A 283,087-nucleotide genomic window follows, 5' to 3' on the forward strand; every position below is an offset into this window, starting at 1 on the left:
AGGCTCCATTAGCACCCTCCTGGATTCCTGCCCTAGCCTCCTAATTAAAGGTGGCTGAAGATGTAGTGTCTGGGGTTTAAAGCAGGGGAGATGGCAGGAGGGCACCATAAAGATGGATGGGCACTGGGATGGGAGCTTAGAGGATTCAGGAGAGCAGGCTGAGGGTGTCTCTGCTACCCATGGTACTCTCCCTCTTTGCTACCAAACACATACAACACACAGTCCCAGAGGACTGGGAACAGGCGATGGTTCTGGGAACCACTTCCCCGGTAGTTCCAAAGTGACAGCCCCGACACCAAGTGTAGAAATGTTTCCCTTCACTTGTCAGATCTGGGCGGCAGGAAGAGTGGGAGGGGCCTCCCAGGCAGAGGAGGAAGCCTCTCACACATCTCACCTTTGTTTGGCTTGGAAATTCAGGAGCCCGAGGTTCATAAAGACTTTTGAGAAGTTGGCTTCATGACAACTGGCAGACCTTGACTGATGCAGATGCAGGGGTGGCAGCTGTTCTCTGTGGGAGAGCACAATAAGTCTATTGTTAAGATGAACTTTGCCACACACCCTAAGCATGGCCGTGGGAGGGGTGTGGTCCAGGGGAGTGAAGGAGGTCTAAGTGAAACAGAAACAGAGGTCAAGAGGTAAAGCTCAAAGGAGGAAGACATTCATGGTGGGTGAAGCCATCCAGAGATAGATCTGACCATTTAGATCAGGGGTTCTCAACCTGTGGGTCGCGACCCCTTTGGCGGTCGAACGACCCTTTCACAGGGGTCGCCTAAGACCATGCTGCATATCAGATATTTACATTACGATTCATAACAGTAGCAACATTACAGTTATGAAGTAGCAACGAAAATAATTTTATGGTTGGGTCACAACATGAGGAACTGTATTTAATGGGCCAGAAGGTTGAGAAACACTGATTTAGATGATAGTCAGATCCCTATCAAGCAGGGGCATGCAAGCACTTCTTGGCAGAGCTCCGAGTAGGAAATTCAAGCTTCAAATGAGGAAGTCCTATCCAGTCCTGAGATTCAGGAATCCAGAGAAGGGCCCAATTCAGACTCAAGGCCATTAAGGCTCAGAGTCCACTGGAAAGACAAACATAAACAAATAATTACAATATAGGACAATAAGGCATAGGGATCAAAGTGATTAAGATCATGGGCTTTAGAGGCTTAGGCCTGGGTTCAGATTCTGACTGTATCAGCCTCAGTTTTGTCATCTGTGAAGTGGGATGAAACCCTCTGCTTCCCAGTGGTGTTACATGGGGAAAGTGAACTGCTGTACATAAAGTTCCTTGCACAGCGACTGGCCTGAAATAAATGTTAAGGGGACTCATTGCTGGTGCCAGGCCCCTGGCAGGTGCAAAGGGCTCTGGAAGTGTAAGGGAAGACTCTGTGTGAGAGATCAGGGAAGCATCAGAGGACAGCCAGGAGCTCCAGGGAGACCAGGGGTCAAGAGCGTTCCAGGCCAAGGGGAAGCACATGAGCCCGGTGAGCAGCAGAATGTGGCTGAATTCCAGAAAATGATGAGAGGAAGTGGACAGTGTGTTGTACCTTACTGTCCAGAGAAGGCACCACTGTTCCCTTCCCCATATCTAATAATATCCCTACTTTTGTTGATTCTCCCTATTTAACATCTCCTGGATCTGTCTGTTCTTTCTCAGCCCCATTACACTGCTTCCCAACTTGCCTCCTTCCAATTTTTCTGCACGCAAATACAAGAAAGCTCGTCCTACCGTGCAATACAGTCCTGGTCACCCCCCTGCCTAAAAGTCTTCACTAGTACCCCATCACCGATAATCAAACTTCATTCTCTTATCATCTCTATAATTTTTATCTTTCTGTTCATTGCCCAATTTATTATACACTTAATGGTTTGTGCTTTTTAAAATTGACTTCATCCAAAAATACCCATGAAATCATAGCTTTAGTGTACTGGCTGTATTTTTTCCATGCATATTGAAATAAACCCATTAGTATTAAATGAAACCAGGAGAGTGTGAGTGTGTGTGTGTGTGTGTGTAGCAGAAACTGACCATGCTCTGCCCATATCCCCTTGTCCTTAACAATTCAGGCCATGCTGGCCTGACTTACATCTGCCACCACCTGGCTGGCTCTGCCCCCCTGGGGCCAGGCTAACCTGCTGGGGTGGGGATTCAGGAACTCCACATAAAAACAGCTGATACCGACCACCAGTTATCAGCAAACACTTGGTAGGTCTTGGTTGACCGACAGGTAAGATGGGACCAGTGATGTGCTGGTAAATATTTAACAACTGGCTCTGTGGGGAAAGCTCTGATTCATAGGGTTTGCTAATTCCTGTGGTGTAAATACTCTTTACATGGCTAATTTCAAGCTTACGACCTGATGTTACTGAAAGTGGAGTTGGGGAGAGATGTTCTCCCACGTCAGTGCAAGCAAGTTTTGGCATACCCCTGGGTGGGACCCAGGATGAAAGCATAGGAGTCTCTTGGTCCTTAAGTTCTGGGAGATGCAAGAAGGGAAGACAGTGGTGTTGAGAGGGAGGTTGGAAGATACTTACTAACCTGAAGTTTACTGAAAGCAGGTGGGTGCAGGAGGAGGGAAGGCCTCTGAGCATGTGGACAAGAGTCCTTCTGATGGGCCACAGCTGAGGAGGTCGAGCCCTAAGAAAGCAAGTAGTCCCAGAGCAGAAGGGGACAGGAAGCCCTAACCTGCTGGTTTCCCTGTCTTGCCTGTGGCTAGGTTCCGTCCTTCTCCTTATAGAAACAGTTCCTGCTTGGAAGCCAAGGAAGGATCAGATTCTGCTGATCCACGAAGTCTGGTGGCTGAGGCCCTCGCTGAAAGGAGAATCGAAAGGGCAAATGGTGCAGCTGCTATAGAAAACAGTTTGACAGTTCCTCAAAATGTTAAACATAGAATTACCATACGGTCCAGTGTGTTAAGCATGTCTTTTTTAAAAAAACTTTTTAATTTTTTTATTACTATGATGATGAAAAACATATGACATATGATTTTCCATCTTTTTTTTTCATTATAGTTCACATTCAATATTATTCTGTATTAGTTTCAGGTGCACAACATAGTGGTTAGAGAATCATATACTTTACAGCAAGCACATCAAACTCAAAGGCTAACATGGGCCAAATAAACAAGGTTTAAGTGCATGTGGGCCGCAAAAAAAAAACACAAAAGCTTCAATTTTCATAGAAATGTAGCTTTATTTCGATAGAGACATGCTGAATACAAAGGGCTGAAATAAATGAGTAATCATTATCATAAAATAATAGAACATTTTAATAAAAACTAATATTTTTTTCTTGAACATTAACTCACCAGCCACTGAGTAAATGCATAAATTAATAAACATAATGCAAATTAACCTATTTTTCTTGTTCTCCGAAAGTGAAATATTTCCTGTTGTGCACACCAAACAAGGCAGTCCAAGACTAATGATGTGGCAATCGGCTGCTAAAATATTTGCTGCTAGTATTAGTGGTGAGAAATGGTGCGCCTGCGTGTAAGGTGCGTAAGGGAAATGAATGCAACACAATTATAGTAATCAGTCATTAGTGAATGTGTGAGCCACGTCCCGTGTGGTTCAGGATTCGGGATCTGGAGAAGGGCCGCGCACAAATGACAAAGATGAGACAAGAAATAATATTTGGAAATATTGGGGGCCAGGCAGGAAGCCCAATGCAAGGGGAAGGACTTCCACTGGTGCCCAGGCCTTGCCAACCTTTTATTCAATTTTGGGTACACATATACCCCTTAGTCAGGCAGGCACTTGCGGTAACAGGCAGACTATCTTAAAGGTCAGTAAATATTAGTAAGATTTACTCTCAGACTATTTGGTCAGGAAATTGCTTGAGCCACCATTGTGCAATCGGTGCATAGCTCTGGCCCTTGCCAGGGCTCAAGGTTCACCAGTGTTCCGGGCTCCTAGTTTACACTTCTCTGATAGTGAAGACAATGGGTAGCTCCCAACAAGTGAACGTTGTAGTTTGTTATTAATAATTATGTATAACAGGATATTGTAAAAATTAAGTTACAAAATTTTTATTAAAATGTTTCTTACATAGTTACATTGTCTGGGCCGCAAAAATATTCATTGTGGGTCGCATGCGGCCCACAGGCCACGAGTTTGACATGCTTGCTTTACAGAGTGGTCCCCCTAATATTTCAAGTACCTGCCCTGGCCCATACATAGCTATTACAATATTATGTTTTTTCCTCCATTGACCTCTCTCCAGCCACTCCCAACCCCCAGCACATGCCCTCACCACCTGGTGACTGTGTCCATTGGTAATGCTTTAAAAAAAATATATACACTAAATGGCCAGATTATTATGACCACCCCATCAGTACTTTGTTGGGCCACCTTTTGCCTTCAATACTGCGGCGATTCTTCTTGGCACTGACTCCACGAGATGTTGAAAGGTGATGCGAGGAATCTGACACCATGCCTGATGAATAGCACTGTCCAGTTCTGTGAGATTTGATGGTTGTGGAGCCACCTGCCTGATGGCTCTTTTAACTTCATCCCACAAATGCTCAGTTGGATTGAGATCTGGTGATTGTGGGGGCCACCTAAGCAAGGTAAAGTCTCCCTCGTGTTCTTGAAACCACTTCTGCACAATACGAGCACCGTGGCATGGCGCATTGTCTTGTTGGAAGAAGCCATCTCCATTGGGATACGCCATCAACATGATAGGATGAACTTGATCAGCAACAATACTTAAATATGTTGTGCTATTCAGACGTTGTTCCACACAAACTAAAAGGCCCAAATCATGCCAGGAAAACATGCCCCAAACCATAACACTGCCCCCATCAGCTTGAAGGGTTGTACTCATGCATGTGGGGTGCATGCTTTCATGCTGTTTCCGCCAAATTCTCACTCTGCCATCTGCATGATGCAACTGGAAACATGACTCATCGGACCACGTGACTTTTTTCCAATGCTCGACTGTCCAATCCTTGTGTCCCTGTGCGAATTGGAGACGTTTTAGCTTGGTAACTGCAGAGAGCAAAGGTGTTCGAACAGGCCTTTGGCTTCCATATCCCATACGATGCAGTGTACGGCTAATTTGCCTACAAACGTCAGGTGGTCATAATAATCTGGCCACTCAGTGTATATATTTTATTGATTTTTTACAGAGAGGAAGGGAGAGGGATAGAGAGTTGGAAACATCGATCAGCTGCCTCCTGCACATTCCCTACTGGGGATGTGCCTGCAACCAAGGTACATGCTCTTGACCGGAATTGAACCTGGGACCCTTCAGTCTGCAGGCCGATGCTCTATCCACTGAGCCAAACCGCTCTATCCACTGAGCCAAACCGTTTAGGGCTGGCAATGCTTATTTGCATGCATACAAGTCCTTTGGTTGATCTTTTACTCCTCACCCCCCACCCCAGCCTTCCTTCCCTCTGAGGTTTGTCAGTTCGCTGCTTCTCTGTCTCTGGATCTATTTTTGTTCATCGGTTTATGTTGTTCGGTTTATTCCACAAATGAGCGAGATCATGTGGTATTTATCTTTCTCCAATTAAGCATGTCTTTTTATTTTTTGTATTTTGATGATTCAACATCTGGGGCCTTGCTGACACTCAAGAGACACTCCTCAGGGTTAGCTTAATTCCTAGAAATAACAACTCACTGGTCTGTGAGTGGGCCTTTCACATGCAAACAAATCAACCCAGAGCCCACACCCCCAACCACCTCCTTTATGGGCTCTCCACTCCAGGCCACTATCCCCCTGCCCTAATCACCCCATGGCCAGGTACCAACCAACTAGGGCAACCTTGCCAATTCTCACACCGCTCACGCTGCCTTGCCTATTCCACAGAAAGCCTAATAAAGGCTCTTGCCCACACTTTCCTCAGATCCCTGTGCCTCCTGATCGACTCTGGTGCTTCCTCATGTGGCCCTGCGTGACATGCTGTACCTCCTGGTTCTAGGGGTCGATGAGCATAAACTTCTTCCTTCATGACAGTGGTTTCCATGTCTGCATGCCTGATTAAAACAAATTCTGGATACCTTTAAAACACCCGGCAATTCTCCTTCTAGGAATATACCGCCAAGAATTGAGAGCAGGCACTTGAACTAATCCATGTACGTACATGTTCATAGCAGCATTATTCATAATAGCAAAAACGTGTAAGCAATCCAAATGTCCGTCAACAGAGGACTAGTTAAACAAATTGCAATATATTGGCAAAATGAATTATATGAAGCAATGACATGGATGAACCTTGAAAACATTGTGCTAAGTGAAAGCAGACTCAAAATGTCACATATTCTATGAAATATCCAGAAAACTAAATCCATAGAGACAGCAAGCAGATTAGTGGTTGCCAGGGGCTGGGGAAGGGAGGGACTGCTTAATGTGTGTGCAGTTTTACTTTGGGGAGTTGAAAATGTTTTGAAACTAGACAGAGGTGGTGGTTGCACAACATTGTGAATGTACTAAATGCTGCTGCATTGTATGCTTTAAAATGCTTAATTTTATATTATGTCACTTTTACCTCAATTTGCTTAAAAAAAGAAAATAATAATATAGAAGAGAAGTGGGTGGGGTGTAAAGGAAACAAGATTGGCCAGGCATTAATAATTATTAAAGCGAGGCCAGTGTTGCTCAGTGGTTGAACATGGACCCATGAATCAGGTCACAGTTTAATTCCCAGTGGGGGCACATGCTGGGGGTGTGGGCTTGATCCTCAGTAGGGAGCACACAGGATGCAGCAGATCAATTATTCTCTCTCTTCACTGATGTTTCTACTCCTCTCTCCCTCTTCCTTCTGCTCTCTGAAATAAATGAAAACATACTTTTTAAAAAAAATAATAATTATTAAAGCTGGTGATGGGTACTTTTCACTATTCTCTTCTCTTGACTTGCATATCTGTTTAAAATGTTCTGTAACAGCCTGGCTGGTGTGGCTCAGTGATGAGCTTCAACCTGTGAACCAGGAGTTCACGGTTTGATTCCCGGTAAGGGCACGTGCCCGGGTTGTGGGCTTGCTCCCAGTGTGGGGCGTGCAGAAGGCAGCTGATCCAGGATTTTCTCTCATCATTGATTTCTATCTCTCTCTCCCTCTCCCTCTCTGAAATCAATAAAAATATACTTTAAAAAATGTTCCATAACAGAAAGGTGTGTGTGTGTGTGTGTTTAAGAGGAGGATTCGGTGATAATAAAGACACTGATGTCAGAGGTTTAGGGTAAGATTCGAAAAAATAGTTTCATGAAATCAGAGTGGGAAATTCAATACCTGTAAATTAATCCCTTGTGTGGGGGCAGCTGTACGTCTTCAGGAATGGAGAGTCTGGGTTAGCCTGTGATCCTGGAGAGGGTTCCTAGTGGGGTGTATTACAGAAAGTTATTTTTGGATAGTATAATACTTTATAAAACTTCCACACATATTAACTTGTTTGTTCCTTTTCACAGATTTGGGAAGTAAATCTTATCATCCCTTTACATTCAGGCATTCTGATCCAAAGCTGATGCATCCTTCCTCTTCAGCCCCTCCTCACTGCCTCTGCTCTGCCCCACCCACAAATCGTAGAGAACAAATTCCTGTAAAGGAGGTTTGACTCTCGGTTAGATCCTCCAGACACACTCTCCACCCTTCTACATTCTTCTCTGTAGAGGAGGCTGACCTTTACCCACCAGGAGCTCCCCAGTCTTAGCTTCAGGGGAAGTTGACCAATGGAAGGTACCAGGAAGCTGGCGCACGCCTCTACTGACACAGATACTCTCATCAGGCTCAGGAACGATGCCCTCCCCTCTCCCCCTCAGGCCTAAGAGATGGAATGGCTTCAGCCAACCCCAGCCCTGGGGTACTGCACCTGTCCCTACCTTACCCACACCTTTATAAATAGTCCCTTTATTAAGGTCCCCTCAAGGGCCCCATTTTGAGTGTGTATGCCACCTGTTTACTCCAGGGCCTTGCTGAGAAAGATAAACCTGCAAATGTCAGAGGCTTAACCCAATGAAAGGTTATTTCTTGCTCATGTCATAATCCACTGTGTGTGTGTGTGTGTGTGTGTGTTTGTGTGTACACATGTATACAAACTCCAGGGAGGAGGCAGAGGAAGTTGGGTCAGAATATACAGAAGAGAAATTGTGGGTGGAAGGCAGTCTATCCAGTCAGATTGAGGTGTTTTTTTGTTCTGGCAGGCAGAGTGCACATTGACCTAGGTTGGCAGCTGGCAACACCTCTGAAAGTGACTTTCCAGGTCAATGTGCACTCACTGTAACTGAAGGCTTGTCAATCACCAAGAAATAGGAACCTCTTGTCAGCACTGAGCCATGGAAATGGAAGAGTAATTACCGTAAAGGTGCTAATGCTTGCCTGAAGGAAATAATTTTGATTCCATTACCGTTGACTTTAATACACCACTGCCAAGCATAAGGCAATGTACTAGATTTCTGGGAGGTACAACTTTGATTCAGATGTAGGGTCACCCTCAAGATACTTGAAATTTCTTCATATTTAAAATTTATTTTTAAACTAATGCACAGTAAAGTTCATTCTTTTTGGTACACATTTCTACTAGGTTTTTAGTTTTTCTTACATTTGTATTTCTTTGCACATATTTTTATTGAGATATAACTCACATACCATAAAATTCACTATTTTTTAAAATATATTTTTTATTGATTTTTTACAGAGAGGAAGGGAGAGAGATAGAGAGTTAGAAACATTGATGAGACAGAAACATCGATCAGCTGCCTCCTGCACATCTCCCACTGGGGATGTGCCCGCAACCTAGGTACATGCCCTTGACCAGAATCGAACCTGGGGCCTTTCAATCCGCAGGCCGACGCTCTATCCACTGAGCCAAACCGGTTTTGGCAAATTCACTATTTTAAGTGTACAGTTCTGCAGTTTTCAGTATATTCAAAGAGTTATGCAACCCTCACTACTACTGTAAAACATTTTTATCACCCCAATAAAAAGATACCATACCTGTTAGCACTCATTCCCTATTCCCCTTTTCCTCCAGCCTGTGGAAACCACTGATATATTTTCTGTCTCTATGGATTTGCCTACTCTGGACATTTCATATAAGTGGAATCATACAATATGTGCTCCTTTCGGATTTGTTTCACTAGCATCTTTCCAAGTTCATCCGTATTATAGCATGTTCAGCACTCCATTCTCGTATGTATGCACCACCTTTGTCTATCCATTCACCAGCTGATGGACATTTGGATTGTTTTGACTTTGGAACTATTATGAATGATGCTGCTGTGAACACCCTGGTGCAAGTTTTTATGTGGAAACATATTTTCACTTCTCTTGGGTCAATAAATATAATTTTAAATTGCAGCGTAATATTGCACGTAGCTATAGCATACTACATTGTAAACACACAATCATTTTACTAACATTGGAGATAATTTTTGTTTTTAAAATTGATTTGAAAGAGAGATTTGTTGTTCCACTTATTTATGCAATCATTGGTTGCTTCTTGCATGTACCCTGACTGGAGATCAAACCCACAACCTTGGTGCATTGGGGATAATGTGCTTAGGCAGGAGGCTTACTGCTCTGTAGTCCATCCTGTGAGTGTGGAAAAAGAACTGGGAAAAGATGGCTTGACAAATGAATGCCACATAAGGCTGCAGTCGGCCCCAAATTAAAGCCATCCATGTAACTGCGAGCAGCCTCCCGAGACAACCAGGAGGGGGCAGTGTTTTGCCTTGAGAGGGGACCATTTCTCCACCAGACTCAAGGAATCCTGCACCAAACTGTCCACCAGGGGACAGTGAGGACATGGCTTTGAGGTTTGAGTGCTGCTAAAAGAAGCCTGAGTAGGGAACTGATAATAAAAGCCATTTTGCACCACTGCCGTCCTCACAGGACAGGAAAAAAGAGAGGGAAGAGCAATAGGGAGCCACACTGCAGTCCTCACCCTATGCCCGCCCCTCCAGAGCATTCAATTCCTTCCTCAGACTCATCCTGGGGTGCAGGTGGGAGTTTGAGGATGTAAATCCAGGGACACCCTGGCTGGCCAAGGTGAGTGGGTGGTTGGCCCTGCCCCAGAGCTGTCTCAGCGGTGCAAAGTGAGACATTTGGTGCTTATCACCTCCGCAAGCCCTCTGACCCACTGCGGCCTTCTCTTCTGCACTCCAGGCACCAGCTATGTGGAGGAGGGACTAACAAATATTTCTGAGCACTGACTACGTGCCAGGTCTATTCTAGGTGCTGGAGGAGGATATAGTAGGTCACTGCCATTGGGGAGCTCAGTTTAGTAATAGTGACAGACAATCAGATAAGTAGACACACGAGTAGATGAGATGATATGAAACTGTGGCAAGTTGCACTGAAAGAAGAACTACCAGGAGGGCGATCTGGGAAGGCCTTGCTGAGGAAGCAGGGCTGGAGACCTGATGGCTAAGGAGAAGGCCATCGCACTAAGACCCGGGAGAATGCTTCAACAGAAGGAAGAACACATTCAAAGGCCCTGAAGCGAGGACGATTTTGGCTGGTTTGAAAACAGAAAGGACACCAGTGTAGCGAAGGAATATATTCACTTCCTATTACCGCTGTAACAAATTACTGCAAATTTAGTGGCTTAAAACAGCACAAATTGCCCTGGCTGGTTTGGCTCAGTGGATAGAGCGTCAGCCTGCGGACTGAAAGGTCCTGAGTTCAACTACAGTCAAGGGCATATGCCCGGGTTGCGGGCTCAATTCCCAGTAGGGGGCGTGCAGGAGGCAGCCGATCAATGATTCTCTCATCATTGATGTTTCGATCTCTCTCCCTCTCCCTTCCTCTCTGAAATCAATAAAAATATATATTTAAAAAACCCACAAATTACCACTTCACACCCATAGGATGGCTACTATGAAAAAAAAATGTGTTGATAAGGATATAGAGAAATTGGGATTGTGCATTGTTGGTGAGAATGTAAAATGGTACAGCTGCTCAAAATATTAAAAATAGAAGTATCATATGATCCAGCAATTTCGCTTCTGGATATACACACCCAAAAGAATTGAAAACTAAGTCTCAAAGGGATAGTGTACCCCTATGTTCTCAGCAGCAGCACAATAGCTAAGGGGTAGAAGCAACCCAAGTATCCATTGACAGATGAATGGATAAACAAAATGTAATATATCCATACAGGAAAAAATTCCACAGCCTTAAAAAGGACATTTTGACACATGCTACAACATAGATGAGCCTTGAGGACATTATGCTACGTGAAATAAGCCAGTCACAAAAAGACAAATGTTGTATGTTTCTTCTTATATGGGGTACCTAGTCAAAATCTCTATGAACAGAAAGTAGAATGACAGTTCCCAGGGGCTGGGGGAGTATGGAATTGGAAGTTATTGTTTTTTGTTTTGAACAATAAAGATTTAATTAATTTAAAAAAATGAAAAGATTGCACTGAGTAAAGGAAAACTGTATATACAACATGGGTTCTACAAACAAGTGTCACCAATTAGCTTATGTACGAGAGCGGGATCTGCTGTGACAGGGAGAATAGCGTGGTGATCCTCTGCTTCTCCTGGGGGAGTAACTGCGACTCCTGCTGTTGCTTCTGCTACGGCGTCTGCTACGACTACGGCTTCGAGATGGAGCTCTTCCATAACCTGGACTTCTGGGCCCATCAGCTTTAACCCGGATGTAGGCAGCTTCTCCCTCATAAGATCTAAACTTAGTGTTATCCAGTTTTCGAACGGCATAGGCCATATCGTCTTTCCGTACAAACTCCACGACACCAGTGCCATCTCGGTAAACATCAGCATAACATACATCACCTGCTTCACGCATGTGATCCTTCAGATCCTGCCAGCTTCCACTCGGAGGCAGTCCAGAGACAACCACTCTGTTCTCAGGTCGCCTGGATGGGGGGCCATAGCGGCCTCGGGGTGCTCCTCCACCTCCACCCCCGCGGCCGCTTCGAGGAAACTCGACCCGCAGACAGTATCCATCGTAATCGTAGCCGTCGCGACCACACACCGCGTCTTCCGCGTCTCGCGGGTCCTCGAACTCAACGAAGGCGAAGGGGGGTCCTCCGCGGCGATTCTTGAGATCGATGTCGCGGATAGCGCCGTATTTGTAGAACACGTCCTCAATGTCCTTGGTTTGAATGTCTGGAGGTAAGTTACCCACGTAGATGCGACAATGGTTGTTCCCTGCCCGACCACGAATCACACCACTTCCGGACATGGCGAGGACTAAAAGCACGGACTGGAAAACAGGCCTTCCCACCAAGCCTAGCACACGGGAGAGCGAACCTGCAGCGACACCTTGGCTCCCGCGGCCACTCCAAAATGGTGCCTTTATCTACCTGGCACACAGATATCCAAGTTCTGTGTTGTGTTGTCTTGTTACATCTGTATTTATACCAGTTGATTTTAATCTTATCAATTTCTGTTCCAAAGGTTAGGGCGTTTCTTTCTCCATTCCAGGGAGTAAAGATTATGTAGCTTAAGCGTGATTGTTCGTAAAGTGATTAACTACCCACCTGGCACTTAGTTAAGGGGTTTTATTCCCTCCCTAACTTCAGGGAAAAATCCCTACCTGAGGAAAACAACCTTTCTCCGGGAGGTGGCCCTGTTTAAAACACATAGTGTTAAGAGGGGGAGCAAACATATGCCATATACATTAGGTCCCTTGAAACATAAACTGTGCAGATGTTTCTTCCCTGCAGCGACTGTGTCAAGCAGCAAGGGTGGACTGGCTTCCGGCAACAATTTTTGTCAATTATGCCCCATAAAGTTGAAAAAAATTAAAATCACACATGGAAAAAGCCTTAGTCTGAACCAACACTGAGAAGTAAAGCAATGGAAGAGGGTTTTTTTTATTCATTACTCTGAGCAAAAGCACGAAATAGATGTATTACTTAATTTTTCCATGAAGAGAATGTACTTTGTATTTAGAGATATAAAAAATTAGGCGTCAGGATGTGTTTTGGGAGAATGATCAATAAGCCCCTTATCAATTGTTGGTTCCTGAAACCAGGGACCATCACCTCTTGCACGCATTGATCTTGGTACTTCCATCTCCTTTAACCGTAATTCAGCCTTTTCAGCTTCAATGTGAAGGATAGCCATTGTTCGCTCATAATTCTTTTCAGGACTATCATAGAAAGTTCGGGCAATCCATCTTGATATAGGATGCTTGTAATATTCCCAGTGTTCTGGGATATAGCCTTCTGGAATTTCTGCTAACTCAGCTTCACCAATGAATACATTCACCAGAGTTATGCCAATTACTACTGGAATCCCAGTCAAACAAATGTAGAATTTCAGTAAATTCAAAAAACGCTTGTCATAGAATCCAGAAGGTTTGATAACAAACAGTCTTTTCCCATGGTCTCCACTGTGTCTCACAGGAGCGACAGCCTTCGGGAAGCCGCGCTTGAGGAAGCCCCCGGGTCCGAGCCGCGTGCCCAGGCGGCGGCCAGCCAGCGCCGCAAACGCAGTCACCGAAGCCCGCTGCAGCAAGCTCGTTGCCGCCATGGCTACTCCGGGCAAGAGGTCGAGCGGGGGAGGGCAACGGGAGCTGAGAGAGCCAATTCACCACCCAGGGCCAAGGCTGGAAGTTATTGTTTAATGGGCACAGAGTTTGTTTTACAAGATGAAAAGTTATAGAGATGGGGGGTGGCGCTAGTTGCACAACATTAAATGGACTTAATAGCACTTAACTGTACACTTAAAATGGTTAAAATGGTAAGTGTTATATGTATTTTACCATAATAAAAAGGATTGGGGGGGAAAACAACTTTATAATTTTTTGGTTCTGGGGTCAGAAGTCCAGAATGGGCTAAAATCAAGGTGTCAGCAGACCTGTTCCTTCTGGAGGTCCAGGGCAGGGGTGGGAGCATCCGGCCCTTGGGCTGTATAAGGCCCACAAAATTATTTGGTCTGGCCCTGCAAAGGCATTAGGGGCGAGTTAATTAGATGTTTGATCAAATATAGCAGGCTAATTTTTAAGTTGATAATTTTGTATGGCCAACAAATGATGTTCTAAATATCCAAATGGCCCTTAGCAGAAAAAAGGTTCCCCACCCCTGCTAGAGGAAAATCAGATTCCTTGCCGAAACCGGTTTGGCTCAGTGGATAGAGCGTCGGCCTGCGGACTGAAAGGTCCCTGGTTCGATTCCGGTCAAGGGCATGTACCTGGGTTGCGGGCACATCCCCAGTAGGGGGTGTGCAGGAGGCAGCTGATCAATATTTCTCTCTCATCGATGTTTCTAACTCTCTCTCTCTCTCTCCCTTCCTCTCTGTAAAAAATCAATAAAAAAATAAAAAAAAGATTCCTTGCCTTTCCCAGCTTCTCAAGGTTGCCTCATTCTTTGGCTAGTGGCCCCTGACTCCATCTGCAGAGCACCTAGCTCCAACCTCTGCTTCTATCATATCACCTTCTCTCCCTCTGACCCTCCTGTCTCCTTAAATGGACACTCAGGATTCCATTGGGCCCACTCAAATAATCTAGGATAATCTTCCCATTTCAAGATTTCTAATTTAATCACATTTGCAAAGTCCCTTTTTGCTACACAGAGGTTCTGGGGATTAGGACATGGACATCTTCGGCGGGGGTGGGGGTGGGGTCGTCATTATTTTGTCTCCCACAGGGCATGTAGTGACAGAAGATGAGCTGAAGAAGGTTAGAAAGGAATTGTACATTTGGGGTGTCCTATTAATTCTAAATTGTAACGAGAGTACCTTCTAAGTTACTTTTTTTAAAAAAGCATTCTTTTAAAAAAATATATATTTTATTGATTCCAGAGAGGGAGAGGGAAAGAAATATCAATGACAGAGAATCATTGATCGGCTGCCTCCTGCAGGCCCCACACTGGGGATCGAACTCACAACGCAGGCATGTGCCCTGACCAGGAATCTAACTAACCATGACCTCCTGGTTCATAGGTTGACACAACCACTGAGCCACGCCAACTGGGCTCTAACTTACTTTTTTTAAAAAAAATGCTTTATTTATATTGAATAGTACATGTAGTTATTCCAATATCCAGCCACGCTAAAAAAAATTGCCCTTGTATTTGTAGATGAAATTTATTAGCCATATCCTGTTAATAGTAAATACTGTTTCCTAAGGAGTACAATATTTTAAACTGTGAGTTTAGGTATATTTTTGTTTATTTAAGCAGTTTTAATCACAAATACAAACTCTAAACAGTGCAGTGATTTGAAGAACATTGTTTCTTTCCAATATCTGAATATTTACAGATCTTTTGTCTAATAGAATCTTCCTCACACCAGTTTCTGTTCTTTTGACATATCCCCATCATTTTGGGGGTACTTTCTACATTCTGGCACAACAAAATGTTCCAGGCTCATTTTGTACTTTTCCTGCTTTGATGTTACCCATTCTTCTAGTGATTCATGGCTCCTTTTAACTGGGAATTCTATTTATAAATCAAGATCTGGGCACTAGATATGATCATTGCTGCTGAGGTGTCCTTGCCTCTAGACTCTTTCAGAAGACAGAGCTGGAGTGGGGAAGTAAACCAACCAATGAATGAAAATAAACAGAATATACGAAAAATTGTCAGTTCACACTGATACATCTAGTTCTAATCCAGCTTCCTAGCATTAAACAATTCCATATTTGTATTTCACTTCTCCAACAGTGAGAAACTTGTCCTCCAACATCATCATTGTATTTACTAATTTGTTCAGTGGTATGCTACCCAGAAAGTAGCTTCAGAATTGCTGCACCCATAATCCTTGTTGTAGACAGAATTCAGAATAATCCCTAAGATTCCCTACCCCTCCCCTTCAGTGAGGATGTGAACCTGAGTATGATGAAGTACTCCTGTGATTCTACTTTGTATTTTTATTTTTTATTTTATTTTATTTTTATTTTATTTTTTTAAATTAAATCTTTATTGTTCAGATTATTACATTTGTTCCTCTTTTTTCCCCATAACTCCCCTCCTCCCAGTTCCCGCCCCACCCTCCGCCCTCACTCCCCACCCACTATCCTCATCCATAGGTGCATGATTTTTGTCCAGTCTCTTCCTGCATCTCCCACACCCCTTTCCCCACCAAGAATAGTCAGTCCATTCCCTTTCTTTTCTTTCTTTTTTTTTTTTTTAAATATATTTTATTGATTTTTTACAGAGAGAAAGGGAGAGAGAGAGTTAGAAACATCGATGAGAGAGAAACATCGATCAGCTGCCTCCTGCACATCTCCTACTGGGGATGTGCCTGCAACCCAGGTACATGCCCTTGACCGGAATCGAACCTGGGACCTTTCAGTCCGTAGGCTGACGCTCTATCCACTGAGCCAAACCGGTTTCGGCCCATTCCCTTTCTATGTCCCTGATTCTATTATGATCACCAGATTATTTGTTCACTTGATTTTTCGATTCACTTGTTGATAGATGCATGTTTGTTGTTCATAATTTGTATCTTTACCTTTTTCTTCTTCTTCCTCTTCTTAAAGGATACCTTTCAGCATTTCATATAATACTGGTTTGGTGGTGATGAACTCCTTTAGCTTTTCCTTATCTGTGAAGCTCTTTATCTGACCTTCTATTCTGAATGATAGCTTTGCTGGATAAAGTAATCTTGGTTGTAGGTTCTTGGTATTCATCACTTTGAATATTTCTTGCCACTCCCTTCTGGCCTGCAAAGTTTCTGTTGAGAAATCAGCTGACAGTCGTATGGGTATTCCCTTGTAGGTAACTGAGTTTCTTTCTCTTGCTGCTTTTAGGATTTTCTCTTTGTCTTTTGCTCTTGACATTTTAATTATGATGTGTCTTGGTGTGGTCCTCTTTGGATTCCTTTTGTTTGGGGTTCTCTGCTCTTCCTGGACCTGTAAGTCTATTTCTTTCACCAGGTGGGGGAAGTTTTCTGTCATTATTTCTTCAAATAGGTTTTCAATATCTTGCTCTCTCTCATCTTCTGGCACCCCTATAATTCTGATGTTGGTGCGCTTGAAGTTGTCCCAGAGGCTCCTTACACTATCTTCGTATTTCCGGATTCTTTTTTCATTTTGCTTTTCCAGTTGGGTGTTTTTTGCTTCTTCGCATTTCAAATCTTTGACTTGATTCTTGCGCTCCTCTGGTCTGCTGTTGGGAGTCTAAGTATTTCACTTCAGCACTGCGCCTCCTCTGAGTCTGGGTATGATATTCTCTTTCCTCCTAGTTGTAGAATTTCCACTCAGCCAGCCTTCCTGTGGTTCTGGATGATGTTCGTTCCATCTTTTAGGTGTACCCTTGAATTGGTTGTTCGAGGCAGCAATCTCCAGCGTTAACCTATGCCGCCATCTTGGTTTCTCCTGTGATTCTACTTTTTAATAAACTACGCAGGCTGCTGGGTGAGGAATAGGTTGCTGGTAGAGATTATAGCATTTGCTGACAGATTTGAGCTAGAAATGTCCTCACTGGTGTGCCGTGCTCCCTGAGAAGTCACCTGCACCCCAGCCTCAAAGTCTGACATGTGGAGAACCAGGCACTCTCCACATAGGAGGAGGATGCCCAGCAGAACTGTAAACAGAGGTGTCTCTGGGTAGCTCATTTGGGGCTGGAAGTCTCTTTGTGGACCAAGGGCAAAGCAGATAGGATAAAAATGATCTCACAGTCCCATGGTGCCCCATCCCCATGCCCTCCTGCTGAAGGAGGCTCTGTTTTTTCATTCCAGTTCTCCACCCCATGAGTTTAAGGAAGGTCTTTGGGTTTCCTGGAGGCATAATTGGAAAAAAAATGAGTAGAGGAAGGCAGAATCAGAGAGACAGACAGAATTAGAGACAGGAGACCTCTGGGTGCTCCCTGCATTCGACTTCACAGCCTTTGCTGTAGGATATGTGCAGTCATCACAACTCATTCTGCCAGACCAAATGAGATTACCCTTGACCCTCTCGTAAGTGTATCGACCCTCCATATGCCTTCGTGTTTGTTTACAGAGTCTTAGAACTGAAGATCCAAAAAGATTTTAAAAGGCATCTAGTTCCACCTTCAACCGGATGCTCTTCAACATTCTCATCAAGTCACCAGACGGCCTTTGCTTGCACATACCCGGGAGCCCAGTATTGATCAAAGCAGCTCATTCCATGGATGGACAACCCAAACTGTCAGAAAGGTCATTCTTAAGCGTGTCTCCCATTGTGCCATTTCCACCATTCTGCCTCCGTGCTCCACTCCAGAGAGACCCAGAATAAATCTACTCCCTCTTCTCTAGGAAAGCCCTTCAGATAGTTACAGTAGCTCATTCTGGAAGGGAAGTCTCTTTGTTCCCTTCCTTTCCCCCTCCCAATCCTGGTCACTGTTTGTTGGACAAGCTCTAGTTTTTCCACATCTTTTTTCAGAATGTGTGTCTAGAAGTAGACCCAGAACTCCTGGAATGGCCTGACTGGCACAGAGGAGATGGGACCACCACCCCCTTCCTCTTTCCTCGGCTCAGACTTCAGTTCCAGCAGCCTCAGTTCCCGTCCCCTATGTTTAGCAGCTCCACCACAATCCTGATTCCTGATTTATATCTCGCATCCTGTTGAGTAAAACCTTAATTTTCATGCCCACTGCTGTGTCATGAGCAGCATTAGTTTCCATGTACACAGTATTCATTTAAATATGTCCCACTGCTTTATATTTATGTCTGGGAAATTATGCTTCTATTTTAGTGCTAAACACAAAAGAAGACTCTCTGGTTCTCTTCCTGATGTTTGAGGGAACGCAGACAGGGCTAAAGTTACAGAGAGGGGGCAGAGTAGGGCCTGAGAATGGATCTGAATATCCAGCACAGGCTGCGAAGCATTTATTTTTCAGTAGTCTGTGTGGCCTCAAGGCAAATTTACAGACAGGGAGGCAGGGCACGAGAGGGGAATATTATAGGGAAAAGGGCAGAACACTGGAGCCTAGCAAGCACCGGTTCAAACCCCAGTCCTACCATTTCCCAATTGGGGCCTTGGGCAAGTTGCCTCAACTTCTAGAGCATCTCTCATCAGGGAAACAATATTCGAGCGTTCTACCTTCACCAGCTGTTCTCTGGCAAAAGCGCACATCTAACTTCAAGTGCCGACACCCTGATTACTCAGGAGGGATATTACATTCCTACCACGTCAGGGCCTTCACAGAATCCCTCTTTAGTTTCACGTTCCTGCCTCTCCAACCCAGCCACGGAAGGCTGCCCCTGCTGTACATCTGGCCAAATCCAGGCCATAGCATAGGTGTCCCGGTGCCCAACCTGTTCCTTAGCAGTGGGAGGACCTGAGTTCTAATTCTGTCTTTGCCATTTAACGAATTAGCCAGGGACCTCCCCAGACCTCAGCTTCCTCGTCCCTATAACCGGGATAAACACACATAAGGGGGTATGTGGGGAGAGAGAGAGAGAGAGAGAGAGAGAGAGAGAGAGAGAGAGAGAGAGAGAGAGAGAGAGAGAGAGAGAGAGATGAGTGTTCTGTAAACCACAGGGACCATAGTCATTAGGTACCTAGAGCGGAGATGAAATTCAAATCACAGCCCGGAGCCAGCGGGGACACCAGCCCGCGGAGGTAGAGGGTGCAGGCAGGACTCCCGGCTGTCCGTGCGCGAGGGAGGCTGGTCCCCGCAAGCGGATTGGGCAGCTCGAAGCGAGCGGGGCCTGGGGGAGGCGGAGCTTCCGGCCACCTCCCCCGCTGTTGCCAGGGGAGATAGCCACTGGGAGGCGGAAGGAGCCGGCGAATTGGTGGCGCCCAGCCCGCGCGGGCGCGGTGATGGCTATGGCGGCCTCGGAGCCCGGGCGTCGAAGCTGGTGCTCGCGTCCAGAGGTGCCGTCCGCCACCTTCTTCACCGCGCTGCTCTCGCTCCTGGTGTCCGGGCCCCGCCTGTTGCTGCTGCAGCCGCCCCTGCCGCCCTCCGGCCTCTCTCTGCGATCCGATTGCCTGCGCAACTGGCAAGGTGAGCTGGGCGGGCTCGAGCGCCAGGTGTCAGCCCTTTTCCTCCGACCTCGCCGGGCCCTGGGCTTTGGGCTCCCAGCACCCGCGCCATCAGGCCTCACCTCCAGCTACTCCGTCCGCATCATCATCCTCTCCACCCGGAGGACCAGCCCCATGTTCCACGTCTTTGTCTCTCCAGAGCCCCCCTTCGTCATCATTGCAATCTTTCCCTACTCTACTGTGTTCCCTTCCCTGTCTCCACCGGACTGATGAAGGCCCCCTCAATTCATTCGCTAGGAAACAGGTTTCATTCACCCGTGCGCACGCTCCCCGGAGGATTTTTCCTCTCCCCCTCCCTTGTCATATACACACTCAAGTCTGCTTTAGGGCCTAAGTCCCTCCCACTGAATTTTTTTCCCCCTCGCATCTTCATCAAGACATTACAACTTTACCTGTGGCTCCCCCTGTAAAAGCGTCCTGGCCTCTTGAGGTTTAGAATTTCTTCTGCTTCTTCGTTTGTATCTTAATCCTGAGTCAGATTCCCAGCTCACGGGGAGAGGGGCTAGATTTCTTTGGGGGAGAGAAATTTGCGGAGCGATTAAGTATAAACATCTGCTGGTAAACTTCCATTCTTTCCTGGGGAGGACGTGGGAAATTTATACGACTTGCTGTTTTGCAAAGCGCACACACATTATTTCATCCTCTGGATGATCCCATTATGTAGGCTTTATTATTGCCCATCATTTAGATGAGACTGAGGCTTAATGCAGAGAAACAGAACTATTAAGTCAGCTGAGACAGAACCCAGATTTTTCTTTTCATCGTGTGATGTTTTGGAACTGGAGCTTTGGGGTACATAATCCCCAAATCATATAGCGTTGCCTCTAGCATCTTCACATTTACACTTGGAATTTTAGTTGTGGAAATATTTGACAAATAACCATGTACGCTTCGGATAATGAAGCCTGACAGAGATGGCCTGACTGAGGATCACAGCCTGCCTCCCCGTTCAAATCTAAAACTCTCCCCCCCCCCCCCCACTGGGATGCAGAGCAGGTCATAGACAGATGCAAAATGTCAGCCTACACTGAGCTCCCCATTTTCTTTAATTTACAGCTTCCCCGAGTGTGGGGTTCATGGGCATATTAGTATTAGACACATAAAGGACCTTTGAAGGCCTCAAGTATAATCTGTTACTTCATACTGAGGAAACGAGCCACGAGGCCCAGTGACCTAAGTTCAGCCTGCCCTTACATGATAGAACCAAGATTCCACTCCAAGTCTTTAGGCTCCACGTCCAGTATTACTGCCACTCCACCAGTCCCCCTCCTTCCGTTTAATGTTTTGGCCTACAAGGACAAAAGTACATAAGACATGTCTGCTTTTAGAAAAATAGAAGTTAAATTCTTTGCTGTCTTATTGCACATAAAGTGTCACTCTACCTGTAGGATTGGGTAAGCACTTTTAAGGAAGACTTGTGAGTTTTACACCTATATTATTAGTGATAATTTTATATCTTTTATATCTAGATTACAGTGATCTTTATAGGTGCAAAATAATTCACGGTCCCTTTTTTCTTCCTCTGAACAGCCACTATGGAAGGAGAGGTCAGGATTACAGCCGAGGAGACTGGCATACAGAGTGTTAAGGGACACCCACTCAATCCACCCTGAAGCTGTTACAATTAATTAACCCTCAAACTGCCTGGTGAGATAGGTCAGTATTAAAACCTAAAAAGGGGGCATAAAGCAAATTACAAATTCAAAGACTATCCCATGCTAAAAAGTATTATTATTTTTTTCCACATGGAAATCAGTCACTGAAAAGACTTACTCCAGGTGTGGGAAAGAGCAGGGATTTAGACATTCATGCCTCTGTTTTGAGTCTTGGGTTCTGATCATTGTTGCTTCCCATTGCTTATCTTGGCTCCTGGCTGATTTTCACGGGTCCCCAGTGCGCTATCATAGGAGCTACTCCCCCTTTTCTAGGTGGGTTGTAACCTGTCTTTCCCACCTTGGAGCAACCCATTGTCAGGCCTCTAACCCAGCTCCCTCTACAGTTTACAGGCTGGTGACCTACATCTTTGTGTATGAGAATCCAGTTTCCCTGCTCTGTGGTGCTATCATCATCTGGCGCTTTGCTGGCAATTTTGAGAGAACCGTGGGCACCGTCCGGCACTGCTTCTTCACCGTGATCTTCGCCCTCATCTCCGCTATCATCTACTTGTCATTTGAGGCCGTGTCATCGCTGTTGAAGTTGGGGGAGGTGGAGGATGCCAGAGGCTTCACCCCAGTGGCTTTTGCCATGCTGGGAGTCAGTGTTGTCCGCTCCCGGATGAGGAGGGCCCTGGTGTTCGGCATGGTTGTGCCCTCAGTCCTGGTGCCGTGGCTCCTGCTCTGTGCCTCCTGGCTCATTCCTCAGACCTCTTTTCTCAGTAATGTCTGTGGACTTGGAGTTGGGCTAGCATGTATCCTTCCTGGAAGGGAATGATAGAACCTTGACATCCCAAAGAGTAAACCAAGTTGGAGAGTCTAGAGGGGTCATGTAGGTAGAGCCATGGGGTCAGATGTAGGTAATCTGAGTTATAGCTTTCAGCTTTGAAAACCACACGGCCTTGGGTAGATCTGTTGTTTCCCTCTTCTAGGCTAGAATTTCCTCTTCTGGAAAATATCAGTACAGCTCTCTCTTCATGCCAGTGTAGTGTTACCAGTTAGTAAAATATTCTGATTTAACCCTGGCCGGTGTGGCTCAGTGGTTGGAACATTGGCCCATTCACCAAAGGGTCTCGGGTTCGAGTCCGGTCAAGGGCATATACCTAAATTGCAGGTTTAGTCCTTCCCCCGGTCGTGGCCAAGTGCAGGAGGCAACTAATTGATGTGTCTCTCTCACATTGATGTTTCTCTCTCCCTCTCTCTCTCCCTTCTTCCACTCTCTCTAAAAATCAATTGAAAAAATATCCTTGGGTGAGGATTAACAACAAAAATTTCTGATTTGATTTTTCCCCCCTTGTAAACTAAGGTGTAAGTGTACATTTGACTAATTATGTTATGAGTTTTCATTAGAAGAATCTGAAATATTCATGAGCTGGAGATGTTCCATGAAAGGAATAGAAAACAGATTTGTTTGTCTTAATTTTGTTTGGTTTAGTCTTTTTCTCATAGAACACACACACATGCATGCGTGTGCACAACAAAAACCACCCACTTTTTTTTATGATAAGCTTTTACCATATGGGTGGTTAAAAACTTAGGACAAGCCTTATATTCCTTGTATAAATATTCTGGCAATTGGGGGGGATCTAAAATATTTATTTTATTATTATTTTAAAATATGTTTTTATTGATTTGAGAGAGAGAGGGAAAGAGAAAGGAACATCAATGTGAGAGAAACATTCATCAGCTACCTCCTGCATGCCCCCTACTAGGAATCTAACCCGTAACCCGGGCATATGCCCTGACCAGAAATTGAACCTGTAACTTTGGGACGACACTCAGCCAACTGAGCCACACTGGCCAGGGCAGGTTACTCTTTTAAACATTAGAATTGGTAGTGTTGGAGTTAGATAGGTACATTTCTAAAATCACTTTTAATTTGTGATTCAATTATCTATTGGGATAGATAGTATATAAATACACATTGATAACATAGCTGCTATTTTTAATTTAATTGATTTTAAACCTTCCTAATATGAAAATTGAAACCTAAATACTCCCATATAAGCACTATTTTAACTGCATTCTACAAATTTTGGTTTGTTGTGTCATCGCTCAGTTAAAAGTATTTTCTAATTTTCCTTGGGATTTCTTCTTTGACCCAGGGTTTATTTATAAGTGAGTTGCTTAATTTCTAAATGTTTGGTGATTTTCCAGATTTCTTTTTGATATTGATTTCTAATTTTATTTCATGAGGTAAGAGACTATCCTTAGTAATTTTACAGCTCTTTTAACTTCAGTTCTGGCCCAGCAGTTGGTACATCTTGGTGAATGTTCTATGTGTACGTGAAAAGAAGGTGCATTCTGCAGTTGGTGGGTATGAAGTTTAATATATGCCAGTTAGGTCAAGACACAGCAGAAGGAGAGGGCAGAGCCTTCTCCTTATACTTGTTCTCTCAATTACTAAGAGAACTGTTGAAATCAAACTAAAATTGTGGATTTCTTTTTTCCTTTCAGTTCTCATTAGTTTTTGCTTCAAATATTTTGAAACTCTATAATTGGATGCATACACATTTAGGATTGTTATGTCATCTTAATGAGTTCCCTTTTATCATTATGAAATAGACCCCTTTATTCTATGTTAATATTCTTTGCCCTAAAGTCTTCATTGTCTAATACTAATAGTTATTCCAACTTTCTACTTTCTTAAAATTGGGATTTGCATGGTATATATTTTTTCATCCTTATATTTTTAATATGTCTTCATATTCAAAGCTTGTTTCTTATAGATAGCATATAGTTGCTTCTCTAATCTTTGCCTTTTATTTTTTGATATATTTTTATTAATTTTAGAGGAGAAGAAGGGAGAGGAAGAGAGAGATAGAAACATCAATGTGAGAGCAAAACATTGATTGGCTGCCTCCTGCACAATCCCCACCTGGGATTGAGCCCGCAACCTGGGCACGTGCCTTGACTGGGAATCGAACCTGCAACCCCTCCGTGCCTGGGATGATGCCCAACAAACTGACCCACACCGGCCAGGGCTCTGCCCTCTCCTTTTGCTGGGCCTTGTCCCCTCTGAGGTATAGGGGATAGAAACTCAAATTTTGTTTTCCCCTGAGCTTGAAAAACCAATCAGAGTTTATGGTGGAAAAAGCACTAATGCCCCTGTGAATTAAATGTGGGAACCTGTATTCTTCTCTGGGGAGTGTTCAGCACTCCTCTCTAGCTGCCTCCAATTTTACTTAATATGCCAACCTCAGATGGCCTCACATACTGCTATTCCTTCGACATCTCAGAGAACATAGCATTGAAGCTTGACCAGAAGTTCCCTTTCAGCCTTATGAGGAGGATTTCGATATTCAAATACATCTCAGGTTCTTCAGCCGAAAGAAGAGCAGCCCGGAACCGGAAGTAAGTTATAGAACTCTTAAATCTTATTCTTAAAGCAATTCCAGGGCCTGTAGATGGTGTGACCAGTTCAGTGTCACGGGAAAAAAGGAACAGGATGTGAGTAGCCCTGGGCCCAGAAAATCTATGCACAGATGCCTTCTGAGCACTCTAGATTCTGGCCAGCTGCATCTGAAGTAGGGAGTGAGCAGGAATGGGAAGGGGGAAGGCATTCGAAGCACTTGTGAGAGACTGTGACAGCCAGCTTGAGGGCGGGGTCCTAGATAGTGTTATTACCAACCCTCAGCACTGACAAGCACTCTGAGGTTGGATTGGGCTCTAGCATGGCATACTGGTAAGAAGCACAGACAGGCCACACAGCTGACTTGGTGGCTTAGGAGGTAGCACACCCCAAGACCTGAGAGATCGGGTTTTCTTGGCCACCCAGCAAGAGAAGGTGAAGTTTACTGTTTCTCGTCCAGGCTCATTAACTCTCCATGAACAGTGTAAGCAAGCTGTCAGAGCTCTTGTAGCCTCATTGCGTCCTTGGGCCCGAAGGAAGGACAAGAGTCTTTCTCCATGTAACACAGGCAGGAGAGCTCAGTCTAGAGCAAGGGTCCCCTGCTTCCAGGTCTTCCTTACTCCCTTTCCACTGTGCCACACTGTCGGCCGCTTGTCCGCCTCTGGTTCCTGTCCATGCTCAGATGACATGGTTCCTCCAAAAGTAAGGGCTCACTGTGAAGTCAGGATGCCAGTGGCCCCTTTTTGCCTTCAGCCATCTGTGAGGTAAATGTTGCCCTCTGTGACTGCCTGGATATGGGGTTTGGGTTAAATTGGAGGTGGACATTCTCAGCCTTCACAGGCTCAAAGCCCTTTGACCATTTTTCAAAAGCCCATATTTGGGGGAGGTGGATAATTGCAAAAATAAAAAATGCACATTCACCCACTTTGCTCCAGACAATTAATTCCTGAGGTCTCAATGTTGGGAGACTGTTTAAATATAGAATGAGGTGAATTGTGGCTTTTGGACTTTTAATTGTTCTCATGGAGTCTCGAGAGGACTTAAGGATCCTCGAATGCAATTTCCCACTCTGTGAAAGGGTCCCCTCTAAAACAGCTGGCTGTGGTCGTGGTCACCCCGTCTTAACTTTCACCTGTAGCGGCTGGGAGTTCACTCCAAGGCAGCCCCTGAAGAGAAGATCTTCCATGTTGAATTGCAGTCACCTCTCTGTAACTGTGACTCACTGGTGCAGGTGTGATCCTGCTTCACTGTGACATTCAGCTGTGGGTGGGGGACATGGTAACTTTTTCAGCTCCTCCCATGTTTGGTCCCTCATTATCCTGGCCTGCTGTAGGCACCCAGAACAGGACACAGTGTCAGATGGTCTGACAGTGGCACACGGGCAGTACTACAGCACGTGTTTGGGCAGTTGACGTGGCTCTCTGGACAGCTTTGTCTCCCTGGAGGCTCTTGTTGAACTTCTGGTAGGCCAAAACCTCTACATTTTAAAATGTCCTGGAAGTGCTATTAAGTACCTGGTGTCTGTACTTACTTGTACATTTGATTTGTAAGGTTGGGTTTTAATTAGAATGTACACAGGTTTAGTCCAGACACCTAACAGACATCAATGGTGTTGGCATTCATTCTCCATATTTGGAACTTTGCACAAAAGTTCAGAGGATAAAACTTAGGTTGTGTCTCCATTCACAGTCTCAGCCACATGTGTCTGTTTTGGGGCCCTGAGCCTCAGCACAGATAGCTCCCCACATCTGTCACTGGTTTCTGCCGGCCAGGCCTTTGAGCTGTGAGTGAGTGAGTGTTCCTGAAATCACAGGTAGAAAATCTCACAGCAGACAAGGCCTGGGCCCAAGCCCTTTGTTACCCCATTGGAGCCTTCCCGCCTTCCTTCCCACAGGCATGGATCCTTTCTCTTTGGGTAGAATTGCTGAGCCAGACGCTGATTACTGTGATCTGGTCCCCATCTCCACCCAGTTTGCAAGCTGCTGCGAGTAGGTTACACTCAGGTGGTCTCACTCATGAGCCCAATATCCCTTCATCCTGCTGGCTTTCTGCAGGACCATGAGTGGGACCTTCCCTCTCTGGGCATCTGTTTTCTGTTTGGTTGAGTTTAACCTTTCTCCCTGGTTACTACTTAGAGTCCGTTAAAGCAATGTCTAGAGCACATTGTAATATGAAGTAGCACAGTGACCCAAGCTTTTCTCATGTGGAGTGACAGCCGGGGGGTGGGGGGGGGGTGCTGTGTGCCTTGGCATTTCTAGCCGAATGACCATTTTTTCTCTTGTTCCATTCCAGGCTGAACCCTGTGCCCGGCTCCTACCCCACACAGAGCAGCTACCCTCACCTGTCCCCAAGCCCCCTTGTTGCCCAGATGCAGCATGCCAGTGGCCAGAAACTAGCTTCCTGGCCAGCCTGTGCTCCTGGGCACATGCCCAGCCTGCCTCCCTACCAGCCTGCCTCCGGCCTGTGTTATGTGCAGAACCATTTTGGCACAGCCCCTAGCTCCTGTGCCTACCCAGGTTCCGTAGCGGTCTCCTTAGGGGTCCAGCCCCTCATCCCCCTCAACTGCCCTGCCACTGAATGTTCCAGGGCCCTGCCCACTCCAGAGACTACAGACTCCAAGGAATGCTCAAGGATCCTGATCCCTTGATGGGAAATTTCTAGGGGAATTATCTTACATCTGACCTTCCGAAGAAGGTTCTCTCTGAGCTAAGGTTTTCTTGACAAAAAATTATTTATTAAACACCTCTGTGCCAGGCTCTGTGTTGAGTGCTTTGCTATATGTCCTTATTACTACATTTTCTTTTTATTTATTTTTATATATTTTTATTGATTCCAGAGAGGAAGGGAGATGGAGAGAGAGATAGAAACATCAAGGTGAGAGAGAATCATTGATCGGCTGCCTCTTGCACACCCCCTACGGGGGATCAAGCCTGCAACCCAGGCATGTGCTCTTGACTGGAATCGAACCTGGGACCCTTCAGTCCACAGGCCGATGCTCTATCCACTGAGCCAAACCAGCTAGGCCCTTATTTCATTTTCATGACAACTTTGTGACGTATAGTTTATTGTCCCCGTTTTGTAGCTGCAGAAGCAAGACTGATGACATGACGACACCTAGCTCTGTAGTGGCACAGCGGGGCTTCTTGGTTGTCAGTAGTCACCAATGGTTCCAGCTCTGCATTTCCTTCCTGTCACTGTGTATCGTACTCGACTGTATAGTGTCTGTCCGCCCTCTGGGACCTCCCAGCCGCTGTGCTCGGCAGTCCCCCGGCATGCATAGTGTTTCCCTGCAGTGACTGCCCACTCCCCACCCCTTAGACTTCTGCCCCAGAAGTGGTGAGAAGGACAGTGTGAACCGCGGCAGCATGCTGGTGGGTCCATAGTGTTGATGACCTTTGTATAAAGAAACAGCCTCCAACCTGCTGTTGGTTTGTGGTCTCTGTGGTCTGGCTGGAGAATTTGGAGAGCAGGATTTGGGCAGGGGTTATATAGGGTGTGATGGTGAAGTGGAGAGATCTAGGAGGCGTCAAGTCAGGCAAATGGCCTCCTCCACCCAATGGGGATCTGGTAGGGGGAATGAGTTGCAAAGATTCTGGGAGAACTAAAAGGGCAGACAGGAAGGTTTGGCAACCTTGAGATTGGCGACAGCAGGGAGCCACTACTCTTAGGGAGGAGAGGGTGTTACCAGAGCCAGAAGTGGGATCACCATGAGAAGGACTCCCTGGCAAGACCTTATACCAGTGATGGCGAACCTTTTGAGCTCGGCGTGTCAGCATTTTGAAAAACCCTAACTTAACTCTGGTGCCGTGTCACATATAGAAATTTTTTGATATTTGCAACCATAGTAAAACAAAGATTTATATTTTTTGATATTTATTTTATATATTTAAATGCCATTTAACAAAGAAAAATCAACCAAAAAAATGAGTTCGTGTGTCACCTCTGACACGCATGTCATAGGTTCGCCATCACTGGCTTATACTAAGGAGTGGGTGATACGGGCACTGGCAGTGATGGCATCTGAAGCGAGAGTGGGGGACAAGAGCCCTCGCTTCTCCACCTGTCCTCTAGCATCAGGGTCTCCCATGGGCCAAATTAACCAGGAACCTTTTGGCAAGTGGGCCCAGGAAATGTAGTTTTGGGTGGAGGGGACTCCTTTGATGCAAAACAGGACAGGAATGTGAGCCAACGGACACTGGGCCAGCCTGAGGAGAGCGCATGGCTTCTATAAGTTGTCAGCCGGAGCTCCTCGCAGCGGCCTCACATTGAGAATGCATGCCAATTGCAGGTGTTTCATGGATATCCTAACACATGACATTTGTTTATTCCAGGAGCCAGGTGGCCTACTCTGGGCTGGCTCCTTGATACATTCTGGGTATTAGAGGCAATAAGACACCTACAAATCCACCCAGCCCAGGCGAGGACAGGCAGTGACCGGCTCCTACACTAGACAAGGGGTGGGGGATAAAGCCCAGAGGATGACTCCCCAGGGGGATTGTGAAGTAGGGTTGCTAGCCAAGAAGTTGGGCGCCAGACCACAGCTGGGATTTGTCTGCAGTCACAGCAGTTCTGGCAGGGCCTGGCCTGGGGCTTCTGTCTCCAACCACATCTGGTACCTTTCCCACAGTGTCATTCAGTGAACACAGGCTGCTGTGTTCCTTAAACGTTTTCCCGCCACCCTAGTCTCAGGCCTGTCCCCAGAAGCAGATGAGAGGGCACGTGCTCCCAGTGTGGCAGGGCGACCTCCCTTGTGTCTGCCTTCCTGCGTGGACTGTGCTGTGGAGCTGCGGAAGCCGTGGGCCTTGGAGATGGTCTGGCGGGGGCCCTCTCACAGGTCCCCAAGTAGCAGACCTGTGAGGGTCCTCAGAGGTCATTGAGTCCAACCATCTCCTTTGCCCTGGTTTTACTAATGGACTTCCAGGGAGGCAGGATGGTGCTGGCAGTGCAGCCAGCAGCAGCCCCTGACGTGGGCCCTACCACACTGCTGCTTTGAGACTGGTTCTTAGTCTGTTTGTTCCTCTGGGCTTCCATTGGTCTGGCCACAGCTAAGAGCAGGAAGCCTGGACCGAGGTCAGAGGGGGCCATTTCTCCCCTCGACATACATTTTAGAGGACCTAGAGGGGATCCAAAGCCCCTCCCCATTTTCCTACTGAGTCATCCACTCGTGTGTCCCATGTCTGAAAACAGAGTGCCTGCCAATCCTCAAGTTGGGGCTAGAGATTGAGGTGAAAGGCCAGGTCCACCCAGGTCAGTGAGATCAGAGAACCCCCAGCATGAGACTGATGATCAATAAATACTTGTTGAACAAATGAATGAACAGGTGATCCCTGCCTTTGGGGAACTCAGGCCAGGTCTGAGGGAAGGGAGAGGGAATGGATAAATAAAGAATTGTCATTCAGCCACACTGTACAGGTGTTCAGAAGGCCCTTGACCAGCCTGGAAAGCTGGGAATCAGATTCGCAGCTCACACCCTTCCATGGAGAGTGGGCTTTGGAGGGAGGGAAGGACAGCACCAACCACGTCCTCTGGCTGTTGTTAGGAGAATGAAGACTACAGCACATTCCGCATAAGGGAAAGTCATTCCCTGCACTCCAAAAAACATCTCTCCTATCCCCAAGGCAGGGCAGGAGCCTGCAGCCAGAGAAACTTCCAGCAGTTTCTTTTCTTCAGCAGCAGGAGGCAGCAGAGAAGCGGAATTGCACTGTGGCAGCCCTCTGTGAATATGAACCTTCCCTGGGGCTGCTATGCTCCCCAGCCCTGGGGGTAAGGGGGGGAAACAGCTGGCTCCTAGGACAGGGAAAGGGCACTGCAGGTAATGAGCATTCTGCAAGGGTTCCTTCCTTCAGCACGTGTGTTTCTCTCTCCTTCAACACGTGTGTTTCTCTCTCTCTCTCTCTCTCTCTCTCTCTCTCTCTCTCTCTCTTCTTTTAACACATGCTTTGTGAGCAACTACTGAGTTCCAGGCCTGTCCTGAGCTTTGGGAACATAAAGATGGAAAAGTAATATGCCTTGCCTTACATGCACTCATAGTTGATTAAGGGAGACATGCTGTGTGCAGTTAGTCTGAGAGGATTCCACCTGGGAGAGTCAGAGAAGAGACTTCTGGGAGGAGGAGAGTTAACCAGGCAAGGGAGGGACCAGGAGAACAGAGGGTGACAGTGTGAGCAAGGACAGGAAGGCGGGGTCCAGTCGGTGGGGCGGAGAATTGGAGCACAGAGGCTGAGAGGTGGATAGGAAATTGATGGTTGCAGTAGCCCAAGATGAAAGTGAGGAGAACCTGGCCTGAGGCCCTGGCCAGTGGGGTTGGACAGGAAGAAACAAAGCCTGGATAGAGCACAAAGCAACTTTCTGGGGCCACAAGGAGAGTGTGGCCAAGCTAAGAGTGTACCAGTGTCCACACAGCGTTCCCACTTGAAGTCCCGTGCTCCTGTCCTGCCTGAAGGTGCCTGCTTGCTCACAGTGAGTGGGAGTGGGGAGATCCAGAGTAGGGTTGGAAGTAGGACAATCCAGTAGGATGAAGTTTCCCCAAGCATAGAATGGGGGAGGGAAGAGAGGGGAGCTGGCCGTCGGAGTGGGTGCTGGACCCTTGGGCTCCTGAAACCCACAGGGGGACCACCCCAACCTCCATCCCAGGACGCTTCCTGAGCTCTGACATCCATGCCTAGACAGTTGCTAGCTATAGGAGCAGCACCCTAACATATCACAGGTCGCCTGGAACCTTGTCCATGGTTCTGTTCTGAACCTAGATCCCCTCCCCAAGGAAGGTCTCCAAAGAGTTGCCTGCCCAACTGTGACCTTGAGCCATGACCAACTCATATCCTAAAGCTGCCAGCTTAGTGGAACTCCTCCTCCTGGGGGCCTAGCTACAGCCCCCAGGCACCGAGGGCCAGGTAGGCTGCCCATTGAGGTGGCTCTGGACAGCTCGGGCCTTCCCAGTATCCAGGGCAGTTGGAACCATGCAGCCCCCAACCCCGCCCCCCACCCCCCCACACACACACCCTACACAGGCATGTATAAACACACAACATTTTGAGCTCACAAATCTGGGGCCTCATCCATACATTAAGTCCAAGCAGGTAGATATGTACCCACAAAAACATACATGTATGTGGTTAAGGCACACACCCACATGTATTCATACCTATCCATGCACAAAATCATGCATAAGTTGATCTGTGCACAAGTACACACTGTACCTGCATGCATGTATGCATGTTATTTCACAGAGCAAAGCAAGCACTCCCTCTCCCTCCACCTTGTCCAACATGATCCTAGCCTACTTCCCAATCTTGTCCCCACCACCCTTCTGCCTTTCCCCAAACACACCATGCTGCTGGCACTGTGTGAGATAACCAGCCAGCTGGCAGGACGCCTCTGCAAAGGCTCACTTCACGAGCAGGTGTGACCATTTGTGGCCCATGATGAACAGGGCAACAGGAAAGCCCTCCACACCTCCCATTCCATTTGCCCATCACACCCTTCCTGGAATTGCATCATCAGAGGGCCATTCCTGTGAATTCGGCTCATCAAACATTGTGGGATCCTGAGTCCAGCCCTCACACTGCATTCAGGATAGTGAGGCCCAGAGAGAGGGAGTTGTTGGCTAAGGACGCACAGTGAATCTGTGACAGAGCCAGCACAGAACTCAGGTCTCTTGACTTGTTTTTGCTTCCTTCACCACTCTGGTCGTTGGATGGAGGAGTGAGCTGGTGAGCAGCGAGGATCACAAGCAGGTAGGGGCTCTCATGTGATCCAGCTGAGCCCGCTTGGGTGTGCTGACTCCAGGAGGTCAGGCGTAGACTCTGGGGCCCAGTGCTCAGGAGTTATCCTGAGGCCCTCTGCTGACAGACTCTTCTGTGGGGGATGGTGGTGTTGGTGTGTGGGAGGACTCCAAACCCTTCCAGGATGGCTGGGAACTCTGGGAGAGAGACTGGGAGCTTGGATAAGAGCAGGTGAGATCTCTCTCCCATCAGGCCCCATAGGCAGGACACACAGAACCAACCCCATCTGCAGCCTGGGATCTCCATGGGCAGAGGAGAGCAGAAAGGAGTTCCCTGCCCTGGACTGGATGTGATAGACCTTTACCCTTCCTGCAATTCCATCCCCACTTTTAGCTCCCCTTGCAGGCACCAGTCCTTCTCCACTCACCCTCTTTTAAAAAAAAAATTTTTTTTTATTGGAGAGAGAGAGAGAGAAAGAGAGAGAGAGAGAGAAACATCAATGATGAGAGAGAATCATCGATTGGCTGCCTCCTGCATGCCCCCTACTGGGAGTCAAGCCCAAACCCTGGGCATATGCCCTGACTGGGAATCAAACCATGACCTCCTGGTTCATAGTTTGACACTCAACCACTGAGCCAAGGCAGGTCAGGCTCCACTCACCCTCTTAAAAGATTTCAGGGGACACTTTAAGGGCACAGGAGAAAGGCTCTCCTCTACGAACCCCAACCTTATTCTTGTCCCAAGCAGGGACATACCCCTATATCCTTGACTGAGTGAGGTCTCACCCAGGAAGAAGCAGATCAGGGTGAGAAGGGAAGAAAGCAGCAGCAGCCGGGTGTCCCCACACAGCATCGGCACACAGCGGCCACAGTAGTGGACCCACCACCTAGACCGCAACACAGAGGGAAGCTTGCAGCTCAGAGAGCAATCAACTCCTCCCCAGGGGCCCACATTTCAGCCCCTACCCTGTCAGTGTAGTAGCCTTCGGGCCCAGCTTCATGCATCTCTAGGCCCTTCCATGCCACTCTCCACCCTTTTGTCAGTTTTGCGGGTTGAATTGGGTCCCCAAAAAAGATCTTGAAGCCCTAACCCTGTTACCTATGAATGTGACCTCATTTGAAAAAAAGGTCTTTGCAGTGTAATCCAGTTTAAATGGGAGACAGACATGCACAGGGAGAAGATGCCATGTGAAGACACAGGGAGACATGCACAGGGAGAAGATGGCCATGTGAAGACACAGGGAGACATGCACGGGGAGAAGATGGCCATGTGAAGACACAGGGAGACATGCATAGGGAGAAGATGGCCATGTGAAGACACAGGGAGACATGCACAGGGAGAAGATGGCCATGTGAAGACACAGGGAGACATGCACAGGGAGAAGATGGCCATGTGAAGACACAGGGAGAGACATGCACTGGGAGAAGATGGCCATGTGAAGACACAGAGACATGCACAGGGAGAATATGGCCATGTGAAGACACAGGGAGACATGCACTGGGAGAAGATGGCCAGGTGAAGACACAGGGAGAGACATGCACAGGCAGAAGATGGCCATGTGAAGGCACAGGGAGAGACATGCACAGGGAGAAGATGGCCAGGTGAAGACACAGGGAGAGACATGCACAGGGAGAAGATGGCCATGTGAAGACACAGGGAGACATGCACTGGGAGAAGATGGCCATGTGAAGACACAGAGAGACATGCACAGGGAGAAGATGGCCAGGTGAAGACATAGGGAGAGACATGGACAGGGAGAAGATGGCCATGTGAAGACACAGGGAGACATGCACAGGGAGAAGATGGCCATGTGAAGACACAGGGAGACATGCACAGGGAGAAGATGGCCATGTGAAGACACAGGGAGACATGCACAGGGAGAAGATGGCCATGTGAAGACACAGGGAGACATGCACAGGGAGAAGATGGCCAGGTGAAGACACAGGGAGACATGCACAGGGAGAAGATGGCCAGGTGAAGACACAGGGAGACATGCACAGGGAGAAGATGGCCATGTGAAGACACAGGGAGACATGCACGGGGAGAAGATGGCCATGTGAAGACACAGGGAGACATGCACGGGGAGAAGATGGCCATGTGAAGACACAGGGAGACATGCACGGGGAGAAGATGGCCATGTGAAGACACAGGGAGACATGCACAGGGAGAAGATGGCCATGTGAAGACACAGAGACCTGCACAGGGAGAAGATGGACAGGTGAAGACAGAAGCAGAGATTGAAGTGATGGGTCTTTGGATTTTGAGAGGACACCAGAAGCTGGGAAGGGGAAAGGAAGGATTCTTTTCCCTCTGAGAACTCCTCCAAGGAAGCATGACCTTGTTGAAACTTTGATTTTGAACTTCTAGCTTCCAGAACTGTAAGAGAATAATTTTCTATTTTTTAAAATATATTTTTATTTCAGAGAGGAAAGGAAAGAGATATAGAAACATCAATGATGAGAGAAAATCATTGATCAGCTGCCTCCTGCACCCACTCAACCCCCACTGGGGATCAACACACAACCAGGCATGTGCCCCAACCAGGTATCGAACTGTGACCTCCTGGTTCATAGATCGAGGCTCAACCACTGAACCACACCGGTGGGGCAAATTTCTATTGTTTTAAACCACCCAGTTTGTGGTACTTGTTGCAGCAGCCCTAGGAAACCAATACAGGCAAGTTTAGCTCCCCAAATGGCTACATTCAGCACATAGTCCTCCTGCTCAGAACCTCTGGGAGCTCCCCACTGCCAGTGCGCCTGGCACTCAAGGCCACCCCACCTCACCTCCTTCCCGCTGCTCTCCCATCCCACCCCTCGCCAGCTCTCCACTAGCAACCTGGTTGGCTCTATAACATCCTGTTCCCATTCAGTGGGAGGAAAAAGAGGAAGGGAAGTGGAAGAAAAATGAAATTTTGAACCTGGGTGACTGGAGTCCCAGCTGGAAATAAGAAGGTTGAAAGAGGGAGGTGGTCTGCAGGCAGGGCTGTGGGAGTAGATGTGTCATTTAGGGCACTTTGATTTTGTGCAGTCAGAGGTGGCCTGTTGCATTGGGGAGAAGAATGGTGCTAGAACCCAGACTGGAGAATATACACACCCTCACACCCACCCCCCAGGCCTGAGCCTGAGAGAGAGAGACCTGAAGAGGGGCCTCCAAGGAGGGCCAGAATTGATGACTTTGAAGCCCAAGGGAGGAGCTCTGATCAGAGGCAAAGGTGGGCATCCAAGTCTCCAGCAACCTCTCCCTGACTCGGAGGGCAGATCACTTGGCTTTTCTGAGAATTAGGTCCTTGGTTGTAAAAAGGGAGAATCCTGCCTGCCTCACAGAGGAATATTATATACTAGGGGCCTAGTGCAGTAATTAGTGCACCTTGAAAGGAACTGTGGGCTGCAAGGCTGCAGTAGACACAGGGGCGGGTCTTGGCCCATCCTTTGTGCCTCTGCCCGGCCCCTCCTGCTGTGGCCCCCAGTCACCTCTCTGCTGCAGCTGTTTGGTCTATTTGCATATTAGCCTTTTACTATATAGGATGTTAAAGAGGGGAGGGGTTAAAACCATGCTTCTTTCTCATGTTTGACCTGGAGGCAGGCATACCTCCCTAGCTTCTGCTCCCTCACCTGCGAGTGGAAATAATAATTCCTACCTGTAGGGAGGTTGTAAACGTTAAAGAACAGAGGCACCTGGCGTGATATGCAATCAATGCAGCTTCTGTGGGTGGTGAAAGGTTTTGTCAACTGTGGCAAATTGTATCACTTTCCTTTAGCCTTTTCTGGGTACCTGTCTGACTACTGCACTTGAGGACAAGACTGTCTGGCTTGGACCCTTGTCCCAGAAGCCTGGCATTCACTTATACTCATTCACTGAACATCTACTAAACATCTACTGAGCAGCTCCTGTATGCCAGGTGCTATCCAGGGCTGGGATGCAGCAGTGAACAAGGTAGCCAAATGCTGCCTTCTTTTTTTTTTTTTTTTTTAATATATTTTATTGATTTTTTTACAGAGAGGAAGGGAGAGAGATAGAGAGCCAGAAACATCGATGAGAGAGAAACATCAATCAGCCGCCTCCTGCACACCTCCCACTGGGGATGTGCCCGCAACCAAGGCACATGCCCTTGACCGGAATCGAACCCGGGACCCTTCAGTCCGCAGGCCAATGCTCTATCCACTGAGCCAAACCGGCTACGGCAAAATGCTGCCTTCTTAACAATGTGTGCGTATGTTGTGGGAAGAGTCGGGGAGGGATAGACAATTGGCAAACAAATAAATAAACAAGAAAAATATGAGTTAGCATGGGGCAGAGCATTAAACAGGCTAATGAGAATACAGAGCAGCAACTTAAGATCAGGGAAGGCCTCCCTGAGGAGGTGAGTTTTTTGCTGAGACCTGAAAGAATCCAAGGAGCAGCCATGAGAGGATCAGAATGAAGAGCATTCCAGGGGGATAGAGGAACAAGAGTAGAGGGCCCAGTGGGAATGGGCTGGGCAGGTTCAAGGAACAGAACAGCATAGCTGGGGGGGGGGGGGGGGATAGATGGCATGTGGTGTTGCACACAGTAGTTGCCCAATCAGTACTTATCACCCTGGGAAACTGCATGTGGGCAGCTTGGGCGTGGGAGGGAGGGCATACCCAGGCTCAGTTTACTGCTATAAGCCCAGTGACCTATCCACCTGGCCCACAGGGAACTCAGAGTCAAGGGCCATACATAGATCCTGGGAGCCTAACCCCTGGCAGGGGTTACCCTCACCCTTTCACTTACTAATTTATTCATTAATTCACTTACTCACTTCTCATCAAATATTTACTGAGCACCTCCTGCATCCTGGGCCTCACTCCAGGGCCTGGGGCCATAAAAACAACCAAGGCCTGGTCCCAGTGCCATTTGGTGAGGCAGATGGAACCCATATTATTACCAGATTCAAAAGAGACATCTGCTCCCCCACTGCAGAGCACAGAAGAGGGCGCAGTCAGCCCTGCAGGGCCCAGGGATGGTGTCCCAGAGGAGCTGATCCCTGAACCTGGCCTGGAGGGCTGAGCAGCCCTCTCAGAGTGGAATGTAGAGAAGGGTGTTCCAGGAGGAAAGAACAGCGTATTCCAGGGCAAATGTGTTCCTGACCAGCCAGGAACTTAGGTGTGGAAGGGTCCACAGGGCCAGTGCAAAGACATGAACGCGGAGAGGCCAGGCGCCATGGTGGGGAAGGCCTTGAGGGCCAGCCTAAGGAGCCTGGACTTGATCCTGTGGGCGGTAGAGACTGTGTGGTTCCCTGCTTGTTTGGGGCAGGGGTCTGAAGGGAGCCACACAAATTTGCCTAGTGACAGAACCAGGCTGAAACTGAGCTCTCCGCTGGAGCTGCCCCTGTGAACCGCGGGCTCAAGGGTCTCAAGGAGGTTGGATGATTAGGGACAAGCAGAGCTGGCCCTTCCAGGGGCCTGAAATCTACCGCGGGGTGAGCTGGCTCTCCGCAGGTCTCCAGGCCTGCCATGCGAGGGACCGGCTGAGGGTCACGGGCTTTCAGCCAGGGGCGTTCCTGTGGTTGGCAGAAAAGGAATCTAAAACCCTTGAGCCCTCTGTTGTTTTTTGTTGTTCTACACTTCCGGGTGTGGTTCTTCTATTACTCTCAGGGCTCCAGGTGCATGGAAAAGTTACCTGGCATTAGAGGTGAGATAGGGCATAGACCATCTCCCCAGATGGAAGGACGGAGCCCAGGTATCCTACTCTCCCAGATCCCACCTGCTCCACACTCTTCCCCTTTCTGCTGTCTGAGGAAGTGGGCAGACAGAGAGGAGGAGGCTGTCTCAACCCTGACTTCCCGAGGGCTCTGTCAAGGGAAGGAAAGCTCTCTGCCATCTTGGCCATGGTGCTGGGACAGCACCAAGCCCATGTCCCTCCCGGTGCTATCAGAGAAGACAGCTGGCCTGAGCTGCAGGTGTCAAATCCTGCTAACCTGGTTTCCCTTCTCCTTACCTGAGATGCAAAGAGGGAGCAGAACCTCTCCTGGGACCTGGGGGAGAGGGCAGGAGGTCCCAATAACAGCACCGCCATCAGTCTTCCTCCCTGGAGTAGCCCTGGATTGGACGGAGGAGTGTTGAATGTGTATATGAGAGTGGCGGCCTGGGGAGGTGACGGGTGGATGCATCGCTGTGTGTGGGTTTAACATGGGAGCAGGTGGATAAGCTTGAAGAAGCAGACGACACGGTACAGGGACTGCTTATGGGGAGTTTCTCCTGTCGAAAGGCCCTTCACAAGCTGGTTTGGCCTAGAGTCACGGATGAATGACTGGAAAGGCCCTTTGAACCCCTCTGGTCCCAAAGGGAAAGAAGCCTTTCCTGAGGCTGCACAGGGAGTGAAGGCAAACCCCACACACCAGCAGCATCCCATTCCCCCAGAGACTCTGCTGGGGAGCAGGCTGCCTGGCCCTGCCCTGGCCTGTGTTGGCCTCCACCCACACCTCTCCAGCCAATGTGGCTCAGTCCCTCTCGGTGTCCCACAAGCCCTCTGGAATGTTTAGGCCGAATTTGTCTCTGGAGTCAATGCTAGTCGTGATGGCAGAAGCCTGGGCCTCCCTGCAGGCCCTGGGCGCCTCCCTTTCCAAGGGTGCCAGGCCTTCCTGGTGGCTTCTGCACCTGGGGAAGGTTCGGCTTTCCTGAGACCCAAGGTCTGGCTGGAGTCAGGTTGCAGGACGGAGGTGGAGGACAAAGGGAAAAGGGGACTGGAGCTCAGGTTGCTGCTGGCCCTGGGAGGAGCCCCGTGGCATTAGGTAACAGTTCAAGCTCTCCAGCCTTAGGGAGCCTGGCCCGTCCTCCTTGCCAGTCCTAAAAGGCAAAGTCTGGAGCTAGGAAAGGGTGAGAAAACGAGGGCTGAGATCTGACGCTGTTCTCCCAGCAGCCTGCAGCTGCCTCTCCTAGCAGATGAGCGTTGATGGAAGAGTCGTTGCGGCATGTAGGAAAGACCCAGACTTCACTTGGGCCCACCTGTCTTGCTGTTCTTCCTCCAAATGCACCCCTTTGTTGGCTGGTGGCATCCAAAGGCTGTAGATAATGGCCAGATGTCACCAGATGTCTGGCTTCTGGCACTACAGCAGGCCATCAGTATACTTGGACTGAATGGGAGTCCCATGAGATCAGAGCCTTAATCCCAGTGCCCAGAACAGTTCCGGTTTTCCCTGTCCTGGCACATACCAGGCGCTCAATAACTGTTTCTTGGGTAAATGACTCATTTAATCATTGCAACAATCCTGTATAGTAGGAATTACTATCATCGTCATATTCATACAGCAAAACAGAGAAGCAAAATCTATTACGGAAGGTGATACGATTAAGCGAGGATTGAAGCCAGGTGGCAGAACACCACAGCTCTGGCCCCTGACCACTGTGCTAAGCTGCTGGGGGACAGCCAGGGTCCATTTTACTACAACAGTGTGATGAAGTGTCATGATCAGCTGGGAACACAATTCATGGGCGTGAGGCAGGATAGTGAGAAGAAAGGAAAGTTCTTGGCAAATGGAATGGGAAACCTAAGACAAAGTAATCAAACTGGCCCCGGCCAAACAGCTCTGTTGGTTAGAGCATTGCTCCGATATGCCAAGGTTGCACATTCGATCCCTGGTCAGTATAGGCATGTCCCATGTCACATCTGGGTCTCACCCTACAAGAAGCAACCAATGAATGCATAAATAATTGGAACAACAAATTGATGTTTCTCTTTCTCCCTTCTTCTTTCTCTCTTACCATCACCCCCCCCCCCCAAGAATAAGAATTAAATAAAGCCAAACACTTTAGTTCACAGATAGCTAATGCAGTGATTTTCAACTGGTGTGCTGCAAGAATTTTTAAAACATGCAATACCTGACTATTTAGTCAGGGGCACTGACCTTTTTTCCCTTAGGTTGTCAAACAAAAAAATGACAACAGTGGACACAATAATAGCCATCCAGTGTGAATGAATCAACGTTGTACCTTTTTGTTGTTGTTGTTAGATTGGCAAAAAATATATTTTTTGGTGTGCCACAGAATTTTAGTAATTAGTTGATATATGTCATGAGATGAAAAAGACTGAAAAGTGCTGAGCTAGTGAATCGCAAGACCTTATCTTCCCTAACCAAGGACACTTGAGAGCAAATGGTTTATACTATACTCTCCTCTCTAACGAGAGAATAAATAGCTTAAATCACCTTGTCAGAGAAATAGATAGCAGAGCCCCAATTAGTGCCATTTGTACCAGCCAAACCCAAGGACACGTAAAGTCAGGGGAACTAGCGACACAAAAAACAATCAGAGCCAGAAAGCAAACCCAAGATAAAAGTAAAGCAGTGCAGCTGGCCAGAAAATGATCCCAAACTCCCCTCTACCCTCATTTTGATCCATCAGCACATTAAAAAGCACACCCGAGAAACTGATGAATATTCTGCTGAAACCCTCGCCTAAGACAGCTCCTGAGGAAGAGACACACAAATCATCAAAACAACGGATGTCAGCGCAGGCTCTCTCTCTGGAGCAAGTCCACACTTTTCTTCCCTCTCAGGCTTGCATCTTTGTTTTTCTCTCCTAAACTCGAAGGGTCCCCATGAAATTTGTAACCATGAGAGCAGCGGGCAGCGGCAGCTCATCCTGGACTAACCCCCTAAACCCGTCTCCAAGGCCCCTTTTCTCTGACTTTCCAGTGAGCTGACAGCAGCCCCGCCATGGCTCACTTCTTTCCCATAACATCTCTAGGGAGCGAAAACAGAGCTCCATCTAGTCTCTCTCCTGTTGCTTCCTCTACCCTAAGCCCTTCCCTGTGTCACTGTCCCCAGCGTTAATAAACGTACCCTCAAAATCACCTCGACTCGTACTGTGAAATCTTTCCTGCACAAAGTCAAGAACCCACACACTAATGCCTGGCTCGAGGCAGACCCACTGCTTCCGGGTCCCAGTCTGGTGACAGGCCCACAGGCAGGCCTGGGGAGGACAATGCCCAGTCTTATGAGCCCCTGTTGGGAGTCCCTGGCTCCTCCTGTCCCCACCCTCCCCTGCAGTGAGAGCCCAGCAATGCTTTTCCCTAGAGTGGACGGGAGCTGTGACCAGATGGGAACACAGACAAACAGACAAGGAAAAAATTCCTGGGAAAGGTCCACATGCCCCTCAGGTGGCTGTGGAAGGCAAAGGGATAGATTTCAGCACAGGGCAGGGAGAACTGGGGAACTGAGCCAGGGTGTCGGATGGTTCGATCTCCTATGCAGACAAACCTTGGTGCTGGGTGTGTGTGTGTGTGTGTGTGTGTGTGTGTGTGTGTGTGTGTGTGTCTTCTGCTGGGAGGAGGGGGAGTTGGTAGGGGCTGACAGGAAGGGCCGAGCATCGGAGAGGGAGGGAGCGCTGGCATGGGTGTCAGGAGCCTGCTTTACTGTGTGGCCTTGGCCTCCCAGTCCAGTTCCTTCAGCTTCAAGATGGAGATCATGCTGGCCACCTCAGCCGGCTTCTCTGGGAACCCCGTGGCTCATGCGGTGGCAGAGTGGGGCCTGGCTGAAGGTGGACAGCCAGCCTTGGCAGGTGGGGGCTCTGTCACTGAGTGAGCAGAGGAAGGGTACCACAGAGGGCTACCGTGATGAGCTGTAGAGCCCAGAAGACCATTAACTCTCAGACTTTGGCTGATTATAGTCTACCCAGGCCTCATTCATGTGATAGACATTCCTCCCAAATGCTAGCTAGGCTTCTGTCTCTTTTCTATCATCTAAACCAGCAGTCACCAACTTTTCGGACCTCACGGACCACCAGTGTTCCACGGACCACCGGTTGGCGACCGCTGAAACCACTCCAGAGCCTGCCTGACTCCTCTCCTCCCTTACCGCCCTGGATCTGAGTCTCTTTCTTGGCAGGCCATGTCCCCTGAGGGCTTTTAAAGGGTGGGCAGGAGATGGAGGCAGTGGGATCAACAGACCTTACCTCGTCAGGGTCTGGATCACTGTTCCAGGGCAAGCACAGCTGCAAGATGCTGTCCTTCTCTGGTCCCTGGTCCCTTATTCAGGGCTTTCCTGATAATTGCTGGGTCCCTAAGGATGTTCCTGCCAACAGCTGGAATGTAGAGCCCATCCTGAATCAGCAGGTGCAGTGAGGGAGACATGTGCCCAGGAAGGGGGTCCACTCAAAAACAATGGTGTCACGCTCTCTGCTGCCTTTCCCCCAGCTGGCCAGTGTGTGTGCGTGTGTGTGTGTGTGTGTGTGTGTGTGTGTGTGTGTGTGTGTGTGTGTTGGGGGGAGTGTTAGCGTTACCATCCTCTCCTTGCAAGGAGGAAGTGGGATACCCAGACATGAGACACATCAGTTGGAATTAAATCTCTTTTTGTCTCATGGGGCCCACCCTGTTCTAGTCGGTGGTCCTCAGAGGCAGAACCAAAGACCTGGGAGCAGAATCCTATCTGGTCTCCCCTATCGAACCTGCCTGCATCTCATCCCCAATTTCTGTCCCCCTCCTATCATAACCAACTGAGTGACTGGAACAAAAGGAGACAAGCCACAGGTCTTCCCAGCTCACATCCCTTCAATTCCCACACTCCATGCACACACGTTGCCCTTTATTCATCAGTTCATTCAGCAGATTTTTATGAAGGGTCTGCTGTGTGTCAGGGACTGGTGCACAGAATCAGCTTACAAGCTAGCAGAGGGAGAGACAGTATGTAATCAAACAGCCACACAGATAACTATCTAATTACCCCTGTGGCAAGTGCCATGGGAGAAAGGGACATGGTTCAGTGTGGGGTTAAACACAAAACTCTGGTGGCCATGTAGAAGAGCAGGAGTTTGCAAAGGACCCTGAGCAGGAGCACAGGAAGGGAACACCAGAGGGTTGTATATGGCAGAAAGCAAGAAAGGAGGGGTGGCCCAATGTGTCCAATGCTGCTGAGAAGCTAGTAAGATGAGAGAAAAATGTTCTCCGCCCGGTTAAGCACAAGCTGCTTAGCATGGCCATCAAGGCCATTCATGATCTGGCATCACTGATATCTCCACCCATCCCCTGGCCAATATGCAGTTGTTACCACTGTCCTCCCTGCCTGGAATTTTCTTTCCCTTTTCCTCTTGGTGGAAGCCTGACCACCATCCCTCAGGTAGAGCATGAGTTTGCAAAGCACTTTGTATGAATTTCTGTTGGAGCACCTGGCAGACATAACTGGGCCTGCCCAATACCCTTCCCCTCTTCTCCCTTACTCAGCAATGTATTGGGCCTGGTCTAATCCAATCGTGATACTCCTATGGTCCATTTTTCCAGCCTCCCTTGCAATTAAAAGTGGCCATGTGACTCAGTTCTGACCAATAAAACTTGAACAAATCGACTGCAGAAGGCAGGGTTGGAAAACCTTTGCCTTCCACTCTTTATTCAGTCTTGAACACCGATATGATGGCTGGAGCTGTGGCAGTCACCTTGCGGCCATGAGGGAAAAGCCAGGAAAATTACAAAAGTCTTGGCTCTGACACTCTTGACCTACTGAGTCAAAGCCAGCAGTAGACATACTTCAAACTTCTTGTTTTGTGTGAGAAATAAAACCTTATTTAAGCCTTTTTGGTTGGCTTTTCTGTTGCTGATAGCTGAGGCTGAGCGCCTCCCTGAGGCCCAGCACTTTACAAATCTTGTAATTTATTTTGTTGCACATCTCCTTCCCCTACTTGACAGCTCCGTGAGAGCGGGGATCGTGCCCTAGTCTTCAGGGCCTTAGGATTCAGCAGGGTTTTGGCAGTGAGTTAGAGCCCCTTGAGGGTATATTATTATTTTTTCATAATATTATTTTATTATCCTTTAATTTTTTAATTTTTGTGGGTATATTTTTAACTGAAGAGAAGATTTATGGAGACCAAGGCTACTCCCAGGTGGATGTGGAAATAGCAGTGACTCCAGAGACTTAGTAAAAGGGTTACCAGGTAAAATACAGGATGCCCAGTTAAATTGAATTCCAGATAAATAATGAATACTTTTTCAGTATAAGCATGTTTAGTATATATATACCAAATATTACATAGGAGATATATATATGTATGTATGTATGTATGTATATATATATATATATATATATATATATATATATATATATATATACATATATATATGTATATATGATGTAAATTATTTGCTGTTTATATAAAAGTCACATTTAACTGGACATCCTGTATTTTTATTTGCTAAATCTACCTAGGGCAGTTTTCTACAAGGTCCCTTCACCTGTGTTCATGAGCTCTGCAGTGGGCATGGGTGGTGGGGCCTCATCTGCGAGGGGAGAGGCTATTCCTGGGGCCAAAGTGGTAATAATAACCTTCCCTCATCCTAGGAAGGACAGGTAGGAGAATCAGATCTTGGAGGTCTAGGTCCTTGATTTGGTTATCTATCGCTGCATAACAAATTACCCCCATATCTGGCAGCTTAAAATAACACATATTTATTGTCTCAAAAGTTTTGTGGGTTAAAAATTAGGGAACAGCTTAGCTGAATTGATCAAGACCTCTCTTGAGGTTACAGCCAAGACATCAGCGGCAGCTGAGGTCACCTACAGGCTTGCCTGGGGCCAGAGGATCTGTTTGCATGATTGCTCAATCACAAGGTTGGGGTGCGGGTGGGGGGCAAAGTCCAGTGCCTTGCTGACTATTGGCAGAAGGTTCTAGTCCTGTACCACATGGGCCTCTCCATGAAGCTGCTTGAGTATTCCTGTGGAGAGCAGCCACAGTGTTTGCACAGGTTCAAGCCTTGGACTAATGAGAAGGCATGGTCTTCTCGTGACAAAGCCATGTGCAAGTCCTAGCTTGGAGGGCAAAGCCCTGCCAGCACAATTATAGCCAAAGGCTATAGTTGTAAGCCGGGCCCTATGGTCCGAACCTGTGATCCCACGTGGCTGAGTGATGTGGGCTTGATAGAGTTCAGGTTCATGTAGTTGAGTAGGATCGAAACCCACGAGAATGTTGTAAACATCTTGACCATGCCCTCACTTTGCCTGGCAGAATCTGGCTATAAAATAAAGACACGGCTTTCAGGCCATGGCACTATTGTTAGCTGTGCATTAGAGAGGACAGCATCCCACCCAGACCCAGCTTTTTTTCTCTTGTCTGTCTTTTCTCAATCCTTCACAACCCCCTCTCAGGCTCACCGGACCTGGCTGAGCTGACTCCTCGGCACATATGGCGCCCAATGTGGGGCCTGAGTGCAGGGAACTGTGATTGTGGGGTGAAAGGAGGTTCCCTTGAGGCACATGCAGAGAAAGTGAAAATAGGGTAGGGAGCAAGGTTCAGTAATTACTGGATGTAAAACATGGGAAATTCAGGATCCCAAGAAGGGGATCCCTAAAAATAATGCTTAGTGAAGCATTTTTAAATTTCTTAAGGAGAAAATAAATAAAATAGAGAAGAAATATAGAGGTAGAAAAATAAGCAGTAGAGAAAATAGGAGGTAGAAAATAAGATAGATAAGATAAATTAAGGTAGATAAGATAGAAGATAAGAAATAGGAGATAGGAAATAGGAGATAGATAAGATAGAAATTTTAAGATAGACGATAAGAAATATGAGATAGAAAATAAGGTAGAAATCTCTTAGGTTTTGTTAAGCTACTGTAAAGCAAAAAATGACTGTGGTTGATGTTGTTTGAGGAAGTAACTTTTTATATATATATATATATATATATATATATATATATATATATATATATATATTTTATTGATTTTTTACAGAGAGGAAGGGAGAGGGATAGAGAGCTAGAAACATCAATGAGAGAGAAACATCGACCAGCTGCCTCCTGCACACCTCCTACTGGGGATGTGCCCGCAACCAAGGTACATGCTCTTGACCGGAATCAAACCTGGGACCCTTGAGTCCGCAGGCCGACGCTCCATCCACCGAGCTAAACCGGTTTTGGCTGAGGAAGTAACTTTTATTTCTGACACAGAAGTGGGCCTAGATTGTAAGCTCTTGCGGCAGTTGAATTGTTTCTGGGCTTTGGTTATTTCTGCTTGTACGACCTGATATCTCCCTGCAACTTTAGGTCCAGACTCAGAGTTGGAGGTCTCCAGCTCTGCAGGACCGAGGGCTGCTCGTTTCCATGCAGCAGCGGCTGAAGACGCTGAGGAAGGGATCAGACTTCCACCGGCATGGTCAGGGCTCATGTGACTGGGACTGGTGCCGGCTCAGTCCCAAAGCCAACTGTCCAAGCAGCCTGATCCAGGGGCACCAGCCTTGCATCGAGGACATCTTTGCATCAGAGGCGGCATCTTACTATGCAAGGGACCAAGGTATCAACATGGGGTCAGCGGAAGAAGTTAGTGACTGAGGCCTGGCGGATGGTGGAGAAGCAGGGAGTGGAAGTTACTCTCTCAAAGTCTTCTGCAGCTAAATCTGAGGACTCTGAGTAAGATATCCTGAAAATCTTAACATGTCTGTAGTTTGGTTTTTCTCTCATCGCTGTGTTGCATTGGCATTGCTTTGTTATTGTTTTATTAATAGCCAGAGTTTTGTTCTCTCTTGTTGCTGTATTACATTAACATTATTGTAAATTAATTGTTTTGTTAATAGCCAGAAGTTTGTTCTTGATGTTTTGGGTGGTGGGGGAGATGTGGAGAGTGGCCACAGTGTTTGGACAGGTTCAAGCCTTGGACTGATGAGAGGGCACAGTTCTCTTGTGGCAAAGCCACATGCAAGTCCTATCTTGGAGGGCAAAACCCTCCCAGCACAATTATAGCCAAAGGCTATAGTTGTAAGCTTGAACCTATGGTCCAAACACATGGCCCCACATGTCTGAGTGATGTGGTACATGAAAAGTGTAAATAGGGTAGGGAGCAAGGTTCGGTAATTACTCTTGCTAGAGTTCAGGTACATGTAATTGAGTAGATTCGAAACCCACGAGAATGTTGTAAACATCCTGACCACGCTCTTACTTTGCCTCACGGAATCTGGCTATAAAATAAAGACATGGCTTTCAGGCTGTGGCACTGTTGCTAGCTGTCCATCATAGAGGACAGTGTCCCACCCAGACCCAGCTTTTTTCTCTTGTCTGTCTTTTCTCAATCCTTCACCAACCCCTCTCAGGCTCACCGAACCTGGCTGAGCTGGCTCAGCCCATATCGTGCCCAACATGGGGCTGAGTATGCTATGACCGTGCCGGCTCACCACATATTCCCTCATGCCAGCTGGCTCCTCCGGATCCAAGAGTCTAAGGTAGAAGTGTCCATGACTTTTATGACCTGGCTTGGGAGTCACCTATCATCCTTTCTGTGTATTCTGTGGTGGTCACATAGGCCAGTCCTGATACTCTGTGGGAGGGGATATACAACAGAACCATCATCTCTGTGTAGCGGGTTTGTTTCATGCTGTGACCTTTGACCAACCTCATTGTCCTTAGCAAGCATCTCAAAGCCTTCTAGTGGATGAGTGTCTGTGTTCCATTAAAAAGTAGCCAGCCCCTGACCTGCTGGCACCACAGATGCGGCTGCCTTGCTGGACCTGTGGCATCGGGCACAGAAGAAGTGGCTATTTCTACGCGCAGTGCTCAGAACAGTGAGCACTAAGAAGGATTTGTAGCCTGACATTCCTGATGCGCCCAGCCATCTGGCGTTTAGGCTCCATGTGAGACCCTCAGCACTTTGCTTTTCCTTTTTCTCTGGACGATGAGGCTGTTCTGTGGGGTGGGTGCAGATGCACGTGGCAAACCATGGGTCTGACCTGCATAGGGTCTCCTGCCTGGAAATGAGTTCGTAGGGCTGGGCTGGGACTTCTTAGCAGCAGTCCCTGGGTGGGTGGGCAGGTGTGCGAATCCCGGGCTGAGAACCACATGCCAGTGTGAGCTCCCTGTGGCCCTGGGTGGGCAGTCGGAGCCACCTCGCACATGAGCGCCCACATTCTAGGGACCCTCAGACAAGCAGAGCACTTTCAGGAGCAGGAGGGGCTTGGTCAGTTTGGGCCGGGTGGGCTGCTAGAAGTTCGCTCCCTGCAGTTGCCTGTCCATGAGTTGGGAGTTGGGGCCCATGTGGATCCCCTCAGTGGGCTGATAACTCTGCAAATGATCATCCCAGCCAGGGCACTGGGGAGAGGGGGGAATGTAGGTAACTCCACTGGGATGGCAGGGTGTAACCCACTTTCCTTGACCCCTTACAGGGAAAAAAAAAAAAAAATTGGCAGCCTAGCCAATTTGGCTCAGTGGATAGAGCATCAGCCTGCAGACCGAAGGGTCCCAGGTTCGATTCTGGTCAAGGTAACTCAGCTGTAGGCTCAGTCCCTGGCCCTGGTTGGGGATTGTGTGAGAAGCAACCAATCAAAATATCTCTCTCACATCCATGTTTCTCGCTCTCTGGATCTCTCCCCCTCCCTTCCACTCTCTCTAAAAACAAATGAAAAAATATCCTCAGGTGAGGATTAACAACGAAAGTAGTCATAAATATGTTTGTTAGTAATTGCCTAGTGATAGTATTGATCATAAACAACCATCTCTCACAAGACCCCCAAAAGGTATGGCCGCTGGTTTGTATTATATTCTTGTCTTGTCAATCATTAGTAACTGATTTGTACTATAAAAATACTGTAACAGCCCTAACCGGTTTGGCTCAGTGGATAGAGTGTCGGCCTGTGAACTGAAGGATTTCAGGTTCCATTCCGGTCAAGGGCATGTACCTTGGTTGCGGGTGCATCCCCAGTAGGGGGTGTGCAGGAGGCAGCTGATCTATGTTTCTCTCTCATTGATGTTTCTAACTCTCTATCCCTCTCTCTTCCTCTCTGTAAAAAATCAATAAAATATATTTTAAAAAATACTGTAACAGGGGTATGTTAGTGGGGAATAATCTTTGAGGACTGCTAGGTCATCTGTCTGCTCTGACCCAATCTTTCTGTAAGTAAATTACCCTATAATAAGTTGTTATATTCTATAGAGTTGCTTGCATTGCATCATTTTTCAGTCTAAAGATACCTTCTCAGCCTATCGGATGTGGCTCAGTGGCTGAGTGTCGACCTATGAATTAAGAGGTCATGGTTCAATTCCCAGTCAGGGCACATGGCCAGGTTGTGGGCTTGATCCCCAGTGGGGACGTGCAGGAGGCAGCCAATCAACGATTCTCTCTCATCATTTATATTTCTATCTCTCTCTCCCTCTCCCTTCCTCTCTGAAACCAATAAAAATATACATTTTTAAATAATAAAGATACCTTCTCATTACGGTGGCCATTATGCCTTTGTCCTACAGTCAGACATCTGCTCCAAGACTTACACAGCCACCAGCCCTCCATTACATACCAAGTGCCTAGCCTAATCCTTGCCCTCCTCCTTCATGCTCACTCTCTCCCTCAGTCTCTGAGGCCTACCTAGTATTGGGCCTCTACAATGCCTTTTTCACCAGTTCTCACCACCGGCCCTACCCAGGTGAAATCCTTGTCACTTCTCTCCTGAACACTTAGGTTCTTCTGATCTAAAATGTACATGTTGCTCACCACTTCCCTCCTCCCCAATGGGCCTAAATGAACCCCACTAGATGTTCTCTTAGCAAACTGCACATCTTCATTGACCCTGATAGCTCTGCCTGAAACACATTCTTTTTGTCTGTCTATAAGACTCCTACCACAAATGCCAACTCCCAGAACCCTTCTCAAATCGCCCAGGACAGTTAGTCTGTCCCTCCCCAGACACCCTCAGCCTCTATTCACAAGCTTGTAGCCATCTAATTACCTGCCAGTCCCTCCCTTCAAAACTATGAGGTTTACCGAGACAGGTACAGAGCCTGGGTCATCTTGGGGTCCTGAGAACGCAGCCCAGGGTTGGGCATATGAGTGGGGGTTCTGCTGACTGGTGATGGGAAGTGATGCAAGTGAGGTCTGGGGAGAAGATCATGTAGAATACATTCAGCTTCAAGTAACAAAACCCCAACTCTAATTGGCTTAACAAATACGGACATTCATTATGTTCAAGGGAAAGAAGTCCAGAGGCAGGATGGGTGGCCGGCATGGTGTGACCAACGGTTTAGGAATCCTCTGCTTTACAGTCCTCATCGCTGTCGTTGTCCTCAGGCCAGTTTCCCTCATGGTCACAAGACGCTGTACTGGGTGTCACAATGCAACACGACATATCCAGAGGCAGAAAGGGGCTGTTTCTTCTAGTGTCTGTCTCTCTGGGGAGCCCCTTCTCTGCAGCCTCTCAGCAGACCTTCCCTCCTGTTTTATTGGCCAGAAACAGTGAGAGCAAAGTGGTGAAACATTCATAGATGGAAGTAGGAAAAGAGGAGAGCCCTTAGGCATGTCTGGATCAGGCAAAGGTGAGATGTTTAGGAAATAAGGTTGCTATGCTATATTTGGTCTGGTTTCCAGATCCCTCACCATCCTAGTCACCTTTCTGTTCATTCATTTGTCCATCCATCCATCCATCCATCCATCCATCCATCCATCCATCCATCCACTCATCCATACAAATAAAGATTGAGTACCTAAATGACAGATCCAGTGTCAATCCTATGAAGTATTATAATTATTTCTCTTAGAGATGAAGAAACTGAGGCTCAGAGGTGTCATAACTTGTTCAAGTTCCCAAAGTTAGGTGGGAGCTGCCATATCTGTCCGGCTCCTGATGCCTCCCAAGAGAGGACTGCAGGGAGCTGGGGAGATCATGTGTCCCAGATGGGCCTCACTCCCCTGGGCCCTGCTCTTAGCCCCATGGAAAGCCTGGGCGTGGATGGATGGGGCTTCTGTGCTGTTTTGTGCGGGGTGAAGTCTTTGACCAAGACAGAGACTGTTCTAAAACCAGCTCTAGCCTCAGCCTGCTGCCTTCAGTGCCTGGTAGGAGCACTCAGGGTGGGGATACTTCTCAGATACAGATACCCTGGGCTACATCCCTAATCCCACAGACCACGCCTCTCTGACCCATAAGAGGCCACCATGGGGCTCAAGTCCTGGGAAGACAGGACGGCCCTCTCACAGGAACTGCCCCAGCTGATCATCCCTGCCAGGGGCACCCACATTCCCAGCTTCCTAGGTGGGTGCCTCCTCAGCATGGCGACAGGGCAGGATAGAGAGGAAGGGGCCAGAGGCTGAGCTCTAGGTGGGGGCAGTCCAGTTGCCCCATCCCTCCTCACCCTTATGAGGGAAACGTGTTTTGGGGCAAGGCGGGCAGAGACCATTATGCCTGTACTGATCAGGTCAACTGGAACTGAGACCTAAGGAGGGCTGGGGGCGGGATGGTGGAAGCCAAGCCTCCCTGAGGAGGTGGAGTAGCTGGCGAGGCTCTGCTGTGCCTTTCATCCCATCCTGCTCTGAGGGAAGGAGGAGGGGAAGGACTGGTGTGGGACCCAGGCCTGGTGGTGTGGTAGGAAAAGTCCTGGATAGGGATGCTGAATGGAGGGCTCTAATCCAAGCCATGCCGTTGACTGGGCAAGTTTTTCAACCTCTCTGGACTGAATTTTCTCATCTGTAAATGGGGAAGGAGGTTGCATGTGATGAGCTGATGAGCTTGAAACTTTCTCTGTGCTGAGCATCTCTGCTTGAAGTTTGAGTTAGTGTGCCTCACTCTTCCATCTCCCACTTGACCCGCTCTCACCCTCATCTCATCCTGCCGCCCTAAGTCCTCAAGCCAAGAACTGGCGACTCTGGGTAATTTCCTGGGGTCCTTTGGGACACAGATCTTCTTCATGGTCATCTTCTCTTCCCTGGAGGCGGGCCAGGCAAGCATTTTTGGCTGAGAGAAGTGGAGTGGAGTGCCCAAGGCCACACAGCTAGGAAAACACAGGGCTGGCCTGTCAAGGGCAGTGCCTGCTGCACAATTCCAGGGGGCCTGGGTGGGCAGTGGGGGCCCAGCTGCAGGGTGTGGGGCTTAGTCTACCTACCGGGTAAAAATGCTTGTGAACATGTTCCCAGTTTCCTGGCCCCTGGCTTCCTGAATGGGGCTCCCTGGCCCAGAGCTTGGGGATTCCTCTGCCTAATCAAGTTTGGAAGCCACTGCTCTGGAACACCTGGGGAGACTGGGTCTCTCTGCAAACGGGCCTACAGAGATGGATGGGGGTCCACTTGCAGCCGGGAGGTGCCTAGATTCTCCGGGGTGGGTTTCAGCAGCATCTGGAACTGGAGACTTCAATGCACCTGGCTTAGGTCAGGAATTACGAGTAGGTTGTCTTCTGGAGACTTCAAAAAGGAGAGGAGGCCCTGGCCGGCACTCTCAGTGGTTAGGAGCATTGGCCCATACACCAAAGGGTCTCCGATTCGTGTCCCAGTCAAGGGCATGTACCTCGGTTGCAGGTTTAATCCCATGCTGCGACTGGGGCACATGTGGGAGGGAACCAACCGACAGTCTCTCTCACATCGATGTTTCTCTCTCCCTTTCCCTCCCTCCCACTCTCTAAAAAGCAATGGAAAAAAATATCCTCGGGTGAGAATTAACAATAACAACAAAAAGCAAAACACAAAGGGGAGGAGGCTGACCTCGACACCCTCTTCAACCCGAGAGTGTGGATAGCCATGTGCCAGCTGGGCAGCCCAGGCAAGAAGGAAATTTGTAGGTCTCCTTCCTTCTCATGTGAAACACTAATCCCTCTTGAAAAACATGTTCTGGGGAATGAGGCCAGAGTTGTTTTAATTTCCTGAGCTACAGCATCACCTTTTTTTCTCTTGGCAGAGGCAATGTTGTGAAAATAATTATTATGATCCTGTTATCATTTCCATGGATCTGCATGGGAAGCTGATCAGGTTTTCTCCCTTGCCAGGCAGGGCCCCCCAGAAGTAAAGGGGTCGTTTGTAGGCCCCAGAGAGCTGCCTGTGTGTGAAAAGTCTCTCTGAGCCCAAATGTGGGCAAAACTCCTCCCCCAGAAATGCACTGATGGCTGTTTTGGAAAGAATCTTGTGAAAAATAATCCGGAAAACAAAAAATAGTGATTGGTGACAAGGGGCCATTCCATTGTCTTTTACTTGAGAGCTAGTCTGCCCGTTTCACTAGTTGTCGCACTGAGCTTTTGCTGAGGTCTCCCACCGGCAGAATGCTAAGCTAGGAGGGCTGTCAGGCCCTCTCCCCCTCGTCTTAGGAACATTCCACCTGTTTCCCTCATACCCAAATGCCAAGCATTTATCTTTAAATATCAGAAAATACAATCAGATCTCAGCAGATACTTTCCCCTTCGTTTAGTTTGTTGGATCCTTAAATTAACTTCAGAAATTGGGCCCGTTCACCCCCATTTTACAGATGAAAAACTGAGGCCTAGAGAAGGGAATGACTTTCCCAGGGTCTGAGGCAGATTTCCATGAAGCTCAAGTCATTTAAGCTCTAGGATCCCCCATTTTCTGAAAATAATAACATATAAGACAAATTATAACTGAAAACACTATGGAGTGAGTTTTAACTTTTGTCATTACAAACAATCCATCTGTGACTTTATTTAACAGAATGAAACAACTTCTGAATAATTATATTTGTGATCTTACATTCTTTTTTTTTTTTTTTTTTTTTTTTTTTTTTTTTTTTTTGGAAGAGGCCTCAGAAAACAAACAAACAAAAAGAGGCCCCAGAATGCATTAGCTGACTCCAGTCCTGCCACAGTCTCTCAGGGAGTAAGTGGCCGGATGGAGGCTCCAAGTCAGCTGTTTTGCCCTCCATTTTCTCCTGTCCTTCCTGCCACCCAGGGACCTGATCCTATGGTCCTCAAGGTAATGGGTTGGTATGTTTCACCTGCTTTGTTTACCTACAAAGGTGGGTGGTAGAGTCATTGGATACGATTCAAATAGGTATTCTTACTTCATATCACACTTTAAAAAATAAGCCTATAATCTCTGTTAAGCAGCGTTAGACTAACTCCCATTGTAAACAGTAAAAATCACATGGGGATGTATGTCAGCTCATTCAAAGGGAAACTTAAGCTAGTTAAAGATCTCACAGATGGATGGGTTGCCCCCAAAAGCAGTGAGTGCCGTCATGGGATACGTGCAAAAGACTGTGAGCCATTAGTTGCCAAAGAGGCGATTCCAAATGTGAGGAAGGGGTGTTGAGGCAGATGCTGTGTAAGAGGGGACCCTAAGAGTCTGCGGGGGCAGAAGCTTGGAAAGAGACCAACCTAGCCTGTAAGTGAGTGACCACAGGAGACCAGGTCACAGGATTGGGGTTTGGGCAGGAAGGGGCTTAGAAGCTGGGGTGGCCTTGTGTGGGGGGCATGATGTCAGCTCAATGTCACCTTGTTTGGGGCTGGTGGTTGTCTTCTCTGCTCCATTGTGAGGCTCTCATTTCACCCTGCATATGTCACTATGCTCAGAGGTACAGGATGAGCTGGGAAAGCCTCATCTCAGTCTGAGTTTAGCCCCTGCTAGATACAGTGCAAGACAGCTTCATGGGCCTAGGTGTCTCCAGGCAGGACCCAGGAAAAACATCTGCTCATTATCTCATCATCCAGGTGCTACAGAGGTAGAATTTGAGGGACCTGAGAGTCTAACCCCTTTGTAAACTGTCAGCTAGTCTCCACACCAGAGCAGGCAGAGCCTCAGTTTCCTCATCTATAATATGGGAACCATAGTACCCATCTTTTGGGAATGTGTGCGGTTTTTTGGTTACATCTGTGGTTCTCAAACTTCAGCCTGCACCACCTCCTAGAGAGCTTTAGTTAAAACACAGATTTCAGGACCCCCACTCCCCCAGAATTTCCGATTCAGTAAACTTGGGAAGGGGTCTGAAATCTGGGCTTCCCAACAAATTCCCAGGTGACGCTGATGCAACTGGTTTGGGGACCCCGCTTTAAGAATCGCTGAACTAGGCCAGTAGGTGCTTGAACGTGAGTTGGCCAGGAAACTGTCAGATCCTCAAGACCAGGGACCAGCTCTAACCGCTTCCATTTCTGCTAAGTGACTGCTCAGCACAGGCACCTAGTAGATGCTCTCAGTGTGTTTGAACTAAGCATTAATGGATACCAAGCAGGCTCCTCCTCAGAGGTCCTTTCACAAGGGTTGTCAGTGGGCTCTGGTTGCCATGGCAACAGACAGCAGCAACAAGGCAATTTGGGGAACATAAGAGCTCTTTGCCTTTGGGTGAGAGGCAAAGGTCCCAGCCTAGCAACACCTGGGAAAGAATGTGGAGGGGGGGCGGGGGGAGGGCGGGTGGCTCTCAAAGTTCCCCTTACCAGGACGCCCTCCCATTTGTAACTTGGCCTAGCTCCTGCCCACAAACCCAGGAAGGATTTAAACGTTGGTTGTGTAACACAGAAAGGAACAAAGAGAAGGGCTTGCGGGGAGGTAAGGAGCAGGAAAGAAGAAGGAATTCTGGTCCCTGAGAACCACTGCATACTTGGCCCCTTCATGCACATTAACCTTTTTAATCCTGGAGACCTTGTTACAAGGGCCCACAGGACCAGACAAGGTCACACAGCTGTCTGGGCCTTGGCTGCACCAAGATTGGAAACCTGATCTGCTGTTGCCAAAGGCTGTTTGTTCTTTCACTTCAGGACTGCCTCTTTGAAACTGCTGAACTTTGGCTGTGGTTAGAGGGACCTCTCAGTGTGGGGATGGCAGGGAGGCTGGTCTGGAGAAATTCTTTTAGCACCTTAGGGAGCCAGGCTGGTCAACATCTGGGTTTCACCCTTCACAGCATCCACACCCTCCTCTTTATCTGCTTTCCTGTTTGGATCCCTCTGAGCTGTCCTGTAGACTCCCCTGCCCTACAGTTATGGCGAAGTTAACCCAATAAAGCACTGGTTCTTGTATTCCAGTGTGGATAAGAATGCAGCTTATTTAAAATTTCAATTTCTGCCTTACCTCCAGAGATTCTGATCCAGTCGCTGCGGGTAGGGATGCCCTAGTTGACAGCTTTAACCGGCCCCATGCTGATTCTGATGCAGGGAGCTCAGTGATTGCCTTTTGAGTCACCCAGGGCCTCTGCTATCTCCTGTACTGGCATGGTCTCTTCTGGAAGCCCTCAGGTTGCCTTGACTTCTCGTCCAGTGCCACAGTTGCCTCTGCCTTCGCTTTTTCTCCGCTGTTCCCTGGGAGCAATTTATCTAGTCCCCATATCACTACCTACAGGCAGCATATCCACATCAGCACCCAGTTGGCCAGGCCAGCTCACTCTACAGCAGTGGTTCTCAACCTTCTGGCCCTTTAAATACAGTTCCTCATGTTGTGACCCAACCATAAAATTATTTTCGTTGCTACTTCGTAACTGTAATGTTGCTACTGTTATGAATCGTCATGTAAATATCTGATATGCAGGATGGTCTTAGGCGACCCCTGTGAAAGGGTCGTTCGACTGCCAAAGGGGTCGCGACCCACAGGTTGAGAACCGCTGCTCTACAGCCAGCAGGGCCACCCACACCTGACTTAAAAGCCCAGTTGCCAGGGCCTCTACTCTGTTTTTATTTACTAGAGGCCTGGTACATGAAAATCATGCACTCAGGGGATCCCTCAGCCCGGCCAGAGCCCTCTTGCAGTCCGGGAACTGTCAGTCGGACATCCTTAGCGCTGGTCAGTAGAACATCCTTAGCACTGCTGCGGAGGCAGGAGAGGCTCCCACTGCGCTCACCAGCTGTGAGCCCAGCTTCTGGCTGAGCAGTGCTCCCCCTATGGGAGCACACTGACCACCAGGGGGCAGCTCCTGTGTATCATAGGGACTGGTCGTTCTGTCATTTGGTTGATTTGCATATTAACCTTTTATTATATACTGAGGCCCAGTGCACAAAAATTTGTGCACTTTGGCGGGGGGGGCCCTCAGCCCAGCCTATGCCCTCTTACAGTCTGGGACCCCTCGGAGGATGTCCACCTGCTGGCTTAGACCAGCTCCCTGGGGGATCAGGTCCAAGCTGGCAGTCAGACATCCCTCTGGCAGCCCAGCAGCCCTTGGGGGATGTCCACTTACCAGCAGGGAGCAGACCTAAGCTGCAGTCAGACATCCTTAGTGCTGCTGAGGAGGCAGGAGAGGCCACCGCTGTTCTGGCAGCCATCAGCCTGGCTTGTGGCTGAGCAGAGCTCCCCCTGTGGGAGCACACTGACCACCAGGGGACAGCTCCTGCATTGAGCATCTGCCCCCTAGTGGTCAGTGTGTGTCATAGTGACCAGTCATTCCCAGTCATTCTGCTGTTAGGGTCAATTTGCATATTACCCTTTTATTATATAGGATAGAGGCCTGGTGCACAGGCGGGGGCCGGCTGGTTTGCCCTGAAGGGTGTCCTGGATCAGGGTGGGGGTCCCGCTGGGGTGCCTGCCAGCCTGGGTGCGGGGCTGATGGGTGTTTGCAGGCTGGTCACACCCCCTTCAGGGTGGGGGTCCCCACTGGGGTGCCTGGCCAACCTGGGTGAGGGGCTGATGGCTGTTTGCAGGCTGGTCAAGCCCCCCCAATGGGGACCCTCTCCCCATGGAGGTTTGGCCAGCCTTGGTGAGGGGCTGATGGCTGTTCTCAGGCTGGCCACACCCCCTTTAGGGTGGGGGGGTCCCCACTCGGGTGCCTGGCCAGTCTGGTGAGGGGCTGAGGGCTGTTTTCAGGCTGGCCAAGCCCCCCGGTGACGGAAGCTCCCAGCCTCTCCTTTTTTTCTTTTTTTTTTATTCTGGGATTTATTTACCTTCTATAATTGAAACCTTGTAGACTTGAGTGGAGCTCAGAGCTGGCTGTGGCAGGCAGGAAGCTTGGCTTCCTCCATCACTGGGGAAACCAAGCCTCCTGCTTGCTCCAGCTCCATGGCCGCCGGCCGCCATCTTGGTTGGGTTAATTTGCATATAGTCGCTCTGATTGGCTGGTGGCCGTGGCTTAAGGCATAGCAAAGGTATGGTCAATTTGCATGTTTGTCTTTTATTAGTGTAGATGATTTTTAAATCCTTACCTGAGGATATGTTTTCCATTGATTTTAAAGAGAAGAAGGGAAGGAGAGAAACATCCATCAGTTGCCTCCCTTATGAACCCAAACTGGGCATCAAACTGGAAACCTAGGTATGTGCCCTGACTGGGAATTGAACCAGCCACCTGTCAGTGTACAGGACAACACTCCAACCAATTGAGCCACACTGGCCAGGGTTCTGCTCTGTTTTATAAAGATCTGGCTCATGACCAGACAGGAGGCCTGATCTAGGAGGTTTGGGCAGGCTAAGCCAGCTATCCTTGACATCAGACAAGAACTAGGATGACTGAGGTCTTTTGTAAAAGAGGTTTGGGCAGAGTAGCATCCCATTTGTAGAAAAAGGACAGACTTTGGAGTGCCAACTAGATGGGGCTGCTTCATTTCTCTGCCTCAGTTTCCTCATTTGTAGAATGGGGCCAAGACCAAGTACTCATCAAAGAGTTTTAGGAAGTTCAGGGTCCTCCTAGTCACAAGGTCAGGTGTGAGGTTTGGCCAGGGACTTAAAAGGTTAGGGAGGTGTGTCTTCATGCTCCTTCCCCCTTTCCTCTTGGACACTAATGTTCACCTGGGTATAGACCTGCCTTCTACCCTGCTGTCACATACTCATCCTTTGATCATTATCATGAGCCCCAGTGCACATGGAAGTGGCAGGGGCAGGATTTTCTCCTACTTTGCTAATAAGAAAACTGATATCTTATTTAAGGAGGGGAATAAAGAGACTTGGGCAAGACCATGAATGTGTTTAACAGTCGAGGCACAATCCAGGTGGAGGTTCTGTGGTTCTGTGCTTTGGTGACTCTTCCATCCCTGTTGTAGGGTCATTGCAGCCCTGGGGGATCAGGAAATATGCAAACTCATTTGTCCTGCACTCTCAATGAAACCTCCCAAGAGAAAGGGACAGGGCAATGATTAATTCAAAGGGCTTGGAGTGGCCTTTCTGACACTATGTCAGAGAGCTGGTGTGACACTTGTCATTTTTTTAATTAAAATATATTTTATTGATTTTTTTACAGAGAGGAAGGGAGAGGGATAGAGAGTTAGAAACATCGATGAGAGAGAAACATTGATCAGCTGCTTCCTGCACACCTCCCACTGGGGATGTGCCCGCAACCAAGGTACATGCCCTTGACCGGAATCAAACCTGGGAACTTTCAGTCCGCAGGCTGATGCTCTATCCACTGAGCCAAACCAGTTAGGGCACACTTGTCATTTTTGAGAAGTAAAGGAGGGGTACATCAGTTTATCAACCACATTCCTCTGTGAGAATGTCAACCCAACTTCTCTGAGTTGATCTGGAATCCTCTTTTTCTTCTTACTAAAGGACAGGTCAGCCCCTTTTAGACCTGCTTGGAATGAGTTCCCGTTCAAGGTAGGGGGTTGTATAGCATGCCCTTAAAGGTTCTTTAAAACTCTGTGTGCCCATAAAAGAGGAAGTCAGAGTCAGAGGGAGCAGGGAAGAGTCAGGCTGACTGGAACAGGAGCCCTGAGAGACTGAGGGTGGAGCCCTCAGCCAATGGGGCCGCCCTGGGTGGGAGTGTGGGGAGCCTACACTAGTGTGAGGAGTGGTTCCACTCCAAATTGAGAGTGGACAAAGACCCCAGGGGCTGGGTGGGTGGCCCAGGGGAGCCAGACCCATCACTGGGGAAGGTCAGCTCCAAAGGCTGCAGTGAAGTGAGAAGGATTTGGATATGCGTGACAAGATCACCGATGGGCACAAGGCCCTATCACAATTTAAACACTTAATAGTTGTGGTATCTTGGGACAAATTCCTTTACCTCTCTGAGCCTCTGTTTACTCAACTATCAAGTGGGGATAATAGCAGATATTTTTGAGAGATTTGTAGTAATGTGTGTTGTAGAATGTTTAACACAGTGCTTAGGATCTAGGTGGTGCTCAGTAGTTAACCCCTCACCTCCATCCTATAGCAAGTGGCAGCCACTGTAAGCGCTCAGGAAATGTTTGGTTCTATAGAACAGGGAAAGGTTTCAAGGGATTGTGGCCATCAAAAGGTACTGATACAGGTTAATGCCTCCCTTAGCTTCATGGGATACTACATGTTTAAAAGCTTCTCCTGGGAAAAGAAGCATTGCTTTAGGAGCCAGCTTCTGGCCCCCCAGTCCCTGAGCTTTTTGTCAGTTGTAGGTCTTGAGTTTTCTGGTTGTTTGCATTCAGAAAAACTTATGGGGGGACAGTGTGGGTATGGAAATGGATTGTCTGCATCAGAGAAAGACCCACTATCCTGGTGGTCCCCCATCTCTCCCTTAGTGGCATCTGCACCTATACCTGGACAAACCTTATTCCATTTCAGTGAAGATAGCCCCCAAAGCCCAACAAAGCAGGGCCTTGGATCGGCCACGAAGTCCTTGTTCTGCAATGACCATAGCCCAGTCCCCTAGCTCCCTCTCATCTCATTTGGCAGGACTTTGGGGTAGAGAGATAGAGAGAATAGGCCTCTAACACAAACCCGCCCGGGAGGGACCGAAGACCAAGGCTTTGGAGACATGATTTAAAGTAGAAAATACTCTGGGCCTTGGATGGCTGGACAGAAGCGAGGGTGCCATCACTTCTGGAGGGATCAGGACAGCTTTCGGGGGGGGGGGGCAGGTAAAAGAATTGGTAAGATAGAGACGTGGGAAAGAACAACATTCCTGATGGCTCTGAACAATCAAAATGCATGCCATGTGTGAGAATCCATCCAGTTTTGCTGGAGTGTAAAGTTTGTGGAAGAAAGTTATGAAGATTAAGCTGGAAACACAGGTTGGGGCCAGATCTTGAATGCTCTTATGTTCCAGACTAAGGAACCCCATTCATTCCACAAACTTTGATTGAGAACCTGATGTGAGACCCAGATAGGAATTCAGCCTCGATCCTTGACAGTAGCTAATCTAGATGGGGGAAGGAGGCAGTCTGAGAACCCTGGAGGAAGTCTCTGGAGCAGCAGTTCTCAACCTGTGGGTCGCGACCCCTTTGGGGGTCGAACGACCCTTTCACAGGGGTCGCCTAAGACCATCGGAAAACACATATATAATTACATATTGTTTTTGTGATGAATCACTACGCTTTAATTATGTTCAATTTGTAACAATGAAAATACATCCTGCATATCAGATATTTACATGACGATTAATAACAGTAGCAAAATTACAGTTATGAAGTAACAACGAAAATAATTTTATGGTTGGGGGTCACCACAACATTAGGAGCTGTATTAAAGGGTCGCGGCGTTAGGAAGGTTGAGAACCACTGCTCTAGAGAAAGCTTGATACACCAAATCCAAAGAGAGACTGAGGACCTGCTTCTTTTAAATCGTGCCAGAAAAAAAATGAACCTCCAGGAACTGGACAGCTGTACAAGAAGAGACCTGTAATCACAGCAGTGGTTGACTTGGCTGTGCACACACACCCTGAACAACGTTAGAACCATGTCAATGCTTGCTGAGTTGACTTTTAAACCCAAATGACAGACAAAGCAAAGAACACATATGTAGAATGTAAATGTTATCAGCTCAATAATGAAAATATCCAGAATTCAGATAACTGAAGTTGGAAGGCAGATGTGGGGCCACAAAGGGAAGGGCAAGGATGCTGATGGCTTCATTGTATAACAGCGTGATACTGCCGGCTGGGGATGGTCCCAGGCTTACTTCACTTATAAAGATGACTAACAGAGGAAGTAAAGTAGGTATATAAATAATTATGTTGAAATATTGGGGGTTGGGGAGGGTAAGGCAGGCTCTGTGACATGACCCAACCCATCATTAGTAGGATTCAAGAGATAAGACCTAAAATGTAGGACAACAGCCAGCCACAAAACACTTATTTTCCAGCATGGAAATAAGGACAGAAGAAGGGCTAAATAAGGCAATAAGTGATTCTTTCTGGGCAGTGAAGATGAGAAGAAACAAAGGTGAGCTGGCAAGAGATATTGTCTATAACCCCACACATACATATACAATTTTAAGTTAAGAAAAATAAGTGTATAGTCACTATTTAGGTATTGGAAGCTGCTAAAAAGAGTTGGTTCTTTGGCCAGCAATAAGCTTATTTGGGTGTTAAAAAAAACAATGTACTTATGTATTTGACTCAGAATAAATAAAATATTCATAAGGCACAAAGTGAAAGATACAAAGGGCAAACAGTGACACTCCCCTTCCCCTTCCCAACTCACTTCTGGAAACAAACCACGTTACCTTTTTTTTTTTTTTTCTTTCCAGAGAGGTCATGTACATACATGCGGTTTGTGTCATAACTCAGAAGGGCCTTTTGTAGACTAAACAAATTCTCCCATGGTTTCTTGTAGGACTTTTCATTTTTCTTCTTGCTCTCTTTAATCATTTAAATATTTTATCCATCAAGAATTTGTTAGTGCGAGATGTGTATCTACCTACTCCCCTCCGCCCCCCAAGCTGGCTAGTGAGAGTGTGTTCTGAGAAAGAAGGGTACGGGGAAAAGAAGCACAGTAGTACGTGTATGAGGAAGTTTTCCTAGCCGTGGGTGTAGAAGAAACTGGAAGTGGCATGCAGTCACTAACTGCTGAGGTCATCCAGTTGAAAGGCCAACCCTTCAGGTAGGACTGACTTAGGGCTGGGGCAGGTCCTGGAGATAGAATCCATAGGATTCAATTACTGGTTCGATGGGAAAAAGCAACAGAAGATGCCTATTTCCTGACTCAGGCATGCTATTATTAGGGAGAGGCAGCACTCAGTGTTATGAATAAGTCTGGCTTCACAGAGCAGGTGCAAGGATCCACAAAGTTTGAGACCTCACTGGGACACTCAGAGGAGATGGTCAACAAGATGTTGGAAAGGTGGGAGTATCAGAGATCTGGGTGATGAATTTCCCCACTGCTCTCTTGAGGAAATAGTGTAGGAGTTACATGTTTAGTCCCTTAGTTGGACAGGGTGTGCCTCATCCTGAAGGCTATTGTATTCATCAAACCTGTTGGAGGGACTGGTTCCTGGTTACAGGAAGCCTGAAACTGGGGCCACCATAATAATTCCCTCTATATAGGACTTTACTATTTTCAAAGTATTTGGTTGTCAGTTGGTTGGTCCTGTTTTAAAAGAAAGAGAATCAGCTTTGAATGAAATGAGTTGCCCACTGTTGCAAAAGAAATTTCCAGTGCAGCCTGTAGTAATAATGATAGCAACGGTGTATTTCTAGAGAACTTACTATCACACTGAGCTAAATCCTTCAAGAGTTATATAACCTAATCCTCAAAACCCTATGTGGATGAAAAAGAGGTTCTATAGAAAGTAACCTGACAAGATGTTCTGATCATAAATTCCTAACTGGGCAGATCATGGTCAAGCCCCAGGCATATATAACTTCTTGGTTAAAAGACTTATCTTTGCCTTAAGCGGATCCTGTCCATTGTTTTTGTGCATCCAGAGATGAACACAGCACTGAAATGTCCCCTTTCAAACCTCTCCTTCTAAAGCAAGCATGTCAAACTTGCGGCCCACAACGAATATTTTTGCAGCCCAGCTGATATGTAAGAAACGTTTTAATAAAAATTTCATAACTTAATTTTTACAATATCCTGTTATACATAATCCTATATAATAAAAGCCTAATATGCAAATCGACTGAATGGTGGAACAACCAGTCGCTATGATGTGTACTGACCACCAGGGGGCTGATGCTCAATGCAGGAGCTTCCCCCTGGTGGTCAGTGCGCTCCCACAGGGAGAGTGCTGCTCAGCCAGAAGCTGCTTGCTGCTGGGGAGCGAAGAGACTGGTGGGAGCCTCTCCCGCCTCTGCAGCAACGGTAGCGCTAAGGAGCAGCAAGCAGGCGGGCAGTAAGGAGTAAGGGGTCCCAAACTGTGAGAGGGCAAACTGTGCGAAGGCACAGGCTGGGATGAGGGACCCCCCCCCCCCTAGTGCATGCATTTTGTGCACCAGGCCTCTAGTTATTAATAACGAACTACAACATTCGCTAATGACTGATTACTATAATCATGTTGCATTCATTTCCCTTAGGCACCATTTCTCTCCACTCATACTAGCAGTGAATATTTTAGCAGCCAATTGCCATGTCATTAGTCTTGGACTGACTTGTTTAGTGTGCGCAACAGGAAATATTTCGCTTTTAGAGAACAAAAAAATAGGTTTATTTACGTTATGCTTATTAATTTGTGCAGTTAGTGTCTGGTAAATGTTCAAGAAAAAATATTAATTTTTATTAGAATGTTCTATTATTTTATGTTAACGATTACTCATTTATTTCAGCCCTTTGTATTCAGCATGTCTCTATCGAAATACACCTACGTTTCTATGAAAATTTGAAGCTTTTGTTTTTTTGTGGCCCACATAAACTTAAGCCTTGTTTATTTGGCCCATTAGCCTTTGAATTTGACATGCTTGTTCTAAAGCAATGGCCACCATCAAGAGGGCACATAATCTTGTTCACTATCCAGCAGTTTTCAACTGGGGTGCTATGGCATACTGGTGTGCTGCAAGAATTTTTAAAACATGCAATACCTATTTAGTCAGGGGAACTGACCTTAGACCAGGGGTCCTCAAACTTTTTAAACAGGGGGCCAGTTCACTGTCCCTCAGACCGTTGGAGGGCCAGACTAGAGTTTAAAAAAAAACTATGAACAAATTCCTATGCACATAACGACGGCAAAAACACTCGGCGGGCCGGATCAATGTTTTCGGAGGGCCGCACGTGGCCTGCGGGCCGTAGTTTGAGGACCCCTGCCTTAGACTGTCAAATAAAAAAATAACCAACACAATAGCCGTCAACCTTATACCAATTTTTTTTGTCAGATTGGCAAAAAATGTCTTTTTTGGTGTGCTGAAGAATTTTAGTAAGTAGTTTATGTGTGCCATGAGATGAATGGGAAAGGCTGAAAATCGCTGCTGTAATCAGATCGCCGCCTTGCTTTCTACCACCTTCATGTACTCTTCCTTACATTCCCTCCTTAATTCTAAAAACATAAAATAAGTTCCAAACTGTTGTTTTTCTTAGTTGTTGTTTTCCCAGTCTGATGAGATCTTGCTTCCGGGATATTCTGTTTGGCTCAAATAAACGAGGTATGGACATTCTTACATGGACACCTATACCGTAAGGTGTCCCAAGGAGCCCTATGACGTCACAGGGTACCGTGACACCTATAACTTAGGAACCGCAGTAGAAGGTAGAGTGGGGAGTCTTGCCCGGGACCAAGACAGCCAGGCTTTTCCAACCCGAGGCGCCAACCTCTGGTCCCTCCAGTCCTCGCCCCTGCCAGGGGCCAGGTCACATCTCGCCCCCGACCCAAGCAGGCCAGCATTCCAATCCGAGGTCGGGCAGCAGGGACCGGACCACCTGTGCACCTAGCCTGGGTCAGGAAACTGAGGGCCGCGGGGGACAAAAAGCGGCGAACACTTTCCAAGCGCGACCTACAGCCGGCTAGACACCGCGGTGCACAGCCATGGCCCCGTGGTGGCCCATGAGAGGGTGGGCAGCGGCCTGGGGACCGCAACTAGGGGGGACAGGACAAGCGGTCCGCCCGAGAGTCCCGCCCACCACAGGACCACGTGCCAGCTCCCGTGCCCGGATGCCCTGCCCCGACGCGGAGGGGGCGTGGCCCGGCGGCCCGTACCAAGGACACAGATTCGCAGGGGGGAAACCTGGCTCCGGAGCGCGCGGCCCTGTTGGGCGGGGCGGGGCCACCGACGGCCACGCCCCCACCCCCGCGTGAGGAGCGGGCGGTGGTAGCACCTCGGTGGTGCGGGCCTGCGTCCGGCTCGGATTCGGGAGTGCTGCGGGATAGCTCGAGGTGAGTGAGGGGGTCCAGGGTGCCTGGTCGGTAAGCTACAGGCGCCAGGGCTCGGGGTGCCGTGGCTCCGCCGCCCGGTGCCTTGTGGTCGCCGCGACCGCCCGGGCCGGTGGCGCTGGGCCGGGTCGCTGAGTGTCTCACCCGACGCTGGCACGGCAAGCGCGGCTCCCACCTCGGCTCATCCCCGGTGGACCTTCCCCTCGAACTGACCCCTTGCGGCGGCTTGAGGGTCATCCTTTCCACAACCGAGGACGCCAGACCAGCCCCTCGGGTCTCGGTGTCAGAGGGCTCCGGCTCTAGGGCCCGCGCTAGCCCTGGGGCTGAGCCACTTTTCCTTTCCAAGCCTCAGTTTCCCCGTCGGTACGATGGGTCTCCAGGCGGCAGTTTTGGGGGCACCTCACGTCGGAGGCGCCCAGTGAGTGCGAATGGGACCCGCGTCCGATCCAGCAGCATCAGGTGGGCTCAGTCAGGGGCTGAGCGGGGCAGCCTGGCCTCTTCTGGGAGTCTCGCTGCGTGTGGTCGGGGCCCAGGCAAGGCATCCCTGGGGAGCGGTGCTGGTCGCAGGCAGGTAGGTGCCTTGGCAGCCACTGCGACCGATACTTGCCGGGCTCTGCTGGGCAGCCTTGGCACCCTTACTTAGCTCTTGGGAGCTATTGGGTAAGAGGTCAAGGTCTCCTGGGCGACGGGAACTTGACCTTGACTTTTTGCTTTTTATTTCTTAAGGCTGGTCACCACTGTGTAAGTTGGTGACCAGTCCCGAGGAGATTGGGGACATTGTAATGAACGAGACTGCCTCCTCTGTTGGACCTCCAAAAGGCAGCCTTCCCTCTGAGCTTGGCCAAAGCTAGAGCGTAGTGCCGGCACCAAGGGAGACAAGGCTGGAGGGGACGGTCCTGGGTCTGAATCCTGGCAGCTTGGCAGGACGCTTAACTTCTTGAGCCTCTGTTTCCTTCTCAGTAGCACAGACAGTGATACATACAGCCCACCCTGCTGCCACCACAGGGTTGAGGTTCTGTGGCTCAAAAGAGGGTCTAGGAGGGAGGGTGACATTGAGAACTTAAATTCCTTTAAGCTGAGCAATTAACTAACCTTCTGGGATTCATTGTCCTCACTGTGCAGTGCTATAAGTCCTGTTGTTTGGGGAGAAGCTGTTGATTCATTAACTACGCACAAGTTCTGCCTACACAAAGCCCCTTCGAATGGTTGTGGGGTTGGCTTGGTCAGGGAAACAGTCCAAGAGTCTCCGTAAAGGAGAAAACCCAGAAGGGATCACCCTCTTGCCTTTGTGTCCCTCCAAGAGGAGTTCTTATTTTCCTTTTGAGAGAGTGGTCAGTTCTTGAGCTTCTCATACTTCTCATACTCCTGATGTAGAAAGCTGTTTCATTGGGCGCATAGCTTAATCATTATCTCAAGAGTCCAAAAAACAGATCTGCATTTCAGAGAATGGAATATTAGCTTCCAGTTGTGTTGTGGTGTTGAAAACTTCAGAGTGGTCTTAACTGTAAAATTCTTCATGTCTTGCACTTTAAAAAAAGGGCAGGTAGGTTTTAGATAAAAGGAACCCCAGAGTTATACTTCAGCACTTGGAAATAGCAGCAGTGACTGCAGCCAACAGGAATCAGGCAGGTAAATATCCCTGGGTGGTATCCTATATAATCCTATCTAATAAAAGGCTAATATGCAAATCAAATGGCAGAACGACCGGTCGCTATGATGCGCACTGACCAGCAGGGGGCAGACGCTCAGCACAGGAGCTGCCCCCTGGTGGTCAGTGTGCTCCCACAGGGGGTGTGCTGTTCATCCCCCAAGGGTTCCCAGACTGTGAGAGGGTGCAGGCCGGGTTGAAGGACCCACCCCTCCCCAGTGCACAAATTTCATGCACCAGGCCTTTAGTGAGTTTATAATCAGCCACAGGTGTCAGTTGCCTGAGGAACCTGAAGTTTTAGGACCTGCCAATGACTGGCTTGATCCTCTTTGAAAATCAGAGCCTGAGTAAGTCCAAGTGTACTTGGGAACTAGACTTTGAAATCAGAACTTCTTGGCCAATCCTGAACATTTGCTTGCTAAACGCATGGAACATTTTAAGTTAATAAGAATGAAGCTCTTAAGCAACTTCTTATTTTTTCCCTGATGGAAGCTTCTGTATAGTTGTAAGACCTTAATGGTTCCAGAGAGCCCAGCTGTTCCTGCAATATCTCTGCTTCCTGTGATGTAGGAAGGAGCAGAGCACTGGATTGGGAGTCAGGGAACCTGAGTTCCAGCTGTGGCACTAGCACTGTTTCTTTTGGAAAACCCATGGACCTCCGTTTAGTGCTTTGGGATTTAATTTGTATGTCTGATACATTTGAAAGTTACAATCAGAAAACAGTAAAATGGAGAAATGACTTTCCATATAACTAGTTTTCTGTTTACAAAAATATTAAGCCCTCATTATTTTAAAAACTATTAAGAAATATGCACTATAGTGAACATCCCTCATAGCCTTTCACTGAGACCAAAAAAAAAAAAAAAAAAATCACTGCTAGTGGTGTAGTATATATTCTCCAGATAGTTTTCTTCGCATATAAAAAACATTTATTATCTATTTTTAACTTAAAACAACAGAACCTTTTTACTATTTTAATTTTAAACAAAAACTTAGATGTAACTAGTCATACTGTTCTGAGGCTTGCTTTTTATTACTTAACATGTCTTTCTATATCACTATGTAGAGAACCAACTCATTCTTTTTAAAAGCCTCATCCTTTCATTCTTTTTTATCTTTATTGATTTTTTTGGGGTGGGGAGGGAGAGAGATAGAAACATCAGTGATGAGAGAGAGTCATCAGTTGGTTGCCTCCTGCATGCCCCTTACTGGGGGCATGACCTCCTGGTTCGTAGGTCGATGCTCAACCACTGAGCCACACCTACCAGGGTAAAGCCTCATGCTTTTAAAAATGACAGAATATTCTAGTAAGCAGTATTATTGAAAAAAATTTGTGTGGTTTGTAGCTTTTTGCTATTATGAATTCTGGATGAGTGTCTTGTTCTTTATCTTGTGCAATTGGGCAAATATTTTTATATAATGAATTCTTAGAAGTAGAAGAGCTGGAACAATGTGAGCTTTTAAGTGTGTTCAGTTAACAATTATTGACTATGTACCAGACAATTTTTGAAATGTCAAGGGTATAGCAGTGACCAAAACAGATAAGTCCCCCATAGATCTGATTGTCTAGTGTGTGTGTGTGGGGGGGGGGGGAGGAGTGGGGGGAGACAATTAACACACATGCTTTTTCAAATGGTGATAAATAATTTGGGATTTAACTTTTTATTATATGTGAGATTCATTTAAAAATTAAAATCAGACCAGCTGGCATGGCTCAGTGGTTGAGCGTCGACTTATGAACCAGGAGGTCACAGTTCGATTCTCTGTCAGGGCACATGCCCAGGTTGTGGGCTTGATCTCCAGCGTGGGGAGTGCAGGAGGCAGCCGATCAATGATTCTCTCTCATCATTGATGTTTCTGTCTTTTTCCCTCTCCCTTCCTCTCTGAAATCAATGAAAATATATTTTAATAATAACAACAATAAAAGTATATTTAAAAAAACAAAATCAGAAGAAATGAAATGGAGAAATTACTTTTTATAAAAATGTATTTTTTCTGTTTACAAGAAAGTTTTAAGTGCTCCTTATAAAAAAGACGGTCATAAAAATATGCAATGTAGACAGTGAATGTCCTTCATAGCCTTACACTGAGACTTTTTTTTTCCCCTATGGAGAAAAATAGTGCAAAAGAGACAGAAAGAGAGAAGAGTGTTTGTAGAATTGTGTGACTTTAAATGTCAATATTGTCAAATTCCCCTCCAAATATTATACCTTGTATGTTCCCACCAACAGAGACTCGTCATTTTAAGATTCATAATTCTAAGGCCACTTGCAAATAAAAGAGAAGCTCTTATTTCAGAAAAATTTATGCCAGACTCTGTACTAAATTTATATTATGTATGCCCACCTGTGTGTACACAAACAAACACACATGTATATATTTTAAGTTCTTCTGATGACTCCAAAAGCTGGTGTTTCCTTGCCCACTTCATAGCTGGGGAGGGATCTCAGCAATGAAATCGTTTGCTCAAGGCTGCGAGGGTAAAGCTGAGGCCTCATCCAGGGCCATCTTTTTCCAGAGTCCTCACTCCTCTTTTTGTGCTGTATCTCATTTTCTGACTGAAGAGGATTGGTTTTTTGTTTGTTTGCTTTGATGGAAGGAGAATCTCCTAATACATATAAGTACTTAATAACATGATTATTCATCCTCACTTGCAATAGCGCAAAGCACAATAAGTATGTATTTCTTGTATGTTTCACTGTACATTTAATTATAGTGTAAGAAACTTAAATGAATAGCTGATAGAGAGATAGATGATGGCAGTTCTTTATTATTCTTACTAGGGGCCCGGTGCACGAAATTCGTGCACTGGGTGTGTGTGGGGGAGTGTCCCTCAGCCCAGCCTGCCCCCTCTCACATACTGGGAGCCCTCAGGCGTTGACCCCCATCACCCTCCAATCGCAGGATCGGCCCCTTGCCCAGGCCTGACGCCTCTGGCCTAGGCGTCCGGCCCGGGCAGCGGGGACCCACAGCTGCAGCGGCCCCATGATCGTGGACTTCGCTTTAGGCCCAGGCAAGGGACCCCTAGCTCCTGGGACTGCCAGCTTCGACCGTGCCCAGCTCCCATCGCTAGCTCCACCCCTACTTCCTGCTATCACTGGCCAGGGCGGAAAAGGCACCTGATTCTCCGATCATGGCTGGGGGGCAGGGCAAAGGTGGCCCCCAGCTCTTAGCTCCCCCCTGGGTTTCCGATCACTGTCAGTGGCAGGGGGCTTCTTCCTGCTTTCCCTTTCGCCTCCCTGCATTGTGCCTACATATGCAAATTAACCGCCATCTTGTTGGCAGTTAACTGCCAATCTTAGTTGGCAGTTAATTTGCATATAGCCCTGATTGGCCAATGAAAAGGGTAGCTCGTACGCCAATTACCATTTTTCTCTTTTATTAGTGTTGATTATATAGGCTACAGAACAAAATTCATTTTTCTGTACAGTTCTGTTATCTGGCATTTGACAGAAACTTAGGCTCATTGGGCAGGTAGGGAGAAGCTCCTGGGTCAGAGTCAGCTTAGCAGTTTATACAGGGAGTGGCCCATACATACCAGGCCTTACTTTCTTCATCTATCAAGTGGGGGAATGAAGGACTATTTCCCCTTCTTCCCTGGAACAGCTCAAGAGATGTTTATACATATTTCTGCAGTAATGCTCCCTTGGCAGTGTTTCTGTCCTGTGGAATGACACTTACAAAACACATATTTGGCTTTCCGGGTCTGAGCTTCTATGTTGAGGGCCTGGTTCAGGCACTTGCGAACTCTGCCGGGAAGGGGAACAAACATGAAGTAAACAATTATGGCAGAGTGTTCAGTTCATTCTCGAGATAATGCATATGAGGTGCTTATCCTTGGTGCTGAGCCTGGTGTGTGCTGGGGAGCAGTCAGGATGAGCTGTCCTTATGTGGGGGGAGTCTTGCAAGGCCCCATAGAAGAGGTGACATTTGAGTTGGGTCTTTGAAGGTAGGTAGGGAACCCACCAAGGCACAACCCCTCTGGGGTGTGTAAGGTGTAGTTTGCATGAGGGTTGGAGGGTTTAGGGCTTACCTGAAGGTGGCTGTGAACAGGGAAGGTGGCTGGGATGGGAAGGCCTTTAAGTAGGCCAGTGATGTGACTGGCACAAAAGTGTTTTCCTGTATTGGATAGTCAGACTTTCTTCTTGCCCAATATCTTTCTCTCTGAGTGACTTCATCATTTGGGAATCTAACTCTGCCTGAATCTGTATCATACCATTTTAGAGCTCCACATCCTAAAAGGTTTTTTTTCTTCTCCACCCCTTCCCCACATGAGGTGGTTACATTAATTGTATACCTGTTGGTGTGTGTGTGTGTGTGTGTGTGTGTGTGTGAAGGTGGCAGAGGAGTCCCATGGGCAAACCATGGCTCTTTAAATTTTTAAAAATATGTTTTTATTGATTTTAGAGAGAGAGGAAGGTGGTGGGGAGAGAGACATTGATGTGAGACCCATCCTTGGGCTGCCTCCTGCACGCCCCCTACCAGGGATCAAGCCAGCAACCCGGGCATGTGCACTGATCAGGAATTGAACTGGCGACCTTTTGGTGCATGGGACGATGCTCAACCAACTGAGCCACACCAGCCAGGGCAAACTTTGGCTCTTTGAAGGTTAGTGGCTCCTGTTGGTTGGGTCCATTGGAACCAGGTTCATCAGCCTCTGTTATGCCTGATGCTGGTTGGTGTGGCAACTTGGTCAGTGCTTGGTTAATGAACAAAACACCTGGGGGACCTGCTGAGTGGCTTATGGATAAAACTGCTGATGTAGGGACTTATTTATTTTACTTGTAAAGATGACTATATTGGGGAGAAATATAAGGATTATCCTGTAATTGTGGTGCTGGAGGGTGAGGCATTCTAATATCCTTTGCACAGTGTCTGTGCACACCTGAGAGAATGTACAGATGCTCCCAGAAATTAATCAGTTTCAAGACTAGAATATAATGTTGGGTCAAACTGTGGTGCCATCAGCTGTGGACTGTTTCTCAGAGAATTGGATTCTTTAGGAGACATCCTGTGGTAGGAAAATAGAATGGAAGTAGTTGGCTTTTGTCTACCTGGTTGTAATAACAGGGGGAAATGGGTTTTGTGGAGTGTGCCCTCTGATGTGGGACTTATATAATTTACTTCCGTGACATTTATGAATTATGTTTAGTCATTTTTTAATCTCCCTGTAGCTTTATCTTTAGTGCCTTTTCCTGTGGTCCTGCCCACCCCGCCCGGTTTGCCAAGCTCAGCCTTCCACGTTCCCTCTTTCTTTGGTGCTTATGTAAGAGCACCATGGTCTTGCAGTACTTCGATCCTCACAAGCACACATCGCCATTGCGCTGAACAGGCTGGATCTGTACAAAGGTTTTTTGAGGACCGGGTAGGAACACATGAACTCGTGCTCACCTTCTCTAAACCCAGATTTGCTCATTCTGTATCTTAGGTCATTTAGGGTCGGTTTTTCACACTGCAAAGAGGGATGGTGGTTCTTGAATATACAGGAGAATGTATTAGCCAATTGTGCTCAGGGGTGGGGGTTAGGTGGGGACACATTCCAGGCATGGAGTCAGGGATTTGTGGTCTTGTAAGGAAGAGCATTTGTTGGTTTTAGAAACTTTGTAGTGTTATGTGGACCTGTTGGGTGAAGTTCCTTACGTAATGTAACTTGCAAACTCTGAAAGGTCATTTAGCATGACAACAGAGATGAAAAAGCCCTCGGCCCATGCCTACCTGGAAACCCCACCGGCAAGATCTCATCCCAGTTAGTGACCTCACCATCTTCCAGGTCTCTAAAGCTCTAAGGACAAATGACATCTGTCCCTTTTTCCTGTCTTCGGTTTGGATTTCCACCACCTTGCTGTCCTTCAGTGTTTTTGTCCTTGAATCTCTTTCCACTGCCATACCCTTATTGTAGCCCCTTGTCATTTCCTGGTTGTGTTAGACCAGCCGTGGGCAAACTACGGCCTGCGGGCCTGATCCGGCCTGTTTGAAATGAATAAAACCAAAAAAAAAAAAAAAAAAAGACCGTACCCTTTTATGTAATGATGTTTACTTTGAATTTATATTAGTTCACACAAACACTCCATCCATGCTTTTGTTCCGGCCCTCCGGTCCAGTTTAACACTAGAAAGACTGAAATTTAGTATATACCTATATTGCCCAAAAGCAGTCAAAATGACTGCATTGTGAAAGAATAATATCGGAGCACTCTTCACTTATGTTCCTTAGCTTTTCCAATAACTCACTTCTATTCGACATTTCTTTCATGAATTTAGGGCGCAAAAGAAATAAAATAAACAACTTATTAGAACAAGTATCACTGCATAAAGATTCGAATAACAAGTACTAGTTTAGCTTATTGAGCAACTGCAACTTATCAAGTATCGACAATTTATCATGTACTTGTATGTTATCATGTGACGGTAATCGAAAAAAAATGAAAACTGTTATTTCAATACAGAGCCGAACTGTTATTACTCAATTCAATAATAAGAGTCATTTGATTATTTAAAATTTCCCAAGCAGTCAAAATGACTGCTTTTGGGCAATATAGGTATAACACATATATATATACCGGAAATGAAGGAGGGGGAGGTAACTACAATTATTAATAAATGCATTTATATGTTGTACAAAAAGTCACAAAATTCTAAGACATTGTGTCCTTATATACATAATTGTTTTTCTAATTGAAATTAAAAAGCAGTCAAAATGAGTTCCTTGGGCAATCTAGTGTTAAGAACCCATTGTGGCCCTCGAGTCAAAAAGTTTGCCCAACCCTGTGCTAGACCCATAAATGGCCTTCTGAGTCCATAATTCCTCCTCCCCGCTCCTTTCCCCGTCTCAAGACCTGCCCATGGTACCATTGCTAGATTGATCTCACAGCCCTATTTTTTGTTTTTAATCCTCACCCAAGGATATTTTTTTCCATTGATTTTTCTTTTCTTTTTTTTTTTTCAGAGAGACTGGAAGGGAGGGAGGGAGGATAGGAGAGAGGGAGAAACATTGATGAGAGAAAGACACATCACTTGGTTGCCTCTTGCATGCGCCCAGACCAGGTATATGCCCTTGACCAGGAATTGAACCTGTGACCCTTTGGTGTGCAGGCCGATGCTCTAACCACTTAGTAACACCAGCCAGGGCTCACAGCCCTGCTTTTATCACCCCTCCTTTGCTCTAGAATTTACAGTTGCCCTCACTGTCTTATTGTTTTGTGTTTTTCTTCCCTTTCCACCTACTTCCATAAAGGATATGGACGTAGCTTATAATAAAACGAGTCTGAATCTCCCTCTGCCTAATGCAATATGCTTGGAGTAGAATGTGAATTCAGTGAGGACAGGAACTTCCCATCATTTCCATGAGTATAAGCCAGTGCATGCAGCAGTGCCAGGTGTAAAGGTAGTCATTCATTAAATACTAACTGGGTGAATGAAGGAATAAATGGATCAATGACTGATTATGCTTTCTCTCTCCCAGGTATACTGCTAAGCTTTCTTCTGCATATTGACTGTTAATATTGAGTCTTATCTGTATTTTTCAAGATTATTCTAAAGTGCCACCTGAATTTTTTATAGGATTTTAGTTTTCCATGTAGGTGTAAAATTATAAATGTTTTAAGTTCTTCCAGCAATTGATAGTTTATTAAAAATTTAATTCAATAATTAATCATTAAGAAGAGAAAGAACTTGAGTCTCCACCCCACAGTAGTCTACTTCTATTTAGATATTTCTAGGTCAGCTACCTGGATGCCAAAAACATGAATAAATTTGTTTATTTTAAAAATTCTAATGAAATGAATAAAAGAGATCTAGTTTGACCTTTGAATGTATGTTGTAAGTCAGGTCCTGTGTTGGATGTTTTATGTCCAATGTGATGATCATAACTGAGGATGGTCAACGAGGGGATTGAGGTTGTGTGATAAGTAATGTCATAAGTATAAAGAGCCCGCATGGTTTGTAGATGGATATTTGGGGTTTGAAGCAAGGTCTGTTTACCTGTAAAGCCCGTGTTCTTTCATGGCTCACCTGGCTTTTAAGTTTGTTGAATTTCAAGGCCCACACTCTTCTCAGCAAAACCATGGAAAGAACTAGTAATTGAGAGAAGGACCCTGGGAGGCAGGTAGTTGTACCAAAAAACAGTCAAGGGAAGCTATTGTGATTGAGCAGGCGTTTGTAGAGCACTTCATGTGTAGTCAGCCCTCTTTGAGATGCTGGGACTGCATACGTGTGGACAAGATCAACAGGATGATGATGGCTTAAGTGCAGGGGTGGAGGGAATATTCTAAAGAACAGAGCATGACCCACAGGTAGGTAGCCCTTTCTGGGACCCATCTTGGGTAAGGGCAGAGAACTTTAGGCTCTCCCATCATAGTAAGGGCAGATATAGGGGATGGGAGCAAGAGAATAGACTCAGAGTGATGTATTTTATCATCAGGGGTAAAGCGGGAGAATCCGGGAAAGAGTACAGAGATACCCTTTGCCAGAGGCAGAAGACAGTCCACAGTGGAGGTCCTGAGGTTTTTAAGCACATCTTATGAGTAGTGTCCTGCCATTTTGCTATGAAAATTGAAAAGCCTGGCTTGGCTTTTTGCCTCTTACTGGGTGACTTTAAGCAGAGCCAAGAGTTCTCAGAAGGAAGCACCGGTTCTGTTCAGATGCTCATGGCTAAAGAGCCAGCATGCTGTGTAATTGTGTGTGGAGTGTTAACTGTGGTTTGGGAGATTTTATTGATTCGGTCATTGGGCAAATATATGTATTGAGCACCATGTTATGCCAGGCTTCTTGATCACTAGAGGAACAGAAATACAGGATAGCTCTGCCCTAGCCGATTTGGCTCAGCGGATAGAGCGTCGGACTGTGGCCCGAAGGGTCCCGGATTCGATTCCAGTCAAGGGCACGTACTTCGGTTGCAGGCTTCTCCCTGGCCTGTGCAAGAGGCAACCAATCCATGTGTCTCTCTCACATCAATGTTTCTCTCTGTCTTTCTCTCTCTCTTCCCACTCTCCCTAAAAATCAATGGAAAAATATCCTCGGGTGAGGATTAACAAAAAATAAAATAAAAATAAAAACTTCCTGGTATTAAAAAAAAAAGAAAAAGAAATACAGGATAGCTCCAGCCACACACCAGCTTCTATCATGCCTCTAGGGTTTATTTAATTTTGAGTAATACTGTCACCTGATGTTACAACCAGGATGCCAACTGCAAATGAATCCCAAGTCATTAAGGAAGCAACTTCTATCTGTAACTTTGCCTTGTTCTAAAAAGTTTTCGAAGGGCATGCAAGTGGATGACAGAGTGGTTCTATTGCCAGTTAGCCTGGTTTGAATCCTGCTTCTATCACATATTAATTCCCTGACTTTGGACACAGACTTTAATCTCTGAGATAATTATGGCTTCTATACGTCAGAGGGCCTTGTAAGGATGAAATTAAATAGTAGAATGTAATAGTGTAAGTGCTTAATTATATTAATTATTATTACAATTAGTATTTATTTAGGAAAAAAATAGATGAGAGAAATAGAAAATGATGGGGGTAGGGAGAATGGGACCTAGGGTTAAGGATAGTGATTTCCAGAGCAAAAAGGGGAAGAAAAGCCAGGAATGGGTATGAGGTTTCTTTTGGGGTTGATGAATTATTCTGGGATTAGCAGTGATGGTTGTACAATGGGTGAATATACCATTAAATTATACACTTTAGAATGGTGATTTTTATGGTAAGTGAATTATATCTCTATTATAAAAAGTCCAGTTTATATATAGGTCATGAATCCTTGAGCAGCTAGACTCCTAGTAGTTCTGCTGCTGGCTCCCTATCACGTTGAACAAGCTCTACACACCTGTGGCAGACACACTAACTGCTCACTGCATATTTCTGTGCTCCCCCACATTTCTTATCCCTCTTGAAGTTAGCTTTGGCTAACGGCCTCTGAGAGGGAGTAATATGTGTCACTTCTGGCCCGAAGCATTTAAGACCTGGGGCTGATTCCTCCCTTAGTCTTCTCCCCATCACAGAAAACCTAGGAGTTATATGCCGAGGTGGTGAAGTCACAAGGAAAAAGCTGCTTGAACTACCTAGACCCGTTATGGAGGCCAAGTGCAGAGCATTCACCTTGCCTGCATAAGGTGGACATTGCATAAGTATGTATTAAGGCACTTGGGTATGGGTTGATGCTTAGAGGACACCTTTTCCTAGTCTTGTGACCTCATTTCCCCTCACACAGGTGTGCTATTTGATGTGGCAGGCGTCTTTTCTAACAGGAAGCCACAGCAGATGCAGTGGCGCCATGGTTCTTATAATCCAGCTGTGTCCCTACAGCCCGCTGCAGCCAGGTACACAGCTCTCCTCATAGTGTCTGTCAGAGGGAGCACTGCACTGTCAGTGTCAGGAGCACCTTGAGTGACCTCGTGTACCTGTCCCAGGTGACAGCATGGTATAATGTCAGGCCAGCCTCAGAGGAGTTTATCTTCCTATTCACTAAGAGAACATGGGAAGGGCAATATGAAACTGTCATTAGCTAATGGTTTATGCTGATGCACAGTCTTGTAGATGGGGTGTATTCATTGTGGATGCTTTTATAGACACTACAGGACAGTCCTTTCTCACCATGGCATCTGATTATTACTGACTTGTTTATGTTGTTGTGAGTTTTTTTTAAAATATATTTTTTATTGATTAAGATATTACATATGTGTCCTTGTCCCCACGTTACCCTCTACACCCCCCCCCCCCCCCCGTTGTCCGTGTCCATTGGTTAGGCCTATATGCCTGCATGTAAGTCCTTTGGTTGATCTTTCCCCCTTACCCCCACCCTCCCCTCCCCTCCCTCCAAAGCCCGACAGTCCAATCAATGCCTCTCCGTCTCTGGATCAGTCCTTGTTCATCAGTTTATGTTGTTCATTATATTCCACAAATGAGTGAGATCATGTGGTATTTATCCGCTCTCCAGTTCCATCCTTGCTGTGGCAAATGGTAAGAGTTCCTTTTTCTTCTTCCTCTTCTTAAAGAATACCTTTCAGCATTTCATATAATGCTGGTTTGGTGGTGATGAACTCCTTTAGCTTTTTCTTATCCGTGAAGCTCTTTATCTGACCTTCTATTCTGAATGATAGCTTTGCTGGATAAAGTAATCTTGGTTGCAGGTTCTTGCTATTCATCACTTTGAATATTTCTTGCCACTCTCTTCTGGCCTGCAAAGTTTCTGTTGAGAAATCAGCTGACAGTCGTATGGGTACTCCCTTGTAGGTAACTGACTGTCTTTCTCTTGCTGCTTTTAAGATTCTCTCTTTGTCTTTTGCTCTTGGCATTTTAATTATGATGTGTCTTGGTGTGGTCCTCTTTGGATTCCTTTTGTTTGGGGTTCTCTGCGCTTCCTGGACTTGTAAGTCTATTTCTTTCACCAGGTAGGGGAAGTTTTCTGTCATTATTTCTTCAAATAGGTTTTCAATATCTTGCCCTCTCTCTTCTTCTGGTACCCCTATAATTCTGATGTTGGTACCCTTGAAGTTGTCCCAGAGGCTCCCTACACTATCTTCATATTCTTGGAATCTCTTTTCTTTTTTCTTTTTCGGTTGGGTATTTTTTGTTTCTTTGTATTTCAAATCTTTGACTTGATTCTTGGGATCCTCTTGTCTGCTGTTGGATCTCTGTAAATTATTCTTTATTTCAGTCAGTGTATGCTTAATTTCTAGTTGGTCCTTTTTCATGTCCTCCATGGTCTCACTATACTTACTGAGGGACTCATTAAATTTATCGGCGGTTTCCATAAAATTCTTGAAAATATGTTGTTGTGAGTTTTTAATAACCCTGTTAAAATGGTTTGGAACAAGTACAGGCTACTGTTTACACCACAGTAAACAGGTGAAGTTGGATTAAGTGCCATAGTTTTTCTCTGTTCTGGCCAGTGGAAGATTGCAGAGATTGAGCTGATGTTGTCTAATGATGGTAAAAAAAAAAAAAAAAAAAAAAAAAAAATGGGGACAGAGGGGCACTGGAGTTTAGCAAGAGTTCTGAGTTCTAAGCTTTTTTTGTGTGTGTGTTTGTTAATCCTCACCCAATGATATTTTTTCCATTGCTTTTCAGAGAGACTGGAAAGGAGGGAGGGAGGGAGAAACAGAGGAAAGGAGGAGAGAAACGAACATTCATGCGACACATGACTGGGATTGATTGCCTCAGAGGCTTTTGTGAGCACAGTGCCTTTTAGAGTTGCTCCCTTCTCTCCTGGTTAGCAATGGGTCTCATAGAGGGAGAGCTGCAGAGAAATGTTGAAAATGAGTTGCTTTTTGGAAAATAATTTGACAGCAGATCAAGAGCTTTAAAAATACTTATTCCTGTTGATTCAGAAATATTTCTAAGATAAGCTCAGAAACTGTTTTTAAGGAAGTAATCAGAGGTGCATGAAGATTTATCTTGAAAAAATATTCATCATGTTTATCACGGCATTATTTGTAACATTGGAAAAAATGATTATACACTGGAATAACATTTGAGAATTTACAATGTTTACAATTTAATAAATGAAAAAAGCAAAACAAAATTATATGTAGTATACTTGGGGTGATAAACACACAATACAGTGTACAGAGATGATGTATTATAGAATTATACACCTGAGCCCTATATAATTATTTTAATCCTCACCCAAGGATAAGTTTTTATTGGTTTTAGAGAGAGAGGAAGGGAGAGGGAGAGAGAAATATCAGTGTGGGAGAGAAACATGGATTGGTTGCTTCCGGTATGTACCCTGACCAGGGATTGAACCTGCAACCTTGGTATGTGCCCTAACTGGGAATTGAACCTGTGACCTATGGGTGTATGGAATAATGCTCCAGCTGAGTCACACCACAGGGCAAAACCTACATAATTTTATTAACCAATGTTACCCCAATAAATTCAATTTTTAAATATCTGGAAAATTGAAAATAAATTTTAAAAATTATATGTAGTATGCACTCAATAATGTTAAAAATAAATATTTTTTTAGTATACATGTAAAACAGGTAGAACATAAACAAATAGTAGGTGTTTGGATTGCATTTTCTTTAACTTTGTTTTTTAATGTAGCATATCTCTTCAGTAGGCATATATTATTCTTGGCTCTTTATTCTGAAATTGTTTCAGATTTACAGAGAAGTTGCCAAAATAATCCAAAGAATTCTTGAATACTTTTCAATTAAAATTACAAAGTATTAACATTATTCTGTGTTTGCTTTATCATTTATCTATATATGTTTTTAAACATTTTTTTCTTGCCCTACTTGAGATATGGTGCTCATTTATTCCTAAGTACTTCAGTATTTATTTTCTAAAAACCAAGGACATTTTCTTACATAATCATAGTACAATAACCAATATCAGGAAATGAATATTGAAAATACTATATTGTCTAATCATAGAGTTTTTTCAAATTTTTCCACTAATGTCTTATAACAAAAGAAAAACAATTTTTCCCCTGGGCCAAGATTGCATTTAACTGTAATCACTTTTTAGTTTTCTTTGATGTAGACTGATTCCTCAGTCTTTTTCTGTCTTTTATGACATTGACATTTTTCAAAAAGTCATGCCATTTCTTTGTAGAATATTCCTCAGTTTGGATTTGTCTGATGTTTCTTCATGATAAGATTAAGGTTGTGTATTTTTGGCGGGATATCACAGAAATGTGTACTGTGTACTTAGGAACACAGGAACATCATATCAGGTGGCAGGTGATGTCACTTTCTCCCAATATTGGAGCTGTTAACTTTGATCACTTGGTTATGGTGGTGTCAGCCAGGTTCTCCATTATGAAATTCTATTTTCCCCTATGTAATCAATAAGTTTCTCATCAAACTTTTACCCACAAGTTTTAGCATTCATAATTCTTGTCTGAGATAGTTATAACTATGGTGGTTGCTGATGAGTGGTTTTCAGTCTTTCATTTCTTCTATATTTATTAGCTGGCATTCTTCTGTAATGAAGAACTTCCTCTTTTTGCCCTTGTATTTATTCATCTATATAAATATGTCAGTATTGACTCATAGGTTATTTTTTTTATCCTATGGGGTATAATCTGTCACTATGTTCTTTATGTTCAAATTGTCCCAGATTTGGCCAGCGAGTCAACCCCCCATCCTTGTAGATTTCTATGTCCTTTGGACATGTCCTGTCATTACTCAAGCCCTTCCCTATTCGTTAGCACAGCAAAATGCTTCAGGTTCATTCACTACTTTTCCTTCCCTAGTTCTGGAATCAGCCATTTTTCCAAGGAGCCCTGGTTCCTTTATGGACAATGGTTTAGGAACCAAGATCTAGGTGCTAGATGGCTCCTTGTTCCTGAGTAATTCTAGGCCCTCTCAGCAGACAAAACTAGGAAATACACACAAACATATATGCATGTCTAGATCTATCTTGATTTTTTTTTAAAACATTGTGCACATGGATACCTCCAATTTCAATCCAACACCATAGCGTTCATTTCTCGTTCTTTCTTTCCATATTTGTAACTTCCTTCTTCAGTATGCAGTCCAGCTCCCATATATTTATTTTTAGTTTCCAAAGTAGCACATGAATATCAGATGTCTCATTATAAAAGGATAGACAAAGCAAAGCTCTCTTTAGATACCCAGCACCCCAATCATATTCTAGACCAGTGATGGCGAACCTATGACACGCGTGTCAGAGGTGACACGCGAACTCATTTTTTTGGTTGATTTTTCTTTGTTAAATGGCATTTAAATATATAAAATAAATATCAAAAATATGCATCTTTGTTTTACTATGGTTGCAAATATCAAAAAATTTCTATATGTGACACGGCACCAGAGTTAAGTTAGGGTTTTTCAAAATGCTGAAACACCGAGCTCAAAAGGTTCGCCATCACTGTTCTAGACATTCAGGAAATCACCATTATATTGTACCTATTCTCTTGGATCATTTTCTGGAGAAATATGTAATTTTCCTTTTATTTCACTAATTGCTTCATAATGAGAATATAACTTTCTTTTTTATTTAATGTGTTTTGTCAGTCTAACGTGCCATTAATTTCATCTAATTATTTTTAACTACTGCATAGCATTCTGTAATTTGGAATTGAAAACATAGCAGTGCTGCAGGGAACTTGTCACTGGCCCAGTGAGAGGCACATTCCAAGAAGAGAATTCCTGGACCTGGGGGCCAGGATGTGTGTTTGTTTTTTTCCATGAGAAAATAGCTTTAAGAATATTTTTCTAATTAGGTAAATAACACGTTTATTATTTTTAAAAGAGCTGTAAGTAATACATTAAAAATAAAGTGGGGAAAAATAAACTCTCACCCCTGAAGTAATATTTTTGTGATGATCCTTTTATATATCATCTTTTGCATACACATACATAAATATGTACATCATTGGGGCCATAGCATATATGCTATTGTATTTTAGAAGCTTACTTATTTTGCAGTAACTTGTGTATAGTAAGTTTCACAGACCTTCAGTGTACAGCTTCACGAATTTTTATATAGATCAGCTCCCCCTGTAACTACCCTGGAAATACCAGGTCAAGATACTACACATTGTCTAGCATGCCAGAGCTTCCCTTTTGTCTCCTACTCATGACCCTTGCTCCAAAGGTAACCACTATTCTGGTATCTATCACCATAGATTACTTTTGTCTATTCGTGAAGTTAAACCATAAATGGTTGGTACTTTTTCATGTTTGACTTCTCTCATTCAATATTACATCTGTTGAGATTCATCGTATTATTGCATGTAGCAGTAGGTCATTTGTTTTCATAGCATAGCAGCAGCTACTTAATTTTTTGTTGTTTATTTCTTATTCAGAACTTTTAATAGTAACAGCTATATTTATTACATACTCTGTGCTAGGCACTGCTCTAAACCTTTACAAATGAAGCTTACTTTAACTCTCACAATAACCCAATTAAGTGAGTACTATTATTGTAATAACATGTCTGTGACTCTATCAGGTTGAAGTAGTTCTCTATTATTCCCAGTTTACCCAGTGTTTTCATCATGAATGGATGTTGAATTTTGTTAGATACTATTTCTCCATCTATTATTTAGATGATCATATGGGTTGTTGTTTTTTTAAGCCTATTTGAGTAAATTACATTGTTTTTGAATATCAAACCAACCTTTATTTCTGGAGTAAACTCCATTTGATCATGATGTAGTATCTTTTTTATAAGTTGTAGTATCTTTTTAAATTTGCTAATATTTTAGATTTTTGCATCTATGTTTTAAGGTATGTGGTTTGTAGTTTTTCTTTTTGGTACTATCTTTGTCTGGTTTTGGTATCAGGGTAACACAGGCCTCATAAAATGAGTTGGGAAATCTATTTTCTGACAGGTGTTGTATATAGTTGGTATTATTTCTTCCTTAAATGTTTACTAGAATTTACCAATGCTATCTGCTCCTGATATTCATTTTTGGTGATGGTTTTAACAATGGAATTTGGATTATTTTAAACTTTTCAGATTATCTATTTTTCTTGGGTGAGCTCTGATAGTGTGTGTCTATAAAGAAATTTGTCCATTTCATCTAAGTCAGCGGTTCTCAACCTGTGGGTCGTGACCCCTTTGGCGGTCGAACGACCCTTTCACAGGGGTCGCCTAAGACCATCCTACATATCAGATATTTACATTACGATTCATAACAGTAGCAAAATTACAGTTATGAAGTAGCAACGAAAATAATTTTATGGTTGGGGGTCACAACATGAGGAACTGTTTTAAAGGGCCAGAAGGTTGAGAACCACTGATCTAAGTTATCAAATGTTAGCATAATGTTGTTCATAATTTCCCATATTACCATAGTAATGTCTCTAGAATCTAATGATGTCCCCTCTTTTATTCCCTATATTAGTAATTTATGTCTTTTCCCCCCATTTTTTTATTATCAGCTTGGCTAGAGATTGGTCCTATTTGAAGGCAATGTATGTATCAAGAGTTCTATAAATTTAAATCTAGTTGAGATTTAAGGAATTTTTTTTAGAGAGAAAATCTTTTTTATTTAAAGATGCTTGTATTAATATTATTTAGGGAGAAAATCAGAATGGACTTCAGAAGTAGACACATTTTATTTATTTATTTATTTATTTATTTATTTATTATTTTTTGTAGACACGATTTTAATTCAATCTCTACAACTTACCACATCACACAAACCATTTAAACTGATCTGAGCATTGAGCTCATCATTTAATTTAATTTAATTAATTTATTTATTTTTAAATATATTTTTATTGATTTCAGAGAGGAAGGGAGAGGGATAGAGAGATAGAAACATCAATGATGAGAGAGAATCATTGATCGGCTGCCTCCTGCACGCGCCCCACTGGGGATCAAGCCTGCAACTCAGGCATGTGCCCTTGGCCGGAATCGAACTGGGACCCTTCAGTCCGCAAGCTGACGGTCCATCCACTGAGCCAAACCCGCTAGGGCTGAGCTCATCATTTTAGGCCATAATAGTAATTTCAGTGTGAGGTGGCTGAGACAGTAACATATATACACCCAAGAAGTGCCAGGCCCCGTGCTTGCTTATAGTGGGCAACCACTGCTACTCTTATTTAAGTGAGGAGTTGGAAACAACACTGCTAAAATTGCCCATTTGTGCAGTATTCCCCCATTTTCCTGGGGCAGGTTACTCACTTCTCTATCCTCACAACACTGTGATTTGTTGCATTTCTCACATTTGACTGCAGTGTTTTCTGTGTTTCCTTGACCAGATTGTGAACTTTTGCACAGCAGGGCTGTGCTTTTCTCTCTCGTGCCCATATATATTTATGTGGTCAAAAATATTTCAATGAATGAAGAATAGGGAAGTAATTAAGTAAATAAGGGTACATCAAATCAGTGGACTATTGGAAAGCCAAAGGAAATATAAAGTGTCCTCTAGCAGCATGAAAAAAAAGTTTATAAAACAGAATACATTTTCTTTGGTTTATGTATGAGTGTATGTGTATGTGTGTGTATAATATATTTATGTATGGGAAAAAATGAAAGAAAATACTATAGAGAAGCGCTATGTGGGTGATGAGCTTCTGGCCTGGCCTTTTTTTTTTTTTTTAATTTATTGATCTCAGAAAGGAAGAGAGAGGGAGAGACAGAAATATCAATGATGAGAGAGAAGCATTGATCGGCTGCCTCCTGCACGCCCCTTACTGGGGATCGAGCCCGCAACCTGGGCGTGTGCCCTTGGCCGGAATCGAATCTGGGACCCTTCAGTTCACAGGCCAACACTCTATCCACTGAGACAAACTGGCTAGGGCTGGCCTGGCTTTTAATCAAACATTTGAGCAGGGTGAGACAAGGCTGGGAAGTAGTAAGGCCTCTGCTGTTGGAGGATGTGCAGGGAGGGTCTGGAAATTCTGGCACAAATGGTTGTTGAGGTGCCTGAGCGGGGAGGCCCACTAGTCCTGCATTCCTTTTCTCTCTGTCACTGTTTGCAGATACCAAGTCCTCCCTCTTGGAGCCAGAAGGAGCAGTGAAAGTACCACTAGGGAGCAGCATTTGTGTCTGTGCCGCCTGAGTTGTGTCTTTTTTATTTTTTTATTTATTAATTTTGAGAAAGAGAGGAGGGATGGAAGATGGAGAGAGAGAAAGATATATGGATTTGTTGTTCCACTTACTTATGCATTCTTTGGTTGTTTCTTATATGTGCCCAGACCAGGGATCAAACCTGCAACCTTGGTGTACTGTGAGCAGGCTTTAACCAACTGAGCTACCCAGCCAGAGCCTGGAGTTGGGTTTTAAAGACATAATTAGGACATGATAATGGTGTGCTGGGGGAAGCCAGGCCATTTACCCGGTAAGAAGCTCCTTGATAAAGCTGAGATAGCTCTGTTTGAAGCACAGGCTGTTGTTGGGACCAGGTTTTTTGTTTTGTTTTGTTTTTTTTTGTTTTGTTTTTTAAATATATTTTATTGATTTTTTACAGAGAGGAAGGGAGAGGGATAGAGAGCTAGAAACCTCGATGAGAGAGAACCATCGATCAGCTGCCTCCTGCACACCCCCTACTGGGGATGTGCCCACAACTAAGGTACATGCCCTTGACCGGAATCGAACCTGGGACCCTTTAGTCTGCAGACCGATGCTCTATCCACTGAGCCAAACCGGTTAGGCAGGACCAGGTGTTTTTTTTAAAACTTAAATTTTATTTTATTTCCATCACCATTTATTCCCCTATACCCTCTACCACTTCCACCCACCTCCCTCCCCCCAACCCCCAGTCATCACACTGTTGTCTGTGTCCATGAATTCTTTGTCTTGTTTTTATTTTTTTGCTCAATCCCTCCATGCCTCCTGCCTCCCCCCACCCTGAGAGCTGTCAGCCTGCTCTCTATCTATGAGTCTGTCTCTATTTTGCTAGGTAGTTTAGTTTGTTCATTAAATTCCACATATGAGTGAAATCATATGGTTTTTCTGACTGGCTTATTTCACTTAGCATAAAGTTCTCCAGATCCATCCACATTGTTGCAAAGGGTAAAATTTTCTTCTTCTTCTTCTTCTTCTTTTTTTTTTTTTTTTTACAGCTGAGTAGTATTCCATTGTGTACTAGTAAATGTACCGTAGCTATTTTATCCACTCATCTACTGATGGACACTTGGGCTGCTTCCAAATCTTGGCTATTGTAAATAACACTGCAATGAACATAGGGGTGCATATATTCTTTCAAATTAGTGTTTTGGGTTTCTTTGGATAAATTCCCAGAAGGGGAATCGCTGGGTCATAAGGCAGTTCCATTTTTAATTTTTTGAAGTAACTCTATACTGCTTTCCACAGTGGCTATACCAGTTTGCATTCCCCACCAACAGTGCACAAAGGATCCCTTTTCTCCATCCTAACCAACACTTGTTGATTTATTGATGGTAGCCATTCTGACAGGTGTAAGGTGACATCTCATTGTGGTTTTAATTTGCCTTTCTCTGATGATTAGTGACATTGAGCATCTTTTCAGGTGTATTGGTCATATGTTTGTCCTCTTTGGAAAAGTATTCAGGTCCTTTGCTCATTTTTTTAAAAATATATTTTATTGATTTTTTTACAGAGAGGAAGGGAGAGGGATAGAGAGTTAGAAATATCATTGATGAGACAGAAACATTGATCAGCTGCCTCCTGCATACCCCCTACTGGGGATGTACCTGCAACCAAGGTACATGCCCTTGACTGGAATCGAACCTAGGACTCTTCAGTCCGCAGGCCGACGCTCTATCCACTGGGCCAAACTGGTTAGGGCCTTTGCTCATTTTTTAATTGGATTGTTTGGGGGGTGTTTTTTGCATTGAGTTTTATAAGTTCCTTATAAATTTTGGATATTAATCCCTTATCAGGGGAATATGTTCTCCCATTCAGTTGGTTGTCTTTTCATTTTGTTAATGGTTTCCTTAGCTGAGCGAAAACATATGGGACCAGTTTTTTAAATGAAAGAGTTATTACTTCACCCTTCCTGCCATTTTCAGAGATCTATCCTAAGCCTCTTTCCTGAGGCCTTAGGATATGCTATGGGATCACATATCACTGTGGGATGTCTGTCATTGTGTCCTTGCTTTCCATAGCTCTTATTTAATGAGAGAGAGAGAGAGAGAGAGAGAGAGAGAGAGAGAGAGAGAGAGAGAGAGAGAGAGAGAGAGAGAGAGAGAGAGAGAGAGAGAGAATGAATGAATGAGAATGCATTCATTCAAAGTGTTCAATGAAAGAGATCCAGAAGTCAGCATTTAAGTGTTAAAGGTCAGAGCCTTGTGGTTTCCCTCAATATGGTTACCAATCAACCAGTTCCATTCAATGAACATTAATTTGGTGGGTCTGTGTCCCAGGCCCCTAGGATGGCAGGTACTCTCTCTGTCATTAAACTCAGATCACCCAGCTGTGTGTTGGCACATCTGCTAAGATAGGGGGCCATGCCTCACAGCAGTTTGTTCCTTTTCCAGGCACCTTTGTCAGAAAGCTCTTCTTACAGGGTGTATACAACTCCTCCCTCCATCACCAGGCCCCACTTCGGCACTTTGGGGCCTCTCCTTTCTCTGTTTTCTGACTACCCAAAAAAGGTATCAGCTGCCTCTGACTCTCCTTTTCCTTAGAATAGTAAACCTTCCAGTTCCTTTACTGTTTCTCAGGTGACATGTTTTGAGATTGCCCCATCCTGGGAACTCTTCCTGGTTGTGTTCCAGTTTGTCCTTGGTGCTAAGTGTGGAGTCCATCTGTACCTCTATTAGTGAGCCCTTAGTGCACATCCACTTTGGGAGGCCATATGGGCATTGGCCCATCTCATTCTCTACTCCCCCCCCACACCAGGCTTCCCGTGGCATTGCAACTGTTGGGCTGTGCCTATGAATGACAGCAATGAGTTGGTGCTCTCCATTCCCCACCAGTGTGGTGGCAGAGGAGGCCTGAAAAAAGAGGATTTAAATAAAAAGAGAGAATACAACCCTTCATTTTCTGTGACAACAGCTGGGAGTCCTACAATTGTGCTGTTCCAGGAACCAGAGACAGAGACCAGTATATACTTCCTATTATCTCACAGAACTCCTCTGAAGTATCTTGTACCCATCAATTGCCCTGTGCTAACTTTTAATAATGTTACTAAGTTATACCCACAAAAGGCTCTGGAGTATGTTGCCAAGGGCTTAAGGGATCTGTGGGTTCACCCCACATGGTGTTCAGGCTAAGTGGCCAAGGCTCCAGAAAGACTGATTGAAACAAGCCTGCAAGGCTCTCCACGATCAGCTAGCAGTTCCGGTTCCACAAATTGTCAGCTCAATTTGTGCTGAATGATGCTGGCACTTCTGTCTGGTTCTCGCCAAGTCATGCTTGCACAGATCCAGCTTTCACAATACCAGTCATGTGTCTCCAGCTCACACTCATAAACCCTGTTATTTAGGGGAAAGGTTGTTAGCTAGAGACATTTAAGCATCTGCTGTGGAGCATTGGCCTGAACATGTTGTCGTCTAGACCAGTGGTCGGCAAACTCATTAATCAACAGAGCCAAATACCAACAGCACAACGATTGAAATTTCTTTTGAGAGCCAAATTTTTTAAACTTAAACTATATAGGTAGGTTACTCCTAAGGTTACTCCTAAGGCTTAGGAAGAGCCACCCTCAAGGGGCCAAAGAGCCGCGTGTGGCTCGCGAGCCGCAGTTTGCCGACCACGGGTCTAGACTGCCTTGGTCAAGGCTCTTACTGATATCATGACGTGGTGCAAGCATCATTGTATAGCATTACCATCCTATGGCATAGTTCTTTTTTTTTTTTTTTTTTTTATTGCTTAAAGTATTACAAAGGGTATTACACATAGTTCTTTCTAATCATGTCACACCCTTGCCCTATCGTCACTGGCTACCCAGGGCCCAAAGACTTTAGACCAGTGGTTCTCCACCTTGGCTGCACATTAGAATCACCTGGGAATCTTCTTACAATCCTGATTTCTGGGCCTCATCCTCCAGAAATTCTGTTTCTTTGTTACTAATGTTGTGGCCCCACCCCATAACAAAGAAACAGAATTTCTGGAGGATGAGGCCCAGAAATCAGGATTTTAAAAAGATTCCCAGGTGATTCTAATGTGCAGCCAAGGTTGAGAACCACTGCTTTAGACACATAGAGGGCTCCTGGGTCCTGGTCTCAGTCTCGTTTAAAAGGCTCATCTCTTACCACACTTGCACCCACACATATAAATGCATCTCATTGTACCACACTTGAATTACACCAGATTCTGTAGCTGTTGTTCTTTCATGGTTTAGGCCTTGATACATGCTAATTCTGTCGCGGATTTCTCTTAGCTTCCTTATCTGGTTGGTGGACTTGGTTCATTTTTCATGACCTAGCTCAGATGCTGGTATAACTTCTTTTACTATTTTGGACTATCTTACTTTCTTTGTCCTCAGATCTCTATTTCCCCCTCACACCAGGCTTCCCCGTGGCATTGCAACTGTTGGGCTATGCCTATGAATGACAGCAATGAGTTGGTGCTCTCCGTTCCCCACAAGTGTGGTGGCAGAGGAGGCCTGAAAAAGAGGATTTAAATAAAAAGAGAGAATACAATAAAAAATCACTCACCAGCCCTGGCCATTGTGGGTCAGTTGGTTACAGCATGGCCCTGTACACTGAAAGGTTGTGAGTTCAATTCCCAGGCAGGCACATACCTAGGTTGCAGGTCCAGTCCCCAGTCGGGGCCCAGGTGGGAAGGCAACTGATCAATGTTTCTCTCTCTCTCTCTCTTCCTCTCTCCCTCTCTCCTTCTCTCCCTCTCTTCCTCTCTCCCTCTCTCCTTCTCTCCCTCTCTCCCTCTCTCCCTCTCTCCCTCTCTCCCTCTCTCCCTCTCTCCATCTCTCTAAAATCAATAAGCATGTTGTTGGGTAAGGATTAAAACAACAACAACAGCCGAACCAGTTTGGCTCAGTGGATAGAGCATCGGCCTGCGGACTGAAGGGTCCCAGGTTCGATTCCGGTCAAGGGCATGTATCTTGGTTGCGGGCACATCCCCACTGGGGAGCGTGCAGGAGGCAACTGATCAATCTCTCTCATCGATGTTTCTAACTCTATATCCCTCTCCCTTCTTCTCTATAAAAAATCACTAAATATATTTTTAAAAAAACACACAACAACAACAAAATCACTTACCATACTAAGAACTAGGAAGCTCTCAACTAGCCTGGGAAAAGACAATCAACAGATGCCAACATCAATATGATACAGATGTTGGAATCATACAAGCTATAAAGAAGACCCAAACACATCTTAGAACTGAAAAGTACAATACTGAAAAATAAAAAACTTCAATGGATGGCTCCACCATAGAATAGAGAAGACAGAGGAAATCATCAGTGAACTTGAAGCTAGAACAGTAGAAATTGCCAATCTGAACAACTGAGAAACTAGACTGATAAAATTGAACAGAATCCAGCAGATGTTGCTCAGCAGTTGAGCATCGGCCCATGAACCAGGAGGTCATGGTTCAATTCCCAGTCAGGGCACATGCCAGGGTTGCAGGCTCAATCCCCAGTAGGGGGTGTGCAGGAGGCAGCCGATTGATGATCATCTCTCATCACTGATGTTTCTCTCTCTCTCTCCCTTCCTCTCTCTAAAATCATTAAAGAAAATATTTTTAAAAAAACTAAACAGAGCCTCAGGAGCTTATGGGACTAATATAAAATACATTTATGTCATCATAGTCCGAGAAAGAGAGGAGAAAGAGGGTGGGGCTGAAAAAGTATTTGAAGAAATAATGGCCGAAGAGTCCTCAAATCTACAAATTCAAGAAGCTGAGAAAATCCCAGATAGGATAAACCCAAAGAAATCCACACCAACCACATCTCAGTTTGGATGATGAACTTTGTGGACACTGGCTAGAGAGGAATCCATTCCAATTGCCCTTTTGAGCACTATTCTCTAGCAGGCTGCTTTGGGAAAGGTACTTGCCCCTGAGCACCGCTCAGTTTCTGGAGGATGAGTTTTAGGCAAGAGCAATCTTTGTTTCCTTGAGGGTTTTCCCTCACCTTGAAGCCACTAAACCTTGGCAGAGGTTTGTGGGCCTGGGCTGACCCTGTTCTTACTGCAGCTGCGGGGTGGATGCCAGACTCATCTGGGCTGCCTCGGGTGACAGTGACTGTTTGCTGCTGGGTGATTTGCATGCTGAAGGGGACGACTAAATTGCTTCCTCACTTCCTTCTTCCTGCATCAGGTGATGGGCTCGCTCTGATGTCAGTGCCAGGTTGGTTGGCCAATCTTGTTTACTGACCAGAAGTTGAATATAGTAAATGAAAGCCACAAATGCTTCATGGAAGATGATTTTACTCTCTAATATTGTAAACAGTTGGATGGGGGAAGGGGCCTTCTGTTCTTACCTTGTTTGTTCTTTCAGAAGCTGGTGCAGGCCCACCATTGCCCCTGCCTGAGAGGCCAGTGGTTTGCTCGCCTGTTCTGCATTGTGGTGGGCTGCCTGCTGGCTGGTGCTGGGACTGTGCAGTTGCTAACCTTGGCCCACACCATTAGTGGAAATTGGCTGGCTGTTTAAACTCGAGAGGAATAGCATCGGTCTATCTATGTCTATATTTGTCTTTTATAATCAAAATAAAAACTTACGTGTAGACCTAATTTATAATAAAAGATCAAGTCAGATCTGCTCTCTTTGGGGTGGTCTTTTCTGTGCCTAATTTTACAAATGGGGACATCAAAACCTACTGCCCTTAAGAGATTTATAGAGGCCCAGCTAGCTGGTGGCAGGGGTGTGGCAAGACTCTGGTCTAGTTAAGAAATTACTCTATTTTCTCATGTCCATTTCTCTCTCTCTCTCTCTCTCTCTCTCTCTCTCTCTCTCTCTCTCTCTCTCTCTCTCTCTCTCTCTCTCTCTCTTTTCTGTTGCTGACAAATGTTGCCTTTGGCCCCATGAGTTCTGCACGTGAAAAAAAGAAATGACTCACAGGGCAGAAAGATCGCACAGGGCTTCCAAAGGCTCCTTGGAGTGCCTGCGGGGACCTCAGATAGTCTTATGGTCACCCTGTCACACCTGAAATGGAGGACACTTGTCAGGCAGGACATCCAAAAATTTCCCATCAAAATATGTCACACAGCAGAGGAGAGTGACTTTGTCATAGGGTCTTTGTTCCCAGACTGCTGAGGCACCACAGCAAACCTCCAGAGGTTTTTTCCAATGCAGTGGAAGTCCACATCTGTCCACGTTAGTACTGTCTTGGGGTAGTTCAGTTTCAATGTTTTCAGGGAGATGGCCAGTGGGAAGAAATGTACATTTCTTTTGATAACTTTGTGTCTTTGCAAAGCTGGGTTTTTAGTGGTTGTTTCGACCTGACTACTTCCCATATGGAATTATTAGGTATTGCTTTGGGCCTAGAATACCCCAACAATTTTACTGAGATACCAGGGATTCTGTGAATTGAGAGAGTTTGGGAGCCTCTGTCCCATTGCCAAATTTCATTTAAATCCATAAGCTTCAGGTTAATAATTGATGTAAATTTTACATTCTGTGGCATAATGTATTTATTGACTGCTTTTGCTCATTCCATGGGTAGTTATTGAGCACTCGATTATGTGTCAAGTAATTTGCCAGGAAAGTGTGACCCATAGAAGTGACATTCATGCTGAGGTCTGAAGACTAAGTAGGAGACAACTAGAAGAAGAACATTTCAGGCACAAAAAGACTCTGGAGCAGGGATACAAAGATGCAGGCTGGAGACAAGGGTGGGTGTTTGTGTGTGCTTCAGTGTGAAAATAATGGTTTAAGTGGATCATAATAATGGTTTAACAGCTTATTCACAGCTTCAGACCCCAGGAACGATGCTCTGTGTCCTAGTGTAGGAAGTGTGGGGCCGAGGCTTTTCCCCCAAGTGGACTTCCTTCTTGCCAGCCTGCCAGCCCTTCCCGCAATGTGCCAGATTCAGAGGTGCCCACAAGCCTATTCTTCCCTCAGGAGTTTACAGCAGAGCAAGGGATATGTGTTCAACAGGTCTTTCTACGCGGACGGGTACTGAACTTAGCCCTCCCCTGGGAAGCTGTAGTTTTGCCACTTGGCAAGGTGCTTACTCATTTGGATCATCCAATTCCGAATTGCAGATCGGCCTCAGATAAATGATTACCAGGTGTTTTCCAGTGCTCCTCTGTAGCTCTTGTCTGTCTGAAGTTTCATACTTCAGAGTCAGAGCTGCTGGGGACATTCTCAGTTTTTGTTTTTGTTTTAAATATATTTTTATTGATTTCAGAGAGGAAGGAAGAAGGAGAGAGAGATAGAAACATCAATGATGAGAGAGAATCATTTACTGGCTGCCTCCTGCAAAGCCCCCTACTGGGGATTGAGCCCGCAACCCAGGCATGTGCCCTTGACTGGAATCGAACCCGGGACCCTTCAGCCTACAGGCTGATGCTCTAGCCACTGAGCCAAACCAGGTAGGGCACATTCTCAATTTTGTTGAGACCCCACATCTGAGTGCTGACAGTGGCCAGTGTACTGATGGGGGGCTTCGGGGCCTGAGCCCCAACCCTACCTGCTACAGGGAGTCAGTTACATTTCCAGTGGGAGTGCCTACTTATTTTCACTGTTGGGGGCAGAAATTTCTGGTGGTCTGACTCTGAACTAAGACAGAGAGGCCTGAGATATTGCAAGAAGCAGTAAGTGCAGTTATTAGAGACAGAGCAAGAGTGAAGAAGAGTGGACATAGCTTCATAAACTGTGTTCTAATGACGCATCTGTATTGTGCTTTTCAGATTATAAAACCGCTCCGTAATCTGTATTACCAACCCAACTGCTCTAGAATCCTTCCTTTATTTATTTACAAGTTGATACTAGGTGCTCATTATCTGCCTGGCTGTGAACAAAGCGAAGTCCCTGTCCTTGCTGGCTAGCCCTGTTTTCAGGGAGATGGCCAGTGGGAAAAATGTATGTCAGGTAGTGATCTGTCTTGTGAAGGGGCAAGGGAAGGAAGAGGGACCAGATATGATAGCGAGGCAAAGTCTCTCTCAGGTGGTGATAGCTGAGACTTGAATGAAGTGAGAGAGAAAACCCTGGGCAACATGTTAACATGTGCATAGGCCCTGAGATACAAGGAGGCTTGGGGAGTAGCAAGGAGGCCAGTGTGACTGGTGAGGTGTGAGAAAGGGCAGAGTAGTAAGAAACGTGGTGGCTGGTAAGCAGGGGCCAGATCGTATAATGCTCATTGGTAAAGACTTTAGATTTTGTACTAAGTATGAAGCCATTTAAGAGTTTTGATTAGGGAAGTGACAATATCTGACTTCCTTTTTCAAAGGATCCCTCTGGCTACTGTGTGGAGAAGTTGGGAGCTTCTTGCAGTGGTCTGGGTGGCTTGAACCCAAACGTTATTAAAATAATGGGATTGTGAGAGTGCCGATGTGCAGTCTTCCTATCCCTCCAAGGCACCACTGCTTTGAAACCACCTACCAGGAATGAGCTTTCTCTTCTGAGTTGTGCAGTCAACTTACATACCTATCAACAGTTTTAGCTTTAGTTACCCCTTGGTAAAGAAAGGGGGCTGGGTGGCATGAGTTAGAAGGGTAGAAGGACAGGAAGCAGAAGTCCTTTGACTGCTGCTTTGTGAGGCATGCCAGCTGGCGGCTTTCCCATGGCAGCACATTAGTCCTGACCAGAACCCCCTGCTTGTTTTACCAGAGTTCTGAGTGTTTGCTGCCTCATGATTTTGTGGTCCTTCCAGAATCCATACCAGCAGGTCCTCTCTCCATGGTTTTGTGAGAGCTTGACAGAAGGCTGTGGGCATGACAGATGACACAACTGAGTTAGATAAAAAGATGACTAACACTGAATTAAATGTGTTTATAAGTTAATACTTAAATAATCCTCTCTGTGGGCACTAGAGTTGAGTTTGTCTTATAACATAAGGTATCAAAAGGGATGAGTTGAGTTTATCTCAGGAACTTGGACATTAGAAAGCACCTCAGGTTAATAAAGCAAAGAATGAAGTTTGAGGGCCCATTCTGAATAACCCATTCCCAACAAGTTGCAGAAGGGAAGGGCTGATGCCAGGACCCCTCAGATGCTAGGGTGCTTTCCTGGAGGCAGTGGCAGCTAACGGAAGTGAGATATGTAGCAATCTCCTATTGCCTGAGTTGCTGAGATATGACAGGCATTTCTGACTAAGTCTGGAAGCCATGCTTCTGGTGAAAGCAACCCCGTTGGTAAAAGCAGTGATTGCAAAATGGAATGATGCAATTCCAGAGCTGAGCCTAGCCTCATTGATAGGTGGCAGAAGTGGGCTGCTGAGGTTTCTGGTACTCTTACTTTGGTCTTTGTTGACTCATATAACATCTACCTGTATGTCAGGTTTCAATGGTGGAAGAACCAGTTGAGCACCTTTCAAGGGAACTAAGAGGGTTGGTGTATTGAGGGGGTCCCCAGGACCATCCTTTGGTTTAGTGATTCACCAGGACTCATAGAACTCAAAAAAGCTGTTTTATACTCCCAGTTATGGTTTATTATGGCAGAAGGGTTCCTAGGGTGGAGAAACCAGGAAATCTGTCTTTGTAGCTTCCAGTTGTCCTCTCTCGGAGGTAACACGGACAGCTCTTAATTCTCCCAGCAACTGTGTGTGGCAATGCATATGAAGTATCTATCCCAGCCAGGGAAGCTCACTTGATCCTTGGTGTCCAGGTTTTGTGTTTTGGTGTGTGTGTTTTTCAGGGGTTTTTGGTCAGTCTTTTTGGCATGGAGCGCCAGTGTCTCTAATCTTAATCTCCAGCACCCCAGAGGTCAGACTGATATGATGTGATTCAGATTCCCAGGTATTCACCTTAAATGACATTGCTGCCTAAACTATCTGTGTATACAGAGAAACTCTTAACAGGTAACACATACCAAGGGCTTAGAGGTTATTCCCCAGGAGCCAGCAGCTCCTTCCCTGATGCTTGGCCTGTTGCTGCAGCCCATGGGCATGAGCCCAGGCTGAAGCTGTCAGGGGTCTCCCCAGCAGGCCTCCGGACCCTGCTCCTCCCTGCTGAAGTCTGTTATTTCTCTCCCCCCACAGGTTCGTGATCAACATGGGGGACTCCAACACAGATACCAGTGCCACTGGGTCTGAGACTGTGGCTGAGGAAGTCTCTCTTTTCAGCATGACGGACATGATTCTGTTTTCACTCATTGTGGGTCTCCTGACCTACTGGTTCTTCTTCAGAAAGAAGAAAGACGAAGTCCCTGAGTTCACCAAAATTCAAGCAATGTAAGTGATGCTGTCGGGATCTCTCTTCCTCAGCATTCTGGAGCTCTGGGCATTTCTGGCAGTCCAAGCAGCATTCTGTACTTGGGCCTCGGTCAGGAGTGAGCCAGCCGGGAGAGACACAGGGTCCCTGAAGCATTTGGGGATGAATCTTGGCTTTTGCCTTATTGGCAGACTGTGCTTCAGATCTTTTTATGTTTACACAGCACTTTAGAGTTATGTCTGTCTTTTTTTTTATATATTCATTAATTTTTTACAGAGAGGAAGGGAGAGGGATAGAGAGTTAGAAACATCGATGAGAGAGAAACATCTATTAGCTGCCTCCTGCACACCCCCTACTGGGGATGTGCCCGCAACCAAGGTATATGCCCTTGACTGGAATTGAACCGGGGACCCTTTAGTCCACAGGCCGACGCTCTATCCACTGAGTCAAACTCGTTAGGGCTGTCTGTCTTATTTGAACTTCACAGGGACCATTCAGAGTAGAAGGCACCATTTTACTGATAGATAACCTGAGGCTCAGGGATGTTACAGATGCTGCTTGGGATCATCTGCACAAGGCAGAGCTGGAACTGGCACCTCCCCAGCCTGGGATCTTTCTGTTTACCTGCGAGATGATGAGACCTCGTTTCTTGCCTTCTTGAAGGAAATATTTCAGACAAGAGACAAAATGCAGCAAAGCAAGCAAGAATTTATTGGCTACAGCAAAAACACACTTGGGACAGTGAAATAAGGACGGACATAGAAGAAGAAACAGGAGAGACCTAAGTTGGTGGGGAGCTGCTTTAGCTCACTGGGAAGTCAGAGTAAAGGGGGTCTTGGAGACAGGTTCAGGGGGTTAGTCCAGAATGAGCTACTCCTGCTGGGTACTTTGCATTGAGGATATTCTCTCTCTTGCAGGTGGGAATCTTAGGGGAACTCTCAGGGAAGGGTCTCAATAGAATATTCATTAGCTTTCCAGGTGTGCTCTTTCAGGGTCATGGGCAGATTGGCTGGAGCCAGGACAGGGGTGATTAGTCAATGCAGCTGTCTGAGGTAGCCATGGTGTCAGTTGTCTGGTTTTGCTGCTTCTCTGGGCTTAGAGCTGAAATACCACTGAGGCCTAGATGTTATCTCTAGGGAAGAAAAGTCAGGGATCTAAACCACATGACTAGCTGATATGAAAAGTCAGGAGTTCAAACCAAGCACATGACCAGTGATATGCTAGGTGAGGAGAGGTTACCCTGGGGGCGAGGTCCTTGTTTTCCCAATTTTGCCCCTTGATAGATGACCTTTTGTACCTGGTCCATGTTTTGCTCATGTCTGTGTAGCTGCCTATTACATTTCCATTTTGTAAACAGATGGGATCATAGAGGTGCTGTTGACACAGGACCATAAAGCAAGGCAATTACTCCTTTTAAAATTTTCTTTCCATTCTTTTCATTACTGACAGGAAGAAAGTTTCAGTTTGGTGCTAATATGTCCTTAAATCTAACAGTTGCTAATTTCTTTTTGTAAGTGAAGAGAGCTATCTCTAGCTTAGAGTTTTGGAGAGTGACAATATAAGAGGAAAACTACTTTTTTCCCCTCAACTCTCAACACTCCCTACACCAAGCAGTTCTCAAACCCTCCTCACACCAACTGCCTAGAGTTAGATCCCACAGATTAAGGGCTCAGTCCCATATGACTCCCTGCCCCCTTTGGATGCCAGTCGAAAGTCCAGTTTGTCACCTGTGCTTCTGGCCAACCAGCTATACACCAGAGGTTCCCATACTTCCTCCTCAGGATCGATTAATTTGCTACAGTGATTCACAGAATTCAAGAAAGCAGTTTACTTACGAGGTTACCAGTTTATTATAAAAGGATATAACTCAGGAACAGTAGATGGAAAAGGTGAATAGGTCAAGGGATGGGGAAAGGTCACAGAACTTCTATGCCCTCTCCAGGTGCTCCACTCTCTAGCACCTTCACCCGTTCAGCAACCCTGAAGCTCTGCAAACCCTATTCTTTTGGGTTTTTATGGAGGCTCCCTTATGTAGGCATTATTGATCAAATCACTGGCCATTGGGGATTAGTTCAATCTCCAGTCCCTCTCCCCTCCCCAGAGGTCAGGGATGAGGCTGAAAGTAAATCTCAGGGTTGGTTCCCTTGGCTACTAGCCCCATCCTTAAGGGCTTTCCAAAAGCACTTCATTATAAACTCAGGTGTGGTTGAAAGAGGCTTGTTACAAATAACAGAAGATACTTTTATTGCTCTTATCACTTAGTAAATTCTAAGGGTTTTAGGAGCTCTGGGCCAGAAACAGGATGAAGATGAAATATGTATTTTTTTAAAAATATATTTTTATTGATTTCAGAGAGGAAGGGAGAGGGAGAGAGGGATAGAAATATCAGTGATGTGAGAGAATCATTGATTGGCTGCCTCCTGCATGCCTCCTCCTAGGGATCAAGCCTGCAACCCAGGCATGTGCCCTGACCGGGAATCAAACTGTGACCTCCTGGTTCATGGGTTGATGATTGACCACTGAACCACACCAGCCGGGCTGCATTTTTTTATGTCACAATATCACAGGCAGTATCCAACCTGACTTTACTAACACTGTTTTCTTTTTTAATTTTTTTAGCCTTCCATAAAACTTCCTTTTAATAAAGTTTAATTTAAAAGGTGACTTAGTTTAAAGAAAAATATTAAGGAAGTAAGAGTAAAGATGGTTTTTAGGTGTGAAAAAATGAGGTGCATCACTGTCTCCTCAAGAATGAGTTCCATATCATTCCTGCAACCAGGTCATGTTCTTTCAGGCAGGTTTGAGTGGCTCTACTAGGCCAGGCTCTGCTGAGCGAACCCCAGGGCACAGCTCCTTGGGGAGATCCAAGGGACAAGTCTCAGGTGCAGACGATGGGGCTATGCTCAGGTCAGAACTCCCAGGGTTGGGCAGGGTGAACATTCAGGTTTCTGTCAGGTCCTAATTCACTATTCCACTTCTGGTAACAGTTTTTTCTCCCAGAAAAGTTATAGTCCTCCAGCTTTCAAGCAGATATTCAGGGAATACAATTCTTAAGTCCTCACTTAATATTGTTGATAGATAATGAAACCAGTTTTGCCACAGGCTTGATAAAAGCAAGAGTTAAGGGGAATCACTAACCCCAATCTCACGGGGCTCTTGCAAGTATTAAATGGTATAATGTTTATGATGGTCACCTGGCATTATTCCATGGTAGCTGCTTAGTGTTTGTGTCAGAACGTATTTTACACCAAGCTCTAGCTAGGTGCTATAAGAATAAGAGGTGGCATTTACATTATAGAAATTGAGAAGTGAGGATGTTGAAAAGGACTTTTAACAAGCGGGTTATGAAGCGCTCTCATGTGCATTATCTAATCAGGGCCTCTGCAACAGAACTGTGTGCTAGACAGGGTGGGTGGCCTCATGGCTCATCAGAGAGAGGCCATGGATGAAGAGGATGTTGGGGGAGAGGGAGACTCTGGCTGCCAGAACTTTTAGAAAGGTATTCCCCTGGTGGAGAGACCGGAAGATGTGCTGTGGGAGGTGGTATTGCAAACGTCCTAAAAGATGGTGATGCATCAGGAGGCTGAGAGGGCTTTGCCATCAGAGGGCCAGAGGGAGGACAGGAGGATGGGCAGGTGAGCCGGAATCAGCCTGTTCCAACTGGGGCTGATTCAGGTGATTTCTGGAATAGCAGAGTATTTTTGGTGGGAAAAATGTGATACTCAAGATAAGGGGACCAGCATCCAGTTCCCAGCTTATAGTAGCCCTGCGTTTCCTCATCTGTAAAATGGAGGTGTACCCCCCACACCCACAATGAGTGGATGTGGATGTTCCATGGGAGCACATGGAACTGCTGTTCTCCCTGTCACTTCACTGGCCTTGCTAGATGGACTGGCAATAAAACTCCTAGATTGTGGGAGCACTTGCATTTTGTAGGTTCTAATTGTTTCTCTTTGCCAGGATGCTGAAACTATAGTTCCCTCTTCTTGATCACAAAAGAACAGGGTACTGTTCTTCAGGGCTCGGCCACCGACCCTAAGATTTTATTTTTATTATTATTATTATTATTATTATTATTATTATTATTATTATTATTAATATTATTATTTGTCCCTGCACGCAGAGATTTTTGCATTTATTTGTCAATCTCCCTGAGAACCTACTACGAGGTTCAACCTACATCCCTCATTCTATCATGTTGAATATTTGCTATGGCCAGGGATTTTATAAAGGGAAACATTTATAGTACAGTGGCTAAGTTCTGGGCTCTTCTTATAGTTGGATGACCAAGGTTTGAATCCTGACTACCACATAGTAGCCATGTGACATTTGCTGTTACTTAATCTTTTGAAGCCCATATCCTCAACTTAAAATTGAAGATAATAACAGTACTTTCCTCATAGGATTGCAAAAATTAAATGACTTAATCCATTGTAGGGCTTCTTGCCCAGTCCTGGTGCACGATGAGCCTCAAATTGTATTGTTACTATTTTTTCCTTATTATTGGTATCTCCAGTCTTACAGGAGTCCTTCCAAGAAGGCATTATAATCTCGCTAGAGGCCCGGTACATGGATTTGTGCACATTGAAAGGAAATTAATTAGAAGGTGGCTGGTGGGGCGGGACTGGGCAAGACCAGTCAGCCAGACACCCCCTGGAGCCAACCTCCCACTGTCCCTCCCTAGCCAGCTGCACCCGAGCCGTCTGCAGAGTGAGCAGGGTCCCTCCCTCCCTTGGCCTGGCCTGCAGGGATTGGGCCCAAACCAGCAGTCCAACATCCCCTAAGGGGTCCCAGAGTGCGAGAGGGCACTCTGCAAAGTTGCTGTCACTCAGCGGCTTCTGTGTTGAGTGTCTGCTCCCTGGTGGTCAGTGCGCGTCATACCTACTGAACGGTCAGCCAGTCACTTAGCCTTTTATATATAGATTTTGCAGATGAGGAAACCATGATGCTAGAGATTGAGGAGTTTGCTCAAGGCCATCTAACTTATAAGTAGCAGAGTTGGCTTTTAAACCCAGTTCTGCAAACTTCACAACCCATGTTTCCCACACTTTGCCATGCTGCCTTCAGTCTCTTACATATTGTTAATATTCCATTTCAAAGATGAGAAAACAGACTCAGAGAGACCACTTAGCTGATACAACTGGCCACAAACCTAGACCTTCCACTATAAATCCTACATTATGGTCCCTGACTACTTATTTTCATTGAGCACACACAGGTGATTTCTGCCACAGCCCAGAGCTTCCCTTACCTAGCAGGTCAGTGGGGTGTGATAGGGTTTAGTGTGGGGACTGTGTGTGGCCCAGGGCTATATCATGAATTCTCACTATGATTTCTGGTGGCTTCTGGTTGGTGTTTTAAGGTTTTTTAAGGCCGTAGCCACCTGGGACACTGTGTCTAAACCGTTGGCCATGAATATTTTTAAAAACCAAACCAATGGGACCAAAATCAATGCGACCAACTACATCTGATCAGCAAGCACATTGAATAGCATGGAGGCATAAGACACATACCTGCAGTCCCCAGACCCTGGACTTCTAGGTACAGGGGATCCAGGAGGAGGTGCTCAAGTGAATCTCTCCAGGTGTGGTGGCCTCTGGAGCCTTCATCACATTCTAGATTTGGCTTTCAGAACCTCAGGATCCCAGATGCTCTCTGCTGTCATTGTCCATGAGTGGCTGGCTGACAGAGATACTACCTGTGGACACTTTTGGAGCCTGGAGCTTGCTCTCTCAACCAACTCAACATCAGTCCAGGAGGGTACTTGAGACAGTCTTTGCCTTCCAGGATAGGGATGAGAGAGGGTTTAATACACCTGTCATAGTAGACTTTTCCCCTGGGCAGGGTTCTACCTCAAGAGCAACACTGTGGGACTAGAATGTTGACAGTAACACAGGGGAACACATGGAAGCTACCCAGCCTCTGGTAGAAAGCGGCAGCATGGGGCAGGAGGTGATGTTGAAATCTGGGATCCATCAAGTCAGACAAACGTTTATATGAGACTGTGTGTTAAGTCTTTGTGACAGATGGCTAAAATGAAGTCCCTGCCTTCCAGTCCCGTGGGAAGGGCAGGCATGAGAATAGATCCATCTGGAGTGGGCTGTGCTGGAAAACACACGTGTGAAGAGCCAGGGACACCCAGGAGCAGGGACGGGCTCTGACTCGAGGTTATGGAAGGCTTTCAAGAGGAGGTGACATGTGAGTTGAGTCTGTAAGTAGAGTGGGAGTTTGTCAGGCTATGGTGGTCCACCTGAGGTCGAGAGAGAAGGACCACAAGTTGTGTTAGAAAGTCAGTACTCCGTTTGGTGGGATGGTGAGGGTGTGTGTTCAGGATAAGGGGGATGGGGGTGTGGAAATGGCAGGCTGGAGCCTGATTGGAGTGTTCAGTGGAACAGTGAAATGACCAGACCCCAATTTCAGGGGCCTTTCAGGAAGTGCTCCAGAGAGATGATGAGGCCTGAGAAGAGCCTTCCAAGGAACAAGTACCGTGAAGGCACAGCTGATGGGCTGTGGGGGCCTGGTTGGGCGTGGAGAAGCCAGGAGGGACAGTTGAAAATGAGGCTGACAAGGCACACAGGCTCAGGAGCAAGTTTGGGAAGGAGATGGAAGGCTTGACATGGAGGGAGAGGATTCCCCTGGGAGTAAACTGATGGGGCAAGGGATGTTAGCAAAGCCCAAATTTAGGAGATTTTGGGATACAGGGGAAATGGAACATAGAGATCAAGGCTGTTAAAAGGAAGACAGTGAAGTAAAAAAAATTTTTTCAAGGCTGATGGAGAGCTGTGGTTAGCAGGGTTAGGCCACTTACCCCTCCTCTCCCTGGTGGTCCTCAGGGCCAGCTTCTAGAGATAAGCATGAGTTAGGTGGTAGCCAGCCCTCATCCAGCGGGCCCAGGCCCCCCAGCTGCTTTGCTCCTCCTCTGCTGTGCTTGCTGCTCTGAGAAGCACTGTAGTGCACTCCCAATCCTGACCACACCCCCCCCCCCCCCCCCCCCGCTTCACTTCTGGCACCTAAGAGTGCTTTAAAGAAAAAGAAGCTTGCCCTAGCCAGCTTGGCTCAGTGGATAGAGCATCAGCCTGTGGACTGAAGGGTCCCAGGTTCGATTCCGGCCAAGGGCACATGCCTGGGTTGCGGGCTCGATCCCCAGTAGGGGGTGTGCAGGAGGCAGCCGATCAATGATTCTCTCTCATCATTGATGTTTCTCTCCCTCTCTCCTTCTCCCTTCCTCTCTGAAATCAATAAAGAAATATATTTTTTTTAAAAGAAAAGAAAAGCTTTTTATTATGGAACATCCTATATAATAAAAGCCTAATATACTAAGTGCCTGGTCGTCTGGTTGGCTGTTCAACCAATCAAAGTGTAATATGCTAATGATATGCTAAGGCCACTCAACCTCTCTCTATGACATGCCCTGGCCACCAGAGAGCAGACAGTCGACCAGTTGACCAGTCGCTATGACATGCACTGACCATCAGGGGACAGATGCTCCAATGGTAGGTTAGCTTGCTGCTGGAATCTGGCCACTTGAGACTGAGTGAGATAGGCCAGACATGCCCTGGAGCCCTCCACAGTCCCTCCCTGGCTGGCCAAACTCCCATGTCCCTCTGATCGTGCACCAATGGGGTCCCTTGGCCTGGCCTGCACCCTCTCACAATCTGGGACCCCTCAGGGGATGTTGGATAGCCGGTTTCAGCCCTATCGCACGCAACACGGGAGCTGCCCCCTGGTGGTCAGTGCACTCCCACAGGGGGAGCACTGTTCAGCCAGAAGCCGGGCTCACGGCTGGTGCACGCAGCAGCCGTGGTGGGAGCCCCTCCCGCCTCTGCAGCAGTGCTAGGAATGTCCGACTGCAGGGAGCGGGCCTAAGCTGGCAGTCAGACATTCCCTGAGGGCTCCTGGCCTGTGAGAGGGTGCAGGCCAGGCTGACGGACCCCCCCCCCACCAAGTACACAAATTTTGTGCACCGGGCCTCTAGTTTCAAATAAAAACCAAAGCAATTATCTTCTCTCCTCGCCAGTCTTGTTTCTTTCACCTTTTCCAACTGCTCCTGGATTCTCTTAAATCAATCATATAACTTTATAATTAATCATATAATTTATAGAAATGATGAATAAAAAAATTATGATTCTATAGGAAATTAGAAATATTTCTTATGAAATTGTATGGAAATATGCATATATTTTAGTCTTCTAAAATTTAAGTACACCCCCTTTTTCTTTTTTTGATATATTTTTATTGATTTCAGAGAGGAAGGGAGAGGAAGAGAGAGAAACATCAATGTTGAGAGGGAATTATTGATTGGCTGCCTCCTGCATGTTGGACCAAGTCTGCAACCCAGGCATGTGTCCTTGACCGAAATCGAACCCTTTGGTCCACAGGCTGATGCTCTATCCACTGAGCAAAACTGGCTAGAGCAGGACGCCCATTTTTAAACAGAACTTAAGTCATACTCCTGAAAGTCAACAGTAAGTTCCATTATCATTAGATACTCAATCAGCATTTGTTTCTAGTTCCTTGACTGACTGATAAATTTTTTTAAGTTTTTTAAAAATTTAGGATCTAAACAAGACCCATACATTACAATTGATTAATAAATCTTATACCTCTTGGGGGGGTGGGGGCGGGCAGGGGCAGTCAACATGCAATAAAATTTACCTTTTAAGAAAAATTAAGTAAAATTCACTATTTAAGTGTACAGTTTGACGAGTCCTGAGATGTATGCAGGTGTGTACTCAGTGTTACAGTCAATATGCAGAATATTCCATCATCTCCAAAAGCTCCCCACAGGTCCCTTTGCAGTCTGTACCCACCCTTCTTGACCTCAGCAACCACTGGTCTTATTTTGGTCCCTGTAGTTTTGCCTTTTCCCAAATGTCACACAAGTGGGATTATGTAGCTACAGCTTTGTGTGCCTGGCTACTTCTTACTGTGACAGGAAGTCTCTCAGTTCAGGGGCTTCCCTTCCTTGAAGCATTTTTGAAGAAACCAGATCATTTGTTTCAGTTTCCCACAGTCTGGATTTTGCTGATTGTATCCCACAGGAGGCTGCTTGTGAAAAGCCACAAAAGAGCTCATGTTCCTGTGACTTGTATCTGGGGATTTACTCTGGACAGAAGGTCCAGGAAAGCCAGGAGTCAAGGCTACGGGCATCATTTCTAATCAGTTTTGTCTTTTGAGTGTCGACAGGTGGAAAGTGAGCTAGAGTTCTTTCCACATCTAACTTTCTATGGAGTTCCTTGGCTCTGCCAAACACGAAAATAGAAGCAGAAATGAGTTTACCAAGAGAAAAGCACTAGGAGAAGTGAACCGCAACTGAAGGCTCCCATTGTCCATGGAAGTGGTGAGGAAATGGGCTCAGGATGCTCACCCTCCCCTGTAAGCACAGGCCAGGGTTTTCCTCCACTACCTGACCACTAAGGGACTTCACCTGCCTTTCCTTCTTTCCTGTTCTCTGATGAGATGGGGATGGCTTTGCCATGCTAGCTGGTGTCTGCAACTTCGATTGTCTACAAGAGTGAGGCAGAGCTGAACACAGGTGGATCTGTTGACCTCGCTGGGCATCTCCGGGGCACTTGGTGCTGGTGCCTCAGGGGTTTTGTTCCCACACCTTTGCACTCGCTTCTGCTCACTCCCCATGCTGGCTTCATCGCTGTGCCCCAGCTACCCTGCTTTCTTGCCCTTCCCCCTTTGATTGCAGATGATGGCAGGGCCATTTTGTTTCTCTCTGTCACTGACAAGCAGCTGAGTGTCCTTGGGCAGCTCCTTGGACCGTAGTCTTGCTCTTCACTCTCCTGCACAGTCCAGCAGCCCTAACACCTGGCTGGCCACGGCACTGCCCAGTGGTCTTTAAGGTTCAGCAGAGAGAGGCCAAAGAACGCCCTGCGGTGTTGGGAGGGCAGGCGGCCAGGGCCTTGGCAGGTTAAGGAGTCCTTATCTTGGTGGATACATGTTGAAGGCTGTCCATGAGGGGGTCTGTGAGGGAAACAGCAGCCCCCTTGTGTCTTATAGCACCCAAAGGACAAGGACCTAGGATGCCTGGGAGGGCTGTGAAGTGTGCTTTCTGAATGTGCCCAGTGACACACCTGGGACTTGTGTGCCTTGACAGACAGGTGGGGCAGGTAGGCACAGCCAGGCTCAGTGGGAGCCGACATGAACCCTCGTGCTGGACCGCGGTGCCTGGAGTTGAGTTACCGCTTCACCCCCGAGCCTCACAGTCTCCTCAGGTGTTAAATGTGGATAAAAATCCTTATCCATTTCACAAGTTTGGAGGATTCAGTGAAAAATATCTATAATAATAAAAGGGTAATATGCTAATTGGACCAGATGTCCTTCCTGATGAAGCTGGGGCCGATGGGAATCCAGCCTGGGTCCCGGGTACCTGTGGGTGGCTGGAGGAGGGAAGCAGCCCGGGTCCCGGGTGCCAGAGAGAAGCCAGTGCCAGCAGCTGGGGGAAGGAAGGCCTACTCTTGCACGAATTTTCATGCATCAGACCTCTAGTGTGTGTGTGTGTGTGTGTGTGTGTGTGTGTGTGTGTGTGTGTGTGTATGTAAAGCTCCTTGAATACTAGCTGGCATGCAGCAGGCACTCAGTTAGTAGAGATCCCATTTGCTTTTTTATCTTTGACCCATGGCCTCCCACACCTGCTTTAACCTCCAACTTGCTGAAGGCCGCTGTCTCAGGAGGCACCTTCCACACTGCTCTCCCATCAGTGCTGATTTCCATTCTGGTCCCATCAGTGGAGAGAGCCACGGTGTTTTTTATTTAAGCTCCAGCCACTTTGTTTTCACAGAAGTCAGTTCTTTCAAACTAATACCTTTCTGCTCCAAGGACTACCCATGGTAGAGAAATCTGGGCCCTCTTGGTGGAGCCACTTCCCACGGTAGAGGCCTCAAAGTCTAAGCTTGTCCTGGCCGGCCAGCCTGTGCACAGCCCTGCACCATCGTGTGTCGTGTCTCAGCTCCCAGCATCTCTCTGACTAGGGGACTTGCTACCCCGGGGCTTGGAGAACTTGCCATCACTCACTGGCTTTGGAAGGAAGCTGTTCAAAAGCATCTGCCCTGTGTGTCGCCAAGGGCAGGAGAAAGTCCCAGAAGAAATCTGTTCGGCTGTGCAGAAAATTAAATTTGAGTTGCAGTTTTCAGAAATCCTTCTGAGCGTTGCCTGGGACTGGAAACAAATGAATCACCCTGGGACGTCTTGGTTCATCTCTGTCCAAGTGACTCAGTGCTTTTGTCCACCCTCCCTTTCGTCGTTCCCACACAGCGGGCTCCAGTTGACTTCTGAAGCCTGAACCAGAGACTCCTGCTCCCAATTTAGGAGTGGAGAGCCCTAATTGGAACCATTCTGGAGCTGCGTGGTCTCTGCGTGAGCCTGGGCCAGCTGTGGCCTCTTGCGTTGGGGTGTTTACACTTGGGTTCTTTGAAGGCGCGCTCCTTTAGGCGATCCATCTCAGCAGAGAATGCAGTGACCACCTTGCCAGGGGGCCCCCGTCGCACATGCTGGTCTCACAGCGCACATGCTCCAGGTGACAGACTGACTACTGTTTTAGGCTCTGTTGCCCTCAGTTCTTTCGTGGGGAGGGAGACGGGAACCAGATCTAATTTAATACGATCCTGAGGCCCCTCGCAGCGGGATCAGTGCAGCTTCCTTTATGGCGAGACGGCCCTGCCATAGCAACCTGCACAACTGCCTTCTAGTGTCTAGAAGAGCTTTATTCAGCCTCCATGAGTTTCTTTCATTTTATTTTTTTCAAATGGGGAAGGAAAGGAGGAGGCTGTGGAGAGAAAGGGCTCTGATATAAACAGTTTCCAAGGAGACCCGAGGGTTGGGGTTGGGGAGGTTTTCTCCTTCCCTTGGTCCATACCGAAGGAGGAGGGGTGTGTGCCCAAACGCAGGGGATCACGGGAGATTTCAGCCCAGAGTCCCGGTTCCTCCCTGCTGGAACTGCCAGATGTTCCAGTGTTCTCAGGCTTAAGGGGACAGATGCACGCAGGGGCTCAGCTGAGATTCCAAGAGGACTTTGGGGTGTCCAGGAGCACTTTCAAAGTTAATGGGCCCAGCCAACACTGTCGAGGATGGACAGAACCCGACTTCCTAGCTGCTGGCTCCTGGCCCATTTCCAGGAGAGAGCTGCAACCTGCTTTCTTCCTTAAGTCCTGGAGCTGGGAGTGAGAAACCATGGGGTGCATGTACTCATCTCCGCAGGACGAGCCCACCCTGAGAAGGTCAGTCCCAAACAGTGTCCCTGGCAGCAGACTGTGTCTATGGCCCTCTGGCTGAGGGACACTTGACACCTATACTCTAGGGCAGCGGTCGCCAACTGGTGGTCTGCGGACCACTGCTGGTCCGTGAGGTCCAAAAGGTTGGCGACCGCTGCTCCAGTGAGTTGGAACTTCTTTTGGGGCACGGATGCCCTGGAGGCATGAGGAGGGTGCTATGTAGAGTTGACCAGCATAGTTGGGTTGGGCAGGGGCACTGTTGGTCCCTTCAGTCCTGGATTTGTAGGCTACATTGTCCTGCTTCCGAAGGACAGAATATGGACTGGAAACCAGGAAGGTCCCAGTCACCGACTCCTGTGCCTGTGAAAGATCAGGTTCCATGTACAAATTCCTAGTGGAGCCATCAGGCGGGGTAAGCCAGTCAGCGGCACTCAGGTGTGGCGACAGGTGCTGCGGTGCCCCTGTGGGCCAGGTGTAACAGTGAGAACATCAGGAAACAGCCTGTTGGGGCACTGGCTAGGCATGGGGTCTTCTTCAGTCCCCCCGGGTTTCCCTTATCTCTGGAAGCCATCCCTGGTGGGAGTGTTCTTCCTTTCCCCAGGTGTTGAAGCTAGGAAGGGACCAGGCTGGCCTCCAGAAGTGCTCATGCTTCCTGGGAGAACCCTTCCTCCGGGACAGGCAGGGCTAGCCATCTTGCCTGCCTCTGCCGTTCCCAGCCAGACCTGCCTAGAGGGCTCCCCTCTCCGCTCCCAGAGCTTTTCCAGCTGTGACTCCCGCCCTGTGAAACTGCATCAGGAGGCCACACTGAGGCCCTCCTCCCCAGCCCCCACGCACTGTCAGGGCTGTAGCTGAGCTCCCCGGCTACATGGGCCTCATCCAGGAGCCCCTCGGCTGCCGGTTCCCATGGCTCTCTCTCTTGGGAGCCGTTTTGTCTCTGAGAGTAGAGCTCAGCTCTTCCAAGAGGCCCTTTTGGTTTCTCCAGGCATGGTGCCTGCTCCCTCCAAAGCCCTGTGGTCTGGGCGTCTGATCCATCTCTGAGCCTTAGGAATCAGAATGACCCAAATCACCTCATTCTACTGAGAACACCCTCTTTATCCCTGAGAATTAACCAAGTCCCAGGTGCTGTGCAAGGCACTAGGAGGCTGCAGAGCCAAGATGCAGTATTTTCAACAAGAGGAACTTCAGCCTTGAGAGGCCATGACTTGTCACAGGCACAGGATTTGAACTGAGTCTCTGCTCCTGATGTGTGGCCTCTCCCGTCCCTCCATGATTATCCTCAGGGCCCGTATTTCTCCGTTGTAAGAAAGAGGCTGCCCGTTTAGTCTCTTGCCCTTGGTGCTGGCACAGTGCCCTGCCCACCCCAGCTGGCACGTGTCACCTGCAGGTGGAGGAACAGCCCAGCATTCACTGGGCAGTGGGGCTGCTTTCTGTCCCTTTCTTCAGCAAGGCATCAAATCCACCTTCTCGAGTTGTCGCTTCTGTGGAAGCCTCTTCCTTTTGAGAAGAAATAGGATTTGGCTTTTCAGCTGATGTCAGGCCACCTCTGCCAACCTTCTACAGGACTGACCGCCCCAGAAAGTGATCAAATGTGTGCTGAGTGCCAGGTGTTGTGCTGATTGTGGCCTCTCCCCTATTTTTAGACTTGTGAGTTGTCCCCCATTTTTTAAAACTTTAAAATGTATTTTTAGTTATAAAAATGTGAAAATCAAAAAATTGAAAAATTATAGAAACCATCTTACCTATTATCCTAACCCTTCAATATTCTCTGTCAAGATGCTGGTATATTCTCTCCAAGTCCTTTTTCTATGAATAATAGTGTGCACTCCATTTCTTAAGGACACAAATTCTTGTTTCCCTCCTGCCAGTCATACATTATACCCTGAAAGAGGCTGAGTGTAAATGAAGCTGTGTTTATTACCTTGCTGTCACACCATAGCTTGTGTTTCCACTGGCTCTGCAGTGTCATTCTACATTTCTCCCAGGGCTTCTGCCATGTTCATCCCCACCTAGGGACGGGCAGTGGTTGAGAAACTGAAAGAGTTATATATAAGTGAATATTCCCAAATCTCAAGCCTAGCCCTTTTTAAGTGTCAACTAAATGCATTTAGTTTGTTTTCATTTTTTAAACTGAGTTAAAATTCACCATATTAACCATTTTACTAGTAAAGTATACAATCTTGTGGCTTTTAGTATAGTCACAGTGTTGTTCAACCATCATCACTATCTAACTCAAAAACATTTTCATCACCTCAAAGGGAACCACTGTTCCCATTAAGCAATCTCGCCCCCTTCTCCCCCCGCCCCTGGTACCACTCTGTCTCTATGGATTTGCCTGTTTTGCACATTTCTTTTTTTTTAAAATATTTTTTATTGATTTTTTACAGAGAGGAAGGGAGAGGGATAGAGAGTTAGAAACATCGATGAGAGAGAAACATCGATCAGCTGCCTCCTGCACACCCCCCGCTGGGGATGTGCACGCAACCAAGGTACAGGCCCTTGACCGGAATCGAACCTGGGACCCTTGAGTCCGCAGGCTGACGCTCCATCCACTGAGCCAAACCGGTCAGGGCTTGCACATTTCATATAAATGGAAATTGCATTTAGTTTTGTGTGGGGTTTTTTCTCATATTTCATCAGAAACGTTTATCTAGGTTGCTGATAGTTTTCTTACCCATCAGTTTAAATTTATGTTGAGTAGGTGATATATTATCATGATTCTGTATCAAAAGGAACACAGCAGTAGAATTCACACTGTTGTGCACCTTGCTTTCTTCATCTAACAGTGTGTCTTGGGGAGCATGCCATGTTAGTGCAGACAGACATTTAGTGTTCTGTCTAGGCTGCACATAAACTAGAGGGGGAGTGGACATGTGGATGTTGATGGCTGGGCATGGGTAGAAGTTGGACATGTAGGAAAGATGTCCAGACACAAGACCCCTTTTGGAGTGTAGGTTGGAGCTGGGAGTTGGGAGAGAAAAGAGGCAGGCCTGAGGGCCTCCATTCATGCTCTTGCCATGGCCCTGCTCATGTGGGGATGGGTCTGCCTGGGGGTGCTAGGGTAGTGGAGAGCTGGGGGAGGGCCTTTCTGAGTTCCTAGGAGGCTAGGCCATCACTGGGTGGGGAAGCCAAGCCCGTGGCTGGTCCCCAGCTGCCTCCCTCCTGGCCCCTAGCAGGCTGCTGCACTGACAGGGCCTCCAGGACAGAGGAAGACACTGGAGCGGCCAAATCAGGCGCTGGGGCCTTGCCTCCCACGGGGCCCACATGTAACATTATTTACCACGAAGGCCCTGAAAGTAGACTACTATTTCATTCTAAATAGGTTAGGAGGCCCTAATAGTCCTGGACCTACTAATCTAGTGAAAAACCCAGTGGGGGATTAAACAGGAAAATACCATCTTTATGTTTACAAAATTATGTGTCTAAACAGCTTTGCTGAGGCATTCTTAAAAGAAACCTCACTTAGTGAGTTTTTCCATGGACTTCAGGCATCTACTCCTGAGGGACATCACTTTTATGCTGTCGTGACATGCATGTGTGCGCCTGCGGGCATTCCACTCTTTCCTACACTTTTCCATGTGCTGGAGGATGTAGGGAAAGAGCAGAGACCTTGGAATCAGGCTGGGATTGGTCCTTGCCTGGCCACTTACTGGCCAGAGGACCGGGCTGCTGTTGAGCTCTGTCGACTATCTGTAAAGTGGGCATTCAGCACCCCCTGTACTGGGCCTGGGGATGAGCCTGCTTTGTGGAAGGAGCTTCTTCAATGTGATCTCACAGCACCTTCCCTGAGACCCTGCGTTTCTAACACGTCGCCCCAGGGGCAAAGTGCTTGGTCATCCACAATTGCTGACCAGCATGTGGACCCTCAGCTGGCAGGCTGAAGGCAGAAGGGAGCCACTGAGCTCGAGACCAGCAGTCACCAACCCATGGTCCGCGGATCACTGGTGGTCTGTGAGGTCCGAAAGGTTGGCAACCGCTGCTCTAGTCAGCCTCCAGAAAGCCCTAACAGGGAAGAGGGAAGGTGGAGGCTCTGCGCCCTCCCCGAAGCCAGCCCTGTCTCACTTCTGATCCCAGTTCATCCAACCTGAGACACAGCCCACTTTGGGCCCCTTCATACCCCATCCAGTCCCTTTCTGCCCTGCTTGATCCCATTCATGATCCATCCATGTTTTATGAAAAACACAGTGGCTTGGCTGGACTTGTCTGACGTGGAACTTGGAATAATCTTGGCTATTTATTAAAAAGATTTGTTAAGTAAGTAAATGGCATTAGTATAGAGGCCAGCCATCAGTTAACTTCTGAAAAACTGGGAATACTCAACACCCGGCACACACCCATTGTCACTCTGTACCACAGCTTTTATGCAGGAACGTGGTGGTGCCCTCTGGTTGCCCAGAGACTCTGCTGTTGACTGTGGTGTGGCAGGGACGGTGGCCAGGCGAGTGCCTGGAACTCCCCAGTGATAGCTATGGAGCCTGCCTCATGCTGGATGCTCCTCTTTATATACTTTTTCTTTATTTGATTTTTGCAGAAACCTTTGAAGTGTTTTGTTATCCCCCTTTTTTAATTGAAGAACAATTAATTCTGGTTCAAGTTCACTCAGCTGCTAGTTGGCAGGCTCCTCCACCTCGTTGCCTCCCATGCCTGCCCAAGAATAAGTATAAACTTTTTATTGACATATAATATCTGCAGAAAGGTATGTACAGATCGGTGGTAATCGCCTCCGGACCAAAGAGCAGATTATTATCAGCACCCCAGGAGGCCGCCTGCCGTCTCCTGCTCGCAGTCCTCACATATTAGTTTGGTCTGTTTGGAGACTTTATATTGGGAAATCATAGACGTATACTCTTTTCTATCTGGCTTATTTCACTCAACATCATGTTTAAGAGATTCATTCATGTTTGTGTAGTGATCATCTGTTTTGTTGTTGAAATGGAGAATGTTCCATTGTGTGAGTACACCACAGTCGGTTTATTATGCTGATGGACAATAGGGTTTTCCCTATGGGGATTCGCATGTCTAATGCTGCCGGGAACATTCCTGGTACTCCTCTTGGTGCATCGGTACAAATGCACTCTAATAGGTGTATACTGAAGAGTGAATCTCTGGTTGTAGGAGATACTGCCAAACAGCCTAACGAAGGAGTTGTGCCATATTGCCCTCCCCTGAAAGTGGGTGGGAATTCTAGTTGCTCCACCACTTGACCTGGACATGAATGTTGGGCACCTTTCCATGAGTTTTTGGCTGTTTAGGTACTCTCTTTAAGAAAGTGCCTGTTAAGTCTTCTGACAATTTTTCTGTTGGGTTATGTACTTTTTTTCTGGTTGATTTATAGGAATTTCTTACATCTCAACCCAAGTCCTTTGTCAGATATTCGTATTTTTCAAATAGCTTCTGTTTTTCCCACCTTAGGCCTAAAAGTACCTAGAGAGGCTCACTTGGCTTTTTTAGGTGGCCCTGCAGGCCTAAGGGGCAGGAAAGAGAGAAGAAAAAGGACAGGAAACAGGGAGGAGGCAGGAGACTGGCAGCCAGGAGGTAGAGAGTGGACAGAGGATCCTGAGGCTGTGATGTACCCAGCGGTAATGCTGCTCTCTGATGGGACAGGGCCTAGTTCAGGGCTCCCGGATGACAGGGGAGTTGGTACTTAGGCAGGGCCTTGAGGTAGAGCGGGGATCTGTTGGTGAGGAAGCGTAATGAAGATGCTCTGAGTGGAGGTGATGACTTGGCAGAATTCAGAGGGCTATCAGGGAGAGATGGTGTGTGGTGGGGAGAATCAGGCAAGGCAGGGGAGAGATTCTGGAGGGACTTGTGTACCCTATCCTATGGGTCATGGAAGCCATTGCAGTTTGAGAGTGAAGCAGGCAGTGGAACAGTAAAACCCATAATCAGAAGACTCCTGGGTGTTGTGTGAGGTAGGGATTGGAGGTGAGAAAAGGCCGTGGGGACCATTGGCTGTGGATGCTGAGGGGTGGGGAAGTGAGGTCCTTGACTGTTCTTTGTTCTCATCTGTCTGGGGCAGGGACTCCTGGCTCTGCCAGGTGTTGGATTTACTGTCGGGGAAAATGGAGGAGGCCTGGAAGCCTCGCACTGGACAGAGGTGGCTGCCGGCATGCTCACTGACAGTGCTTCCGATGCTGCCACATGGATCCCATACTTACCTGACACTTGTTTTTCAGGACCTCCTCTGTCAAGGACAGCAGCTTCGTGGAAAAGATGAAGAAGACGGTGAGTTTGCTCTGTGTTGGTGCCCTTGCCAACAAGTCTTGGCCCTGGCGGATGCTTAGGGGAGTTCAGCAGGAGGCCAGCTGCACTGGACCGGAGAGAGTGGTGGGAACCCAGGCCCAGCTCTTTTACGAGTATCTTCTTACCCAAAGCCCCAAAGCTATTCTGCTTTTGCTGGGACCATTTACTTTGTTTTCTGAATGTTTATTTCCTGAACAACTGTAAGAACAAACGGTCCCTCCAACTCAGGATGCTGTGCTGTCTCCTCCCTCCCAGTCCAGGGTCTGACCATGAGCAGATATAAACCTCACATAGCTGTGGTCATGGCACAGGTACAATTTTATCTTTGTTTTCATTTATCTAAATTTTTTTAAAGTTATATTATTGTTTCAGAAAGGAAGAGAGAGGGAGATTGAAGCTTCAATGATGTGAGAGAATCATTAATTGGCTGCCTCCTGCATGCCCCCTACTGGGGATGGAGTCTGCAACCCGGACATGTGCCCTGACCTGAATCGAACCATGACCTCCTGGTTCATAGGTCAACACTCAACGACTGAGCCACGCCGGCCACACTATTTATCTAAATTTTTAATTCAATGGAAAGGTATGGCAATCACATGGTTAAAATCCAAAACAAACTATTCAGTGGAAACTCTCTCTCTGGTCCCTGCCACTCATCATCATTCTTCTTAGTATTTTATGGATCCTTCTAGAGCTTCTTTGTGCACAGACAAAAAACAGAGATTCTTATTTTACAATACACTTTCTTAAAACAAAAAAGTGGCATAGTATATACAGTGTTATAGACCAGTGGTTCTCAACCTTCCTAATGCCATGACCCTTTCATACAGTTCCTCATGTTGTGGTGACCCCAACCATAAAATTATTTTTGTTGCTACTTCATAACTGTAATGTTGCTACTGTTATGAATCGTAATGTAAATATCTGATATGCAGTATGTATTTTCATTGTTACAAATTGAACATAATTAAAGCATAGTGATTCATCACAAAAACAATATGTAATTATATATGTGTTTTCCAATGGTCTTAGGCGACCCCTGTGAAAGGGTCGTTCGACCCCCAAAGGGGTCGCGACTCACAGGTTGAGAACCACTGTTATAGACCATGTTGACTTAATGATATATCTTGGAGATCCTTCCATAGCAATACAAACACACCTTCCTCATTCTTTTTTTTTTTAATTAAATCTTTATTGTTCAGATTATTACATTTGTTCCTCTTTTTCCCCCCCCATAGCTCCCCTCCACCCGGTTCCCACCCCACCCTCTGTCCTTAGCCCCCCCCCTCCCCCACTGTCCTCATCATAGGTGTACGATTTTTGTCCCGTCTCTTCCTGCACCCCCACACCCCTTTCCCCCCGAGAATTGTCAGTCCACTCCCTTTCTATGCCCCTGATTCTATTATATTCACCAGTTTATTCTGTTCATCAGATAATTTATTCACTTGATTTTTAGATTCGTTTATTGATAGATGTGTATTTGTCGTTCATAATTTTTACCTTTACCTTTTTCTTCTTCTTCCTCTTCTTAAAGGATACCTTTCAGCATTTCATATAATACTGGTTTGGTGGTGATGAACTCCTCTAGCTTTTTCTTATCTGTGAAGCTCTTTATCTGACCTTCAATCCTGAATGATAGCTTTGCTGGGTAAAGTAATCTTGGTTGTAGGTTCTTGCTATTCATCACTTTGAATATTTCTTGCTATTCCCTTCTGGCCTGCATAGTTTCTATTGAGAAATCAGCTGACAATCTTATGGGTACTCCCTTGTAGGTAACTAACTGTTTTTCTCTTGCTGCTTTTAAGATTTTCTCTTTGTCTTTTGCTCTTGGCATTTTAATTATGATGTGTCTTGGTGTGGTCCTCTTTGGATTCCTTTTGTTCGGGGTTCTCTGCTCTTCCTGGACTTGTAAGTCTCTTTCACCAGGTAGGGGAAGTTTTCTGTCATTATTTCTTCAAATAGGTTTTCAATATCTTGCTCTCTCTCTTCTTCTGGCACCCCTATAATTCGGATGTTGGTATGCTTGAAGTTGTCCCAGAGGCTCCTTACACTATCTTCATATTTTTGGATTCTTTTTTTTGTTTGTTTTTCCAGTTGGGTGATTTTTGCTTCTTCGTATTTCAAATCTTTGACTTGATTCTTGCGATCCTCTAGTCTGCTGTTGGATCTCTGTTTAATATTCTTTATTTCAGTCAGTGTATGCTTAATTTCTAGTTGGTCCTTTTTCATATCCTCGAGGGTCTCACTAGATTTATGGAGGGTCTCACTAAATTTATCGGCGGTTTCTAGAAAATTCTTGAAAAACCTTATAACCATGGTTTTGAACTCTATATCTAGTAGTTTGCTTTCCTCCACTTCTGTTTCTTTGTCTCCGCATTTTGGCTGCTTCCCTGTGTTGATAGAGTGGCTTTCTGTGCTAAGTGTCCGATAGGGCCCAGTGGCTCAGCCTCCCCAATTACCTGAGGTGGATACTCTTGGTGCACCCCTTTATGGGCTTTGTGCACAGTCTTCTTGTAGTTAAACCTTGATTGTTGTAGGTATCACTGGGAGGAATTGATCTCCAGGCCAATTGGCTGTGAGAATCAGCTGTGTCTACAGTGGGAGAACTTCTGTGCTGAAGACACCCTTCTGGGGCAAGACTTGCTTCAGTGGGGCTTTGGTGCTCACTGAGTCTGCCCCCTGAGTGTGTCCCTTATGGATCTGAGGAGTTGTAATCTGGATGGTCCCACTCTGACCACTGGGTACACTGGCTCTTGGATCTCTAAGGAGGTGCTAATTTAGCCTCTGCCTGAGGCTACCCAGCAGGAGCTACGGAGAGATCTGCAGATTCCTCTTCTTTGTTTGGGGTTTGGAGGTGCCCAGATGAGGCCCAGCTGTGAAGCAATGCAAGCTGCTGTGGGGCCTTGGGCCTTCTTTTGGAAGTTCTGGGTCTCTCTGACCCAGCTACAGTTTGTTAGGTAATTTTCAGATTGCAAAGGGCCAAGCCTTTCATATGCAAAAGCCTCTATGCACAGCTTGGGTGGGGCGGGGTCTCAGGGAATCAACAGGGCGGAGCAAACAGCTATGGCTGCTCCTCAGTCGTACCCTAAGAGGCCCCGCGTCTCAGTGTTCCGGTAATCACTGCAAGCACCTCTGAGAGAAAGCCGCCCTCGAGTTCCACCCAATGCCAGACAGTCCAGTTTCTCCCGGTATGAGTCTGGAGTTCAGAGCAGTCGGGAGCTTGTGTCTCCCTCCTGATTGAAAAAGACAACCGCTTCCTCAGTTGCCAGCCCTTTCCACGTGCACCTCCGTACCTCTGCACTTTACTTCCGCACCTCCTCTGAGTCTCAGTGTGCTTTTCTCTTTCCTTCTAGTTATAGAATTTCCACTCAGCCAGCCTTCCTGTGGATCTGGATGATGTCCATTTTGTCTTTTAGTTGTATTTTTGAAGTGGCTGTGCGAGGCAGCAATTTCAGGTGTTTACCTATGCCGCCATCTTGGTTCTCCCTCACACCTTCCTCATTCTTTATTGTAGCTGCATGATTCCATTATGTGACCATACTCTTATTTCTTTAAACAATACCCTGTTGATGGACACTTGGAATATTTCTAATCTTAAGGTCTTACAAACAATGCTGCTGTGACTATGTAGATCAATTTGCATATTTGCAAATGCAATAAAATCCCAGAAGTGGAATTATTGAATCAAAGGTATATTCATTTGTAATTGTGATGGAAGCTGCCAAATCGCCCCACATTAAGGTCACACTAGGGCACTCTCATTAGCAATGTGTGAGAAAACCTGTTCCTCACAGCTTTGCCATCAGAGTTTGTTATCAAAGTTTAGGGTTTTGCCAGTTCTCTAGGTTTAAAACAACCTAGAGAACTGTGTAGTTCTAACTTACATTTTTCTTATGAATGAGGTTAAGCAGATTTTCATGTTACAGTGGCATTCATTTTTTTCTGTTTTTATAGATTATCTGTTCAAATATTTTGCCCATTTTTCTGGTGAGATTGATCTTTTTTGAGGAACTGCTTAAAATTCTTATGGAGATTTACCCCTTGTCTGTGAAATGAGTAAAAATGTTTTTCCCAATTAAGTTTGCTTTGACTTGATTTATTGTGTGTGTGTGTGTGTGTGTGTGTGTGTGTGTGTGTGTGTAAAAGTTACATAGTCCACTTTATTCTTATTTCTATGACTTATGGACTTTGAGTCATCATTTGAAAGGCCTTCCTCACTCTAAAGAGATAAAGGAAATCTTTCATGTTTTCTTCTAGTACTTTTATGATTTCATTTTTCATATTTAAAATTCAGTCCACTGGGACTTTATCCTGGCACAAGATGTAAAGTATGGATCCAATACTACTGTTTTTCTTCTAATATATTTTTAAATTGATTTGAGAGAGAGAGGAAGGGAGAGGGAAAGGAAAAGAAAGGGAGAGCGAGAGAGAGAGAAACATCAATGTGTGAAAGAGAAACTTGATCAGTTGCCTCCTGCACACACCCTGGCAGAGATCGAACCTGCAACCCGGGCATATGCCCTGATGGGGAATCAAACCAGTAACCTTTCCATGCATAGGATGACACTCAACCAACTGAGCCACACCAGCTACGGCTACTGGGTTTTTTTACACAGTCGAAATTCCTTGTAATAGAGTCTGTCATTTCTCCATTGGTTTTATTATTCTCATGGGTTTTGGGGTCTGTTTCTTTATTTTCCTATTCTTATACTTTGATCTAGCTGTCTGAGTATGTACACTATCAGACCATTTTAATTATTGAAGTTTTATACTTGTTTTAATATTTGGTAGTGCCAGGCACTTCTCCGTCCCTTCCCATCACTTCCATTTTTCAGTTTTCCTGGCTCTTATTTCAGATGTATTTATTTCTTTTGGGTAACAGTTTTATTGCGATATAATTCACATTCCATATAGTTCACCCATTTAAAGTATTTTAGTGTATTTTTAGTATATTCACAGAGTTGTGCAAACCATCACCACATTCAATTTTAGAACATTTTCATTGTCCCCCCAAAAAACCCATACCTGCCTAGCCAGTGTGGCTCAGTGGTTGAGCGTCAACCTATGAACCAGGAGGTCACAGTTCTATTCCTATGCTCAGGTTGTGGGCTTGATCCCCAATGTGGGGCGTACAGGAGACAGCCAATCAATGATTCTCTCTCATCATTGATGTTTCTATCTCTCCCTCTCCCTTCCTCTCTGAAATCAATAAAAATATTAAAAAATAAAATTACATGCACTCAAAGGTTGAGACTTAATACAATTAGTAATTCTGTTTCATTAAAGTCATTCTTAAGTGAAACTAACATTTCTTTTCTGCAATTGCGGGAGAGTGCAGAGTGCAATGACTGCTAGGTCCCTTTGCTGCCACTGTCTGGAATCTTACAAGGTTTACTCCTAGGTACTTTATATGTTTTGATGCCATCATAAATATTTAGCTACTATTTTGTATCCGGTTTGGTTCCCTTAACTTAATATCAGAAGCATTTTCTCCTTTATTCAGGAGTTTTTGTAGTGATTATTTTAAAATACCTTTTTAAATGATTTGTAGAAAATTCAGGAAATGTAAAAGGGATGAGAACACTTTAAACCAATTGTAACCCATATTTTTATTTTGTCATTTGTACCTGTATCAGTTGGGGGTCGGTGCAAAAGCCAGAGACCACTGTGGGGCTTGGGCTCTGGAGACCACTGCAGAGAAACCTCATGTCTCCATAGGGGACCAGAAGGGGCCTGTGCCTCACTTCCACCTTCCAGATCTCAAGGAGCCATCCAGTTGGCTGCGCCTAATGTGCCGCATCCCTGGCTGCAGGAAATCTGGGGATAGAGCTGGGGCTTTTTCAGTAGCTGCTGTAGAAGGCACAGCAGGAGGGTGGGATGAGTGTGTGACCCAGTCCATATGGTACTTTTCCCTATTGTCTACATTTTCCTAAGTATGTTATTTTTATATTCATCGAGAAAACCCCCTCTTATCCCCCATTTAGAGACTCTTGGTATATTTCTTACCAGTTTTTTTCTTTTGTGTATGTATGTATATAAACAAAACATATACGTATATACACACATACACATATATATGGGTGTGGATATATAACAAAATTGGATTATACTATACATAGTCTAGTCATCCTTTTTTATTAAACAGCATGTTGTGTTTTTCTGCATGTCATTTAAAAATCTGTTCAAAGTGTGCTCTTGAGTAGCTGTGTGAGGTTACCGTGATGACTGGCATCATCTGGGTGGCCTTTGCCCTCATCCACCTGGGAGCTGTGGCCGTGAGATCCTAGCCCCAGAATGACTTAGAAAGGACTAGAAGCAGCAAGGAAGGAGGGTGTCCTTGAGGTGCCCCACCTACCTGGCCTGCCCCACCTACCTGGCGTCTGGTGAAGCCTTTGCTGCTTGACCCTTCACTGACCCTGAGTATCTGGCCTTCCCCAGGGCAGGAACGTCATCGTGTTCTATGGCTCCCAGACGGGGACTGCCGAGGAGTTTGCCAACCGCTTGTCCAAGGACGCCCACCGCTACGGCATGCGGGGCATGTCAGCAGACCCCGAGGAGTATGACTTGGTGAGCTCTCACCACGCCGTGGCCCTTCCTCCCAGCTCTGCCAGCAGCATTGATTTCAGGACAGCATCTCTGGGTCATGGAGGTGCTTAAAGGGTTGAGTTGGCCAAAGGGACAGACAGGAATGGAGGTCTCCTATCATTTGTACTGACAGCCGGTGGCCCTAGTTTTAAGGACATTAAGAACACCTGAGGAGGGTAGGGGTGGTATAAGAGAGGACAGGGGGGATAAATGGTGATGGAAGGAGACTTGTGAACACAAAATACAATGTACAGATGCTGAAAGCCCATTTAAAAATGAAAGCCAGTCAGGAGAGGAATTTTCCATCTGAACACCCCACCCTCCCCCCCAAAACTGCAGTGGCAAGGGAGCCGATTGAGGGGGAATCTGGGCTCTAATCCCCTGGGCGAGCCGCTGCCCCTGTGGGCCTCCCTGGCCTCATCCACAGATGAGGAATGTTAGACAGCGTCTCTGGGAACCTTTCTGCTGGGCTTTGAAATGAGGCCATAAACTCCTGTGTTTGGGCCAGAGCAGGAGCAGGGACAAGGGCCCGAGGGAAGAGTGCAGCTTGGAGAGGGACCAGGAGAACCTGAAAACGGGGAAGGCCCTGTTTGGAGCTGCCGGGTTCCCCCCCATCCCCCTTCCTCCTGTCACTCCTTTGGGACCACAGTACTGTCTGCAGAACTCAGCCCTGACTTGGGCCTCAGCTGCCCAGCCTGTCTCCAGCCTGTCTCTGAGGGATGTGGGGGAGGCTTGCCTTGCTCTTCTCCTGGAGTGGCTCCTTTGTCCTTGTCCTGCCCCTCGCATGGGTGTAGCTCTTCAAAGTGCAAGAAACGTCCAGCCGCCCGCTTGCCTGTTTCTGGGTCAGGAGAGCTAATGACAGCCAAGCCACCTGCCCCAGGTGGAAGCAGTGGACAGGGGAGGGGAAGCCAAGCCTTAGGTACCCAGGAGGGAAGCAGGCTGGCAGTGAGCCGCTGGTCCTGAGGAGAATCCTCCAGGAGTTGCCTTCTGGCTTCTCCCCTGGTGGGGTCATTGCTATTCATTGCCCGGCTGCTCCTGCAGCTCCAACAGCACAACAAATGTTCTTTCTCTCAGAACCACTCTCTCCTGAGTGCCAGCTGCTTCCTGCTCCTGCCACTCCATCTCCCAAACCAAACCGCCCTCCACCCTCGCCATGCTGCCTTCGGTCTTGGGGATAGGCATCTATCTTTCTATCTCTAGACCTGGGTTTGGAGTCAGAGAACAGTTGGCTAGGAATTAGTGAGAGCCTACCAGTGATGGCGAACCTATGACACGCGTGTCAGAGGTGACACGCAAACTCATTGTTTTGGTTGATTTTTCTTTGTTAAATGGCATTAAATATATAAAATAAATATCAAAAATATAAGTCTTTGTTTTACTATGGTTGCAAATATTAAAAAATTTCTATATGTGACACGGCACCAGAGTTAAGTTAGGGTTTTTCAAAATGCTGACACGCCGAGCTCAAAAGGTTCGCCATCACTGGCCTAGGCCCTGCCATGCTCCAGGGACTTTGAGGGACAGTGAGGTTCACTGTGATGGCCCAGGGCTGATACACAGGGAACCACCTTCTGAGTGCCAGCCGGTGCCTGGAATCCAGCCTGTTTGTGCCTGTCAGCACCCTTTCCTCTGTAAGTGTACTCCCTCCACTCGACCCCTGGACTCGCTTGTCTGCATCCCATCAGGTACAGACCTGACCTCAGGCAGGCTGAGTCATGGTCGCTGGGCCTGGGCCCTGCCCTTGTCTCTCCAGGCCGACCTGGGCAGCCTGCCAGAAATAGAGAACTCCCTGGCAGTGTTCTGTATGGCCACCTATGGCGAGGGTGACCCCACTGACAATGCTCAGGACTTCTATGACTGGCTCCAGGAGACAGATGTGGACCTCTCTGGAGTCAAGTATGCGGTAAGTCACCCCATCTTTCTTCCAGTGGCTCCCTGGGGCTCCCAGGTGGCAGCTTGTGGTACCGCCCCCGACCTTTGGACCCTTACGTCTAAGAGGTCTCACCTTATTCTGATCATGGAGGGCAGGCCAAGGTGTCAGGACAGGGCGGGGGAGGCTGGCAGGTAGCTTTGTGCAGGGAGCCTCAGGGAAGGCTGCTGATGGGGCAATGGAACAACCCCCTCTTCCACCCTGGACTCCAGCACAGGGAGCCTCTGCTCCCATGTCCCCAGCCCTACTTTGCTCCAGGAGGCATTTGTTGCTGGAGACTAAAGACAAGAAAGGTGTGGCGGGATGACCAGATTTGGCTGGACAAGGAGAGCCTGGGTGTGGGGGGAAGGGGGAATTGCCCCTGCTGGCCACCCAGGGTTGAGGCTTAGAGGCTGACTGTGGAGGGGACCCTGGACTGCAGGTCACCAAAACAAAGCCACTTCCAGGGCCAAAGGTGGCCCACCTCACAGTGCTGCCTAGCAGCTTGGCCAGCGCTCTAGGGAAACCACCCCTGACTGCTGGCTGGGCCTCAGACCCGCCCCTCTGTCCACACAGGTGTTTGGCCTTGGGAACAAGACCTATGAGCACTTCAATGCCATGGGCAAGTATGTGGATAAGCGGCTAGAGCAGCTTGGTGCCCAGCGGATCTTTGAGCTGGGGATGGGCGACGATGACGGGAAGTGAGTGCCCCAGACCCCTCCCCAGAGCCTCCCACCCAGATGTCAGGAACCCTCAGGGTTAGGGATGGCTGTGGCCCATGAGGGGAGTGCAAAACCATGGTGTCTGCTGGAACTCCGTGACACACAAGGGATGGGAGTCACCCACCCCCAGCCCCACACGACAGGCTTTCTTTGCTTTTCCTCATCCTCCTGGTTGCCCAGCTCAGATAGAAGCCACCCACGGTTAGGACAGGCACTGTGGACACTTCCTGATGCCATGGGTTATATCACTGGGTGGGCCAGCATGAAATGAGCTTTTCGGGGTGCTGGGGAGTCCAGACTGTTGGGGAAACCAGCCCATTGCCACAATTGGGTGGCCTGGCTCATTACCTCCTCTCCCCAGCCTGGAGGAGGATTTCATCACATGGCGAGAGCAGTTTTGGCCAGCTGTGTGTGAGCACTTTGGGGTGGAAGCCACTGGAGAGGAATCCAGGTGAGTGTGTGCCTGTAGATTGGGCTGGGGATGAGGGTGAGGGTGGGGGTGAGGCTGGGGGTGAGAGTAAGGGTGAGGGTGATGCTGGGGGTGAGGTTGAGAGTGAGGGTGATGCTGGGGGTGAGGTTGAGAGTGAGGGTGAGGCTGGGGGTGAGGGTGGGGGTGAGGCTGGGGGTGAGGGTGAGGCTGGGGGTGAGGGTGAGGGTGGGGGTGAGGCTGGGGCTGAGGCTGGGAATGAGAGTGAGGGTTGGGGTGAGGCTGGGGGTGAGGGTGGGGGTGAGGGTAAGGCTGGGGGTGAGGGTGAGGCTGGGGGTGAGGCTGGGAATGAGAGTGAGGGTGGGGGTGAGGCTGGGGGTGAGGGTGAGGCTGGGGATGAGGGTGAGTGCGAGTGCCTCCTGAGGGTGGCAGACCTGGCCTGGTTGGTGGTGGTGGGTCTCGAGAATGAAAGGCTGGTGAAAGCTCAGTCAGTTACAGGAGGGTGCAAAGTCCCCAGCTAAGGTGCTGGGCTTTGCCTGAGTGATGGGCCTGCCTTACCTTCTCACAGAACCCTAGGGAGCTGCTGAACCCCAGGCTTCACCAGCCCTTCCCCAGCTCTATGCTGGCTCCCTCCCGCCTCGTGTGTCCAATCTGGGCCCTCATGTACCATCTCCTGACAGTGTCACTCCCTGACGCAGCCTCCCTCCTATCTTGCGACTGATCCCTGAGCCTCCTACCGGCCACCAGCTCCCAGCCTCACACTTGGTCTTCCCTTTTCAGCATTCGCCAGTATGAGCTTGTGGTTCACACAGACATAGACATGGCCAAGGTGTACGTGGGTGAGATGGGACGTCTGAAGAGCTACGAGAACCAGAAACCGTGAGTGGAGAGCATGGTTCGGGCCAGGCCCTGTGGCTCTTGGCACACCCATCTCAGGCGCCTGGGGACAGAAAACAACTGGTATTTTGTGTATCCCTGCGGACCCCATCCTGTGGAGTGTCCTTATCTCCACCCTTCTCCAGAAGTGGGCATGAGTGAGGATCTCTACACAAAGGAGAGCATGAGGCCCAGAGCAGAGAGATGGGAGGCTGCTCCATGTTGGGGGCCCTCAGGACCTCTCCCCACCTAGGGGTCCCTCGGTCCAGGGCACAGTCTCTGAGAGACTGGCATTTGCTCAGTTTGTATGTTATTTGCTGACATTTCGCTCTGTAAATATATTGGGGTGGGAGGTGCATACCAGTTCCTGAACCAGGAAATAAGTTCTAGGTTGAACTTTGGCAAAAGGGAACACTTCTTAAATTCTTACTCAACTTTTTGTCCAGAAACATAATGTTCCTCACTTGGGCCCTTTATTTGCCTTCCACCTGGGTGCTGCCCAGATTCCTGCTGGAGCTGCCCAGGAAAGTCCTCCTTGTACCACCAGGATTTAAGACCAGCAGCTCTGCTTTAGTCAGCCCTGCTGGAGTCCCACTATAACAGGAAATCCTAACAGTGCAGTGACTTTACAGAATGAAAGTTCACCTCCTGTTCCTGTTGTAGTCCCAGGCACGTTGGGTGAAGCACTCTGCTCCACACAGTCACCCAGGGACCCAAGCATCTTCTGCCTTGGGGAGCTACCTTCATGGGCCTAGTCCTCCTTTGCACTAAACTCACAAATGGGTTCAGAGTGTGGAGGGTCTCTCAGCCTCAGTTTCCACATCTGTAAATGGAGACATGATAACGTAGCTCTGCCTACTTTGTGGAGTTTCAAGAGCACTGCTTGGGATCGGGCTGGGAGAACCCTTTACATACTTGGAGAGGTTTCCCCGTGGCCCTTGGTGCCAGCTCTGAGGTTCTCTGTGTCCTGTGAAACCAGAAGGGTCCCTTTGGGGCAGGGAGATTCAGATTGAAGACTTGGCCAATCACTGAGCTGCTCTCCTTCCCACCCAGCCCCTTTGATGCCAAGAATCCATTCTTGGCTGTCGTCACCACCAACCGGAAGCTGAACCAGGGAACTGAGCGACACCTCATGCACCTGGAATTAGACATCTCAGATTCCAAAATCAGGTACCAGCTACTGCCACTCCCTCTCTCACACCTTCACTCGGGGCCTCCTGATTTGGGTACAGAGGCCTTCCACCCTCCTCCTGAGCCTTACATCTATCTCCCCCCCAGGTATGAATCGGGTGACCATGTAGCTATTTACCCAGCCAATGACTCTGCCCTGGTCAACCAGATTGGCGAGATCCTGGGTGCTGACCTGGATGTTGTCATGTCCCTGAACAATCTTGATGGTGAGTTCTAGAATCAAGGCCACTTCCCCTTGCCTGCCTGGGCCTGAGGTGGCTGATAGGAATAAGTCCTTTGGCAAGGCCTGTAGGTTGAGCTGCTTAGATCTGAAGCCCTGGTACCCACAGTTATCAGTCCTGTAACAAACTTGGGGGGCAGGGAGCAAAAGTAGCTGTGGTGTCTAGTCCTCTACCTTGGGGTTCCCTCCATCCCCTCACTGGCATAGCCCTATGAGGGAGTGGGGGAGGGAGCGGTGCCTAAAGAGGGGACTACTGGCAAGGGCCCTGGCCCCTAGGCCTGGCTCCACCATTACTGGCTACTGAGGACCTAGGGCTGTCCTCTCCCTGTTCCAGAGCCTGCATCTCCTCACCTATAAGCTTGGGGATCAGAGTCAGCAATGCTAACAGCCCCCCAGGTCCGTGCAGGGTGCTCAGAGTGCAAGAGGCACTAAATATGGTATAGGATTTTCCCAAGGCTTCAAAGGACTGACTCTGGCCTCTTGCTCTGACCCCTTGGTACCCCCACTGACCATCCACCTGGGGCCCAGCTCTACCTGGTGCTGCCCCACTCACTCTCGTCCTCGGTCATCCTAGCCTGGCTGCTCCTCCTCACCAGCTTGAGTCAGCCTTTGAAAGGAACAGCAGGAAAGGGGGCTGACTGATATTATAATTAGTCATGCCAGCTGTGGAGGCACAGTGGACACACTGTCTCTCTCGTTCTGTCGAGTATGTCATGTCCCTGTACCATCTGAGGTGGCACCTTGCTGGGGAAGGTGTGGTGTGCTCACTTTCCCCCCAGGACAATCTGAACCCCTGCAGGGGACCCTTCACTGCTGAGAACTGCCCAGAAAGAGGTGCAGAGGCTCAGAACTCCCCACGGCAGAAGTGTAGCTTTAGGAAAGGTGCACTCACAGCATTTCCTGCAGTGTGAAGCTTGAGCCCTGTTTCTGGGCTCAGTACAGAGGACTCTGTGGTGCTGGGAACACCCAGCCTTTTTATCTGGGTGCTAGATACACAAGGATGTTGTGAAAATTCATTATGCTCTACACATATAACTTGTATGCTTCATGTAGGTTATACTGCAGTAAGAAGTTCAAACCCTTTCAAAAACTAGACCCAAATCCTAAAATGCTGAGCCCTTCCTGGGCCAAGGCCCTCAGTGTCCTCGGCAGAGGCTCATCTGCACAGGCTTTATATAAACAGCCCCCACAGTCATGCCTCTAAGAGGGGGAGATGCTTTTTGGCAGCTCCCAGGCTGGCCCTGCTGTAGTCTGGAGGGAGGAGGTCAGTGTCAGTAAAGCTGGCCTGGTGCCTGGTGGCAGAGAAGGCTGCAGCAAGGGCTGGCAGTGGGGCCTGCACCAGTGCCTGCAACTGGAGCGTACGGATGCTGCACCAAGAGCTCAGCTGTGTGCCCTGTGTAGACCTCCAGGTGTATCCAAGCATAAAAACTGACCTGGAGGGGCCCTGCATCACAGCTGGAAGCCTCGGTGTTGGCATCTCACAGTCATGAGCCTGGGGCCCCCACAGTAGACTGGGCTCAGCCCGCAGGCAGGCAGACACACCGGGGAGCCCTGCCTCTGCAGCCCTCTCTCTGAGCCACTTAGGAACTGACTCTCCTGGAGTGGAAAGGTCCCGCCTGAGGAGGACGACATGTCTGGCCTGAAGCTTGAGGCTGGCTGAAAGCCTGAGGCTCAGCCCCAGGGCCCGCAAAAAGCTGGCCCTGCTTCCAGTGCCAGCTGGGCCGCCTGCTTCCTACAGGCTTCTCCCACCCCAACCCCATGGCATCCCCTTCACACCAAATCCTGCCTTCTCTGTCCCTGCAGAGGAATCCAACAAGAAGCATCCATTCCCCTGCCCCACCTCCTACCGCACAGCCCTCACCTACTACCTGGACATCACCAACCCGCCACGCACCAACGTGCTCTACGAGCTGGCCCAGTACGCCTCCGAGCCCTCGGAGCAGGAACACCTGCGCAAGATGGCCTCTTCCTCGGGCGAGGGCAAGGTAAGTCTGCTGCTTTCACCCCCAGCACCCAAACCTGCAGCTCTGTCAATTTAGCCCTGTCCCCTGGAACCACTGTGTCCCCTCACCGTGGCTCACCCCAAGTTGTCTTCCCCAGGAGCTGTACCTGAGCTGGGTGGTGGAGGCTCGGAGGCACATCCTGGCCATCCTGCAGGACTACCCATCCCTGCGGCCCCCCATCGACCACCTGTGTGAGCTGCTGCCTCGGCTGCAGGCCCGCTACTACTCCATCGCTTCTTCCTCCAAGGTGGGGAAAGGCTGGCAACTCACAGAAAGCATAGCATTGGCTCTGAGGGACATGGGAGCCCCGAGTGCGGCCCCAGCTCTGACCCAAGCTCCTGGGACAGTTCACTCTGTTCACTGGGCAGTAATCCCAGTAGCTGGCTGTAAGATTGCACACTGCTTCCAGCCCTGGTGGCAAGAGCCAGTCAGGAAAGCCACTGGAAAGGGGCTTTGGGGGGTTGGGCACCATGAAGGGTATGGAGAAGCCCTAAGGCAGCTCGGGTGACAGGGCTGGTGGCAGAATGGGGCCTCGGGCACCACTGTTGAACTCACTCCTGCCCTCCGCCAGGTCCATGCCAACTCTGTGCACATCTGTGCTGTGGTTGTGGAATATGAAACCAAGTCTGGCCGAATCAACAAGGGTGTGGCCACCAGCTGGCTTCGGGCCAAGGAGCCCGCAGGGGAGAACGGCTGCAGGGCCCTGGTGCCCATGTTTGTGCGCAAGTCCCAGTTCCGCCTGCCCTTCAAGGCCACCACACCTGTCATCATGGTGGGCCCTGGCACTGGGGTTGCCCCCTTCATAGGCTTCATTCAGGAGCGGGCCTGGCTGCGGCAGCAGGGTGAGTGTGGGCCCAAGTGGATGTGAGGGGAGTGGGGGAAGGGGCAGAGATGGGACAGATTCCATGCCCACCCTGGGCACTCGCCCCTCCAGGTAAGGAGGTGGGTGAGACGCTGCTCTACTATGGCTGCCGCCGCTCTGACGAGGACTACCTGTACCGTGAAGAGCTGGCCCAGTTCCACAAGGAGGGCTCCCTCACCCAGCTCAATGTGGCATTCTCCCGGGAACAGCCCCAGAAGGTGAGGAAGGGGCCGACCGCTCTGGCGGGTGGAGGGCTGCGAGACTGGCCTCCTCACGGGCACCACCCTCTGTCCTCAGGTCTACGTCCAGCACTTGCTGAAGAGAGACAAGGAGCACCTGTGGAAGCTGATCCACGAGGGGGGCGCCCACATCTATGTCTGTGGGTGAGTGAGGGTAGAGGAGTGGGAAGATTGAGGCTCCGTCTGCCCATGGGGACACTCCTTGCCCAGCCCCCAATGCCACCTTCCTCCCCACAGGGATGCTCGGAACATGGCGAGGGATGTACAGAACACCTTCTACGACATCGTGTCTGAGCTGGGGTCCATGGAACACACCCAGGCCGTGGACTACATCAAGAAACTGATGACCAAGGGCCGATACTCCCTGGATGTGTGGAGCTAAGAGCCCGCTCTGCCCTCACGTCCTATAGACTTGGCTTCCCCATATAATCACTTTCCTCCCCTTCTGCAGCTTCCTGGATGGGTTCTGCGGGGCCTTGTCCCAGGATGCAGCCTCAGTGACAAAGACTGAGGCCTCCTGCCTAAGGGCACCTGGCCAAGGGTGACCAGGTCCTCACTTTGTGAACACCTCAGGCCTCCAGTGGCTGTACAGAAGGGGCTCTTCTCTCAGCTGAGCAGGGGTGTGGCCCCTCCACGTGATTTTCAATGAATGTAAATAATTTTAAATAACCTCTGGCCCTTGGAATAAAGTTGTTTTCTGTATTTGCCTGATGTTCCTCAAACAGATCTGGGGCCTTCACCTAGGTCTGCTTAGTTGAGACACCAGAGAGACCAACTCAGGAGCCCCAAGAACCCGTGCTGTGGCAGCACAGAGAACCACCAGGAGACCACACACCTCGCGCCACCTCTGTGCCTCTCTTCCTTTATTAAGGCCACTGGCCCCCAGCTCGCCACAGGCTGGGACACAGGTCCAGGTCTTCTCCAGCATAGCCTTTGGGGCCCACAGAGCCCACAAGACCCAGAGAGAGCAGACAGACCTTCTGGACGAGGGAGTCCCACCTCCTAAAACAATACATGGGGTACAGAAGCCCCTTCCAGGCCAGTGGGCAGACGACCCAGCCTCAATCTTTCTTGCTCCTGTGCCGCTGACTGTGGAATTTCTGGTGCACAACCCGCAGGGTGGTGAAGAAATTGCCGAGGAAGAGGAGGAGGAAGGGGAGGCCGCACATAAGCACCTGGGGGAGGAATCAGGATTAGGACAGGGGCCGAACCACGGTCCTCCCAGCGTGCTTTCCAGGGTCCCTGGCTCACCTGCCACTCCTTGCACTCAGGATCCCGGGCCAAGCTGAACAATGTCAGCGCGTTAAAAAGCTGCCAGAACTGGGAAGGAGGGGGATGTCACATAGAACACAGTCCCTGCTCGAGCCAGAGCAGGGGCTGGACAGCCAGATGGAAGGGGACACAGATACAACTTACATGTCCAAAGAACAGAAAGGGCAGCAGGAAGGTGAGGCCCCGCCACATCCAGGACTGGAAGCCCTCTGTGAGGGAGAAGGGGCAGGGCATAGAATAACCAGTCACAGAGACAGACACTATCACTCAGCTTCCTGGTCATGGTCCAATGGAGGGGCCACGCCCGACTCACCCACAGTGAGATCCATGGTGTGCCTCTCTCCCAGGGCCCGAAGGCGGTACAGACAGCCGCTCTGATAGTAATACTGCAGGAACTGCACGAAGCCTGGGGGGTGGAGGACATCAGGACTGGGCTGGAGCCCCAAGTCCTTTCCCCACCCTTCTCTCTGGGCAAGTCCTGAGCTGAGCAAGGCCCTGAGACACTCACTCTGGTACATGGAGAAGGACAGGAATTGATTCCGGAACTTCTGGTACATGAGGCCGTCGGGCCTAAGGCAGAAAGCAGAGGGAGGGGTGTGAGCTTGGGGATGCCGAGTCTTCCTGTCCTGGCTCCCCCTCTCCCCCACTGCCAAGGCCCTGGGAGCCAAGCTGGGCCACTCACCATGTCAGCATGACTCCCGACAGGAACGTGGACACATAATGATGGAAAACCCACCAGCCTTTGATCCTAGATCAGGAAGCTGCTGTCACTTCTGTAACCCTTAGCCCCCAGGATTGGTGCTCAGGGACAGGGAGCTGTCTGAGGTGGGAAGAAACCAACACCCCAGCCCAGTTCCTGCTTCTCAGAGGGCCGTGGCACCACCACTCCACTTTCTAGGGTAGCTCCAGTACCCCCTCCCTCACTCCCCCCCCCCCCCAGGAGCTGAGGTCAGGCCCTTGCCCACCTGGAACCATTGTTGATAAGGATGCTCTCTCGAATGGTCAGTGTGCAGTAATACCAGACCAGCAGGAAGTTGAAGGCAGCGTCTGTCACCCTACAGAGGGAACACAGGGTTGGTGCTGGAGCCAGAGGAAACAAGGTCTGGCCCGAGCTGTAGGACACCCACCTGGAGTTGAGGAGGAAGCGACAGGTGAAGGAGATGAGGATGAGGATGATGGTGAGGTAGAGCTTGAACTTCTCGTACTCATCTTTGTAGGCAAACCTGGGGTGGGCACACACACACATGGGACAGGCTGGGATGCTGGTGGGACCCACCCTCACCTCTGCCTGAGAAGGGGGGCACCTGCTCCAGACACAGCTGCATGCATGGCATGGGCCAGCATGAGGGAGTAGCCCCTGAACCCCAAGGCTTAGCCAGGGCAGTTGGAGCAGTGGCAAGGCCCCAGAAGGGAGGAGAGCTGGGCTGAGAACCAGCCTACAATAACCAATTACTTAGCCTGCTTGCTCAGGAGTGTCACGTTGACGTTGCCCAGAACCAGGCTCAGGTACAACCTAGGGAAGGAGGAGATGGGGTGAGAAGAGGCCCCAAATGAAAGCAGCCAAAAGCCGAGCCCTGGAGTGTGCCAGACCAGTATCTGGATCACCACCCCCACCCAGCCTTCCCATGGCCTTGGCTTAGGGCTCTGACCTTGGGATGCTGCAGACCAGGAAACACTGATGCGCAGCCTTTGTTCCTACCTACTCCTAAATCCTGCTTCAAGGTAAATAACTTTCCCTCCCTCCGTTTTCATCGTCACCCACGCTCTCCCAGTGCCCCCCACCGTGGGTCCTCAAGAGCAGCCTGGCTCTTCCACCCCATGAAAGCCTTGCCCACATCTCAGATCACTCCTGTGCGTCTGGGCAGTGGACTCAATGCCTGGGTGCATGATCACCATCTATCACCTACCCTACAGTCCCTGCTACTTTTGAGAACCTGCAGCCCCAAGTCCACTGCAGCAGCCCACACTCACAACCTCTCCAGGACCCCCTCCCAACCAAGAATGGCCTCCTCGGCAAGGCTGGTTACATTCTGACCAGTGTGCCCAGCCGCGCAGCCCGTTTCACCACATGGACCCTCCCCACACGGAGGCTCCCAGGCACTGTTGACCTTGTTCCTCTTTCCTGAGCCAGCTAAGTCCCCAAGCCCTCCTTCACATGTCAACCACTTTCTTGCCAACTTGTAACTCCCAGTTCCTGGCACTACCATCACACCCATCAGCTAAGCTTGTCTTGTCCTTCTCTGCCAGAGAAACCTCAAGAGGTGACCAGAGAGTCTCAGTCATGCACTAAGCAACTACACCCACACATGGGCTCTTATTCAAGCCAAATGGATGGGTTCGGAGTGGTTAAAGGACTTGCCCAAGGCTGTGAAGAAATTAAGGGGCATAGTGGACACTTAGACAAGGCTGCCTCCCAGGACCACCACTGGCTCCCTATCCCATCCTTTCGCCTTCCTGGCATCCGACACCTCTCCTGCCTGCACTGTCACGCTTATCTCTGCACCCCCTCTCATTCCCAAACCACAGGAGCCTATGTCCAACCCTCTCCATCTTCCCAAGAGTTTTCCTCCATCACTTGGTGTTCCCTTTCTGGGTCTCTCCCTCTGCTGGCCCACCTTTCAGCAGGTAGATACACTCATTTGTCCTATTGTTCAAGGTTACACATAGGCTCAAGCAAAAGCCGCACCCCAGCCCCAACCCTCACACTAAGTTCTAGGTACTAGTTCCTCTTTCCATTCACAGCCAAGCTTCTGAAGTGTAACCTAAACTTGGCTGTCTCCTCAGCTCTTCTGTCATTCCCAATATCAACTTCCACCCACACCGTCCCGTGAAGTGGTTCTCTCCAAGGTCACCATGACTTCCAGGAACTATTTCCCCTTCATTACTACATTTGACCCCTGAGGCCAACTGATCTGAGGCTAATACTCCTTCTTACCTTGCCCTCTGGGACATGCTCTCTCCCAGCTGTCTGGCTACCTGCCATCTCTGCTGGACTTTTTTTTTGCTCAGCCTAGGGTTCTGCACTGTACCTACTCATCCTCCTCAGTTGTGGAAGTTCATACTTACTTGACCTGTCACTCTCCCCTGCTTGCTGGGCCCAAAGTGGGCTCTGCAGCCTGGCTCCCCTGCGGTCTCATCACTACCTCTCACCTCCCACTGCTATTACTGCTTTTCTGAGTTGGCCAGGTTCAACTCCACTCAGGCCTCAGCTACTCCAGGAGGCTCTCTCTGACCTCCTGGGCTGGATTAGGGGCCTCCCTTATCCCCTGTTCACTGTAGGTCAACCTCAAAGCACCCAATCACAGTGAGCTGTCTGTCTCTCAGCTGTCTCCCCTGAGACAGACTGCTCAGCCCAGAGTGGGCCCAGGGAACATCTGCTGACTCAATGATCAAGCAGAGGAAGAGTGCACTCAGGCCTGTCTCCCAGGAGTGGCTGTGAGCTGAATTTGGGGGCAGGGTCTCACCCATTCTTCTTGGGCAAATAGGCTTCCATATCGAAGAAGAGGCCTTGGCGCTCCTTGATCTGGTTCTCTAGCTCCTTCGAAGCCTCCTGGACCCCCGCTGGAAGGGAGGGTTTGCATCTGCAGGTGGGACCACAGAAGCCAGTCAGAGCAGGAGTATCACACTGACACCTGTGGGGCAGGAGGGCTACCATGGCTCAGAGAGGGAGGGGAGGAGCTGTGCCAAAGACACTCCCAGAGTCAGCACCAGCCCTCCACCCCACCAGGTGAGACACCCACACACAGACCAAGACTGAGGGGCCATGAGGGGCCCTCGGGGGTGGGGGGTCCTAACTTCTTTAGAATGAGGGCCAGCTCATGGAGCTTCTTCTTCTGCCGGGTGATGGAGCTGGTACAACTGTTCTGCAGTTTGATCAGCTCTTCCAGCTTCAGACGGTACTGCCTGTGGGTCTCCTGAGGACCAGGATGAGAGAAGGGTCAGGCTGGCTGGAGGGCCATTGAGCCAGAGCCTGCTGGGCAGGGACTTGGGCGCAGACTCCTCCAGGGCTCCTTGGGAGGGTCTCAGCAGATGAGGCAGCCAGCTGTGCCAGCCCAGGGACCTCCCCAAAGTTGCTCTCTCTCTCCAAGGCAGGCAAGGAGACAGGGTTCTTTCTGCAAGCCCAGAAGCATCCATGGCACCCGGCTTCCAGAAACTGGCTAGTTCCCTGAAGGTTTTTTTAGTCTAAACTCATCTACTAGTTGTTTCCACCCCTCTCTGTCCCGCCCTGAGTCTGGATTCTAAGCCCACAGGTCCACCTTCTGGACCAAACAGGCTACCTGAAGCCACCCCTGGCCTTGGCCGATGCTCCTGCCTATCCAGCCACATGTGCAGAGGGAGCTGGGATTGTCCAAGATGGCCTCTGCTCTGGCACTCCCTTCATCTTCCTCCCAGGTTAAAGGTCATCGGGCTTCAGTCCTTGGTCTTCCTGCGATAAGACCAGTCCCATACACCTCCCCAGCACCTTTGGCCCAAAGCCTCCCAGAGCACTTTGCCCTGGTGGGTGAGTCTAGAGAAGCAGCAGCCTGGAGGTTGGGCAAGGGGCAATGTGAGGAAGGTCAGGCCGGGGCTGAGGCCAGGCCAGTGGTGATCAGGCTGGGAGACGAGGTCGGCTCCACGTCGGACTCTCGGAAGAAGCACTAATGGCAGCAGGTATGGCTGGCCAGGGGGCAGCTGGGCTTCACGGTGGGCAGGGACTGGAATCAGCCCAGCAGAGGTAAAGTCCTCATCAAAAACACAGCTTTCCTGAGCTCTGCCCTGAATGAGTATTGTTCCTCCTGCCACCGCGCCCCTCTGAACCCAACAGGTTCCCCCTCTGCCCACACCCAGCCCCGCCTCTCCCACTTCCTCCCTGGACTCCCCGCCGAACAGCAGAGCGGCCAATACGAGCCGGGCCGGCCAGTTCCTCCGGTGGCTCCCGCTGGTCTCGGAGACCCCGATCCCGGCCAGGCCCCCAGACGCCTGCGGGTCTGGTCCACCCGCTTCCCCCCGACTCCGCGGCAGCCCCATCCTGGCCGGGACCCCATCCAGGCCGGGACGTCACCTACACACCACCGCCCCGGCCCAGCCCGCCGGCCTCCCGGGCTGCACCCCAGGTGCACTCGGGCCAGATGTGCTGCCCCAGGGGCGGGACGGCACTACTCGCGGCCCCGGGCGGGCGGCGCCCGCCGCTTGTTCGCTGAGTGACTGACCCAACACTGGGCCCGGCCGGCTCTCACTCAAGCGGCCATTCTTCAGTAAGAAAGCGAGGCTGGGGTCGCGGCCTCTTTCCGAGGCTCTCGCGGGAGGCCCTGGGTCCGCCGGGCGCAGTGGGGTCCGCAGTTGCCTCCGTCGGACACTGACATGAGGCCGAGAGGAGAGTCCAGGCGCGACCCCGGGACCCCGGGCCTCGCCGCCCTCGGGAACGACGCCAGGGTCCCCAACTCCTGACCCCTGTTCCCCGCGGCCAGACACACAGCGGCCCGGCCGATGACTCCGAGCCAGAGAGGCATGGCTCGGGGCCAATGGACGCCCGCATCGGCGCTCACCTGGATGCTCTGGAAGTCCTGCTGCAGCTCCTCCCAGTCCCGCAGGCAGTCGCCCAGCGGGCCCGGGGGCGTGGGAGGCATGGCTGCCAGGCTCCGCGCCAGCCGAGCGGAGGCTAGAGGACGCCGCTGCCACCCGGGCGGGCCGAGGTGCCTCAGCGTCCACTGCCCCCGCCCCCGTCCGCTTCCGGGCTCGCGCCGCGGCTCCCACCAATGGGAACAGGGCCTGGGGCCGCGAACGCGCTGGCCCCGCCCCTCCCTGAGCCAATCCAGGTCCGGGGCGGGGCCTGGGCGGGGCCAAGTGCACTCCGAGCCGTTTGCCCAGCGACTCCGGGCCGGGACGCGGTCCGGGGCGGCGGCGGTCCCTCGCTGGGCTCCCCTAGTTGTGCCAACCGCGTCGTGCAGCCAGCACTGCCCCGGCCCGTCATGCTGGACGTAATCTAAAGCCCACAGCGGTGCCACCTGCTTCAAACACTTTCGTTCTTGGGAAGTTGCGCCTCGGCGAGGAGGGAGTTCTGAACCTCTTCCCTCGCTTGGATTTTTGCAGCGGCCTCCTGTCTCCCTGCCTCCAGGCTCGCCGCTACTGTCCCTGCACACAGCTACCAGTCTGCCCTTCCGAAAACACAAGGCGAATCCCCACCATGTCCCTGCAAAAACTTCCCAAAGGCTCTGCCCTGCCTACCACCAGGACCCTAACGTCGGAGGCGGCGCTGCGGCCATCCCAGGATGGGTGCCAGCCGAGATCCTGACTGAAGCCGGCCGGCGGAAAAGCCCTTACCCCCTGAGGGCTTAGGCTTGCTGGCGTAGGCGGGACCTCCAACCTTCTGCAGAGGTGAGATGGCATTCACCTCTATGTCCCCAGCCCTGCCCAGGTGGCAGGGAATATTTGCTGAATGAGCAATTGATGGACATCCTAAATTCCTCATCCGTCCCCTTGTCTGTGCCCTGTCCTTGTTCTGTGGGTGCTACCCATTCTGAAGAAAACTCCTTTTATGACCTGAGGAATGGATAGAAGAAGCCTGTGTGTGGAAGATGGGAGGGCTAGCAATCTCTTCTTGGTGAACACAGGTAGGCAGAAATGAGTGGGAGGAAGGCAAGGGAATTTGTACAAGTGATGGAGTGGTGGGGCACGCTGGGACTGGAGATGAGACAAAAGTGTACCCTTATGCCAGGAGCCTCTCAGTTGCGGAGCTTGGGCTTGCATCCCTAGGACTGGGGAATGTGCCCATGGGTGGGTATTGTGATACCCCTATGATCCACCACTGGCAGAGGGAACCCCTAGAGCTCCCCCCAGGTAGCCTTCAAAGGGTCCAAGTCATGGGGGGGACATGGGGCTGCTCTGGCAGGCAGCCTCAGGAGGGCAGTGGGGGTGGTCCAGGATGACGGGGCGACATCAGGGTGCTCGCTGAGTTTGAGCAGAGTGTCTGCTATGTGGCATGAACAAGGAGCTTGGGAAGAACCAATGCAGGAGGCTGACAAGAGGCTCCAGGTAGCAAAGGCCTTTTTCCACACCAACCTGGTTACACATCCCGGCCCACTACCCACAAGAAGCTCCCGAGCAAAGTTCTTCAGGACCCATAGCTGGACCACAGAGATCAGCCGAGCGGAACCGAGATATCTGTGATAAAGCCTCCGAGAACAATCGTCTCCCATTGTGACAGCTGAGCCACTAAGGCCCGATTTGGACACACGTTGTTTTTGCACTTCTTGACGTGTTCCCAGGACTTCTGTGAACATAAGGAGAGAAAGACTTCAGAATTGGACCTGGGCGCTTCCCACTTAGATCACAGCCAGCTCAGGAGGGACAGGAGGCATTTACCCATGGGCCAGCAACATGGCTTAAGGGCTGGACACAAATAGCAAGGGTTAATACATTAGGACAAAGAAGTCAGAACTGGCAAGCCCCTCTGCATCTCTGCTTCTGAATATAGAGACAGGAATCATTCTTATTTCAGAGGCTCCTGTGAAGGTTGAGGCAACATACATAAAACCTCCTGTGAACAAGAGAGCATCATGCCCATGCCTGGCACACGGTGCAGCCTCAACAGAGGTTTGTGGGGGTTTTTTGTGTTTTTTTTGTTGTTGTTGTTGTTTTAATATATTTTATTGATTTTTTACAGAGAGGAAGGGAGAGAGATAGAGAGTTAGAAACATCGATCAGCTGCCTCCTGCACACCTCCTACTGGGGATGTGCCCGCAACCCAGGTACATGCCCTTGACCGGAATCGAACCTGGGACCTTTCAGTCCGCAGGCCGACGCTCTACCCACTGAGCCAAACCGGTTTCGGCAAGGTTTGTGTTTTAAGTGGATAAATTAAGGGAAAGGGGAAGAGAACTATGGCTAATTCTCTGAAGAAGGAAAATCAAAGCTGCCGTCTTTGTCCACTAAAATGTAGGAATGATTATTACTGGAAGTCGTGACAAGCTGGTATGATCTGGATTGAGAACAGAGGAAGAAGAAAAAGACAAAAGTGGTGCCTCAACAAACTAAGAATAAAAAGAAACTATCCTAACATAAGAAAGGTCATATATGAAAAGCCCCCAGATAACATCATAGTCAATGATGAAAGACTGACTGCTTTTCCTTTCTTTGATCAGGACAAAACAAGGATGCCTGCTTTCACCACTTCTATTCAACATTGTACTAGAAGTCCTAGCCAGAGCAATTAGGAGAAACAAGAACAAGAAGAAAGAAATAAAAGGCATCCAAATTGGAAAGGAAGAAGTAAAATAATCTCTTTTTGCAGCTGACATGTTCTTATGTGTAAAATACCTTAAAGGTAACACACACACACCAAAAAAACTTGTTAGAATAAATGAATTTAGCATATTTACAGGATATAAAATCAACACTCAAAATCAGTTGTGGGACATCTGTAATACTGTCAAGAACAACAACAAAAAGTTGCATTTCTACACATAATAATGAACATTCCAAAAGGGAAATTAAGAAAATAATCTTCTATATATATATGAAAAGCCAGCGACCAGAACACAGTAACCACCAGAACGACCGGTCACTATGACACCCACTGCGGCCAGCGAATGGGCTGATGGGGGTGGGGGAGGGCCAGCTGGCTAACCTCCCATGGCCCCTGCCCCCTGCCAGCCCTGCCCCTGATCGGCCTCTCCCACCCTGATCGAGGGCAGGGCGGCTGGCCAACTCCCCCCCCTCCCCCCTCCCCCGCCCGCAGCCCTTCCCCCTACCTGGCCCCACCCCCGATGGGCCCCACCCCCCCATTGGCCCATGGACCCTCCCCCCAGCCATCTCTGCCCCCAATCGGCTCCCCCACTCTGATTGGGGCAAGGCCGGCTAGTCAACCACCCATGGCCCCTCCCAGAGGCTGCTGGTCCCCATTCAGCCCCCCCACCCCAATTGGCCAGTGGCCCCTCCCCCCAGCCAGCTCCACCCCGATCACCACGCCCCCACACCAATCGGGGGTGGGGCTGGCCGGCCAACCTTCCATGGCCCCTTCCCCAAATGCTGACCCCTGATTGGCCCCACCACCCTATTTGGGGGTGGAGCCAGCTGGCCCGCCACCCACAGCCCATCCCCACAGCCGGTCCCTCCCCCAATCGGCCCTCCCACCCCAATTGTGGGCGGGGCCTGCTGGCCAATTGCCTGTGGCCCCTCCCCCAAGCCAGCCTGCCCGATCAGGCCTGATCAGCATAGGCCGCTGGCCAACCTCTCACTGTCTCCTCCTCCCGACAGGCTCACCCCAATTCGCCCCAATTGGGGCTGGGCTAGCCGGACCCCACCCATGCACAAATTCGTGCACTGGGCCTCTACTTTTATCTATCACAGCATCAAAAATAATACTTAGGAATAAACATAAGCAAGGAGATGAAAGATTTGTACCCCCAAAACTATAAAATGTTGATGAAAGAAATTAAGAGACATAAATAAATGAAAAGATATCCCATTTACATGGATTGGAAGATTTAATATTGATAAGATGCCAATACTACCTGAAGTGATCTACACATTTAATGCAAACTCTATCAAAAACCCAACAGCATTTTTTGCAGAAATAGAAAAATACATCCTATAAATCATATGGAATCTCAACGGATCACTGAATAGCCAAAACAATCAAGTAAAAAAAACAAAGTTGGAGGCCACACACTTCCTGATTTCAAACCTTCAAAGTTATTACAATACTATAATAATCAAAACTGTGTAGTCCTGGCATAAAGACACTTAAGACCAATGGAGTGAAATAGCCCAGAAATAAACCCTCAGATTTATGGTCAAGTGATTTCACCAAGGTGCCAAAACCATTTAATGGAGAAAGGGCAGCCTTTTTAACAAATGGTGTTGGGAATACTGGATATACACATGCAAAAGCATGAAGCTGGACCCTATCTTACACCATGTACAAAAAATGAACTCAAAATAATCGAAGATCTAAAATGTAAGAGCTAAAACTATAAAACCCTTAGAAGAAAACATATGGGAAAAGTTTTATGACACCAGATTTGGCAATTATTTCTTGAATATGACACTAAAAACACAGGTGATAATTAGATAAATTGGACTACATCAAAATTAAAAACTTGTGCATCAAAAGAAACAATCAACAGAGTAAAAAGGCAAGCCACAGAATGAAAGAAAACATTTGCAAGTCATACACCTGCTTTATATCCAGATATATATCCAAATGTTAATATGAAGAATATAAGAAACTCCTAAAACTCAACAACAAAAAACAATCCATTTAAAAATTAACAAAGTGCCTTGCCTGGTGTGGCTCAGTTGGTTGAGCATCCTCCCTTGCACCAGGAGGTTGCTGCTTTGATTCCAGGTCAGCACACATGCCCGGGTTGTAGGCTCAACCCTCCATGGGGGGTGTGCAGCAGGCAGCCATCAAAGTTGCATGTGTTGTGCTCTCACATTGAGGTTTCTCTCTCCCTCTCCCTTACTTTCTCTCTAAAAAACAACAACAACAAACTATTCTTTTTTAAAAGATGGACTTAAATATACATTTACTTAAATATACATTTCTCCAAAGAAATATACAAATGGTCAGTAAACATAAGAAAATATGATCAGCATCACTAAACATTAGGAAAATGCAAATCAAAATTACAATGACATCCCACCTAACACCCATTAAGAGGACTACTTAAAAACAACAACAAAAAACAAACAAACAAACAAAAAACACACAGCCCTAGCTGGTTTGGCTCAGTGGATAGAGCGTTGGCCTGTGGTTGGAAGGTTACCGGGTTCGATTCCAGTCAAGGGAACATGCCTGGGCTATGGGCTCAATCCCCAGTAGGGGGCGTGCAGAAGGCAGCCAATCAATGATTCTCACTCATCATTGATGTTTCTATCTCTCTCTCTCTCTCCCGTCCTCTCTGAAATAAAAATATATTTTTACAAAATTTATTTTAAAAAACAACACAGAAAACAACTGCTGGTGAGGATGTAGAGAAATTGAAACCCTTGTGCACTTCTGTTGGAATGTAAGATGGTACAGCTACTGTGGAAAACAGTATGGAGATTCCTCAAAAAATTAAAATAGAATTACCATTTGGCCCAGCAATTCTACTTCTGGATATACACCCAAAAGAGTTGGAAGTAGTGTCTCAAAGAGATTTTTGCACATCTATGTTCATAGCAGCATTATTCACAATAGCCAAAAAGTGAAAGCAACCCAAGTGTCCATCAACAGATGAATGGATAAAGGAAATGTGGCTTATACCTGTAATGGTATGCAACTAATACAGCATCGATATATGTAAAGCAAAACTGACAGAACTGCAAGGAGAAATAGATGAATTCATTATTATAGTTGGAGACTTCATCACCCTTCTGTCAGTAATGGACAGATATAGCAGGCAGAAAGTCAGTAAGGCTATAGTTGAACTCAATAGCACCATTAGTTAACTGGATATAATTGATATCTATAGAATACTTCATTCAACAATATAATAATACACATTCTTCTCAAGCTCACATGGGACATTCACCAAGATGAATGTTCATCTAAATCAGTGGTTCTCAACCTTCTGGCCCTTTAAATACAGTTCCTCATGTTGTGACCCAACCATAAAATTATTTTCGTTGCTACTTCATAACCGTAATGTTGTTACTGTTATAAATCGTAATGTAAATATCTGATATGCAGGATGGTCTTAGGCGACCCCTGTGAAAGGGTCATTCGACCGCCAAAGGGGTCGTGACCCACAGGTTGAGAACTGCTGAATCATCTAAGTTTCCATCGTTGGAAACTAAAAATACATGATAAATTAAATTCAAGTAAGCAGGAGAAAAGGAAATAATAAAAATTGGAGCAAAAATCAATAAAACTGAAAACAAATCGAGAAAATCAATGAAATCAAAAGCTGGTTCTTAGAAAAGATCAGTAAGCCCCTAGCCAGCCTAACAAAGAAAAGATGAGAGAAGACACAAATCACTAATACCAGAAATAAAAAAGAATCAATACAGATCCCAATGACATGAAAAGGATAATAAAAGAATACTATGAACACCTCTATTCCCACATGTCGTCTAGATGAACTGGACCAACTCCTTGAAAGACACAATCTGACAAAACTCATACAATCTGAACAGCCCTATGTATCTAGTAAAGAAGTTGAATCAGTGAAAAGTAACCTTTGGAAACAGAAAGCACCAGGCCCAGAGAGGTTCACTAGTGAATTCTCCATGCCATGGAATATGATTTCAATCTTTTAAAAAAAGGAAATTCCGACACCTACTCCAACATAGATGAACTCTGAAGACATTATACTAAGTGAAACAAGCCAGTCACAAAACGATAAACATTGTCTGATCCCATTTATGTGGGGTATCTAGAATAGTCAAAATCATAGAGACAAAGATGAATGGAAGTTGCCAGGGGCTGGGGGAGAAGGGCAATGGGGAATTATTGTTTAATGGGTATAGAGTTTCAGTTTTGCAAGATGAAAATGTTCTGGAAATCTGTTGCAAAACAATGTGAATATGCTTAACACTACTGAACTTTACACTTGAAAAAGTTAAAGTGGTAAATTTTGTGTTATCTGTGTTTTGTCACGATTTAAAATAAATAAAACACAGTGATACCCGGGGCAAAGCTGTGCAGTTATAAGATTTCTAAGTCCTGACCAGGTTAGAACAGGCCCTTGAGAACCAACCATAACCATAGCACCCCATACCCATCCACACACTCCATTTCCAGCCCACAATGTATCTGCTGGGACTCACAGCAAATGCAGCAAGCTGGAAAAACAGGCCTTATTCTGTCTCCCGAGGGGACAGAAAGGTGGAGGGACATGCCCAGGTCACTCTTGACAGGAGCAGTACCCCATTCTTTTTATATATAATATGTATTTATTGATTTCAGAGAGAAAGAAAAAGGGATATAGAGAGATAGAAACATCAATGATGAGAATCATCAATCTGCTGCCTCCTGCACACCCCCTACTGGGGACTGAGCCCACAACCCAGGCATGTGCCCTGACTGGAAATTGAACCAGGACCTCTTGGTTCATAGGTCAATGCTCAACGACTAAGCCACACTGACCTGGCAGTGCCCCATTCTTTAGACTGCAAGGCAAGTCCTCTCCCTGCCGCCATAGGGGCTTGTTAAAAGCCCAGATTCTTGCCCTGGCCCAGAAGCTCAGTTGGTTGGAGCATTGCTCATACACAAAAAGGTTGCAGGTTCAATTCCGGGTCAGGGCACATAGCTAGGTTTCGGGTTTGATCCCCAGTTGAGGTGTGTACCAATAAATATTTCAATCTCTCTCTCTCTCTCTTCCTCTCTCTCTAAAAATCAATAAAAAGATATCCTCAGGGAGGATTTTTAAAAAACAGCCCAGATTCTCCATCTGAGTCATCTGGCTCTGCCACTTATAGCTGTAAGGGCTCAGGCAAATTACCCAGCCTCTATATGCCTCCTGCAGAATGGGATTAACAACAGGCTGTGGGGTCACTGTGTTTTCATTACACATAAAGCACTTAAAACAGCCTTGCATGTGGAACGACTCTGCCAATGTAAGCTATTACAGTGCCTCGGGAGTTAGTTTTTGTTTTTCTCTGAAGATCTTAAGGAACAAAGCTACTCCTAGCAATTCAAAAGGAAATTGCTTTCTTAAAGGCTTTCTAGCTCTGGGGTCCCACACAACCTTCTACCAAAGCTTTGAAAGCCCAGGACAGGCAGGAGAGGCTCTGGTGCTAGATTCTTCCCAGCTCATTCCGTGACTTCTGACTCTTGCCCTTGGTGCCCTGAGGAGCTGAGCTGGGCCTACAAGCCCAGGAAGCAGTCTGTTGCAGGAGAGTGACCTACATTCTTCTTGCCAGTCCTGTGGGTTCTGACTATCACAGCTGAGCTGAAGCAGCCAAGGGCCCAGCTTCCCCAGTGCACTGAGGACCATCCCCAAGACCACACAGACCATGGAAGGCAGGTATGTCCCTGCCAGATCCCAGGCAGCCGCAGAGCTGAGCTCAGTTCCACCTGTGTCAGTGATCCAGGGTGCTTGATTGGTAGCAGGAGAAGCTAACAACTACACAGGACTCACCGAGTCTGGAGAGGACACAGCCAGGTCACAGCAGCAGTGCTTCCACCCATAGTTCCAGGAGCTGTGCTTTTTTGGCCAAGAGTTATCTAGATGGCATCTCTGCAGAGTGTCCCATATCAGGACTTCTCTGCAGATGAGATGAAAATTGCTGCTCCAGGAAGGGAGCACCTGAGTGTCTCCTGAGACCAGAATTGTTTAAGTCTCAGGTGGCCAAGTGCCTGTCTACCCACTGACCAGAACAACTGTGCCCAGCTATCCCTTACCCTCATTGCTGGAGCTGTGCATCTCCCTGCAGTAAAGATCAGGTGCAGGCCTGCATGTGCCACATTACTGTGGAGGCCTGGTCTTCGCTGCTGGAGAACTTAGAGGAGCCAAGTGGATGAGGGGACTCCTCTCTTTGCTTTCACCCCACCTGGCTCTGGAACACCTGCTTTTAATGTGGCCAGAGAGAGGCCTGTGATTTGCTTGTCAGGGTTAGGACATATCACTAAATGTCAAAGTTGGAAGGCTCCAAAGACCTTCTGTGCCCAAGCTTCCTTATGAACAATGAAGACACCAGGGACCACAGCTGGGCAGGGCTTGCTGAAATTCACAGACTGGCCCCATTCAAACTCCAAGGGAGTTCAAGTCCTAGAATTCTCTCCCAAGCCCCCTTCAGGTAGGTGAACTTGGCCTGCCTTCTGTCAGCTCTTTGCCTCCTCCCCTACCAGCTCAAAAGGGCATTGAAGACGCGGCCCCTCAGAGGAGAGCGCCCATTGCTGGGCGGAGGGCTGGGAGGCCTCTCTACTGGTGCAGCCACACAGGCCGCCTTTCCCAGAATTATTAGCAACATCCCCCCGCCCCAGCACACACCAAAGTGATCCGCAAGCAGGCAGTGACCCCGGTGTGAGTGCGCCCGACAAGTCACCTTTGATGGGGTGAGAGAGCGGGCATCTTGGCCTCTCACTCCAGGACCTCTGATTTTGCATTCAGACTCTTCTTTTTTTAATTGTGGTAAAATACACATAACATGAAATTTACCATTTTAATAATTTTTAGACATACAATTCAATGGCATTAAGTACAGTCACTATCTTGTGCATCTATCTCTACTTTTTCATCTTTCCAAATTAAAACTCCATGCCCATTAAACAACACCCACTGTTCTGCTTTCTGGCTCTATGAATCTGACGTCTCTATTTCATACAAGTGGAATCATACAGTATTTGGTCTTCTATGACTGGCTTATTTCACTTAGGATAATGTCTTCAGTGTTGCAGCATGTCAGAGTTTTCTGCCCTTTTAAGGCTGAATAATATTCCATTATATGAATAGGCCACATTTTATTTATCCATTCATCTGTCAATAAACCTTTGGTTTGCTTCCACCTTTTGTCTATTGTGAATAATGCTGCTATGAATATGGGTGTATAAGCATCTCTTTGAGTCCCTGCTTTCACTTCTTTTGGGTGTATACCTAGAAGTGGAATTGCTGGCTATCCAAGATTCTTCCTGCCTGTAATTGCACCTGCAAAGAGCACACTGGATCAACAGCCAGAACCACTGGCAATGGGCTCTGCCCACGATCATTCTTTGTCCCTCCAAGCACACTCCTGGACAAATGTGGGAGCTTGTCAGGTCCTATCCATGCCCTCTGAAATCAAGTACAAGCTGTGCCAAACTAGGCTCGCCCTCCCCTCGGGATAGGCCTGCGATCTCCTAGGGCAGTGGGCAGTGGGAAAGTAATGCCCTGGGAGTCGGGAGCCCTGAGTTCCCACGGGGTTTGTCGTGATGGGTCCCTACTTCCTTCCCCTCTCTGGACTCTGCTCCCCTCAAGGATAAAATAATTGTTGGAGTGGGTGCCTGCTGAAGCCCTGCCAGCACAGCAATTCTATGACTCCAAGCAGCAACAACAACGCACCTCTCTTGAAGAACCATGAACAAGCCCTAACAGACAGACTAATGGCAGTAGGGGACACGTAGAAGGCACTGCCAGCTGCAGCCTTGCACAGTCTGAGTCCCTGGGCCTGCTCCATGTGCCCAACCTCAGACCTCCAGCACAGATAGTCGGTCCTTGCCTTTGAGTGTGGTGTGCTAGGTAAAGCCCTGGACTTGGAGCACCCCTTCCTGACCCTTCTCCTTCTCATGCCCCAATTAGGGTCCTGAGGCAGCGCCAGGGACCATTTCTCCCAGGTGCAGCTCAGACCCCACCTCATGGAGGCTATGGTTAGAACCTAGACCAGGGAATGCATACCTTCAAGGTCTGCTCGTTCTGGTGCATGAGGTAGGCCAAGACGGCCCCGCAGCTGCGACTGATACCCAGGGTGGAAAATATCAGGACGACATTGCCAAGTTCAAGGTGGACATCTGCAAGAGGAAGGAAGGTTTGGGTTGGGGAGTGGGGGGGAAGGCCCCTTCCCTGTAGACCTGAGTTGATATAAGATGACTAGCCTTGGTGGGTCCAAGAGGGATTCAGTGCCAGTACACCATGTCCTAGGTAAGTCACATGACATCACTAGGCCACTGTTTTGTCACCTGGTAAATGGGGATTCTCAGATCTAGCTGGCAATTCAAGAGAATCACACCTGGGCATTCAGCATTATCATGCAAAGGCCTTTTCTTGGCTCTCCAGGCTTTCAGACCAGGAAGGTCTGCTACCAGTTGGCCTCCTTAGGTAGGAATGAGAGGATCGCCCCCCCCCCCCCCCAGGGCACATGGTACTGACGGAGACAGTGTTGCTGGTGTGAAGCCTGGCTCTGCCACTCACTATTGTGGGGCTTGGGCATGTTACTCTTAGCTACAGTTTCCTCATCTGGAAAATGGGATAATAGTATTCTGCCTGCCTCATAAAGTTTTGTGCTGTGCTTAGCCCAGTGCCTGGCACAGAAATGTCAGCTGTAAGCATACCTAAAATTACACTGAGTCTGTGTGTGAGTCTTGCCCAGTGAGGGATGGTGAGGAAATCTAAGCTGTCATCCTAGGCTGGTTTGGTAACCCCCAAGAACTGAAGATAACCATTCCTGTGCTGGAGCAGGACTCAGAGATGATTAAGGCCAACTGACTCATCATACAAATAAGGAAACTGAGGCATCAAGCAGTTAAGGACTGGCCCACGGCCACCTAGTAAGTCAAGGCTGGAGAGGGGGCCTCTGTGCCATAGAGCGCCACCATCCCATGGGACATGTGGCAAGTCTGTCTCAGCTACTACTTAAGTGATAGTTGCAACATCCTGTGAAAATAAGAGATGTTTGAGCCAAAATACCATCCTCTGCCCCCCTGTGCAGCGACTCAGGCTGGGGGCTGAGTTGGTGCCATGTAGGTAGTGCTGGCCTCTGACCTGACTCAACTTCACTCACTCTAAGTATCTTACTCAACTAGGGCAATCCTGAGCCTGGGGAATGACTGAAAAATCTGCCTTCAACGAGGTAAGCCACTGTTGGGCACTGCTGTGTGTGGTGAGAGGACAGAGGGGCACTGGGCATACACAATGAAAATCAGGGAAGTCAGAAGCTCTGGAGCCTTCCTTCCACCTCATCTCGCTAACCAGACAAAAGGGCAGGAACAAGTCACCTCTGAGTCACCAGAGCACTGCCCAGAGCAGGTCTCCATAAACATATGCACTCATGGTGGGGCCACACCCTCATTTCAGTGAAGCCAGGCCCAAAAGGGCCTACCAGTCCAGCCTAGGCCACAACATAGGGTATTCGATCCAGTCTGGAGCTCTTATTTGGCCCTACTGCCCTGGAGGTAAACGCGGGCCTGCGCGTATTGCTGATGGCCCTGGAGAAGCACGCTTGTCTTGGGGCTGTCCACACCTGGTTGGGCATGTGCTGCCCTTTCTCTCCCGAGCACTGAGAGTCCCAATCAGGAATAGGCATGTGGACGAGGTGCCACAGTCCCTGTGCCCCCTGGACATAGGCCAGCTGCTGCCTCGTTAGAGAATGCTCCCTACCAATGAAGTGACAGAGGTGGCGCAGAAAGGGGAAAATGAAGGCTTCCAGGGAGTCTTCTATCTGGATGTGCAGAAGCTTGTCGGCGTTACCTACAAAACTAAACAGAAGAAAAGCACAAGTGATTGGGCAGACTCTCACACAGTCCCACTGTGGTGTCCCTTGTTCACAGCAGCAGGACCATAGGGTAGGGACGCTAAGCTAGATCGGGAAATGTGGGCAAGGACCTGAACCCCTGTCAGAAAAATAGCACCTACCTCGTAGGAGTGGAGTATGGATTAAGTTAATTAATCTATATAAAGCAGTGATGGCGAACCTTTTGAGCTCGGTGTGTCAGCATTTTGAAAAACCCTAACTTAACTCTGGTGCTGTGTCACATATAGAAATTTTTTGATATTTGCTACCATAGTAAAACAAAGACTTATATTTTTGATATTTATTTTATATATTTAAATGCCATTTAACAAAGAAAAATCCACCAAAACAATGAGTTCGCGTGTCACCTCTGATACGCGTGTCATAGGTTCACCATCACTGATATAAAGCATTTAGCAATCTGCTTGGCAATAGTAAGTGCTCAGTAAATATGGCATTATTATTATTAACCAAACATGGTACTTTCCTAGAATATGCTACAAATAATAAAATGAGGATGGGAGGAAATATGTCATGATTTTGGAGAATGAGCCTGCTATGTTAAGTGGAGAAAATAAGGTAAGAGGGATAGAGAAGAGCGGGGTTGCTGTTTGAGATAGGGTGGTCAGGGAAGGCTTTACTGAAGAGGTGACACTTGAGCAGAGGCTTAAAGGAGGTAAGAGAACAAGCCAGGCAGTTATCTGAGGAAAGTGTGTTCCAGGTATAGGAGAATGGAAGTGCAAAACCCCTGACAGACAGTATGTTTAGTGTATTTGAGAAACAACAGGGAGGTCAGAGTAGCTAGAGTTTTGTGAACATGGTGGAGGAGAGATGAGATGTGTGACATGCTTAATGAGAGTGTGCCTGTAAGGAGCCTGGCCCTATGCCCTGAATGCTGTAAGCACTTTATAACGTTGTTTATGAAGACAATGGCCTACTGGTGACATTCAGTATGCAGACCACTGTGGCATGCAGAAAGTTCAGTAGATTCAGAAACAAAAATAGGCTGGTTTAATTTCTGTAGCACTTGCTGTGACAAATACAAGCACAATGAACCATCCATCCATCCATCCATCCATTCATCTTTCCCTCTCCATCCATCCCTCTCTCCCTCTCCATCCATCCCTCTCTCCCCCCTCCCTCTCCACCCACCAACCCATGCCCACCCAACCGTTCTTCCCTCACAGACACTCACTCAGTGCCTATTGTGTGCCAGACCTTGGGCTGGACCCTAGCGGACACAAATATCAAATAGGGCCCCTCCCAGCTTCAAGGAGCTTCCAGTCTGATGGGGGAGGCAGACACATAAACAAATGGCACCACTCCAATTAGTTAGATGCTAGGATAAAGACCTGCACATGAAATGGGGGATATTTGCAATAGTGACAACAATAAAACATTTTTAAAAGAACTGCACATGATACGTGAGAGGAGGAGTAGGGAGGGGTCAAGGGAGCTGGGGAGAGTTTACAGTGGAGATGGCATCTGGGTGGAGAAAGTTTAAGAATACATGGCTAATATATAAAAATCAATTGGTGCGCTAGCCGGCGTGGCTCAGTGGATAGAGTGTCAGCCTGCGGACTGAAGGATCACAGGTTTGATTCAGGTCAAGGGCATATGCCTTGGTTGTGGGTTCAATCCCTAGTGGGGGCATGCAGGAGGCAGCCGATCAATGATTCTCTCTCATCATTGATGTTTCTATCTCTCTCCCTCTCCCTTCCTCTCTGAAATCAATAAAAATATATTTTTTAAAAATCAATTGGATTTCTATGTACTAGCAAGAAAAAATTAGATATTGAAAATCTTAAAATATCACTTGTAATCACATAAAACTTCAAATGCTTAGGATGAAATCTTGACACAAAATGTGCAAGAACTGTACACTGAAAACTATAAAATATTTCTGAGAGAAGTTAAAGCACAAAGTAAATGGAGAAATAGACCATGCTCATGGATCAAGAGATTCAACACTGTTAAGATGTCAGTTCAATCCCAATCAAAATTCTAGCAAGCTTCTTTGTAGAAACTGACAAGCTGATTATGAAATTTATAGGGAAATGCAAAGAAAACAACTTTGAAAAAGAACAAGATTAGAGGACCTACACTACTTGATTTCAAGATTTATTATAAAACTACAGTAATCAGCAGTGTAGAACTGGTGTAAAGAAAGACATATACCGCCGAAGCCGGTTTGGCTTAGTGGATGGAGCGTCGGCCTGCGGACTGAGGGGTCCCGGGTTCGATTCCGGTCAAGGGCATGTGCCTGGGCTGCGGGCACATCCCTGGTGGGAGATGTGCAGGAGGCGGCTGATCGATGTTTCTCTCCCATCGATGTTTCTGACTCTCTATCTCTCTCCCTTCCTCTCTGTAAAAAATCAATAAAATATATTTAAAAAAAAAAAAAAAAAAGAAAGACATATACCACCTGGCTCAGTGGTTGAGCATCTACCTATGAACCAGGAGGTCATGGTTCAATTTCCAGTCAGGGCACATGGTTTGATTGCATGTATGTAATCAATCCCCAGTGTGGGGCGTGCAGGAGGCAGCCAATCAATCATTCTCTCTCATCATTGATGTTTCTATCTCTCTATCCCTCTCCCTTTCTCTCTGAAAAAGAAAGAAAGAAAGAAAGAAAGAAACATATACCAATGAAAAATAATCCAGAATTTTTTTTTAATTTTTATTGATTTTTTACAGAGAGGAAGGGAGAGGGATAGAGAGTTAGAAACATCGATGAGAGAGAAACATCCATCAGCTGCCTCCTGCACACCCCCTTACTGGGGATGTGCCCGCAACCAAGGTACATGCCCTTGACCGGAATCGAACCTGGGACCCTTGAGTCCGCAGGCCAACACTCTATCCACTGAGCCAAACCGGTTAGGGCAATAATCCAGAATTTTTAATCTTTACAAGGATTTTCAATAAAGGTATCAAAGCAATTCAACAGGAAAAGGATCATATTTTCAACAAATGATTATATTATCTCCACATGCAAAACAACAAATGTTCCATTTCTGGCACCATACACAAAAATTATTTCAAAATAAAAACATGTGAAGGTTAAATCCATAAACTTTTAGAAAAAAATATAGAAGAAAATCCTTGTCAAAATTCAAGTGCCCAGTCTTAGCCTGTTTGCTCAGTGGTTAGAGCGTTGCCCACGGACTAAACAGTCACCAGTTCAATTCCGGCCCTGGAGGCAATTGGTCGATGTGTCTCTCTCACATCAACGTTTCTTTCTCTCTCTCTCTCTCTCTCTCTCTCTCTCTCTCTCTCTCTCTTTAAAATACATTTTTATTGATTTCAGAGAGGAAGGGAGAAAGGAGAGAGAGACAAACATCAACGATGACAGAGAATCATTGAACGGCTGCCTCCTGCATGCCCCCCACTGGGGATCTAGCCCGCAACCTAGGCATGTGCTCTTGACCAGAATCGAACTCGGGACCTTTCAGTCCGCAGTCCAATGCTCTATCCACTGAGCAAAACCAGCTAGGACCTCCCTCCCACTCTCTCTAAAAATCAATAGAAAAAATATCCTTGGGTGAGGATTAACAAAAATAAATTTTAAAAAACCTCAACTGTTCATATATGCATGGGTCTGTTTGAACTCTATTCTGCTCCATTAGTTTATTTTTCTATCCTGCACCAATATCACCATCCTTATTTGCTGTGGTTTTTAAGTCTTAATATTTAGTCAAGTAAATTTTCTCATTTGTTGTTCTTCAAATATTCAGCTATTTTTGCCCTTCGCATTTCCATAAAATTTATAAATTTTAGGATTACTGTATCAATTTCCACAAACATGTTGGATTCTACTGGCATTACCCTGAACTGACAGATCATTTGGGCAAGAATCCATTATCTTTAAAAAATTAATTATTCTAATCCATAACAACAGTACATCCTCTGTTTATTCAGATAATCCTATATAATAAAGAGAATAAAGAGCTAATATGCAATGGTCGCCGCGCCCTCGCTCCCTTGCGCCAGGGCCAGGGAACCTGAAGCTGTGCCCCCTGCCCCTGCACTGGGCCGGGACCTGAGGCCACGCCCCCCACCCGGCGGGGCTTGATTTATCTGCAGGTTGTCTTGGATTTTCTGTGTATACAATTATATTGTCTGTGAATAATGAAAGTCTTTTCCCTTTTGATTCATATTTTACTTTTCTTGCCATATTTCACCAACGAGGACCTCCAGTACAATGTTAAATAGGAGTGGTGATAGTGGCATTTTTGTCTTGTTCCCAGACTCAGAAGGAAAACTTTCAACATTTCACCATTACGTGTGATGTTTGTTGCAGAGATTTTTGTAGTTATTTTATTAGAGCAAAGAAGTTTTCCTTCTATTCCCAGTTTGCTAAGAGTTTTTTTTAAGTCATGAATGTATAGTGAGATAATCCTGATTTTTGCTCTATTTATTGATATGGTAAATTAACATCTTTGGAATAAACTCAATTTAGTCATTATGTATTATCCTTTTTATAAGGATATTAATGTATGTAATGTGCTAAGATTTTGTTTAGGATTTTTACATCTATGTTCATGAAGAAAATTAGTCTATAAATTTTCTGTATTATAATGTCTGTCAAGTTATAAAATCAGAGCTATGTTGGTCTCATGAAACAACTTGAAAATTATTCCTCTTCTTTATTATATAAAATAATTTAATATTGGCTTTATTTACTCCTTAACTATTAGGTAAAATTCATCACTAAAGTTTTCTCTATGAGAAAATTTTTATTAGTTATTAATACTAATCAATTTTTCTATTTTGTCTGCTGTCAGTTTTGATACTGTATTTTTTAATGTTCATTTCATCTAAATTTTGTTTATCACAGTAAAGTTCTCCTAATATCCTCCTAAGACCTGTTAAATATCTGTAGGATATGTAGAGTCCCCTTTTACAAATGGTTATTTGTGCCTTTTCTCTTTTTTGCCAAGGGTTTATCAAATTTATTAGTTTTTTTTAAAAAAACTATTTTGACTTTCTTGATCATCTCTATTTTATTGTTTCTAGTTCAATTATCTTCTTTTATTATTCCTTCCTTCTTCTTTATTTGGGATTAGTTTACTATTCCTTTGGGAATTTCTTGAGATGAATACTTAATTAGTTGATTCTTTATATTTCTAATAGATTTTTGTTGTTGTTGTTGTTAATCCTCACCTGAGGATATTTTTCTATTGACTTTTTAAAAAGAGAATGGAAGGAAGGGGGAGAGACTGCGAGAAACATCGATGTGAGAGACACACATCAATTGGTTGTCTCCTGATTGCACCCCAACCAGACCCAGGGATCATGCCTGCAACTTAGGCATGTGCCCTTGATCAGAATCGAACCCAGAACCCTTTAGTCCACAGGCCAATGCTCTATCCACTGAGCTAAACCAACCAGGGCTAAAGTATATTGTAGACAGCCTACAACCTCTGCCTTTTAATTAAAATATTTAGACCATTTGCACTTAGTGTGATTACTGAATTTTTATATGACTCCATTTATCTCTTTTGTTATCTTACTAATCATCTCTCTTTTATTTTTTGTTTTGTTCTATTTTTTTGGTGGTTGCTTTAGAGTGTATAGAATGCATCTTTAACTTACTATAGTCTACCTTCAATTAACATTATACCACTTCATGTAAACAGAGTAAGAACCCTCCAAGTATATAGTTCTATTTTCCCTCTTCCTGCCTTAGTAAATTGTGGGCGTACATATTACTTCTCCCTATGCTATAAACACAAAATGTATTGTTATTTTGTCTTTAAATAATATGCTTTGAAAAGATTTACAAACAAGGGGAAAGTATTTTATATAATTACTAGAGGGCTGGTGCATGAAATTCGTGTACAGGTAGAGTCCCTAGGCCTGGCCAATAATCAGGGCCAATCTGTGGGACGATTGGGGGGGGGACGTGTGGGAGAGTGGGCACTGGCATTCACCTTGTCTGGCCTGGGGCCTGCAGGCTGGGGGCAGCTCCTGCATTGAGTGTCTTCCCCCTGGTGGTCAGTGCGTGTCATAGTGAGGGGTTTTTCCACCAGTTGTTCCACCATTTGGTCGATTTGCATATTAGGCTTTTATTATATAGGATCATTTCTGGTGATCTTGATTCTTTTTGTATATATTCAGATTGCCATCTGGTATTGTTTTTCTTTTACCTAAAAGACTCCCTGCAATATTTTTTGTAGTGTACATCTATTTGTTGATTAATTTTTTCAACTTTTGCATGCCTGGAAAAAGTATTTTCTCTTCATATTTGAAAGATACTTTTTACTGGTTATAGTTCTAGGTTCACATTTTCCATTCAATACTTTAGTTTTCTCAATTTCTTTGTTTCTAATATGAAGTCTGCTACCATCTTTATCTTTGTTTCTTGGTATGTAATACATCTTTTTTATCTAGCTAGTTTTAAGATTTTATCTTTTTCATTGATATTAACCAATTTGAGAGGATGTGCCTACTGTGGTTTTCTTTCTGTTGAAATGCTTGGGTCTGTGAAATTATAGGTGTTTTGTTTTTTTGTTTTTTTAAATCAAACTTGGAAAAAATTTTGGCCATTATTTCTTCAAATATCTCCCCACTTTCCTCTCCTTTGGAAATTCCAATTACACATATGGTAGTAGGCCACTTGAAACTATGTTAATCTCACTGAAGTTCTGTTCTTTTTTTTAATTATTTTTATTTATTTCAGAGAGAAAGGGAGAAGGAAAGAGCGAGAGAAACATCAATGATGAGAAAGAATCATTGATTGGCTATCTTCTGAATGCCCTCCACTGGGGATTGAGCCAGCAACCCAGGCATATGACCTTGGCCGGAATCGAACCTGGGACCCTTCAGTCCACAGGCCGATGGCTCTATCCATTGAGCCAAACCAGCTAGGGCAGTTCTGTCCTTTTTTATTTGTCTTTTTCTTCTCTATGTTTTATTTTGGATACTTTCTATTGCTATATCTTCAAATTCACTAATCTTTTTTTCTGTAGTGTCTAATTTGCTATTAATTTCATCTAGAGCAGCAGTTCTCAACCTGTGGGTCACGACTCCTTTGGCGGTCGAACGACCCTTTCACAGGGATCGCCTAAGACCCATCCTGCATATCAGATATTTACATTATGATTCATAAAAGTAGCAACATTACAGTTATGAAGTAGCAACGAAAATAATTTTATGGTTGGGTCACAACATGAGGAACTGTATTTAAAGGGCCAGAAGGTTGAGAACCACTGATCTAGAGTATTTTTCATTTCTGGCACTGGATTTTTCATCCCTAATTTGGGGCTAGGTTTTCCTCATTACTGAGACAATACTCTTCTCAGTACTCTATTTGATGCCCTGTATATTATGACTTTTGTCTACTCTGACTTGAAATACAAATGACTCCTGGCCCCACATCATCTCTGAGGATTGTACTGTCCATTAATTTCCACTGTTTTTTCTCCCAGCCTTGAGTCATTTCCTCACATGCCTGTGCTTATATGTACTCAGCTGAAGACACAGGGGGGCTCTCTGCAGATGTCCAGAGCCCTTTCTTTGTATTCAGCCCTCTATTTATCATGCAGGTCTCTCTTGAGAATTCTAGCCAACTTGACCTCTCTGGATTCTTGACTCTATACCCTCAATTCAAAAAGAATGACAGGCCCTGGCCAGTGTTTCTCAGTGGTTAGAGTGAGGGCCCGGACCCTGATCAGAGGCAACCAACTGATGTGTTTCTTTCACATCAATGTTTCTCTCTCCGTCTTAACCTCTCTCTTCCACTCTCTCTAAAAATCAATGGAAAAATATCCTCGGGTTAAGAATAACAACAAAAAAACAAAGAAAGACAAAGAATGAGAAGATCTGTTTTGGTCCCCTTCAAACAATCTCCAAGAAGTAAGCTAAATTAATTGTAGGGCTCTAGCAATCTCCAAGAAATAAGCTAAACTGATTGTGGGGCTCACTTTGTTTTTTTCCATTCATTCTGGAATCATTGTCCTGTGCAGTTAACCACTGTCTGAAAAACATTGTTTTAGATGTTTTGTCAGTTTATTTGTTGTTGTAAATCTGACCCTGAGCTTGGAGGCTCATGCATGGGAGGCCCCAGAGAGTTCTCTTGCCCCTTCTACCATGTGAGGACACAGTGGAAATATGTCTGTCTAGGAACCAGAAGGCAGGCTCTCACTAGACAGCAAATCCCTGCTGCACTGATCTTGGATATCCCAGTCTCTACACCATGATAATAAATTTCTGTGTTTTATAAGCCACCAGTCAATGGTATTCCGTTATAGCAGCCTGAATGAACTAAGATAGGAATTATTTCTCAGAGGGCCTGAGATGGCATAGCAGGGTAGAATAGGATATTTTGACCACAATGTTAAAAACCAGCAAAGTTTTACTTTTGGTGAGATTTGAAGGAAGTATGGGGTCTTGGTTAGGGGCAAAAGATGCCACAGCGAAGCCAGGAAACAGACTGTACGCCAGGAACAGGTGAAGTTAAAAGTGAAGACCCTACTCCAGTATATGCTGTCTTCTAAGAGACCTTTCAACTTTCTAAATGCATGTCACCAGGAATCTTATATAAACAAATGATACTTAATATTTAAAAAATCAATAGTATTGCTACTTACAATGGTCCTGTCTCCATGGAGACATTGACATGTGCTTTGATTTTCAAATCCTTCTGAATTTTAGGATCGCAGGCTTGCCTGAAATCTCCCAGGTAGATGCTTCCTGGCACTATTTCAACAGGGTATGCCTGAAATTCATCCAATTCCTGGGGTGGGAAAGGAGAGAGGTTGCTATAAATATTCCCCAGGGAAGTTGTTTTCATTTGGGGTTGGGGGTATTGGTCTCTTAAATGTGGCCCAGCAAACACGCTTAGAAAGATCATCCAGGACAGTGAATGAAATTGAGATCTGGGCATTCAAAGAGATTGGCAAGTAACAACTTGCATGAGGAGGTACAGGGCCGGTAGTAGCAGAGGACTGGGCTACGGCACAGCATCACGCTAAAGCATGCTAATCTGAACAACAGCGTCCTTCTTCCTTCCTTGGCATGTTTGCATTTGGCCAACAACTGCCTAAAAAAATCAGCCCTTTTTAAAAAATACGTTTTTATTTATTTCAAGAGAAGAAGAGAGAGAGTGACAGAAACATCAATGATGAAATCATCGATTGGCTACCTCCTGCACACCCCCTACTGGGATCAAGCATGCAACCCAGGCATGTGCCCTGACCAGGAATCCAACTGTGACGTCCTAGTTCATGGGTAGATGCTCAACCACTGAACCACACTGGCTTGGAAAGAACAGCCCTTTTATTATACTCAGAGTCCATCAGAACTTAAATACTTAAAAAAAAAAAAAAACACCTCACAAGAGCCTATTTGTCATTAGGAAATGAATTCTGATGAAGTTCTGATGAGTTTTGACAGCGAGGTAGGAAGAATAGGCTACCACTTAAATGGAAGCTTACTGAATTCCAGGTCCAAAGTTATAATAAGAAAAATTTTGGTTTCTTTGAAAAACAAAGAAACAAAGAGAAGGATTATTTCTACATTCCCCAAAGTGTAAGAAGCACTGGTCCCTCACAATGCACTGTGAAAAAAAGGGTTCAGAGAACCAAGTACATATGGGAAGCATATTCCTCTCTCAGAAACTCACCATATACATTAGCAATGAAAGGCTCAAAGAAGTCTGGCAGTAAAGAAATCCACTAACTCCAGCCACTATGGGAAATAGTATGGAGGTTCCTCAAAAATTATAATGGAACTACCCTATGATCCACTAACCCCACTTCTGAGTATATATTCAAAGGAAACAAAATCACTACCTCAACGAGATATCTGCACCCAGATGCTCACTGGAGCATCCTATCTAATAAAAGAGTAATATGCAAGTTGACCATCACTCCAACACACAAGATGGCTGCCCCCATGTCATCAAAGATGGCCACCACAAGATGGCCAGTAGGGAAGGCAGTTGTGGGTGATCAGGCCAGCAGAGGAGGGCAGTTGTGGGCTATCGGGCCATCAGGGGAGCAGTTAGGCATCGATCAGGCTGGCAGGGCAGTGGTTAGGGGTGATCAGGCTGGCAGGCAGAAGCGGTTAGGGGCAATCAAGCAGGCAGGCAGGCAAGCGGATGGGAGCCAGCAGTCCCGGATTGTGAGAGGGATGTCCAACTGCTGGTATAGGCCTGATCCCATAGGCAGTCGAACATCTCTCAAGGGGGTCCCAGATTGGAGAAGGTGCAGGCTGGACTGAGGGACACCCCTCTAGTCTATATAATAAAAACCTAATATGCTAAGTGTCTGGTCATCCATTCAACCAATCAAAGCATAATATGCTAATGATATGTTAAAGCTGCTCAACCACTCGCTGTGGTATGCACTGACCACCAGGGGGCAGATGCTCCAACCAGTAGGTTAGCTTGCTGCTGGGGTCCGGCCAGTTGGGACTGAGTGAGACTGGCCAGACATGCCCTGAAACCCTCCCATGATCCCTCCCTGGCTGGCCAACCTCTCACATCCCTCCCCAGCTCTGATTGTGCACCGGTGGGGTCCCTCGGCCTGGCCTGCACCCTCTCACAATCCGGGACCCTCTGGGGAATGTCAAAGAGTCAGTGTCGGCCCGATCCCACAGGCCAGGCCAAGGGACACCACTGGTGCACGAATTCATGCACCGGGCCTCTACTTATATATAATAGCCATATTTTACAACATGGAAACAACTTAAGTGTCCATCAGTGGGTAAGCGGATAAGGAAAATGTGTCACATATATACAATTGAATATTATCCAGTCATAAAAAAGAAGGAATTCCTATTAATTTGCAGTAACATAGATGGGCCTTGAGAGCATTATGCTAAGGGAAATGTCTGATAGAAAAAGACAAATCATCTCACTTATATGTGGACATTTGCAAAACTCATAGAAACAGAGAGTAGAGGTATGGTTGCCAGGGGCTGGGGCAGAGTAGAATAGGGAGATGTTGATGAAAGGGTACCAACTTCCAGATATAAGGCAAAAAAGTCCTGAAGTTCTAATATACTGCATTACATACTTTAAAATTGCTAAGAAAGTATATTTTAAATGTTTTCACTGCACACACAAAAAAGGTGATTTTGTTAGGTGATGGATGTGTTAACCTTATCATGGTAATAATTTCATAGTATATACATATATAAATCATCATGTTGTATACCTTAAACTTATACAATGTTATATATCTACTAGAGGCCCGGTGCACAAAATTTGTGTGTGTGTGGGGGGGGGGGGTCCCCTCAGCCCAGCCTACACCCTCTCCAATTCGGGACCCCTCGGGGGATGTCCAACTGCTAGTTTAGGCCCAATCCCTGGGGGATATTAGTCTAAGACATCCCTGGGATCGGGCCTAAACTGACAGTTGAACATCCCTCTCACAATCCAAGACTGCTGGCTCCTAACCACTCACCTGCCTGCCTGCCTGATCACCCCTAATGGCCTCTGCCGGCCAGCCTGGTTGCCCCTAACTGCCCCCCCGCCAGCCTGGTCATCCCCAACTTCTCCCCCGCCTGCCTGGTTGACTCTAACTGCCCTCCCTGCCAGCCTGGTTAACCTTCACTGCCCCCCTACCGGCCTGGTCGCCCCTCACTGCCCCCCTCAGCCGGCTTGGTCACCCCCAACTGCCCCCTTCCCCTGTGCCGGCCTGGTTGCCCCTCACTGCCTCCACCACTGGCCTGGTTGCCCCTCTCTGCCCCCCTCTACTGGGCTGGTCACCCCTCACTGCCCTCCCCCCCGCCCCTGCCGGCCGGGTCGCCCCATGCAGCCTGCTGTTTGGGCATTCCATGAAGGTGTCCCAACCAATTTGTATATTACCCTTTTATTAGTAAGGATTACACATGAATAAAGCTTGGGGGATTAAAAATATGATAGTTACAAGGAAAGATTATTAGAGTGCCAATCACGTGGTTAGAAAAAAAAAATCATCATTAAATAATAAAACTAATTTTATAAACAAGTTGGAAAACAGCCAGAAAAGCATATCAGTCTAAGACATGCTTTTCAAAGTGTACCTGTTCTCAAAGTGTGCTCCAGGGAACAGAGGGCTGGTGAAAATTTTCCTAATGGTTCCTTGGACTGAGCTTTTGTAGCTTAGATGTTTGTAATAAAACAGTGGCTACATAGTTATTGCTGGCATGAATTGAAAATGTACTTGTGATATTTAGTAAAATAAAACCTAGGCAAAACCTCAAAAAAAAAAGGAAAAAGAATTCCACTAACATTGTATAAACTGACGTTTCTAATATCTGTTAGGTCATAATTTTTCCATCAGTATTCATGGAAAATGCTGACCTATGTAACTTCAAAGGTCAAACCCAGCTCTAAAAACTCCTCTGGCTCTGAGTCTACTCAAAAATAGCATCTTAAGTACCTAAGACTACTTCACTGTCCATGTCAAAGCCTTCTGGAATCAGCACATCTCCCCTCCCAGTGAACCCACTGTGAGCCCACATCCTTCTCAAGCTGTCAGCCTCAAAAAACTCTATCAAAGAACAGAGCAAATCCTCAGGTTTGCAAAAGAGATTCATGACTTTTTTACCTGCAGGGAGACCCGCTATCTGTAGATGTTGACCCAAAGCATCCCCAGGGCTCAGGCTGACTTCACTCACTCACTCAGGATGTTCAGCTTGCTGGAGCCAAATGAAATCCTAGTTCCATTTAGAAAACCTCACTAAACACCCATCACAAATCTATCAACTCCCTTTCTGCTGCTTTCAAACCAGTTTCCTTCCTTTCCTGTGCCTGTGCAGGCTGCAGGGGAAGAGGGTGTGACATGGATAAAAACATGCTGTGCTGTAAAGAGCAAGCACATGTTAATTCTAAATGACTTAATTTTGATAGCCACATCAACAAATGCAAAACAAACAGATATCTACCCTGGCTGGTGTGGCTCACTTGGTTGAGCATCGTCCCATGCACAGAGAGGTTACTGGTTGATTCCCGGTCAGGGCACATGCCCAGGTTGTGGGCTCAATCCCTAGTAGGGGACGGGCAGGAGGCAGCCAATACATGTCTCTCCCTCTCTCTACCTCTCCCTTCCTCATTCTCTAAAAATCAAGTATATTTTAAAAAATAAAATAAACAGGTATCAAATTAACATATCCAAACTGAGCCCACTGCTTTCCTCCCACACTGCCTCCTTCTCCTGTGCCCACCACCTCAATGAGCACACCACAGCCACCGTCACCCACACCTAAACCAGGCATTATACTAATCTCCTCCTCCTCTCCCATTGCCTCCCTCCATATTTTTTAAAATATATACTTACTGATTTCAGAGAGGAAGAGAAAGGGAGGGAGAGATAGAAACATCAATGATGAGAGATAATCATAGATCGGCTGCCCCCTGCATGGCCCCCACTAGGGATCGAGCCCGCAACCCGGGAATAAAACTGTGACCTCCTGGTTCATAGATCCAGCCTCAACCACTGAGTTATGCCAGCCAGGCCCCCCGACTCCATATTAAACAATGCCACTTTCTAAGTATTTCTTGAATCCATTCTCTCCTCTCCATCTCTACCTCCTAGCAGGTCTCTCCAAATCAACTCTGTCCCCACTGATCTGCTCTCTGCACTGCAGAGTTGATCTAAGTGCAGTCTGACCATGCCACCCCTCAATGTAAAAATATTCAGTAGCTTACCATCATCTCTCTCTAGTGTGGCCTACACACTCCTTTTAGTCACAGAACTCCTTTACTCAAGGTGAAATCTTATTTAAGGGTTGCACACATGTAAAACAGGGAATTATAGGTCACTCCGTCTAAGGTAGAGGGGCAGTCTCAGAGCATACATTTGGTTTCTCCATCTCCATTCATAAAAGGAGTTCCTTGGGAGCAAGGACACCCCTGCTTTACAGTGTAGCAGAACAATAGCAGGAAGTGGGTGGGGCTTTCACTCTTGCTCCTGAATTAATAACTGAGCAGGAAGAGACAAGCAGTAGGCACCTACATTCTAGAGAAGACCACAAACAATTAGGGTGGAACTCCGCACCAGGCCGATAGCTACCATCAGCCACCACCCCACCCCTCTTCCCAATCTATAAATATAAGGCAAGTCACAGATGTACATACATGTCAAAACTCACCACACTGTACATTTTAAACATGTGCAGTTATTCCTATGTCAATTATCTACACTAATAAAAGAGAAAAATGGTAATTGGCGTACGACGATACCCTTTTCATTGGCTAATCAGGGCTATATGCAAATTAACTGCCAACTAAGATTGGCAGTTAACTGCCAACAAGATGGCGGTTAATTTGCATATGTAGGCACAATGCAGGGAGGCAAAAGGGAAAGCAGGAAGAAGCCCCCTGCCACTGACAGTGATCGGAAACCCAGGGGGGAGCTAAGAACTGGGGGGCAGGGCAAAGGTGGCCCTGGGGCCGCCTTTGCCCTGCCCCCCAGCCATGATCGGAGAATCAGGTGCCTTTTCCGCCCTGGCCAGTGATAGCAGGAAGTAGGGGTGGAGCCAGGGATGGGAGCTGGGCACGGTCGAAGCTGGCAGTCCCAGGAGCTAGGGGCTCCTTGCCTGGGCCTAAAGCGGAGCCCACGATCGCGGGGCCGCTGCAGCTGTGGATCCCCGCTGCCCGGGCCGAACGCCTCAGCCAGAGGCATCCTGCAGGGGCAGGGACGGAGCCCGTGTGATCGCGGCGCCCCCCGCTGCCACTGCGGGTCCCCGCTGCCCGGGCCGGACGCCTAGGCCAGAGGCATCAGGCCTGGGCTGGGGGCAGAACCAGTGATGGGGGGAAATGAGGGTCCCCTGCCCAGGCCTGACGCCCCAGAGGCGTCAGGCCTGGGCAAGGGGCCGATCCTGCGATTGGAGGGTGATGGGGGTCAACGCCTGAGGGCTCCCAGTATGTGAGAGGGGGCAGGCTGGGCTGAAGGACACTCCCCCCCGCCCCACACCCAGTGCACGAATTTCGTGCACCGGGCCCCTAGTACCTTAATAAAACTTTAATAGGGGAGGGGCAATGAATTATCAGCAGTGTCATGTTTGTAGAGAAATGCTGCCTCTGAACACTGCAAAGCCAGGAGGCAGTGCTCCTCTAGGAGTGAGGGTCTGTAGGATGGGGAGACTGGCTGTACACCTGTTGAGCTGAAAATCATCGTGTGGTTACCTCCATGAAAGCACAGAAGATAGTCCTTTGGAGAGCTAGATTGGGGACAGGTCTGACCTCTGACATGGGCCCTCACCTTTTGCACAGGCTGGTTGGAACTGCTAAGTCAGCAAGGCAAGGAGAGGCTACAGTGACCACAGTCCCTTGTGGCTCATTCGGGAATTCGGGGGAAGGGTTATGGATGGATGGGGGTTATGGGCTACCAAAGGAAGGAAAAGGTTGGGAATTAAGGGTATTCCTGGCTTAAAATCTCAGCTGGCTTTCTCTCTGAGGAATCTTCAATAATTAACAGCCCTCCTCCACAACAAAGCTCCAAGGAAACCGGCAACAAAGGCCACCAGCAACCACAGAACCCGGTGAAGTCAGCGTGAGAAGAAGGCACCTCCCCTCCACCGACAGCAGCCAAAGGGGCCAGGCCCCGAAGGTTGGAAGAGAGATGTCCGTGAAGCTAACCCACACCCTTCCCCACTCTCAGCCCCCAGCAAACCCAAGGCTGCCCAATTCTGGGAATGGGAAGAGATGAGATTTGGTTTGAGATTGGAATGTTAAACCAGCCTAGCTTGTACTAGACTGACTGTCCTTATTCCCTTTTAAAAATTATTTCAAAAATACACAAAAGTAGAAAGAGCAGTGTAATAAACCCCTAGATCTATCACCCCTCTGCAAACATTATCAACTAATGGCCAATTTTGTTTCATCTATACTGACTTCCAACCAATCCCAGATTATTTTGAAGGAGATCTCAGACATCATATTATTTTACCCATATATATTTCATTATGTCTCTCTAAAAGATACCAACTCTCATATTTTAAACTTTTTTAAAAATATATTTTTATTGATTTTTTACAGAGAGGAAGGGAGAGGGATAGAGAGGTAGAAACATCAATCAGCTGCCTCCTGCACACCTCCTACTGGGTATGTGCCTGCAACCAAGGTATATGCACTTGACCGGAATCGAACCTTGGACATTTCAGTCCGCAGGCCAACACTCTATCCACTGAACCAAACTGGCTAGGGCCCAACTCATATTTTAAAAAATATAACCATAATATTGTCATCACAACCTAAAGAAAACACAGGGCGGCCCTAACCGGTTTGGCTCAGTGGATAGAGCATCGGCCTGCGGACTCAAGGGTCCCAGGTTCGATTCTGGTCAAGGGCATGTACCTTGCTTGCGGGCACATCCCCGTGGGGAGTGTGCAGGAGGCCGCTGATAGATGTTTCTCTCTCATCGATGTTTCTAACTCTCTATTCCTCTCCCTTCCTCTCTGTAAAAAATCAATAAAATATATTTTAAAAAAAAAGAAACACAGGGCAAAAGTTTACAGTTGTGAGTATACAAGAGTTTATTCTTGTATTATTATTTATTAATTATTATTTTCCATACAAACTATAAACCTACTTTTGTCCTACCCTGTATAATAATTCCTTACTATTATCAAATGCCCAGTTAATATGCACATTTCTCAAATCATTTTATGACTAAATTGAAATTTTTCATAATCGAAAGAGGCCACAAAGTATGGAATCTCCACAAGATGGTACTAAGGGCAAAAATGAGAGCACAGCTAAAGGCAATTGCTGAAAAGAATGAAACCCTTAGATGTTTGCATTCCACTGCAGTCAGATTCCTCAATAAACCAGGTACTGCACAATGCCGCCTAGGGATGGATGCCTGCCTGCCAATCATGGCTATCCAATGCTTGCTTTGCATGCCCTCACCCCTCTTCCTCACAAGCTCCTCCTCCTTTAGATTTGGCTCCAGAAGGTAGTGCCTCTCCTCTGGGCTCCATACACCTCGTGTGCCTCTTGGCCACACCCCTTGACTCCCCTACTAGATAAGAACTTCTCAAAGGCAGGGACTGCTTTCTCACCTTTTTGTATCCTCTGGACCCAAAAGTTAAGAAAGTTGAGGCAGCTTGAATCATGACAACCATCCCTGCCTTTCTGACTCTGACTATAACCCACAATCCAGAATTCCCCTGCTTTCTGAATAGGCCTCATCTTTTAAACTCCATGTTGGCTTTTCCCCAAATGTGACAATTATAAATTCATAATCTTGGACTGGACCTCCTGGCTACCCCAAGTTCATTTCCCAAGCCCAGCCTTCAATATTTTTTCCATCTTTTCCATGTTGTCTGTCTCCTCTTTCTCCTACCCTGTTCCCCAACCCACGGTTTTCAAGGGAAGGCCATGCTCCCATCTGAGCCTGCCTGTGTTCAGCACCCTGCCTTACCTGCGGCATCCAGATGATCTTCTGCGTCCGGAAAAAGTGGTACTTGGCTGAGAAAGACTCATAGCCCCCTCGCAGGATCTGGACGGGGTGGCGGGTGAGGTGAGCTAAGGCTTTGCCACATTCAATGGCAGGTCCTCCGGTAAACAGTTCTAAGAGTGGAGACCAAAGAAATGAATGTTTCCTGTGTTCCCCATTTGTCAAAAGCTTCAACGAATGGCCACTTTATTCTGAAAAGCAATTATCTAGGAGGCTGAAGCAAACATAGATATGGGTGTTACAATTAAAATGTAAAAGCAACTTACCATCAAGAAAGTTAATCTTTTTCTGTAAATATATATAGTATTATATATTGTATGCCACATTATATGTACCATACAAGTCACCTATTTGTACAGGGTACAGCTAGTGTACAATTCAATGTTTTTTAGTTTAGTCACAGAGTTGTATAATCATCACCACAATTTTAGAATATTTTCATCACCCAAGAAACCCTGTACCAGTGAGAGGGGTTCACTCTTCATTTCCCTCCAAAGACTCAGCTCTAGGCAACTGCTAATCTAACTTCTCTATGGATGTACCTATTCTGGACATTTCATATAAATGGTATCATACATTATGTCTGACTTCTTTCTTTTTTTTTTTTTTTTTTAATTTTCTTTTTTTTTTTTTTAATTTTCTTTTTTTTTTTTTTTTTTTATTGCTTAAAGTATTACAAAGGGTATTACATATGTATCCATTTTATCCCCCCGCCCTAGACAGTCCCCTAGCCTCCCCTATCACCCAGTGTTGTCTGACTTCTTTCACTTGGCATAATGTTTTCAAAGTTCATCTATGTTGTAGCACATGTCAGCACTTCATTTCTTTTTACAGTTGAATAATATTATATTGTGTGGCTCTACCACACAATATAATATTCATAATCCATTCATAAATATTGGTGGATGTTTAGGTTGTTTCCACTTTTTGGCAATTAGAAATAATGCTGCTATGGACATTCATGAGCAAGTTTTTGTGTGCACATGTTTTTATTTCTCTTGGGTACATTCCTAGGAGTGAAATTGCTGAACCATGTAATAACCCTACATCTAACTTTTGAGCAAAGTGCCAAACTTTCCACAGCAACTGCACCATTTTACATTCCAACCAGCAGTGTATGAGTGTTGAAATTTTTCTACATCCTCGTCAACAATTGTCTTTTTTATTATAGCCAACCTAGTGGGTGTAAAGTGTTATCTCATTGTGATTTGTGGTTTTTTAAAATATATTTTTATTTATTTCAGAGAGGAAAGGAGAGGGAGAGAGAGATAGAAACATCAATGATGAGTGAGAATCATTGATCGGCTGCCTCCTGCAAGCTCCACACTGGGGATTGAGCCCGCAACCTAGGCATGTGCCTTGCCTGGAATCGAACCCGGTACCTTTCAGTCCACAGGCCGATACTCTATCCACTGAGCCAAACCGGCCAGGGCCTCATTGTGGTTTTGACATCAATTTAATCTAAAATGCTTTCATTGATCTATAGATTCACTATTGGACAATATGCAAATTAGATATATGTGGTAGGAAGTTTGTGTAATTAAGACTAAGCCAAAATATTCCAAGCCCAGGATCTGACCGCTAAAGAGAAATACTGTGCAGCAGACTCTGGAAAGTTAGCTAAAGGAGAAAGGGATGGGCATGGACTCTGACAGCTATAATGAACCTTTGTCCAGGGAAAGGAGGCCAATTCCAGCAGGGGCTGCTGAGGAAGAAAGCCGCTTGAGACCCATCTGGAGAAACTGTATTTGGGGAAAGAGCCTGCAGACAATAGCAAGGCCAGGAGGAAACCAAAACAGGAGCCAACGCCCACCCCTGAGGGCCTGACTTGGATGCCAGAGAGCCCTGGATCTCCCAGGGTCTCACAGCCCCATCTCCCTCTTGAGTAAGAGACTGATGGGGTAGGTCAGAGGGTCCAGGCGAGTTAGGGAGAGAGTTCCAGGCCACTACTGCCTTTAAACCAGATAGCTGATCCCCTGCCAATGTCACACAACCAGCTGGAGTATTCACATACAGGGATGAAGGGTTTGAGATGGAGGAAGGACAATTTCCAGGAGATAATTAGAGACTCAGACAGAAAGCCAGGGCCCAAGTATTCCAGCAAGGATGTAATGGGGTTAATGTTTTTGAAACATTAAAGTTGTTCATTTCGCCCTAGCTGGTTTAGGTCAGTGGTTGGAGCATCAGCCTGTGAACTGAAGAGTCGCAGGTTTGATTCAGGCCAAGGGCACATACCTCAGTTGCAGGCTTGGTCTCCAGCCTGGTAGGTCGGGGCATGTGCCCAAGGCAACCAATTGATGTGTCTCTCTCACATTAATGTTTCTTTCTCTCTGTTTCTCCCACTCCCTCCACTCTCTTAAAAAAAAAAAAAAATCAATGGAAAAAATATCCTTCAGCGAGGATTAATAACAACAACAAATGTTTTTTTTTAATTTGTTCATTTCTATTCCCATTAATCTTGAGTTCTCCATTGACATGAGGTTTCTCACACCTTGAACTGGGTCACCCACTGCTTCAAGGGGAGGAGGGCAACCACCTGGTACAAGGGAGTCATCACTTAGCCTGACCTTTAAGTTAAATTATTTGAGGTCCCTAGCCAAACAATTGTCTTGAAAGTCAGACTGTGCTGAGGGAGGAGGAAAGGAATCCAAAAATTCCCAAAGCTTCTCTTCACAGTTGGTGTAAATGTCCTGGTCCAGGGAGCTCCACCCACACATATCATGAGCCCATTGTGGGTGTCTCTAATCCATGTTTGCAAGGAGGATTTAACATAAGGGAAATGTTGCTCATACAAAAAGGGAGCTGCCCTTTGCATGCTAAAAAGAGCTTAGAGAGAGCATCCTAGGGACTAAGACAAGGGAAGATATTTCCTGGATTCCTAAGAAGACACCCAGCTGAGGGGGGTAGAAAGCTAAAACCAGCTGTGCCCCATTTCCCACTAGGATTCTGAGACTCCCGCAGCAGAGGTGTGGAGTGGTTAACCTAACATTGGAAGCTGCAGCAGGCCCAGGGATGAGCACGTGTGGAATGTCAGGGAAAGCCTGGATAGGAGGGCACAAGGCTGAGTCCCCAAGGATCCAGCGCCATGCACCGACAAGGCAAAGGGAACCACTCATGACTTACGATGGACGTGGACATTTTGGGCACAGCCCATGGCCTAAGGCCCCACAGGCTGGGCTGCACCTCTTCCAGAGGTCAGCAGAAAAGGTCTACATTAGAGACCAACACCTGCTTCAAGGATGTGATGAAGGTTCCCCCTCAAGGAAATCTTTCCCAGAATTTCTTGAGGGTCAGGGAGGTGCGTGCTTAACAGTGGAAAGGAGAAAGGGGTGGTGAGAGAAACCCTGATATGGTCTTCTACCCCAAAGACTGAATTTACCTGAAAGATGCCACTTGAAAGGAGAAAAGTTGCCTTGAGTGGGCAAGGTGTGTGCATGTGTGGTTTTGGTTTTTATTGTTTTGCTGTTATTTCGTGATTGTAGTTACCTACTCAGTGAGAACAGGGGCTGCATAGCACGGTGAGGTCAGTTATAGAATGTAGAGAGGGTTATTTTTATTGAGCACTGTTCCCTAGGGTTTCAGGGTCCAGCCTACAATCCCAGGATTGGCAGACCAGACCCACCTTCATAGGAATGTACTGCAGACTGTGAGAACTTGGGGAAGATAATTTCCTGGCTAAGGACCTCCTGGGAAGACTGGCTTTATTAAAGGTGGAAACCTAGTGCCACCCAGTGACCATTTGTGTGAATGCCCCAGCTCATAGACCCACCTACACATAGTGACTGAGGCACAAACAGCAGAGCCCCATGTCAATGGCCAGGGGCGGTCAGCCCAAAGCAGTGGCTGAATGGAGATTGCTGTGGAACATCAGTAAAGCACATTAGAACCAATCACGTTTTAATGCTCCAGCTCAGGGCTTGAGTGACTTTGCATTGTTTTCCAACATCACTACTCAGGCCTTAGAAGACTGGACAAAGCCAAACTGCCTAGGTTTGAATCCTGGCCCCACCACTTACTAGGTGTGGGTTTTTTTTAAAAATCCACAAATTCTTTCAAATGCCTCCCTTTAAAAGGTTGAGTCTAATTCCCCTCCCCTTGAGGGTAGACTATACTCAGTGACTTCCCTCTAATGAATAGAATGTGGTGGAAGCAACTGTGTATAAGCCCCAAGACTAGGTCATAAAAGACATGTGGCTTTCCCTTTCTTTCTCTCTTTCTGATCACTCACTGGGGGGCGGGGGTACCAGCTGCCATGTCACGAGGCCATGCAAGCAGTCCTATGGAGAGGTGTATGTGGTGAGGAACTAGTCTCCTACCAACAGCCGGAATGAAACTGAGGCCTCCTGGCTATAGCCATGTGAGAGAGTAATCTCAGACGGAGATCATCCTGGCCTAGTCAGACCTTCCAGTGACAGCAACCTTGGCTGACACCTTGACTACAACCTCAGGATAGACTGTACCAGAACCTGCCAGCTAAGCTGCTCCCGAATTCTGGACCCACAGAAACGATGAGATAATTACTGTTGGTTATATCCAGCTACTGAGTTTGGTGGTAGTTTGCTATATGGCAATAGATCATTCTCTAGGTGTGAGATCTTGGGCAAGTTACTTTGCCTTTCTGGGCCCTAATGTCCCCATCTATAAAATACGGATGTTACCTTTTAGGAGACAATTCTCCATGGTCTCTCACATCTTGACATGTCCTTTAAACAAGGCAGTGGCTTTTCAAGGATATTTATATAACCAACAGCTTTAGAAGATAGACTGTTTTTTCCTCCGGAGCCAAGGATGGGTCGGCTTCTGCCCATTATAAAAGATTCAGGCCCCCTAAGCTCAGAGTTCTTCTAACATACAATGCACTACATGAATAAGTGTACTTGGCTGTCTTCATGTCACCCTGTGAGAACTGAGACTTGGGCACCAGTGCAGGAAAATGAAGACATTCTGGTTATTTTTAATTGCTGTGAGTGATAAAGTCCTTTGTCTCTGACCCAGGAGCCTCATGTCTTCAGCCAGCATCTCTGAAATGGTGGCAGGTTCAGAGCTCTTCCCAGTTCTTCATATTGCCATCCTCATAGGGAGGTACTGCAGACTGCAGGAGTTGACCCAGGGAGAGCACCTGACATGGTTCCTGGCATGTGTCAGAAGTGTTGAATAACTGTTAACTTATTCTATGGCTAGTGTAAAACCTACCGTTTTTACTACTGTCAGAGCTGTCACTGTCATCTTTTATAATTAGGTCCAGGCAGCTGGAATTTTTATCATACACCACACAGTACTTCACACACTCTAGATCCACAGACTCCGGGATAAGATATTCATCTGCCTCCTAAAGAAACCACAAAAGAAGCTTGTTGGCAGGTGGGTTCAGATGAACAAATATTCCCTGCACACCAGCACCAGGAGGAGCTGGAGGTAGGACTGTGCCTGTTTGCCTGACTGCACATGGGCACAGAGACTGGAGAGTCTACTAAATTCCAATGATCTTCCACACCTTCATCCCCTGCTATGAAAAGCTGACCACAGTGGACTGGACCAGAAATAAGTGCCTGGCCAAAGAACAGCCTGCCTAGTGACTCACCAACTGAACTAACATACCCTATCTCTGGGGGCAAGTGGTTGTTGATAGGGGCCAAAGCCAAAATCCCTCATAAGAACATTTGAGCCAAAACCGGTTTGGCTCAGTGGATAGAGCGTCGGCCTGCGGACTGAGGGGTCCCAGGTTCGATTCCGGTCAAGGGCTTGTACCTGGGTTGCGGGCACATCCCCAGTGGGAGATGTGCAGGAGGCGGCTGATCGATGTTTCTCTCCCATCGATGTTTCTGGCTCTCTATCTCTCTCCCTTCCTCTCTGTAAAAAATCAATAAAATATATTTAAAAAAAAAAAAGAACATTTGAATAAGCAGAAGTCATAAGCAAGCAGATAGAATGAGGCCAACGGTAAGCTCAAATATAAGCTTTGTGAGAGCAGGAACACTGATGTATCCTGAATTTCTAGAACAATGCCTGGCACGTTAGGCCATAAATATGGTTAAAGGAAGGAATGGGCAAACAGGTCCATGAAGAGTAGTTAGGAAGTGGTTGAGTCACCATCATGGTGGACACAAGGGCAGGAACAACGGGTGCCTTCTGCCCACAAGGGAATGAGCTCTCACAGAACCAGACCTTCCTAGGATCCCAAAGGGAATTCCAGAGCTCCAGAGACCTGGCAGGGCACCGGCCCGGAGGTTAGTCCCCATTGGTTCTCAATGCTTCCCGAAAGTCCCCACTAACTCAGGGGACCTGAGTCTTACTCTGTCCCTTGGGACTAGTCTGGTTGACACAGAGGCCCTGACAGAGGACCTGCATGTGGGCTAGGACTAGTACACGTCTACTCTACAAGGCAGAGAGATAAAGCCCATACAGGTACCGGGAAGTTCTCTGTAACTTGAAGGGGAGAAATCATATTTGTCTACAGGAATTAGCAGACCGTTGGTGCTCAGATTATGAGCAGGATTCATCCAGGTGATAATGAGGAAAGGGGGGTTCTGGGTGTGGAAAAGAGCATGAGCAAAGGGAAAAGTGGAGCAAATGGGAGAGCAGGGAGCGGTGTGGCTGGACATTCATCCAGTTATTCAATAAACATTCATTCAGAACCTACTTTGCACTTACACTGTAGGTTCTGGAATACAGAGATTTTTTTAAAATATGATTTTATTGATTTTTCAGAGAGAGAAGGAATAGGGAGAGAGACAGAAACATTGATGAGAGAGAAACATTGATCAGCTACCTTCTGCATGCTCCCTACTGGGGATTGACCCCACAACCCAGGCATGTGCTTTGACCTGGAATTGAACCAGTGACCTCTTGGTTCATGGTTCGATAAAAAAAAATTTTTTTAAGAGAAATTGCCTGAGTTGGTCTGGAGGACTCAGAAAGGCGCACAGGGCAGGAGGCATTTGAGATGAAGCTGCAAAGGCAAATGGAAACTTGCCAGATGGACAAGGACTGGAGGGGTGTTTGAGGCAGACGGAACAGCTTCCAGTCACTCCCTTTAGTCAACAAAAAGCTACTGAGTACCGACCTGATGTCGGGAGCCAGACAGAGCATCCAGTATGCAATAATGAACAACGCATACTCCCACTCTGGACTCAGAGAGAGCAGTATGTTCAGAGATCCGCATGGACTCTATTTCCTAGATCTTAAGAGACCACTGGTTGTAAGGTGCACCACCAATTTAACAACAGTTGCAATCAGGAGTGTACATAAAAAGAGGGATTTATTGGCATATAACAATACTCCAGGTAGGGCAGGGAGCAAGTGGTCCCAAGTAAAGCCTGAGCCAGGGCTCTAAAGCCCAGACCTCCCTCTCAGGCTCCACTCCTCTGCTTTCCCTGCACACTGACTCCACCTTCTCAGACAACTTTTCCTGAAGCCCAAGTCATGGCCACCAGCCACAGCGATGCTCAGACTCCAATCCTCCAAACTTCGTTACCAAAATAGAAAGAGCTGCCTTCTTTAATTCCAATTCTAAGCTGTTCAGTTTTTATCCTTGGCTGATTTGTGGCCAGGGTTTGGATACTGTTGTACTGAGCACCACTAGACCCCCCTGGTTTGAGCAGGGAGAGAAGTTCCCCCTCAAAAAAGGGCCGGGTGAGGCGGAATACCAGGCAGAAAATAATAGATGTGTTTTTCAGGCAAATCAATTGTAGGATACATTCCAATTTTAGAAATGTGAAAATATGGGGGGCTGGAGGTATGGGCATCTTAGAACCAAGGAAATGCAGCAGGACAATGCTATTGAGGTGTTAGGTCAGAGAAGCATGCTGGAGATAAGGCTGGAGAGGGAGGTGCATCAGGTAGAGAGGCTCTGTGTCCTAGGAGGCTGGGAGTTCCCTAAAGGCGCAATCTACTGGAAAAAACATTGGCGAAGGGAGGCAAGAGGTGTCAGTCTGCCTAAGGGGTTCTGAAGGGCTGAGATAGAGAGAATGGCTCTTTTCCAGAGTTGGGGGTGCTACAGAATCAAAGGGACATGCACACTTGAGAGCTGAGTTGAAAACTGAAGGCCATGCATCTTGAAGGGGCTCTGAATAGGCTACAAAAAGCACAGAAGGAAATGCAGGGGATTTAGAGCTAGAGGAATGGAGCCAGGGAGTTGAAAATCCAAGGGCAAAAAAACAAATAGAAAAACACACCAAAAAAAAAAAAACAAAAGAAAAAGATGGATTGTGCTTGGGAAAGCATGTTAGACAGTAAGCTTATCCTGGAAAAAATACATGAGCCAGGGCCCGTGCTCCCTGTCGAGTTATGTCTGGGAAAGAACTAGAGTTAGAATTACCAAAGTGGCAGTGGGACAAACTTTTAGAAGTAAAATTGACAGGACACTCAACTATGTGCATACTTGAAGCTGGAAGCTTGGGTAAGATCTTTTTTAAAATATATATATTTTATTGATTTTTTGCAGAGAGGAAGGGAGAGGGATAGAGAGTTAGAAACATCGATGAGAGAGAAACATCGATCAGCTGCCTCCTGCACACCCCCTACTGGGGATGTGCCCGCAACCAAGGTACATGCCCTTGACCGGAATCGAACCCAGGACCCTTCAGTCCGCAGACCAATGCTCTATTCACTGAGCCAAACCGGCTAGGGCTTGGGTAAGATCTTTGAGCAAGAAAATATACTAATAGATCTGAAGGAGACCAAAGATAGCCCAGTGGTTTCTTTATAGGTAGCAGAAGGAGAAAATGAAGCTGAACCAAAGAGACAGAGAAGGAGCCCGGGAGGCAAGAAAGAACCTGGAAGTCAAGGGCAGAGAATGTGGTCAGGACTGCAGAGATCAGAGATGGATCCTGAGTGAGGGCTGCCAGGCTTGACAATGTCTTGAGAAAGAAGATACCCCGTGGAGGCAGAGAAAAGGGCCTCACTCCCGGAGTCAGGCAGTGACTGCTGAAGAAGGGCTTTGGCTTTTTAAATAGTTGGAATGGAGAAAGGAAGATGGGAAGAGATCTGATGGAAATGGGAGGGAGCTGTTTCAATCTTTGAGTTACAGTAAACATATAGTTTATTCCCCAAGTAGAATAAACCATATTGGATAAATGTATATGGAACAGACTCTCTTCTGGTCTGTTCCCTAAGTAGAACAAAAGCTCTGAGAGGGCAGGGACAATGAATTAAGGGCATCTTGTATTTTGTTCTATCGCCAGGGTCTGGAACAGTGCCTGGCACATAAAGGAATTAAATCAATATTTGTTTGATGAAGCTTTTGACCATGGTGGTAGGAGGGACACCCTAGGGAGTGTGTGAGACCCTCATGTTGGATGCACAAGGGTGGTCCTGCCTCTGCTGCCCAAAGTGTCCAACAGTAGATGCCACCTCCTGGATCTAGGATAAAACTTCCCACTCTTCCCATCCTCTGTAAGACAGCCAACCTGCCCCAGATTCTGACTCTACCAGGATACCTTCTTCACTCGACGGGCTGTAATCACATGGCTTTCATCGTACTCCTGTTTGGAACGCACATCTGAAAAGGAAGAGTATTTAACTAATAACTGTATTTGCAAAAGAGCACATGACCAAACTACTTAGAAAATTCACATCATCATCATCATCATCATCATCATCATATATTTGTTTGGCTGGTAAGTGATAGCTACTGTCAGCTTAAAACTCAAGGTGTTGTTCCACTATTCTGAGCTGCCCACACCAAGACTCACCTGCCCCATTACAACCACACATCCCTTTAAGGGGTAGTGAGACCTTGTATCTTGATTTAGGGGCAGTTTTCTCTGAGGCCCAAAAAAATGAAGAGGGGAGAAATTAAAGCCAGGGTGAGCGCATTCTAAGTGCCCCCATGGGATTTTAGACCCTAGAACCTAAGAGCTAAGGTTCTAATGCTCCTGCAAGGACAAAAGGTGCATTATTGATGCTCCTCAAAGTGGGGGAACATGGAACAGAAATTAAGCCTAATGCATAAATGCTACAAATGACTGTTATCCAAAATACAGAGTTCCTAATGTTCAACAATAAGAAAACAAACAACCTAATTAAAAAATGGTTAAAATATATGAACAGACACCTTACCAAAGAAGCTATACAGGTAGCAAATAAGCAAATGAAAAGATGTTAAACATCATATGTCAGAAGGGAATGGAAAATTAATACAACACTGAAATACCACTTCACAGCTATTAGAATGTCAAAAATCCAAAACATGGACAACACCAAAGGCTGGTGAGGGTGTGGAACAACAGGCACTCTCACTCATTGCTGATGGGATGGCAAAATGGAACGACCATTTTGGCAGACAGTTTGGCAGTTTCTAACAAAACTAAACACATTCTTATCAGCAATCATATTACTTTTATTTTATCTCTGTATTTCCCCACACAAAAGCCTACGCACAGATGTGTATAGCAGCTTTATTCAGAATTGCCAAAACTTAGATGCAATCAAGATGTGCTTAAGTAGTGAATAAACTATGGTAGATCCAGACAATGGAATATTATGCAGTGCTAAAAAGGAAACTGCTACCAAGCCATGAAAAGACAGAGGAAAGTTAAATGCACATATAAGTGAAAGAAGCCAATCTGAAAAGGCTACATACTGTATGATTCTGACTATATGACATTCCTGAAAAGGCAAAACTGTGGAGACAGTAAAATGATCAGTGGTTTCCAGAGGTTAGTGGGAAGAGAGACATCTTTAGAAACAGCTCAAGGTCACATCCCTAGAATAACCCCAGCCCCCTTAAAGTACCTGCCTAAGAAAACTCAAGACTGCCCCAAGAACTTAATTGGTTGTTCCACCCAACACCTGAAGATAGGGGGGCCCTGTCTCCCAGCCTCTGGGGAGACAGGAGCCCTGCTTTGATGAGTGCTAGTTAACAAACCCAGATGGATTTCACTTGGACTAGTCCCCATCCCTTGTTGTGATTTTTCACTTCCGTGACTCTACGGAGCCCCTATTTGCCCCACACCGTACTCCCTCACTCTCCCTTTAAAACACCAGTCATCTCTGTGCAAACTGAAGTTGAGTTCAATTCATTTTTCTCCTTATTGCAAGAGTATATTACTGATTAAAATCTGTACTTACTACTTTTTTTTAGAAGTGAACATTTATTTTTTTTCAAGAAAAACGATTTTAAATATAAAAATGTTACATGCAATAAACGTTAACATTTCAAGAAAAATTATCTTAAATATGTTACATGAAATTATTCAAGAAAAAATGATCTTAAATATAATAATATTACATGCAATAAACATTAGTATTTCAAGAAAAAAAAGGATTTTAGGTATAATAATATTATCAAAACTGTACTAACATAGTATGAGATCAAAAAGTTGTAGGAAATATTAAAAATCTGCAAATAACAGGATTACTTCTATTAGATTCTAAAATATCGCCGAAACCGGTTTGGCTCAGTGGATAGAGCGTCGGCCTGCGGACTGAGGGGTCCCGGGTTCGATTCCGGTCAAGGGCATGTACCTGGGTTGCGGGCACATCCCCAGTGGGAGATGTGCAGGAGGCGGCTGATCGATGATTCTCTCCCATCGATGTTTCTGACTCTCTATCTCTCTCCCTTCCTCTCTGTAAAAAATCAATAAAATATATTTAAAAAATAAAATAAAATAAAATAAAATATTTATTTTCCCTACTGGCTCTATTTTTGTTCATCAGTTTATGTTGTTCATTATATTCCACAAATGAGTGAGATCATGTGATATTTATCTTTCTCTGACTGGCTTATTTCACTTAGCATGATGCTCTCCAGGTCCATCCATGCTGTTGCAAATGGTAAGAATTCCTTCTTTTTTACAGCAGCGCAGTATTCCATTGTTTAGATGTACCACTGTTTTTTAATAAACTCATCTGCTGATGGGCACTTAAGCTGTTTCCAAATCTTAGCTATCGTAAATTGTGCTGCTGTGAACATAGGGGTGCATATGTCCTTCCTGATTGGTGTTTCTGATTTCTTGGGATATATTCCTAGAAGTGAAATTACTGGGTCAAATGGGAGTTCCATTTTTAATTATCTGAGGAAACTCCATACTGTTTTCCACAGTGGCTGCACCAGTCTGCATTCCCACCAGCAGTGCATGAGGGTTCCTTTTTCTCCACATCCTCGCTAGCACTTGTCGTTTGTTGATTTGTTGATGATAGCCATTCTGACAGGTGTGAGGTGGTACCTCATTGTCGTTTTGATTTGCATCTCTTGGATGATTAGTGACTTTGAGCATATTTTCATATATCTCTTGGCCTTCTTTATGTCCTCTTTCAAAAAGTGTCTATTTAGGTCCTTTGTCCATATTTTGATTGAATTGTTTATCTTCCTTTTGTTAAGATGTGTGAGTTCCCTGTAAATTTTGGAGATTAGACCCTTATCAGAGATAACATTGGCAAATATGTTCTCCCATCAGTGGGCTTTCTTATTGTTTTGTTCATTTTATTTTTTTTAATATATTTTATTGATTTTTTTACAGAGAGGAAGGTAGAGAGGTAGAGAGTTAGAAACATCGATGAGAGAGAAACATCGATCAGCTGCCTCCTGCACATGTCCCACTGGGGATGTGCCCGCAACTCAGGTACATGCCCTTGACCGGAACTGAACCTGGGACCCTTCAGTCCACAGGCCGACGCTCTATCCACTGAGCCAAACCTGTTTCGGCACTTATTGTTTTGTTGATGGTTTCTTTTGCTGTGCAGAAGCTTTTTATTTTAATGTAGTCCCATTTGTTTATTTTCTCCTTAGTTTCCATTGTCCTAGGAACTGTATCAGTAAAGATATTGCTACAACATGTGTCTGATATTTTGCTGCCTATAGATTCTTCTAAGGTTTTTATGATTTCCCATCTTACATTTAAGTCCTTTATCCATTTTGAGTTTATTTTTGTGTGTGGTGTAAGTTGGTGGTCTAGTTTTATTTTTTTTTTTGCATGTATCTGTCCAATTTTCTCAACACGATTTATTGAAGGGACTGTCTTGACTCTATCCTATGCTCTTGCCTCCTTTGTCAAATATTAATTGAGCATAACGGCTTGGGTTCTCTCTTCTGTTCCATTTATCTATATGTCTGTTCTTGTGCCAGTACTAGGCAGTTTTGAGAACAGTGGCTTTGTAATATAGCTTGATATCTGGTATTGTGATCCCTCCAACTTTGTTCTTCTTTCTCAGGATTGCTACGGCTATTTTGGGTCTATTTTTATTCCAGATGAATTTTTGGAGAGTTTGTTCTAGGTCTATGAAATATGCCATTGCTATTTTAATGGGGATTGCATTGAACCTATAGATTGCTTTGGGCAGTATGGCCATTTTAATGATGTTGATTCTACCAATCCATGAACACAGTATATTCATGGATTATACTGTGGCAGGTACAGATGTTATTTGCATAACTGCCTTAGACTATCTCAGATAATATATTTTCTATGGAAGAAAGTAGCTTTAAAAATCAAATTTCAACTTATTGAGAGTAAAGAGAGAGTATTCCCTCTTATCATGGTTCCAAATTTGAGCGTGTATAACAGTCACCTATAAACATGGAGATCATGGGGACCCAAGAATATTATGTTACTTGTTTCCCTGTTCACTGACTTACTTTAAGCCTGAACCATAGGTAGGTAAACTGCTGCACATGAATAAGGAGGGATGCACAAAGTTGTTCATTGCAGCACTATCCATTAGAGCCACACAATGCAAGCAACACATTGCGATCAATTAGGAATAGATCCATATCATAACAGTCAAAGCAAATAAATTAGATCTTCACATTTAGACATGGGGGGGGGGGGGATTTTAAAAATATAATTTTAAGCCAAAAAAAAAGCAAGTTGCATAATGATTGTACATTATGATACTATTTGTATAAATATTTAAACACATTATTGGGGGATGCCTGCATATGCAGTAAAAATGTAAAAATATAGAAGCAGTTATCTTTGGGGGCGGGAAAGAAGTGGGTTCAGGATGGGATACAGAAGAGGAGTACATCTGTGTATGTAACATTTAATTAATGTTAAATCTGAGTACATGGGTGTTTATTAGTGTTACTATATATTTGTTAGATGTTTGCTATTTTTCACTAAAACAAGAGGACTCGGGAACATCTAGCTTTAATCTGAAATGATTTCCAAGTCATGTGAATGAGTAGCAGCATTTTACGCTATGCCTAGTAAGTCTGATTTCTAGTCATTTTTTCCTCTATTCCCAAAAGTTTTTTGGTTCATCAAAAATAATGCTTGAAGAGTGCTATCCACAAAATATTTTTAAGTACTTACCCAATAAACAGAGATAGTTGGGTTCAGTCAATCTGGACAGTTTTGTGACCTGATTCAAGATGTTGTAAAGCTCTATTGGTTCACATAGAACCAAATCAGCCATCCTATAGGGAAGAAACAACATAAAGCATACATAGCCAGGACTTCTGGTCAAGATGGTGGTGTAAACACAGTACTCGCATCATCCTTCCACAATCACATTAATCACGTAAAGCATACTACCTCTTTCTATTTTAAACTAGAGGTCTGGTGCATGAAAATTCATGCACTTGGTGGGGGGTCTCTCAGCCCGGCCTGCGCCCTCTCACAGTCTGGGAACCCTCAGGGGATGTCCACCTGCCAGCTTAGGCCCACTCCCCAGGGGATCAGGCCTAAGCTGGCAGTCAGACATCCCTCTGGCAGCCTGGGAGCCCTTGGGGGATGTCTGACTAACGGCTTACGTCTGCTCCCTGTGGTACCCTGTGGGGAGTGGGCCTAAGCCGTTAGTCAGACATCCATAGCACTGCCTCTCCCGCCACCACCCCTGAGCTGACCAGCCATAAGCCAGCTTCTGGCTGAGCTGTGAGCCCCCTGTGGAAGTGCAATGACCACTAGGTGACAGCTCCTGCATTTAGCATCTGCTCCCTGGTGGTCAGTGAGCATCATAGTGACTGGTCATTCCTGGTTGTTCTGCCATTATGGTCAATTTGCATATTGTCCTTTTATTATATAGGATGAGTGCTCAAAAAGTTAACATATTGAATTAAACTCTTTCTTAATGCATCTTTGGACAAAGATTAAAGTAATCATGAACATAATCAGGAAAGCCTCAAAATTCTGTAGTGAGCCCTGGCTGCTGTGGCTCCATGGTTTCGAGCATGGTCCCTTACACTGAAACATTGTGGGCTTGATCCAGTCAGGGCTCATGCATGAGGCAGCTGATCAATGTTTTTCTTTCACATCGATGTTTCTCTCTCTCTCTCTCTCTCTCCTCTCTCTCTCTCTCTCTCTTTCTCTCTCTCTCTCTCTCTCCCCCCTCCCATCTTCTCTCTCTCTCTCTCCGTTCCCCTCTCTTTAAAATCAATGAAAAAAATATCCTCAGGTAAGGATTGATAAAAATAAGAATAAATTTTGTAGTGAAATGTGTGTAGAGAATAAAATATTTAACTATATAATAACATATGAACTATATAAATAACAACCAAGCTATAAAATAGTCAACAGTTCACTTGTTTTTTAGCATATAATTACTGAGCACCTACTACATGACAGGCACTGAAAATAACTGTGGTAAACTAGACCTACCTTCATTAAGGTTACATTCTAGCATGGAATGCAGACACTGGACACAAAATACAAGTAAGAAAAGCACTATAAGAGAGTCAGTGTCCCATGTTGGAGGAGGAGCTAATGAGAGGACCTAACCTAGTTGCGGGAATCATAGAAGGGCTGTCTGAGATGTGACTGCTAAGCTGAGACAGGAGGCTAGGCAAGACTTAGCCAGAAGAAGAGAGGGTGAAAAAAAAAGGCAAGAACATTCAGTACCTGAGAGAGTTCAAGGAGACTGGTATGGCAACAGCAAGGAGAGAGTAATGAGTGAAGACCCTGAGGAGGCTTATGATAAGGATCCTGAAGGTCAGTATTGGATGGAGAATTGCTGATGTGTACTGACAAAACCACCTGGCCAGCTTGGGCCCTGGCTCCTGACTGCAGGGATGAGATACTGGTTCCTGAGCATGACTGGTGCTCCAAGGACACTGAAGGGGAAGGGCTGGGCCTGTGCAGCAGCTCCCTGCAGGGAAGCCTCCTTTTAGCAAGGGGTGGAGGCTGCAAGGAGCTGCCCAGCACCAGGAGAAACTGTTGGGAGAAGTTGAATCCAGAGGTAGGTAATCTTGATCAAAACAGTTAGGGTCCACTTCAGTTACCAGTATGATGCTCAGGGAGAGCCCAAACCCTTGACACCTCCTCAAGAACTTCTGTTCTCAGCCTCCCCTCCATCAATTTCAACCTCTACATGGATCATTCATATTAGCACACAAACATCCTCTATATCCATCTTTGTTCACTTTACAGCAGTACTTCTCAAAAGGGTGGTGTTGAATCACTGTCTCCACTTCCTCAGCTCCAAACTCTCTACATCCTAATCACAGGTGTGCCATTTACTATGGGCTACCTTATGGTGAGTAATTAGCCTCTGTGTGCCTCAGTTTGCATCTCTGTAAAGTGGGGGTAAGATTAGCTTCGCCACTTCTATAAAATGAGCATAATAGTACCTGTTTGTAGTGTGTGGGTTAATGAAATTACACGTAAGGTATTCTGAGCAGGGAGGAAATGAATGCTCAGTAAGTGTTGGCTATTGGCACAAGTTTCTCCCCTGGAGCTTCTAACCCTATCAAACCACAGAAACTATTCTTATCAAGGTCATCAACAATGTCCATCTCACCTAATCCATTAGTCACTTCTCTCTGTGCTCAAATGATGAAGTTTCTTAGCTGCATTTACCCCAGTTGAGCATTCCTCCTTCCCCAGTACTCTCCACTTCCCAAAGTCCACACACACACTAGTACTCTCCAGGCTTCCCTCCTACCTCTTAGACTGCTCCTGCCGTCCTCTTTTATGGGAGGCTCTATCTTTATGTAAGAATGCCCTTGGTCATAGTCACCTTTCTCCTCTAGCTATACTTTCATTCTAGGAAAGGTCTTCTCAACCTCAGCAGGACTTATATTTGAGGCCAATCTTCTGTTCTGGGGGCTGACCTGTTTAGCAGCATCCCTGGCCTCCACCCAGTGGTTGCCAATAGCAAACCTCCCCCAATCTAGCTGTAACAACCAAAAAAGTTTCCAGAAGTTGCCAAATGTTCCCTGGAAGGAGAGATACCAAAAACCCATTCATAGGATTACTGCCACAACACCTTTTTCAATTGCCATTTTCGCTTCTTGTGGATTTGAACTCTGGAGTTATTGTTATACTGTTATATGGCTTGGGAGATTAAGGGTTTCTTGTTTGTTAGGATGCTCTGATCTGACATTTGACATGAAAACAAAGTGCTAGATGCTCTTGTTGACGTCCATCAATGAGATGGGGAAAATATAACAGTTCTTGGTAACGTCCTTTATAATAATGGTTTGATTTTTTTATTTCAAGAGAATCTTTTTTCCAATGCTTTTTTTTTTAACCCAGTTTCCTTATCACTTGCTATAGATGGCTTCTGTATTCATGCACACTGTGTTGCAGGTCTGTTTCATTCAGTAAACTGAAAATTATTGCTTAATTTTAAAAATGCTAGTTGAGAACCACCACTCTAAAATCTAGAGTCTAGTTCAGCCGTGGGCAAACTACGGCCCGCAGGCCGGATACAGCCCGTTTGAAATGAATAAAACTATTGAAATAAAAGACCGTACCCTTTTATGTAATGATGTTTACTTTGAATTTATATTAGTTCACACAAACACTCCATCCATGCTTTTGTTCCGGCCCTCCGGTCCAGTTTAAGAACCCATTGTGGCCCTCGAGTCAAAAAGTTTGCCTACTCCTGGTCTAGCTGATCCATCTCACTCCTGTATACCAATGAGTACCAAACTGTACCCCTGCTTGACTTTTCCAGAGCTCGACTTCACTTGGATGCCTAATTAGCATCTCAAATATAACATAACCAATATTGGGCTTTTAATTCACACATGCCCACACCTCCAATGCATGTTTATCTTTTAGTCTTCTCAGTCTCAATAAATAGCACCATTATCCACCTAGTTACATAAGTCCATCCCTAATTCCTGTTTCCCTCCACCCCTCACATCTACTCTATTAGCTCTACTACCTAAATATATTCCAAATCCATCTACTTCTTTCCATCTCCGGGGTTAACATTCTACTTCTAGACCAAGATATTATCATCTCTCTCCTGATGATGCAATACTTGCCAACTGGACTCCTTGCTTTCTCCCTGCAGTCTAATCTTCACATGGCAGTCAGAGTGATCTTTTCAAAATGTACGTTTCTTTGTCTTCACCCCACTTGTCATTACCTGACATTATCACTCATTGTTTGTTGGTTTTATCAACAGTCTCCTCCCATGGGAATGTATGGCTTGTTAGGACAGGGACCTTGTCCTTCTTGCTCACTACTATGGAAACCAATGGGGCCTTCTTGACATGATGTCATACATATAGATTCCACGTGTAGGATTCCACATGCAGGTTCTGAAGGATCTCCCCACCCCCACCTCAGGTCAGGTCCTCAGCCTCTGAAAGCCCTGTCTGCAGGCCATTCTGGAGGTGGTGAGTACAGGGGAGAGAGGACAGGCTTTGGGTCTAGTCCAGGGGTGGGCAAACTTTTTGACTCGAGGGCCACAATGGGTTCTTAAACTGGACCGGAGGGCCGGAACAAAAGCATGGATGGAGTGTTTGTGTGAACTCATATAAATTCAAAGTAAACATCATTACATAAAAGGGTACGGTCTTTTTTTTTTTTAGTTTTATTCATATCAAACGGGCCGGATCCAGCCCGCGGGCCGTAGTTTGCCCACGGCTGGCCTAGTCTAACCACTTCATTAAGCCAACCTAAAAACTGGCTGCAACCTATCGGGCCTATCGCTCACACCCCATCCTTAAGTTCCCACCTATAGTTCCCCGTTACAACCTCCATCACTTTATTCACTAGCCCAAGGGGTTGTCTCTGGGCATCCAGGTAAAAACTCAGCCACAGGGATCGACTTCTTCAGACTTATCTCCTTCCCAGAGAGCACGCTGCCTGGTCAGGCAAGAACTGCCCCTCATGTGCTGGTCAAGGGCAGGGGGATGAGAGCAGTTTCTGAGCCTCACAACAGGGTTCTGAGAGAGGACACAACCCTATGAGCTGAAGATCAGTGGTACCACTAGCCCGGGTGGGTAGAGGGCCGAGAGCTAACACCCCTTTGAACACTACACTGAAATCTACAGGATTTAAGATGTTCTGGCTCCACTGGTTGAGCCCTAAGAATATTTTGATATTGCACTTTTACATAAAACTATGAAACTATTTTTGAGATTTTGCCAAAAGTATTTTCCTTAATGGATTCCATTAAGTTAATTTATTCCTTGATTTTATATATTTCAGTTAACTAATTCCAATTTTCTTCACTTTCCATTTTGTTTAGCCAAGATTATTTTTTGAAAATCAAGTCTTTTTTTCCATGTGAATTTTACATTAAAGATTTGATTCCTCAATCAGATTTCACTGAGTATGGTTTCTCCCACTGTGAATTTCATTTGTACTGATTACTTCTACCAAGTCGTTTTCAACAGTGGAGTCAAAAGGCAAGTTTAAGACATTAATTACCCTTTGGACTCTTTCAGCACAGCATTGCTCTTCTTAAGAGACTTTCAAGGAGTTTAGTGAGATAGTTCTTGCTGGGTTGATGAAGCATGCGGGTGGGAAGGGAGTTCTGAGGGAGCACCTTCTGCAGATCTGATTTGATGGAATGAGAGACTGAACTTCTATTAATTGACCCATCAGGGAAATCCACACAACTTTCTGGGTGGCAAGCAAAGCCACCTACTGTCAGGAGAGCAGTGTGCCAGCACAGGCCTTGTCCCAAAACACTAGACACCCACCAGTAAGAAGGTTCTTCACCCTCCCTGTGATGACCTAACTCTAAATCAGGGGGCTTGTGTATGGCTCTCCCAGTCAGGCCAGAGCAGTCCTGCAGTGGGTCTGGTGAGCTTAGCTCTACTGAGAGCACGTCTATATTTGAGGAAAGCAGTCAGTTGGAAGGGGTTGCCATAGCCTGAGACTGAAGGAGAAACTGGGTGGACCCAGCCTTTCTCAATGCCTGGGGCCCTCCATTCTGACTGACTGCATGGCTGTAAGAAGTGAGGCCTGACCCCAGGCTTCTCACAGGAGTTCCCAGACACTGAGAGCTTAGTCCAATGCTCATTCCAACTCAATCTGGGTGGGCACAATTGATGGGCATTGGCTTCTGGTGGAAAAGGAGTATCACTTAATGCCCTTGGAGAAGCCAGACAGACCATGAACTTCACTTTGGACTCTTGACTTAGACTGAGCAGGGACCAGAGAGAGAACTGCACAGATATGAGTCAGGGTCCACAGCCAGCCCCGTTACCACCTGGTTCTCTGTGGGAAACTGAGGCTGTGCCAGGATGACCAAGGCTTAAATACAGTGGCACATATCAATACCCTCACTTGCAAATTGAGGCAGTAATACACAATAGAAAGGCTACAGGATTGTTACATTGAGATAACTGATATAAACTGCCCAGTACTGACCCTGGCATAGAGTGGGAGCTTACGAAACAGAAGTTCCTTTACTCCTATCCTCTCTCTCTTTTCAACTTCATCTGGGAGCCAGTGATGGCTACAAATCCAACAGTCAGAAAGCACCCTTCAAAGAATCTCAGGCCAAATACCATAGCAGTATCTGGCCAAGCTTATAAGTGAGTAGAGGTTTGGTGCACAAAATTCATGCACTGGTAGGGTCCTTAGGCCTGGCTGGCGATCAGGGCTGATCTATGGGGTGACCGGTGGGGCAATCAGGGGGTCGCTTGGCTGGCCTGGGGCCTGTGGACTGGGGGAAGCTCCTGCGTTGAGCGTCTGCCCCCTGGTGGTCAATGAGCATCATAGCGACTGGTCGTTCCACCGGTCATTCCACCGTTCAGTCAATTTGCATATTAGGCTTTTATTATATAGGATAGGGACCAAGGGTGTTGCCCAAGGATCTGATACAGTCTTTCCTTGATCCCAGCCTAACACTTCTTGTGCTGAACCTTGAAAGCTAGAGGTCATAGTCCCAGGCCACAATGCCCCAGAGCTTCAGAGGACATGGAAGTGGTATGGAAATCTCTTGTTTCAGAGGGGCACCAGGTCCTATTAGTGATTGCCAGTATCTCTGTATTTTAGAAGTATCAGCTTTGGCCCGGAAGTCTAGACCCAGCTCACATCCCTATCCCTTATCTTCTATCTTACTTTCACTTCCATGTCCCCAAATCTAGGCTCACTGCATCTGAGAGGTACCTAGTGGTCTCGTGAAGTTGACAGGTCTACCTATGCAGCAAATCAGTTGTCGGAGGTAAGTGCTGGTGAACTGCAACACCATCTCCCAAAAGCTGTGGCCACCATGTCTGGTCTCACCTCCTCCAACTCTGCCTCTAGCACTTGTTTCTTCCCTGCTCTTTGATGGGCTTAGGCCTCACCTTCTACTCCTTACATGGGTCCTTGGCCCTGACCAGGCTCTGGACTCAGCTTTTCTCTCACTTCCCTGACCTCTGACTGGTCTGGAAGACTGAAGGTGTTGTTCCTGACTTAGCTCTATCACCATCAGTGACTCTAAGCCAGGGGTGGGCAAACTTTTTGACTCGAGGGCCACAATGGGTTCTTAAACTGGACCAGAGGGCCGGAACAAAAGCATGGATGGAGTGTTTGTGTGAACTAATATAAATTCAAAGTAAACATCATTACATAAAAGGGTACGGTCTTTTTTTTTTTTTAGTTTTATTCATTTCAAACGGGCCGCAGTTTGCCCACGGCTGCCTAAGCTCTTGGGAGCTCTTTCCCAGCAGCTTCCTGCTGCCTTTACTCTGCCAGTCCATAACCTTATAGTTGCTCTACTGGAATGTATCTTGGAGAGTCAAATCCTTTTGACTTTAAGCAGGAATGGGCCACAACTAAAAGTTAAATCTATCTATCTAAATATGGTGCTGTTTTAAAATATGTGTCCCCATTTTCCAATACCCTAGAGGAAAATAAAGAAAACTGTCATGCAAGATGGAATGATTACCACCTCTCTCTTTGTTTTAGCTCCAAGGTTCTGAAAAGAAAGATTTACAATATTTCATTTGAGGTACGATTTTAGGGTTGAAGAGAAAATAGGTTATAATACAATATGTGACCTAATAGCAAACATCTAATAGCTCATAAACACGGTCTAAGCCTAAGGTACAAAATGGTCAGTAAATGTGGATATGTGTGGCTTGTCTTCGTGTGGGATTAGGGCAAGGTGGGTATCAATACATTTGTATATTGTGTATAAAAATATACAATGAAGAACATGCAAGATGAATCCATGGTGACAGGAAGTAGCTGTCTTGGGGAACTGATGAAAAGAATCATGAGAAAACTTTCTGGAATGAACATATCCTGTCGCATGTTTGGGGTGGACGTTACAAGGGTATAAATGGACAAGACCCACCAACTGAACACTTAAGATTGGTATACTGTATCATATATGACAATCAAAACTAAAAATAAATCCCCTGTGTAGATATATGTTTATGTGTTCAAAGATGGGAATACAGCCCTAGCCAGTGTGGCTCAATGGATAGAGTGTCAGCCTGTGGACCAAAGGGTCCCGGGTTCAATTCCAGTCAAGGGCATGTACCTTGAATGCAGGCTCCTCTCTGGCCCAGGCCCTGGTTGGAATTCATGCAGAAGGCAACCAATTGATGGATTTCTCTCACATCAATGTTTGTCTCTGTCTTTCCCTCTCTCTCCCACTCTCCCTAAAAATCAATGGAAAAATATCCTCAGGTGAGGATTAAAAAAAAAAAAAAAAAAAGATGTGAATACACAGGTGCGTATATGGATATGAGTCTGTAGCCCAACTTGTATGTCCATGATCTTGGAGTGGGATCTGGGCATAGGAAACGATGAGGACTTGGACACACAGAAAGTACACACTACAGAACTTCAGCTTGGCTCCCATAACCACCAGTGAATCCTTTTTTCATCATTTCTCATTTGTCCAGGATTTCCCCAAGGCCTACAACTCTTATCCAAACCTCTTCACCTTCCTTGAGTCCTTATTGAGCAACTTCTCTATAGTTTTCTAGTTCTACCTGGAAAGGTTAAAGACACTTGGTATGAAAGGCCTTCCCCAACCAACTGACTGCCCTTCCAGCTTTCTCCCAGAGAGATAAGCATCCTTTGACCTAATCCTTCCCCCTCCCCATTCCCCTTAGCTCCCTCCTTTCAGCACCCTTCTTTCTTTTTTCAAAATTCATGTCTCACAATTTGAAACACAAGTTTCAAACATTCACAATTCATGAAACTAGAATAGCTTAGACTGTGCCCTCTGAAGCTTAGGCAGGCACAGAAGCTGGTGGCAGGCCCTTGCCTGGAAAAGTCTGAGGCAGCTGCATTGAAATGGTCTGCACCCCCATAATTTGTTGAGGCAAAAGATGCATTAGTGTTCCCTATAGACCAGATGTGGCCCAGGCAGGAGAGAGGGCCAACTAGAAGCCATGTTAAATGGACTTTGCCTAGGAGGAGTGACCTGGAGGGCCAAGGGACCAATTGCAAGGGATTTCAGAAACCAGGGGCTAAAGGAGCAACTGAAAGCAGCAAGACAAGTGTAACCCCTAGGTCAAGGAAACTGCAGTTAAGAGAGACCCACGAAAGCACTGCATGGAGGAAAGAATCAGATAAACTCTCATCAAGCTCACAGACTACTAATGCCACATGACAAAGGGACCTTTCCCGCCCCATCTCTACTCTTACATCCCCCCCCACACACACACACCAATATCAATGGGTCTGAAGCCTCAGTCTGCATGGTGTGGTGGTACAGGGGAGATGAGCAAGCAAGATGGAGAAATACAGAAGTCAACCACCCTCCTCTGGAAAGGGAGGAGCCTAACGAAAGCTAGAGAAGGAGAGTTGCTTTAATTTTGAATTAAATTCAGAATTTTTACTATTAATGTGAACTAGACATTTAGGCTATTGCAATGAGTCTATCCTGGTGACTAGAAGTAATCCAAGGGCAACCAAATATTTCAAGAAAGAGTGGGGATGAAGACATAAATCTGTTTTATGATGCATTCGGCTTCTTGAATACAGCCCTGTATGTTCAGTGAAACAGTTACATGGGCGAAGCAGAGCATAGCACCTGGCACAGTCAATGCTTGATACAGCAGCTGTTAAGACTGTTATGAACAATCTTGGGATTTAAAGGGAAGCAGATAGGAGCTGACTGTAAAGACAGCTTTGTTGTCAAGTTGTTTGGAATGGCCCCAGTAAAGGACTTGGGAGGTAGCGAGTTGTTGTGGAGATGAAGACAGGGCTAACTTGGCAGGGATGGGGAGGGTATTGAGCCCCATCTGTGGGAGTGAGCCTGAGAATCTGTGATTCTAGCTTCTCTCTCGTGGCCTTAACTTTCCCTTCAAGAGGGATGTCTTCAGGCCTGGCCTCTCTCCTGAGTTTCAATCCCACATTTCTTTTTAGAAGTAACTCCCCACCTGTCTACTGTTATTTCTACATGGACAACTCACCATCCCTTCCAATTCAGCCCATCGTAAATGAAGCTCTTTATTTTCTCCAGCCAGCTCTCCTTCCACACAACCCCTGAACTCCATTTCTATACAGATATACTTCTCTCCGGCTGATTTCCCACATTCCTTCCATTCATTTCTTAAGCCCTTAAGACTGTTCCCTCTTTGGCCCCATGTTCTCCATTTCTATGAACACCATCATCGCTCAGATCTTGATTTCATAAGATAGCCTCCTACACAATCTCCCTGCCCTCACTTTTTCCCCTTGAAGCCCTTAGCATGCCCAGGTCAGTCTAACCTTCACAGTTGGTGGTGGCAACAGAAAAGCCTTTGATAAACACTTGCTTCCCAAGAAATAAAATACAAACTTCTCAGCTAATGTTCACAGGTCCTACACAATCTGGTTTTTCCAACCTGCTTTTTCCAGCTTTATGTAAAACCATTCAACTCTCCCCAAGTTCAAAGCATCACTCTCAGCCTGGTTAATGCTGGACAATAAAGACACAGAGATGAAAGACATACCTGACCCAAGGTGCTCAAAGTTCTAGTGGTAAGACAGAGGTAAATAATTAACCAGAGAACAGTGGCAAGATAGAGGACACTGCTTGTTCTCATCCCCATTCCATCAGAAATTATCATTCACTGTCCCCTGAATATAGGCCTAGGCTTTCCTACCTCCAGGGTTTTCTGTGGGCTCTTTCCTCCTTTAAACACTTTCCATTGTAAAAGGTCCAGCTCCTAGTGCCCTCTCCTTTGAGAATTCCAATGCCCAGGCAAGGATCTCTCCCTCCTCTGGAGCTGAATCGGCCCACTGAGTAGTCCTCCTCTTCCTGTACGTCTCTCAGCTTAGATGTTTCATCCTCCGGAGGTCCTCTCTCACACGGGCCCCACACCCCCCCCCAAATCTGGGTTAGATACACCGCCTCGGTGTTCCCATGGTACCTCATAACTCTCCTAGAGTTGTCCACATCATGCTGCTTGCCATTTACTTCTCTTTCTCACTAGATGCTGAGTCTCATTTTTTTAAAATATATTTTATTGATTTTTTTACAGAGAGGAAGGGAGAGGGATAGAGTTAGAAACATCAATTCAGCTGCCTCCTGCACACTCCCTACTGGGGATATGCCCGCAACCAAGGTACATGCCCTTGACCGGAATCGAACCTGGGACCCTTCAGTCCGCAGGCTGACACTCTATCCACTGTGCCAAACCGGTTAGGGCGATGCTGAGTGTCTTAAAGGCATAAAATGCATGGATCTTGTTCACAGTGGAACACCCAGCTCCAAGACTGGGCTGGCATATCTTAGTAGCTCAATAAACAAGTGGAAGGGAGGGAGGAAATAGTGAACCAGTCACCATGCACTACCTTGTCTTTAGCACGAATGGGAATTTTCTTTTAATCTTTGCTTTCCTAACTAGCCGCTTCCAAGCAGGCTGTCATAGATACATACACACACACACACACACACACACACACACACACACACACACACGCCCCGCCCGTCCCCACCAACCCACACTGGGATTGTGCATTCCTCTCTGAAGGCAACAAACTGCAGCAAATCTCCCTGCCCCACTTGACTCTGAACTTTTTGACGGCAAGGCTCCTTTGTATGCCCAGGAAATAGCAGGGGGAGGGGGGAAATGAAGCTTAAATTTAACTTATAAATTTAAATTATCAACTCCCTTTGAGCAGGAACCACATCGTTATTTTCTGTCTGAGTAAACTCTGAACAAAGCCCCTTGACTGCAGCCAGTTTCTTCGTCCGCAGAGCAGAAACAAGGCGGTCGTGTTCCCAGCATTGCTGGCCACACCGGACGGGCAGGGACTGGGTGAAAACAGAAGTTACCTAGATACCCGCTCCTTCCTCTGTCACCCGGGGCTGCTGTCCTGTAAAGCTCGTCCAACAGGGCCTAGAGCTAAGTCGGGGCTCACCGTCGCTCATTCTCAGCTGCGGTGCCCCAGAGGGACAGGGGTGGGCGGCACGTGAGTGTGAGAAAGAGGTGCAGGAGAGGGACAGATTCAAGGAGCCCCCATCCTGCCACCCCACCTCTGGGACTCACAACCGCTCCTCCCCGCCCCTTTCCTTCCCAGGGGCAGGGGTGGCGGGTTCGGCTGCGGTCAGGGGGGCTCGGACGGCACCCAGTCCGCCAGGCCGGCTGCGGGACTGTTGGCCGGTCTCCCTGCCAGAGTCTGTCTGGAGCCCCACCTGGAAAATGGCTCCTCTCAGGCTCTTCCGGCCTAAACCCCGTCCTCCTGCACCTCTCGGGAGGGCGCGTGTCTCCCCCGGCTCTGACAGCGCTCCCCGCGACCCGCCGCCCAGGACTCGATTCGAACCAGGCGTAGGCTGCGCTCCCACTGGGCCGGGAGCGTCGCCCCGCCTTCCTGCGGGACAGCCGTGATCCCGCGAGATCTGGGAGACGAGGCGGGGCCGGAAGCTGGGCTCCTCTCGCGAGGCCCCGCGGAACGGAGCCAGGAGGCCCTGCATCCTGTGGAGGTCGTTGGAGTCACTAGCCCGCCGCTGGCTCTGTCGCTTGCTGGTCCGCGCCCTGCCCGCCCCAGCCATGCTGTCCGCCCTCGCTCGGCCTGCCGGCGCCGCTCTCCGCCGCAGCTTCAGCACCTCGGCCCAGGTAGGCCCGACGAGGGGCCGGCTGCCGGCGGAAGCCCCCCCCCCGCCCCCGGCCCTGGGCCATGTGCGTCCATAGCTCGCGAGCCGCCCTGACCCGGGGGCCGACCTGCACCGCAGGGCCGCCGGGTACTGGTGGGCGGTTGGGCACCCTAGGCTGGTCCTGATACCCGGCGGGAAGTGCGGGAGAGATGCCCAACTCCAGACCAGTGCCACCTCTTCGAATCCCCAAGTTCGGCCCCCCCCCCCCCCGGGTCCTCCAGAGGCCTTGCTTGCTCTTAGACTGCAATCCTTCAAGGATGAGAAGCCAGGGATCTAGGGTCGGAAGTAATTTTTGTTTTTATGCAACGTTGAGTGCATAACCTTGTTCTTCTTGCAGCATCCGTACAAATAGTATGTAATTATTAACTCCATAGTACAGATAGGCGTGGTACCGAGGGAAGAGAACTGGTCCAAAGTTAACACAGTCATTTACGAGTAATCAAATGCAGCTCTCCTGATCGCCAGTGGTTTTGGGATAATCAAGCCTTCAAGAAGCTGAACACTACTTCCTCTTGCAGACTTTTATGAAGGATCCTGATGCTGTAGTGGACTGGGCCTGCCCCCGGTGTTGTAACAGTGCGTTGCTTGGCCTGGGACTACTAAAGCCTAGGCTATTTTTAGCTATATTTTCTAGGACAGTGGTTCTCAAACTCTGGCGTGTGGCAGAATCACCACCAAAAAGCTAATAAAGAACAGAGGCCAAGATTTATTCAAAGAGGGTAGGATCTGGGCCTCTATTATTACCAAGTGTCCCAAGTGATTCTAAAAACAACCAAAATCAAAACCCAGGAGAAGCCTACCTTGCCACACCCAAAAGGGAGGTGATTATTAAAGGAGATTCCAGATTTCTTATTTAGTTTCTGTGCTTCAGATCACTTTTCTGTGCATTTAATTTATGTGAAAAATAAGCATCTTTGGGTATCCGTGATTGTCAAGAATTGGGCTGGGTGTTGCAGGGGGTATCAAGATGAATGAGAAGTAGCACTTGAGATAAGCCAAAAGTGAGTCAGTTTAAGACTGTAGAGGTGATGAAGCTTGATGCTGAGGAGTGGGAGAAGGGAACTGATCCAAAGGTGAGACAGTGGGATTTATTGACATGATTTGGTGAGGGGTGCTGAGAGGAAGAGGAGCATGGAGGACTCTGAGGCTTTGGGGTTTGCTGAGATGGGAAAAAACTGCTGGAAGAGAGCTGCTTGGGGCAGGTGGAGGATATGTTGAGTTTAAAATGCCTGTTACACATACAAGTAGAGATGCTGGAAAGGCAGTGTGTCAGAAAGATGAGTTTGAGCCAAATGTTACATTGGTCTAGAGCAGTGGTTCTCAACCTTCCTAATGCCGACCCTTTAATACAGTTCCTCATGTTGTGGTGACTCCCAACCATAAAATTATTTTCGTTGCTACTTCATAACTGTAATTTTGCTACTGTGATGAATCGTAATGTAAATATCTGATATGCAGGATGTATTTTCATTGTTACAAATTGAACATAATTAAAGCATAGTGATTAATCACAGAAACAATATGTAATTATATATGTGTTTTCGGATGGTCTTAGGCAACCCCTGTGAAAGGGTCATTCGACCCCCAAAGGGGTCGCTACCCACAGGTTGAGAACCGCTGCCTTAAATGCTAGTGTTCTGTCCCTAGTGCTCTTCTCACTCTATTCCCTTTTGTGCCTTGTCCATGTTCCTGGCTTCCATTAATTCCAGTGCAGACACTGTGATCTCCAGACCAAGTCTTTTGTCCAGGGACCTACTGTGCATGGATGTTTCAAGTGGCCCAAATTCAGTGTGCCAAACCATTCATTATTCTTTCTTCAAAAACCCCTAAACTCTCCTCAGTTCCCTCTATTGGTTAAAGGCAATGCTGTCTGCTTGAGCCAGAAAGTTGTCGCCCCAGGTTCCTTCCTCTTCTCACCATTTGGGTGAAGATGGGAAGGGGGTGACTTAATCTATAGCTACTATTCCTCAAATCCCTCATAATCTACCCATCCTTGCTGCTCCCTTTATCCCACTCTTCAATCATGTTTAAACTATTACAGTAGTCTCCTTGCTTCTGTTGTATATTTCCAGTCCATCTTCCACTCTGTCTCATATCTTTCTAAAACCCAGATCTGGTCATGTTCTTCCCAGCTTTTGAGGCCCTTCAGTGGTTCCCCATTGCCTGCCAGGACCAGATAATTCTGTGCTTGGCCCTCCTGTCTTCCTTTTTCCATATGTATCCAACAGTGCTAGAGTCGTAAAGAACTGCTGGGACTACTTGTCTCCTCCCCCCATTATCTACCTGGTAAACTACCATCCTTCAAAACCCCCTCTAACAGTTTATTCCACCCACTATTTGTGCTGCTGCTCTTCTGAGAATCTGCCTCAGTGTCACTTGTTACACTAGGTGGTGTTTATTAAGTTTGCGAGTCTTTGCAGGCAAGTCAGTCTGGCACGTAGCAGATAGATGTAGATGCCTGTTGAATTGTAGTGAGCTTTAATGGATGAATATCAGCCACTTTGGAAAACTGTCTAGCAGTTTCTCAAAAGGTTAAACATGAAGTAGCCACATGACCCATCAGTTCCGCTCCTTGGTATATAACCAAGAGATTAAAAACAGCCCTGCCAGTGTGGCTCAATGGTTGAATATCGACCCATGAACCAAGAGGTCACCATGCCTGGGTTGCCGGTTCAATCCCCAGTAGGGGTGTGCAAGAGGCAGCCGATCAATGGTATTTTTCTTTCCCTAACCCTCTCCCTTCCTCTAAAAATCAATAAAATTAAAAAAACATGTCTGCGCAAAAACTTATACATGCATCTTCATAGCAGCACTATTCATGATAGCCAAAAGGTAGGAATAACCTAGTTGTCCACCAACTGATGAATGGCTAAAAGAAATGGGGTACTGATAACAACATGGATTAACTTTAAAACATTATGATCGGTAAAAGAAGCCAACACAAAAAGCCATGTGTTGTGCGATACCATTCATATGTGAAATATCCAGAATAGGCAAAGGCAGGTCCATAGAAACGAAAGAAGGTTAGTGGTTGCCAGGGAAATAAGTTGCTTTATAGGGTAATGATTGTACAACTCTGAATATACTAAAAACCATTGGATTGTACATTTTAAATGAGTGAATTGTATGGTATGGAAAATAACATCTCAATGAAGCTGTTCTTTAAAAAATGAATGCAATTAGATGATGACCAGTTAGATCTACTTAGCTATGAGTGGCTGTTTAAAGTCAGGTTTTATGACTTTAGTTCCAGTAAGCTGACCAATACAGTGATACAGATGCTTCTAGGTTTGTCGTTTCAGATGTTAATGAGGCAGTTTCTTTGGACCGACCTCCACCCCCCCCCCACCTCCCCACCCCCCAACTAAGCTATCACTTTTAAAGTTTCCAGCTGACATGCCCAAGCCAACTGCTGCTTGATGTGGAGCAGTAGTGATTCTCAAACTTTGGTGTCACAATCACTTGGGGAACTTGATAGAGGCTATTTGAAGGAGCCTGTTGTTTTTGTTTGTTTTGTGACCTCAGCAGGTGATTCTGATAAACACCAGAGTTTGGGAGTTGATGTGGGGTAAGGAGTCTGGGGCTGCATGCAGATATAACTTACCTGGGAGAGAAGGAGCTTTTTAAACATATACATCCCTCCTTATCCTGCCTTAGGCTCCAGCCAAGATTATGCTGGAATCTTAACCTGATCCCTCTTCCCCAGGCAGTTGATTGCCACCCTGTCTCTTCTGCACACCGTATGCATAGCTCTTTTCCCTCAGCTCCTCACACATCTGCTTGCTTGTCCCCTCCAGAGCCAGCAGGAGTCTTCATTCCTGCAGTCCCATGTGTGATGGCTAGCCTGTGGGTAGGTGCCCAATAAAGGTTTGTTTATAGTTTTTAAAATTGCAGATTGAAAGTAAGGCTGCTGTTACCAGTTCAGCTGCCTGAATGAGTAAAGCTTATTCATCTTTCAGAGGCTGCTATAAGTATACCCTGTCACAAATCTCTACAAACCTGAGTTCTTCCCCATGTTCCTGAGGCACACCTCTAACCTTCGCAAGGAAACTGGATCTGTGGATGGTAGAAATACAGTTGTATCTTCCTTTGGCATCTGTGCAATAAGAGGCCAGTGCAGTACTTTGCAGGAGGTATCCTTTTAATGTGAATCCATTTAATGCTGATTCTATCTTAGTTCTTTCTCTGTGCTCTTTTTAGAACAATGCTAAAGTAGCTGTGCTCGGGGCTTCCGGAGGAATTGGGCAGCCCCTTTCGCTTCTCCTGAAGAATAGCCCTTTGGTGAGCCGCCTGACCCTCTATGATATTGCTCATACACCCGGAGTGGCCGCAGATCTGAGCCACATTGAGACCAGAGCGTCTGTGAAAGGTACTGGGCACGCTGGGCCTGGAGAATTACATCGCTTCTCCCTAAGAGGCTAGGATCCAAGTTTACAGTAAGAGCCTTAGATGAAACTAGATGTTCAGAGACTTGGGATGTTCATGTTCAGTTTAGCATTAACTTTTACAAATGATCACATTTTTTTGGACTTGAGTCTATAAAAATTTATGTCCTGCTTATTTTACCCTCACATCTTAGCAACATTTCCCATGTACCAAGTTCTTGGTGACATCATTTTAAAGCTTTACTATAATTTATCACTTATTATTATTCCCATACTGTTGGCCATTGGCTCTTTCCTGTTTTCCTCTAAATATAAATATATATGCTGTGATAAATATCTTCATCTTTATATCTTGTTTCTTAGAGTCCTTAGGGCACTTACAGTAAGTGTGACTACATTAAAGCTGTTACTGTAAAGTACCATATTACTGTCCAGAAAGGTGCAAACAACACAGGAGGCTGACTGTCAAGTCATATGTTTATGAGCCTTCCATAGTCCCTCTGAATTTGTTTGCTCATTTTCTTTTGTATTGTAGATTTGAGTTTCTGAAAACTTTTGCAAATAAGGGGAAAGTCTATTAAAATCAAAGCAGATTTGGTCTTGGAGCAAATTTCCCTGAAATCCTTGAATGTAGACCTTATTTTCCTCAGATACTAGGAATAAACAAATTGGTACTAATACTTAGAGTTCTTTTTTATCAGCACAGGGTTTTGGTGTTTTTTTTTTCGTGGCCTTCAGTGTGCCTTCTGGTCTGACCCTAAGATGGCACTTTTGTTAGGATGATCATGATGTAGAGTAAGCAACTCTTCTAACTGGGAGCTGAGAAGGACTTACATATGCTAGGGAGTAAAGATTAGCAGCTGGCTTGGTTTGATGTTATGCAAACCTGGAGGGGTAATCCGTTCTGAATTTAGACCTGGACAAATGGAGGCTCTAGAAAAGTAGAGTGAAAGGGGGGCATTCCTGCCAGCCAGAAATGTCAGACTCACAGAGTGGCAGTCCTCAAGGAAAGGAATCACATCCCAGGTGGGCTTGCCAGGCTTTCTTGTGGCCTGTGGTCAGCATTGGACACAGGTAGGGCAGTTCTCTGGGTTCTGTCCCCATAGATGTGCTAGCCTCTCTTGGTTGCAAACTATAAGATTGCTTTCTTGGGCGTTTTTTTTCTAGGCTACCTCGGACCTGAGCAACTACCAGACTGCCTGAAAGGTTGTGATTTGGTGGTTATTCCAGCTGGAGTCCCAAGAAAACCAGGTGTGTATTTGAAAAACTGCCCTACAAGTCCGTTGAGAAAGTGGTTTTCCATAAAAAATGGATCTAGTCAGATCTCTGTGCTGCAGAAAAAATGTCAGAGCTCTCCATGCCTGTGGGATAAAAATCAAGGCCTCATGTGTTTCCTGCTCATCCCTCCTCCCCAGCCTGGAATACCCTTTCTTCTCCTGTCTCCACCTTGGGAATTCTTCATGACCCCTCTCCTCCTCAGATATCACCCTTCCTGACTCCCATCCCCACTCTCCACCCTCACAGACCTCTGTTTTAGCACTTGTCACACTGGACTGTTTTTCCTACAAGGTAGTTTAACTTAAAACGGGGACCCTGCCCTAGCTGGTTTGGCTCAGTGGATAGAGCGTCAGCCTGCGGACTAAAGGGTCTCAGGTTCGATTCCTCTCAAGGGTACATGCCAAGGTTGTTGGCTCAATCCCCAGTGTGGGGCATGCAGGAGGCAGCCGATCAATGATTCTCTCTCATCACTGATGTTTCCATCTCTCCCTCTCCCTTCCTGTGTAAAATCAATAAAAATATATTTAAATAAATAAAATGGGGACCCTGTGTCACTCTTGTTTGAATTTCCTATACCAGCTAACAAACAGCTCTTGGCACATATTTAGAAATTAGTCCTGTGCTTTGTGAACATCTTGAATTGGATCATTCTCAGGCATGACTCGGGATGACCTGTTCAACACCAATGCCACAATTGTGGCCAACCTGACTGCTGCCTGTGCCCAGAATTGCCCTGAGGCCATGATCTGTGTCATTGCAAATCCGGTGAGTGCTGCTGTCAGGTAGGTTGCTGATACATATGAAAGCTCACAGCAAAAGTGTGCTAATGTCTTATAGGGAGAATAATCAGGCTAACATACTGAAATGGTGAGTTGGGGGAATTAAAAAGAGGTCCTTATATTTATTTCCTAAGGATTCCTTCAGGCATAGACTAAGTGAGTTTTAACCTGGTTTTTTTCATCAACTGTATGCCTTTGGGCAAATCACTTCCCTTATCTGAATAATCTTAGTTTCTCAACCTGGAAAATAAGTCCATTCTTGGGCTTCTTCCAGCCATGATTGTGGGAGCCTGTTGAACTCCTTTTACTATGTTCTACCCAGGGTTTGCAATTCCTGGTCCCTCAACATTCCCTTTCTTCTCAAACTTACACATGTATCTCATATGCAGTCACATCAGGTCCTGCCTGCTTAATCTTCAGTTCAGAAACTCTGAGTGCTGTGTCCTCTCTGAGAAGGTTCCCACGACTATCCTAGCAGGCCCTTGGGTTGTATTTAGCAGCAGCCCTCTTCATTCATTCCTCCCTCCTGATTGACTGGATTCTGGCCTCTGAGTATGACAGTGCCATGATAGTGATGTTGACTGAGGAACGTGACCATTGATAAACACCCAGAGCTTATGCAGTGGCCTCTGAGAAGAGGTTCCTGTCTTTCCCAGCCTGCTCACCCTTCCTCAGGGCCATTTGGTCAAAAGTAGAAAGCAGTTGCTTCTTTTATCAGGGAGCTGACAAGTGCCTAATGTATATCTTGCTGTTTTGTGTTAATGATATTGTTTCTGTGAATCAAGTGTTAGGCACTTGCCATGTACATAGTCATTTAATCTTCTCAACAGCCTTATGAAGTGGTTTTATCCCCATTTACAGATAAAGAACCCAAGTCTTAGGGAGTTAAAGTAGCTTTCCCCGGGTAACCACATGGAGTGACAGAGCTGGGACTTGACCCTGTGCCATCTGAGCTTTTAGCCCTGTGCTATGCTCTTTTGTTAGGAATGGCCATTCAGGTGTAAGTTCTAGCTGGAGCCGAAGATGCCCTGTGTAGCCATCATCACATTTTAAAGCTGATAGTTCCAGGGTGTGCTGCATATTTGAATTATGGGCTCAGGGGCCACCAAGAGGAAGAGTGCCTGCTGCAGTGCAGTTTCTTTGTTCATGTGGGGAGGGAAGGAGGCACTCTGGCAGAAGAGGAAGTCCACCCCTGTAACCCATCTCCTTCGATATATGACTGTGTTCTCAGAATGCCTGGCAAATTATGCCTGTCTCTTGGATTTATTAGGTTAACTCCACCATCCCAATCACATCTGAAGTTTTTAAGAAGCATGGAGTATACAACCCCAATAAGATATTTGGGGTGACAACCCTGGACGTTGTCAGAGCCAATGCTTTTGTTGCAGAACTGAAGGTAAGAGCCACATCGGGTATCTTTCAAGCTTCCGTTTCTGAACTTCTCTGGGCCATCCTTGGTTCTTTTATGGGCATAGAAGACATCAGGGCATTTACAGGTCACTTGTAATTTGGGAGTTTTAAGTATTTTTATTTTTTAAAATACGTTTTTATTGATTTTAGAGAAGAGAGGAGAGGGATAGAGAGATAGAAACATCAATGAGAAACACCAATGGGTTACCTCCTGCACGCCCCCTACTGGGGATCAAGCCTGCAACCTCGACATGTGCCCTAACCGGTAATCAAACCAGTGACCTCTTGGTTCATGGGTGGAGGCTCAACCACTGAGCCACCTTGCCCGGGCTTAAATGTTTTTAATAGCTTGCCCTGTGGTGGGAAGTAGCTCTCACGTTTTCTTGGGGCATCAGCAGGCCCCTGCAAGTTTAAACCAATAGCTTTAGTCTTGACTTAGCTTACTCTTCTCTTGATGCTTTAGAGCAGCCGTGGGCAAACTACGGCCCGCGGGCTGGATCCGGCCCATTTGAAATGAATAAAACTAAAAAAAAAAAGACCATACCCTTTTATGTAATGATGTTTACTTTGAATTTATATTAGTTCACATAAACACTCCATCCATGCTTTTGTTCCGGCCCTCCGGTCCAGTTTAAGAACCCATTGTGGCCCTCGAGTCAAAAACTTTGCCCACTCCTGCTTTAGAGGTTCAGGCTTTCCCCGGGTTTCTCATTGGCTGGACTGAATTGTGCTCTCCAAGCTTATTGCCTCTGAAAACTAGTATTAACAGGATTTACCTGTTAATAAATGAATAAATTATTGGAAAAGATAGCAGAATTGCTGTCCCTAGGCTGTAGTTCTGACTCCCCTTCTTGGGTTACCTGTGGTAGCTTTTCTCGGAGAGTTCTGATCTTGCCAGCTGTCTGCTTCTTCCTGGGCTGCTGGACTGAGCTGTGGACTCGCCCTGGGGTGGGTTTGGCATCAGTGCTAGGTCTGGGGTTTTCCATGCCTTTCACAACTCGCTGTATAATCTTTGGTTGTGGATCCAGCAAAACCATTTATTTTGGTCCCAAAAAATTTTTTTGAACTTCAGACCATTTTTTTCCTGACTTTTCAGGTGAGAGGAGCCTCTCTAAAGTAGGGATCATTGTCATGCACACAGCTTAGTGAGAAGTGCACACACAGGACTGTTGGCCTTTATGTTACTCCCCTGTGCACCAGACAGGTCTGTCTCTGGAGTGTTGATGATGACCCACTTTAATTCATACTTCACCATGTTCTTCAGGCTTGGTTCTAGGTGTGGGGGTCATCAAGGTCCATAAAACATAGCCCCAGGCCTTGGGAGCTCTGTTGAATGGAGAAACACTTTGAGGCTTTGTGGAGAAGATCACATTGAAGCTGAGAGTGCACAGGCTGGAGAGCCGGGGTTCCAGCTTCCTGAAGCTTGTACCCCAGTTTCCTGGAAGCAGTAGTGCTCATTCTCTTAGGGTTCCGGTGGTGCTGCCAGCTGTCAGAGCACACCGTTTCCCCTGGGCTCCTACTTGTGCAGTAGCTACATGCGGCTGTTAAATTAGATAAATAAAATTAGAAGTGCATGTCCTCCATCACCTCGTCAAATTTCAGGTGCTGGATGGCCACATATGATTGCTGTATTTTTATAGAAAGTCCTATTAGGTAGTGCTTCTCGGCCTAGAAGCTTTACTGTTAGAGGTGGGGGATGGAGGACCCTGGCCCCTCCCAGAGAATCTGGTGCTTGACAAGTGTCAGTTAAGTGAACTAACTGCCCTTTACCTCAGTCTGACACTCTGAAAAATTGCCTGAGTCAAAACTGACCCCTTAAGCTCCCAGTGCCTGGTTCCTCCCTCAGCCCTCTCAGCCATCTGGACCCCTTTTACTTCCGCATTCCCTTTCTACTAGGCTCGTAGAAATTGTCGAGTTTACATGTCATACTCTGCTGCTGTTATATGCCTATTTCATACCCCCTGGCCTTTGCTCCTTTTACCTAGAATATGCTTCCCTTGGGGGAAGTCCTCGTGTTCCTTCCCAGAGCAATGAGGTCAGTCCCAGGAAGCCTTCCCATGCTGATGAAGTGCTCCTCTGGCTTCCATAGTGTTGTGCTGGAACGGCCCTTTGTATCGTCTCATTAGACATCAGGTTTCTCAAAAGCGGGGGCTTTTTCCATGCCTGCAACCCTGGTGTCTGGCACAGCACCTTGGCTTCTGAGCTCCCTGCTTTTCAGTTGATCCTGCTGTTCCTGTCTACCTCGTCCCCCTCCCTTCCCCACCCACCCGAGGCTTGGTGGTTCCTAACTTAGGGCTGCTCTCTTCAGCAGCTGCAGCATTTGGAAAAGGTTCACCTCTGACCCATAACTTCCACCAGATTCTTTTTTTGACCGTCGTAAGAATACCTGGCTCACGGATTCTCAGGGGCATTGTACCTCAGTTTAACAAACAAACCAGCCTCTCTCCGCTAGCTCACTAATGAGCCAGGGTGTTCTGAGCCTTCCCAGTTTTGTTCTTTCTGTCCCAATCACTGTGTGAGTTAACAGACTTCTCACCCCTAGTTTCCTGGAACTGTTTTGAAGTTTACTTTGACTTGTTCTTTGAAAAAGTGTGGGCACATGAGTCTGGGCTTGTGCATTGGAATAACAGTAGCTGTGAGAAAGAGGACTGTCATCCTTTGATTCTGAGAAGATAGATTGATAGGGACCAAGGCAGGAGGTGCCTACAAGGAGGCAATTTTCAACTCATAAAGGGAAAACCTCGTGACCTCACAAGATAACAAGTTACTCCTCACTGCCTGTGTTCAGACTGATGTCAGACTGTGGGGTGGGGCCACGGTAGATTTGGGCAAGGCTGGAGTCAGTCTCTTCTAATTTTTTTGTTTTGTTCTCAGTTCTGTGGATTTTTCCAATATTGGTGTTTTGAATAGATGTGACATATTTTATATTCAAAAGAGCTTGTTCAAAGTTAATCATGTTTCACATTTTGTTGACCAGGGTTTGGATCCAGCTCGAGTCAATGTTCCTGTCATTGGTGGCCACGCTGGGAAGACCATCATCCCCCTGATCTCTCAGGTATGTTTATGACCTTGCCAAGAAGCCTTAAGATCCACTTTGAGGCACTCAGGACAGGCTGACAGAAATTACAAAGGTCTGTTGTGTTTTGAAAGGGTGCTCTGGATGCAGCCCACCCAGTTGTCTGGGGGTCTCTTGACTGGTGTGGGGCCGTGGGCAGCTTTCAGTGCTTCCGGGGCCCACAGCTGTATGGGGGGGAGAGTAGTCAGAAGGCGCTCAAAGCAGCCACTCCAGCATACAGTGAAAACTGCTGAGAGGAACATTCATGAATTTCTGCTGAGGTCAGAGCAGGCAAAGCTGCTTTGTGTGAAAACTAGACTAGAGACCAGGTAACACCACTAAGAATGATAATATCAAATCAACCTCATAAACCCGAGTACAGTGCACTGAGACGGACACAAAATATTTGTGCTAATCTTGCCAAAAATGCATAACCTTACACAAAATCCCGAGGAAGCACCTGACAGACCCAAACTGATGGACATTCTACAAAATGAGTGACAATACTCTTGACAAGGTCACGAGAGAGCAGGGAAGACGGGAACTGTTAGAGAATTGCTACGGTGAAATAGCCTAGTCGGTTGCCGGTAAGGTCCTAAGTAGGTCCTGGAACAGAAAAGGGACAGTAGGGGGAAGAGTGGTAAAATTTTAATAAGGTCTGGAGCTTGGATGTACTCATCTCCTGTTCTTCCTGTTTGCACTGTGCTTAGCATGAGGAAAACAAGTGAGGGGAGTCTTCGTACTGTTTTTACAATTTTTCTCTGGGTCTAAAATTAGTACAAATATAAAAAGTTCTTTTAAGATGATTGGGGAATTCACTACACCTCCCAACAAAGTTGACTTTTTCTTTAAAGAAAAGCTCTTGGTTTCCCATGTATTGATGATGCAAGGAACCCTCTGTGAATAGGGTGAGGAGAGTGGGATCTGAACCTTCTCACAGGATCCCTATGACTTTTGCTTGCAGTGCACTCCCAAGGTGGAATTCCCCCAGGACCAGCTGACAACGCTCACTGGACGGATCCAGGAGGCTGGCACGGAGGTGGTCAAGGCTAAAGCTGGAGCAGGTAGGGTCTCCGAGGCAGTTCATGGGTGGGGTGCTGATGCCAGAGTCACTGTTAAGAGTTCACAGTTGAAGACTGAAGGAGCAAACCTTTTCTAAGTCTCCTATATGTTCACTTGATAGAAAACCCTATATCAGAGGGTAGCTTGGCCCGCTCGGTGGAGTGGAGTGGTGTTTGAGGTTGGCAAAGCTCATTCATGCCATTCATGAGTTTGTGAATTGAGGACTGCTGACCTAAATTCTTGACGACTAAAGCTAGAGATTTTACAGGTGCTTTATTTAGCTGGCAGGGCAGGCTTACCAGGATTTCACAGTCTTCTGTGCTAGCTTGGCTAACCTTTCTGTGTCCCCCTAGGCTCTGCCACCTTGTCCATGGCATATGCTGGAGCACGGTTTGTCTTTTCCCTTTTGGATGCAATCAACGGAAAGGAAGGAGTTGTCGAATGTTCCTTTGTTAAGTCCCAAGAAACGGACTGTTCCTATTTCTCCACACCATTGCTGCTGGGGGTATGTATCCCAGAGGCTGGGTCTCTTGACTGGACAGCGAGTTCGCGCTAGTTAAGACTTAGCTCTGTCCTATCTGGCTGCTTCATAATTCAGAGGTTTTTTTGCAGTCACTACATCTCACTGCATGGCCTGTGCTTAGGTTTTTGAGGGTTGAAGAACATCATAGAATTAAGAGCAAGGAGAAACTATGGGCGTGGTGCATCCTGGCACAGAAATTTGATTGCCTGTGGGCCTGACAGCTGGTCATCAGTGGCTGCCTGAGTGTGTTTCCTGATGAGACCCTCTCTGAAAGAGATGCTCCCACAGGCTGCTCTGAAAGAAGAGACTTCTCCACCCCAGCCTGTAGCCATTTCCCTGTAACTTATACTTGTTAGTTCTTGTTCTGACCTCAGGGCCTGCCAAGCCTAGTTCTTCCTCGAGAGAAGTCTGGAGATGATGCACAGCTGTTACACTTCCCAGTTCAGGCATTCCTGGTTCCTTGCTCCTCATCCCACTGGTTTTCCTTGGAATGTGCTGCTGATTGTTCCCTTGAAACTGGTGTCTAGGACGGAGCCCATCTGGTCACATTGCTGGCTTCAGACAGGCTGATTTTTTGCTTGGTTGACTCTTGAGTCTTCAGTGAGCCACTGCCCCTAGATCTCATTCACACACGCCATTAAGCCAAGGTTTCCATTTCTTAAGTGTGGAACTGCTGAAATCAGGTAAATGTGTGCTGGCCTTCATCTCATTCCCGGAAAGAAACAGATTAGGTACTTTCTGGGCCACAAAGAGGCCCTTCCCACAGACACCCGATGTTCAAAGGTCAATAAGACATGGCCTCAGGCCTCAGGGGATCTCTGTGATGGACAGACGGACACTAAATAGATTAATTTAGAAACCAGTTCAGCACAGGCAGGAGCAGGATGTGGTAAGACCTTTAGGAAAGGAGCACACAGGCTGATTGTCTGGGTCAGGAAGGGCTTTCCACGGAGATGGACAGCAGCAGAGACAGTGCTGTTTTCATAATGTCAGACGCTCACCTACCTAATTACATTCAATTCAGGTGGATATAACAATGTTTGTTTAGTCCTTCCCAACTTGGGAAAGAAACTAGAACCCAAACGTATGCTTTATGTCAGGGAGAATAACTTGAAGTGCTACTACTTGTGGAGTACTTGCTGTGCCAAGTCTTCCACATGTATGCACAGCCTCCCTTGAGGTAGATAGTTTGCTCATTTTATAGGTAAGGAAGCAGTCTTGGTGTGGAAACCATCGTCCAGGGTACATGATAGTGTCACAGCCCAGATCCCAGCCTAGGACTGTCTGGCTGAAGCCTGAGCTCTGGGTATTTGCAGCGGCTGTGGATCGTCTAGGCAGAGATGGTGAAGTTAAAGTTGGGTTTTCTATAACAAACTCATTCATGGAAACTAACTTTGTTGTAAAACGGTTCTGTCTCCTCTCTCTTTCAGAAAAAGGGCATTGAGAAGAATCTAGGCATTGGCAAAATCTCCTCTTTCGAAGAGAAGATGATAGCTGAGGCCATTCCTGAGCTGAAAGCCTCAATCAAGAAAGGAGAAGACTTTGTAAAGAACATGAAATGAGAAAGCAGTTAGTGAGCAATCCATTTCCTTAACTTATTAAGGCATCATGTCACTGTAAAAGCCATTTCAGGTATCTTTCTGTTTCAGTTTTGATGATGGATATCTATTAACATTACCATCCCTTCCAGATCATGGGTCAGTTTACTACTGGTGCATTAATAAAAGCAGGCTTTGATATTCTTTTTCAAGGTCTCTTCCATAAAAGTTGTGCTTTCTTCCCCATTAGAGCTGACTTCAGAGTATCTGGCATCTCTTTCATCACAAATAAAAACTACATGTTATTTAAATATTAGACTGAAGCAAGATGGTTTCAGCAGCAGCTTCAAGAACGTCCAAAATATCAGTAACGGCTCCTCCCAGCTCTGCTCTTTCACCATTGCATTCCACAGTGTAAACTAAGAAGGGTCAGCTCAGGCCTGATTGCTCAGTGTCCTCTCACCCGCATGGCGTAGTAGCTCAGTGCCTGATGCCAGGCCAGTTTTCTGCCCCTGGTTCTTTCTGTGTGGTATGTTCTGGCTAAAAGAACAGTACCCTCTTCTACAGTGGGGCTGCCGTGGCTGACCTCTGTTCCACTCTGAATTTTGTCCTCTTCTGTTGGAACGTAATATTCAAGTGACTAACCTCCCATAGCCAGTATTGTGAGAAAAGTTAGGATGGGGGCAAAAACGACCAAAATGCCAGCTGGGTGGCAGGGCTGAGGACACAGTGCTGTCTATCCTGATGGAAAGGCAGCTTTGTGTCTCTCTTCCTCAGTGACCTGAGAGAGACTTTATTGTACTAGCTGGGCTTAGAACAAACGAAGGGAATTAAAGGGAGACCTGATTCCCCTTAGTGTTGGGTGCATCTGCTCCATAGATCCATGGTCTCTGCAGTGGAAATGGAGAACTTTCTGACAAGTGGTGATGGCCTTCCACTGAAGGTGAAAGGGCAGGTCGGGGTGGAGCTAGGTACACCCAGTGGAACTGAAACAAATGGATTTTACAGTCAAGTATGACATCATTGTTTTCTTAAACAAGTTATACATGTTCATCGTTTAAAACCTAAAACTTGGGCAAAAAATAAAGCAGAAAAAAATCACTGCTAATAAATAGTATTTGTCCTCTTAATTTTGCATATTTCGTAAGTTGAGATAATGCTTCATGTGCCATTTTGCAGCTTGTCTGGTTATCTGTTACCATGTAGCACACACACCTAATTTAGTTGCTTTGAAGCCATTTCATTATGTCTCAGGATACTGCTGGTTGACCCGGTTTTGCTGGGAGGCTCTGCTCCTCCAGTTTTGAGGTCCTGGCACACTCAAGACGATTGCTCAGGCACATAGCTGGTGTTTGGGGGGTGTGTGTGGGGGGGGGGGGTGCTGGGACTTCTCCATGAGATCTCGGGCCTCACTCTTCATGAGGCCTCTATTTAGGGTGGGCAGATTTCTTTATGGCTCTGGATTCCCAGAAGTGCAAGGGTAGTCAGACTTTGGGCTTAAGATCAAAAATGGCACAGCATCACTTCTGCCACATCATGGTGAAAGCAAGTTACAAGGCAAGCCCAGGTGCCTGGTGGGAGTGCACTGACCACATAAGATCTGAGTACCAGGAGGCCTGACTCTATGAGAGCCAACTTGGAGATTAGCCACCACAGGTGAAAGTGTGGATATATTTTCCTCTATCACCTCTAATAGCTGGATAACCCTAGGGTGAATGTACTAGAAAATGTATTCCACTGTTGGATAACTAGGTGGTTTAGATGTTCACTATTACAAAGAGTGTAGTCCTGAACATCACTGTGCTTTGGACTAATTCCTCCCAGTGGTTTTATATGTGAAGCATTGTGCTAGCTCTATCTTGGGTGTGTTTGCTATTTCATGGGATCCTTCCTTGAAGCAACCCTGACAGGCAGGACCTAGTACAGATGACTCAGAGAAGGTTGTCTGGGTTTACAAAGGTCAGTGCCCATCCCATATACCAGTGATTACCACATCAGTACCTCCCAGAGTTTGCATAAAATTCAGGTTTCTGGCCTCACCCCTAAGAAGTTCTGATCTAACAGCCCAAGAAGAAGGGTTTGGCTCAGTGGATAGAGTGTCGGCCCTTGGACTGAAAGGTCTTGGGTTCAATTCCAGTCAAGGACATGTACCTCAGTTGCAGGCTAGAGATCTGGCCCAGGTCAGGGCAGGTGTAGGAGGCAACCAATCAATGTGTCCCTCTCACATCGATGTTTCTCTCTGTCTCCTCCCTTCCGCTCTCTAAAAATCAATGGACAAATATCCTCAGGTGAGGATTATAAAATAAGAAGGGTCAAGAAGCTAAAATGTTTGAGATTCTTCCAGATTATGCTGAGAGGTGGGGCTGCCCACCACACTGACACTGGCTACCCCAGAGCTCTTCACTAAAGCCCTTGCAGGGCTTACAAAGAAGCCAGGAATGTGAGAATTAGAAGAGTGCAGGACTTGATAGAGGACAAGGTTGCTTCTAGATAATTTGGCAGAGGCCAGGATCAGAGAAGATTGCTCCATATAGATAATCCAGGAGGGAGGAGGAGATGGCATTTGAGCTGGCCCTGTAGGCTGGGTAGGAGTCCAGCAGGGAGGGCAGGCTGGGCACACCAGGCAGCAGCAGGAGTGGGTTGGGCTTGGAATGGGCTCAGGACATGTTGGAGGAGTGGTAACGCGTTTAGCAGCATAGGGCACATGATGGTAGTGAGGTCATTCTGGAGGGTCTTGAATGCCAGGTCATCCTGTGGGTAGTGGGAACAGAGAGGATATCAAAGGTTCTGAGCAGATTGGTGACACAGTTCTAGGATGGGGCTTGTTACAATGCAGCCCATGCTGCAGACCACACCTACATAGGAAAGATGTCTACTGGGGATGCTCCACAGCTCAAAGGCTGAGGGCCCAAAAGGGGATGATAATGAACAGGAAAAATGACAGGGACATGGGGGAAAAGCAGCATCTCCCAGGTCCATTTCCACTTCCCAGAAGTGCATCAGCCAGTTAGTTATCAGTGTGGGTTAAACTAACTGCACCCCTGCTTTCAAGCCTCAATTATATACTTCCCAGTCCCAGAGCTGGCTGCTATCCCTGCCTTCTGGTCACCTCTTGACACAAGATTCCTGTTCCCCTCTGTGAGGAACAAAAACCCAGGGATTGAGTGTATTTATCTATCTATAATAATAAAAGCATAATATGCTAATTAGACCAGACAGGCGAACAACCTTCCAGACAATGCCGGGGCTTCGAGGGCTTTGAGGTACTTGAGCCCCTTGCACAAATTTTGTGCATCAGTCTAGTCTAATAAAAGAGAAACATGCAAATTGACTGCACCTCTGCTATGCCCCAAGCCACGCCCACCAGCCAATCAGAGCGATGATATGCAAATTAACCCAACCAAGATGGCGGCCAGCAGCCACAGAGCTGGAGCAAGCAGGAGCCTTGGTTGCCCTGGCAATGGAGGAAGCCAAGCTTCCCACCTGCCCTGGCTGGCTGTGGCCTCTGCTCAAGGCAACAAAGTTTCAATTATAGAAGATAAATAAATCCCAGATACCTGCTTCCAGCCAGCCTCCACTGGGAGCTTGGGTGGCTGGGGGCCATGGCCAGCCTGCAAACAGCCATCAGCCCGTGCTCACCCAGGCTGGCCAGGCACCCCAGTGGGGACCCCCACCCTGAAGGGTCTGTGGCCAGCCTGCAAATAGCCATCAGCCACTCACCCAGGCTGGCCAGGCACCCCAGCAGGACCCCCCACCCTGAAGGGGGTGTGGCCAGTCTGAAAACGGCCCTCAGCCCCTCACCCAGGCTGGCCAGGCACTCCAGCAGGACCCTCACTCTGATCCAGGACACCCTTCAGGGCAAACCAGCCAGCCCCGACCCATGCACCAGGCCTCTATCCTCCTATATAATAAAAGGGTAATATGCAAATTGACCCTAACAACAGAACCACTGGGAATGACTGGTCACTATGACACACACTGACCACCAGGGGGCAGACGCTCAATGCAGGAGCTGCCCCCTGGTGGTCAGTGTGCTCCCACAGGGGGAGCTCTGCTCAGCCACAGGCCAAGCTGACGGCTGCCAGTACAGCGGTGGTGGTGGGAGCCTCTCCCTCCTCAGCACCACTAAGGATGTCCGACTGCAGCTTAGACCTGCTCCCCGCTGGCAAGTGGACATCCCCTGAGAGCTCCTGGGCTGCCAGAGGGATGTCTGACTGCCGACTTAGGCCCGATCCCCCCAGGGAGCAGGCCTAAGCCAGCAGGTGGTCATCCCCCGAGGGGTCCCAGACTGCAAGAGGGCACAGGCCGGGCTTAGGGACCACCCCCCTCCCCCCAAGTGCACAAATTTTTGTTCACCGGGCCTCTAGTGTATTTATAAAAGGCTAATATGCTAAGCATCTGAGTAATGATGTCAAGTAGCCACGCCCAGCTTCCTCTCCCTAGTGACTAGCCTCCTTGCAGTTTCTTCAGCCCAGGAACAGACCTGCTTTATAGCCAGGTGGAAACATTTCACACTTTAACCAAATGTCTGTGAAGCATTTTCCCATGGTTCATCTCATTTGATCCTCACAGAAGTCCTGGAGTAGGTAGATAGGAGGCTCAGTGGAATCCTATTTTCTTTTAATTAGCTGGAAAACGGAGATTTAGAAACTTGACCCAACTGAAAAGAAGTAAGAAATGGTGGACCTTGAAAATGACTTCAGGTTTTCTCACTGCGCAGAATATAGTCAAAAACTGCTGCAGTTAAATATTTTACCCTTTGTTCTCCTGTGCATGATCCACAATAATCTGCTTCATATTGATATTTACTACTGTGTTGCTGACAATTACCTGAAAGAGAAGTTGAGGTGCTTCACTGGGCTGGAAAAAGTTTAGCTAAATCAGAAAGCAGGCTTAATTAAGCAAGTTTAAATATATATATATATCATATATATATCATATATATTGATACATATAAAGCTCTTGCTGGCGCCAATCGCACGCATGTGTTTCGATCTGTCATTGTTGATCGTGAATTTGGTTGACACTTCTATTATAGAGAAAGAGCAAATAGTGATATTAAAATATTTCTTCTAATTAATTTCCTTTCAATGTGCATGAATTTGTGCACTGGGCCACTAGTGGTGTTAATGACCATAATGAGCTGGCTGAGGCCTTTGCCAGGAGAAGGCAAGAACCAGACTTTAGAGAGCTGAGGAGGCTGGTGTGGAAGCAGTGGGGCACCCACAATGAGGGTAATTAGATGGCGAAAGAGTTGGTTCTGCAGAGGCTGCCAATTAATCCAAGGGAGACATAGCCAAGTTGGGTAATTATATTAAGGAAAGCAGAGAGAATGACCCTGACCTCTCTGCATAGGAGAGATTTATGCTGCAGTTCCACCAAGTAGCCTGGAGGGGGAGACAGAGGCTGGGGCTACAAAACTACTTCTTGGGACTGTCAAAGTCAGGTGGTGGAGTGAGGATTAGCATTCCAGAGCCAAATCTGGCTCCGTGACCTGTCTGGTCTCTGATCACTCAGGCTGGAGGGACAGCCACTTTCAAACAGGGATAATGCAGGTGGGAGGGAGTCCAGGGAGGACTGTGGTAACTGGCACCCAGGTTTGGAGGCAGGGCCTAGACCAGGGGTGGGCAAACTTTTTGACTCGAGGGCCACAATGGGTTCTTAAACTGGACCGGAGGGACGGAACAAAAGCATGGATGGAGTGTTTGTGTGAACTAATATAAATTCAAAGTAAACATCATTACATAAAAGGGTACGGCCTTTTTTTTTTTTTTTAGTTTTATTCATTTCAAACGGCCCGGTTCCGGCCCGTGGGCCGTAGTTTGCCCACAGCTGGCCTAGAGACAGTATCAGTGCAGGGAACTAACAGGGGGAAGTGAGTCTGGGAAGAAAACTCCCTCCTCCCCGTTAGCCTTGCGCAATACACTCAAGGCCATGCCCCACAAAATGAGTTGGCAGAGCAGCTTGGGGGATAACTTCCCACTTCCCTTAATCGGGAACCCTGGGCTCCTCCCTGTATAGACAGCAAGGCAGGCCACAGAAGGGGGTGGAGGAGGATTAAGTAATACAAACCCAGAGGGGAAAGGCCCGGAGCTGAGGTCTGCAGCTGTGTAGGCATCTGCAGCAGCTCCTCCAGCAGGCACTGGGCCTGGGGCCTCCCAGTGTGTGCATTTCTGAGTTTCACAAGAGTGCTTCCCAGACATCTCAAGATGGATCTCCTCAATTAACCCACTTTAAGAGGCCACCCACCCCCTCCCCTGCCTGCCATCCTGGGCCTACGGGCTCACTGCTGGGAGCAACTTCTGAAAGCAGCTCTCTTCTGAGAGCTGACCAACCAAAACTGTTTTTCTTAACTCCTCTTCCTCTTCTGGATGCTAAATTAAATTCCCTCGAAGTCAAATAAGGCCACCCAGAGCCAGATGCCAAAAGGAGGGCCAGGTGAGTTGGTCTTCCACTGGCTTGCACCAGTACAGCTGATCTGGTTGTGAAATAAATACACCAACCAACTAATCAACAGCTGCTGCCCCAATCTGCCAGTTCATCCCCCGGGACACCCTGGCCCTCCCCTTGGTAAAGGGGTAATGCCTGGCAGCATGGCATCTTCCGAACTGATTAGCCAGTGCCAAAGTGCTCCTGATGGTCAAATATTTTAATACTGCCATGGAGTGGGGCCCCTTCTGCAGAGTGTGAACGTAAAGGGGACTCCTTGGCAGACCTGACAAGCTCAGTGATGGAAAGTACCCACACAGAATGGTCTGGTCATAAATTCCTAACTGGGCAGGTCATAGCAGGTAGTCACGTCCCAGTCCTATAGCTTTCTTAGCCAAGGTCAATCTTCATACCCTACTCAGCCCTGTCCATTGTTCTTATGCAGCTCATCACATTGTTCTTATGTGATGACAGAAATGTCAGAGTAATTTTCTTTCCCAGACCCCTCGGAGGCACAACTGCAGGCGCCAGAGCACAGACGTGAGACTCCTCTTTGTTATCTTGCTGCCTGCATTCCATCTCTATGTGCTGTACATTGTTAACTCTCCTGTATCCACCAACGTAAAAGAAGTCTCTCTCCATTTTGCTTTTTATCCAATCCAAGGAATTTCCCCACTTTGCTTTCTCATGCCTCCTTAACCTTCTACCAATGGATTTTATGTAACCTTCCTTACTTTCTCTTCTTTGATTCTAAATGCATTTTTTAAAAACTGCATAACTACCATTCTCCAGAGCATTTTCTCAATCTGTTAAGGTCTTACTTCTGGGCATGTTCTCAAATAAACTCATAAAAATTTCTATAGGTTTGTATTTTTTTTCATTGACCAGAGAAACTGGAGAGCTGGCCTAGAGATCAAGCTCCCTGCCCCCAGCACAGCACCTTGTTGCTGACCTTCTAGCCATGCTTAGCCAGAGGGGAGGGTCCAGATGCTGGCTTTGGGGTGGTTTCCCAGTGGTTTCATCTACCCCATCAACCTCCCTGAGGCCAAAGCTAATAAATGAAGCACTCGTCTAACAAAAAAGGCTCTCCACAACTTACTGAGTGAAAACAAACGTGTATTAAATGATTCCATACACGATAAAACACTCCCAAAAACCTATTGTGTTTGAATGTAAATGCATACAAAAGGTCTTGAAGGAATACATGCCAGTTAGTGTGTGTTCTAGAATGTATTCCAGAATCTCTAGAATGGAGGAGGAAGGTGTCTTTGGAGTGTGTGTTGTTTGTAGGGTGCTCCCAGATTTTTACTCTGTATTTTAAGTTGTAGGTTGAATTGTGTCCCTAAACATTCATATGTTGAAGTCCTAACAAGCACTTGAGAATGGGACCTTATTTGGAAATAGGGTTGTGGCAGATGTATTAGTTAAGGTGAGATCACACTAAAGTATGGTGGGTCCCTAAAATGAGTGGTGACCTTATAAAAAAAGAGACATTTGCACCCAGACATGTGCACAGGGAGGACAGGGGTGGTGCGTCTCCACGCCCAGGATCGCCAAATATTGCCCACAAACCACCAGGAGGCAAGGGAGAAGGCTGGGACGGGGTTCTCTCACAGCCCTCTAAGTAGTCAACTCTGCCAACGCCTTGATCTGCGGCCTTTGGCCTCCAGGATGGTGAGACAAGACATTTCTATGGTTTCAGCCGCTCAGTTTGTGGTGGTTTGTTACAGCCACCTCAGGAAACAAATATACTTTGATAGTTAAATATTGCAGTGAGAAATCCCTTGCAATAGTGGCCAGTATGTACAATGAGTATTGCTTGTGAAATTAAAAATCAACTGTGTATCTTTGCCAAGCATGTTATTGAGCTAATCCCACACTCTAGCACCACCCCCTGTGCCGATACATGGGTCTTGTCATTTTACGTAGCAACCACCCATTACCAGCCCTTTTATGGACGATGTGATTGCCCAAGCTCACACAGCTTGAGTGACAGTGCAGGATGGAAGCTCTGGCGGCTGGACCCCAAGCCTAGTGCCCTGTGCACTTCTCCTGGGGCCCACTCCCAGCTTTCCCGGCTTTCTGGCCTCTAATCCATCATGCATTTATCAGTTGTGGTGGGCAGAGGCACCTAGGGTGTGGTGGGAAGACCCCCGAGACTGGGAGTCAAACAGTCCTGGATTCAAATCCTCTGTTATTTGTACTTGAGTGACCTTGGGTGAAGTCTCACCCATTTGGTGAGTCGCAGTTTCCTCATCTATAACATCATCATGAAAAGCCCTTTACAAACTGTAAAGAGCTGTGTACCAGGGGTTTGTTGTAATGTCTCTAGTACCTTATCCTGATGTTTCTTTTTGCCTAAAACAGGGCCAACTTTCCCCAGCAGCGCCTGGAAACCCTTACTGGCTAAACCATCCCTCAGCTGTGGGACTGGATCACCCTATCCATGCAGTGAGCATTTTTTCCCTCTCTCATGTCTGCTGAGCACTCACTGCTTCCCAAGCCTCCTTGTGGGAGGCAGAATAATGGCCCCCAAAGATGTCTACATCCTAATCTCTGGAGCCTGTTAATATGTCACCTACCATGGCAAAGAGGACTTTGTAGTTGTGGTTCAATTGAAGACTTTAAGATGGGGTGATTCTCCCTGATACTTGGTTGGGCCTGCTGTGATCACAAGAGTTCTTACAAAGAGGGGCAGGAGAGTCAGAATCAGAGGAGGAGATGTGATGACAGAAGCAGGTCAGAGAGAGAGAGAGAGAGAGAGAGAGAGAGATTTAGAGATGCTACACTGAGCCTTGAAGATGGAGGGAGGGGCCACGAGCCAAGAAATGCAGATGGTCTCTGCAAAGGCAGGCAAGGAAACAGATTCTCCCCCACAGCCTCTGAAGGAGTGCAGCCCTGCTGACACTTGGTTTTAGAACGTCTAACCTACAAAACTGTTACATAATAAGTTCGTGTTGTTTTAAGCCACTAAATTTGTAATCATCGTTACAATAGCACAGGAAACTGGTGTACCCCTCCAAGTGTTTTGCAGGCATAATCTCTTTACTCCTCATCACATTTGAAGGTGGGTACAACTATTGAGGAGCGTGACCAGGGTCACACGGAGGTAAAGGGAGCTGGATTAAAACCCTGGAAGTCCAGCTGCAGAACTTTCGCCCTTCAGCAAGGTGCCTGCAGCCTCGGTAGGGCTGTGTCTTAAACACCTCGTGTCCCGGTAGCTCCCTCCACCACGGGCAGAATCTCCCTGCATGTGGGTTGGTTCTGTCTCTTGAAACCAGAACCTTGGATTTCTTGGGTTCCTGGCTCACCATGCTCTGAAGTCTATGTGCTTCTGGAGGGGAGATGCTCCCACTGTGCCCCCTGCTGGCAGGCAGGCTCTTGGCAGCATTCCTTAAGGGATGCAGGAGGGTGTTGACCTCAGATCAGGGGCCTGAATGGAGGGACCGGCCATTCACAGGCTGACATGCCTTGAGGAAGTCACAGCCCCTGCAACTGCCCAGCTACTCTCAAAGGCTGACAGAGAAGCACCACCCTGCTCCCCATCCTGTATGTCTGTCTGTGAGTGTGGGGGAGAGGCTGTCAGATCACACAGAGCCTTCTCCCCATTTTAGAGCCATTTCACATTCTCCCCAGCTGGCAACCCAGCCCAGTCGGACAGCTCTGGTAGGAAGTCTTGGCAAGCCCCTCCCCTTCTCTCCACCCCCTCCCTCCCTTCCTGGGAGCCTCAGGCTGGCCTGGTCCCTCTTAGAAGAGGTCACAGCCAGGCTGCCTGGTCTGCCTGACCATAGCTCTTCATCACTCTGTGTAGCCCCTTCCTCCCTAAGCCACCAGCTCAGCTCCACTGCAAACCCCACCTCCACTGACTAAAAATAACTTCCCTCCGCTGTGCTGCTCCCTCCTGGGTTCCTGCAGGTGTTAATATTCTCCCAGCCAGGCTGAGAGCCTCTTGCGAGGCAGACTGCAGGCCAGTAATTAGGTTAACTTCCCTCCTGCCAGGGACAGGGCAGGTGGGCTGGTGGGGCTGGGTAGGGGTGATTGGAAATGGAAATGCTCTTTTCGTGGGCTGGGGTGATTTTGTGTGTGAGTGTGTGTGTTGCGTGGTGTGTGTGACATGTAATGTGCTTATGTATGTGTGGGGTGGTACACGTAGTCTGCATATGATATGTGGTGTGTGTATATGAAGTGCCTGTTTGCATCACAGAGCATCTTGTTCTCGCCCAGAAACTTCCACAGCTGCCATCTCCTAGCATGCCTGTGAGGAGGCCTCTGTTACAAACAGGAAAGCAGAGAGGAACTGCCCAGCCAACCCCACCCCAGTATGAGCCCAGTGCAGCTTTAGCTGCCTTTACGGGACAGTTCCTCTGTCTTAGGCCCCTACTGGGCATGGGGATGTGGGGACAATTAGCAACTGAGGCTCAAGTCAAGTGACCTTGCCAGCAGTGATTGGTGGGTGGGACCTGAGTCCTCGCAGAAGCCTGAGCAGACACCAGCCCAAGGTGCCTTCCAGAGGGGAGGAGCAAGGTCATGGCTTCACTGTTGGGAGGGAAGGACTGTGGCAGAGGCCACAGGAGAGGGTGGAGAGTGCTGGCACGGAAGCAGAGGCCACGACCGGTGATTGGTGCCAGGCAAAGTCTCCCTAACGGGCCCTGATGTGACTTAGACAAATTTATTGCGATGTGTGTTTAAAGGGTAGAAACAGTACATTCTGGCCAGCATTGCTCATACAGGCTGAGTACAAACAGGAGCTGATTTAAAGAGAAAGCTAAATAGCCATATAGAAGGTATTCAGAGGAGCAAAATGTGAAGATAGAACACAAACTGTGGCACCATGCTTCATTATAAATTGAACATCATGCTTCCCAGTTCAACAGAACCTTCCAGAAGGAAGAGTACAGAAGGCTGGAGTAGTCCTGAAGGACAGCCTAGAAGATGAGGCTGCTAAAGGCCAACAAGAGCTCACCTCACGCTGTGCCCTGGCCAGGCAGCTCAGTTGGTTAGAGCGTCATGCAAACACACCAAGGTTGCGGGTTTGATCCCCAGTCAGGGCACATACAAGAGGCAACCAATGAATGCATAAATAAGTGGAATGACAAATCTCTCTCTCTCTCTCTCTCTCTCTCTCTCCCTCTCACTTTCTTTCTCTCTCTCTCTCTCTCTCTCTCTCTCTCTCTCTCTCTCAAAACCAGTCAATAAAATAAAAAAGAGTTCACCTCACTCTATACCTCCCCACCCCTCCAGGTCCCCAAGGCTGTAGAGAGCAGTGATGGCGAACCTTCTGAGCTCGGCGTGCCAGCATTTTGAAAAACCCTAACTTAACTCTGGTGCTGTGTCACATATAGAAATTTTTTTTATATTTTCAACCATAGTAAAACAACGACTTATATTTTTTATATTTAGTTTATATATTTAAATGCCATTTAACAAAGAAATATCAACCAAAAAAATGAGTTCACGTGTCACCTCTGACACGCGTGTCATAGGTTCGCCATCACTGCTGTAGAGACTTGAGCAAATTAACTTCTCTGGCTTCAGCTTCCACACCAGTAAAATGAGCTGATGAGGCCCATTGCCAGGCTTGCTGACAGGATTAAGTATCCAAGGTTACAACACACAGTGGGCACTCAATAGTTGGTGACTATCCTTGGGATTTTCCTCACTAGGAGGTCAGGGCCCCCTCTAGCTCACAAGGAGCCTCCTGGTCTGAGGGTGGGGCTGCTGGGAGGAGGGCTCTGGCTCAGCCGTGCAAGAGCCAGAGATAAAGAAACAGGGGTCTGAGGAGCAGCCACAGGCCTCACAGATGCACAGGGTCTCACTACTTCCCTCCCAACCCTGCCCCCCCCCACACACACACACAGGGCTGGGCCAGCATGATTCTAGTCACCTGAATCCATTGCACACATAACACACAAGCACATCTTGCTGGTGCATGTTTTTGTGCATGGATGCACATGTGGGGCCCATGTTGGTGTGGGGTTAAGTATGTGCGTGTATGTCAGGAGTTGCGTGATGCAATGTGTGTCTGAGGGTGTACAGGTGTAGAGGAGGCATAGATAGGTTTGTGAGTGTTTATCTGAGCTGAGCAGGCTGGCCTCTAGCTCAAAAAGCAAATTCAGCCTGCCAGGGTCCCTGAAGGAGTAATTAAAGCAAGACCAGGGAGGAGAAAGAGACCCTGCTGACATTAGTGCATTGGGAGGTTTTTAGTGTGCAGTTAAGTGCATAAATGCTGCATGTGTGCACGCACACATGTTTGGGCCTTTTCCAGACAGGCCAGCTCTCTCCCTGTCCCACACTGACAGCCTGCCCCAAGTCATCTGCCTCTCCCCAGAACAGGGCCGCTGGAGTGGGCAGGCTGGGGTTGGTCCAGTCCAAGGCCCGGGAACTCCCAGGAGTTCCTTCCTGGCTCTGCTTCCCAGCCCTGCCCTCAGCTCACTCAGCCTGCTGGGTCAGCTTGGGCAGAGCCTGGGGCTCTGGCAGATCCCTGCAAGGACATGAGTTATCTGTCCTTTCATGTAAGGATTTCCAAAGCTGGGAGAAGGCTCCTCTGGGACCACAGTCAGGCCTCATAGAAGAGATGGACCCGGGCTAGTATCCCATGAAGGGACCCTCAGTCAATCCACTCCTACCTCTGGGTCCCTGAGGGTCTGGTTCATTGTGGATGTGCTTCTCCCATAGGCAGGCCATTCTAGGCATCTCTGTCCCAGCACATCTTGCTGGTGCATGTTTTTGTGCATGGATGTACATGTTGCTGTGAATAAGTGTGTGCTGTGTATGTCAGGAGTTGTGTGATGCCATGTGTGTCTGAGGGTTGTACAGGTGTAGAGGAGGTGTAGATAGGTTTGTGAGTGTGTGTACGTTGATGAGTAGACAAGGCATGGATCCTAGAGCAAGTAAGCCTGAAACATTGCTGGAGGCAAAAATGACAAAACCGAAGCTGTCCTACTTTGGGCACTTCATGAGAAAGCAGGGTTCTTTGGAAAAAGTAATAATGCTGGGAAAAATAGAAGGCAGCAGGAAAAGAGGAAGACCAAATATGGATTGACTCCATAAAAGGAGCCACAGACATGAGCCCAGCTGAGCAGAGCTATTGAGGACAGGACCACGTGACCATCACTCATTTACAGGAATCACCAGGAATCAGAGCGAACGCAAGGGCACATAACAACAGCACTGAGGCATGACTGTGGCACATGTATGGGGTGTGTGCACAGGATGTGCATATGAGGCACAGGTGTGGGACAGGTAATTGGGATGTGTCTATGGGGCATATATAGGAGCATGGGGACATGCATGTGGCATGGATGTGAGATACATGTGAGCTGTGTGTGAGTTGGATGCTTGTGTGTTATGTGGATGTGTGCAATGGGTTCAGGTGACTGGAAACTATTCTGCTGAGAGACAGATGCTGGAGATAAAACTGGGTCACATCCTTCAAGATAGCCTCAGCTGCTATCTCTGCAGCCTCCCCTACTCCCTTCTCACCCCCCACCAGTGCCCTGACCAGGTTGGAAAATGTGGAGGGGCCTCTGCCCCAGGCCTCCAAGGATAGCTTGGGACCCCAGAGCCCACCGTGAGCTGTCCATATGGTGGGTGTGTGAATCTGGCCAGTGGAGCTACTCTGCCCCTTAGTTCTTGACAGGGTATATAGGAGGTGTCGATATACGTATGGATTTGAGCCTTAGGGAGGAGAAGGAGCTGTATGCCCTGGTCATGGCAGGGGCCAGGGCCGCAGACTTGGGAAGTTGAAATAAGACCTATGCATAGCTCTGAGGCCAGTGGTTCAGGAGGCAAGCTTGGCTTTGAGTCAGCCAGATGTGGCTCAAGTCATTGGCCAGGTCACCTATGGATTAGGTGGCTATGGGCAGCTCTGAACCTCGCTGACCCTCAGCAAGCCACACACTTCTTGGGGGTAAGGGTCCTCAGGCCAGGACATCCACTAGGGGGACAGTCTGAATGCTTCCTGGACATAGTAGGTGCCCAGTGTAAGATGGAGGGACAATGGGTGGTGGGTGATGACTTACAGAGACCTGCCAAGGACAGAGAAAAGGTGTATGTCTAAGGCTACAGCGATGGCTAAAGGGGCAGGGCTGCCCTCTGCCCTGCCCAAAACCCTCCTTTGTCCCTTTGCTGACGTTCTCATCTTGTTTCCATCCCGTCTTCTTTCACTCATTTTCTCTCGTCACTCTAGCATTCCCTCTCCTGGGCATTATTTTTTCTTAAAATATGATATGCACCCAGAAAGTGTAGAAATCTTCCATATACAGCTCAATTAATTTTCACAGATTGAACACATCCATGTACCCAGCATCCAGATCAAGAAACAGAATAGTACTAGCCTTCCTGTACCCTTTCTAGTCACCACCTCCCAAGGATAACCACTCTGACTTCTAACACTGTAGATTAGTATTGACTAATTAGTCATTTTTAACCCCTGCACCTGAGTCCTTCCCAACTCAGGAGCAACATTAACCCTTTCCTGAATGTGAGAGGTGAGGAGAAAGCAGTGTGGTCATGCTATCTGTCCCCACTTCCCTACCCCACTGACGGCAGGCAAAGGATGAAGGACCTAGCTGGCCCTCATCACAGACACCTGTCAAGAGTCCCCACAGCCCCTGCTTGAGTGTTTCAGGGCTAAAATCCATAGCTTGACAATGAGTAACCTCTCTATATAAAAGCCTAATATGCAGTGTCCCCTCCAGAGCTCAACCTACTGGGAGTCTGATTGCTCGCTATGACATGCACTGACCACCAGGGGGCGGTGGGGAATGAAGGAAGGCCCCGGCAGGCAGCCTCTAGGGACCCTACCCTGCACAAATTTCACACACTGGGCCTCTAGTTAATTTATATAAGTGTGTTAGTTAGGGCAATGTGAGCTGCTATAACAAACTCTAAAATTTCAGTAACTCATCACTACTTATTATTTCTCATTCTAGAACAGTCTTATGCTGATGTTCTTGGTCAGCAGGCAGCTCTTCTCCATGTGATGATACAGGTACCCAAACTCCTTCCATCTTGTGGCTCTCTCTCCCCTCCCCAGGGCCTTGGAGTTTTGAGCATCCTGCCAACAGACAGGAGCAGAGGACAAAGAGGGCCACCTGCTCTTTAGGTGGCTTTTCCAGGAAAATGTCACTTCTGCCTACATTCCATTGGTGAGAATTAGTCACATGGTTTACATACATGCAAGGAATGTTGGGAGATATAGTCCTTGGATGGGTATTCATGTCCCATTGACAATTCTCTTCTCGGGAAGCAGAGAATGAAGATTTGGTGGGCTTCTCTGTCATGGTGGGCCTCATAGGGAGGGAGAGCTCACAAAGGACACAATCTCTTCGCTCTGCCTCTACCTTGCTGGGAGGGCAGAGTTCACTGACTCAGTGCCTCATTCACTTATCCATTTGAATGACCTCTCAGTCATTCATTAATTTGCAAATTCGTTTACTCATTTTCCCCACATCTTTACAACACTATATCCACGTTCTGTGCACACACACCCATACGTATATCTACACCTCCTATATACCCTGTCAAGAACTAAGGGCCAGAGTAGCTCCACTGGCCAGAGTCACACACCCACCATATGGACAGCTCACGGTGGGCTCTGGGGTCCCAAGAGGTCCAGGGGGAGAAGGGAACATATGAAGAGCTGAGGAATTGGCAATCTGGTTCTAGGAGGTCTGTCCCTCCCGTAGGACCCACATTCGAGGGCCTGAGTGGATTTGAGCCTCAGGGAGGAGAAGGACCTGTATGCCCTGGTCATAGCAGGGGCCAGGGCCGCAGACTTGGGAAGTTGAAATAAGACCTATGCATAGCTCTGAGGCCAGTGGTTCAGGGGGCAAGCTTGGCTTTGAGTCAGCCAGATTGTGGCTCAAGTCATTGGCCAGGTCACCTATGGATTAGGTGGCTATGGGCAGCTCTGAACCTCGCTGACCCTCAGTGATCTCATCTGTGAGTTGGACAATGATCCTCAGCTCATGGACTCATTGTGAGAATTAGAGGTAACGAGGATGAGCATAATCTCTGGGATATTACAGAGTTCAAAGTGGGCCACTCTCACTCCTGGGTCCAGACTAAGGGGAACCTGGGTCTGTGGGGAATTTCATTCCAAGTCCCCCAAGTGTATAAGCCCCCAACTCCAGCCAGGGATGGCCTTGGGCCAGGGTCGGGGCTAAACCATTGCCTCAGTTGTGAGGCCGTGGGTAGGGGAGGGAATTCCCATGTAAAGTCCTAAGGCAGAGCAGGCAGAGCCCACAATCTCCGAGTATAACCCCTTCCTCTCTTCTACCACTTCCCCTGGTCCCAGCAAAAGCTTCCTTCCTTCACATTACATCCCAGAGATCTGCACCTTCCCAAAGGACCCGCCTTGCTTAAACCGGAGCAATGGCCCCTTAGGGTAGATTTACAAGTTGAGAGGAAAGCAGGAGACCTAAAGGAGGAGGGGAGCCTAGGGGAGGTGAATAGGGAAGGCTGCCGCCTCTGCTCATTTTTTATTAAAGATCTGCTTCAAGGTCAGTCCTGCCTGTCTGCCACAAGGGACTCCTCAATTTCCCAGGCTCTGCAAAGAGAGAGAGAGAGGCTGTAAGGAGAGGAAGGAAATGGAGAGGAAGAGGCCTGGGGTGGGCCAGGCAGAGGCACAGAGAGGAAGAGGCAGTGTGATTCTCGAACATAGTGTGGGCCCAGTGGAGTGCTGGACTCTGAGGGGGCACCAGGGTGACAGGGAAGGGAGCGCGGAGAGAGAAAGGACAACAGCAGGGAAACACTGATGGATTGGACCAGGGGCAAAGAGTGAACAATTAAGGTATCAGATGGGGAGAAGGATATAGATGCCAGGTTTTATTATTTTCCAAGTAAAAAGACACCAGAACATCACCAGTCTTTCCCCTACATCACCAATTCACTGCAAGCTATGGCAGTGAGAAGATCTATAATAATTAGAAAAGGAATACAACCCTCAGAGACAGGTATTACTAACCCCATCTTACAGATTAGAAAAACTGAGGCTCAGTGAGGCTTTCCCAACGCCAGACAGCTAGTCAGCAGCAATCTGGGCTTTGGGCAGGGAACAGCCCCAGGCACGAGGAGTATGAGGAGTATGAGTTCTAGTGTAAACGAGGGCCATAGCATCAGTTCTGCAATTTCAGGAGGGACTGTGGGTCCAACTCAAAGAGTATGACTCCAGAGATGCGGCAGATTAAAGACGGCCACCAATTCCTGGCCCCTCCTCTCATTAAGAGATGGAATCTATGTTCCCCACCTTTGAATGTAAGTGAGGGAGTGCAATTTTAAATCGAACAGGCTCTGTAACCGCTTTCACCAAGAGAAAATGGGGAAAGTGATGTGTGTTTTGAGTTCTGGCTTTAAGAGGTTAGCAGCTTCTAATTCCCCTCTTTTGGAACAGTTGCTTCCAGATCCCTGAGCTGCCATATGAGAAGCCTGACAACTCTGCTGGTGACAACACAAGAGGGGGCCTGAGACTACCTGGAGAAGGCAAGAAGGAAAGCTGAGCCCAGCCCTCCAGCCATCCCCACCAGAGCCCAGACCTTCCAATCCACAACCGTTAATCAGCTGAAAACCACCAGGTGATTCCATTTAATGCTTCATGGAGCAGAAGAGTCACTTAGACAAGTCCTGCCCAAATTTCTGATCCACAAACTTGTGAGATATAATAAAATGGTTGTTGTTTTGAGTCATTAAGTTTTGGAATATTTGTTACGCAGCAATAGATGGCCATTAGAGTAGGTCTGGAGAGCACTCAGACACCATTACATTTAACAAGCACTTAAGGTGGTTGTGATGCAGAGAGTTGAGGAAACACTTTGAGAAGCACTGGATGAGAGGGAATGACTTCAAAGTCAAGTGCCCCCAAGGTGTGTCTCTCTACCTCACATTATACAAAAATATAAATGGAAAGAGACAGGCAGAGCCAGAGAAAAAGAGAGCAGAGTAAATTGAGGGGTGGAGAGGGAGGAAAAGGGGTGGAGGAGGAGGACAGACAATAGCTTCGAGACAGACAAAAAAACCAGACAACTCAATTCAACAAGCAATGATTCTTGCCTCCCCTCTGCTGGTGTTGGATATATGGAGGTAGCCATGACCCAACCCTGCCTTCAAGAAGTTCATATCCTGGACACAGGGTGGCACAGAGAGAGAGTGGCAGAGGTAGGGCAAAATAGGAGAGAAAGAGCAGAGCTAATTCTGAGGTCACTATAAGCCACTGTCTGGGCCTGGGAACTCTGGTGAGTGAAGACACCAGCCTGGCTTGGCCAGGTCTCTCATCACAGGGTCTTTCCTGCCCTTGCCTCTGAGCATGAGGCCCCTGGCAGAGATGATCAGGCAACAGGGGGTGGGGGGGTGGGCACCTGGAAAGGGAGTTGGCCCTGGAGCTGAGTGTTGAAGGACATGGAAATAGAAAAAGGTGCTGCAGCAAATATAAAGGCTAGTGGGAGATACAGCGTTGGTTGGTGGGTGAGGAGACAGGGAAGGCCGACAATGCCAAATTTAGTGACAGATTGAAGGCAAGTGAGTCGGGCTATGGGAGAGCTTGAATCGCTCTAGGTGCAGGGCTCTGAATCAGACACTGAGTCTCATGTCTACTTTGGAAAGGTTTATTTATGGCACTATTGTTCCATAAGGTTTATTTATGGCAGAATGTAAGACAGACAACATTTTGGGTGGTGAAGCTAGGCAGAAGATGGATTGAGAAACCATCAAGGGAAGCATTTAGACATTCAATCAACAAATATTTACTGAATACCTACTACGTGCTGAAACTGGGAATACAGCAGTGAGCAAAGTCTAGAGTGTGAAGAGAGAGAAAAAAAACCCTAAGTAGACGGGTAATATGACAGATTGCAATAAGATAAAAATAAGGGAGGTACTCCACAGAAGCTATACAAATGGCAAGGTACACACAAAAAGGTGCTCAACATCATTAGTCATCTGGGAAATGCAAACCAGAACCAAAATGAGACACCAAGTCACACCTATTAGGATTACTATATTTTCAAAAACAATAGAAAATTATATGTGGTGATAAGGATGTGGAGAAATTGGAACCCTTTTGCATTCCTGGTGGGAATTACAATGTTATAGCTGCTATGGAAAATGGTATGGTGGTTCCTCAAAAAATTAAGGACATGGAAATTCCACTTTTAGGTATAGACCTTAAAGAATTAAAAGCTGGGACTCAAACAGATATTTGTACACTATGTTCGTAGCAGCATTATTCACCATAGCCAAAAGGTGGAAACAATCCACATGTCCATTGATAGATGAATGAATGAATGAATACACAACATGTGGTCTACCCATATCATAAAACATTATCCAGTCTTAAGAAGGAAAAAAGTTCTATCACATTCCACAACCTGATGAACCTTGAGGATTTTATGCTAAGACACAAAAAGGCAAATTCTGTATAATTCTTTCTATATGAGGTACTTAGAGCAGTCAAATTCATGGACACAGAGAGTAAAATGGTGGGTGCCAGGGGAGAAGAGATGGGAAGTTAATGTTTCATGTGTGCAGTTTCAGTTTGAGTTTGGGCGATGGCTGTACAACAATGTAAATGTACATTTTAAATAGTTAAAATGGTAACTTTTATGTATACTTTACCACAGTAATTCCTTTAAAGGAGTGACAAATAGTGTTGGGCGAGGAGATGCTGTTTTATAGGGGGAGGTCTTGGAAGGGTTCATTTATCAAGTGCTATTGGAGTAGAGATGTGTGTTCCAGGAGAGAGTAAACGGGGAGGGGCGGGTACCATGCAGGGGACCAGGACCAAGCAAGGCCTGGCCCAGGCAGACACCATGGGGAGCGGGGTGAAGAGGAGGGACAGTTCCAGGAGGTGTAGGAAGAAGGGGGAACTGGAGGACTCAAGGTCTCACAGAGCTCTGACTTGAGACTAGACTTAAAGAAGGAGGGAGGATGGATCAGGGGCCCAGAATGAAGCAGGCGGCCGCTCCACAGGTTTACTTGAAGAGAGATTGATGAAGGGACTCTGCACAGAGGTGTGGGGTGTGGGTGGGGATATGAGAACCGAGCAATAAAGAATTGACTTATAACAGTGGAAACTGTTACCACCTCTAGGCCTGAAGTGCCACAAGGAAGAAAAAAATGCCAGAAATGCCAGAACTTGGCCAGAAGACCTGGAGCTGTGGACAAGGGGCTATTGGACCAGAGTTGGAGAGGAGCTCAGCAAGGGAATAAATACCTAACTTCTCTCTCCTCCCACCTTCATTCTCCTGGCGATGCTTCTCCTCAGATGAATCCAACCAGAAGTCAAGAGCAAGGGAGCCCGGGAACCTGCCTGCAGAGGTCAGCTTCCCAGGCCCAGAGCAGGACAGAGACGGGTGGGGGAGAGGCTCCGAGGGGCAAACGGAGAGAAGCCAGCACAGATGGTGATGCCATTCGTTGAAATGAGTAACACAAGGGAAGGAGCCCTTTTTAGATAATTAGCAGGCCGACAGGGAAACGGGGATAGAGGCCTATTCCTCTGAGCCAGGGCCAGGGAGTGAAGGGGTGAGAGTGCGACGGGGCTCTGCATCTCATGTTGGAATAGATGGCCCAAGGAAGGTAGGAAAGCTTGCTTCCAGACAGCTTGCAGGGCCCTCTCTCCTCCCCTGAAGCAGCTCCCACTGTAAAGCTGAGCGGGGGGGTTGGGGGGGGGGGAGCAGGGGCTTCAAGAGGCAGATGAGGGGGAGGGCAGGAGGAGGTATGCCTAACTGGGGCAACGTAGTCTCAAACATAGGCCAGGGCTTGGCAGAAACCAAATCAGTGTGGGAGGTTTAAAGCCAACTTGACTTAATTTAAGAAATGGGCTTCACTCATACCCTCCCTGCACCTTCTCTGGCCTCCCCTACACCCTCTCCACACACCCAGCCAGAGCTAACCCGGCATGGAAAGGCCTGCAGGCCCTCCAGGGGCCCTTCCCCAGCCCTTGATCTGTTGACTCCCTGATCAGCCGGGCAAAAGGGGCAGCCCCTCCCAGACAGGGGAACAAGCACACTGGTGCTAGGCCAGCCCAAGGAAAACCCCAGCAGATGAAATATTCATGCCGCCAGAAGGCAGGAGACCAGCAGAGGACTCACTGCTGGGGCTATGGGGCTGTGGTAATGGCAGTAGCAGCTGTAGCCCATCCCTCTCCCACATCCCAAGCTTTGTTCTGCAGACTGGGTTGGGCCTGCAGTGTCAGGATCACACACACACACACACACACACACACACACACACACACACACACTGAAGATGCATGTGAGGGTGGGGTGAAGAAACTTGGGGGGAAAAGAGAGAGGAGAGGAGGAGGGCACACACAGACTCCAGACACGGACGGACAGACACACACAGTTACACATATAAACAGATGGGCACACATGCACATAAACCCACACAGACTCACAACAAACATACACTTGACCCAGGGATGACTCTCAATGTCATATAAATGCCTTCTTAAAAGCTGCCTCACTTGCCTCACCCTCGTCCCAGCCCTGCTCATGCCCACTCAGGTACTTCCAGCCCTGCTTGCTGGGGCAGGGAAGCTTCCAGGGGGACACCACTGGTGGGCTCCAAGCGAAGGCTTCCACGTTCCTGGCTGCCATTAGGGAAAGGTTTCTGGGTTCCCAACTCCCATTGGGAGCCCGCCCCTGAATTTCTGCCACTCAGCCAGCTCACTCAAGGAAAGGGAGGCGGGAGCCACAGAACAGACAGATCATCCAAAATCAGGAAAAGTAACCGAAGGGTGACTTGAACTCAGGACTCCAGACGCCCAACCGGGCGAGCACTACGGAAGGTCCAGCGACTCCAGTCTCAAAATTCCTCTCCTCCATTGAGACGTCCTCCACTAGCAGCCCACCCGACCTCAGTCCCGGCCACCAGGCTGCATGATTAAAGGGGTGCTCTGGAGGCGATTCACTGGTGGGCCCTCTTAGATATCTGCTGCGCAGTGTCCTAGCCAGAACTCAGCATCCCGAACTTCACTCCCGGTCCAAATAAATAACCTCCCTTACTCCAGATGCCTCTCGGGTCTGGCGTGCCCCGACCCGCAAGGAGTGGAACAGAAGTCCCTGAGTGGAAATCCCCCAGTGCCCCATTTCTCGCCACTGCTGCGAGGTGGAAGGGCCTCCACACCTACAGAGGGCGCTGTGGGCGCCAGTCGCTCTGGCCGGCCGGCGGGCAGGGAGGCCGCCTCCATGGTGGTGCGCTGTCCAGCATTTCAGCAATCGGCGGCGGCGGCGGTGGCGGCGGCGGCGGCGGCGCCCGCGAGGAGACCGAGGGCGCGGGGCTGTGGAGACCCGCGGAGCTGCCCTGCCCAGCCGAGGAGGCGGCCCGGAGGCAGTCTGGACAAGCGGGGCGGGAGAGCCTGGCTCGAGCGGCCGGGGGAGCGCGGCAGTCAGCAGGGAGGTGAGAGCCCCTGGTGGGGCGGGGGCATTTCCCAGAGGGGCTGGGGCGGGGTTGAACCTCGGGCCTCCCTAGCTGGGCTGGGGAGCTCAGGGTCCGCAGGCCCCCTAACAGAGGGTAGGTTGGGGGACTGCTGGAGTGCTTGGTCGGGGATGCGAGGCACCTGGAGCACAGAGATGAGGAACGTTGTTCATTTCACAGAGAGCAATGGAGAAAGTGAGAACCCTGCGGGGTCACGGACAGACTCCTCTGGGTATAAATGACCATGGCCTGCCCATGAGAATGCTGGAGAGCCCTCCAACTGCAGTCCAATTGCCCTCCCTCAACTGAGGAGTAAGACCTGCTCCCTGGGGAAGGGAGAGCCCCTGTGGAGATGCTGGTCCCTGGGAGTGGTGGAGGGACCAGGCCCCGTCTGAATGCTCGGCTTCTGTCCAGCAGGGAGTAGCCCCTTTATCACCTGCCCATAAGCCCCTGGAAAGGCAGGAGCTGGCAATGAGAACTGGGTCTCCAACAGGATGGCATTTACCCTCACACTGGGAAGAGGATGGGGGACATCGAAGTGAAAATAGCCACTAAGAGTTTAGTGGGGTTCTCTGTGGGCTCTCTGGGTGCCCAGGGAGAGTTTCTGGAGCTCAGAGTGGGCCTCAACCCAGAGCAAATCCCTGGTAAAAAGGAGATATGAGAGAAGAGACGCAGCCTCTGTCGTGCATCCTCCTCCCCCTCCCTCTCAGGCTCCTGCCTGGACAGTGCTGAAGCCTCCTGCAGTTCCTGCTCCTGACAGCAGGTTCATGGTGGGGAAGGATTTAGGGGAGAGCGAGAGAAGGGCAGCCAGTTCTGGCCTGGGACTCCAATGCCTGTGCTCTATCTTAGCCACAACTTCTCACTCCCCTGAGACCTCGTTCACTCACCCACTTCTGGCAACAGGGGGCCTGTGCTGGTCTTTTGTCCTGAGTCCAGAGAAAAGGCAGACACTTGGATGGAGAGCAGGACAGGAGCTGGGGAATTTCTCTGTCAAGGGGGCATCTTAAGGTCGTGTTCCCAGCATATGCCAGATTCTTCTCCAGCCCAAAATAGGACCAAACTGGCTAGGAAATTGCTCCCACATAACGCCATCTTCTTGGTTCCTTAATTTCATACCCCATCCCACTCTCCTGTGAGGGGTGAGGGAGGAATTCTTGAAGTGTGACCAAAGACTTGATTGGATTTTAAGAGGTGGGGGTGGATAGGTTTGGAGTCATTGATTTTGATGTCTGAGAGACATGGGTTCAAATTTAAGTTATGTGACTTCAGAAGCCACTTAACTTTTCTGAGCCTGTTTACTGATTTGTGAAACAAGTATAGTGTTAATAGTATCTACTTTGCTGTTCAAAGAAATAATCCAGATAATGGATGGGAAACTATTTTTAAGCTGTAAAATACTGGGCAAGTGTTAGTCAATTGAATGCAAGTAAGAATTTCTTAAGAAGGAGCTGGGTAAAGGTGGAAAAGTTTTTTAGCATTGTCTAAAGCACATCGTTCTGTTCCCAGGGGATGTGGGCATTGGTTGAGGGCCTGATACCAGCTCCATGCTAGGCACAATGCTACGTTTGACTCAGTAAATGCTGACAAAAACTTCACAAGGCAGCCATCATTGCCCCTATTTCACAGCTGAGACAGGAGACTTGACTGACTTTCCCAAGGTCATGAAGCCACACAAGCTGTCTTCCTTAGGGCAGAAGTGGAGCTGATGACCTGTCCCAGTCCCTTGATATCAAAGCTCAGTTCAGTGTCAGTTTCTTGACTCATGCTGCCAGCTTTCCAGGTGGGGAGCCTGAGGCATATGGTTGAAGGTGTGCAGTGCAGGAAGGAACTGACTCCCTCAAGGTCGCTGGGATATTTGGAGGTGGAATGTGCTTTGAACAGGCCAGCTGGGTGCCCCCACCTCAACCCACCCCTGCCACTGTCATTCATGCCTGCCAAAGGAGGAGTCTGGGTCTGACAGGCCCATCTGCTCACTGCTGTAGCCATTTCTTACCTCCTCAGCCTGCCAGGTTCTTGCTGACCTGGGCAAGCTGGTGACTGCCAGTTCCTTTCTGAAGCAGTTAGTCCTCACCCCTGAGATGGGGCCTTGGTCGCGAGCAACTGCCTCATGGCTGTCCTGTGCCTCCTCTACTGACGTCTCCCTTCCTCTGGCGGCTTCCTACTGCCTTCAGGGGCAGAATCAAGCTCCCCCTGTCCCAGCAGTCAGCCTGGGGCTCTGCTGAGGAGATGGGAGGAGCCCACCCTCTTCTTTACCTCCTATACGCACTCTGGGCCCCTGCCGTAGACCTGTCACTTCACATACATTATCTCATTTCATGCACACATAACCTGGTACATTTCATCCTCATAACCTGGTCCTTTCACAGAGGAGCAGAACAAGGCTTGGAAGCGATGTGACTTTCCCAAGGTCATGGAGCAAAGTCTTGGAGAAACCCTAACCCACTGCCTAAGGAGCCCAGTGTGGATTCCACACCACTGTGTCATCAATTCCCCAGGGTCCCTGGGGGAGGGTCAACCAGAGCACCGTGGGCCAGTGGGAGTTGAAGGGTGGCATGTGGTGGAGGTGACTAAAGGGCTCTGGGACAGGAGTCCAAAGCCTTTCCTGGGCCCATCTCTGACTCTGGCTTCTTGTATGACCTTGAACAGGTCTCTTTCTTCTCTGGGCCTCAGTGTCCTCAACCACAAAATGATAGGTCTTGAGTAGATGACCCCAAAGGTCCTGCTAGCACCAAGATTTTTAAATCTCTCTGCTCTATAAATCTGTACGTTGGAAATCCTGTGGTTCCATCTGCAGAAATAGAAGTCACCTCCAGGGTTTCAAGGTTTGATTTATTCATTGGAGCTGAGATTTAAAATGTACCCATCCCTCCCACCTATAAACTTGAGGTTTTAACTTAAGGGAGAAAACATGACTTAGGCCCATAACTCATCTGGACATTCCAGCCAGAAGCCTTCTGGCCCAGGATTTGAGATGACCTGCAGGTTCACTGAAGATGCCCTGCACACACCTCCCAGAGTTGTTTGCCAGAGTCCAGGAGGCCCCAAGGCACACACGCACAGGCCCCTTGTCCAGGTGCAATGGTTGCGGCTTATTCATGGAGCCTTGGGGACAGGGTGGGATTTTGCAGCTGTTGCTCTAAAGAAAGGACACAGGGCCCTGCAGAGGGGGTGGGTCAATATGATAACTAGTCCAGGCCCAGTGGGGAGGGGCAGCCAGATAAGAAATGGAGAAGTTCCTTCTTAATTCCAATACCTGGGCTCAGTGAAAGGATGGGGAGCTCAGAGAGGGAAAGGGTTTAGTGAGGAAAGAAAGGACCAGAGAGAGTGCACACAGTGAGTGGATTCAGAGAGGAAGGGGATAGGAGGTGCTCAGTGAGGGAACAGAGAGATCAGTGAGAGGGTGGGAGGAGCAGAGGGGCCTATGACAGTGACGGGCTCATTAGAGACCCCAGCCTGACCCAGCCTAGATCTTCATAGTGGCTTAGTGCCTGCTGACACCTCTGGGTTTCTGCCCCCTCACCTTCCTCTGGGTCATGAGCCCAGGAGGGCACAGCTCCATCCCCAAAGGCCAAGTCCTGTTGATTCCATGTCATCCAGAATGGGGCTCTCAGGGGGCTTAGGCAGGTGTGCCAGTTCCAGGTTGCCCAGGCTGACTTTTGGCCTGGGAGAAAGACCTCAGGGGCCATGTGGGCCTTGGCTCCTGAGCAGTCCCAACCCCCAGGAACTCCCACCCTGCCACCAAAAGCCAGCCGGCTGCAGCACCACTTCCTGGGCAGTGAGCCTGGCCTCAGTCTCCTGCCACCCCCACCCTGGCCTGCTGCCCACTGCAGAAGCTGCTCTGCCAGCTGGAGCTGGTGGGCAGTGCCATAGCTCCCTTAGCATCCTGCAGGGCCTGTGAGAGCCATGAGGCAGCCTGGACCCAGTGAACAGGACCTTGGGGTACAGGCAGCTTACTGCACTGGGGAGCTCTTGGCCTTCGTTTTCTAGCATTGAGTATGGCCTGTGGCTTTGAGGCCTCTCCCCATAATGAGCCCCTTCCCACCATTCCCCCGAACTCCCCAGGATGGAGACAGGTAAAAGTAAGTTTCATTGAAGTCGTTTGATTTGAAAAATGACACATCTTTATTGTACAAGATTTGGGAAGCGGAGAAAATAAGAATCATCAAGATACCTACGACCCAAAGAGAGCCACTGTGAACAAAGGAAGGGGGAGAATTCCCTTCCAGGATTCTGTCCCTGTGTTCATAGGTACTTAGAGTTAAATAACTGGGAAGATGCTGTTGGGGGAAATGGCATCCTCTTTTTTCACTCTATCATGAAAATTTTCTGATATCTTTAAAGCTTCTTCAAAAAGCTTACAATTAATGGCCATATGAAGGCTGGGTATGGGTGGAGTTGCTTCCCAGGGAACCAGTGAAAGCTGCAGGGAGAACCTTGCCCCTCCCTTGCCCTCCTGAGTGGGGCACACCTTCAGGGGCTGCTGGCTGTGGTTTCCCTTGGAGAGGATGGCTATGGGGCTGTGACAGTGTCAGCCAGGGACTGAGGTGGGCCTGTGTCCTCAGTCCACCCGCTGCCAGCACAAAGGTGGGCAGGGTCAAGGCTTCTGGGGGAGGGGGAGCATGAGGGAGTCATATATCCCCTGAAGAGGGTGAGAGCCTGGATCCAACAAAACCTTAGAAGAAAGAGCTCAGTACTGGAAATCTGGCAACTGCTAATCTTCTGGGCTCCGATCTCACCTGGGCCCCAACCTCCACAATCAGGTCTTAATCTTCTCCTGTATATGGGCATACTGATACCTTCCTCCACGTGTGCCGTGAGAAGTGACTCAGGTGGTGGGTCTGAATGCTCCCGAGGAAGGAGGATACCCATTGTACTCCCCAGAGACGGTGGTCATGTGAGTGTGTGACCACACAATCAACATCTATCACTGCTCCCTATATTCTGGGCACAGTAGGAACACTGAGGACACCCTGACCTTGAGGAGCTCCCAGACTAATGGAGGGAAATGACAGTGACGACCTATTGAGATTCTACTGGGACTAAGATGTCCACAGTGATGTGGCAGCCAAAGAAGGCTTCTGGGAGAGGGACATTGAAGTTGGACCTTGGAAAATGACAGGGAAGGTACCAGACAGAGCAGACACGGGCATGGCACTCCAGACAACAGCATGGGCAACAGCACAAACGTCCTGGTGAACTAAGGGGACAATGAATGATCTAATGTAGTCAGCACAGAGGGCATTCCTGGATCCAGGGGGAGTGGTGGTCTGGCTCAGGTCTATGAGGACCTTGAAAACCACTGTAAGAGCTGGGAATTTATTTGGAAATCAATGCGAGTCATGGAAGGCTTTGGAGCAGTGTCATGAAACGGTCAGATGTGCACTTTAGGGAGCCTGCTATGGCTGCGTGTGGTGGGGGAAGGAGGAGGATGGAGGTAAAGAGACCACGGGCAGAGAGGCCAGGGAGGAGGTGATGGCAGAGTGGGAGAGAGGACAGGCACCAGAGACACTCCTCTGGGAGATCTGACAGGGGTGTATGTGCACGTGCTCCAGGCTGGGTTCACTCAGGGAGAAAGGAAAACCCATGGGGCAAGGGCAGAGTGAGAAGCGGGGCAGTCTGTCCTTCATGCCCATCCCAGCTGCTGGCACAGACTTGAGTATCAGACAGAGAACCCCAGGCTGGGGAGGGTAAGCTTCAGGACTGGCAGGGAGCCCAGCCACCCCTTCTCCAAACAGGATGCCAGAGGGGGCTTCTGGGATTGTAAAGAAGCTGGGACGCTCAGCAGGCCCTGCCTCTGGGCAGTCCTGTCTCCCCGCCTTGCTTGGCATGGTCTGACACATGCATCTTGATTCTTGTGACCCACCCATTATTATCCCCAGAACACCTCTCTTCTCTCTTCCTCTGTCCCTCTCTTCTCATACTTCAGAAAGCATAGGTGGTCATTCATTCATTCATTCATTCATTGAACATTTTATCAGCAGGTCCTCTGAACTGAAAAGCTCAATTATCATTGTCATCCCCAAACCCTGTAGGAGGCACTGGAGAAAGGGAAGAGCCAGCCTCAGTCTAGGGGGGAGCAAGGCCCATAACTGGTGGGTGTTGTGGGGCGGAAGATGGGTTATGTGGGAGCATCCCTAGAGCTGCTGGGTATCTGTGGTGGCGGGAGGGTTGCCTGACCAGGTGACTCTGGAGCCAGTATTTACAGATGGGACTTCATAGGAGGAGCACAGGTTTGCCAGGAGGGGAAGAAGGGGAAGAGCATTTCGTGCAGAGGGAACAGCATGCGCAGAACCATGGAGGAGGGAAGAGCACCAGGCACTTGTAGAAAAGTGTGGCTGGAGAATCAGGGCCTGGCCTGAAGGACAAAGGACCAGGCTGGAGAGAGGCCTCAGGCGGGGCCTTATTGTTAGGTGAGGAGTCTAACCTTTCTTTTGTAGGTGGCAGAGAAACCAAGGGCTGTTTCTAGCAGGTAAGCACACAGCCAGAGCTGTTTTAGGAAGGTCACCCCTGAAGGGCGAGCATGATTTGGACAGATGGAGAGAAGAGGGGGGCCTGCAGAGTGCTTTCAGGACACAGGTCACATGGCCTGGGGCCTCTCCTTCTGCAGCTCTGCTCCTCCCAACCTGGGACATCCAGAACCGCAGCAGAGTACCTGCCTCAGCATTTCTAGAACGTCCTATAAAAAGCAGATTTCTGGGACCCATCGTCCCATTCAGAACCTGAGTGTGGGGCCTGGGGGTCTGTACTTTTTAAAGCTCCCAGGTGACTGTACATTTAGAGTTGAGAGTTGGTGCCTCATTGCTTTGCACCTGCTGTTCCCTTTAGCTGGATCCCCTTCTTCCTCTTTTTCTACCTCCTTGAACTTCAGACTCTGCTCACATGTCTCTGTGCAATGCTCGTTCCGGGCCCTCTCCTCTGCAAGCCCCCAAGTGCCCGGTTTGCCTTTCCATCTTGCTCAATAATCAGCATGAACACTCATCTAGCATTTCCAACGTGCCAGCCACTGCTCTAGGGGTCTCATGTACTAACTCATGTAGTCCTCACAACATCCTACGAAGGAGCCAGGTCACAGCAGAGGATACTGAGGTATACCAGCATCACCCAGGCAAGATGTGGTAGGACCACAGAGGCTGCACAGACTAGGAGTTCTTTGAGGGCAGGGACCCTGTGTCACTTGTGGTTGCAGGTCCCCAGTGCAAGCACAGGGCATGGCATGTGGGAGGTGCTGAGTTTTCCCATCTGTAGGATGGGCTTAAGGATGACAGTTCCCCTCTAGGGCTGCTCTGCAGCTTGGGGAAGTCCTCAGTCTTAATGGGGTTGTAAGCTGTGAGGTGTGTGGTCTGGGTGGGGCTGGTGAGAGGGTCCAGCAACAAAAGCCAGGACTCCTCTCTGGGCTTTTAGGATGAGTTTCCCAGAAAGAAGGCCTTTTCCCCTAAGTTCAGCCTCTCCCATAGAATTCAGACCCTCTTGACACTGGCCAGGGGCTGGGAGCAATCTCATGGCTGGGTACGGTTAGACAACCTGATGACAACTCTATGGGCTGATGGCAGAGCAAGGTGGGAGAAGCCCCAGCTGCAGAAGCAGCCCTCACTGCCAATCTGACCTTAAAGGGCTTGTGCCTTCCCAGAGCAAAGAGGGACCCCTCTCCCCATCATTCATGCCTCCCACCCACAATCCCTCAGGTTATTGTCAATGATGTTTTAATTAACTGCTTAATTAACTATTTAGGCTAATCAGATTAATTGACATTAATTGGCTACCATTTGTCAAGGACCCTGCAAAGCTGTGCCTCTCAGAGTTGAAGTGTGTGACTGGGGCTGGCGGGGGAGTCAGGGAGGAGCTGTCAGTGTGCTGTGGAGCTGGGGGAGCCGGTGGCAGGCAGTGGACACCAGGACTGCTGGCCAGGGGCTGTGCACCTCTCGGTGGTTCTCAGGGCTGGGCCCTTGACAGCTGAGTTCTGGATCTTCACACTTTAGGAAGTGCATCACCTCTTCCTCTTCCTTAGTTGCATTAAAAGAGAAAGAAAGAAAGAAAGAAAGAAAGAAAGAAAGAAAGAAAGAAAGAAAGAAAGAAAGAAAGAAAGAAAGAAAGAAAGAAAGAAAGAAAGAAAGAAAGAAAGAAGGTTTAATGAGGGACCAGAGGGAAGAGCCAGATACTTTCAATCCCAAAGGGCCGTAAAGACCTCAGAGGGGGAGAGACATTAAAACCCTAAATCAGCCATGATATCAGTAGGTCACCACATAACAACTTCTGGGATGAAATGTGCATAGTCAGTTTTAAAAAGAGGGTGGAGGAGCAGTATCAGGGAGATAAAATATGCAAAATATTAAACTGTGACAAAATGATCAGATTTCCATTATTTAGTCAATTATAGCCCCCCAAACTCATAGTACATTTTAATGCCTGTTTTAAAGCACAACTTACAGTTTTAAATTATAGCACTTGAAACAAAAAAGAAAAAAAAAACTACTATGAAATGCATCCTACGTTTTGGAAAAAGAAAAAAAAAAGCCAACCCACTCAAAACTGGGAGTGTGAGTTTGTCTTCAGAGCCATTCTCTCAAGATTAAATGGCTTTCATATCTAGTCCAACACTGAGCTGGAAGTCGGCAGCCTGCGGTCTTATTTTGACTTTGTCACTGACCCCCTGAGGGTCCCCTCCCCTCTCTGGTGAATCCCTGGCCTGTACTCCTGAGAGAGTGCTGACATGGAGCAGAGGAGGTGTGGATTTTGAATATTCTAGAGATGAATTCAAATGTGAGGGGAGAAAGGGGTTCATCTTAGTGAGAGGGTCAAGCTCCCAGAATGGGGAGCACTTCCTGGGCAGGTGGAGGGGCTCCCCACTTGGTGACATAGCTCTCTAGCTTGGTGTGAGAAAACCTGGAGAATGAATGTGGGGTCTCTCCCCCACCCCTTAACTGCCCTATCCTGCAGCCCCTGGGGGGAGGAAGGAACAGGAGAGACTGGAGGCTGTTGCCTAGCAACAAGAGGCGCATCTGGATCGATGAGAATGGCAGCTGAGGCTCCAGGCTTCAGCCCCCAGCCCGGCTCTCTTTGATCTCACCCGGCCCAGCAGAAACCTGGGGGGGATGCCCAGGGCAGCCTGCCTGATTAGAGCAGAGTCAATAAAGGGAATTTTCCATAATGAGACGGTGTAGGCAGTGGAGGCAGCTGCCCCTGGCTTCTCCTGTCACCAGCCCCAGTGGGTAGAAGGCGCTTATCTGACTGTCCCAGCACACCCTTCCTCCTGATAGCTCCTGGGGAGGCACATCACCCACAGCTTTGATTATTCTCAGTCTTGGATTGCCAGGGACTCAGAGCCCAGCCTTACCCTGGCCCCAGGCTCCTGACATGTCATCTGGATGAGGAAACTGAGGCACCAAGAGGAAAAGATATCTGGTTACAGAGCTTCTAGCTCATCTTACCTTTCCTCAGCCCAGCTCCCAGGTGTGAGTCTGGGAGGGCTGGGTCCTGATGGGGAGGAGACTGAGATAAAGGGGATGATAGAAGCAGATGAGAGCATACTGGTTCCTCTGATTTAACTCCAGGGTCAGCACGGGAGGGTCCTTGGAGAGCATGGAGTCCTGACACATAATTACGCGGCTCTCCCTAGGACACCTCACCAATGCCATCTGGCTTGGATCCTCCCCAGGACACAGAGATCACCACCTCCGTGGGAGCCCATGCCATCAGACGTCCTTTCTCAGGCTCCCAGATCTACATTCTAGCTCAGACAGCAACAGGAAGCTGCCTGCTCCCTGGCTGGATGGCTACAGCTCCCTGAAGGCCAATGAGGGCCCTGAATAGGAGCAGAATGGGCTGGGTGGGGGCAGGAATTTCTTTGTTCCACTAGAGTGCAGGGGAGGCTAAAATACTACTTGCTTATTTGGTATCAGTATTGCTCTATACAGATCTGTCACTGGGTGGAACTGGTCTGTATTATTTTCAATGATCAGTATTACGTGTTTCTGCTCCATTCCACTGGTCTATATTACTGGTTTACTGTGGTTTGTGAGTTCCCCACCATCTTCTGTTGATGTATCCAGTCTGATTGAGGCCCTCTATGGCCTGTCCTGGGCTCCAGTGGTCTGCACTGGTCTCACCTAGGTGGATGGCCTGTCCTGTGGGCCTCTCTGAGTAGCAGCTTCCTTGTCCCTGGGACCTGCCACTCGGATCCTCTGCTCTGGGAACCCAAATCAAAGCCAACAGGAACAGGAGGAACAGGGACCCTAGGCTGAGGGGCAGGCAAGTCCATTCTATCTCTTCAAAGACAGAGCTGGACTCCAGGGCTTACAAAGTATATGACCATGTGACCCATGCAAATGTCAACACACAAAGTCTAGGCCTAGTAAGAGCAGTAACTAGAGATCTTTCTCACTGAGGCCCCCAGAGATGGCAGTAATAAAACACAAGTAGTGAGCTCACTATCAGTCCAAACACAGTCTGGGTTTCCACAAGCGTTCACAGATGGCTGCTTTGTGCCAAGTTCTATGCTGAGCATCAGGGACATGAAAATGGAAGCATCCCAGTCACTGCCCTTGGAGAGCACTCACTAGGCTAGGGAACTAACAGCCGCAATAGAACAGAGGTGAATGCTGAGAGTGGTAGCCAGGGGGCTTAGGCTCCAGGAGCACAACGGATGTGTGTCCCCCAGGGGAGGTCATGGAAGGCTTCACCAAGGAGGTGATGCTTAAGCAGAGTCTTGCAGGATGAATGGAAGGGAAAGAGCATTCCAAGTAGAGGGACCAGCATGGACCAGTGTGTTCTTGGGTGGAGCAGAGTGCCCTGTGTCTGAGACATATCAGGGGCTGGACAGGATGCCCAGGACCCAGGTGCCAGCTAAGTTACCTGGGCTTTCTCCTGTGGTCAGTGGGCTTGCCCTCCTTCCTTTGCCTGCCCTGGATCTCCCCTTTTGCTTCTGAGCACTTAGCCAGCCACAACACCTCCATTCCATAGCATAGACTGAGACTGCAGGGCAGGGGAAGCTCCAGCACAGGGGTGGGTAGAGAAGGGCAGGAGAGGACCAAGAGCACTGAGGCCCAGGCCCAGGATATGGTGCCAGCACCCATGTCGGCCAGGCTGCCTGGCCCTCCTGGAACCAGCACTCCATCATCCCAGCCAGCCCCAGCCTGGGGACTCTGGCCAAGGACTTCCTCCGGCTCCAACAGGGGCGGCAGGAAGCTCTGGCTGCTGAATAATTGAAAGGAAGGCTTTCAGCATTTCTCCCGCCCCCTTCCCCCACAGCATCTTCAGGAGGGTTGGGTAACAAGTAGCAGAGCCAGCATCTCCTGCCCTCCCCTCCTGAGAGAGTCCCCAGGAGGCAGAGAGGAAGCTCACTTAGCTAACCCTCTCACTGCCAGCGGCCCCGCGCCTTCCTCCCAGGCCTCACCCTGCAGCATTTTCTTAGCAGTGAGTACTGGTCTCCACCGGTCCATGTGGGCTGCTATCTGTGAAAAGTGACCTTGTGGGCCTACTAGTCTTCACAAGTTGGTACTGATTTGGAATGGTAAATTATCTACATAATCTGTTGTGATTGGTACTGATCTATATGTCCCACTGGTTAACCCATGCCTGTAGTCGTTTAGACTGGTTGGCATTGTTTATGGCAATACTAGCAAAGGTATTTGGACATAGAACTTAGTAAGTGCCCTTCACCAAAGGGTTAATTCCCTCAACCCTAAGGGGGTTACTAATATTAACACCATTTTACAAATGAGGAAACAGCACAGAAGTTAGGTCACCGTGGGGCACATAGTAAGTGATCTGAACATAGGCTGGCTCTTCTGCCACTTGCTGATCTGCACATGTTCGTCTTGATTTTTTTTAATCGAGTCTATTTATTAATGCATTTCAAGTTTTATGTCTGCCTTAATTAATGGTGATCGAGTTAATGTGGAGTTAGGGTCACACCTCTCTCTAAAGGGTAAGGGCCAGCAAAAGTGAAGGCACCGGTGAGCAAAAGAGATCTTTCCAAAATGCAGATCTGATCATGGCCTCTCCAGCTCTACAGTCTTCTCTGGCTCCCTATTGCCTGCAAGGTACAGCCCTAGCTCCGCTGTCTCCTCCCACCCACTGTGCTCAGCTGTGCAACAAGCCCATGCTCTTCCCTCTTTCCTCATTAAGCTTTCTTCACACGTGCCCCACACTCTACCCGCAACATCCTTCCTCCCCATCTTTGTTCCACCAGCTCCTACGTATACTTCAAGACCTCTCCTCCAGGAAGACCTCCTAACTATATTCCTTCTCTCACACACACCCTCTCGGTTAATGTCTCTACATGTCCGCCATTCCAGCACTTATCTTGCTATCCACATTACAGGCATCACTGCTTCTCCCCCTATATCTCTCTCTTGCCCTCTGCTGGGCCCCAGAGCGCCCACTCGCTGAATAGCTGTGACATGAGGGCTTGACCTGCCCCTAGAGCTGAGGGGCTTTCACCCCATCCTGTGGCCTTTACCCCCACTCCAACCCCCCCTCCTGGGCAGGGAGCATGGGAAGGCTTTCAGGGTGTTGTAGCCACTGGGCTGGAGAGGCTCATGGAGTCTGGAGAAGGTCCCCACAGGGAAGGGTGGGGTTGACAGGAGAGCCCCTCTCCCCGGTGCTCAGGAAACACATCGGTGTCACAGGTACCGCATGGCTTCAGTGTCAGGGACTGAGGTGGGGTGACACCCTGAGCTTCCTTGGACACAGTGAGATGGGTGTTCTTGCCCAGCTTGGATAAATGTCTTGACAAACCATTGTTGTTGCACACTCACTTTTACAAAGACTGGACTTATTTTCACAACCTAGGTATGTGGTTTCATGTGCGTTTGTCAGTTCCATCATGTTTCTGACAGTTACAAAGAATTATTTTCCTCCAGGAAATCCAGGAGGCTTGTCCCTCTCCACCCTCTCTCTCACACTGGGCTTTTTCTCTGGAAGGCCTCACACTGTGCTCACAGCCCCCACCTCAAAGGAAGGCAGCTCCCCATCATGATTCCACTCCACCCTGGCCCACTTAGCCCAGGGCTGCACCCTGTCTGCCCTTGCCCTTAGCCTGTGCTGCCCCCCACCTGGACTTTTCCTTCCTTACAAGGAGCAATTTGTCTTCCAAAGGGCCAGTTCAAAACCATGGCCCTTGTGAGGCCTTCCCTGGCCTTCCCAGGCCAAGCAGACTTTCCCCGGTCTCTTATTTACTATCCCAGCACCAAGCCAGGGTGCAGGAAGGGGTGTAACTAGGGTCTGTCTTCATAACAAGCTTGTCACTGAAAGAATGAATGATCCCACCACGCTGTGAGGTAAGGAGTATTGTCCTCATTTTACAGATGAGAAAACTGAGGCTCAGGAGGTTTAATGACTTTTCCCGGTCACCCAGGTAGAACCAAAATTCAAGTTCAAGTCCTCCGACTCCAAATCCAGTGCTCTTTGTCCACCCACCCCACACCTGGCTTTCCTGGGCCCGTGGGGAACCACAGAAAGACCTTAGTCACAAGAATGTGGTTATATTGTGTGTGACTGGGGATCGAGAGCTTACTTGAAGCTCTGGGAACCCGTACATTTGAGGGTGTGGAGGCCTTGAGTCCTGGCATCATCAATGGGGAGGGAGGTGTCTGGCAGGTGGAGGCAGGGAAAGGGGCCCCCAGGTCAGTGAGCGCTGCCCCCTGGTGAGAGAGGCTTCTGAGCCTCCAGAACAAAGGGGGCCCCTAGGTGGGTGCCACTGGTGCTGGAGGTGATGCCCTGGGAGTGAGGTGGGGAGGGGAGGAGTTTGCTGAGACCAGCCAGAGGATAGTGGCCCATGTCACCTCAGCAGGCTCCTCAAAATGACCCCCACCTCCTGCCCTGAGCTCCTGCTTCTGCTCTCTCTTCCCTCCACAATCAGCAACCTGTTCACTCTCCAGTCTCAGTCCCCAACTATGTAATGACAGTTCCCAAATCAGGCCCGAGCTCAGCCTCCCGAGTGCCAGACCCATGATCTGAGGCTCCTGGACATCTCCCCCTGGATGACGAGGGACTCCACCAAGCCCAAAACAGGACAGTCACCACTGACAAATAATAATGAACATTGGTACCATGTATGAGATATTCACTGCATGCTAAGCACTGTGGTACCATTTCACATGTATTCATCCTTTACAACAAACCTCTGGGGAGGGTGCTGTTATTAGTTCCATTTTACAGGCAAGGAAACTGAGGCACAGAATTTAAGGCACATGACAAGGTCACTCAGATTATGAGTTCCCAAAGAGCATAGCCCTGTCTCTGCCTCAAACCAGAGTTCCCCAAGGCAAGGCCCAGTCTCCCCCTCAGACACATATGTCGTCCACTGCTCCCTCTCCCCAGACCCAGCCAGGTCACTACCGATCTGAGCGAGCATCTCACCCTTCTGAGCCCAGGATGAGTGATGATCTCATTAGCTGGGAGGCTCCGTGCCTGTCAGCAGACTGGACACTGCAGTACAGACGGACTGTTTCACCTTCAATTAATCTCTACCAGCAGAGCTGGACTCGCAGGTACCAGCAGCCAAACTGTTCCATCCTGTCTCCGACAGGCCTACTCAAGGGACCAGGCTTGGGTCTGGGAGTAGAAGGAATGCCCAGGGACTCAGCCATGAGGCTTGTAAATTAGAGGTCTGGCTCTTTAACCACTCAGATCTGCAGGACTTAATCTGCACGTGGGTTTGGCTGGCCCAGCCCATGGGCTTGCCCTTGGGACCTGACCCAGTGCTGGAGACAGCCTCAGGGCGGAGCTCTGGGGGGCGGCAGCAGTGGCTATAGAAGCAGGAAGGAGGGGGGCTGAAGGCTTGGCAGTACACATTTATAGTTACCTAGATTTCCAGACTAGGAAAGGACCTGTGGGGTCTCTGAGTCCAGCCTCGCTCCCCGCAGTGGCCAGTGGGGAAACAAGAGTCCAGAGAGGGGAAGAGACTTCTTCAGGTCCAACAGCCAATTAGCAGTAGAGAAAAGACTTCTCATTTGCTGCTCTGCCTCCAAAGAGACTGTGTCACTGTCCCCAGGGACGTTGGCGAGTTAGGGTCAGGGTTAGGGTTATGGCTCTAGATGTCATATCTGCCTGCTTGACCCCCACAAGCCCCTCACCCTCAACACACTTTTAATCTGCCCTCCACGGTCCCCATCACAGTAAATGGCTGTACAATCTACCTGGTCACTCAAATCAGCTCATCCACATCCAGTCACATCCTGCCAAGTCTGTCTATTTCTTGAATTCTATTCAGGCCTCACCTGCTCCGGTGTCCCTGCCTCCAGCCCCTCCCACCCCCTTGGAATCCTGCCCTGACCAACCAGGCAAAGCTGCAGACACTACACCTGATAACTATTGGTTTCCCAAGCCAGACTGCGAGCTCCCAGATAGCCAGGGTGGACTCTTGTTCACCTCCAAATCCTCAGCCTTTCATAGGGTGGGGCCCAGAGTAGATGTTGGGTGAGTGTTTGGATGAATATAGTATCTATAGTCATCCTGCTTGAACAGTCTCTGTAATGGGGAACTCACTCATCCTGGGATGAACTGAACTGCTTAGTTTTGTTTTGTTTTTAATTAAGATTTGATTGTTGGGGGTGGGGGGGGGGATCTTTTATGGACTTAGCTGAAGTCCACGCTAGATGACTTCCCTGAAGGAATTTGGCTTTGTCTTCTGGGACAAAGGCCAACAGTGGGTGAGTCTCTGAAGGGGACAGAATGATAGTGGGAGAGATTGGCTAGGACCTTGTTCCTCTCAGTGTGGTCAAAGGACAGCATTTGAGAAATTGTTAGAAATTCAAATTCTCAGACACTACCCCAGATCTACTGAGTCAGAAACTCAGGGTGGGGCCCAGCCCGCTGGTTCAACAAGCCCTCCAGGTGACTCTGAGGCCTGATAAAATGTGAGAACTGCCGCTCTGACAGGCCTCCCAATTGCTAGTCCATGATCTATATCAAAACCACCTGGGGAACATTAACAATTTAACCTCCAGAGATTTTTATTCATTAGATCTGGGGTGAGTCCCAGGTAACATGAACATATAAAATGCAAGACACCAGGTTAAATTTGAATTTCAGATGAACAGTGAATAATTTTTTTTTTTAGTATAAGTATGTCCCAAATATGAAATTCATGAAATTCAAATTTAATTTAACTTCACATTCTATATTTTTATTTGCCAAATTTGGCAACCCTACCTACTTATAAGCTTCCAGCGGATTCAGCTAGGTTTGGCCTATATCCTCTACAATCCTTTAAAAATTTAAAGATAGGGATTCTGATCATCTGTATATTCTTATCATTTCCTTATTCTACACATCATATTTTTGTTGCTATACCATAGGGTAACATACACTTTTGGCAGCCACATCATGATTGCATCTCTGACCATTGAAAACCTCTAAATCCTTCCGAAATATGCTGCCTCTAAACCAGCGGTTCTCAACCTGCCTGTGGTCGCGACCCCTTTGGCGGTCGGGTTGTTCTAAGACCATCCTGCATATCAGATATTTACATGAGGATTCAAAACAGTAGCAACATTACAGTTATGAAGTAGCAAGGAAAATAATTTTATGGTTGGGGGTCACAACATGAGGAACTGTTTTAAAGGGCCAGAAGGTTGAGAACCACTGCATTTCTACCCATTCCAATTTTAGAAAGTTAGTTTGGGACCTAGCTGCAGAATGTGGCATTTTTCACTATCCTGTTTCACCTTCTTAGATTCCTTCCATTGCTCCAGTCTGTTGCGTCCTTTTAGATTCTGACTCTGAATTCGTGAGCCTTTCCAGATTGTATCCTTGGTGAATCTGATTATCAGATTGTCAAAGTTCCCTCCAGTCAATGGTGAACATATTGGATCAATGGTGAGGACAGAGCCCTATGGTCCCCTATTAAATACCTCCATCTAATGTGACCTTGACCTATTAAGTATCTCTCCTAAACACAGGTCAATCTATCCACCAATTACAACCGTACAGACTATTAGTTCCCACCAGCACGATGTCTCTTTGCCTTATGACATCTCACAAGGATTTCATAAAAGATAACGTCAGTGCCTCACAGAAAGACCATGTGCCTGCAGTAGCTCCCCGGTTTGCTGGCCCAGCAACCCTAACATAGTGAGCAATGACCCCTGCCTCTTCTCTAGGGGTTAAAGGGTCATCCTTTTAATAACCGACCTCAGATGCCAGCCTGGCACCCTCCAACTCACCAGAAGTTGGTAGAATCCACCATCTGTCCTAGTGAAAATGCAGACTGCACCTGCCCCCTGTACCTTCGCACCCTGCAAGATTGCTCCCAGAAGCCCAGCAATCTCACCCAGACATTTTCCTAGTGCTGGGAATAGAATTCCTCAGGGCCTGGAGATCTGACTCTGCTGTTCAGAACTGCCCCCATCCGCTCCTCTTCCCCTGCCCGCAAGGAGCTGGGCCAAGCTCTAGGCCGGGGAGCCTTACTCGCATCAGAAGGTAAGCCTGCAGAGCAACATGGCTCAAAGCCTGGCTTTCTACCCACACCTTCAATGTGCCTCCGGCATTGCCAGGCTCTGGGGAGGCTCTGAGGAGTGTAATGAAGGGACGGTCCCCTCCCCTCAAAGGGCTCACAGTCTAGAACAGGGGTAAGATGAAAACAAGTTGAACCTCCGTATCTAAAGAGGTGAGGACAAAAGCAGTGGGAGTCAAGGAGGGAATGACTCATCCTTCCTCAGAAGTGGGGAAGGCTTCCCAGGGGAGGTGACATTTGGGCTGGGCCCTGAAGGATGAGAGAAGTGCCAGATGGAGAAGAGGGGAGCAGGCATTCCAGCACAGGGTAACCACAGGGGCAAAGGCACAAAGGAGTGAGAATGCTTGTCTGGGAACACATGACCAAGACTGAGGGGCTGGATGTTGGTTGCAGGATGAGGTGTATCAAGGAATGAAGCTGCACGATAGCACAGGGCAAAACATGAAGGGGTCTTGCAGGCTGTACTGAGGGCAGTGCCAGGTATTCCTCCATCCTGCCTCCCGTTATCATTGTTTCCCATTTGTTCTATCCATGTGCATTGAGTTCCACTTGCTCAGGCACTTCGCTGGCACTAGGAGTAGAAAACTAAACTGCCCCCAGCCTGGGAGAGCCAGGCCCGTGAACTCATAGTGACAATAGTGAGTGGCAAGAGCTCTGGGAGGGCAGCACCTCCCAGAGGGCTGAGGGAAGGCTTCCAGAGGGTGGTGATGCCTACGAGCAGTAACTTTAAGAACATGTAGGAGTCAGGGGAAGTGTCCCAGGGAAAGGGAGAGATAAGAAAGATGGGGAATCTGTTGGAAGGGGCTTGGAGGCTAGGTGATGCTTATGGATACCCCAGGAGAAGCCTTGGTGGAGTGGGGAGCAGAGGTGGGATAGGGACAGGCAGGATGCCTACAGGGTTTGGGGTGGAGAGAGGTTAAAAGAACATTTTCGGTCTGTAAACGCCCAAGAGCCCTCCTCTCCTGAAGAGTCTGGATGATGCTCCCAGACACAGGAGGGGATCAGAGGTTCAGAGAGGGGTAGTGATGTTCTCAGGGTCACTCAGCAAGGAGTGGAGGAGCCTGGCCGGGAACCCAGGGCCTTGGGACTTAAGAGGATAGACATATAAAGGAGTTTATGTTCTCATAACCACTTTCACTCTGTCCCCTTTAGAGCTTCCATGCCTCTCACAGTCCCCCTCTCGCTTCTCTGCCTTCCAATCTCTGTGTCTCTGAATGTCCCCCATCCCCATCACACTGAGGCCAGGAAGGGGAGTGTGTGTTAGCGGTTGTGTTGCAGGGAAGGTCCATCCAGGATGTCCAGATATGCCCAGTCTCTTCTTCTCTTCCCACCTCCCTCCACTCTTCCCCTCCCTGGCATCCCACTCCCTGAGAAGGAGGCCTCCCTGTTGCTTAGCAACTAACAGAGCCTTGGAGAAAGGAAATGGAAATAGCTCAGAAGGTGCCTCCCTCTGTTAAGATAGGTCCTTGGTGTGTATGTGTGTGTGTGCGCGCGCATACTTGTGTGTGCCCACGCAAATGCATGCATATGCTCCACCTTGGGCCTAGTGTGGAGCCAGGACTTCTTACCTCCCAAGACATGCTGGCTCCCATGTCACCCCGAGCCTGAGGAGGATGTGGCTGCCTGGAAAGCTAATGTCAGTGCCACTTTTGGTCACTTCGGCAGAAGCAGTGTTTCCAGAACAAAGGAGGGTTATAATCTGGATCAGGCTCCCAGCTGGCCTGCTGGTTTTGGAGCAGTTGGCCAAATCTAAGTGGGGACTGAAAACTGCATCTGCGGTGGGAGTGCCCCTAAGCCTGGAGAAGGCTCTGTCTTCCCATCTCTGCAGGGCTGCCCTGGGAGGTGGGAGCACATGTGGTCTGTGATTCCCGCCAGCCAGAGCCAGGACAATGAGTGTTTTGGGGAGAAGGAGATTTAAACTGACCCTGAAGGAAAAACAAGAATAAAACTAACAAATTTTCCCAGGGACTAATTTGATTGCCTGGGGAGATGCAAGCAGGTGGGCAGGCAAAGGCTAGGCGGACAGGCCCAGGCATTGGTCCAAGGCAGAGAGGATTGCCCTGGTGGTTATAGGTCCCTGGAAATGATTCTATTCCAAGCCAACGCCCCTTAGAAACGATCTATAGTCCCGCCTGCATTCACCATCTTACAGTGTCCGATCCCCCCTCCTGCTCTGAGGTGTGACCCAAAGGTGCAGACTTGCTGTCCACCCTCCTCCGCAGTCTGAGGGGAAGCGGATTAGAGCCATGAGTGGGCCTTTAAATCTTCAGGATTAACCCGCGCGGAGAGGAGCTTAGCAGGTGGCCGAGAAGTGACCATCTCGCCTCGTGTCTGTGTCTCCCATAGGGCCGCGGCCAGCAGCTCCGGGGCCAGCCGCTATGTCCTCCACCGTGAACAACGGGGCGGCCAGCATGCCGTCCCCGCCCGACGCTGCGAACGGCTTCCCGCAGCCGGGCGCCTCCTCCGGGAACTGGCCGCGGACCGAGGAGGAGATGCGCGCCGCTGAGCCAGGGCTGGTAAAGCGCGCGCACCGCGAGATCCTGGACCACGAGCGCAAGCGGCGCGTGGAGCTCAAGTGCATGGAGCTGCAGGAGATGATGGAGGAGCAGGGGTGAGTGTGCCGCTGGGCCCAAGACCGGGAGCCTGCGGGCTGCGGGGCAGGGCCAGCGGGCGGGGGCGGGGCGGGGTGGAGGGCGGAGCTAGGCAAGTGTGGGGACCCTGGAGCCCAGTCAGGCAAGGGACCAAGGGAAGGCAGTCTGAAATAGTAGGAGTGGAACCATTGCAAACCCAACAGAACTTTTTATTCATTTACTTGTTCATTCAACCAATAAGCTGTCTTGAACACCCACTCTATGTCCAGCTCAGATTCACAGAAGCCAAGGAGACACAACTCATGCCTTTGAAAAACATCCAGTCCAGTCCAGTGGGGGAGAGAGACATGTAAACATGCCTCAGTTTCCCCTTCTATAAAATCGGTGGCTTGAGCGCCTAGACGCTGCCAAGCACATGCTGCAGCCAGACAAGAAAGCACAATTGACCCTTACTCTGTGCGAGGGCTTCCTGTGGCTTCAGCAAAGGAATGCTGCCGGCAGCCACACCTGGAAGCTTGGTTTCATCCTCTCTAGGTGAGAACCAGGCATGGGGCACATAAGTGTGCTGAGCCATGCTGGGACCCAGAGTTGGATCGGAATTATTTCCTCAAAGTCTCTCCCCATCTCAAAAGGGAAACAAGCACGTTAACAACCAACTCCATCACAAACAGATTGGAATCATGGGACAGGACAGGACAGGACAGGACATGAGAGGGCCAGGTTCTTCAGGAGCTCAGAGGAGAGGTTTTGAGAGGAGAAGATATTCGAATGGGCCTTGAAGGATGAGTAGGAGTTTGTCCAGCTGAGAAGGAGGAGTTGTGAGGGACCTCCCTGGCAAGTCTGGTGAAGACAGCCCTCCACAAGAGGCTGAAGACAAAAAAAAGCAAAAAAAACACACAAACAAACCTAGGAGCAAAGCCTACCCGTTTGTGCAGCTCCAAGGAAAGCTACTAGTCCCAAAGCTCCCTTGTGCATCTGTCCTGAGTACTTTGAAAGGAGTGAGCTGGCTGTGGAGAGAGACAAAGTTGGGAGCAGGGCCTGTCCATCAGATATGCACTATCAGTGAGCTGAGAAATCAGAAATGCCAGTGGGTGGGATTGGGCCTGGAGCCACATGGGGACAGGCAGCCTGTATACAGCAGTCCTTCCAAACCATACTTCTGTCTGTCCATCCAGTCCTCTTGGGCTCCTCAAGAGGCAGCCAAGACACGGCTCACTGTCCCTGTGGAGCCCGGAAAGACACTGAGGCTCAAACAGAGAGAGCCACCAGTGGAAGGCCATCAGGAAGGCAGGCCCGGGTCCAGGGCCTCCTGCAGGGTTTATAAGGAAAAAACGTGGGCACGGGGACTTGTTGTTCACCTCCAGCTGGGGACCAGGTTGAGGGATGGGAGAGGTAGGGTCTCTTTAGAGAGTGATGGATGGAAGGCTACTGAAAACAGGAGGCCTCGGCTGGCAGCTGAAGACAGGTTCCATGAGCTGTGGATGCGGGCAGAAGAAAGGAGATCCCCGGGGGAAGGTTGAGTAGGGAATAGGATGGCCGTTTCCTTCTGCAGAGAGAGCCCCAGGACCTTAAACCTGCAAACCCTGCTGAGGGGAAGGAGTGCAGGGAGCATGGCTGTGGGTAGGGAACAGAAGGGATGACTTCTTTCAGGGAACCCTAAGGCACATTCCTCAGGAAGCTCCTCTCCCTCCCCACCCCTCTTTCCCCTGGCTGAACCCGGTCCTCCTCCGAGAGCCCAGCCCCTCGCTGCACTTGGGAGAAGTTTTACCAGGGGAAGGCAGCCTTTGATGGAAGGGGATGACATTTGGCCATGTCATTGCCGTCAGTCCCCAGGCATTAAGGACCTGTACCTCTCTGGGAAGCACCCACTAGGTCTCCAGATGCTCAGTCAGGGCCCCTTCCTCCCACCCAATCTTTACTGCAGGTGGTCCTTAGACTGGAGTCTCCAACAAAGGTAGCTCTCCAGTCACCATCCCCCTCCCTTCCCATCTCTTAGTTGCAGCCTGGTGGGTGAAGGCCACAGCCACTCTGAAACCCAACAATCCAGGCTTTTAGCCCAAGCCTGTGACCTTGGGCAAGCCCCAATTACTTGCCTTCCAGAATTGTTCTGAGGGTCCTGTGGACTAAAGCATGACAGGGCTCCTCTGCCCCGAGTCAGTCCCCAGCAAGTGCTCCACAAACACTAGGGACCCTTGCCCTGTTATCAAAGCTAGTCATTAATATCCATTTCTAGAAACACTGGTTCATTCGCGTTTATTTACCAGGTTCTCAGGCATTTGACAAATATTCCCACTAGTCACAGGAACACGCATTCTTTGGCCTCATTAAAAAGCAATCCCTTCCTTAATATTGATGGATGGTCGGCTAATTCACTGGTGATTGATGCTGCATTTGGAAACACCTTCCAGGGTAGCCTCTGTGTGCAGCCTGCAATCACCATAGGGGTGGGGACAGAGCCCACAGCCTGTGCAATGTGATGTTCTCACCCCCACCACAAACATCTCCCACCCACCCTACCGAGGTCCTTTCCTGTGAGGACACAATGGCAATGGTGGTGGTGGCAAGGTGGCCTAGTTGGGCGTGGAGCTTTGAGCCCTCCCCTCTCCCTTGTTCCGTTTCCTCTTTTATAACATGGGAATAGTGAGGCCATCCACCCTCTCAGAGCTACAGTGGAAATCAAATTAATGACAAAGAAAGGGATTATCTAGGAGCCCTAGGTCTGGGCAAGGACATTTTCCACTCTGGGGAAATCTTTTAAAATACAGTGTCTCCTCATCCTACCTCAGCCCCAGAGGGCAACCCAGGAAGTCCCCAAAGCAGGAACAAATTTGGCATGTCCTTCCCGTACCGTGGAGTGGGGACGAGGGACACAGACAACATTGACTTTTAGTCTGAGGGTTTGGCCAATGCTAGCCAGGCCTCCTGTGTGGCCTGAAGTTGGCAGATGCTGCCACTTCCACAAAGAGTGAATGGTTTGGGTACCAGCCTCCCTTCCATGTCAGCCTTTGCCTCCTGGGAATGCAGAGTGAAGAGATCCAGGTGGCTCCTGACCTGGGACCCTGCTGATCTGGCAGGGGCCTGGAGTAGAAAATGGCGGAGAGCCTCTGTTCCCATCACTCTGGAACAAAAATCCTCAATCACTATGATTTATTGAGTACCTACTATGTGATGGGCAAAGGACTGTATATGCATCATCTCTCTTAATCCTTATGATAACCTTGAAAGGCAGGTTACTATCTCATGTCACAGATGTAAGGGCTAAGGCTAAGAGAGGTGTATGAACTTGTCCAAGGTCACAAAGCTAGGCAACTGCGGGGGGGGGGGGTGGTGCCAGGACTCAAAAATAGGACTGCCTGGCTCTCCTGCCTCACCCATTAATCACTGTCCCACATAGCCTCGGCTGAGAGGCTTGACCTCAAGAGATACGAGGAGAGAGGAGAATAGGAGATGATGGTCACACTCACACTTGAGACCTGTTTGCCCAATAACGGGCAGCAGCTGTCACAGTGGAGCAGTGAGAGAGGGTGAAGACTGACTCCAGGGTGTAGGAGTGAGGATAAGGAGTAAACAATTCTTGCCTTTGATCCCTAGCCTGAGATCTGGTTCAGGGAGGGAGGAAGGGAGAAGGGAGAAGAAAAGTGAGAACTTCCATTCAAGGCACAGATTTCATGCACCCCACCCCACCACCCACACAGAGAGAGACAATGGATCTAGCACTGGGATCCCCAGCAAGCCACTTGGCAGCCTTGATCCTGCAGAGATGGGGATGCTCGAAGAACCTCCCAAGGTTATTGTGAGGATCAGATGTCCTTGAGGCTCGGAAAGCAGAAAAAGCCATGGATTCTCACTTCTCCCTGAAATGTGTCCAGAGTGAATGTAGTTGGGATGTGGGAGGGGGGCCTCCCCTGGGGGTGGATGAGGGCCAGGGGAAGAGCATAGCCTCACCTAGCTGGTCTCCCCACCTCTGGGAACAAATCTTCCTTTCGTTTATTTGTTTGCCTGGCTGGTTGTTTGTTTAGTTGGCTGGTTGGCTGCTTTGGTACAAAGTGGGCAGGCCTTGAGCTTCCTCAGCGTTGAAAGCGTTGCTTGGACAGATCATCCCAAACTGGAAAGTGCTCTTTTGACAGGACTCGGGGAGGGGCAGGGGAGGACACAGGCAGGAAGAGAGCAGTCATCACCCTCCCCGCACCCCTGCAGGTACTCTGAGGAGGAAACCCGGCAGAAGGTCAGGACTTTCCGGCAGATGCTGATGGAGAAGGAGGGCATGCTCACGAGGGAGGACCGGCCTGGAGGCCACATGTGAGTGCCACCTGTGTGGGGGCAGGGGAAGGGAGGGTGCAGGCTCAGGCAGCAGCTGGGTGCCAGAGGGGCCTTTCCAAATGCTCCTTCTGAGGGTTGGGGGTCTGCAAGGAAGAGAAGAGAGACATGAACTCTGTCCACTGGAAGCTCCAGCCTGGCCCAGGCACAAGGCAGGGCACCAGGGCATCACTGGGACCTGCCCCTGCTCCCTGGGTTCTATCTATGGCCCAAGAGTGGGAGAGGCAGCCCAGATCTCAGGTCAGGGAATCATAGGCTGCAAATCAGGAAACCTGATAAATGTTCTGACCCCAAGCACTGTCATAGGTTGACAGTGGGACCCCAAGGTAGTCCCTGTGCCCCAACTCTTACCACCCATACAATGGCCTCCAGAGTAAACATGTACTCTCGAAAGCAAGACTCAACACACCAAATGCCATTGTTAGCGTGGCCAAAGTCTTGCCAGAGAAAGAGGGCATGAGCGTGTGTGTGTGTGTGTGCGCGTGTGTGTGCGTGTGTGTGTGTGTGTGTGTGTGTGTGTGTGTGTGTGTGACATCTCTGCACCTGTCATAGGGCAGGAGACGCCTGTCACAGGACTGGTGGGCTATAGGCCCCCAGGAGGGCTTTGGATAAACAGGGAAGTTATAGAGAGGTCAACTTTGTCTCATTTAGAGAAGAACTGGGAACTACTCAAAACTGTACAGAATGGAGCAGACTGCCATAGGAGGACGGGACGGCCTGTCCCAGAGTGTCCAGGCATGTCTGGATGGCCAGATGCCTGGCAGGCAGCGTGCACTGGGTGTCACTGAATTCACTCTGATCGATCTTCCCCTTGCAAAGCCTCAGTGTCCCTGGCCCGTTGTGGCACTCCCTGCTTCTTACCTCACTTAAACCTCCCCTCTCTGGCCTGGGTAGGAGTGAAAGCAGAGTCAGAGCAGCCTCAGGCTTGTGGGGGGCTCATGGGTGACGTGGGGGCCAGGCCCAGTTGGCCTCTCCCTCTTCCTCTCTGGTGGGAATAGGTGATGCCACCACTAACTCCTTCTCTCCAGCCCCCCGGAACTCCCAGCAGCCCTCCCAGCTCCTGTGCCTTCCCCCTCATGCCAGCCAGTTCCCTACAAAGCAAGGCCAGCCCTTCTCTTCCTCTCTCAAACCTCCTGGTAAACCAGATCCACCTGCTGCTGCCTGCACCACCTCCAAACCCAACAGGGCCTGGCTTGCGGACTGGTGCCCCTCCAATCACCCAGGACTCCTCTGGAATTCATCTGCCCTTTCCCCTCCGATCCAGTGTGAGGGTGTGAGGCCTTCTCTGGACTCTACCTGGCACCTTCCCTGGGCCCTTCCAGCTCAGGCCTGCCCTTTTCCCCTCCCCTGGGCTCTTTCCTATTAATCTAGTTATTGTCCTTCCTCAGTTCTGCTTTCTCCTCCAGCTACCAGCCCACATTTTTCTCTCCTTTCTCAATCAAAAATTTTTAAAATATATTTTTATTGATTTCAGAGAGGAAGGGAGAGGGAGAGAGAGATAGGAACATCAGTGATAAGAGATAATTATTGATTGGTTGCCTCCTGCACACTCCCTACTGGGGATTGAGCCCCCAACCCAGGCATGTCCCCTTCCCCAGAATCGAACCAGGGACCCTTCGGTCCGTAGGCCGACTCTCTATCCACTGAGCCAAACCAGCTAGGACTCAATCAAATTTTTCTGGAGTGTGTGGCATGCATTGCCTCAACTTCCTTAAGCCATGAAGATGTGGTGACTTGCTCAGGCTATGGCCTCTACCACGCTGTGGGCCTGACCTCTCTGGCAGTTGTGTTTCCACCATTAGGCTTCCCCTTCTGAAAACCTACTTTCCCCCCTGGCTTCCAGCATGCAGTTCTCTGGGAATTCCTCCTGGCCCTCTGACGGCTTCTGCTGTCTCCCTTATCCCTGCCCACTTCCTAGAGGTTGGTGCCCCTCCCCGAAAGGTTCCATCACGCCCTCAGGTCGCTTCCTTCTGCCTTCCCTCTTCTCCTGGGGGAATCTTATCCCTTCTACAGCTGAATGCTCTCCTGTTAGTGGATGATTCCCAGGTCTTTTCCAGGAGTCTTGATCTTATCTTTCCTTAAGTGAACGAACAAGTGAATGATGCATTTAAGAACTGGGACGCACTGAGAAATATGCCATGGGAGTGTTGCAGTGTCTCCACCATCAAAAGAAATGTCCTTGAGGATCTGTGCTGCATGCCTAACTCTGAGCTAGTGCAACGAGGAGGGAGGAGAGGAGGGGGAAGACGTGCCTCCTGCTCTCTGGGTGGGAACACAAACCTGAAACCTGAAACCAGGAATTACTGGCAGCTCCTGACAATGTGGCCACTTGAACCTTTCAGCCCTGTGCATGTTCAGTTGGAAAACTGAGGGGGACAGGCTAGGGTTGTCAGTCAGGAAAGGGTCCTTGGAAGACTTGACAGTCAGGGAGAGCTCCTGGTCTGGAGGCAGAAGACAAGGTAGACTTGGCAGGATCCTGGGACCCCACTAGCACATGAGCTCCATGAAGGTAGGATCTTTCATCAGTTTTGTTTACTGCTATATCCCTGGTGCCTAGAACAAGGCAGCTTGCCCATCTTCCCTGAAGCCTCGGTTTCCTCCTTTACACAGGAAAGGGGATCAACCAGAAGGCTTCTTTTAGTTCAGGCAGCCAGTATGGTGTGAAAATGTCACTCCAAAAAGTGACTATAGCCAACTAAGGATTGCTGATGGTGCGCCCTAGATAACTCAGGGGCTGGGAGGAGCTGTTTGTGGTGCTGAACCCAAGGCCGGAGGCACAGAGATGAGATCGGTCCTGTACTTGCCTTATTGTAGACCTTCAATTCTTAGCTCAGAGTGTGGGGTAGTGGAGGGAGAGTGCAGGCTCTGGTGTCAGACACTCCACCTGTCCAAACCTTTAAGTTCAATGTTAACCGCCTGGGCTATGGATTCCTGCTCCACCACACTCCAGCTGTGCGACTTGAACAGGTCCCTAACTTCTCTGGGCTTCCACCTCTTTACTTATAAAATGGAGATATTAGTACCTGCCTCATAGGACTGTTGAGGAAATTAAATGAGACAATGACTGTAAACGTGAAGAATAGTCACTAGCACACAGCAGACATGTATCACTGCTAGATGGCCAGCACCACTATCTTAGTCAGCTCAGGCTACTATACAAAAATACCAGAGATTGGGTGGCTTTGTTGTATAACAACAAAAACTTGTTTCTCACAGCTCTGAAGGCTGGAAGTCTGAGATCATGGTCAGGTTCAGGTGAGAAATGTCTTCTGGGTTGTAGACGGCGACCTTCTTATATCCTCACGTGACAAAAAAGAAAGCTAGCTCTCTTGTCTCTTCTTATTGGGGCACTAGTCCCATTCATGAGCACTCACCCTCATGACCCAATTACCTCCCAAAGGCCCTGCCTCCTAATACCATCACATTGGGATTACAGTTTCAACATATGAATTTGGAGGGGACACAACATTCAATCCATAACATCCACGATCCCCATGATCACAGGGAAGCCTGGCAATGGCGAGTGTTAGATTGATCTTAACTTGTTCCCCTCTGCCTGAGTTTCTCCACCTTCTCTGCCAACTGTGAGATTCTCTCAGGGATTTATAAAGCCCTCTGACCACCCAGCAGTCCGTGCTCATGCCTTTGGCTTCCTGACCCTGATACCCCACACGCACTCATAGATGGGTAATTTGAGATGTGTAGAAATTCAATACCCTCTCAGAATAAGATGACAAAGAAGAGCCAGCTGAAGGATTTCCACCGTGTGTGTGTGTGTGTGTGTGTGTGTGTGTGTGTGTGTGTGTGTCTGTCTGATTTTAACTGTCTATGAGCTGTAAGAGCCCATGACAACTCCCACTCAGGAAAGGGTCTCAACAAAGACAGAGTCACTCCCAGAGCTTTTTATCCCCAGGGATCATCAGTCTTCCTTAAGTTGATTGACTGGTTTGAGTGACAGTCTCTTGGGGCAGTCCCACCTCAACCAACACGCCACCTGTCTACCCTCCATACTGGATGCCAGAACATCACACTGCTGCAGTATCTGGATGTGACCCCATAGATGGTGGGAGCCAGTGGAAGGTGTGATGTGGTCAGACAGGTGCGTGGAGGCTTTACCCTTTGAAAGATGATCAGATGGATGAAACTGTGGAGAGAACAGTGGAGCAGCTGGGGGAGAGGTGATGGAGAGAAATAGTGAGGTCTCAGAGACCTGGAGACTTTTGTCTTTGGAAATGATTGGTGTGGGGAGTCCTATTTTGCCCCCAAAACCTTCTGTAGGTTCCTCATCATCCATGCAATCAAGTCTGGACTCCCTGGCCTGGCATTCAAGGCCTCCACACACTAGACCCAGCCTGGTCTCGCACTCTCAGCATCACACAGCAGCCGGCCTGACCTACTGGCAATTCTCAGCTATGCCCTGTATGTTCTCACTCCCATATCTTTTCTCATTCTGGGCCCTCAGCCTCAAACACCCTAGCCTTTTCTGCACAGACTCAAAACACCCCATCATCCAAGGTTGCCTCTAAAAACCACTTTGCCCATATTGCCAGGATAAAAGTAAAACTTTCTCTTCTTTGGAATGCATATGTTTTCTTTATTTCTTGGGGCTGCTGTCAGTTCTTTTTTCTTTTTTTTACTCTAATAGACAATGACAACTTTTAAGAATAATTGTTTTCATAGTTTTATAATACAACAAAATGTTTGGAATAGAGGGTTTATAGAGAACAAAATTCATAAGTTACTTTCTAACACTGTGAGAAAATTCATCTTTTCTTTCTGTGCATCTAATTTTAGATGGAGTATGACCTCTCTGTGCCTCATTATTTTATCTGTAAATGGGAATATTAATGGTGGTACCCACATCAGAGGCTTGTTCTGAGCATTAAATGATTAAATACATGCAAAGTGCTTAGAATAGTACCTGGCACTTGCATTAGTAATTATAATATGCACAGTGTTATATTTTTGCCCGGCATTTTGAGAAGATAGAGGAGAGGCCTTGGGCCTGACTCATCTGTTTTCCTGCCGTCACTAAACCCCACAACCCCCCTCTCTCCAGGCCCCTGGTAGGCCTGGCACACTGGCTGAGTGAATGAGCAGGAGCAGAGAGGGCAGAGCCTTTGCCTGGGATCTGCCCCTCTTCTGTCTGGACTCATTCATCTGTCAATTGGCCATTATGCTCCTGGATAATGGAAAACAGAGCCAGTTAATTAGCAAAACTGCTGGCGGGAAGAAGGGCACGTGACAGGCGGTCTTTTCCCAGGTCAGAACCTTGCCCGTGGCAGCCCGTCCAGCATGTGTCCTGTGCAGTGCTGTGTTCATCCTCGATGTGTTCTTGGTCCCTCTGCAGTGGACTCTTTGGGCCTGCTTTGGTCAGTTACCTGGGCTTGATTTGTTCTGTCCCGGGGAGGAATGCCTCCCCTGCTGATTTCATGGACGTGCTGAGAAGTAAACTAGACCACAAACATGAACTTAAGAGTAGGAAATGTTAAACAAATCTAGAGCTCAGTACACACCCCCTCAACTCTGTCTACAAAGTAGGGAAGGGACAGCTGAGCTAACATCTACAGCAGGGAACCCCAGCCGCTAAGTCAAGGGCTATCCTGTTTGCACATGACTTCTCAAAGCCAATTGCACAGGTGAACTCACATTCTTTACTCAAAGGTCCCAAAACCATAGGGGATGTTCCTTAACCTCTCTGGGCCTCAGTTTTCTCATCTATAAAATGGGGGGAGGGACAATTTTTCTAAGTAGCTCTACATGGGATTTGTGAACTGCAAAGAACTATTTAAACATTAGAAAATATTGTTGTTAGTGATATTGTCATCTAGGAAAGGCAGGATAGGAGAACCCTGGGAGATCTTGCAAAGCAGATGTGGTGGTACCAGCCCCACAAAACTAGCAAAAGAGGCCTACTCCCATTGACATCCCTGGAACTCCCAGAACAAGTCTTACCAGAAGGTTCTGAGACCTTGTGCCTCTCCCTGAGCCTGCTACTCATACCCTGTGCCTGCTCTCAAGTAAACCTCTCAGAAGGGACTGAAGCATGAAAGAGGCCAAATGGCAAGGCCCTAAGGAGGGAGGATGGGGTAGAGGGGAGAGAGTTCTGTCCCAGGACAGAGGAAGAAAGGGGGCTGCCAGCAGAGTAAGGGGGCACAGTGAGGGGTGGGGCTCAGTGAGGGGTGGGGCTCAGTGAGGGGTGGGGCTCAGTGAGGGGTGGGGCTCAGTGAGGGCCTACACTCAGTGGCTCACTCGGCTAGGATGTTAGGAGGCAAGAAGGGCTCCCTGCAGAAGGCAGTGCCCAAACTGAGCTACTTTATTTTGTCAACAGCCGTCCTCATTTTTGTGTCCAGATAAGCAGAAGCCCCCTCTCTCACTGGCTCCAAACAATGTTGGAATGCCCTTACGTTTTGCTAAAGACTAACTTTTTTTTTTTTTTTAAATATATTTTATTGATTTTCTTACAGAGAGGAAGGGAGAGGGACAGAGAGCCAGAAACATCGACGAGAGAGAAACATCGATCAGCTGCCTCCTGCACACCCCCACTGGGGATGTGCCCGCAACCCAGGCACATGCCCTTGACCGGAATCGAACCCGGGACCCCTCAGTCCGCAGGCCGACGCTCTATCCACTGAGCCAAACCGGTTTCGGCTAAAGACTAACTTTTATGTGTCAGGCATTTGTGTGGCTGAGGGCTGTGGGGGGTGAGTTGGGGATTTCAGGGACAGGGACAGGAGGTGGGAGGCCACTGGCTTCGGGAGAAGAGCGTGGGGAGAGCACAGAGGTTTGAGTGAAGGGATGTGGGGGTGTTTGACTCTGTGGGGGTGGGGGGAATGACATGAGCCTCTCCCCCATCACTCCAGAAAAACCTCCTGTACTACCTGGATGACTTCAAGGCTGCCAGGGTCACGTTAGGGAACCGGATGGCATCACTGAGATTCTAGATTAGCAGATTGCTGGAGATTTGTTTCTGAAGATTCTTTTCCCTCCGTCGCTGTGGTCTGCCTTTCTTGTCCTGTATCTCTTTCATGTGTCACTACTGCTTTTCTCCCTGCAAGAGGAGGTGTTGGTGTGTGAGTGTCAGACTGAGCTCCCCATCTAACAGTGGTGACCCTGTGTGTGGGGGGAGGGGGGAGGGGGATGACAACGGGACAACAGGAGCTTCAAAGACAGAATCTCACTTAATCCTCTCCTCAAAGCTGGGATATTCTTTCCTTGTTGGATAGATAAGGACCTTGAGGCTCAGTGAGCTTGGTCATGCCTGGATTCAGACCTGTCTGTGTGAATCCAAAGCTCATGTCATGTTTTTAACACTCTGCCATCCAAGTCCTGGCCTCTCTCTCTCTCAGGGCAGGGGAAGAATGAGCCAAGTGAATGGAATCCAGCCAGGTGAGGGCTGGATTAGGGGTGCAATGAGGGAGGGTAACTGAGCCTCCATGCAGGAAGGGCATTGTCTGAGCCAGCATGGAATGAAAAATAGTGGGGGTTGGGGGGGGCACCACCCTGGAACCGGTACCCTGGAGCTGGGCTTTTAGAGGGTGGCTTCTGGGTGTGTTTACTAAAAAGCAAAGTTGCAAAGCACTGGTTACCTAAGTGAATTCTCCCAAAGCCCTATAACAGTTATCACTCTCATTTTGGAGAAGAGGTTCAGAGAGGGGGCAGACAGGCACCAAGCCATACAATGACTTAGGGTCCGTGTGTGATGATGGCACAACTGCTGCTTCAAAACCCATGCGCTTGCCTTAAGTCCAGCTGCCTTTTGGAAAAAAGCATCATTCTCTGACATGCCCGCAGGGTGCAAACATCTGGCTGACGGCTGGGCTCCTGAACCAGGAGCAGGGCCAGGACCACCAGGGGCCCTGCTGAGTGTAGGGGAGAGCTCTGCAAGATGGATGGCGAGCATCCGAGGCGGAGCGCTGCCGCCAGGCAGTGATTGATGACAGCTCGGCAGCAGAAGAGCAAGGCGGCCTCCGGAGGCTGGAGGCTGCGGAGAGGAGGGCGAGGGGAAGCTATGCATATTTTAGAGAGGCAGCCAGGGCTGGAGGAAGGAGGGGTGTGGGGGAGGGAGGCAGTCGGGTGGGCAGGGGGAGGCAGCTCAGGGACAGGGACAGTGGGGTTAGGGAAAACCTTATCAGTGAGGGGGGCTCAGTGAGGGAAAAGGCTGGAGAGGATGAGCGGGCTTAGAGAGGGGAAAGGGGCTGGAGAATGGGGCAGTGAGGGTAAAGCGGACAGGGATCCGTGAAAGGGGCTCCATGGGGGGCGGGAAAGAGGGCTGGATTGGGGGTGCAATGAACGGGACTAAGGGACAGAGTCTGTGCGGGAAGGGGACTCAATAGGGGAGGGCCTCACTCAGGAGGGGGTGCTCACTGATGAGAGAGGGAGAGCTTGTAGAGGGAACTTAGACGGGGAGGGCTCCTTGCTCTTTTTTCTCTTTCACAAAATATGGCACCGTTAAGGCTGGGAGTCCTGTAAGGAAGGCTCCCCGCGGGATTCCCCAAATCCCCGCCTGACCGTCCAGGGGTCGAGGCTGCAGACCCCGGAGCCGGCCGCACCCCGCCTCCCTTGGACCTCTGGGGAGGAGCAGGCCTGGGGCGCTGCACTGAGAAAGGGGCGGCGGGAAGGCCGGGCCGGTGCTGAGCGTCACTGTCGCCGGCAGCGTGGCGGAGACACCGCGGCTGCCCGAGGGCGCCGAGCCAGGCCTGGAGTACGCGCCCTTCGACGAGGACGACGGCCCGGTGGACTGCGACTGCCCGGCCGCCTGCTACCGCGGGCACCGGGGCTACAGGTCAGCGCCCGGCGCGGAGGGAAGGACAGGGCCCGGGTGGGCGGGTGGGCGGGAGGGCCCGCCCCTTCACCTCCGCCCCGCCCCTTCACCACCGCCAGCCCCGCCCCTTCACCTCCGCCCCGCCCCTTCACCTTCGCCCCGCCCCCTCACCTCCGCCCCGCCCCTTCACCTTCGCCAGCTCCGTCCTCTCACCTCCGCCAGCCCCGTCCCCTCACCTCCGCCCCGCCCCGCCCCCTCACCTCCTCCCCGCCCCGCCCCCTCACCTCCGCCCCGCCCCGCCCCTTCACCTTCGCCCCGCCCCCTCACCTCCGCCCCGCCCCGCCCCTTTTCCCGCAGGACCAAGCACTGGTCCAGCAGCTCGGCCTCGCCCCCTCCCAAGAAGAAGAAAAAGAAAGGCAGCCACCGGAGGAGCCGGTGAGAGCGCCGCCGGCTGCGGGGGGGCGGGAGGGGCGCGGTGGGTCTCCCCTCCCGCGGAGTCTGCAGGGACTCACCGCCGCATTTGTGAGCCCGCCCTCGCTGAGCCTCGGCCCCTAACGAAGTGCTCTCCCCCTACTGACCCCGCCTTCACTCAACCCCCTTCCTTTTACCAGGCCCGCACTCCACTAGCTCCTCCCCTTCACCACGTTCCCTCTGAGTCCCCACATCGGCACTCACCCGCCCCAAACCTCAGAACCGGATACGCTGGCCTCTTTCTCAGACCCTCTGCCCCAGAACTAGACACACTGACCCCGTCCACCTGATGGGTACCCCTCTGCCCTTCCCCAGTAGCCCTGCCCTCCCCACCCCTCTGTGAGTGGCCTGGGTTGGAGGGGTTTGCCAGGGTCTCATCTGTGGTTCCCCCTCCCCTGTCCTGAGTGAGACCCTGGCAATCGTCTGGGGACCCAACTAACCCCGTCCAACTGTCTGTCCTTCTTTCTCCCCTGGCCCTCAGCAAAAAGAGGAGACTAGACTCGGAGTGCAGGTCAGTGATGAAGGCGGGCAAGGACCAGGAAGGGTTGGGGTGGGGGGGTTGTCTGTGGGTGGGTGAGATTCAAGGCCATCTCCAGAGGCAGGAGGCCTTGGACCTCAGCGCCTGGACCTTGGACACCAGCAGCTTTTCCCCACCAAGGCCAGAACTCCCATTATTGCAGCCTTTGGTTTGAACAGCCCCCTCTCACAATGCCAAGGAGGCTAGAAGGGTGACCAGGGACAACACGGGCAGTTCCATCAACTACCTCCAGGGACCTTGCCAACCCTCTGGGCCCGGTTCACTCTGTACAGCAGGCAGTTGGCTTCATGGCCTGGAATCCCCTTTCCAGCTTTGAGCCCAGGCACCCAGCCTCCCCTAGCCATTCCAGCTGCCCCTCCACCTCCCAGGCCCCAGTTCACTAGAGCCCACCTCCCACCCCTTTGTCCGCAGCTGTGGGAGCTCCTCACCCCTGCGCAAGAAGAAGAAGAGTGTGAAGAAGCACCGCAAAGACAGGTACCCCCCTCTCCTGGGGCTTCCTCTCACTTCCATGGGGCCCAGGACCAGGGCTGTGCTGCTTGGGTGTCCCTGAGTCACCCCAGATGGACTCAAGAGAACCCTTGTATGGCCCTACAGGTCTGATTCTGGGTCCAGGAGGAAGAGACGGCACAGGTGAGCGGTGCCCTGTGGCGGTGTGATAGGAGGATATGGTTAGAGGCTGGTGCCCCCCTGCAGAGACCAAAGCCCAAAGGAAGCCATGATGGGAGGGGGGTTTTGAGGGTCCTGCCCTGCTCTGCCCTCCCCCTCCAGGCACTCCTTCTTAGCCCCAGGCAGGGGACTGAGGGTGGGGGGAGGACAATGAAGACCAGTGATTTGCAATCCTTGCCTGTCCCATGAGTCAGCCTTGATGGAGGGACCCCAAGAATTTCCAGACAATACAGCAGTCCCAGTGTCTAAGGGGTGTGTCCGTAGTGGTGTCAGTTAGAAGGCAGAATTTGCAGGAAAAGGGCATGCCAGATAGAAGGATGCCTCAATTGGCAGAGACAGAGTGGGTGGGCTGTGGCTAGAGGTGGAGAATCTTGAGGGGCAGGTGCCAACCCCCAACAGGCCTGACTGCTATGGAGATGGCCTCCACCAAGGCAGGGCTGAGAGCCAACATGAACCTTTGAAGCAGGACAGTGACTTACTCAGGATGGATTGGGAGAGAGGACAGGAGGAAGTGAAAGATAGGAGCTCAGGCAGAAGCAGGGGTGGAGAAAGTAGAACACTCAGCGTGGAGGGAAAGATGTGGGGCAGTCACATCCCTGTGGTTGGCATGAGAGCCAGAGCCCCTCCCAGCAGCCCTGAGGAGAAGCAGAGTCCCCAGCCCCATCTTTGCGGTGTGTATTTGCCTGTGGCCATTTGCCAGGGGGGAAGGAGCCTAATTGGACACCTAATCCTGGCCCTCCAATCTCCCAGTTTCCTCTTTCCCTTCCCCCAGTCCTTCTAGGCCAGTGTTGGCCCCTGCTGCCCTCAGTATGTCCCATCAGCTTGTACAGATCCTCTGGCAAGCACCTGTCAGTCCCGGGAAGGACCTAGAGATGAGCTAGGCTAGATAGCTCCAGATGGGGAGACTGAGGCCCCAAGCATACAACATGGGTTCTTCACCCAAACTTTTGCCCCTGCACTCCGTCCCCGCCCCGTCCCAGATATGCCTCCCATTCCTTTTGATCCTGTGAGAAATACCTCCCAGTGTTTCTTAGCACCACCTCATTTTTGGTCAGAAGAAAGCATCTGTTCAGGACTAGAGGATTGAGTCAGAATTTGGTGGCATCAGGGAGGTGGGGCTGAGAGACCTACGGGACCGGCATGAGGTAAGACCTTAGAGGGCTAATCAGAAGGCTCTCAATCCTTTTGTCAAAGGCAGGAATTGGGCTGTGGGGCCCACCGCAGAGAGCTGGATGGGATGGGATAGGGGTCCAGAGGAGTAATCCAAAAGCAGGGAGATCATGCCCAAGGGCAGGAAAATCACACCCAAGGGAAAGCATTTATTTTCTAAGCCCCTGGTGACTGACCCTGGGCTGGGCCACAGTCTAGAGAACAGAGAAGCAGGCTTGGGCTCTGTCTGGGCGGCCCCATCTGAGGAGACCTAGGGCATAGGGAACACAAATGAAGTGTGGAGGGCCACTCCCCACCCTGATAACTCATCAGAGGGGCCTGTCCCAAGACTTATGCAGAAGATACCAGTAAGGGCAGGTCAGCCTTCCTTCTGGGTCTGTGGCCACATCACCATTTAGCACTCCCAGAGGGAGCAGCAGTTAGGGCCCAGGCAGAAGGTGATCATGGGCCAGGATCTACTGGAGAAGGAAGGAACAGACTTGGCAGAATTGAAGGAACCAGAGCATGGAGTGGGATGGGCAATTCCATATCTGCCAGAAAGGCTCGGGTCAGAGGGGGGAACAAATCTCAGGTTCACACATAGGACAGCTGGGCTCCCTGGAGGCTCACTCTCCCCTGCCTGACTCAGGCTGTGCTGTCACCTAGCCTCTGCTTTCTGTAGATCTCGAAGCCCCAAGAGCAAAAGAAAAGAGAAGAACAAAGAGAGGAAGAGGTGAGCACTCTTCCCCATTCTCCAGCTCCTCAGCCCTTCTTCCCGCACAGCAAACCCGGCCCCCTGGAATCACAGAATCAGGCTCTTGAAGGTAGTTCATTTTGTACCCCCTGCCCAGGTGGAAACATTCAGACCCAGAGAGGAAGCCAAGAGCCCTCCAGAGTCGAGTCAGTGGCAGAGCTGGAACTGGAACCCAGGCCTCTTGCCTCGGGGTCCAGGGTCTTTTCAAGCTCAGTCCTTGTAACTCCCCTGCACCTCTCCAGGGTCACAAGAACAATAGCTGAGGGACGAGTGAGGTCTTGGGGGGCTGGGGCTATCTGGAGAAAAAGGCACCTTCTCCTAATTCCCACCAATGGCCCACAGGGCCTGGCTGGGCTTTGCACCAGTGTGGACAGCCTTTGCATTATTTTTGTAGGAGACTTGGGGAGGGGAAATTGGTCAGCTGTGGCTTCCATCAGGAAACAGAACTTAGGTACAGGCTGGTTTCTCTCCCAGGCCACACGAGTCCCCAGGCCGGAGGTCCCATCGCCACAGCAGCGGAAGTTCCCACAGCCCCTCACTCTCCTCCCAGGACAGTGATTCCAGATCGCCCAGCAGGTAGGTCCCGGGCCCTTGGGAGCACTCCGGTTGTGGCTGAGCCCGGCTTTCTGCTGGGGCTGAGCTCGGCTTTCTACGTATTAAATATACTCGAGGCTGGGGAGCCCGGCTGGTAGACAAGCAGCAATTAATCAGTGGGTAGTTTACCAGGGCAGTGCCAGTGCCAACTTGGAACTGGGCTAGGCATCCCAGACCTTGAATGGAAATCAAGGCAGTGTGCGTGGGGCTTGGCTCTCTAAATAGAAACGTTCCGGCCCAGTGCAAAGGCGGGTAGGGAGCTGCCCTTCCTGCGGGAAGCGGCCTCTAGTAGAGGAGCGTCCCACGCCGGCTCTCCTCACCTCCCCTGCCCCAGGCTGAGCCCCAAGCCCCGAGGCGAAGGTCGGAAGACGGGCAGCCAGCGGTCCAGCGGGAGCCGATCGCCTTCCCTGTCAGGCGGCAGCGGATGGGGGTCGCCCCAGCAGAACGGAGGCAGCCGGCAGCGGAGCGGAGCGCAGGGGGCCCGCCCGGGCTTGGCGCAGAGCCCGCCAGATGTACGTATGCCTGGCTTTGCAGAGGGTTCCTGCGACGCGCGCGGGCTGCGCCTTGCTGGGGCGGGGGCGTCGCTGCCGCGCGGGGAGGCAGTGAGCGTGTAACGGGGCGGGGGCGCTGCACGCCTTCCTCAGGCCGCCGCTTCCCCCTCCCCTGCGCCCTCCCTTGAATGGGAGCGGCCTGGAGTGCTTGGTTGTTATGCCCACCTGGCTCTAGTGGCCTGGGTGGGTGGGTGGGGGTGCTGCAGGCTTGGGCCACCCTTGAGCTTGGCAAAGTGAAGGTCAGAGAGGGTTACCACCGCGGCACTCAGCCATTTAGGTAAGGAGCTGAAGAGGAGCCAAGATCTCTTCCTCCCTCCCCCAGGCATATTGAGGAGGGAGGGGACGTGGCCACTGAAACAGGACTCCCCTGGGCATCACTTGGGCCCTAAGCCTCCCTCTCCTCACCAAGCCCTTCCCCCTCTCTGAGTGCTCTCTGCCCCTCAGCCCCTCACTAGATACCCCCCCCCCCCAGTCCCCTTGCCACAACAGAGTTGCATTTCTAAGGTCCTTTTCCCAGCCACTGCCCTCATCTGGACAGATGTCTCAAACCTGGGGGTTCCACTCTCCATCTTTCCTAAGGCACCTCCCAGGGTACCCATTGCTCCCTGGGAGACCACACCAACACCACCCCAAAAACTGTCCTCATCCATTCTCCAGGAGGCGCACAGATTTCTTGAAACCCGTGGGCAGGTGTGGTGATTGTAGGAGCTCGCAGCTGGATGGTAGGGGTTCTCCTAGACCCCAGGAGAGGCCTGTAGCCCCATTTTTGTCTGTTGATATTAGAGTACAGTGTAGAGGCCCCCTCAGGGAGAAGGGACTACAGCACTGACAGGGGCAGTGGGAGGGCACAGGGGACTTAGGGTGGGCAGTCTGCAGGTCCCGTCCCCCCTACACACACACACACACACACACACACACACACACACACACACACACCACAGGCAGCCCAGAAACCCTAGCAGGGCGGGAGCGCTGCTCCTCCCCAGACCTCAGGTCTCAGCAGCAAACCTGTACATGTCAGTTTCGTTTTGCTTTTTGGCTGTTTTCGTTTCACTCCCTTTCTTTTCTCAAATACCCTTAGTCCAGGACCTCAGCAAGGAAAGTCAAAGGGCACCTGACGAAAGGCTTTTGGTCTCAAGGTTAATTTTTGTTTAAGGACGTTACCTGTGTGGAAACTGCCCCTCCTGGACAGGGTGCCAGGCTTTTGAGCGCTGAGGGGCCTGGTCGGGCCATGTGGGAAGGATCACACCAGTGTCTCTGGATCTGTCCTGGGTGTGGGAGAGAGCACGCAGAGGTCGCTGAGGGCAAACAGGACAGGGACAGGTCTGAGACATGATGCCCAATGTCCTACCCCATGGGCACAAAGCCTGAACAGCACAGTGCCCCAAACACCTTCTCCTGGAGGCACCGAAAGGCATGTTTTTCCAGGTCAGGGTGGAAAGGAGGCCCCTTCCCACTGCTGGTCCCCTCCCCAGCCTTGGATGCCTGAGCAGTAGCCCCCACAAGGGCCCTGGGCATGTGCAGACAAAATGGTCACAGCAACTAGGTAGACCCGAGGAGTAAGCAGTCAGGGAAGGTGGCCTAGCCGCTGGCCTGGGGAGGAAGCCTTGGCAGCACCCCAATCTTCTCCCTCCCAAAGTGGGACTCCATTTTGACATTGCCCTGGGAGTTTCCTGGGAGGCAACACTTCGTTACTCCTTTCACAAAACATGGTCCCCCAATTCTCTCTCTACCCTCTGGGCTCTGGGAGTTCAAAGACTGCTGAGCATCCCCTGCCTCTCGCCTGCACCCAGATCCCCTCCTTGCCCTTAGAGCCTCTCTTAAAGTGAGATGAGGCTGGTTCTCTCTTGCCTCCTGGGAGGTGAGATGGGGGTCATAGACTTTGCCATTAACCAAAAATGTTTTTTGGGAAAAGCACTGGGGGTGGTATTCTTGGACTCTCACCTTTAAAAAGAGAGAGAGAGAGAAATGGAAAAAGAAAAACTCACCATTCTTAACCCCGTCTATGTTTCTGTTTTTGTTTTTGTTTTTAGCCTCCCATTTGAAACGTGGTAATATTGTGATTCCATTTCTTGTTTAGTGGCAAGGGAAGAGGGTGGGGAAGTTTCTGTAACTCTTCCTGTTATTTTATTTCATTTTTTGTTTGTATTTTCTTTTCCTTTTTTTTTTCTTTTGTAATGTACAGAAATGCAAACTGTCTCTCTGGGTTTTTTTCTATCCTCTCTGTTGTTCTAGAATTTTGCTTTTGTGCGTTACTGTGGGAGCCTCTCCTCCTAATGCAGAAATGGTGTTTGAATTTCAGTGAACATTAATCATATACATACCTCTATAGAATTATTTTTCCTTTGTAATCAGAATTTAAAAGGGAAGATAACACTTAAAAAATCGTTTCCCAGGCCAACAGCTTCTGCCAAATCTGCAGCAGCAGCCATGCCTTCCCTCAACCCCAGGCAAAGGGCACTGGTGGAACTGCCTCAGCTTTCAAATGAACAAAAGTGGTGCAGGCCTTACTCGGGGCCCCTGTCTATAAGGAACTTTGGAGAGAAGCTGGAGACCCAAGGAGGGAGAGACTTGTCCCAGTCACCCAGGGGCCTTCCCAGAGCCGTGAGCTTCCTGTGTCTCCTCGGTTCTGTCTAGCATAAGATGCCGGCTGGGCATGGCAGGGCGAGCCTGGCAGAGGGTGCTGAAGACACCGGAGAGAGTTTAGCTCAGGTGAGGGCTTCAAAGCCAGACACTCCCAACCAGGAGAAAAAAAAATCCATCCTGGTTTTGAGACTGAGGCCATAGGATGCTGGCTCCCAACATCTCTTTGTTGTCCCATCCCAGGCCAGGGCTGAACCCCCAAAGGGATTTCTGGGTTCTGCTGCCTACTGCTCTCTGCAGCTCACAGAGATCAAATGACCAGCTCAAGACACACAGCATTTTAGAGGCAGATCTAAAAAGGAGACCCTCAAACCTCAAGACCCCGGCCACAGCCAAGATGTGGAGATGGTAGTCAATGGGAAGCACACTTCAGGAGCCTGAATAAGAGGAAGAGGAGGGGGAGGAGGAGGAGGAGGAGGAGGAGGAGGAGGAGGAGGAGGAGGAGGAGGAGGAGAAGGAAAAGGAGGAGGAGGATTTGGGAAGTGGATACTGGGGGCCTCAGCTCTTACCTTTCTCCTGGGGACCCCTCTAGATGTTGTTGGCTCTCTGAACTCCCCAGGGTATAGGTGAGCCTGGTGTTGCACAACTTTATATGACTGCAGCTTTAGCAAACCGGGGAACCCTAAGCCCTCACAGTTCACCCCTATGTGGGGAAAGAAATAATGAGGCACAATGAGGGAAAGGAAGCTGCTCAAGGTCACACCATGTGGGGTAGAAAAGTAAGACACTGAGCCCAAAGCCCAGTGAACTGGCCAGATAGGGTGTGCAGGGGTTGCAGCCTTAGGAGTGGGCCCCCTTCCTTGGCTCCACCTGGCCCTAGCATTGGAAGTGTTGAGGGAAGCCTCACCATTTGCTGAGATGCTTCATGAGCAAGGCCCCCAGGCTCTCTGGCCTCGGCCTCTGGTTCAAATTTCATCTCAAAATGGGAAGCCTAGAGTGACCCCAAGAAGAGGTGTCCATGGCACTGCCTGACCTGTCTCATCCAGGCCTCTCTCCTCAACACCCCAGGGGAGAGCAGTGACCATGGCTGGAGTGGGGAGGTGAGACTAGGAAGGGACACCTTGGCATTTCTTCTAGGCTGAAGCCAGAAAGCAGGAGGGATGGATTTTGCTACATGGTGCTGAAGCCCGGGGAAAGGGATAAGGCTGACTTGAGGCAGGATCAGTCCTCCACATTGAACCTGTGGTCGCCTTCCCTTTTAAATGCACAGCTCCCACTTCACCCCATCTGTCGCTCCGGTTGGCCTTGTTTAAACAGCTTCTCCTTCTTTCTGGCTGGGTCCACCTTTCTCTGTGTCTCTATTTCCTTCTTCCTCCTGCCTTTGCTTCTCTCTCTCTCTCTCTCTCTCTCTCTCTCTCTCTCTCTCTCTCTCTCTTTCTCTCTCTTTCTCTCTCTCCTTGAGCCTCTCTGTCTCTTTCTCTCCATACCCCCCTGAAATGGGCCTCTCTCCCCAGGCTGCAAGCCCCTCCTTCACCCGCCCTGTGGTTCTGCTCCCATCAGCTGCTTCCTGCATGCCCTCTGGAGGTTTTCTGTTGTTTATAGAGTTAAGAAAAGCTTGGCTATTGGAACCTGTGGTGGGAGGGGGGAGAGCAAACAGAAATGGCTGGGCAGGAGGCCCCTGCCATCCCTGGGACCAGACCAAAAGCCACACTTAGCTGCCATATGCCAACGCAGAGGGGGAGCGCAGCTCAAAGTCACTGTCTTTCCCCGTTCTGCATTCCCAATGCGGAGACCTTCTTTTCTTTTTTATTATTGCATTCCCGTCCCTGACCACTGAGAAGGTAGGTATCCCAGCTCAGCTGTGCGCTCGCTCGCTCCCATCTCCAGATAAGCCCTGCCACTCTGCTTGGTTTGAATGTGGTTTTCTTCCTCTTTCTCTCAGTCTCACTCCGGTTGGTTTTCTTCCCTTCCCTTTTCTTTCTTTATTTTAGTGACTACTCATTTGTAACTTGCATTTTCTCCAAATGAGCTACAAAGCTGTGTTTCCTGGTTTGTCGTTTGGTTTTCTTGACTACCTCCCCGCCAACAACAACTTTTCTGGTTCATTCCTCCCTCATTCCCACCTTCCCTGCTCCTTCTTCTTCCTCTCCACCCCACCTCCACCCCCACCTCCCAATCCTCCTTCATGCTCTCTCTCATTTTGTTGTCTGAATGCATTTCTGTGTGGTTTAGCATTCCAAGTTTGTGTTCCCATCCTGAACTCTATGCTGTGGTTGAGCCAATTTGATTTCTGTTGTCTGGAGTAACTGCTAAGCCTCTCACCCCTCACCCCTGCCAGCCCCTGGGGTGACTTGAGCAATAAATCTTTGTTGGAGGGGCCTGTGCTGGGCCTTTGCCCTCCGGATCCTGGAGGAAGTTCTGGCTGAGGTCAGGCCTGGGAAGAGAGCCCTTTCCCATCCTCTGGGGCCTGCTGGGCTCCTGCAGGTGCTGCCCTGGCTGAAGGCAGAGCTTTAGGGTGGGAGCTGCAGGACTTTGGGGCAGCAGCTGACACCAGGACTAAATCCCACAGCTCCATTTTGGGGTGTGATGGTGGTTGGGCTTTGGGTGGGGAGTGAACTGCAGGAGTAGGCACTGGACTTATTAGTTCTACTTTAAAAGTCTCTGTGGGGGATGGAAGGAACTCTCAGCTAACCCTCTGCTCTCTGAACCACTACCCAATCTAGAAAGGGGCTCCCTCCTTCCCCCAGCATCCTTCCACCTTCCAAATTTGAGTTTAATGTGCAGAATGATCCAGAAAGAATAATCAGTGGAGGCCACATATCCCCAACGTTAGGGCAGAACTAGGCTAGGTCCTGGGATTTGTGTCTTCTAGCCCAGTGCTCATCCAGCCACAGAGGTAGGTCCTCAAAGAGCTCATCTCCCCATCTCTGCCCTTTAAACTGTTTTCTTCCCACCTAGAAGCAGCTACAGAAGTTTGACATCCCAACCCTGTGAGGCCTCCCTGGACCTCATCTTTGATAAAAGAAGGGCTCATCTTCCCCCATGTTGACCCTAGGGGCAAGTCCCCAGTAGCTCACGTCTCAGAACATTCTTCAATCCTGGTGGTGCTAGGAGGGCAGACAAGGAAATTGTTCATGGAGGGAGAGAGCGCTGCTGGTCCGATGGAGGAGTGGAGGCCCCTCCTCAAGGAGTACCTGATGCGACCAGGCACCCAGACACAGGATCCTCAAATGCTGAGCTGGAGGGGCTAATTGCCCCAGATGCTCACTTATTCTTATCTGTAGGAATACCAGGCTCAGGCAACCACACTGTCCCTTGCTGCTCTCTTCCCCTTGTCTTTCCACCTCAAAAATTTCTTACATAAGCAAAAAGAAAAGATGTTGGATAGGAAGTCAGCGATCACCCAATATCATTGCACTTTTTTCTCTCCAAATCAACTGAATCAAATGGTTGTTTAGGTATCATATAAATTGAACCCGAGGTAAAGTTTTATTAAAACAATTAAGAAACTTAAAAAAAAAAAAGAAGATATCTGGGAGCAGGTGGTACCAAGGAGCAGAGGGGCTCCTGGGAGTAGGGCTCAGAGTCAGGTGAGGTCTAGCCTCACTCACTAATCCATTCATTCACACACATAGCAAGCATTTGCTGAGCACTCCTCCGTGCCAGGCCCTGTCTGAGTATCCATGCCAGGGTCGAGGCAGGCAGACCTGAGAGGGGACAAGCTGAACCATGGATGGGGAGCTCTGCCCATCAGGGTAGCCCCAGCCCTAGCACATGCTGGCACAACCCAAACTGAAGGAAGGAACAAGGGCCTGTGGGATCAGAGAGGAGTGCGCCTGACTCAGGGTGAGGCTCAGGGGAGGCTTCCTGGAGGTGGCGGCCTTGGGCTGACTGTAAAGAAGAAAGAAACATTAACCAGACTGTGAGAGAGAGGAGAGGGAAGAAGGGAGAATAGTTCCAGGCAAGAGTGACAGGACTCACACAGAACAGGCTTTGAGAGATGCGTGGTGGTCCCTGGCCACCAGTCCTATCTGGCAGTGAGATCCATGGTGTCTGGGCCTGTATCTTCCTCAATTCCTGAAGAATGAGGCCCAGCCAAGCTGGGGATGAGGGTCACCCTCTGGCAGGGTCATGGCAATCCTTTCATAAGGACTTCTGGAGGGATGGGTGGGTAAGGGTGAGATTGGCCCCCAGAGTCTTTCCCTGAGGGAAGGCACTATATGCCACCTACCTAGCAACATCTTCCTCCCACCCTCCATCGTCCTGGCACTTAGGGGACATGTTACGGGGCCCGAGGCCTCCTGCACTCCTCTGACCCTGTTTGTCTCTGCGGAAACAGTGAGTCATTTGTGCTCTGTAAAGAACCTCTCGACCCCTGAACAGGCCCACCCTGTTAGAAAGATTCAGTTATGACCATTTTCCCAATGGGAAAACTGAGGCCTCAGAGGTAAGTCACTTCTCTAAGGCCTCACAGCAAGTTCACATCAGGGTTGATTCCAGTGTGTTCACTTTGCCAATTACCAGAATCTTGGATTATGGCAGCCAATTGGCTTGGAGGAGGTGAGAGGGAAATGGAAAAGAGATTGGACTTCGAGACCAGCCAGACAGGAAGGGTCCAGCTCAGCACGAGGGGTCTGGCCCAGGGACTTGCGCCTCAATGGTTAGGGACAGTAACATCATGGGGGTGGGCATCCACCCAACCCAGACCCTTTTTATTCCTAATACTCCCAGACCAACAGTGGGAAGTGTAGAGGGCCTTGAGCGCCTGTGGGAAAGAACATGGTAGCCCTTGGTCTTCTTCCTTCCCTGCTGGCCTCTCCCCTGGAGTCAGAGATAGTGGCTTAGATCCAGAGTCTGGGTTGGAGCAGAATTCACATTCAGGTCCTAATTCCCAAGTTTAGTATTCTGCCTACTTGCCTTGCTACCCCTACCACCGCCGCCAAAGTGGCAAGCAAAGGCTTCGAAAAGGTGGGGTCCAGTGTCTCCTTAGGTGTGAGTACTATGCATTGGCTGCCAGGGCACCCCCCCCCCCCACACCACCTAGTGTCTGTTCTACACTCTGACAACCCAGGGGATAGAAAAGATACTGGACATTTGGGGAACCTGGAGACTTCTTTTTCATTTGCCTTCTCTGGAAGGAAAAGGATGCTGGATGACAGAACCTAGTGCTGAGGGCTTGGGGGCTATACCGGCCGGGGTGGAGGGCATATGTGCTAGGGAGCCAAGGGTCCCTAGTAATATCTATTGCGAATGGAAATGATACTCAGAGGGGCCATGGCTGAACAACCCAGCCTCCATGTCTCTTGGCCTAGCTAGAGTAAGGGTGCTCAAAGGGTACCTTGGTACCTGGTAATATCTACTCGGCCCACCTATGCCTGCCTCTGCCCCCAAGAGAGACACCAGGCTCTTCCAGGAGGAGGTCTTCATGGCCCATCTGGCTCTGATCAGCTGCTTTCCCCTTCTATGGTTGGTGTTCATTGGCTGCTTCACGAGCTGGCTATGCGTCTCCACCAATGGGGATGACTTCTTGGCTCTACCTTCATGCCCAGGCTGGATCCAGGATTGTACACAATGGCCTTGGCACCACCCCGCCCCCTGTAGGAAGCACAAGGGTCATGCCAACCACACTCCTTCCAGCCCTTGGCAGCAAGGTTATCTCATCCAAGAGCCTGTCTGTCAAAAGAACTGGGCCTAGACCCTGCCCCTGATCTAAGACTTCCTGGTTTAGCCTTGGCCCTTGTAAGGACCTTTCTTCCTCAGCAAACAGCATTGAGGCCCTATTAGGTGCCAAATTCTGTGATAAAAACTCAGGTTACAGAGCTGAATTGACACCAAATCTGCCCTGGGGGTAGTCAAAGTCAAGTTGGTGCTGTTATTGGGGGCGGGGTAAGACAGACAGACGTATAAACAGACAAGTGTAATCAATCAACTGTTACCAGATGAAAGCCCAAGCACAGGACGAGGGTCAGTTCTCTGGGGGGAGGGGGGTGGAGAGGGTGGTCAGGGGGCATGCAAAGAATCCCGGAATATTTGCTCTGGAAGGAGCATCAGGAAGCAAAGCCCAATGCTCTCTCTGTGTGGATGGGGAAACTGAGGCCCAGTCAGCAGACGTTACTTGGCCGGGGTCCCTAAGTAAGGTAGTGGCAGGTTCTTGGACCCCGATTTCCAGTCAGGGCCCTTTTGGAGGTACCAGGTGTCCTTTCTGGTTTTCTGTATCCAGATCCTTGTGTCCTAACTCCATTTTTGGAAAAACATGTGACATCTCTATCCAAAGGTCATGGTTACCCAGGAGGGGCTTGCTCAGGCCCAAGGAGCCAGGCACTGCCAGTCCTTCCTCCAGAGGCAGTGTGGCCTCTAGGCCTAGAATGGGGTGGTTGAGTTTTCCTCTCTCTCTCTCTCTATCTCTCTTGCATTTTTGTGAATCTAATGATGAACTTACGCTACCACACTTTTCCCTTCTCTTACACATCTTACCTACTAAAGGAGGAAGTGCCACTTTATTGGTAAGTGGACGTTAACCAAGAGGGACTTAAAAAAAATCAGAACCTAAAAAAAAAAAAAAAAAAGAAAAGAAAAGAGAGAAACAGAAAGACAGTAGGGCGCTACTGACAGCTCCACAGGTCTCTGCAGGGCCGGAAAACAAAGACAGAAAAATGTTAACAGAAAAATGTCAGTTCCCCAGGAGTTCAGACATTGTTTTTGATTTTGGTATCTAATGACATTTGTGGATTTTGTTTTTTATTTCTTTTTTTTCTTCCCTTTCTTCGGTTTAGTTTTTGAGTTCAGTTGTCCTGCCCCGCCCCCATCCCCATCTGTGTGCCGTGTGCCCCCTCCATCCCCTCACTCACCCCCACGCTGGGGGCCTGGGCTGCTGGGCCGGCCCTAGCGGGGCCTCCCGGGGCCCACCCTCTCTCTTCTCTCTGCCGGGATCGTCCGTCCCTGGAGGGGAGCGATGCCAGCCCCCGTGCCCGTCCTGGAGCCCTCTTCCTGTCAGCCCCCGACCCCTCCGCTCCGTTCCTCTTGTGTTTTGCATGCTGAGAACCTTGCATGAGCTGCACTGTTGAGGCCAGAAGGTGGACACTCAGGAGAGGCAGAGGCAGGGCAGGCGCGGGGAACCGTGTGTGCGATGCTCCGGGACTGGCAGCCCCAGGCCTGAGCCAGGTGAAAGCCCTCTCTCCTTCTCTCCCCCCGCCCCACCCACCCGCTCTCTCACCTCGGCCTCTCCTTCCTCTCTTGATCTGTCCTCTCTCTGTCTTTCTCGGGCTCCCGGTCTCCTTCGGTCTCTGCTTCTCTATCTTGTCCCTGTCTCCTCCCCTCGCTCACCTGTCTCCTGCCCCTGCCTCTCTCTCCTGGGTCTCACCTCCTATCTTTGCTGTCCTGCTTCCGTCTCTCGTCCCCGCTCTCCTGTCTCTCTCACTCTCCGTCTCCCCCGACCCGCACCCCCGTTCCCCTCTGCCTCTCTCCCCGTCAGAAGCCCAGCTCGCCCTCGCCCAGGGCCGGCGACCAGGCGGAGGCCGGCGCAGCCCCGTCGCCCGCGCGGGGGAAGGAGAGCACGAGCCCGCGCTCGGCGCCATCGTCGCAGGGCAGAGGAGACCGCGCGGCCGGCGGCCAGGCCAGGCGGCGGCGGCGGCGACGGCGGCGGCGGCGAAGGCGGCGCTCCAGGTCCCCCGCGGGCGCGCCCCGCCGCAGAGGCCGCCGGCGCGCCCGGCCCGCGCCGCCCCGGGTCCCGTCGCGCTCGCTCAGCAGGGCCCGGTCCAGCAGCGACTCGGGCGGTGGCGGGGCCCCCGACCCCGGGCCGGAGCCTGGCTCCGGCGCGCACGGTAAACGGTGAGCGGACCCGGTCCCCGGGAGTGGAGGCTCCCCTCCGCGCACTGCCCCGACCCCCGCGGAAAGCCCACCCCCGCCGAGTCCTCCACCCTCACTGCCCACGGAGCTCCCCTTCCTGACCGCTCCCCTTCGGCCCGGGAGCCCTCTCGTCCTCCCCGATCTCCCCCCTGTTCTCTCTCTCTTCTGTCCACCCCCACGAGCTGTCTCCTCCCCTCCATTGGACTCCCCCTGCCCTGATCACTCTCCCCTTTTCTCGCCGATGTCTCCCTGCCTCCTTCCCTTCTCTGGAGACCGTACCCCTCCAGGAACCTGCCATCCCCAACGCACACCCCCCTCCTCCCGATCTCGAACACATCCTCTCCCCCGTCACCCCTTACGCGCGAGTCCCTGCCTCTCCGCTGAGCCCACCTCTCCCCGGCTGAGCTCCCTGTCGCCCTGCCCCGCCCGCAGGGCCAAGGAGCGGCCCCCGCGCGCCCGCCCGGCCAGCATCTCCCCGTCCCCGGGCTTGCACGGCCGGCACGGCGGCCCGGAGGGAAAGAGCTCGTCGCGCAGCCCTGGCCCCCACCCTCGCTCGTGGAGCTCCAGCCGCTCGCCCTCCAAATCGCGGTCGCGCTCGGCCGAGAGGAGGGTCCGCAGCCCCACCCGCTCGCCGTCGCCCAAGAAGCCTCTGGGCCGGTAAGTGCGCGCGGGGTGGTGGTGGGGAGGATGGGTGCCGGTGGGGGGGAGGATGGGTGCCGGGGAGAGGGCAGGCCCGGGCGCCCTCGCGCGGCGGTGGCGCTCACCGCGGGCCCGGCCTCGCAGGGACAAGGACGGCGAGGGCCGCGCCAGGCACAGCGAGGCCGACACCGCCCGCGCGCGGCGCCGCTCCCGCAGCTATTCGCCCATCCGCAAGCGGCGCCGGGATTCGCCCAGCTTCATGGAGCCGCGGCGCATCACCAGGTAGGAAAGGGCCGGGGACCATCCAGGGACCCGGGGGGGGGGGGGGGGGGGTGAAGGCCCTCCTGGAGGGGCCGACTGAACCTAGGGCAGGGAGGGGAGAAGGCTGGAGGAGAAGTGGAGGTTCAGGAAAGGGGAGAGGGCTCTGAGAGGAGAGCGGCTAGACCTGGTGGCGCTGGGGAGGGGGTGGAAGGCCTCACGAAGGGCATGGTCCCTGGTGGGGGCCTGAAGGCCCACGGAGGGAAGGGGGATCTGCACTTGGGTCTGGGTGGAAAGAGACACACCTGAGATTAAGTTCTGAAGATTCCAGCCAACCCTCCCTACATTCATCTCCTGGCAATGATGGGAGGAGCCCATCATTGCCAAGAGTCCATCATTGCTCCACATGCAGGGAGCCCCACCCGCCCTCCCTCCATTCATCTCCTGGCAATGATGTCTCCTTTTCTCCTTCATCTCAAGGTCCAGCCTGCTGAGTGGCCTGTGGCCAGCCTGGGGGCCAAGTGGACCCCCGCTCCACAGGCTGCAGGGGAGATGCCCATGTGAGCTGATCTGGCTCTGTTCAGCTGTCTGTCTGCCTCTCCTTTTCTCACTAACCTCACCGCTCACCTTCCAGCCCCCTGGGGAACTTGGAGGAGGGGGCACCAGCAGCCTGGTTTCTGGGGCAGCTGTGGGAGGAACCCTCCTTCTTACCACACAGTCCAGTGGGGCTGTGCCATGATCAGAGTTTCTCCGCCAGGGCTGGAGGGTCTGGGCCTGGGTCTCCAGGTGAGCCGATGGTCTGTGTTTGCAGAAATCACCCAGAAGTCCTAGATCCCTACCATGGGGTAGAAGGCCACAGGCAAAATTCTGAGCCCAGCTCTGCCGCAGCCTTACTGGGCAGCCTTGGGAGATCGGGGGCCTCTCTGGGTCCCTGTTCTCATGTCCAAGCAATAGCAGGCCTCCCTCAGCATCTTTTCAGATCTCACGTGGTCGGATTCTCAAACGGGCCCTTCCTAGGCCTTGATGATCACATTGTCTCCTCCCTTCACTCCAGAGCTAAAGGCCAGACCACCAGGTTTGGGACATCACCAGACGTAAGAGGGAAGTCCTAAGACTGGCAGACTCCCACACCTCCCACCTGGCACCCACCTCAGCCCCTCTCCCAGGCTGCCTCCTCCTCCCACTAACGTACACCTGTTTTCTTCCTTAGAATTAACCCAGTGCGATGGGGCTTTGCCGCCCCTTAACAACTCTCTTTTCTTTCCTCTGGGTCACAGTCTCCTGGCTTCAAACTAACTCCAGGGCTGGTGGGAGGTAGCTGAGTGAGGAGAGGGGGCCAGTGGGCCTGGGCCAAGCTGTGGGCATGGAGAGCAGTGGCCAGGGGTCTCTTCCTGTTCCCTTCACGTGACCTGAAAACCCCAAGTCCTCCATTCTGTGGGGACCAGAGGAGCAGAGCTGGGCCATATCCACAAACCTTTCCATGCACAGAAGCCGCCGCTTAGCTTGGTTGATGTGAATTGTCTATATTTAAAACTCACATTCATTCAACAAATATTTATTGAGCACCTACTCAGGTCTAGATTTGGGTTCCCTTTCCCTGTAGACAAGTGAGGAAAAACAAAATGATCAACATGAAATTGGCAAGTGACCACTGACTGTCCAATCCTGTTGGGGTGGGAGGGGGGGCACCTGAGGCAGCAGAACCCTGGCCACTGCTGGGGAGGGGCTCCAGGCCCAAGTGAGGGCCCTGGATGGTCTGTAATCGGTTTTTTCCTCCTGGCAGTGCCCGAAAGCGGCCCATCCCCTACTACCGGCCCAGCCCCTCCTCCTCCTCCTCCAGCTGCCTGAGCAGTGACTACTCAAGCAGGAGCCCCAGCCGGAGCCCCAGCCCTGGCCACAGCCACGGAAGCTACAGCAGCCGAAGTGGAGGGACCCGAAGCCACACGCGCAGCCCCTCCCGGACCCCCAGTCCCAGTTACCACAGCCGGAGCAGCTCAGAGAGTGGAGGGTTCTGAGCCCATACAGATCCCGAGTGGTGCCCCCTGGCACAGAGAGAGGCGAGGGGTCAGGCCCCAGGATCCATGGGGGCATACACCCTATTGCTACAAAGAGGTCCCAGGGCCAGGGAAGACCTTGAGGGTAGGTGCCCTGCAGACAAGGAGGAGCTGGGTTCTGCTGCTTCTAGAGGGTCCCTACCCCCAGCTTCTGC

General features: G+C 48.3%; 8 protein-coding genes, 3 long non-coding RNA genes and 1 other non-coding gene across 21 annotated transcripts in view; 7 read left to right on the forward strand and 5 right to left on the reverse strand.

Annotated features, from left to right (window-relative positions):
• Positions 1-5,358: 5,358 nt before the first annotated feature.
• On the reverse strand, positions 5,359-19,487 carry LOC132233206 (uncharacterized). Its single transcript, XR_009452574.1, has 3 exons — positions 19,394-19,487; positions 7,245-7,329; positions 5,359-6,783 (listed from the first exon to the last, which is right to left on the reverse strand). It is a non-coding gene; the product is annotated as an uncharacterized LOC132233206 (long non-coding RNA).
• On the reverse strand, positions 11,415-12,613 carry LOC132233202 (serine/arginine-rich splicing factor 1-like). The gene has a single exon (XM_059693494.1). It carries the CDS (start codon positions 12,162-12,164, stop codon positions 11,439-11,441), a length of 726 nt encoding a protein of 241 aa, XP_059549477.1. The 5' UTR covers positions 12,165-12,613; the 3' UTR covers positions 11,415-11,438.
• On the reverse strand, positions 12,768-13,506 carry LOC132233203 (NADH dehydrogenase [ubiquinone] 1 beta subcomplex subunit 5, mitochondrial-like). The gene has a single exon (XM_059693495.1). The coding sequence runs from the start codon at positions 13,457-13,459 to the stop codon at positions 12,890-12,892; it is 570 nt and encodes a 189-aa protein (XP_059549478.1). The 5' UTR covers positions 13,460-13,506; the 3' UTR covers positions 12,768-12,889.
• An 89-nt stretch (positions 19,488-19,576) lies between the features above and the next one.
• RHBDD2 (rhomboid domain containing 2) lies at positions 19,577-27,637 on the forward strand. Of its 4 annotated transcripts, XM_059693498.1 has the most exons (5): positions 19,701-19,839; positions 21,408-21,533; positions 21,877-22,284; positions 24,733-24,883; positions 27,174-27,637. In XM_059693498.1, the coding sequence occupies exons 3-5, from the start codon at positions 22,122-22,124 to the stop codon at positions 27,526-27,528; spliced, it is 669 nt and encodes a 222-aa protein (XP_059549481.1). In that variant the 5' UTR covers positions 19,701-19,839; positions 21,408-21,533; positions 21,877-22,121; the 3' UTR covers positions 27,529-27,637. The 4 variants fall into 4 exon arrangements, with proteins under 4 accessions (XP_059549482.1, XP_059549480.1, XP_059549479.1 ...); XM_059693496.1 differs by lacking the exon at positions 21,408-21,533 and having other exon boundaries at positions 19,579-19,839; XM_059693499.1 differs by lacking the exons at positions 21,408-21,533; positions 21,877-22,284 and having other exon boundaries at positions 19,577-19,839; positions 24,769-24,883.
• A 20,358-nt stretch (positions 27,638-47,995) lies between these two features.
• LOC132233973 (small nucleolar RNA SNORA43) lies at positions 47,996-48,130 on the forward strand. The gene has a single exon (XR_009452812.1). It is a non-coding gene; the product is annotated as a small nucleolar RNA SNORA43 (small nucleolar RNA).
• A 17,844-nt stretch (positions 48,131-65,974) lies between these two features.
• On the forward strand, positions 65,975-131,592 carry LOC132233207 (NADPH--cytochrome P450 reductase). 2 transcript variants are annotated; one of them, XM_059693503.1, is made up of 16 exons: positions 65,975-66,125; positions 97,227-97,418; positions 115,790-115,838; positions 122,295-122,423; positions 124,195-124,344; positions 124,927-125,051; positions 125,434-125,523; positions 126,280-126,378; positions 127,429-127,545; positions 127,654-127,772; positions 129,590-129,771; positions 129,887-130,036; positions 130,361-130,631; positions 130,724-130,869; positions 130,949-131,034; positions 131,128-131,592. In XM_059693503.1, exons 2-16 carry the CDS (start codon positions 97,240-97,242, stop codon positions 131,270-131,272), a joined length of 2,037 nt encoding a protein of 678 aa, XP_059549486.1. In that variant the 5' UTR covers positions 65,975-66,125; positions 97,227-97,239; the 3' UTR covers positions 131,273-131,592. The 2 variants fall into 2 exon arrangements, with proteins under 2 accessions (XP_059549486.1, XP_059549485.1); XM_059693502.1 differs by lacking the exon at positions 65,975-66,125 and adding an exon at positions 66,236-66,581.
• Positions 101,584-114,329, forward strand: LOC132233212 (uncharacterized). Its single transcript, XR_009452575.1, has 3 exons — positions 101,584-107,908; positions 107,951-111,950; positions 112,184-114,329. It is a non-coding gene; the product is annotated as an uncharacterized LOC132233212 (long non-coding RNA).
• Positions 131,593-131,736: 144 nt separating the features above from the next.
• On the reverse strand, positions 131,737-137,862 carry TMEM120A (transmembrane protein 120A). 2 transcript variants are annotated; one of them, XM_059693504.1, is made up of 12 exons: positions 137,688-137,862; positions 135,958-136,076; positions 135,627-135,794; positions 133,616-133,675; positions 133,290-133,385; positions 133,128-133,217; positions 132,845-132,910; positions 132,671-132,732; positions 132,476-132,568; positions 132,307-132,371; positions 132,142-132,210; positions 131,737-132,065 (listed from the first exon to the last, which is right to left on the reverse strand). In XM_059693504.1, the coding sequence occupies exons 1-12, from the start codon at positions 137,766-137,768 to the stop codon at positions 131,952-131,954; spliced, it is 1,083 nt and encodes a 360-aa protein (XP_059549487.1). In that variant the 5' UTR covers positions 137,769-137,862; the 3' UTR covers positions 131,737-131,951. The 2 variants fall into 2 exon arrangements, with proteins under 2 accessions (XP_059549487.1, XP_059549488.1); XM_059693505.1 differs by having other exon boundaries at positions 135,627-135,743; positions 137,688-137,860.
• A 1,229-nt stretch (positions 137,863-139,091) lies between these two features.
• Positions 139,092-194,536, reverse strand: STYXL1 (serine/threonine/tyrosine interacting like 1). 3 transcript variants are annotated; one of them, XM_059693508.1, is made up of 9 exons: positions 194,370-194,536; positions 181,922-182,025; positions 177,104-177,165; positions 172,860-172,995; positions 167,631-167,779; positions 158,865-159,010; positions 150,141-150,238; positions 148,443-148,555; positions 139,095-139,411 (listed from the first exon to the last, which is right to left on the reverse strand). In XM_059693508.1, the coding sequence occupies exons 2-9, from the start codon at positions 182,022-182,024 to the stop codon at positions 139,280-139,282; spliced, it is 939 nt and encodes a 312-aa protein (XP_059549491.1). In that variant the 5' UTR covers position 182,025; positions 194,370-194,536; the 3' UTR covers positions 139,095-139,279. The 3 variants fall into 3 exon arrangements, with proteins under 3 accessions (XP_059549492.1, XP_059549493.1, XP_059549491.1); XM_059693509.1 differs by lacking the exons at positions 172,860-172,995; positions 177,104-177,165 and having other exon boundaries at positions 139,092-139,411; XM_059693510.1 differs by lacking the exons at positions 167,631-167,779; positions 172,860-172,995 and having other exon boundaries at positions 139,092-139,411.
• Positions 194,537-194,601: 65 nt separating this feature from the next.
• Positions 194,602-209,064, forward strand: MDH2 (malate dehydrogenase 2). 2 transcript variants are annotated; one of them, XM_059693506.1, is made up of 9 exons: positions 194,602-194,790; positions 199,029-199,197; positions 200,381-200,464; positions 201,147-201,256; positions 202,541-202,666; positions 205,658-205,735; positions 206,700-206,799; positions 207,151-207,302; positions 208,751-209,064. In XM_059693506.1, the coding sequence occupies exons 1-9, from the start codon at positions 194,725-194,727 to the stop codon at positions 208,880-208,882; spliced, it is 1,017 nt and encodes a 338-aa protein (XP_059549489.1). In that variant the 5' UTR covers positions 194,602-194,724; the 3' UTR covers positions 208,883-209,064. The 2 variants fall into 2 exon arrangements, with proteins under 2 accessions (XP_059549489.1, XP_059549490.1); XM_059693507.1 differs by lacking the exon at positions 199,029-199,197 and having other exon boundaries at positions 194,641-194,790.
• Positions 209,065-223,269: 14,205 nt separating this feature from the next.
• On the forward strand, positions 223,270-226,970 carry LOC132232363 (uncharacterized). The gene is made up of 2 exons (XR_009452411.1): positions 223,270-224,436; positions 226,683-226,970. It is a non-coding gene; the product is annotated as an uncharacterized LOC132232363 (long non-coding RNA).
• A 4,510-nt stretch (positions 226,971-231,480) lies between these two features.
• The window catches only part of SRRM3 (serine/arginine repetitive matrix 3), a 52,679-nt gene continuing 1,072 nt past the window's right edge, over positions 231,481-283,087 (forward strand). The window contains exons 1-16 of one of the 2 annotated variants that reach the window (XM_059693513.1): positions 231,481-231,685; positions 251,505-251,769; positions 255,947-256,048; positions 264,723-264,851; positions 265,188-265,265; positions 265,783-265,812; positions 266,251-266,313; positions 266,434-266,469; positions 268,337-268,387; positions 268,883-268,984; positions 269,337-269,514; positions 279,608-279,963; positions 280,414-280,638; positions 280,765-280,902; positions 281,359-281,438; positions 282,662-282,867. In XM_059693513.1, coding sequence (XP_059549496.1) covers positions 251,537-251,769; positions 255,947-256,048; positions 264,723-264,851; positions 265,188-265,265; positions 265,783-265,812; positions 266,251-266,313; positions 266,434-266,469; positions 268,337-268,387; positions 268,883-268,984; positions 269,337-269,514; positions 279,608-279,963; positions 280,414-280,638; positions 280,765-280,902; positions 281,359-281,438; positions 282,662-282,726 — 1,866 coding nt within the window. In that variant the 5' untranslated portion in view covers positions 231,481-231,685; positions 251,505-251,536 and the 3' untranslated portion in view covers positions 282,727-282,867. Of the gene's footprint in view, positions 231,686-251,504; positions 251,770-255,946; positions 256,049-264,722; positions 264,852-265,187; positions 265,266-265,782; positions 265,813-266,250; positions 266,314-266,433; positions 266,470-268,336; positions 268,388-268,882; positions 268,985-269,336; positions 269,515-279,607; positions 279,964-280,413; positions 280,639-280,764; positions 280,903-281,358; positions 281,439-282,661 lie in introns of both variants that reach the window. The other variant, XM_059693511.1, reaches the window with a different exon arrangement.

This window comes from Myotis daubentonii, chromosome 4, assembly GCF_963259705.1.
Source record: "Myotis daubentonii chromosome 4, mMyoDau2.1, whole genome shotgun sequence".
Taxonomy (NCBI): Eukaryota; Metazoa; Chordata; class Mammalia; order Chiroptera; family Vespertilionidae; genus Myotis; species Myotis daubentonii.

Coding starts and splice junctions, on each gene's coding strand:
- LOC132233202 (XM_059693494.1), bottom strand. CDS start 12,164: ATGTCCGGAAGTGGTGTGATTCGTGGTCGGGCAGGGAACAACCATTGT.
- LOC132233203 (XM_059693495.1), bottom strand. CDS start 13,459: ATGGCGGCAACGAGCTTGCTGCAGCGGGCTTCGGTGACTGCGTTTGCG.
- RHBDD2 (XM_059693496.1), top strand. CDS start 19,656: ATGGCTATGGCGGCCTCGGAGCCCGGGCGTCGAAGCTGGTGCTCGCGT. Junction 19,840..21,876: donor TTGCCTGCGCAACTGGCAAG/GTGAGCTGGGCG, acceptor CTCCCTCTACAG/TTTACAGGCTGGTGACCTAC. Junction 22,285..24,732: donor ACTTGGAGTTGGGCTAGCAT/GTATCCTTCCTG, acceptor TGCCAACCTCAG/ATGGCCTCACATACTGCTAT.
- LOC132233207 (XM_059693503.1), top strand. CDS start 97,240: ATGGGGGACTCCAACACAGATACCAGTGCCACTGGGTCTGAGACTGTG. Junction 124,345..124,926: donor TCTCTGGAGTCAAGTATGCG/GTAAGTCACCCC, acceptor CTGTCCACACAG/GTGTTTGGCCTTGGGAACAA. Junction 125,052..125,433: donor ATGGGCGACGATGACGGGAA/GTGAGTGCCCCA, acceptor TCCTCTCCCCAG/CCTGGAGGAGGATTTCATCA.
- TMEM120A (XM_059693504.1), bottom strand. CDS start 137,768: ATGCCTCCCACGCCCCCGGGCCCGCTGGGCGACTGCCTGCGGGACTGG. Junction 132,911..133,127: donor CTTATCAACAATGGTTCCAG/GTGGGCAAGGGC, acceptor TTCCTGATCTAG/GATCAAAGGCTGGTGGGTTT. Junction 132,066..132,141: donor CTGAGTGCAAGGAGTGGCAG/GTGAGCCAGGGA, acceptor TTCCTCCCCCAG/GTGCTTATGTGCGGCCTCCC.
- STYXL1 (XM_059693508.1), bottom strand. CDS start 182,024: ATGGCTGATTTGGTTCTATGTGAACCAATAGAGCTTTACAACATCTTG. Junction 172,996..177,103: donor CAGCCCGTCGAGTGAAGAAG/GTATCCTGGTAG, acceptor TGGTTTCTTTAG/GAGGCAGATGAATATCTTAT. Junction 159,011..167,630: donor AGATCATCTGGATGCCGCAG/GTAAGGCAGGGT, acceptor TTCCCACCCCAG/GAATTGGATGAATTTCAGGC.
- MDH2 (XM_059693506.1), top strand. CDS start 194,725: ATGCTGTCCGCCCTCGCTCGGCCTGCCGGCGCCGCTCTCCGCCGCAGC. Junction 201,257..202,540: donor TCTGTGTCATTGCAAATCCG/GTGAGTGCTGCT, acceptor TGGATTTATTAG/GTTAACTCCACCATCCCAAT. Junction 202,667..205,657: donor CTTTTGTTGCAGAACTGAAG/GTAAGAGCCACA, acceptor TTTGTTGACCAG/GGTTTGGATCCAGCTCGAGT.